Raw genomic sequence first — 288,358 nt, 5'->3', positions numbered from 1 at the left:
AGTTCAGTATCCGTAAAATCTGTGTCTAAGGTCCAAAGCGCAACTCTGCGTGACCAAGAGAGCATTTTGACATACATAATTATTGTATTATGGGTTCGTGGTTGGAAAATTAGAATGTCCGGATAATTAAAAGTTTTGTCCTGGCATTTTGAGGTTCGAATTATCAGGATTCCACCCGTATGGACTCAGTAGAGCGTCTGTTATGAACCCTCTAAGATTCTCTAAATTGTCAGGATCGTACGACCACACGGCACGAGGACAACTCTTTTCCTTTACACAGTATATTTCACTTCATCGAATAATTAACAATGAACACTAATAACACCAGCTATTTATAGCATGCAAAAACAGCGTACATGCAAAAACATACGCATATAAAACTGGACATAACAGCGTATACAGCAAAACACACACAGCGCATATAGCGTATGCCATGCAGCAACATCAGCGGTACGGCGGAGTCGAAAGACAACATTGCGACGAATACAATGCCATAAGCGCGAAGGTCTTTCCCAATTGAGAACTGGTGGTTTGCAACAGCGTCCAGCCCCTATATGATGTCCAACCCCTACATAGAGTCCATTGGTCCAAAATCCACTGTCCAGAGTCCAAACTTGGAATCAACTGTGAGCTCAAAGTTTAGATGGACATCACTCCCTGTATAGAGTCCAGCCAATTGGCTTCACCCCTATAATAGTGTCCATTGGTCCAAAATCAACTGTACACTGCGACGCATCCAGCCAGCAGTGGACAGCTATCTGAGTGCCTTGCAAAGTGGCTTCCGTCCTGGCAGATCCACGGCTGATGCAGTCTGGACGCATCGCTGGCTAGCCGCTATCGCCCAGAAGTACCATGCCACCATCGAGATACACGGAATAGATATGAGCAAGGCATTCGACACAATATCGAGAGAGAAGCTGCTCACGGTGGTCAATGGCATCGTGAAGGAGGATGAAGTCCGACTTATCCGAGTGCTTCTTTCCAATACAAGCCTATCTGTGCTCGCGTGGTAGCAGCAGTCATCGGAGTTTGAGACCACGATCGGCACCACACAGGGCGACTGCCTATCTCCAGTTCTTTTTGTCATTTACTTGGAATCAGCGCTACGTGATCTCAGAGCCACGTTACCTCCCAGGCCGCCAGCTGATGATCTCTTACCTGGGGAAGTTATCTATGCAGATTATACGGATTTTCTGAGCTGCTCACGGACATGGTTGGACAGTATCAGCCCGAGCATAACTGAGGTCCTCAGAGAATGGCATCTCAAAGTGAACGAAGAGAAAACTGAGCAAACAACACTACGCAGAGAAGGGGATCGTCTAGCGGAAATCTGGAGAAAGACACGTAAGCTTGGGTAACTTCTGGGTGATGAACAAGACGTGATCAGAAGGAAGCAGCTCGCAACAGCAGCTTTCAGGTCACTCTTTGTTGTATGGTGTCGACGAGAGCTTATTAGTGAGAAGCTGCGCCTGAGGCTCTATCAGGCGTTTGTCATACCAGTACTGACCTACAACGGCGGAACATGGGGCTTGACGGTGGCTTTGGAGCAGAGTCTCGATTCCTTCCACTGTCAGCAACTGCGATCACTCCTTGGCATTAGTTGGCCTCAGAAGATGACAAATGTCTCTTTGTACGCCAGGTGCAAAGCTGAGCCAATCACCAACATTCTCAAGCGTCTGCGGTGGCAACTCTTTGGTCACATTCTCCGCTTGCCAGAGGACACCCCAGCATCATTGGCAATGGCGGCGTATTTCACGCACAATGAGAAGACCTGGCGAGGACGCCCACGTGTCACAATTGTCACAAAGCTGTCGGGAGACCTGGCGGGAACGGATAATGGAAGGCTTGTGTCGCTTGGTGACTTGCAGCGCCTCCGGATCCTGGCAAGGGACCGTGCAGGGTGGAGAGGACTCTGCGCCGTCGTATGTTCCTCTTGACTGGATTACACAGAACGGATATAATATATGAGGCATCGGCAGCAAGAACAGGGGTCCTGGCGATTTTTCAAAATGCCAACATTTGCGAAAAACCGAACCGATGTCGTTTTTTAGTCACCTCGATCAAAGCGGAAAGACTTCTTGCGATATCGCTTTGAAAGTGCTTGCAGTTGTAGTGCATTGCAGTTGTAATTTATCCGCCAAGCACTTGGGACGTCCAGGTAGGCGTTTTCAGCCACCATGGAGGCGTTTGCGCTCTGGGTAGCATCTGCAAATCATGCGCTGAAAAGAGATCGGAACAAATAATTTCTTGGCGGAACGATCCCGTCACGAATTCTTGATGGAGCATGAGCGACTAGAATATTTGGCAGCTGGATCTCCAGAGATACTCCGCTGCCTGTGATAGTCCCCCGCAAGAAGAATCAGGTGAAAGTGAAGAGGTTTCGCTCAGAGGACAAGCCATCAGCGGAGGCAGCGCAGACGACGAGTTTGAGAGCTCCGTGACACGAAGTGGCGATGCGGACAGCAGCGCTGAGAGTGATGAACGAGATTCAGTACTCCGTGGCGACTATTCGCAGCTGGATAAGTTGATGAGATACGGAGGCAGCCCTGAATGAACTAAACCTTACTTGATACAAGATATTTTGTCAATAAAATTGTTGCAAGTAGACATGCACGCTTGCAGTGCGCATAAAATTTGTCACAGTATTATACATGTATCTACGAGCTGCTTTGCGTAGGAGGGCTGTTAGCTGCACTTGGATCGCGGCAACTTAGTTTTCTGCACGTGAACCATGAAAAATCAATGCATGCTCATGCATGTTCATGCATAACCAGTCAGCTGGCCTGCTCGCCCACGCATTTGACAGGTAACAATTCCATCAAATTTGAGATATCGCTTCGTTCTAAGTCTCAAAACAGTTCTAAAGTCACCAAACCACGGTGGTAATCGATAGCTATTCAATGTTAACATCTTCAGGAAGACTTCGGCCGTTTCCCGAGAGTTTGGGCATCGTTGCCGTTATTTTTCACGGTGTGCTTCTTCCTCCTGTCTGGAGCTGCAATTGCATCCTGGAATTATTTGAAAGGTATTTCGTGCGGGCTGTGGGGGGTTCCAACAGGCATAAACTGACATCGCTATAGGATAACTGGTAACTTTCACCCTTCAAGGAGGTAGAGAAATGAGAATTTTTTTGTGGCGGTCGTCCAATTTTTGTGTCGGTTGTGGCTGTATTTGTGCACTTCCAAGGCTTTCATTCTGCCTGATACTACTCTCTACTGTATGGGAATTGTTGTTTAGGCATATGTAGCTGTCTTATTTGGTAGATCTGCTGTTTTCAATCACTTGGGACACTTTGTCTAGCCTATTTTTCTTTCGTTCGTGCCATCTATCAGTTTTGTAGGGTGCCTTGACCTGTATTTGTGAAGTTCTCGAGTAAAGACCCTAATTCTTGACTGGAGTGACGTCTTGAATTGAATTTGCTGGGTGAGCCCTCGTTCACGCAGTTGTACTTATCGTGATAGTCAATATCTGCTTGCTGGACGGACTAGCGGCTAGAATAGGGATGACCAAATGGTCCAAGTGTGTACTAGTACACGATTATTGTTTCCATCATCGTGAAATGAGCGTTGTGGAATTGCAGTCGTCTTCCTTTGGCACTGAGGACATGAGGAGAGTTGATTGTTACTTCTGCTCAGCGATGAAGCGATCATCAGCTCTCTTTGTTCTAATTATTGAGAGGACATACCGGCATCGCAATCAAGTAAAGATTAGGCAAACCTCGCCAACCTCCAAAGATAGTCGAAGATATTTTCTCCAAATGCAAAGACGATCTTTGTGAGTTTGTGACTTGCATTTGCGTGCATACATGAGCAAGTCACGGACCACGGCACGTGCGCGGTTACCATGCCATCTCGAACCGACGCCATCTTTCTAAGTTGCTGCTTTTTGACAGCCGTGCAAGACATGCTTGGCGGATGTATCTGGCTTGGCCCAGCATGCATATCTAGTCTTGTACTAAGTTTCAGATTCTTCCCAGCCTTGTAAAACATCAGTTGCTTGGCTTCTTTCTGTCTGACAAGTCTGCATAAAACACCAGACCTGCACATGACAGGGATTGGAGTTCTCAAGTAACATTGCAGCAAGTGCAGGCAACAATGTTACTATAATATCAACTAGAGTACGCTGTGCTTCCCTGAAGACCTATAAATATGGTAAATTATTCTCAGCCACTCCATTAGAGCTAGCTGTAACTGCGTTCCATTTTGCCTCTTTTGCTGACCATTTTTGTTGACCGTCACCCATCATTTCGGGCGTTCTTTTTACCATCTTGGAAGGTGGCCAGAGCTCCAAAATTTGGCCCATAGATCACTCATTTAGTGGACAGTTCAAAGCCATCAAAAACTCATTTTCGCCAAATATCACCTAACCCTGGTTTTTGCTGCCCATGTCTCATATCTATATATATATATATGAGCCGTCAGATGCGAAAAGGGTGCTTATGGCATCACGGAGCAAATAGAGTAAAGTGCGTCAGAGTGACAGGCTGTCAAGTACCTGTCACATGCATGAGTGAATCTTGATGTGACGTCATTTTTTCGATCGTTGCGGGATATGGATGTGTGTGAGTGTGCATCCCCGGCCCGGCGCTGGTATGTACACTAGCGCACTGCTGAGATTCCCAGCTTTTCGTAGATACTTCAACCGGCCTGAAACTCCAAAGCACGGCGGATTTACATACAAAAGAAACTGCCTTTTTTGTGGCGCAGTTCTCACGAGCTCCGTTCTGATTCTGAACGAAATTCTTTTGTCTCCTGACCAAAATTGACGATATCTTCATGATGGGTTTGGATTTTTGAGTCCGGTTTTTGGAGGTGAAGCATAAAAGCCTATAGAGTTTGCTTGAGTCCTTATCTCAATTTGACCAAAATATGCCATAAGCACCCTTTTCGCATCTGACGGCTCATATATGTAACTACTGATGAAAATGGGTGAAAAGCTTTTAGTATTATGAAATTGACAACCTTGTTGTTGTGTGTATATATATATATATATATGATGTCATTTGATTTATGTTTTTGGCAGAGCATTCTATTTCCGGCATATGCGAATATGTGGGACATTGCGGCGGAAATGCATGTAATAATAATAATAATAATATTGTCTATTTCGATTACGCGATTCTAAAAAAATAAAAAATAAAAGTGTGTGAGTGTACAAGAAGATGTCATGCACATGACTGTACTACGTAGTAGTAGGATCCGATAATGTTACGTACATAAGTCACCGGAGGATGTACCCAGTGTGCTGACAGTGCTCAACACCACGAAGGCAGAGCATAATACAAAACAACAAGGACAATCAAGGCGTGTTTGCTGCTAACAGTTACTTCAAGTTTCATGCTCCCACAATCATCAGGAAACATGATTGCGAGAACATGAAACTTGAAGTAGCAGCAAACAAGCCTTGATAGTCATTGTTGTTTCGTACATTAATAATTGTATAGGCCAAATACCTTAGTTTATTGGTAGATGACCATGTCACCTTCCAGCCACAGGTTCAGACATTGTGTACCTCAGTGTTTGCTAAAGTTGCTGCTTTGCGACAAGGCAGTAGAAATATAACAAATGATGCAAAGCGAACATTCTACTTGTCTATTATTCAGTCTACCCTAGACTATGCCAGTAATGCTTACCTACATTGTTTAAACACAACTCTGTGCAATAGGATTGTGACCGTTAGTCATCGCAATGAAGAAAGTGTTTGGACTCGATCGAACCACGCCCACTGAACTAGTTCTTCGCTTATACCGCCTCTAATCTTTGGAACAGCGTACTAGTCTCAAGCTCTATGTTTTTGTGTACCGCTGCTTGGCCCAGCATCTTTCTAATCGTCTTCTTCAGTCTTTGTACCAGCTTTGAGCAATTGCACCTGGTAATCTGGCATGCACCCGGGGCAAGGCACAAAGAGCCTTAGTTCTCCCACTTGTTTATTATATGGGCCTCAACCAGCGAAAACAGCCCTTAGGGTTAACATTTTTAAAATTCCTTTTCGGTTTGAAATTTGTTGAACCACATCTACTGAAGGACCTCAGCCAAGAAAAAGTTCAATATTCATATTCTAAACGGGTGTATACACCAATATACAAGATGTACTCCAAATTGGTGCAATGTATGTTTACGATGTATATGTACAATGAATATTCAGCATTCGAAGGTGGGTGGGCAGCTTGAATACTTTTGAAATAGTGCAGTAAGCAGCTATAATGACAAAGAATAGCTGATGAGTGCGGGGAAATGATCGACATATTCGCAGCTGCATCCTGCGTGGAGTCGTTCCGCAATCTCGTCTTCCATTTCTTCCTCCGCAGCTGAAGACACGACGTCGCGGCCGTCACTAGCCCCAGACTCAGAATTTATCTCAGGTGACGACTCCTCATCTTCCGACTCTGACGAGTCATCGGCCACCTTGAGCCGCATCGCAGCAGGAGATGACGGCTGCGATTCCGCCTCTCTGTCGACATCGATGTCGGAACCAATGAACGTCTCATCCTCATTCTGAACTTCAGAGGCTACTTCAGCATCCACTCCCCACCAGGCTCGAGCTAGCTGTAGACAATGACTGCCCTCTGTGCGCTGCGAACAGCTCTGGCGTCCGCAGCCATCGCAACAAGATCAAGGAACACTGGAGTCGCCACTCGACACCACTTCAACTAATTCAAAATAAATTACTTCAAGCAAGAAGAAGTCGTCGCGCTGTTCGCAGCGCGATCAAAAAAATCTTTGAACGTCACAAATCGACCTTTTTCTCGAAAAAATCACGAAATCTCTAAGGGTCGTTTTCGCTGATTGCGGCTCATATTATGCAGTATGGCATTCACTCCATTTCTTTTCTGGCGGCAGGCAGATGGAAATCTCTTCCAGCTGACTGTCGACATGCACACTCTCTTGCTCTGTTCATTAACATGGTTAAACTTTGAAAGAGTACAACGTTATCTTTGGTAACATCATTGTATTGTAATCCTTTGAATTGTTTTAATACTGCATGTTTTGAATATATGTTGTGAAGTTGAAACATACCGTATTTCCCCGATTGTAAGTCGCACTCGATTGTAAGTCGCAGCCCCATTTCCAGGTCCTTGTCATACTACTTCAATTATAATTATTTACTTCAGTAGTAATTCATGCTCGAATGTAAGTCGCACCCCCTTTGTTGGGAATAAATTTTAGTGTAAAAAGGTGCGACTTATAATCGGGGTGTTGTGCAACGAGTGCCATCTAGTGATAAAAGGACTTGAGGACTTGAGAACTTGGGCAGCCAGGCACTCGGTGTTTCTAGTTGATTTATTTTCGGTTCGATTTATTTGAGTTTCTATTTATTTGCATTTATTTGGCACGGCTACGCGGACGCTACTAGTCGCGTACCCTTATACAGATCCGTCTACTTTTTGAGTGCATGTGGTGTCCTTATTTTGATGCATGTAGATTAGTGCAGTACGGTGGCTTTGTTTGCGCTGCTGCGGGTGCGCTGTAGGTGCACTTGTACGTGCACGTTCTGCTGAGGAGAGCGTTTGAGCTTTCGCTTGCTCTGCTTGGTTATTCGATGTTTTCCTTTTCTGGTTGTTGTTGTTCCTTCCGTGATGAACGGATAGTCTTTCTTTCTCTCTTGTTTCACCTATATTCATATTTCTTGCAATGTAAAATATCACCCCACTGGTTTGTGTAAGCTAGTAGTCGGTTGGACCAAGTTTTGGCGACCACGCCAGGATAGATACGCTGTTTGGATCCAGTGGCGCTGACAGGAAGTGGCCACGATGCTCGAGGAGAGAACCAGTGAGGACGCAGGATACTCGGCAAAGTCCGCGGGGGGACTGCTGTTGGAGGAGCGGTTGCTGCGAGTTGGTAAGGCCCTGGGTTTCGAGGGGAGCCGATTCGCGCAGTACTTGGAGATAAAGGTGAAGGAAGTCAACGTTCGAAGGGAGCAGGCTATCCAATGGAAGGAAGCGCGTGCTCAACGGGGACATGCGTTCCGAGCGGCCGAAGCGGAGTTGCGAGGGGAGCGCTCTACGACGCAGGCTGCGTCTACTTGTGGACTAGTGGACAGCAGTGCTGTGGGGGTAATGACAGTCCCAAGTACAAGTACCAGGATTACGTTTCCAAGGTACAAGGAAACAACGGTTGTGTTTGACCAAGAGGCGCATGGACGACGAGCGTCAGTGGAGAATCGGTCAGTCACTCCAAAAACCCAGCACAGTGGACAGTGCTTTGGAGTGTCAGCCATGAATCAGGCTGAGGTGGAGATGATAACGGAGGTCGTCAATGGCAACAGCGCGTTGGACACAAAAGCCGGATGCACTGTGTCGGTGGCCTGTATCGAGGCGAGAATGGAACGGCGGTGGCAGATGGAGGAGCCACCACGCGTAGCAAACAATACGCGTGAGAACCCAGCGAAGCGGGTTGAAATGCAGTTCCTAGTTGTTTCACTGAGGAAGTCTAACCATTGATCGCCAGAAAGTGATGTGCCGGAAGCCATCAAGTTGATGAAAAGATGGAATGTCAGTCGCAGGATGCAGCGCCTGGGTAACGTGCTCAGGGAAGAGTACAGCGACGATGATCAACGGTGTCTTGCACGCAGTCTTATTGATCGTGGCGTCCGGAATACCAGAGTCGATTGTGGTGTTCGTGCATTCGTTTGTTTTGGATTGTGAACCCCAGGAAGTCCTTTGGTGGGGAGTGATGTCACGCAACGAGCGGTGGACAAAGTGAAAGGACTTCTTGCATGTGATTTTGTCGTACTTTGTGACAGTCGAATTGTCTCAGTGTTACTAGTTTATCGTTAGCTTACTAGTTTGCTGTTTGAATCTGCATTTGGTTTATTTATTGTTTATTTGACACGTCTTTTCTGTGTCTTTTGTTTGGTTGACGTCATGCGGTCCCATGGCTATGCGGACTGTACTCAGTCGCGGATCCTTCTGCAGAGCTGGCTACTTTTTCGGTTGCTTTTGGAATCCTTATTTGATGCATGTAAATTAGTGTGTCTAGTCCTGCCCAAGCCGACCATTTTCGAGAGTGTAGTGTGGTAGCTCTGCAAGGTGCAGGAATGGATCTGAGAAAGTGGCGTGGCAACAACATCGTCTGTGATCCGGAGTCTGGCGGCAAGGTGCTAGGGGTCGAGTGGGACGTCAAGGACGATGTGATCGCGGTAGCAGCAGTAGGTGACACTGACACCAAGGAGTCACCGTCGACCCGGCGGCAACTTCTGCACTGTGTAGCATCCGTATTCGACCCGCTTGGTCTAGCTGCACCTGCGATACTACCAGGGAAGATCCTGTTGCAAGGGTGCTGGAAACTTGGTGGCACCTGGGATCAGCCGCTTTCGAGTGAGATTGCAGCCAAGTGTGCGCAATGGTGGGGAGATGTCTCCAATGTTTCGCTTGTGAAGGTGCCACGTTGGATCGGCGGTAAGCCCGACATGCCGGTAACACTACATGTATTTGCGGATGCGTCAGAAAAGGGTTATGGCTGCTGCATTTACATCGTAGTTGACGGTGTAACATGTCTGATATGTGGAAAGAGCAAGGTGGCACCAGTTTCGGCGCCAACATTGGCTCGCCTGGAGCTGGAAGCTGTGTGCCTCGCCTCCAGGTACCTCTCATTCGTGTGTAAGGAGTTGAGAGTGCAAGCAGAGCGGATTTTCGGTTGGACCGATAGCGTCACGACGCTGCAGTGGATTACGAATCCATCCTATACTACCGCTGGAAGACATTCGTGGCTAATCGAGTGGTAGCTGTACAGCAGACTGCGAAGGAGCTAGATGTGAAATGGAGTCACTGTCCGGGAGTGCAAAACCCGGCTGACCTTGCATCACGCGGTTCTCCCGTGGGTAGTCTTACAAGTAGTGACTGGATGAAGGGACCAGCCTGGTGGACGAGTCCAGAAGAATGGCCAGACAAGCAAGCCAACACCGACACGAGTGAATCAGTCACGGAAATGCGAGTTGGAGTCGTGAGAGCGGAGCCACAGAACCCCTGGTGGAAGCGTTTGTCAAGGTGGACCCGGGTAACCGGAGTTGTTGTGTGCATGTTGCAATGGTGATATCCAACTAAGACACGGGCAGAAATCCTGCCCATTGCTGAGGCCAGATTGTACCGACTGATCCAGCAGGAACTGTTCGGACCGGAGTTGGCTGCACTGCAGAATGGCGAGCCGCTCAGCTCAAGTTCCAAGATCGCTAAGTTCGGCCCGTATGTCGATGACAGTGGGGTCCTGAGAGCTGAAGGAAGATTGAGTGAGAGTGAGGTGCCGTACAGCGCTAAGCATCCGGTATTGCTCGGCAAGCACTGCTTGACATCGTTGATTCTGGAGCGGGCCCATGCGAAGCAAATGCATGGAGGCGTAGAGACGGTCCTGGCATCACTACGTCAGGAGGTGTTAGTGATTGGCGTTTGGCGCGCCTTACGCGGCATTGGATCTCGGTGCGGAGTCTGCAAGCGTTACAAGGCGGCCGCTGCTACCCAAGTTACACCACCACTGCCGGCGGACCGTGTGAGTCATGTCAAGCCATTCGGACTGACAGGCATTGATTATGCGGGCCCATTGATAGTTCGTAAGGGTGACCGAGTGGAGAAAACATGGATTGCTCTATTCGTTTGCGGAACAACGCGGGCAGTTCATCTAGAGACAGTCGACAGTCTGTCCACGGAGTCATATCTGCTGGCGTACCGGCGGTTCGTAGCACGCCGGGGTATACCAATCCGCATCCGTTCGGATAATGCCACTACCTTCAAGTCGGCATCGGAGAAGATCAATGTTGTATGGTTGTTCAATCCTACAGCGGCTCCATGGCATGGTGGATTCTTCGAGCGTCTGGTTAGAGCTGTGAAGGCACCATTACGCAAGGTGTTGGGCAAGGCGATGCTTGGTCCGCGTGAATTGGATACTGTATTGGCTGAAGTGGAAGCAGTGGTGAACAGCCGTCCGCTCACCCATGTGGCAGACACGGATGATGACTTACCCCTGCCGCCAGCAATGATGATCAATGGTGTTTGGCAGGCAGACGAGATCAGCGCTGAACAAGCAGCAGGGCTGACGGCAGAGCAGCTCAACGCAAGTAAACGGTATGTTGCTACAGTTGGCGAACACCTGAAGAAGCGATGACAGAGGGAGTACCTGACCAGCTTGATTGCGTATCATCAGTCTAAGTCATCCTCATTCAAAGCAGGGGAAGTTGCCCTGCTGGTGGATGAATCACGAAAGCGTCAGTTCTGGCGTTTGGCTCGGGTTACTGAGGTGTACCCTGGGAAAGACGGCATTGTGCGTGTGGTGCGAGTCAAGGTTGGGCAAACGTCTTTGCTCCGCCCAGTACAGCGTTTGGTGCCACTAGAAGTATCTCCGACGGCAGGAGAAGTGGCCAGTAGTGACAATGAGACTAGCACCGACGAAGCAGTGGAGATTCCACCGCCAACGTCACCCCCTCAACCAGATCCACAACCTGTTGCAGCAGACAATGAAGTGCGTACTACCAGAACCGGTCGCCGCGTCCGTGCACCTACCCGGTTAGATTTGTAATCCCCAGGAAGTCCTTTGGTGGGGAGTGATGTTGTGCAACGAGTGCCATTTAGTAATAAAAGGACTTGAGAACTTGGGCAGGCAGGCACTCGGTGTTTCTAGTTGATTTATTTTCGGTTCGATTTATTTGAGTTTCGATTTATTTGCATTTATTTGGCACGGCTACGCGGACGCTACTAGTCGCGTACCCTTATGCAGATCGGTCTACTTTTTGAGTGCATGTCGTGTCCTTATTTTGATGCATGTAGATTAGTGCAGTACGGTGGCTTTGTTTGCGCTGCTGCGGGTGCGCTGTAGGTGCACTTGTACGTGCACGTTCTGCTGAGGAGAGCGTTTGAGCTTTCGCTTGCGCTGCTTGGTTATTCGATGTTTTCCTTTTCTGGTTGTTGTTCCTTCCGTGATGAACGGATAGTCTTTCTTTCTCTCTTGTTTCACCTATATTCATATTTCTTGCAATGTAAAATATCACCCCACTGGTTTGTGTGAGCTAGTAGTCGGTTGGACCAAACGGGAAAATACGGTATTTTGTGTTATTGTATGCTTACCGCTGACAGACGTTGTGATCCATGGTCAGCTGCGTTGTTACTGACTCTCTCCCTTGTCCCTTACCTTGATTATTGTTCCTGATTGCTCGTTTGACATTGTCTCTCTAATCATTTGTGTCTACATGGAGTATTCGATCGTTCTCTGATTAACTATTTATTCTCCTCATTCGATTTATTTGCATTGTACGCAGGTGACGTTCCTTTCTTTTTGCTATACATTTGGACAGGAGACTGCGCTCTTGAACATTATCCTTTCGAATTGTCATGTTGCCACATGTTGCACGTTGATACTATTAGTGTATTGTAGTTACGAATTGTGTACAGAACTGTCACATGCTGCAAGGGCAGTATTGTCAAGACATGCTAGGTCGCTTGCAATACTGGTGCGTTGCGTATTACTGCTATGTATTTCGCGAGTGTAATATTTATTTGTTAGTCTGTTAGAATTACATCACGAGTGCATATCTGTTACGTCTACGTCGAGACACATTTTATGATACAGTAATTGCTATGCGTGTTCGTACCACGACATGTTCACGAGCGGAATATCTTGTGAATTGTTCTAATGTATTATATAAGTAGAATTGTTGACACTAATTGGTTGCAATGTACATGTACTTACTAGTACTTGATCCGGTGCATTATCGCCATCCGCGGCAACTTCGCTACGATCTACTTGGCGAAACTTACTCTCGCTGACAGGGTGTGCTGTCACCCTGTCGCTGGGTGCAAGCACCCCTTGACAGACACTGTTTTCACCTCCGTAATCAACAATTCTTTATTCTTTCATTTCAGCACATTGCAAGTACAGTAACTAGTTTCTGTTTGTTCTGTATTCAAATTAATTATTGCTTTTCTTTTCGTTGCATACACCTGCACTCCGCGCTGCATGCACGCGGACTTTGGCAGTCGCCATATTTAGTATCTCTATGGCTACGATGATCATGCATTTTCGCTTTTCTGTACGCTGCATTTTCTCTGTATGCCACGTCGTTGTGTGCATGCATGCTGCGCAAGCCAAATGCACGCACGCTGCACGTTTTGCTCAGGACAGCGATTTGGCGATCGTTGTTCGGAGTGTTCTTTGGTGTTCTTGTTGGAAACGAGTGGTAATGTCGATAAAAGGAGTTTCTGGGTTTTTGTGGTCTGCCTGACGATGGTTAGTTGCGGGACCAAGTCGCACCGCAACAACATTTATACCTGTGAGCGTGATGAAGTAAGTCGCCATTTTTCCTTGCCGTCTTGATGCGCGATCCTTTCTTGGCTCGAAACGATTATTTGATTTGACCCAAGTGTACATGGGTTCATGTACTCTTCGTCGGTTAGTTGACTTAGACGATGTTTTACCGATACAGGTGATACTTGTAGTTTTACTCTCTCTCTCTCTCACTCACTCTCTCTCTCTCTCTCTCTCTCTCTCTCGAAATGTATTCCTATCTGTAATTGAAGACTTGTGTTCTGCTGGTTGGTGTGCCGTGGTAGAGGATAGACAGTAGTCCCCTTACAGCTCATGGTGCCGAAACCCGGAACCAGTTGAATCCGGTTTGGACCCGCCAAGCCTGATGTTGTAGCGTCTGTTAGCACTGGGCACCAGTCGCCTCATGTCAGCGTTAAGCATGATGGGGCGTGACATAATTCTCCGATTGCAGGATGGCGAAGTGCACTGGAAAGTGGAGAAATGGGAGTGTGAGCTTTCCTGGCAGTGGAAATATGGTGTTGCCCCAGCGTCTACGCTTGGATCCGGCATCGGAGCTCGCTCGCGAGAGAAGCTCACTCCAGAACAAGACACCCTGTTCTGTGCTGAAGCCGAGAAGTGGATCGAGACTGAGTGGCTGATTCCACATGATCCGATTGTGCATGGTGAGCCAGCAGCAGTGTTACCGCACCTTACCCAGGTGCAAGACCACAAGGTAACGACACCCGTTCGACCAGTGCTCGACTACCGTTGCCTCAATGCCCAGCTGCAATCGGATCCTGATGGTGATGCACCTGCCTGTGAAGAGTCTCTGCGTAAGTGGAGAAAGGCTGGTCGCCCGGGAGATTTCAAGCTCTTGGACATCAATAAAGCGTATCTCCAAGTCCACGACGGTAAGGAGTTTCTGAAGTACCAGACTGTCTTTTGGAACGGAAAGCCATACGTGATGACACGAATGGGCTTTGGGCTCAGTATTGCACCCACGTACATGGGGATCATCGCGTTATGTAACTCGCGGTTACCCGGACGCTGACAGCTACATCGATGATATGCTGACCCCGTCGAAGTGCGCTTACGCCGGTGCCAAAACGATGCTTGAGTACAGCCTGCCCATGAAGCCCGCCGAGCCGCTGGAAGAGTCAAGAGTATTGGGCCTGCAGCTGTGCGACGCCGGAAGCGAGGTCACCTGGCGATGCCGAGATGGCAGCGACCTCTGTGTACCAGATGTCTTGATGAAGCGTGCCGTACTCAAATGGTGCGGTAAGCAAACAGGTCATCTGCCAGTTTGTAAATTGGCTTCGCCCCGCCTGCAGTTACATCAAGTGCCTCACAGTGATGGAGGCAGACTGTAACGAGCCCGTATCCGAACAAGTTGTCGAGTTTTGTCGTCAGCTGGACGCAAGAGTCACTGGTGATGGCGAGGAAGCTGGCAAGTACCGTCAGACGAAGATGTCGAGTATGTGATCTGGTGTGATGCATCGGATATCGGTCTTGGAGTGGTGGTTGAAGTGGACGGACACGTCATGGAAGACCGATCATGGCTTCGACCAGCTGGAGGCACACGGCATATCAATGTGAGCGAGCTGGAAGCAACGATCAACGGACTCAACCTCGTCGTTCGTTCCGGTGCTACAAAATTGTGGCTCATGGCAGATTCGAAGTCTGCCGCTAGCTTGCTGAACGATGTGGTGACGAACTCATACCGTGTTCGTACCAAGGGCCTTCACGAAGTGGTGGTGCAGCGACGTCTACAGATAGTGTCGGACATTGTCATTGTAGCTGGCCTCTCTGTGACAGTCGTATGGGTCTCGTCTGCCGAAAATCGAGCTGACATCGTAACGCGTGTCCCCGCTACCTGGACTGCTCACGGCAAAGCGCAGTTGAAGGAGAGCAGCATTGCAGCAAGCCTCGTGGATGGACCTGCTCAGTGGTGGTTCAGTTGAGCAACACGACATTGCGGCCGCTCAGCGCACCGATGCACTGATCACTGAAGTGATCTCGCAGATTGAAGGAGGCCGCCCACTTCATGAGGTGCTCACGAAGGTCGGTTCACAGCTTGTGGTCGAGAATGGCCTGCTGTGCCGTAGTGTGAGGTTGCCGATCGATGGAGCCGTCGAACGTCCAGTCGTGGCATCAAAGCAAGTCGCTGAGATATTGTCTGCTACACATACGATTATAGGTCATGGTTCGCGGAATACCATGTATGATGTTATTCGTAGCCGCTGCTACTTTCCGTATGTGGCTGCCCAGTGCCAGCGGCACGTTTAGCAATGTGTACAGGGCAAAGCAGCTAACAGCCGCCGTGACACGTCTATGCTGCCTACACAAGCAAGCATCGCAGGGAGCCCGTGGTCAGAGGTGATCATAGACACACTTTTACTTGGTGCATAGCAAAGTGGCCGCTACCATTGTGTGCTACAGGCAGTCGATTCTTTCACTAAGTGGGCCGAAAATATCAAGTTGGCTCGGCATGATGCTGTCCCTGCTGCCAAGGCATTCACGGCACTGTGTAATCTCTGGGGCCCACCAAAGGTTGTCCGCATGGATAATGGGTCTGAGTTTCGGAACGCGCTCGTTGAGTCTGTCTTCAAGTACTTCGGTGTCCGAGTAAAGACAGGAGCCGTCAGACACCCACAGTCCCAAGGAACTGCTGAACGCTTCAACAGGACATTGCTTGGCCTGATTCGGAAGTTGGACGACAAGTCGAGCAGTTGGAGAGACGACCTGGACATCCTGCTGTGCCTATACCGACAGCGACCCAATGCCTCTACCCGCGTGTCGCCAATGCAGGCCATGATGGGATGAAACCCGGACTCCGTCATCGAGAGTATTGCCGAATTGTGTGTCAATTGATTTATCGGAGTACTGTGTGACTCCGAAGTAGCGACAAACTCGGCCATTTGAAAATAATCTTAACCGTCCACCTCTCCACACTGCCCTCTTCGTTATCTGCCTCTACTGGGGTACTCATATTGAGGAAAACAGCTGTCTGGAGGATATGGAACATCTACCCAAGAACGAACTTCCTCGCTATGGAGTGGTGTTGTGACTGTGGGCCAAGAGTGCAGTGTGGAGAGGTGGACGGTTAAGAGCAGTGTTGCAACGAATAGCAAAATCACGAACGAATATTCTAACAAATAAGCAACCTACAACAAAAAGAATATTGTACTATTCTACCCAAATAGACGAGCCCATTTCAGCACACTATGTATGTTTCTTTGTTTATTTGAACCAGAGCGCACTAAAACATGACCACATCTTTTGTGGAAAAAGTCGAGAAAATTGCGATAGGAGTTCCGCGGCAAAAAAAATACGAGTGGCGAGTTGCTGTTCTTGTTCTCCTCGCGCTCAGTAGACTGGATCTGTTCTGGATGCAAGTTTTTTACTTGCAAGTATTTATTTATTTATTTATTTATTCATTTATTTCGGCACCTCAGTGCGTGGCAAGACAGCCAATTGAATTGAGGAGAGGGTGAGACCAACCACGGAAGAAGAGAAAAAAAGAAAATGAAGAGCACGTACACAAAGTGGGAAGGGATTAGCAACTTAAAAAGCAATGGGATGCTCAGCGAGCTATGCAGCGGAAGTGGTGACTGTGACTTTGTTTACTGGGAGATACTGAAGTGCTGTCTGACGAGGGTACGGAATTTGGGCATATCTGGAGCTTGTCTAACGCTGGGAGGCAGTTGGAGCCACGTGGAGTAGGAGGAAAAGAAAGGTGACTTTACGAATAGGGTAGACATAGCTAGGGGGAGACAAACGCAGCTTCGGGTGGTGCCACCTGAATTGAACCAATTAAGGGACTGTAAATGAGCAGGGTGCTGGTCAAGAAAAATTGAATGTGCCAGGGTGCACTTGGAAGCATCAAGGTAATGTTGCAGAGTGGTAGTGGATGCAGCAGCATACAAGTCTAGATTTGTGATATAACGATCAGTACGAAATATGATGCGCAGTATACGGCGATGGAAAACTTCTAATTTACCTATGTGGGTTTTGTTAATGGTGGACCAGGCAGGGAAGTAAGTGTATTTGTTTGAGTTTGTATCCCATGTTGCGCTGAGTCGCCTAAAACGGATCGTCGTCGATGCATCGAAGGAAGAGCCTAATGACTATGTACTGCGGAGCGGAAGAACACGACATCCTCGCGCTCCATGCGCAGAAATGTAGGTTTCAGCGTACCGCAAACCGTAGTTATCGCTGACAACCGAGCAGCAGGGAAAAGCCACGCGCGTGGCTAGGCACGCAACAATGGGGTGTCTGGCATACAATGGCGGGAAGCCGTACTGGGTAAAGCCCAGGCCGCGCCACGAGTACGAGTACGCCCTTATGCGCAGGCGAGACTACCCCATATTTGCATAAAGGTATCAGTGCTACTAATGCGATGTTTACTACAAGCAGGGCTCATGGCGCCTAATCTCTATATTAGGAATCAGTTCCTCTCATGGCAAGGAAGGACTCCAGCGCGTCCTCAGCCAAGGTACAGTACTTCAATTGCGCTCGGTGAAAACCGGCCCGAAGTGCAAAGGCGGCGCCGCGAAGCCAGCTCCCATTTCATCACTGGCGATTTGTGTGTATGAACTCAACTGTACGCACCTCGTGTAAAATTTCGGACTGCACGTGTTGCATGCTAAAAACAGTTCAAAATTTCTTTCATTAGGGACCTTTCGCACCACACGTACGGGTACGAAACGAATGCTTATTCGTCACCTGTGTTCGAGGATTCGTAAGAGTCCTTGCGGAGAGCTCATCTTCACGAATGGAAGCCTCTTCATTCGTGGCGGGCTCCGAATCCGTCACGTACACATGTTTTGCCAGGTACACATTTTCCTTTGATTCCATGATCCATGCACGTGTGCGTGTAAACACCCGTACGCCAAGCTACCGGCCGTAGTCGTAGTTGCCATGCACATTTGCATGTTGTGTATACATTATTTATAGTGGAAATTAAAACAGGCAAAATGCCTAATAACATTGGACCCACTGTGAATAACATGTTAAAGGATATTGTGGAAAAGTAGATACAAGAGAAAAAGAGAAAGGAAAGAAAAAACCCGGAAGGTTGGTTGCAACGAACAGATATCAATCCAGTGACCATTGGAAAACCTATGTCGCTGATAATATATACTGCAAGGCTTGAGATTTAAAATCCAAATACCTATTTGAACACTTTGCTGCTGGTGGCAATCTATTCCACGTAATGGCTCCACCGTGCGTTAGGCGCTTAGCAGAACGAGCAGTGCTAGCAGGTGGAACCACAAGCAAGTTGCTTTGGCCTCCCCGAGTGCGAGTTGAGGGCACGACAGCAAAAAAGGACTGAAATAGGGTGCTACATGCATCATGCAAACATCGCCAGATGAAACGAAACATACTCAAGTGCACAGAAACCTGTAGATCACATACATGCATTCGATTTAGCAGGGGAGTAGTACTGGCATGACGACTTGCGAAACCTGAATCTGCTTTCAACGAAACGATTACGAGCCGAATCAAACTTTCGTTTCACATTCGATTCGCAGCAAATGCGAAAGATCTCTATTCACTTCACGGAGTACAGCTCATGAAGAGATAGAGAAGAAAGACATGGCCATTCCCAAAATCTCGTACAGAGTCCACAGTGCAGACAGAACAGCAAACAAAGGGCACACAAACATGCTCCGCAATCCCATTCTCGACAGTTTTCTTCGCAAGCCCTATTCAAAAATGGAGAAAAATGAGTTCTTTGGAGGAAATGAATTGAGTAGACGAGAAAAAATAGCGACCCTCTACAGAGCAGGTCATACTCCGAGACAAATTATGGACATAACCGGTTACAAGAAGACTCAGGTAAGTGAAACAGATCATCAATAATGTGAAAAATAGAGAACAAATCACAAAACAATCTTCGATTCTATTGTCCATGGTCAGGTAAAGGAGACATGCAATCGAGTTGAAATTGGAAGATGCGTAGCAAGACAGGCAGGCAGCGGAACAATCCCGAGACTCTCACCTGTGGGCATGGAGTTTGTTGCTGATCACATCGCTGCCAATCGCTTTGCGAGCAATGAGACTATTTCTGACGTTCTGGACACGGAGCAACCTGGTGCACAGTACACAAAAGCCTCAGACAGAATAATGACCGGTTCGGGCGGCCGGTGCGTAAGTTTGTTTTGAAAGAAGCAGCAAAAAACAGCCGGCTAGTATGGGGAATTGAGCATCGCCAGTTTGACTTTGACCGCGTTGTCTTTGCAGACGAGACATGATTTGCGTTGGATCCTAACGGACGTGTTATGTCCTGGTACCCGCGGGACAACAAGCCAATAGTCGAGGTGCCACACTATCCAAAAAAAGGTGCACGTTATCGGGGCCATTTCACTTTTCGGAACCGTTCGGCATTTGTCCTTTGCTCCGACGTGGAGTGCAGCAACGTTCGCCCAAGGAATGGCAGCCAACATTGTACCGAGTGGCATCGGATTCTTTGCAAATAAGTGGTCCTTGCAGCTCTACAATGCTACCTCCTACACGTCAGCTCAAGTACAGCAGGATCTTCTCGATAGCGGAGAACCCAACATCCTGTTTCAACCTCCCTGCTCGCCGGACATGAATCCAATTGAGAATTTGTGTGCTCTTCCCAAGAAGAGAATAATTCCACCTCGCTGCGAGAATGCTGACCAGCTTGTGCAGGCACTGCACCTGGAGTGGGATTCGGTGGCTCCTGACACGGTTTCCCCATGAGTGGAGTCACTGCCACGTCGTGTTGAAGCCCTAATCGAAGCAAACGGTGGCCACACGAAATATTGAAGCCCTGCTACTCTGTGTATGAAATAAACTGTTTCGAAACGATCTCCGTCTTCTTTACTTGTCCTCAACTGAAATGAATGTTACCAAGAGTATATAACCCCCCAAGAGTGTGCAACTCTTGATACCCTTTCTATGAGGTACGCCGACAGCGAAACCTCACATCACTTGATGCAGTGTCTCAGTGGTACGTTTCCAGCCCGTTTTTAGCGAGCAGCGGAGTAATAAAAAAGCACTCTCTGACAGAAACTCACTACGCGCATGAAAATCCCCAGCATGGTCATGGCAGATATTCGGATTTCGCGCACGCTATCCTTCGTTTGCATGTAGTACGAAGATATCTGAGACACGTGATGTGAGTTTTCGCCGTCGGAGACCACATATGCAGAGTTGCACACTCTTGGGGGGTTATAAACTTGATGTTACTCTTCTCTTTGTTTGGCACGGTTTTTTACACTTTGGTGAAAGCATGCATGCGTATAAGTACAGCACATGCACAGTTCATATGGCGCAAGAGCACACTACCACTTGTACAACTTTGAGGGCGTCAAGGGCCGCATCATCAATTCAACACACGTGAACAGGAATGTTTTGATGTGTGCAGAGATGTCAATAAATGATTCGAAAGAGTTCTTAGTATTGTATACTTGCGCCCATCATATGCCCCTCAACCCACGAGAGGAATATTGCAACATTACTTTGGCTCAAAAAGAATGCAAACTAATCAATCTCGTACCCAGCACTAAAGCATGTATTGGGGTTTTCCAGCTTTAGCTTGTAAACAGTTTGTCAATTGACTTATCACAATGTTGTGCGTGAGACTGCCTCACTTCGTAGTGGATCGTGCATTATACCCAATATAAGTACTTTTCTGATGGATAACGCATAGGAATGTCTGGTCATGTGTGTTACCTGTACACAGGCCGGTTACCTTCCTGTTCATTGCGCTGCCCTGAATGGACATCTGAAAGTTGTCAAGTATCTACTAGATCTCCGACTCGGCACGATCTCTGTGCAGAACAGGGTAAGTTAAGCAATCCTTATCATTGACTCTCCTTGCTGTAGTCAGTTACTCCTACAGCACTCTTCTTGCCAATGAGTACTACTGTGCTTGCTATAATTATGTCAATTGCTGGGGAGTATCAGGCTGAAAAAGCAACCCCACCGATAGATTTACTCCAAAAGTACCTGTGAATATTGGTGACTCTGCTGCCCGGCACTGATAGCTGCACAAAGCACCCCCATTATGCATCCGGTGCACATAAGCCTTGGTCTCAATCATTTCTGATGTGACCTCATGGACACACTCATCATCAATTCAACACCCGTGAACAGGAATGTTTTGGTGTGTGCAGAGATGTCCATAAAATGATTCAAAAGAGTTCTTAGTATTGTCTGCTTGCGCCCATCATATGCCTTTCAACCCACAAGAGGAATATTGCAACATTACTTTGGCTCAAAAAGAATGCAAACTAACCAATCTCGTACCCAGCACTAAAGCATGTATTGGGGTTTTCCAGCACTAGCTTGTAAACAGTTTGTCAATTGACTGATCAGAATGTTGTGCATGAGACTGCCTCACTTCGTAATGTATTGTGCATTATACTCAATAAAAGTACTTTTCTGATGGATAATGTGAGCGTGATGAGGTAAGTCGCCATTTTTCCTTGCCGTCTTGATGCGCGATCCTTTCTTGGCTCGAGACGATTATTTTATTTCACCCATGAGTACATGGGTTCATGTACTCTTGGTCGGTTAGTTGACTTAGACGATGTTTTACCGATACAGGCGATACTTGTAGTTTTACTCTCTCTCTCTCTCTCTCTCTCTTTCTCGAAATGTATTCCTATCTGTAATTGAAGACTTGTGTTCTGCTGGTTGGTGTGCCATGGTAGAGGATAGACAGTAGTCCCCTTACAGCTCATGGTGCCGAAACCCGGAACCAGTTGAATCTGGTTTGGACCCGCCAAGCCTGATGTTGTAGCGTCTGTTAGCACTGCGCACCAGTCGCCTCATGTCAGCGTGAAGCATGATGGGGCGTCACATAATTCTCTGATCGCAGGATGGCGAAGTGCGCTGGAAAGTGGAGAAATGGGAGTGTGAGCTTTCCTGGCAGTGGAAATATGGTGTTGCCCCAGCGTCTACGCTTGGATCCGGCATCGGAGCTCACTCGCGAGAGAAGCTCACCCCAGAACAAGACACCCTGTTCTGTGCTGAAGCCGAAAAGTGGATCGAGACTGAGTGGCTGATTCCACACGATCCGATTGTGCATGGTGAGCCAGCAGCAGTGTCACCGCTCCTTCCCCAGGTGCAAGACCACAAGGTAACAACACCCGTTCGACCAGTGCTCGACTACCGTTGCCTCAATGCCCAGCTGCAATCGGATCCTGATGGTGATGCACCTCCCTGTGAGGAGTCTCTGCGTAAGTGGAGAAAGGCTGGTTGCACGGGAGATTTCAAGCTCTTGGACATCAAGACAGCGTATCTCCAAGTCCACGTCGCTAAGGAGTTTCTGAAGTACCAGACTGTCTTTTGGAACGGAAAGCCATACGTGATGACACGAATGGGCTTTAGGCTCAGTATTGCACCCACGTACATGGGGATCATCGCGTTATGTAACGCGCGGTTACCCGGACGCTGACAGTTACATCGATGATATGCTGACCCCGTCGAAGTGCGCTTACGCCGGTGCCAAAACGATGCTTGAGTACAGCCTGCCCATGAAGCCCGCCGAGCCGCTGGAAGAGTCAAGAGTATTGGGCCTGCAGCTGTGCGACGCCGGAAGCGCGGTCACCTGGCGATGCCGAGATGGCAGCGACCTCTGTGTACCAGATGTCTTGATGAAGCGTGCCGTACTCAAATGGTGCGGTAAGCAAACAGGTCATCTGCCAGTTTGTAAATTGGCTTCGCCCCGCCTGCAGTTACATCAAGCACCTCACAGTGATGGAGGCAGACTGTAACGAGCCCGGATCCGAACAAGTTGCCAAGTTTTGTCGTCAGCTGGACGCAAGAGTCACTGGTGATGGCGAGGAAGCTGGCAAGTACCGTCAGACAAAGATGTCGAGTATGTGATCTGGTGTGATGCATCGGATATCGGTCTTGGAGTGGTGGTTGAAGTGGACGGACACGTCATTGAAGACCGATCATGGCTTCGACCAGCTGGAGGCACACTGTTGTGGTCCCGTTGTTGTACCCGATCTGTTCCGGGATCGGTTACCCATATGCATTCCCGTACTGTGTACATATATGGATCCTGGTTGTGCATCTTTATCTTTCGTTGTTCTATGTAAATAAACTTTAGTTGTTGTCTGGGACTTGTGGAATGAAGTTGATCTATGGAGTGCGGGAACTAACTTGATGTTCACTCAGGAACATTACATGGTGTCAGAAGTAGCAGTTAGTCATGTCGTCTGCCAAATTTCCTGTACCTGCCCCGTTCGATTTCTCCACCCCAGAAGCATGGCCACTCTGGAAGACCCGTTTTGAACGCTTTAGTTCTTTGTCCAAATTGGACGAGGCGGACGGGCAACGCCAAGTAGACACATTAGTTTACTCCATGGGAGCCGAAGCCGATCCTATCTTTGAGTCTCTATCTCTGTCCTCGGATGATAAGAAGAAACTCGACAAGGTACTGGAGGCCTTTGACAAGTATTTTCGCCCGGGTGTAAACGTAATCCACCAACGGACATTGTTTGAAAGGTGTGTCCAGAACCCTGGTGAATCCGTGGAAGAGTATGTGCGTCGTCTCCGTGCCGCAGCCAAATACTGCGCGTTTGACAAGCCCGATGAGCGTATCCGCGACAGGTTGGTGGCCCATATGACGAACCGAGAAGTTTCGAAGAAGCTACAGCTCGAGGATCACGCTCCGCTGACACTCGAGACTGCCGTGAGCTTGGCACGCAAAACGGAGTCCGTAAACGCCGAGGTCGCCCAGCAAACGCCCCGAGTGAGCCAAGCTGCTGCAGCTACCTCACCGCAGCGGAAACACGGCAAGTTCCCTGCTTACGCAAGTTACGGATCGATGGGAAAGCGACCACAGGTCAAGTCCCAACGAGACTCGAGCAACAGTAAGAAGTGCTCGTGGTGTGGCTCCTCCGAAGACCACAAATCGAACCGTGACGAATGCCCTGCCAAGGACAAGTCTTGTAACAAGTGTCGTAAGTCTGGACACTTCGCCAGCGTCTGCCGGTCAGCCTCCGCCAGTGCAGCACACAACGATTATGTGCATGTAGCTGAGTTTGACTTGCAGTCGGACCCCGTCGGCGAAAATTTCCTTGGAGCTGCTTCTACCCACACCGCTGACGAGCCGTGGATAGTACGACTGAATCTGTGAGGCTCACACCTCGATTTCAAAATCAACACTGGAGCTGATCTCAACATTATGACGCAGGCCAGCTACAACGCTTTATCTGCACCGCCAGTACTCAGTCCGTGCCAGACACGAATGATTGGGCCTGATGGGAACCAGCTCACGATACAGGGTGAGTTCCACACTTCTGCTGTGTTCCGTGATGTACAGTACCCAGTCACTATCCTGGTCATTGCCACTGGTGGTGTCAACTTGCTGAGCAGGCAGACATCTGAACTGATGGGCCTAGTACAACGTCTTCATGTTGGCTCTTCAGATGCCCAGCCGAAAATCGGATGCATGCTGGGCAAGCCAGTCGATATTGAGTTGAAGCCAGACTGCAAACCATACAACTGTGTAAATGCTCGACGCATTCCAATACACATCCGCCTCAAGGTTCGTACCGAGCTGGAGCGTATGGAAAAAGCAGGTGTCATCACAAAAGTCGAGCAGCCGACCGACTGGTGTTCACCCCTCGTGTCGTTCCTCAAGCCGAACGGCAACGTGCGTGTATGCGTAGACCTCAAGCGCCTGAATGCCAGCGTCAAGAGAGAGCACTACCTGTTACCGACCGTGGACGACACACTCACACAACTCAACGGTTCTACCATATTCTCTACGCTGGACACCACGTCTGGCTTCTGGCAGATCCCACTCTCCGAGGAAGCGTCGTTGCTGACGACGTTCATCACTCCCTATGGCCGCTTCAAGTTCGAGGGCCTTCCCTTCGGCATAACGAGCGCGCCTGAGATATTCCAGCTACAAGGTTTACTCAGCGATATTCCCAACGTAGCAGTGTTCATAGACGACATCATCGTCTATGCTTCATCGATGGCTGAGCATGATGCTGCTCTGCTCGCCGTCGAGAACCGACTCTGTGATGCCGGTCTGACACTGAATCCGAACACTTCTAAGTTCAGATGCACGTCCCTAAAGTACCTGGGCCATCGGATCAGCGACAAGGGTGTACACCCTGACCCTGTTAAGCTGGATGCCATTGAGCGCCTCGCAGCACCAGCTGATGTGGAAGAGCTCCGTCGTGCACTCGGACTCTTCACGTACCTCTCCAAGTTTCTGCCGTCATTGTCGACCGTAGCCGCCCCACTGCGCGAGCTACTCCGGTGCGACGCGACGTGGCAATGGACCAAAGCACATGAGCTAGCTTTCACAGAGCTCAAACGCCTAGCTGCCTCAGCCCCGTGTCTCGCGTACTACGACCCGTCTGCACCGACCATCGTCACGGCTGATGCGAGCAGCTATGGATTGGGTGCTGCACTGCTACAGTTCCACGACAATGAGTGGAAGCCGGTCGCGTACGCCTCACGCACCATGACAGCAGCAGAGAAACGGTATGCCCAGATCGAGAAGGAGCTCCTCGCCTCGGTCTGGGGATGTGAACACTTCCCTCAATACCTCTACGGAGCGCCCCGATTTACCATTCAGACGGACCACAAGCCGCTGGTCCCACTAATGAACACGCGCGACCTCGACCGAGTACCTCTACGCTGCCAACGTCTACTGATCAGACTCATGCGCTATGATGTACAGGCGGAGTACATGCCTGGCAAGAACATGGTTCTCGCTGACACGCTGTCCAGAGCTCCTCTTCCTGACACGCCAGCAACCGAATCTGACCTACACAGTGACTCGGAAGCCACCATCGCCGCTGTCCTGTCGTCTCTATGCAGTCCTACCAAGCAACACGCTCTCGTTACAGCCACTGCTGACGATCCAGTCCTGCAACAAGTAATCCAGCATAGCCTCCGACCAAGGTCAACGCAGACATGGAAGCCTATCGCAACGAACGTGGCTCACTCTCAGTTCATGACGGTCTGCTGTACCACGGATTTCGGATTGTAGTCCCGTCATCCGAGCGCAACGCTACACTTGCCACTTTGCATGACGGTCACCAAGGCATAACCAAGTGCCTGGCCCGTGCGAAGTCCTCCGTCTGGTGGCCAGGTATCACACGTGCCATTTCAGAATGCGTGCAGAACTGTCTGACCTGCACCAAGCATACTTTTCAGCCGCCAGAGCCTCTGTCTCCAACTGCGTTTCCCTCTTTGCCATGGGAGAGAATAGGAGTCGACCTCTGCCAACATGACGGTCAGGAGTACCTCATTGCTGTTGACTACTTCTCCAGGTACATTCACGCCATCCCGCTACGGAAGACTACCTCTGGAGCCGTCATCAAGGAACTCCACGAGCTGTTCGCCATCCATGGCATCCCTCAAGCTCTTGTGTCGGACAACGGTCCACAGTTCGCAAGTGCTGAATTCGCCGCATTCACAGCCCAAATGCAGCTCACCCATCGTACCAGTAGCCCGCACTACCCACAGAGCAACGGTGAAGCTGAGTGAGCAGTTCGAACATTCAAGCGTCTCCTGAAGACCAACAACAGCCTCAACGATGCCCTACTCAGTTACAGGTCAACACCCCTCGCAAATGGCTACTCGCCAGCCGAGCTCCTGTTTGGTCGTCGTTTACGCACACACCTCCCATGTACAGCGAAATCCCTCGCTCCAAGTTGGCCTGATCTCGCCAAGCTAAGGAAGTTCGAGGTGAGGCAGACAGACAGACAGAGTGAGACGTACGACTCGTCACACCGAGCACAGTCTCTGCCACCATTGACCCAAGGCGACCGAGTCTGGGTGCAAGATCTCGCTTCCGAAGCCGTGATTGCAGACCGCGTCTCCGACAGATCCTATATTGTCACGACTGACAACCTGTCCGAGTACCGCCGCAACTGTCGCCACGTCAAGTTGCTACCTGATGTGCAACCAACACCAACACCGCAGTTGAATGTCACTACACCTGCAGAGCCTCCATCCGCTGTTGTCGAGTTCCAGCCTACCTTGCGCCGATCAGCACGTCCATCCCGGCCGCTGAACAGACTCGACCTGTAAACGCATTAGTCATTGCTCATGCTATGATCACTCCAGTCGCTGACACTGATGATCGTGAAGTGCATGTAGTATTTGTCTGTCTCTACCCTATCTCCTCTGTATGTATATGACTAAATATTCTTCGAGCTGTTACCTCTGTAACCTCTCTCTCTTCGAACATAAAAAGGGAGATGTTGTGGTCCCGTTGTTGTACCCGATCCGTTCCGGGATCGGTTACCCATATGCATTCCCGTACTGTGTACATATATGGATCCTGGTTGTGCATCTTTATCTTTCGTTGTTCTATGTAAATAAACTTTAGTTGTTGTCTGGGACTTGTGGAGTGAAGTTGATCTATGGAGTGCGGGAACTAACTTGATGTTCACTCAGGAACATTACAAGTAGATAGTAGTTGGCATGTTCTGTATCACTGACGTCATACAGGTCACGTGGCTGCGCCACGTGACCTGTATGACGTCATTGATACAGAACATGCCAACTACGAAGGATGAATAATGACGTCATCGACTTGAATGTCATGTGACATCATCGAAACATGTTAACTACAAAGGATGAATAATGACGTCATCAACTTCAATGTCATGTGATACCATGTGACGTCATTGAATAACCCTAATAATGCATGACACTCATCTTAGAACTTGTACTTTTTTTCTTCTTTTTTTCATCTTTTTTTCTGCTATGAGGGGATTCGAACCCGCGAACATATGATTAAAAACAATGATACTTACCACACAAGCTATAGGGGCTTTGTTAGAGGTATACTGAGCTAATGTGTATAAGTGGTCTGCATGGAACTAGAGGGTCATCATTGTATATTTTTTATGGATAATTCTTACAAGTCTCCCTCACTAACCCAATCACCACGACAACCCTAATAACCAATAGTCCTAATAAAACCTACATGTAGATACTGCACAAGAATATTGCCATGTCAACTAACTTGCCACTATCCTCTTTTCTACATGTTCAAGTATGTGCACAGGTACATTCTACTTCTACTGATCAAAGTCTTCAATTTCGCAGGATGACCTCATAATCACATTCAGATGGACGAAAGGATACTATTATTATTCACATTCTGATTGTCAGATAGTTCGAATAAATAGTTGAATTACGAGCAAAGGCATAATACACCACATAACTAGAACATAATAATTATAATGCACTTCACACAACAAGAGAAAAAAATACGTAGGTATTTTTTATTCAATCGCAGGAAGATCGATTGTCAAGAACCATCAACTATCACCATCAGCTTCCACATATCTACTCGCATGATCAAGAGGGAATGGGAAAGACTATAATCTTAGAGGTGCAGCGAAGGAGTGTTGGCAGTTACCTGATATGATTCCTGTCAGTTTTCGCGCACTTTACTCGTTCTCACAATACTCCCAATAAGTTTGACATTTTTGAACCAGCTCGTATGAATTAATTCGAGGTGAGCTCGTACACATAAAAGCATGAAGCGCGCGAATACCGGCGGGACTTACTGGTAGGATTCATACTATAAACTAGTACGCACAGTGTATGTAACGTAATTCAAAAGGGTTGCAGCTCATGCTTAGTGTACACATCGTTCGCACCGTAGATCTACACCACGCAACGTTAACACCAGCTTAGTGTACACATCGTTTGTAAAGTGTTGATATAGAGTAGATCATCATTGTACACAGTAACACCCGTACGCAAGTTCTCAGAATCAACTAGAAGGTTTTCGAATCATGAACAGGTTTCATCATGTTCCGACCTGTTCCGGGAAATTCCAGCAGTTCGGTTGAGCTACTAACCCGCGCTTTTTTCTCCGATAAAAGGAGGTGCAGGAATTGATGGGACCCCATCCACTTCGAATGATGCAAGCTTTCGATTGTGTATAATGGAGCCAAGAAGAGTGAGCAAAGTTTTCGATTTTGAAATCCAGCATAATGGAGGACTTCTTCGGAATTATGTGTGCTACCTTAGCCCTGGAGAGCACCAGGATCCAGCAGCACTGCTCCGGTTGATGGATAGGAGCATTAGCGAGTTGCTTCGTACTGATCTCATCGTGTTGAGTAGGTACAAACTAGCAATCATCCTCCGGCTGCGTCTGATGAAGCAGGATGGTGTTACGGGTGACAAGGTTTACATAACCTTCCACGTTCGCGCGCGAACATCCATCATCTTGAATGATGATGATGTACGTTATAAATTGGATGATGCTTCAGCGGAGATCGATTCTCAAATCGATGAGTTTGTGCGCAATGGATCAGGTTGGATCATCGATGACGTAGAGGCCGTATACTTGGAATTATCCAAATTCCAACATGTTGGTGGTGGTGGGACGTTCATCCCTCTACCCGACCACATAAAGGCTAAGAAAGCCTGTATTAACGTCATCAACAGTGATAACCAATGCTTGAGGTGGGCGCTGTTGGCCGCCAAGCACCATGAAGATGTTAGTGCAAACCACAACCGTGTGAGTAAGTACGCCCCGTATGCCAATGAGCTGGACTTTTCTGATGTGGAGTTCCCAGCAGGTATCTCTGCCATCACAACGCTAGAAAGCAACAACGCGGATCTGTCCATAAACGTCTTTGGTATATAGGAAGACGGGAAGACAGTCGTTCCACTGCGACTGACGAGAAAAGGAGATCCGCGGGAGGCTATCAATCTACTCCTGTTTTCCGGTGAAACTGCAAATGAGTGTGAGGATCAACATTGGGTCTTTATCAAAAGTATGAGTCGGCTGATAGCTAACAAAAGTTGCGTACCACGCAAGGTGTGTTACAGGTGCTTGAACGCGCTGAGCAGTCAGGCGGCTCTGGAGAACCATCAGGTGTTTTGTAAAGATCACCTTGTTGCGCGAGCGGTAATGCCGCAGAAGGGGGAGAAACTGCGCTTCACGCAATATGAGAAGCAACTCCGGACCCCGTACGTGATTTATGCTGATTTCGAGAGTCTTATCGAACCATACGCACAGCCTAAGAACATCGGAAATCGTACAACGCAGAACGCGGAGCACGTACCGTGTTCTGCAGCGTACATCGTCGTACGCAGTGATGGCGCCGTGACAGATACTTTCCAACATACGGGTGAAGACGCAGTAGAGAAGTTCCTGATCTCCCTGGAGCAGCAAGAAGTAACCATCCGTGAAGATTTGGAGAATCGTCATCCCATGAACCTGACACCTGATGAGGAAACCAGCTTCCGGAACACTGTGAACTGTTGGATATGCGACCGTCGATTGGGGTCAGATCGCGTGCGTGATCATGATCACATGACGGGTGCGTTTCGTGGAGCTGCGCACAAGTCCTGCAACCTACAGCTACGCATTGTACCTGCTAAAGTACGCATTCCCATAGTGTTCCATAACCTGAAAGGGTATGATGCTCATCACATCGTTCGTCACTTCGGTAAGACGAAGATAGACCAAGTAACATACCTGGATGCTGAAGGAAAAGAGCATACCGTGGAGCGTGGGGAGATCACCATTGTACCATCTAATACGGAGAAGTACATCGCCATGATGTGGAGACAGTTTGTGTTCATCGACTCGTTCGCGTTTCTGAGCACTTCGCTGGAGAAGCTCGCAAAGGCAACACCGAAAGAAGCATTCATTCGCATGCGTGATCTGCATGGTGAAGATCCTGAAAAGATGGATCTTCTGCTTCGGAAAGGTGTTTATCCATATGAGTATATGGATTCCTTCAACCGCTTCGAAGAGGATAGTCTTCCTCCAAGAGAGAAGTTTTATTCATCGTTGTCCGGAGCAGGTGTCACGGCTGAGGAGTACGAGCATGCTAGAACGGTGTGGGATCAGTTCAACTGCACCACTCTACGCGATTACCATGATTTGTATCTGATGTCCGACGTCTACCTGCTAGCGGATGTGTTTGAAAATTTTCGAACCACGGCGATCGCTACATATTTGCTGGATCCTGCAAACTATTACACGCTACCCGGATTCGCGTGGAGTGCGTTACTGAAGGTAACCAACATCCAGCTAGATCTAATTTCAGATTCGACGATGCACAATTTCATCGAACATGGTATTCGTGGTGGGATAAGCATGAACGTGTTGAGGTACGCCAAAGCCAACAACAACCACATCCCCGATGACTACAATCCATCTGAGCCGACATCGTACCTGCAGTACGTCGATGCAAACAACCTCTACGGTTGGGCGATGCAGCAGCACCTACCTACCAGCAACTTCAGCTTCGTGGATGACATCAGCGATGATCTCGTGGAGGCTATAACCACCACGCATCCACAGTTTGTGGGCCTTCGCTCCAAGATGTATGCCTACACCGGTGAAGAGTCTGCGAAGCGCGCCAAGGGCGTCAAGAAGTCGGTTGTGCAAGACACCCTCCAGTTCCAGACGTATAAGGATTGTCTCCTACGTGATCAGCGCAGCATCCAGAGAGAGAGATGAACGTCCTACGCAGTCGAGATCATCACATCTACAACGAATCTATCCGCAAAGTTGCGCTCTCACCGTTCGACAGCAAGAGGTACATCCTTGGAGATGGTGTGAGCACGCTCGCGTACGGACACTATAAGATCCCCTCATAAAACGCACGCATCGCAGCGTAGAGGCAGGTACTCCGATCATTCCATTATCAGTACATTTTTTTTTCGTTTTTATTTATTTATTTTTTTTATTCAAATGTTTTTCTTCTCCATTCGCTTTTCGAATGTTTGCATCCTGCTGCTTACGCAACCGATTCACTGTTGATTTTCTTATCCATTCATCAAACTTGGTTGGATAGCCCTTGAAGGATATCAGAGACGCAACACGCCTCGTTTTAATCACTTTGTTCAGTCTCAGACCGGTTTCTTGAGCTCGTTGCAATTCCTTTTCATAGAAACCACCTGTGAGTTCTTCGCCTTTGAGATCTTCCAACTGATAGGTAATAGGATCTGTGATAAGAACCGTCTTGATTCGAAACACCTCCTCACTCCAATTCGGTGTGTAACCTTTTTCAAAGTGTCCTTTCTGTTTCGAGATGCGAACCTTCATTCCAACGTGATACTTGGGGTGTTGATCTGCTCGTCGCGTTGTGATGCGAATATTTTTCCCATGTGCAGCTTCGCTCGGGGTTTGCGAGATGACTCTATGCTTGGTAGTGTTGTAGCTATGCAGTAGACTGGGTAACACATCGAAGTATTTGTACGTTCCAGTTTCCGTAAAGTGTTTCCACATCCTGCTCTTTAGGGTACGGTTGAAGCGCTCGATAACATCAGCCTTCCCCTCGTTGTTAGTGCTGTAAATGTCGATGTCATTTTCACCTCTCCACACGTTCATAGGTGAGTTGTAGAATTCCTTTCCTCGATCCACCCATAACTTTTTAGGAATGCGATCGGACGTGTTGACAATTCGACGAAAAGCATCTCTGACTTCGATGCCTGTTTTACTCTTCAAAGGAATCGTCCAAGCGTAGCGAGAGTACAAGTCGATAACGGTGAGGAGAAATTTATAGTTCTGATTCTGTCGTGCGTAAGCTTGCATGTCGACGAGATCGGCGCTCCAAATTTCATCCACACCCGTGCTTCTAACGGAGCGGCGTCTGAAATGGATTCGCCTCGGTCTGTGTAGTTCTTTGGCGAGCTGATGCCAGTCGGTGGGCTTTCGCCCGCTGACCAACCTGTCGAGTTCCCTCTCCCACTCGCTCTCAGCCATTGTAGATAAATATTGAGGGAAATTATTTTCTAATCCTATGATTCATTAGATCGGTGAGACTTTTGACGTTCCGTCTCACATCTCGACCGAACACACCTGTTCTGAGCATGCACTTGATGATGTGAAAAAGAATCTCATCGTTATGACGTAAATTCGTTCCGAACATTTCTTTAAAAAAGAGAAGGGTTTGCGTTACACCGAAGGTGAGAAGATGAAGACCAACTAGAATACAATACCATCAACAAACAGAACTTTTAGAATGCTGTATCGATTGAGTTGTTGTGATCAAATCGTACTTGTTCGGTGGAAATCTGATGGCAATGGAACGGTGAAAGTCCGCTTCATCATAATAGACCCCAATATCATGCAAGCTTCTACCAAAGCTATCGAAGATGATAATATACCGCCCATCCCGGTAGATCGTTATCCAATGATGTCCACCTTCAGGGGGGCTGGTGGTTGATGAGTGCACGTTGTCCGTGTTCACTATGCAGAACTGACCGGTATCCAAATGTGGTAGGTGGTCGTATGCACCGACGCCCCGAAAGGCGTGAACATCTTGCAGAACATGGTTGATATCATGATTGGTTAGAGCATAGTTCAAAAACACCTTCTCCATGGTACACTCCTTACGATTTGCTAGTTTTTTTTAAATTATTTGTTTATTTTTAAACAGCTACGGTATGGTCTTGCCCGCAAGGATTTCCTGGACTTTTTTTTCTGATTCTGGTATTGGCTTTGAACAGTTGATAAGTGAAACCCTCATCACTAGTCAGACTACTCTGAATTGACTTCATGAAATCGTTAACGTTTACGTACTTTGCTTCGTCCGAGGCTGCATAAGCCTGTTGGAGAGCATCGAGAGTTGGAAATTTGTCATATGCACTACTAACCACGCTGGACAGCATCTCGAGGCTAGCGACTTTAGGACTCAGATTTACGAAATTGAACTTATCCTTGAAAGTCTCTGCCATTACCCTGAGCGGGTATCGAGCGAGGTATTGTTGTGATACTCGATTGACCAACACCTTATAGTCGTGAGCAGTTTCCGATTCCAATTGCTCTATGTGACGCTCGACAATGCTTCGGTAATGTTCGCGATCCTGCTCATACAACCTCAGCAGAGATGTTCTGTTTGTGAAGTATGGGCTTTGTAGGAATTCCCCAGGTATATCCTTTTCTTTGAGCAAATTATCCATCAGCTGAAGAGTCCATAGATCGAATTCGTGAGGGCGACTCAATCCCCATGAACTGGCAGAAGATGTCGTCATCGCTGTACCAGCATCAGCTCTTTTCCTTCGCACATCCGATCGAGAATCTCGTATCTGACCGCTGCTACCATCGTAGTTGAGGATGGTCGATGCGATCGCATTTCTCACCGAGTCGTACCCTATCAGATCCGGGTTGTGCTTGAAGACATCCTCGTAAAGCCGTTTGATCTGAGCGTCTTTTTGCAGCTCCAGAAGACTGGCATTTTCCAGCGGATTTCCTGGTACGTTGGAAAGAACTTTTTTGGCATTTTTCAGAAAAGCGTTGTAGCTGTTACCTCCCTTCTGCGTCATCGGGGGAGCGGTACCCAAGACTTCCCAAGTCCTACGCCTCTTGACTACTACGTATTCGGGGTGCTCTTGAATGTGCTTTAGAACGAGAAGCCGTTTCTTCTTCGGTATTCTGAACAACCCCTTTTTATTTATAGCCCTTATAGTGCTGGGTAACCCCGATGAAAATTGTACGAGTAAGTGGTCCATGACTCGCACCGAGCGTACCCAAATGTATACGAGGTTTTTTTTTTTTTTTTTTTTGAATTGGCCAAAATTTGCGCTAGATTTTGGGGTGGTTTTCAGGCTAAAATTTAGGCTAAGTTTTAGGCCAAAAGTAAAGAAGTTTACAAAATAGACCGATTCATTCGAAATTAACTTTATTGCTTTCCCCATCACAATAAGTTGAGTAGGTGTTCTTAGAACAGTCTATGGCAAGAATTGGTCTCTGACACATAACCAATAGCTTTTCATAAAGTTTGAAAGTCAGCGCAGATTTTACCGATGAACCGCCAAAAAGGGTATTCAAATACCGCTTGATGTTACTCCTGTCGGTGAAGCGAAACAAGTACAGGAAATTAGCGTTGATCTTCATATCCTTCATGTTGTCGAAGCTCTGGGAAAGGAAAAAGACGTTCAGCTGATGATGATGACTGTACATGGTGAAAAACTTGTAGAGACATTCTCGCTGGCTGCCGTGCTTCAACCCCATAATGCGTATATCGTCTATGATCACGTAGGTTTGAGGCTCCAATTCCATGTCTTCGATGCACTCCGGCATAACGGAGTAGTGCTTGAAGGACTTTAGACCTTCTAGATTGTACTGATCAGCTGACGTGTTCGAAATGACTACGAGCCGTTCGGGTTTCACTTCACTCAAGAGTTTCCTCATGAAGTAGGATTTACCCATGTTGCTTTGACCTAAAAACATCACATTCTGGCCCCATTGCTTCAGGGTGGGTATGAGTTCTGAAAACCACGGCTTCCTTTCGAACTTTAATCCGGGCATTTTCAACCCGTCCGTGTGCACGGACGTCGGTCGTTTCGGTGTACCCTCGCTTGCATCTTGTCGTGAGTCGCGTTTCAATGCTCTTCGTCCGCCGCCGCTCACCTTGTTTACGACCCTCGACGGCTTGGAAAGTAGAGAAATGAAATCCATGCTTCCTGCACTACTAGTTAATGTTGCGCAGTATTTTTTGTGCGAAAAGGCTTTCAGGGCGAACCATACCGCCGCTACCTGCAATCGATTAAATTTTATCAAGACCCGTGTCGAGTCCGGCGTCCAAACCTTGTGTCAGGCGACTTTGAAGTCCTTCTCGCATGTCGTCGGATAGACCCATGCGACTGGCCTTGTTCATAGCCTTGTTCAACAGCGCAGTCCCGGCTCTCGTACCGAGGTTTTTCACCAGCGCTCTACCGGTGTCGCTCTTTAGTGCTTTAGCACCAAATCGCGCGGCTTTCTTCAAAAAGCTTCCGAATCCTCTTCCTCGAATTCCCGGCGTCCTCCTTCTCCTTCTCCGACCCCGAGTTCTCCCACCTCTTTGAGGTAATCTGGTTGCGGACTTTTTCATCTGCACGTTCAGGACACCTTCGTTCACCGAACTCCCCCCGGAATAGGACGAGAGACCCCCTCTCTGAGTTAACATTTGTAACATTACTGGATCCATCATGCTGCTGCGAGTGACGTCTCTCGTAGATCTAGCACCTCCGCTGTTTGATGGAGGGCGTGGAATGGTACGTAAATCGCCCCCCGCATACATTATTCCGACTATCGCTTCATTAATGTTAGTGATAAAAAAATTTTAATTTTTTATTTCCATATTTTTTAAACAACTTCATACTTGATACCCTGATCCTTGCTGAACGTATACATGTACTTGTCGAGGCAGAGCAGGTTAGCCTTCAAGCTCTTGTTTTGCGCGCTACCGGGTGCTCGAACTGGAGCATCCCGATTGTCGGTGAATTGATAGTCGATGCTCAAATTACCGCGCAACTTGGGGTTGTCCAGATGCTTGTCTAAATTCAGACTGATCGGTATCATAAGGTACGTGTTGCAGAAGTCCTTGGAATCGATGGGACCCTCTTTCCCGTAGCCTTTCCCGAAAAAGTTTTGAACTAGAGACAGTGCACGAAGATACGACGATTTATCAGGATCGTAGTAGTCGTTTCCAGCACCTAGCGTCCACTCAAATCGTAGGGGACTATCGAACACAGGTTCGTCGTTTACCATCACGCGAAGCTGCGTTAAACCTCCATGCACCATAGCTAGACGATTGGAGCAATTATACACATCATGTCCGTATGCACCGGTCGGGGTTTTCCCCAAATCAAGATCGGTAAAGAAGAGAATCATTCTTCTGGGGATGTCAGCATTTTGCAGAATCTCGATCGTTCCTTGCGCATCAGAAATGGTTTTTTGTACGAGTCTGGGACACCACGTGTGATATTATAGCTCTCGAGGTAACGAGATCTTGTCGGCCATGTCTGGATCCAATCTGTACGTAGCGTACACCAAATCCAGCTGTTCCAGATCGATTTCCACATCTTTCAAACGCGTAGCATCTGCCACGCCCAAGCTCGAAGCGATTACGTAGCGCGTAAGCTCTTGTTGTGGGAGATCAAATCGTATTTTGACCTGAGTGTTGGGAGGAAGCCAGGAGTCGTCAGCGTTGAAGAACGGAACGAATTGTCTCATTTTAAATTGATATTTTCCTTCAGCCACTCTCCTACCGTTGGACTCGACTGCATCCCCGTATCCCGTCTCCGAAGTAAGATGCATCGTAGGCGCTCTTTTCAAACCGTGATTCGCATCAAAGTCTGGAGCCGCAGCATCGGCACCAGAAGAATTTGTCGCGAACGCATAACCTCGCTTCCGATTCTTCCCATACTGATATTGCCCGAGATCGATATCTTTTATTCCTAGTGCAGGATCTAGTTTTTGAAGACCGTACACATCCTTGTCCGTATAAGCCAGCCTATCAGGATCGCTTTCCATCATGCTGAGCAAATGTTGTACAATTTGAAAATCGGATACTTTGCTCGATTGCGTGACCTCGATTCCGTTAATCTCGACGCGCATGTTCTTGAACCAAGAAAAGGCGGGAGACCTCGTACACACAAACTTTCCCCAAGCGGCATCGGCCTTGTTCTTGATCGTATACTTTAATTTGACTAGAAAATAGCTTTCGTTGAGGGCTAGCAAATTTGGTGTGGAAATGTTGATTTCGCTGTTGAGCGAAGGAGGGGTGGCATTATTAGAATCGAAAAGACGAACGCTGCGACCGCCTTCCAAGAGTGTGACTTTACGCTCGCTACGTTCTTTTATCGACCCTTGCACGATATTGGTCTTGGACAGGAGACCCGTGAAGGCCTCTGGACCCCTGGGGGTGAACACTTCCTGAGCCATTGCACGACCCTGGTCTCTTGAACAAAGGAAGAATTTTTTTTAAATTTTTTATGAAATTCACTTAATCGGACATATGCGCATGTCCAGATAAATGGGAAAACCGGTTGAGATATACTCCCCCGTGTTATACTTTAACCAAAATGATATGGAATTGAGATTCTCATACGGGAGCATGATGCGCTCGTCAGCATTGGAAAACACGTAGTTGTTTACACCGTGTTGCGTTATAATGGGAAAAGCTTTCAGCAGACGAGAATCCGTGTTGTTCTTGTACTCGATAGAATGCGGTATGCTATCCGTGTAGAGGAGGACTTGGACGCACTCCATCGCTGAGATCTACTGGATAGGGAAACTCGCCGCCCGGTGCTTGGATGGTATATTCACCCTTTCCCAAGTTCCCGATGCCGAGGACTTGATTCGGTGAATTGCCGTCAAACACCACTCGAAATCCCACATTCATAGCGAGACTAAATTTCCCGGTTGCACGCGAATAACTAAACGTTACGTTGTTCAAGCTGCGCTGATTCAGGCGTGCATTCAACATGTCGCGCAACTGTTCCGCGGTCTCGTACGTTCCAGTGGGCAGAACTATGGTGTGATCTTTTTCACGAGGTTTTTTCGATTGCCCTGGGGTGTCAACGATTTCGATCCGGATTTTCTTCGTTCTCGAGGTGATGTTATCTCGATGCAATTCGAACTGGGCACCCTCCAGACTAATCGTTTTATTACGGGAATCAAATTCTCGTATGCCCAACGTAAAATGTGGCGTGTAGAGCCCATCGGTCACACCTGCCGCATTGTTCACGGCCGTGAGAATAACGGACATGGTGGTGTTATTCTGAAGGTTTTACAAGATACAGAGCTTTATAGATCCAAGTTTCTTCGATAGTAAACGGTCCGACGGTCGACGAATTCAAGCTCCTGGTGATGTGCATCCAAGGAATCGAATCTTCAGACTCTGTCTTGAGGAAAGTAAATACTCCGGGGACTTGCTTCGCATCCAACCATACTACACGTTCAGGAGCGCGCGTTTCCCAACATTTCACCGACACTGCGTACGAAACAAACTAAGAATTCGGAGGTCTTAATCCTTCCAAGAGGATGTCGCTACCCCAGTAGTTACCTGTCAAGTCTGCAGTGCGCTCTATAAGTAGGGGAGAAAAAATTCCTTCGATATCTCTCCGAAGATGTAGCATACGTTTGGTGTTTTCGCTGACGTTATCGGTCGCTTCCATCATGACGGCTCTGAGGGAAGCGGTTTGCTCTTGTAATGTTGATGAATCTACTTTATTCTCTATGGCATTGCGAACGTGCTCCATCATTGAGCTGTGCGTTACAGCGCAAGTAACGCTCCTCACGTCATCACCCATAAAACATACGGTGTTGTAGCCCATGTTGAGTCGTGCATCCATAGAAATTGAACCATCTCTGCGGATGGCATTTTCTTTCAAGTCTGACAACTCTTTGGCTAGGTCTTCAGCTGTTGCAGGATCCCAGGGGGAGATGTATGCGCTTTGCGTTTGATTTTTCCACATGAGCGCCATTCTTGATTCCGTCGACTGTGATCGTTGGTACATCAGTTTGATAGCAGTATTTATTTTTTAAGCTATGATTCTGTCCCTCGCTCTTTGCAGCGCCTGCTCCGCTCTAAGATAGTCTTGCTGCAACTTCTTATTCCCAGGAGACCTCTCATGCGCTTTCTTTGCTCTAATATAGGCTTGATATAGCTTCTTTATCTCAGGAGACAACCACCGCCCCTCATGCTTCTTCCGGTGTCCAAAGACTTTTTTCAATTTATCAATAATCTCCGGTGCGTTCTCAATAAGTTTCATACCTATCGCAAGACCTGCTTCAGCTCCTTCGCTACCTCCAGATTGGTAACGTCTACGACGCCCTCGCCGTCTAACCATCTTTACAACAATAAGACCTCTCTTGGTAGTGGTGCGAATTTTTTTTTTTTCAAATATATTGATGAAATATTCAAATAAATTGATGAAATATTCGAATACTGCGATTAACGCTCCGCTCAACTATAATGTGTAATACTAGGAGTACTATACATCAAAGACAACAATTATTGACTCATCATCCATCTGTTGAGAGTAGGCCCACATGCTGCAGAATTTGGAAAGAAGAGCTTGAGTTGTTGCGTCATCAAACTCCTCCTTCTTGTCCAGTGTGAGATTTAATGGTCGGAGTTGAGTATCCTGCGAGTTTGCTGGACTGCAGCAGAGGTTGACTTTCAATTGACCGTGGTTCGAGCAGTTTATAACCGAGACGTAGATGTTGATTGGCACGGTGGACTGCAGGTGTTGATGGAAGTACTGCATTGCAACCTGATGACGCTTGCTCTTCACAGCTCCATGGTTGGTATTCATGAAGATTCTTGTCCCATTATCAGCTTGCTGCCCTCGCTGCATGGGGTAGAAATTCGTCTTTGCGCAGCTTATTATACCTGCGTCTAGAGAAGCTCTGAGACATGGGATGGTCGTGAGGATGCCTTTCAGGATTTGTTCTGCGCTCTCGTGAACTTGCAGATACAGGTTGGGCTCCGGCTCTCCCGTCAAACATGGTGTAGCCTCCAGGCGCGCAGTTGGAATAGTACCCATAGGAAAGTATGACTTCCAGCTCGCACCATCTTGGGCTACGTACGTCTCTCCACGCTTCACATAGTTCACTTGAATCCCTGAGAACAGGCCTTCAGCGATAAGAAGTTTCACAAACGGTCCTGTTGTGGGGTGAGGATCAGATCCATTATCGAACAGAAATTCTCGCGTGGGGATCTCCGGAGTCTGCAGCTGGAGTGGGCGCGGTTTCCGACGAGTTGCTGATTTGCTCGCACTGCGGTGATAGGGAGTAGCTGCCGCCATCTCGGTTGGGGTTGAGAGAATTATGATGGTTGATTAGACTTCATCACCTCATACATACTGCTCCGAAAAACGATCAGACTCGACCAGACGTGCTGCAACACGCTCAGACTCGTCCGGGTGTGCTGCAACACGTCTCCGACGGGTTACACCTCGTTGGCGGGGTGATTGTCGGTCGCAAGCTTGCACAACTTTCACATAGTCGTATAGAATGCACTGCAAGTCTTCATGATGAGAATCAAAGTTGTTGATTAGATCGGATAGAGGTTGCATCTCCCAACAATATGCATCGACTACAGATAATAGGATGGAAGTATCAACACCGCTCAGGCGGGGTAGATTTTTACGAGTGGTGAGCACTTGTTGCGGTGTTAGTTGACGTGAGCTCTCCAGTAAATGAAGGCAAAATAAGAGAGGAAACCTTGATGGTAAGGGTCTGAGCATTCGCGCGAAGCGCAACCAGGTAACGTTGCTACGTGGAAGGAAGGTGCGTAAACGCATCTGAACGATATAATCACACTCGAACAGGAGACATGATAGCGCAATAGCGTAGTTCAGACTTTTGTATAAGCATGATTTCTTCAAAGAATGAAAAGGCGACGAGGAGACAATAACTTTATTAATGCGATTAATAGTATAAGTGAAGCGGACATTACAAAATGATGAATGAGAATACATGTATCTAAAATGGTTGTTCCTAATCGATTTTCTTGAAAGAATCGTGAGCAGCAGCTTTAATACAAAGGCAGACTCCGTACGCTAATGTACGGGGATACGCTAACGTATGGGAATACAGTACGGGGATATGCTAACGTACGGGAACACAGTAACATACGGGATATGCTAACGTACGGGAATACGCTATACGCTACACCTCCCCTCTCAAATACAATCACGTCCTCGTGATTCGAATACTTGGTGATAGCTGGACACCAACAACTGGCTGTTATTTAAAAAAAAACTGGCGGTATGCATGGTCGCGTCGGAATAAACTCGACGATAAGAGATAGGCAGAATGGATGGATGACTTGAACAATATAATACAGGTATGGAGTCGTGAACATTATAGTAGATCGCGAATAACTAGGAGAGCGTCAACCGGAGTATGGCAAATAATATCGGAAATGATAACGTTTGGAAGAGACAGAAGAATGAACTGATAAACAAATCATAAAGTAGAAGCACACCAGGTTCACACGATCTCACGGGGTCAAAAGGGGAAAGAACTGTCCTCCAAATAGGACCTGAAAAACCACAGCACTCTTGCTGCACAACGCTGGCACAACCCGCCAGGAACATCGCAGTTCAAAAACCGAACTGAATACACTATAACTATAAGGGGCGTTGTCACACACATTGTCCCACGTTAGCTGGGTAAACCGTGGCTCACCATGATCAGACGCCTACCAAACTAAACTGGATTCACACACTCGCATAAAGGAAGACTGAAGAGAACAGGGAGACTGAAGGAAGACAGGAAAGAAAATGCCATACCTGGAATCAGCGTAAGTAACCACGGCGGCGGCTGGAGCTATGGCGGAGGGCGAGCCAGGTTTTATCTTCATCTTGGTTGAGCCGGTCACTCAGAGCGGCTAGCTCGGCGTCAGACAGATCACTCCCTCCTCGTCTTGAATCATGGTCTTCACATTGTCGATAGCATCGCTTTGCGCGACGTAAAGAGTGATGGTCTAGCCAGGAAGAGTTCTCTCAGGGTTCGGCCGTCTGTCAACTGCGTGCCGGCGAAAATCAAACGCTGCTGGGCTTGGGGAATAAACTCCTTGTCTTGGTCAGCAGCCTGCCTGTTGTCGTCTGCATCAGCTTCGCCATCACCACCGGTAGTATACATGTAGGTAGCGGGTCGCTTGGAATCGCCATCGGAGTCTCCAGTGAGTGCCGTACGGAGAGAAGGGTGATCCACGCTAGCACCCTGACTGTGCTGCAGGCTAATAAGCAGGGCCAAGCCCAGGAAGGCAAGAAACATGATTCTCATCTTGATTCGTCGCACGGAGCTGCAGCAGGTTGAGCCATGGGGTCCGAGAAACGTGTAAAGTAACACAGTTAGGTATGGAATGAAAGAAAAAGAATTTACCGCTGCCACCAATTTGTAGCACGTAAAACAGGTGGGGTCGAATCTGCCAAAGTTGACTTTAACCACCGCTGCCACCAATTTGTAGCGGGCCGCAGTCTCTCTCGGAGGCAAATGCACACTGGCACCCCCGGTGGGATACAATCCTAATCTATGCATTCAGAAAGAAACAATCCTAATCTATGCATTCAGAAAGAAAATGTCACAAAACTGAGACTCTTCACCTAGCATTCACACACGTATTCATTCGCATACACCTACACCTCACAGTTCCTCACTCTATCACATTCACCTGCTTCCACGCCTTCATTTCACTCACCTTTTGTAGTAGCTCACACCGTCAGAACACTCTCACATCTTTTCTTCTAATTTCTTTCGTCTTCTCTCCCACTTTAGTTTTTTTTTCACACCTCACCTTGTATACTTCCCACTATCCATTAACCTATAAGTAGTTTGTTTCTCCGTATAGCCTCTATTGTGAGACGATTTTCCCTGATGATAGTCTCAAGAAAATCGATTAGGAACAACCATTTTAGATACATGTATTCTCATTCATCATTTTGTAATGTCCGCTTCACTTATACTATTAATCGCATTCTTCAAAGAATGTAGTGTTTCTTGCAAGGAGTGAAGGTAGAAGTGAGATGATAGAAATTCGAGACTGATAGCATCTTTTTTCCGGCATACATCGCTTATGAAAATCGTGCTCCGGCGCATAGACATGCTGCTTGATCACGTGTGCGCATTGAGTACACACATAGCTACCATCTATCACGGTCTCATCCACGTGGTTGCAGGATTTTTCAGTATCTCGCACCGCTGACTCCTTCCCATGACGGATGTATTTGATGAGAGTATCAAATTGTTCACATGGATGCGAATCCATGATGTTGCAAAAAGAAAAATGCCAACAATCCTTCGTCGACACTCAGTTTTAATGCGAGGTTATCACCCCCCATCCCCATCAGGGTGGATGCTGATTGGTTCTAGAGAAAAATTTCGGGTAGGTTGTATATAAACCCCTACCTACGTCAACCGCGAGTCATTAAAAGTAACCACAGAACAGGGGTGCATAAGATTTTTGTGCTCCCATCATGTCTTGCTCAACAGCTTGCAAGTCATGCAAGAGCATCTCATCCGAGCTTTTAGAGCTTATACGTAAATTCGGTGGTGCTAGCTATGATAGTGCTGTGTACTTCCACCCGAATGTGATTAAAATCGGGCAGGATGCTTGGAGAATTGACTACACCAATATCAAAACTTATCTCAAACCCCTTCTTGGAGAAGATACTATTATCTGGGTTGGTATTTACAAAACGCCTATATGGTATCATCAACGGACGGATTTGATTGCTTTCCACGCTTTCGTTATCTTTCAAACGAGAAACTGGTGGTGGTCAGCGGAAAAAACTACGGATGGTGTTAGCGTATGCAGAGGAAAGACTTTAGAAAGTGTGAGGTGCTTATATCGAGGAAACCTCAGGAAAAATCCGTTAGAGGAGATTGCTGCAGACAAATCGAATCTCAATCTACTGGATATGGTGGATTTCCTCTATAATTCACACCTCGTCAAGGACAATAATATTATGACCTGATAACAAGCAACTGCCAGATGTTCCCTGCTGCTCTATTCAATGAAATTGCATTTACGCAACATATCAATCACATAAGACTCCGTCACACCAAGGATATCGTGAGCAAGCCAGAAGATTCAACCCTTGAAGCTCAGTGAGGACAGCTACTATTCTTACATTTATTCACCACCCCAAAAATCCCCCCTTCCGCACAAACACATAATCTACAGTTGTAAAGCAAAGTGACACATATTTTACAATTCTTTTATTAAATTTTCCGTTGTCATTATTGTAGTAATAACACTCGCCGCTGGAAGCTCTCCATAATACCGATTGACGGTTTCGAAATAGTGCGCGAGATGGCTCTTTGTAACGATGTGAGCTTGCAAAGCCGTTAAATCCCGCTCTAAACAGTCACTATACAGGAAAAAGAAAACAAGAAACAAAGAGGTGGTATAATGAGATGTAGAAAGAACAGACTCTATGTTTTACTGGTTATACCTAATAGTCCACCGATATAACGAGATAATATGAAGTCAGACAGTGAAACAACTAAGTACAACACTAACAAAGATATTGTGGTATTCTTTTTGTATAGTACTATTGATGTTCATTATAGGATGTATATTCTTATCATGTAGAGGGATCTCCTATTACATTTAGAGACAATTTTAACATCTTCGAATGTTCTTCAGCTCCGCACGAAGCTCCCCTTGAGACTACAATGCCACGCAGTTAGACCAGTGGAACAAATAAGTACAACACGAACAAGGATAATGTAGTATTCTTGTTGTATAGTAATATTAAATCAACAAACTAGTTTTCATTATGGGTCGTATATTCTTATCATCTAGAGGGATCTCCTAATACATTTGGAGACGATTTCAACATATTCGATTCATCTCCAACCCCGCGCGAAGCTCCCATTGCAACTACAACATCACGAAGTAATATTCACTTACCATGAGCAGATGAAGAACGATCTGTTACAACAAACATTCCTCTTGTGGCTCCCGCTGTTCAGATGGTCTTCCAGGGGCCTCACCCCAACCAAAGTCACTCCGCACGACTTGCACGAGAAGTACATTTTTTGGCTGACTTGTGCGATGAGTTGAAAGAGACTGTTGAACTTGACTCCAACCTATTTTATGATCGGTGATTCCGTTATCCAAACTGAGCTGATGGTAGTTGTTTCCGCCAATTTCGAATAACTTGTAGACAGTTTGCATATGTTGCTCGTACAGATGTCAGTTGATGTTCTGCTGCGTGCGCGCGCGCGCATTGGTAACCGATAAATACGAGGAATAAACATCATGCGCTGTTTCCGTTGATTTCCAACAACTTCCAGACAGTTCGCGTATGTTGTGTATGCATTATGCGTACTATGGAGTTCACTCATGTCTGTGCTATAATTATGATCTGAGAAGTTGTAAAAGATGTACGATGTACGCAACAGCTCCAGGTATGGGTGCGATCATCATTCCATCAAAAAGTTCGAAGTTCAAACGCTCTAAATTGGAGCGCAAATCGTTAATTCTGAAAACTCCGTTGGGGGTCTGTATGCACAAGCACATATCCTTTGAAACGTATGTAACGGTGTGTAACGAACTGCTCGCATGTTATAAAAAGGCTTGCATAGCTTCAAGGTCGTCCTCAGTTTCCAAGCCTCTGCTCCTGTTCTCTTCCAGTCAGCTCCACACTTAGAGAATATCATGGCCTCTGTACTCTCTACTGCGTCCGAGTCTATTAATTGGGAGAGCAATGAAGGCTTTGTGGTGGTGGTGGTGAGCGTGCTTTTCAGCACGAGTCCTACAGTGTCAATTCAACGTATGTCTCAACATCGAGCTCGACCATTGGCGAGAATTGCAAGCCAAGTGAAACCGCTCACCCATCTGGCAGCTATAGAAACGCTATGTAGAATATCAGCATCAAAGTTATCCTGTCAGCTTGAGGAGGTGCACCTCCCCAATATCTCCATCCAAGGTTTAGATATACAAGACTATGGTGATGAGAAGTACGACTACGTGATCATTCAGCTCATGGATGGGAGATGGCGGATGTACGGCCTGATCGAGGCAACTCATGCGGCATGTGTTAGAGACGTGAGCAAGTGCATTGACGATGATATCAACTCTCTGACGCTGACTCTTCCGGACTTTGTAACCCTGGTCGCGAAGATCAGAAGCGGGTCATATTTCCGAAAAGATCGCATCGAGCCGACTATACCGCTGGAACTTTCTCCCGCCGAGTTCATCGCCGTCAAAGTGGAGGTCACCAAGGTGATGGTTGAGGTAGATGGCTCTATCAGACGTGATCCGCAGACGACAGTAATCAAATCGGTACCTATGGGTACTCCCCACATCTACATCAACTGTGAGGGTATGTGAGTGATAGTTTTGTTGTCTAGCTGTTTTACTTGTTTAGGGGATTACTTTTCCTTCGGTAATATATGAAACTGAGACTTGCAAATAAGATAGTAATAGTTTTGAATTGTTTTAGTTCTTCGTAATGCATAAACCAAAATTCATATTTAGCAATCAATCTTCTGTTTCAGCTCTTCGTAATGCAATTGATTTATTTAGCAATCAATCTTTCTGTGAATGAGTCAAAAATTACAAACGTATTTTTTTCTCTTGTTGTGTGAAGCACATTATAATTATTATGTTCTAGTTATGTGGTGTATTATGCCTTTGCTCGTAATTCAACTATTTATCCCAACTATCCGACAATCAGAATGTGAATAATAATAGTATCCTTTCGTCCATCTGAATGTGATTACGAGGTCATTCTGCGAAATTGAAGACTTTAATGAGTAGAAGTAGAATGTACCTGTGCACATACTTGAACATGTAGAAAAGAGGATAGTGGCAAGTTAGTTGACATGGCAATATTCTTGTGCAGTATCTACATGTAGGTTTTATTAGGACTATTGGTTATTAGGGTTGTCGTGGTGATTGGGTTAGTGAGGGAAACTTGTAAGAATTATCCATAAAAAATATACAATAATGATCCTCTAGTTCCATGCAGACCAATTATACACGTTAGTTCAGTATACCTCTAACAAAGCCCCTATCGCTTGTGTGGTAAGTATCATTGTTTTTTAATCATATGTTCGTGGGTTCGAACCCCCTCATAGCAGAAAAAAAGAAGAAAAAAAGAAGAAAAAAAGTACAAGTTCGAAGCTGAATGTCATGCATTATTAGGGTTATAACATTACGATTATTAGGGTTAAAGTCGATGACGTCACATTGTATCACATGACAATCAAGTTGATGACGTCATTATTCATCCTTCATAGAAGGCATGTTCTGTATCAATGACGTCAGACAGGTCACGTGGCGCAGCCACGTGACCTGGATGACGTCATTGATACAGAACATGCCTTCAATTATCTACTGATAAACGAACCAAACGTAGCCTGCAGGACCTATCCCGAAGTGAGAATAAACGGGAGGGCGGGTGGGAAACTACAACGAAAAGAGAAAGACCACGATGAAGAGAAAAGTTTGAGAACACTGACAAAAAAACCAGCTGACGCAGTGCTGGTGCCGTAACTATGGTGAAAATGCTGGCAAAAAATAATTTTTTCGTTTTATTCGCTACGCTCAGCCAACGAAAAATAACACTTTTTGCCAGCTAGCTGGCCTCTGCGTACACCGCAGACACACCCACACACAACAGAAAGATACAGATCACAGTAGTAGTGTGGTCTTTGTTCACTCACGACGGAAAGGATAGCCGACCCGATAGTCACTTGTGTAGTGTAGCGCGAGACACCGACAGCAGGTCCTCGAGGGAATCCTCCACATACGTGTTCTTAGGCTGTACTCACACTACTTGAAAGTTTGACGCGAATGTCGCGTTCAAAATTAGACAAAAGTACTTGAAAAAGCCTTTCCAAGCACACTGCACTCCAGTGACGACTTGAAACATTTTTGTCAGCAAATTACCATGGAGAAACATGATTGTCATGTGGTAGTTTTGCAAATCCCGAGGCTGCGTTCCTTCAATTTTTTTGCGCTCGATCAACTTATTTGAAATTTTCAGTTCTTGAGAAAAATAGAAACAGTTATATCTTGCTTGGATCGCGCCGACTTGGAGAAGAAGCTCATCGAGCTATGGAGAGAAACCTCTCCATCCGTCGACGTCGACAATGTGCTACTTCTTCGCGAGGCATGGCGAATGAACTCATCGTGGAGTTCATTCGCCATGCCTCGCGAAGAAGTAGCACATTGTCGACGTCGACGGATGGAGAGGTTTCTCTCCATAGCTCGATGAGCTTCTTCTCCAAGTCGTCAGAAAACACTACGCGAGGCATGATGTCGGCACAAAACAATGGTACAAAAGAAATGCGACAGAAACGGCAATCAAAACAACGGGAAGCTACTGGAAGAAAGAAGACGGAAAATACTCGGAAAAAAACACCACAGAATTCAGAAATGAGAGGCAAAAAAAAGGAAACTACAAGTATATGTACAGGAGCAGTACGACCACGAGGAAACAAAGCATGAAAAATATTCTGGAGCCTTTCAACGTACAATAGTACTCCGGCCTCTTGACCTCACACAGCTTTCCAAACGGCTTGAAAGCAAAAAACCTCGTAGAAGAGGGTTCCGTTTCCGCTGAAACCTTTCAAGCGGCTTTCAAGGGCTTTTTTCATTTTCGCAACCGTCACCGTGGCAACATTCACACGTAAGTCACTTGTATGCGGTTTTTCAAGTAGTGTGAGTACAGCCTTACATGTGGATGACTTCCAACCCCCCTTGCCGCTGAAGAAGGCGCTCTGGCACGCCAGCATTGGCCGCTGCCGTCGCTCCCCCAGAGCGGAGACTGTGCTTGCCATACCCTGTGGGGTCTTCACCTACGCGGGCGAGAGCTGTGTGAATCAATTCGCGCGCCCGGGCGTATGTCATCTTTCCCCGCAGACATGACTGGTGGGTTGCTGCGGAGACCTTGCCAAAAAGAGGTTGAGTGGGTACATGCCATGCTCTCTCCAAGAAACCCTCTATGACCGACACAGGACATGGTTTAGTAGCTTGGACATGTGCGTGCCGCAAATGGAGATATCCTGAGGCGGGAGGCGTTGTAAATCGTCCCAGCGAAGCAGAGCAGTGAAGCCGAGGACAAACAACGCTGCGGTTTGCCAGTCCTGCAACGGGGCGGTAGGGATAGCCAGTGTGGCGACGACCTTGTTGAACACCACCGACCTCAAAGGTGAGCGGCGATTGATTGGTCGGGCACAAATACGTCTTGCAGCAGTGAGCAATTGTCTCACCACGCTATGTTGTGTGGGATACTGGCAATCCGCCTTACAATGCACCCAGAGCAATGCCGCCACAAATTGGTTTATTGGCCCCATGGTACACTGTGACTGCAATAACCTGATGATGTATAAGCACACGCTGGTGGGTGCCGCTGGTAGTGACGTAACTTGACACGGTACGGCCCACTTTTCCCATCGGTGTAACGCGCGCTGGTACGCAGACGCAGTGGAGCTAGCAACATCCTTCCAAATCACTGTCCTTAGCAGGTCCGCCAGAGGTTTCAGGGACGGTTGTGTCACAACGTCCACCTCGACCCAGAACGCGGACGGGCCTGACAAGAATGACACACGGAGAAGCAAAAATAGGCAAAAACACGCAACCCAGTCAACAAAAACACAACAACAACAACCATGGGTCCTCATTAATGGCCACCGTAAACGGGTCCCATGCATGATAGCAGCTCATTCCGTAGGCTTCCGAGCCACAAGCAAACCCGACCCCGCAGACAACAGCATCCCGTAGCACATTGTCCCCTTGGGCAAACACATGCACAACCTAACCACTAAGTAGGGATGACCAACCCGCTCCCAGGGAGCTCCAGGCCTGCCTCTCATTGCATGGGTCCTGTCGCACATTGTCCCCTTGGGAAAACACATGCACCACCTGCCCACCAGGTGGGAATGACACACACGCTCCCAGGGAGCTCCCGCTCTGCCTCCCATAGGCATGCAGATCACCAAGTGTTGCACGCCTTCGCTCCCAGGGAGCCTCACACACAAATGCATGCCCTCCATAGACTGTAGTGACAGCACTCTTTTTTTCTTCTTTTTTTAGCACTCATTTGCGCATAGGATCAAGCCCAGCCCATAGAAATCTACACCATTACTTTCCAAGACAAGAAAAATCCAATAACTATGACTCCTCCAAGGCCAGGGAACACTAACAACAAAACGAAAACAAAAAATAATGGGAACAAAATAGACCAAAGAACAAGAAACGGCAAACGAGAGACAGACCAAATAAGGTAGAAGCAAGAATGTGCAGCATGCTACTAGAAGACTAAGCTGGCACAACATACCATCCTATGGCAAAATTTATTCTATGGACGTGTCAGACAGAAAGGGTCAGTTTTTGAGATGGCCAACGTTCATGGGTTATGTGCCCGGCATGACGTCATCGAGCAGACCTGCATGAAGACAAATTGGAAAGGCGGCGGGTCTGGACCAAACAGGCATGTTGGTTTGGACACATGCTGGAAAGCACCAAACGGCAAGGACACGATTTCCGAGTCCGTCGCGAGATGACAAGGGCCATTTTCCGGCATCCACACAGGCCACCACGGGGCCGACGGCCAGAATGGGAATGCCACTACAGCGTGGCATGGTACATTGGCGAGGAACGCATAAAGGTCACCCAGCAGCGCCGGCGGTGGTAGACACCAGTTGACCTCACCTTCCCAGGCTTGGGTGAAACAGACCACAGCTTCGCACCCTGGTGACCACCACTTGGAGTTGAAGCGGGGTGGTTGCGCTGATAGGTGGCTTGCAAAGCGATCCACCGTCAAGGGGCCCCATTTGGCGTTAAAATGGCGAAATAAAGATGGCTCCAACTGCCAGTCATTATATCAATGATTCTCGACAAGTGATCCGCTGTGACATTGAGGTCCCTCGGGACCCACTGCGCAAACAGACGTGCCTTAATCGTGGTGGAAAACCGAAATATAGCAACAACTTGTCACGAACATCAGTCGTGATCATTTATGTGCCCCCTTTTTTGGCACCAAGCGATTCCCTTTTGTATGCACCCAGCCATGTCTGGCTGTCCTGCAGCTAGCAGTGTGCTCTCCTTGCTCTCTGTTGTATGCATGTACCCGTTTCTGGCTGCCGTGCATGTCGCGGTGTGCTCCCCTTTCTGCGCATGTATCCATTTCTGGCTGCCATGCATGTCGCGGTGTGCTCTCTTTCTGCGCATGTATCCGTTTCTGGCTGCCGTGCATGTCGCGGTGTGCTCCCCTTTCTGCGCATGTATCCGTTTCTGGCTGCTACAGCTCGCGTTGCGCTTCCCTTGCTCTCCTATGTGTACACATGTCCATTTCTGGCTGTACCCGCATGCCTATTTCTGCCTTCGCGCTGACCCCTGAGGAATCGCTTGAGCCTAGTATGGATCCAGTGATCCGAATGTAGCGCCGTTCCCAGCAAGAACTTGCCGACTTTATATTTTGTTGCTCTACAAGCAGCTTTTCGCTAGTCTTCTTCATGTCTCTTCTTAGAGTAGAGACCAGTTTTTCCTGCTCTAATCAGTAGCTCAGAGCTACATCAATAGCAATAATAAAACCTTATAAAAGACAAAAAAAAACTCTTGTCGATGCGATGACAACGACGACAAACTGGTGCCAAAACCCTACTAAGTAGATGCCAGCGAAGAAGGATAAGACGCCCTTCGGGACTTTGTTCCTCAGACGTAGGCAGGTGCATGTGCAGCAAGTGGCCATTCAGAGAGACATCAAGGAAGCCTCTGCCCTGCTCCAGACCATCGAACCTGCCTCTCCCGATCCGGACACCTTGCAAAAGCTAAGTTTCTTGTGCTCTGTTTTAGAATCTTCCTTATTAGCATATGACGATTTTTGTGGTAGTTTAGCTGAGATTTTGGTTCCTGAGAATCTGGGTATCTCTAAAGAAGATGTTGAAACTGAGTTAGAGGATTGTGTAAATTGCTCATCATCTGTACGCTCCACAATCACTGCAATCAAACGCACGTTACACACGTCATCGCCTAGCGCGATCGGAAACCCAGCTGGCGCTAGCGACCCAGACTCACATGATCAACATGTCTTAGCCTCAGCATCACTACACGCTACCGCAACAAAACTGCTATCTACCACACAACAACAACATAAATCCATGACTCAAACACAATCACAGCTCCTACAACAACAGACCGCTCTCCTCAACACGCTACAATCTCAATCTCAGCCTTGTACTACTACAACATCAACATCTGTCAAATTACCAAAATTTGAGATTTCCAAATTTTCCGGAGATTTTTTGAAATGGAGCGAGTTCCATGACATGTTCATGTCCTCAATTGACAGTAACACGGGGCTGTCAGAGATACAAAAACTCACCTACCTCAAGGACCACGTTACTGGGTTGGCCCATGACGCCATCTCCGGCCTCCCTTTGTCGAACGCAAACTACACCATTGCGTTGGATATCCTTCGTGCCCGATTCGGCACTAAACAAGTACTGGTGGATTCGCATTACACGTCAATGCTCGACTTACCTTCCGCGTCGAACACCACGACCTCGTTACGCAAGTTGTATGACCAGTTAGAAATTCACTTGCGTAGCCTTGATGCTCTCGGCGCGAAAACTGACTCAGGCGTAATTATCTCCATCATGACAAGCAAACTTCCACGTGCCACACTTATAACCCTTGAGCTAAAAAAGGGCCCAACGCCGTGGACCTGCCAGGATTTAAGAGACGCTCTAGGAGTGTACATTGCGGCACACGAAGCGGCAGATCGCCTTTGCCCTCCAAAGAAGCCCAACGATACGAGCAGCTTCAAGGCCTCTCATGCCACATCCCCTTCCCCATCTCCATCTTCTGGGCATTCATTACCAGCACAAGCAATGTCTCGGCGAAAGCCTACTTGTGCATTTTGCAAGGCCGCACATTCTACAGACGAATGCACCAAAGTTACCACGATCAATGACAGACAGAAGGCAGCTAAAGGTCGTTGCCTCAAATGTTTCAGTACACGGCACAGTACACGTGAATGCACTAGCACAATCACTTGCTATCATTGCAAAACGTCTGGCCATCACCGCAGTTTGTGCCCGACTAAATTCACACCCTCAACCCAAACCAGCCTAAGGGAGCATCTCATAAGTTCGCATTTATTTTGCAAACGTAACGCATTTCGAATAGACTTTACCCCCCTACCTCCCCCCTCTATTCGAAAGTCTTATCGCACATTTTCTGTGTTTATCTACATGTACTGCACACATCCATGCCCCATGCTATGGTATGCTTATGTACATGTACATGGATATGAATGTTTTGCTAGTGTGGTAGTGAATGGCATACAGTAGTACCGCATCTACTGAGTACCAGTACAATCAATGACATGTACACGCACATAAACACAGTTCCTCCACAACAACTACAAAGTCTGTACTGCTGTAAAAGCTGACCAGGATCAGGCTGGTGTGACATTTGACACCTCTGAGTAGCCTACATGCATGTAGTACAGGGTTTGCTGATCTGCAAACACAGGTAGATCTACACCTAAGGCTAAACACACTCATTTGCTGAAGTGATCTAGAAAATGTGCGAACTGTCATTTTTCTATTCGAAAAGGGCGCTACCCCCCTACCCCCGTTTCGAAATGCGTTACGTTTAGAAACAAAATGCGAACTTATGAGATGCTCCCTAAGCGCTCATGCGGAGGTTTTCACACCTCACGCCAACACACTTACAGCGAACGGTGGTAGCCATGTCGTAATGCAAACGGCTGTAGCATCATGCTCCACACACGATGGCCACATTGTCAATGCGAGAATCTTGTTCAACACTGGTGCAAATCGCACGTATGTCACTTCACACTTAGCAACACGTCTCAACCTGCCTTCAGTCGGTAAGCAGTATATTTCTTTAGCAACCTTTGGCAATAGCAAGCGACACACAACAGAATATGACCAGGTGGAAGTTAGGGTGCAGTGCAATGATGGCTCTATGCACCTCCTCAAAGCATGTGTGTTACCAGAAATAACTGCACCGATTCAGAGGGTAGAATTGGCAAAGCGGTATCCAGTCTTGCAATCCTTGCCCCTTGCCGAACCGCTAGCTTCTTCTTCAGGCTCATTGACCATCGACATACTGGTGGGCCTCGATCACTACTACCATATTGTGGGTCCAGACCGCTTGGAACTTCCAGGGGGACTTGTCCTCCTGCAGTCTTCCCTCGGCTTCATTTGTACAGGTACGGTACCTACACCGGCCACGTCGGAGGGTCAATCATGTCTTGCAGTCCACAGTCACAGCGATGGAGATCCCTCTATGGACTTGCAGCGGTTTTGGGCAGCGGAAGAGTTCCCTGTCCCAGACAACGCAGACCACGAAGACCTCGTTCTTCAGCGATTCCTCCACACACTCTCTTTCGAAGACTCTCGCTATGTTGTCGAGTGGCCATGGCGGGACCTGCACGACGAACTTCCACCCAACTACGGATTAGCACTGGGCCGACTGACCTCCCTTTTGAAACGTGTCACGTCAAAGCGTACTCTTCTTCAACAGTACAACAGTGTGTTGCAAGATAAGTTGACCAAAGGCATTATTGAGATAGTACCGCCTGGGCCCACTTCGAATTCTGTGCATTATCTTCCCCACCATTGCGTAGAGAAGCCTTCACACACGACTACAAAGCTCCGAATAGTCTACGATGCTTCCGCCAAGCTCTCACACTCCCACCCCAGCCTGAACGACTGCCTAGCTGCTGGCCCAAACCTCGTCCCTGATCTCGCTGGAGTCCTTCTGCGTTTCCGCCTTTCGCCTATTGCCATTTCTAGTGACATAGAAAAGGCTTTCCTTCAACTCAGCCTATGCAAAGCGGACAGAGACGTCACTCGTTTTCTGTGGGTCAAGGACCTTGATCAACCACCCTCACCCGAGAATCTTGTAGTCTACCGCTTCTGTCGTGTGCCATTCGGGGTGATCAGTAGCCCCTTCCTTCTAGCAGCTGCTGTTCGCCATCATCTCTCCATTGCCGACGTCCCAGACGCGCAAGAACTTCTTCGGAATATCTATGTAGACAACTTGTTTATCGGGGCAACCTCTCCTGATGAGACCCTTCATAAGTACACTGCAACGAAGAAGCTATTCTCAGCCGCATCGATGAATGCCCGAGAATGGTCCAGCAACAGTCCAGAGTTCCTTCACCACGTTCCCGAACTCGATTGCGCTTCAACCGGTACACAAAAGTGCCTTGGTATGCTTTGGGATACCTGTCAAGATGGGCTCTTCTGTACAAAGGTCGCTGCCACTCATGCCGTCATAGCAACCAAACGTCACCTACTGCTAACCGTGGCCAAGTTCTTCGATCCACTTGGATTGCTTTCTCCTGTTCTGGTGCGCGCCAAGATACTTCTTCAGGACGTGTGGAAGTTAGATGTAGGCTGGGATGACCCTCTTCCACTTGAAATCTTGGATCGATGGCAGAGTATTGCGATTGATTTAGAAGAAGCGCATACTGTAGCCTTCCCTCGGTACGTCGGCAACGCATCACCCAATGTCTCGCATGCGCTCCATGTCTTCTGCGATGCGTCTGAAGCAGCCTATGGCGTAGCTGCCTATCTTGTTACCGACAATGCCCACGAGCGGGCATCTCACCTCATCTACAGCAAGTCTCGTGTTGCGCCAGTAAAGCCGTGCTCCATCCCCCGCCTCGAGCTGATGGCAGCTCTACTTGGTGCCCGAGTCATCCTCTACTTACGCAAGGAGCTTCCTTTAGCCTTCTGCTCCACAGTGTTGTGGTCTGATTCGACCACCGTTCTCCACTGGCTACAATCAAATGACAAGTTGCCAGTCTTTGTCCTCAACCGTGTAACCGCAATACGAGCCGTCAACGATCTCCAGTGCCGTCATGTTCGCTCAGCTCACAACCCAGCGGATCTACCGTCACGAGGAGCATCAACCTCATTCCTACTGGACAACATCCTCTGGTGGCACGGACCGCCCCTCCTCACGCAGCCTCTAGCTGATCTACCATCAAATGGCCCAATCGCGCACGCTACCATCGCCCTTGGGGAGGGTCCTCCGGATTCAAAGGCGCCAGAGTCTCAGCAACCACACAATAAAAAACCCGATGCACATCACAAGCAAAAAAAAGATGTGATGAAACACCCCCATTTGATATTGATGTAACACGGTTTAGTTCGTCTACACCTTAGTACGTGTCTCTGGTTTGTGTGCCCGTTTTGTGTCCAGACTCAAATTGAAGCTACCGGGAGGGGCCGCGGCTGGGCCTCTCCCCCTCAGCAGCAGGGAAACGGAACAAGCACAACTGCTTTGGATACGCCATTGGCAGCAGCGACACTACCCAGACGTTGTCGACTGCTTGGCATCCAACAAGCCTCATCAGCTGATCGGCAAGCTAGGCCTGTTCAGTGATGAAGACGGTATCATCCGGTGTCGTGGACGACTGGAGAATGCAGACCTGTGCAATGACGCCAAGTTCCCGATCCTACTACCCAGAGCTGTAGCCAGCCTCGTCATCACTGACTGCCACAAGAAAGTGTTTCACTTCGGTGTGAACCACACGCTCGCCAGCCTAAGACTGAAGTACTGGGTACCGAAGGGACGAGCGGCAGTCAAATCCACTCTGCGACTTTGCCAGGTTTGCCGGCATCACAGTGGTCCCCCATTCGCCAAACCAGATATGGCCCCCTTGCCATCATCGCGTGTGAAGCCATCCAGAGCCTTCAGCCACACTGGAATTGATTTCTTTGGCCCAGTATATGTCCGTGGCCAGCCAGTTGCTACAAAGGTCTGGGTCTGTTTGTTTTCCTGCATGTCCACCAGAGCAGTGCATTTGGAAACAGTGAGCAACATGACCACAAGTGAATTTCTGCTAGCCTTCCGCAGATTTGTTGCACGACGTGGAACCCCAGCACTCATAGTGTCGGACAACGCGCCACAATTCAAGGCAGCGGCCACAGCTTTAGAAGTCGCATTCCGCGATATTCTACACCATGAGGACGTCAGGTCCCATTTCGCCCGTCATGATATCCAATGGCAATTCATAGTGGAATCAGCACCATGGATGGGTGGATTCTACGAGAGGCTTGTGGGCACAGTGAAGAAAGCTATGAAGAAGGCACTGGGCAGATCCCTAGTCAGTCTTCAACACCTCAGCACGCTGCTTACTGAGATAGAAGCAGTTGTGAATTCCCGTCCACTTGTTTACATCGACGAAGATGTCCGTACTGTACTGACACCTGGTCACTTCCTCTCTATCAGCCAGAGCACTGACCTCTTTGATCTCCCGGAGACAAGTGACGACCCTGACTTCCGCCCGACTCCAACCACTGCCGAAGAGTTACTCGCCGGTTGGAAGAAAGGTCAGAACCGCCTCCATGAGTTTTGGCGCATGTGGTGCAATGACTACCTTCTGAGTCTACGCTCAACACACACCACCCATCACAGCCAAGGCCGTTCTGTCCTCCATCGTACACCTGCAATTGGAGAAGTTGTGTTGATAAAGGACCAGCTTCCCCGAGCATCTTGGAGATTGGGCAAGGTGTGTGAAGTACATGTCAGTGCAGACGACAAGATCCGGTCTGCGTCTGTCACCACTGCTGATCGCCGCACACTGAAGCGTCCACTCAGCTTACTCTATCCGCTGGAACTGAGCGTGACAGCGACACCACCAGCCGGTGTTACAGCAGATGTCGCCTCAGAACCTGATGCCGTCACAGACTCTACTACATCTCGTCCACAGCGAGCTGCCGCAGCCAAGCAGAGAATTGCGCTGAAGAGTCTCATTGAAGATGATGCCGTCTAGCGCTACCAGTAAGCATATTTCTCCTTTCCTCTTTCCTGTACTGATTTTTCTCAAATTATTCTTTCGCTCATTTTCTCTCCTTTCTTCTTGGTGGGGAGTGTCACGAACATCAGTCGTGATCATTTATGTGCCCCCTTTTTTGGCACCAAGCGATTCCCTTTTGTATGCACCCAGCCATGTCTGGCTGTCCTGCAGCTAGCAGTGTGCTCTACTTGCTCTCTGTTGTATGCGTGTACCCGTTTCTGGCTGCCGTGCATGTCGCGGTGTGCTCCCCTTTCTGCGCATGTATCCATTTCTGGCTGCCATGCATGTCGCGGTGTGCTCTCTTTCTGCGCATGTATCCGTTTCTGGCTGCCGTGCATGTCGCGGTGTGCTCCCCTTTCTGCGCATGTATCCGTTTCTGGCTGCTACAGCTCGCGTTGCGCTTCCCTTGCTCTCCTATGTGTACACATGTCCATTTCTGGCTGTACCCGCATGCCTATTTCTGCCTTTGCGCTGACCCCTGAGGAATCGCTTGAGCCTAGTATGGATCCAGTGATCCGAATGTAGCGCCGTTCCCAGCAAGAACTTGCCGACTTTATATTTTGTTGCTCTACAAGCAGCTTTTCGCTAGTCTTTTTCATGTCTCTTCTTAGAGTAGAGACCAGTTTTTCCTGCTCTAATCAGTAGCTCAGAGCTACATCAATAGCAATAATAAAACCTTATAAAAGACAAAAAAAACTCTTGTCGATGCGATGACAACGACGACACTTGTTCCTGCAACTCAACCTTGCCGCTACCGTTACACAGGATCCTGACTACATTCTGGTTGTCAGTGTTGATGCAGATCTGGCGTTGTGCAATGTGAGTGCGAAGTGAGACCAATGTGTACCGGACTGCGAGGAGTTCCCGCAAAGTGGAGCTACTGGTCCTGGCACTAGAGTGAAATGGCCATTCGCCTTGGGCAACCGCAACACCATCATGTAAACAGAACCCACCCCAGCCTGTTTCCCTGGCATCTGACCACGTCAGAGATATGATGCGCGGCCTGCAGGGCCAGATGGGCTGTCCATGGAAACTGTGAAAATGTTGCCGGCAAAATGCAATCTCTGCCTTGACCAATGGCGTAATAGTAGTGTAGGCGTTCCAAGACTCCAAGACTCGGCAGAAACATCAGCGATCAGTGTGTGTAGTGAACGAGTTTGGAGACGAGAGATGCTAACGAGTGCCATCCACATCGATACAATGGATCCTGCCAGTCTCGCCAGGTAACTAACCGGAATCCGCTCAGATGAACCATGCAGCCGCTCAAGAATCGCTAGTAATCTGTCAACCCTGGTTGGGGAGGCACGGATCCAGTCCTCTGTACTGTCAACTATGTGACCGAGCATTTCGATTCTTTGCTTAGGGTGAAAGTCACTCTTAGATTCATTTACCAACCAACCCGCACATGTTAGGTCTACCCGGACAATGTCAACTATCTGACGGGCTGCCACTAGCGGAGATGCATCGCCCATACCATCATCCAAAAACATGAAGATTCTGAGACCCTTGCTGCGCCAATGGGCAACAAGTGGTCGCAGGACCTTAGTGAACACAAACAGGGCTGGTTTCAGACCAAACGGTAAAGCAGCAAACCGGAAATATCGAACAGTGCCATCAAGAGCCCAAGAAAAACCAAGGTATTTCTATGAGCTTCGGCCACCGAGATATGGGGATACCCATCTTTCAAGTCAATTGTGAACATAACGCACTCGGACTGAAATAACTGGGGAATGACACGAAGATTTTCAAACGAGAAATGCATATCAGCTAGGAATTGATTAACATACCGCAGATCTAATATTAGGCGCAGCTTCCCATTTTTCTTTGGAAGCACACCCAAAGGACTGACCACAACTAAGCTGGCCAGTGGGGCTTCCTCAACGGCAAAATATAAATCCCGTATATGGGAGGACACAAACTCAGCATGGGAGAAAACAGAAGGGGAATTACAGATGATCTTTGGAGGAGGAAGGGCAGTGAAACACAAAAAATAACCACACTCAATAATCTTCAATACAAACTCTGACGCACCAATACCACGCCAAAAACTAACACATGGCTTAAGCCGCCCGTGCACACTTATCTTATTGTGGGTGCTGGGCTGGCATGAGGGCTGCTGCCGCTGGTGAAGCACTAAACATGCTGGGGCCGCCGAATGGCCCATTGGCTGCTCCACCAAATCACGGTTGGTGACGCCATGGACCACGCTGCTGGCTGGGGCATACTCTGGTCATGTGACCCACCTGTCCACAGGCATAGCAGGTGACTCCCGCAGAGCCCAGAACTCTGCCTCCGTCTCCGAACGCCCCGAAGCCAATGTTTCTTCGGCCGAACTGTGCAGGCGGCCGCGACATATACTGCTGGCTGGGGGTGCGAAAATTCCGCTGCTGATGCTCCCGCGTGCTATCAGGACGTGCTGCTGTCCGCCGTGCTGTTGCAGCCGCCTCAGCAATCCTCTTGTCATCTGCCAACCCCTTCACCCAGCACACCGTTTTCATATACTTTGACTGTTTTCCAATCGTAAGCGTCCGCAATCCGGAGATGCTTCTGGGTCGCCTTACTTTTTGCTAGGTATGCAGCCGCGTCATGACCTGATGGCAGTTGAGTGAGCGCTCCCTCCACGCCATCGAGCACAGTTTGGTTTACGTCGAATTGTTTTTGCAGGCCAGCTTGCTTCAACGTGACCTGGTTCGACTTGGAGGCTGCCAGCTCATCCCGCGTAGCCCTCGTCTCTCTCTTGACATCCTGGATCTCCTCTGACAGCTGTCCGAAGGCCTGCGCGAACCAAGCTGGCGGGGAGCCGGCAACCTCCAGGGAATCCACCATGACAGGATCCGGAGCAGGTACTTGCTCCGCGACGTTGCCAGCACGGACACACTTTCGGGCCGTGCCCACAGCTCCAGGTGAGGCGGACCGGGTCCGCTTTTTTTCTGGGTGGAACTGGGATTTGAACCAGGGGTGCAAGCGAAACGCTTGCCAGCGAGTTTTTACTTCTCGTTTGTGGCATGGTCAAACTCTTCCACGGACGAACAAAAATGCAAACTAGAAGAGAAAAAGAGAAGAAGTTTGAGAACACTGACAAAAAACAGCTGACGCAATCCTGGTGCCGTAACTATGGTGAAAATGCTGGCAAAAAATACATTTTTCGTTTCATTTGCTACGCTCAGCCAACGAAAAATAACACTTTCACCCTAAACCTCGTTTTCGCAGAAGTTGGGCCATATGACGATAGTGTAGATTTAATAATAATACAAGAAAGACGAAGCAAACTCTAAGAGCACCAAAGAAAAACTGTACCATGAACAAGAAAGCCACCATGACAAGGCTACCTCTTGCCCAGAGGAACAGTCCCGAAAAGGTGCTAGGAAACCAGAAAAGGATACAAGAAAAGAAACAAGTGCAAATTTTCCGTACTGCACCGAACGCGTATGATGGTGCGTGAGACATAATTCAAAAATGGCGTTGCTGCGAATGCACACTTCGGCAGCTGGCACATGGCAAGAAAGAACGAAAGTAAATCGAAAACAGTTCGAACACAACGAAGAAATAAGTTTGAGAGAACAATACATTTATCAAGTAGAACAATATATGAATCTGCCAGGGGGTGCTTGCACCCAGCACTGGGTGACAGTAAGCGCTGACGGACAAAGGAGAAGAACTAAGGGAAGAAGAAAAAATACTACAGCGCTGGGGAACGAAGATCAAACGGCAATCCAGTAAGTCGTAACATTTGATTACACTCAACCTGTCACAATCAATACGCTTGCCACTCACATACTACTCTGAAACTGCTCTGAGCACGCAGCGCGGACATGGTACATGCATTTACCACAGAAGTCTGCAGTTTTACAGCAGCAGTCAGCAGATATTGATGTGCAGATTGCGTGGTGAACATTTGTCCACGAGTGGAGAGAACCCAAATGACCCACCAACCAGTACACTCGAGAAAAAGACTGCCAATCGGTTCAGTCAGGGTTGTATCATAATAATAGTTACAGTTCGCATGTCACTCATGGAAGGATCTATGGGCTTAACGCATCTGTCAACGAAATCCAGGCAGAAGAGCTGACAAAAGGCATCTCATTATTGTTAGAACGTATCGCAGTAAGAACAACTACGCAAGCGCAGCACATTTTTCCACAAGCATCAGCCATTTTTCCTTGTCTAGAGCCAGTTCAAAACAGTCAGAAATATCAATATTGGCGTGCTTTAGATCATTTTTAATATTGTCAATCCATCTGAGATGGGGTCGGCCACGTGGGCGCTTGATGTCACGGGTATTAATTGCCATCTCCAGTGCTTGATAGGACGCTGAGTCCTATCAAGTGCTGTGATGAAATCACAGCACAAGATGGCCTTCTGCTCCGTGGCGAGCGCATCGTCATTCCACTTTCCATTCGCAATGCCGTGAAAACCAAAGCACACGCCGGTCACATAGGAGTAAACTCATGCATACGGCGAGCCCGTGACCTTGTTTATTGGCCTGGAATGTCGAGTGAGATTCGTCAGTTCGTCGTAAACTGCGACACCTGTGCTCGTCATACCAGCAAGCAGCAGCTCGAGACACTCTTCCTACACCCATACGCTCAAGCCAGCTCAACATGTTGAGCTATTTCATTTGACTCTTATAATGCCGCCATACACATGTATTTGATTTGCTCGGACACTCTCTTACTTCAAAGAAAGGGAGATGTCACGTGTACTGCGTTCACGTACACATGTGTTATATGTGTGCCCCACGCATGCGCAGGTGACGACATGCGTGGATTGGGTTTTGGCTCTTTGCTGGCATTTCAGGCTTTCGCTAGTCAGTCTGTTCTCTACGCTTCTGGCAACTGTTTTTGCCAATGCTCTGTCCTGAGACTGTTCTTACTACTTCCTGCTATTGTGCCATTCACACGGCTGTAGCATTGTGGCTTTGTTGGTTATAGACTGATAAGATTGATCACGTAACACTTGGGCCGCCCAGTTACAATTGGCGCTTATCTTCACACTTGTCTCAGGAAGGAAATACATATATTTGAAGCATGCCACGATCACAAAGCACTATGCACATGATTAGTTACATGTCAGTAAGCAACTCAGCCGAAAATTCAAGCAAGTTATACGTCCTGTAACAGATTCACTGTTACTACTAACACTAGGAATAGGATACACTTATCACCTGCTATTATCACGCTGCTGCTGTTAGGTGTTATGTCCATCATTGCTTGTTCATGTATATAAGAATGCATTATGGCAAGGATCATGGCTTATTCCAAGAATGACTACTGAAGTTAGTTGGACTGTTACACTGGTAGCAGAGGATGGTTGTTCTTTTCGTCGTGTTCGGGCTATGCGCAGTGGCCGCATTAGTCGCCTACGGTATATTCGAGACTCAGAAGCGTCTGAATCACCTTATCGCACTCGGTCAGTGCGATGGATCAGATCAAACGCCAAGACGTGCTCAAGCTCCCAGCGGAGAGAGGCCACGCATGCGCCATGTTAAGTCTCCGCCTGTGTTTCGTGGAGATACAAGAGAGTTCAAGGAGTGGGCCTTCGCCATCGAACTCGCCATGAAGTCCCTGCAGCTGGACAACGCGGAGGAGCGCTTGAGGTACGCGGCGAGTTTTCTGGAGGGCAACGCTCGTCTTTGGTTTATCGCCTCTCAGGAGGCAAACACGCTGTTTTCCGACTGGCCAGACCTGAAGAGCAAGCTGGGAGAAGTGTACGGCCCGGTTAATGACAGGGAACAGGCGCGCATCGACTTATTCGCTCTTCACCAAGATGAGACTCTTGACGAATACATCAACAAATTTTCGCGGCTTAGCTTACAAGTTCCCGAGCTTGATGACCACTCCAGAGCTATCTTGTTCACGCGTGGGCTGGCTCAGGGCCTAAGCGGTGAGGTACTTAGGGAGCATCCGCAACATTTGGCCCAAGCCATACGAGCTGCGGTCTCAGCAGACCAGTCGATGCGGCTAGCCCAAGCAAGCTACGCCAAGGCAGTGCGCGCACCAGGGCATCAGAGGCGCCAGCCTGGACCCTGGTCAAGCCGACCAACACCATCTGGTGGGAGAGAAACCAGGGAGCCAGAGGGTCGTTCAAGGCTGTGTTTCACCTGCAGGAAACCCGGCCATATTGCCAGATTCTGTCCAGAAGGAGGGAGGAACGCCACAAGCAAGCCTTCTTTAAACGATGGACGCCAGTAAGGAAGGGAGTGCGACTACTGGCGAACACGAGAGCACCCAGGAATAGGCCACGAATCAAAGTTCAGAACAAATTCAGCCCCTTAGCAAATTAGGAACCACGCCTCGAGGAGACCGAAATTCAAGCCTCGCCTGTCAAGCATTCGTCACCTGATACTGATGGCCGGCCTAATGAAGTAACCGCCAGCACAGGGAGCATTTCCGCCGACAACGAACACGACCTAATGCGCGTCCAGGGCAAGATAAATGGACGTCGCGTTACCATGCTACTGGATTCTGGGTCAACCCACGACTTCATTTCAACTGACCTTGTCAAGAAGCACAACATCTCCACAACAACCGGTAGCGACGTCCTGAACGTCACACTTGCTGATGGATCGGTCCGCTCACAGCCTATTACGAAAACGGACAGCTTAAAGACCGTAGTCGGCGACTTTAGCGAGCACCAACAGTTCCTAGTATTCCCTATGACGCGGTATGACGTGATCCTCGGCAAACCATGGCTGACCCGGACGAACCCACAGATCAATTTTCGTACCAATGAAATCAAGCCGGAGGGTGGATCCATCATCTGTCAACCGAGTGAAAGTGATGGCACGGACAAATCCAACCCACCGATCGAGACGTTCCTCATCTCAGGGAAGCAGGCTAGGCATGCAATGAGAGGTGGCGCAGAAGGAATCCTAGCGTATGTGACAGCAGATCTGGACGAGCCACAGACGGTGGATAGTCCGGGTAGGGAGGATCAGAAGGATGTCAAGGACCTGCTGAAGGAGTTCGGGGACGTCTTTCCCGCTGAGCTTCCAAACAAGCTGCCACCCAGAAGAGGCGCAGATCACGAGATAAAAACGGAAGAAGGAGCTAAACCGCCATCTCGTGCAGCATATCGTTTACCAAAACCAGAGATGGATGAGCTTCAAGCTCAGCTCACCGAGCTGCTCCGTAGAGGATTCATCCAGCCCAGCAAATCCCCATACGGAGCCCCTGTGTTCTTCGTTAAGAAAGCGGATGGAACACTTCGAATGGTATGCGACTGGCGTGAGCTAAACCGCATAACCATTAAGAACAAGGCATGCCTACCGAATATTGACGACCTCTTTGATACCGTCCAAGGCAGTGCGTATTTCACCAAGCTAGATCTGAGGTCCGGTTACAATCAGATTCGAATAAAAGAAACAGATATTCCGAAGACAGCAATAAATACCCCATTCGGTCACTTTCAGTTCACAGTGATGGGTTTCGGCCTAACAAATGCCCTGGCAACATTCCAAACCTTGATGAACAGTGTCCTCCAGCCATACCTGCGTAAATTTGTTGTGGTGTTTCTAGACGATATCCTCATATTCAGCAAATCATGGGAGAAGCACCTCGATCATGTCAGAACCATCTTAAACGCCCTCAGGAGGAATGAGCTACTGTATAGCCGGAAATTTTCGGACGGAAATATTTTCGGACAAAGACGAATTTCAACCTTTCGGACGGATTATATTTTCGTACAGTGCTGCATGCTAAATACACGTGTTTGCAAGCAGAACACATGTATAGTGTTCATAATTTCACATGAACAAATTTTCGTACGGAATTAATTTTAGTACAAAAGAGGCTGCGTACGAAATCGTACGAAAATAAATTCCGTCCGAAAATTTCCTGCTATACAGTATATTGCAAACCGTCTAAATGTGAATTCGGCCGGACAGACGTTCTGTTTCTTGGGCACCGGATAGACGGCCAATGCATTTCTCCAGATCCAGAGAAGATCAAGGCCGTGCATAACTGGCCTGTCCCGACGACGGTCACGCACGTAAGACAGTTTCTGGGATTCGCTAATTACTTTCGAAGGTTCATTAACCATTTCTCGGCCATGTCCAAACCCCTGGAGGAACTGACAGGGAAACATGTGCGCTTCGAGTGGAATCAGACTCGACAGGAGGCATTTGAGCGATTGAAGTCTGCTCTGCTGGATGCACCAGTGTTGCGACTAGCAAACGTCAGTCAGGATTTCCGCGTTGAGACTGACGCAAGTGACTTTGCTGTGGCAGGAGTCTTAACGCAGCAAGCAGAGGACCAGTCCTGGCATCCTGTGGCTTACGTGAGCCGAAAGCTGTCTTCTGCCGAACGGAATTACACGGCCGCCGAGCGAGAAACTTTGGCTGTAGTGTACGCCCTGCAGTGCTGGCGAGTCTACCTATTTCGCCACTTTCAACTCTACACCGACAACATGGGAGTTGTCTACCTCAGGACCAAACCAAACTTAACCAAGAGAGAGGCTCGATGAATTGAATTCCTGGCCGACTATGACTACACGGTACATCACAAGCCAGGGAAGTGTAACATAGCAGACCCGTTGTCACGTCGACCAGACTTGGAACTGAATGGAATCGAGTTCTCTCTGGATGTGAATCAAGGAATTGCGAATCAGATCTCAGCAGGGTATGATAGTGACCCAGAGCTTTCGCCAGTAATCAAGCGCTTGATGGCTTGCAGCGAAGACGCCATGCATGAGCGATACGTCTGGAACAGTGTGGACCGGAGGCTGTACCTAGTAACATCGGGCGATGCTCGCCTCTGCATTCCTCGCGGTCAGGTACGGCTGCAACTGCTCAAACAGGATCATGATTGCCTGACGGCCGGCCATCCGGGGAGAGACAGGACCTACCTGAAGCTGAGCAGATACTTCTATTGGCCAGGCATGAGAAGTGCTGTGAAGGACTTCGTTAAATCTTGCGACCGGTGCCAACGCGTAAAGGGTAGCCAGACCAAGGCAGGACTGTTGCAGTCCCTTCCAGTCCCCGAACAGCCCTGGACAGACATCAGCATGGATTTCATCATGGCACTGCCGCTGACCTGCCGAGGACATAGCGCCATTCTAACCTTTGTGGACCGTCTGACGAAGTATGTGCACCTGATCCCGACGACTGTTCATGTTGACTCTAAGGAGGCAGCCCGATTGTACGTGGATCATGTGTTTGCTGCCCATGGCTTGAGCAAAACGATAGTTTGTGATCGAGATCCGCGATTCACGTCGGCGTTCTTCAAGGAGGTTTTCAGTATTCTTGGCGTGGGGCTAAAAATGAGCACGGCCAACCACCCGCAGACCGATGGCATGACTGAGCGTGTGAACCGTGTCATTGAGGATACGCTAAGAGCTTTCGTCAACCATAGGCAAAACAATTGGGATGAACTCCTATCGCTATGTGAGTTTGCGATCAACAATGCCGATCAAGCGTCAACAGGTAACACGCCATTTTTTCTCAACCATGGATGCCATCCAGTTACTCCCTCGAGCTTATTGACGAAGCAGAAAGCTGGAGCTGGCATGGACACGAATGGTCCGCTGTCATGGCTGGATGGCCGCGTAGAGGTACTACGTGAGGCACAGGATGCCATCGTAGTGGCGGCGCAGGCCCGGCAATCATTGTATGCGGATCGAGGACGGGTGGAGGACGCCCTGAAGGAGGGGGATGAGGTGTTGGTCTTCAGGGACTTCCTGCTGACGCCCGAGGAACGAGACAGGCCTTCACACAAATTAAGGCTCAAGTGGTATGGGCCGTTCAAGGTGCAGAAGAAAGTGGCCCCGAATGCGTACAGATTAGCTCTTCCAAGAATCATTCGGGCCCATCCAGTGTTCAATATTGCTGCCCTCAAGCTGTACCATGGCAATGAGATACCGGGCCGTACTCAGCCGGCACCTCCACCCCTAACCGATGCGGATGGCCATACGCGGTACATTGTCGAAAAGGTGTTGTCGCACAAGAAGAGAGGACGGCGCACGCAGTACCTAGTGAAATGGAAGGGCTACCGAGATGCCACCTGGGAGCCGGAGGAATACTTGATGGATGAAGCAGGAAACGCTATTATTCCGCTGAAAACCTACCTGCACCGTTTTTCATAAATTGCTATTTAATTGGCAGCCACAGTTGTATTGCTAGTTCCTACATGTTGCAATAGAAATGTAGCATTCTGCATGATTAGGATAGTGCTTCCCTGCCAGCCAGGCGTTATTTGCAGAGGACATGCACTGGATCTTGAGTTCATCAGTGTTGTTTTCGGCTACCATGCATTCCACGTATCCATGCATGATCATTAGTTACCATAACTGTTCCTTCGAATTGGTACTGTTCTGACAGTTGAGAGGGGGGAATGGTGTAACAGATTCACTGTTACTACTAACACTAGGAATAGGATACACTTATCACCTGCTATTATCACGCTGCTGCTGTTAGGTGTTATGTCCATCATTGCTTGTTCATGTATATAAGAATGCATTATGGCAAGGATCATGGCTTATTCCAAGAATGACTACTGAAGTTAGTTGGACTGTTACACGTCCTCCACGCCACTATCATCCCTGGAGGAAGAGCTCAAAACATTAGATCCGGACAGCTGCTGCACGATAGTTTGTTCCACTTCTCCTCGTCTCGAATCACGCTCACAGCCAGTGCGTGACTGTCACCTCGCCGCTCTGAAGCTGAATGAGACTGCCCGCGTGTTGGCTGTAAGTGGTATTCCCGTTCGTCGCAATAATGCGGCTTCTTTGTTTGAGACAAAAAGGCAACGCCATAACAGTGTCCTTTTTTCAAATCGTCTCTTGCGCTTGTCGTACTTCCTGATCAGCACCCACGCGAGCCGCTGGTGCTTGTACATGCAGCCCAGTGATAGCTTCCGCTTGATTTAGCACCTGTACTGCACCTAAGTCCTAACCCCTTGCACCATGCTTTTCGGCTAGTTTCCTGAAAGTCTTTTGCACGAGAGTTTCACTCAGGACTTGGTGTTAATTTTGATTAGCACCTTTGCCCGGTCCTCTGTGAGCTTGAGAGTGTCCGCTGGATTGGTCTCACTTTCTGAAGATGTCGACATGAGGTGCAATTTCTTCGTCGGCGATTTGCTGGTGATAAATCTTCACTAGGCGCTGTACTGTGCCAGCACTGAAATTCAAGCTCGCGAAGCGCTTTTTCAGTTTCTCTATGCCTCCCCGCAATAAACAATCCTTGCCACTAGACAGCTCGAAGTAGACAGAAACTGCATTCCCCATCGCTCTGAAATGCGAATATCCCGACCTATTTTACGAACTCGAGCAGAGACTGCGTCGTTTCCTTCGCTGACGGAAGTGTTCGTCGGTGGCATCTCTGTCAAAAAGACTCAAACGAACCGATCGCAACTTCTGTGGTGGTTTGTGCTGCCATGTCGTCGGATGCAATGATCAATGGTTATGTTTGGATGGTGAATCGGTGGTTCTATGCCGTATGACACAGGCAGAACACTGAAAAATCAAGTGGGAAGATAAGCGCCAATTTTAACTTGGCGGACTAAGTAGTATCATTCAGATCGTGTCCACTATCTGTTGCTATAACTTATAAGTGAAAATCTGTGGGTGCACATCCAGTACATTTCGCAGATTAGCGTGCTTCTCTTGTGACGGGCATATACATGGTACACGATGTGTATGAGTGTACACGTGTGTGTGTGTTGTAGGGGGAGGGGTGTATGTGCATGTTTGTGTGTACATGTATATTATTATATTATTAATATACGCATTCCCGCGTTGAAGTGTAGCAGCAGTATGCTGCGTCCACAGCTTCGCCTATGCAGAATGGCTTGGGTGAGAGGAGAGGGGAGAGAAAGCAACAAGGCAACCAACATCTATGAAATTGGTCACAATAACATGAAGAGAACCAACCTACATATGCATGATTGCACAAGAATGGAGAGGACCAAATATAATGGCTTTAATCATTGTGCCACAAAAACGGTACACAGGAGATCTGACGACAATGTAACGAAACATAAAACTCAGTTACTCAATACAGGTTCCACTAAATTACAAGAGAACAACGCTACAACGTTAGAATTGCTGCTAAATTATCGCAAGTGTAGAGAACGAGTCCAATACAAATGAAAACCATGAACAGACTGTCCCGAAGTAGTTATTTTGGGAACAAATTGTACTTGTAATTGTACAAGACTTCGTGAGTATTCAACTCAAATTCGTGTTCCGTCAGCGTCAGTATCAGCAAGTACATGTATATATTAGGGCTAAAACGATTATATCGGTTATCCATCTAATTGATTTTAAAGCGGGATTCACAGAAGCATTTTTGGGATGCGAAACCGGGAAATCCCCATATCGCAGCCATCTCGCAGCCCGCGCAACTGCGGCAACTGGGCCATCGCAGAAGTTGAGCTCGGCTCAACTTTTGCGATGCGACAAGCGATTTGGCGTACGATTCTGACCTTTTCTATAGCAAAGTTGTACAAAGGTTCAAGAGTTGAGGCAGGCAAACTACCTCCCCTAGAGGACCTGCTCCGGCCTCTTGGGGTGGAGGATCGTCCACGTCCAGGCATGATCAGACAGATTACACTAAAGAAACGAAGAGAAAAGCACGCAGCCATGCAGCGAAAATTTGCAACTGTACAGCAGCAGTGCAATAACAAAAAGAACACTGTCTTCAGACCAGCATGCACCTTCATGTGCATGCTGCAACTCCGCACTGTGCAGCCAGTGTGTACTGCACTCCCAGCACAGTCCGTGAACTCTGGACTGTGCACTCGCGTTTCGAAAAGAACAGCATTTTCTTGTTCACTTCGTTGCTCTCATCAACAAGAAATGAGGCATAAAACTGCCGCAAACTACAAAGAAAAACGTAGGGATTTCTCGCGCGGGTGCAAGCTAGAAACGGCGAGTAAGTGGAACTGGTCAGAATCAGCTTCAAAGGACATTACGTTGACTATGTCGTATGTTGCCCAGTTGCAGTGACTGTTGCACATTCTATGATGCAAGAACACAGCGAGCGCGCTGCGATGAGCAGATTGAGCCTTTGTACTGAAAGTTGTACATGAAGTTCAGCGTTTCGAATATTCGAATTCTGACTCACATGTTCGAGTATTCGGTGCAGCGAAAAAAATCGAAGGTATTCGATCAATATTCGTTGCAACTTTGGTTAAGAGTACTGTGTGTAGATGAGAACAACTCACTTCATAGTGAGTTGTGCATTACATGTACACTCAATATAGATATTATCTGATGGATACTGCATAGGAATGTCTGGTCATGTGTGTTACCTGCGCACAGGACGGTGCCCTTCCTGTTCATCACGCTGCATCGAAAGGACATGTGGAAGTCGTCAAGTATCTACTAGAACTCCAACCCGATACGCTCTCTGTGAAGGACAAGGTAAGACAACATACCATGCAACTTGTGTGGCGCTAAAAATTCGAAGATCAATTGAATAAGAAGCTAAGATAACTCGAATCATGCAAAACTGAACGTCTCAGAAAAACTGTACTGTACTTCAACTATGACAATTTGGATGCACAATGAGCAGCAGTTGGGGTTGGTTCATATATCGCCGGTATACGCCGGGAGCCACCGGCGGTGAGCCTCTTGCAACCTCTCCCAGTGAATTGCAATGATGTGAATCAGTGCAATTGTAACAAAATCATACTGTGGCTAGTCGCAAGGGTCCAGCGGCAAAGTTGGGCAGGCTCAACTCTTGCAATCCCAATCTGCTCCGGCAGTCAATCATGTGGTTTTGCTCCTACCTCCGAAAGGATGCCAGATTATGCTCAAAATTTTCAACCACCCAATTATGCCAATAATTATGCCGGCATAATCCGCCGGTGCCTATCCGGCACCGATCCCGTACAATTTTGACCAAAAGTGGTTTGTGAACCGTTTGTCAAATTTTCAAACCAAGATTAGTCCTAAATTTTCCTAAATGGAAGCTAAGGTTGAGATACATTAGCCATTCTTGTAGTCGCATCAATGTGGCAAATAAAGTCAGCATACCAACCCGTCCTTCCCGAATGATCGGCTTGACTGAGGTGCAACTTATGAGACAAAATACAATTGAAAGAAATAGAAATATGAAGGATGCATTCGCAAGCTCTTGTGACTTCATCAATGTTTGAATGCAGAACTTCGACACCACCGCTTACTAGACTGCAATGAATAGTATAGAAGTAGTTTCATGATCTGATTCTGCACTACTTTGTAATGAATTTGGTACTACAGCAGTACACGAACCGTATACAGGACAAACCGTGAGGTGGATCACCGCCAGTGCTTCCCGGCGCCGATTTGGCTTATGTGAACCAACCTTAACAAGCAGCAGTTTCACACGACAATCGTTTTCGCAGCATAAAAAAGGACGGCTCATCAGGTATGCAAAGATGAACTCAGATGGAGAGCCAAGGATAAATTTATAGCACTGAAAGAAAAGGACCAAAGAGCTACAAGATACGCTAATGTCCACTGACACCACCAGTTACTTGGAGCAGACACTTTCTTTACCAATCACTCTGCCACCAAAGTCACAACATCTTCGTTCGTTTTTTGGAGCATTTTATGTCGCCATGACGCCAAGACCTTAGGTCAGCTGAGGAAAAAAAGCCTCACCATCACTATGTATCTAGTAATGACTGAGTACGAGGTCTTTTATTTCCTATACTGACCAAGTACGAAGTCAATATTAGATTTATCACGACTGACCAAAGCATGATTTCAATCGCTAAAAAGGAGTCGAATATAAGCGGTCAATATAGCCTTAACTAATGAGTGAAATATGCAGGAATATTTGACTGCTTAGGTATGGCAAATATCTATGTGAGTCTAAGGGAGTGATAAGCTCCTATATTTTTTAATTTTTTAATTTTTTTACTATTGAACACTCGCTGCATGATGAACTAAAATGAGGAGAAGAACTCGACACAATGGTACATATCCAGCAGGACGGAGTGGGTGGGACCTGTGAAGCTCAGCCAACCCAGGATCTCGGCATCACAGCTGCACATGTGCACCAAAGGAAACAAAATGGGGAGTGGAAGGGCGGGGAGGGGAGCAGGAGAGCAAGAACTCTAAGGGTAGGAAAGAGAGGAGCGAGGGGAGGAAACCAGGAAACTTGTTATTCCAAGATATGAGTGCAAACAAGTACGCAAACAAGTACAAATATAGCAGTATCAAGATCATGATGCTGAGGCGAAGGTAAAGGCTGATTGCCGTGCAGATTTGACGAAAGATTAGAGTGAGAATGGAGGAGAGTCAGAGAGAGATAAAGACGAATGGATTGGGAGTTGGATGAGAAGGGAGTGCTCCGAGAACATAAACAGGGTGGTACTGGCAGTAGCCTAGGGGGCGATGTCCGTGGCCAATGACCAACCCGACCGTTTCAGGTAGCGGTAGGTCAGAACCTTGAACTGCTGCATCCTTTTGGCAGACGGTGCATCGCGGAGGAGAGTGGCTGGCAGTTCATTCCAGGCTTCGATGAGGCACTCCGGGAAAGAGCGCAGCGCAACATTGCACGATCTGGCAGGTAGGGCTGTCTGGAGTTGAAGCTCGTGCGCAAGGTTGGCTGCCGAGCGACGACGTGTGGCAGGCGCGATGGCGGGTGCGATGGCTCCGGCTGGGCGTGTCGCTGCAAGAGCTGGTAGGCTTGCGATATAATGGAGCTTGTACAGAGTTGTGAGGCTGGCCACACGGCGCCACAGGGACAGAGTGTCCATTGCAGCCCCTGTCCCAATCAGGGTGAGGGCACGATGCTGGACTTGGTCCAGCTGTGAGAGATGGGTAGCCGCAGCTCCCATCCATACAAGTGGGCAGTACTCCATTAGAGGCCGAATGAACCCCCGGTATGCTGTGGCCCGGCCGGGTGGGTCCAGGACATGGCACGCCTTCCGGAAGAAACTAATTCGCTGTGTGGCACGCACTGCAGTTCCTCGAAGATGCTCCGAGTATGGAAGATGGGCATCAAACGTCACTCCAAGGAGTTTCAGCCGCGAGCATTCCGGGACCGCTGTGCCGTTGAGCTTGATGGGTGGTGTCTCCCAGGGTCTGTGGTGGCGGGACACAGTCATGGCCTGTGATTTCGTTGGCTGAAAGTGACGCGCCACTGAGCACCCCATTCAGCAAGTGCATCCACATCAGCTTGGAGGTTGCGGCACACTTCTGTCACAGCATGTGGCATTGGGATGTGGCCATAAAGCGTGGTGTCATCTGCGTAAACAGCCGGAGTGATCCCTTCCGGTAGGACGTCGCAGGCGTCATTCACGTACAGCAAAAACAGTGTGGGCCCAAGGATGCTCCCTTGTGGGACCCCAGCATCAATCTTGTATGGTTCTGAAGATGCTCCGCCGACTACTGCCTGCAACTTACTGTCATACAGGTAGTCAGACAGCCAGTTGAGGAGGGGACCAGTGATGCCGTCTGACGCAGCCTTGTGGAGCACGCCTCGGTGTGAAACTTTGTCGAATGCTCCTGCTATGTCTATAGCCAGCACGCGGACTGCGCCACCACGGTTGGCTTCAGAGACCCAGGAGTGGTTGAGAGACGTGAGAAGGTCAGATGTGCTGAGCCCCTGCCGGAATCCATACTGGTGGATGGACAGGGCCTTTTCATGCTCAAGATGATTGATTATGGCAGTGTTGACAATCTTCTCCATGACTTTGGAGACAACAGATAACAAGGACACAGGTCGGTAGTTCTTAACAGCAGAATGAGATTGATTATTGTGTATCGGGACCACACGGGCTACTTTCCAGAGCGAGGGCTGGGCATGGCACCGAAAACAGAGTGAGAACAGCTTGGCAATTGGTGCAGCCAAAACCTTTGAGCACAGCTTCAGAAATCTGGCAGGAATGCAATCGGGTCCGGTAGCATTGGTTGGATCCAGCTGGCGGAGCTGGCGCTGGACTGTCGCTTCCCGAAATCGGACAGTTGTCAGGGCAGATGTACACCTTGGACGAAGGTCAGGAAGGTCAGAGTGCTGTAGATCTTGATCACACAGACTGCATTTGCTCGCAAAGAATTCTCCAAAGCAAGTAGCCTTTTCCTGGTTGGTGACATATTCTCTGCCCTGGGTATTGCGTAGGACAGGGATAGACGAGCTGCGGCCAGAGCCTGCAGCTTGCTTCAGGAGTGACCACCATTGCTTGTTTCGCAGTGATCCATGTTTGAGCCGATCTCGGATGCGGGCAGATTCTGCCACACGCTTTCCACATCGGAGGCGAGCGACACGCATGAACGCCCAAACTTTAGCATGACACGTTGAGTGCCCACAACGCATGCCGCCCACGTTGAGCGTCGCGCATGAATGAATGTCGCGTTGAGTGACACGTTGTATGACACATAGAATGCCACGTCGCATAGAGTACCATGTGAGCATGCACCAAGGCGTGTGACCAACATGGAAACCGTGATGTACAGCGCACGTGACTGTAGCCAGCAGCAAAGCATGAGCATGCAGTAAAGCACCAGCAATCATAGCAGCATAGTTTGAGTGGTAGCACGAAGCAGCCGCGTGCACCCATTAATCTGCATTATTACTATAATGCTACATTAACTACAACACACAGCAGCTTGCGGTTAGGAGGGTGCTGGCCAGCGAAGTGAGAGGCTACAGAGAGAGCAGGATCTTGGCGGAGCCAAGAGGATAGTCACGTCCGAGGGACGAAGAACGAGAGCCCTGAGTAGCCGGAAATGAGCATGGCCCATTGTGGCCAGCAAGCCTCGTACCGAAGCAGCCGTGAGCAGGGTTAAAGTCATAGACACTGCCGGAGCAGGATCTTGGCGGAGCCAAGAGAGAGGTCAGAGAGAGGTCACTGCCGGAGCAGGATCTTGGTGGAGCCAAGACAGGGATCACTGCCGGAGCAGGATCTTGGTGGGGTAACCATCACCTACAGTGGGCTACGGTGGGCCACCGGGTAGTTGAGATGGTGGTGGAGCTGAACGTGTCCGTCTTGGAATTGCCGGTGGCACATGCACGTTGCCCCGCTGTAGCCACTGTCACATTAGCAGCCTTGCTAGCGTTCGGCCTTCGACTGCTTAAGTGTGGCAATGATTCATGTCTCGTTGATATGGAGACGAGGCAAGGAAATAGAAAGGTAGATAGACACAGAAACAGACAGGCAGGCAGACAAACCCAAACAGACAGATGATTCAGGGTCAGCCGGGTAGACACTGCCGAAGCAGAATGTTGGCGGAGCCAAGTATCTACAAGAGTCTGCGTCCAAGGGACGGCGACCGAGGGCCCTGAGTAAAGAGAGGGGTCACTGCCGGAGCAGGATCTTGGCAGGGCCAAGAGAGAGGTCAGACAAGAGATATACGTAGACACTGCCGGAGCAGAATGTTGGCGGAGCCAAGTATCTACGAGAGAGGATTCAGGGTCGGCCGGGTAGACACTGCCGAAGCAGAATGTTGGCGGAGCCAAGTATCTACAAGAGTCTGCGTCCGAGGGACGGCGACCGAGGGCCCTGAGTAAAAAGAGGGGTCACTGCCGGAGCAAGATCTTGGCAGGGCCAAGAGAGAGAGGTCAGAGAAGGGTCACTGCCGGAGCAGGATCTTGGCGAAGCCAAGAGAGGGGTCACTGCCGGAGCAGGATCTTGACAGGGCCAAGAGAGAGATCAGAGAGGGGTAACTGCCGGAGCAGGATCTTGGCGGAGCCAAGGGAGGAGTCAGAGAGGGGGCACTGCAGAGAGAGATCTTGGCGGAGCCAAGAGAGGGACGAGGACAAAAAGCCCCCCTGGGTAAGTAGGCAATAAATGTGTGTGCATTGAGACAGCATGTGGTAAAGAGGATACTGACAAGAGTTCAAGCAACACGGATGAGAACCAGCAAGACAGTTACCTTGATGATCTCCTTGGCGGTGTCCCTCATTCCACACCAGATAAATGCTCGTGCAGCAAAGGGAGCTTGCCCAAATAGAAGGACGAACTTTGCTGCGGTGATTGGCTAGACCATGGTGTCAGGTCGCTCCGCAGCTGTGGGAGCAAAGGTTCTGGAGTCATCCAACTTGGTCCAGGCAGAGCATTGATGGCATTGAAGTTGACTGGCAGGTGTGATGCTCGAAACAGTAAATGGTACTGGACACAAATCAAGTAGAGGGTGCAGATGAGTGCCATGACCACAGAAGAACTGAACGGCTTGTGCCAACCTTCAATATGTTGATAGAGTATGGTGCCACCAGCTCAGGGTCGTCCTTGACTGAGGTTGAGAGGTGCAGCATTATGTGAGATGATCTGAGATGTGGCCTTGACAAGGTCAGACAGGCAGGGCATAATAACGTACGGGTGGGTAGCGAATGTGAGTTGGCCTAGAAGGCAGTTCGTGCTTGAGGACGCAACGCCTGTCAGTGTGGCAGAGACTAAATGACGTAGGGCCAGAGAGGTTGAGGTTTTGGAAAACTACATAAATGGTTGGACAAGTGTGGCCCAAGCAAATCTGCTGTTGGACTGAACACTTGAATACTTGTCAATTGCTGGTTGTACACACTGGTTGGGATGGCAGTGTGAACTGCAATAGTGCTAACCCCCGTACTAACTGGAGGAGACTGCAACAGCATGGGCATAGGCCAGCCTGTTAGCACGTGGGTGGTGCACCTCAAAAGTGACAGGCACTAGCAGTGATTGATTGATGCACTGTGGATGTGTGTGTGTGGGAGTTCCTTATCCTAACAATGACAAGTAGACCAAGTAATAGTAGTACTTGATGGATTGATGACAGGGCTGTGCCTGGGTGCAGATGAAGAACTGGATGCTGCTGGTCAAAGCATGCTACAAGTATGTACACAGTACTAGTAACTTGGTGTGGAGTTGCATAGCCTGGGGTTGCAGAACTTACTTTGAAGAAGAAAGATAGACTATCGCTGGCAAACAGCTTCCTTCTGGCAATGCTAGGGCCAGGGCGTTGTAATCTCTCGGCCAGCACAATGCCTAGCCCAGACGACTGCATGGGGCTAAACGGTTGTGTGTTAAATGGACCAGCTGTCATACCGTCCTCGCAGCAGCGTTGGAGACAGTCAGAAATATATCAGCTGCCACAGACTTGGCTCAATGATGTCCCACTTCAGTGATGGGTCGGCAGCAGCCTTGATGCGGAATTGATAGGACAGCAACTCCACTGTCCTGTGCGAAGCAATGTCGACCATGATCTGGACCAAGACGGTGGAGGCCTCAACCCACGTCGCAAGTTTATGAACATGCCTACTCTTGCTGCGAGTAGCGCTGTCTTCCACCATCCGCAATGGGTTCCCAACTGACATTTAAAATCTAAGCACATTCTGTGTGAGCGGGCGGCACAGAGCAAGACACAGTGGGCAGGAGCCCACTCAACTCGACGGACTGACCTGTCACGACCCGCTCACGAACTTTAGTGCCCAGGTGTACAGCTACAGCGAAAGACTTGCTGCTCCCTAAGCTGGCTGGGTGAGGGCCCTGGTGCAGATGAGGTTGTGAATCCACGGCCGCCAGACTTGTAGGTAACGTCTCTGAAACCTTCGAAGCAATCGTGGAGCGCAAGGTCTCCGGAGTTAAAGCTGACGTTGATGACGCAGACGTCGCCAATGATTCGCGTTCTCTGCTGCCTGCTCCGCTCACCCCGCTCGGGGTGAAATGGCAGGATTCAGCGTGGTGAAGTACACTGAAACAGGCGGTCGGCGAGGGCAGCTTTCCTGCCCGAATTATTCAAACCGAGGAGCGAGAGTTCGCTGCGGAGACGCATAACCGTCATGGCGCGAATTTCACAGACAGTGAAGGCAGCCATGGCTCACGACAACAAGGATGAGAACGAGGCAAAGCACAAGGATGAGAACGAGCAAAATACACACTGTGAAACACTGACACAGGCGATTGGCGAGGGCAGCTTTCCTGCCCGAATTATTCCAACCCAAGAGCGAGAGTTCCTTGTGGAGACGCAGAACTGTCATGGCGCGAATTTCACAGACAGTGAAGGCAGCCATGGCTCACGACAACAAGAATGAGAACGAGGCAAAGCACAAGGATGAGAACGAGCAAAATACAAACTGTGAAACACTGAAACAGGCGATCGGCGAGGGCAGCTTTCCTGCCCGAATTATTCAAATCCAAGAGCGAGAGTTCCTTACCGAGACGCAGAACCGGCATGGCGCAAATTTCACAGACTGTGAAGCCAGCCATGGCTCACGACAACAAGGATGAGGAAACACAATGATCTGACAAGAAAGAGATCCACACACAGAACGGATCGAAATACGAAATATAAAACTAAAACACGACAAGCAAGCAAGAATGATCGTCGCACAGAACGGATCGAAAATATATAGCACAGCAAACTCTTGCAAGACATGCAACGATGCATGTCACCCATGTTGAGCTACAAGCAAGCCTCATCATAACGCCGCCACACGCTTTCCACATCGGAGGCGAGCGACACGCATGAACGCCGAAATTTTAGCATGACACGTTGAGTGCCCACAACGCATGCCGCCCACGTTGAGCGTCGCGCATGAATGAATGTCGCGTTGAGTGACACGTTGTATGACACATAGAATGCCACGACGCATAGAGTAGAGGAGACGGCTCGATACCGGGACGTTTTGACAGCCAAATTTGTATAGACCCAAACCGATCATCAGCGTTGATTTTTCACTCGAAATATGTTTGTGGAAGGAAACTGGCATGTTGAAGTTTGCTCTGGGGCCAGAGTCAATCGAACTGAGCCACTCCTTTGTGTTGACCCATTGCCTCCAAGTTGCCCAATTTTTCGCTTCAAAAAAGTTCAAATCAGAGGTGGCTCCAAACCGGACACGTTTTAGAGTGCACGTCAAATTCACTCTGGGTCTGAAATTAGGTAATTGCTATCGCTCCACGACGGCCAGTACAGAGTAACAATAAGCCTTGTGTGTGCTTCCATTAGTTTTGATTGGTATGCGGTGCTTTATTGGGGAGAGGCGAGCCGCTGTTTACCTGCGACAGGAAGTTGATTTTTCGAAAGTCGTAAAACTCAAGTCGCAGTGCGAAGCAACACGTCAAAAACTCACCTGCTTGATATGGCGCTTCTGGTCATCGCAGAGCCATGAAATTTTGGCTCGGAGTATAACACATAGTAGTCTCACTGTGACATATGTTTTCTAATCAAAATACCAATAGAGAAAGTGAATATTGAGTCCGTTCCGGTTTGCAACCGGTGTCCTATTTGAAACCGTCCCCTCTACCATGTGAGCATGCACCAAGGCGTGTGACCAACATGGAAACCGTGATGTACAGCGCACGTGACTGTAGCCAGCAGCAAAGCATGAGCATGCAGTAAAGCACCAGCAATCATAGCAGCATAGGTTGAGTGGTAGCACGAAGCAGCCGCGTGCACCCATTAATCTGCATTATTACTATAATGCTACACACTGGGCAGGCAAGAGCAGCGAGTCGCACAAGAAAGTAATCGGCTACTCGGAATCAGTTCCATTTGCAAAACGGATCGCTCACCTCAGGGATCGCTCGCCAAGCTGACATCGCAGTTCCCTCGCCACCAGTGCAACGCTCGGAGTATCCAGCGAATCGTGGAGATTTGCAAGTACTGTACGAGTCATTGTCAGTCAAAATAAATCTTGCAAAGAACGGCGACTGATTTGAACCACACAGGCAGTCGTGCTGCCCACGCGAAGTCCTATAGAAAAGGCGATCGTCACGGTCGACTTCCCTTTAGAAAATAGCCAGGCAGCGGAGAGGAAGAGAGATGAGCTTGCGAAAAAAATATTTGTCACCAGCGCCAGGAGCAGCGACAAGGAGGACCAATAATGCATGAACCCTTCCTTGCACAATAAATTCCACTTGACCAGTTGCCATGCTGTACCTTACCTTCCTTCATATCAAGTTTTATCGTCTCAAGTGCACTTGTTGTCCAAAGTCAATGTATTCCTATCTGTAAATGTATTCCTATCTGTAAATGTATTCCTATCTGTAATTAAAGACTTGTTTTCTTCTGGTTAGTGTGCCATGGTAGAGGATAGACTTAGGCACAGCCAGTAATCCCCTTACAGCTTATGGTGCCGAAACCCGGGACCAATGGAATCCGGCTTGTACCCGCCAAGCCTGATGTTGTCGCGTCTGTTAGCGATGCGCACCCGTCGCGTCATGTCAGCGTGAAGCATGATGGGCATGACGTAATTCTCCAGTCGCAGGATGGCGAAGTGCGCTGGAAAGCGGAGAAAAGGGAGTGGGAGCTTTCCTGGCAGTGAAAATATGGTGTTGCCCCAGCGGCTATGCTTGGATCCGGCATCGCAGCTTACTCGCGAGAGAAGCTCACTCCAGAGCAAGATGCCCTGTTTTGTGCTGAAGTGGAGAAGTGGATCGAGAATGAGTGGCTGATTCCACACGATCCGATGGTGCATGGTGAGCCAGCAGCAGTGTTACCGCTCCTTCCCGAGGTGCAAGAGCACAAGGTAACGACAGTCGTTTGACCAGTGCTCGACTACCTCTCCCTCAATGCCCGGCTCCAATCGGACCCTGGTGATGATGCACCTGCCTGGGAGGAGTCTGCGTAAATGGAGAAAGGCTGGTTGCCCGGCAGATTTCAAGCTCTTGGACATCAAGAAAGTGTATCTCCAAGTCCACGTCGCTAAGTAGTTTCTGAAGTACTAGACTGTCCTTTGGAACGGAAAGCCATACGTGATGACACGAATGGGCTTTGGGCTCAGTATTGCACCGAAGTACATGGGCATCATCGCCCATTATGCAACGCGCGGTTACCCGAAAAGTTGACAGCTACATCGATGATATGCTGACCCCGTCAAATTGCGCTGACGCCGGTGCCAAGACGATGCTTGAGTAAAGCCTGCCCACGAAGCCCGCCGAGCCGCTGGAAGAGTCGAGAGGATTGGGCCTGCAGCTGTGCGACGCCGGCAGCGAGATGACCTGGCGACTCCGAGATGGCAGCGACCTCCGTGTACCGGAGGTCTTGACGAAGCCTGCAATATTCAAATGGTGCGGTAGGCTAACAGGCCATCTGCCAGTTTGTAGTTGGCTTCACCTCGCCTGCAGTTACATCGAGGATAGGCTACCATCTTAGCCGTTCTATGCTGATGTACTGATGCTGATGGACTACTGTGCTAGCGTGGTTGAAGTGGACGGACGTGGTGGTTGAAGTGGACGGACACGTCATTGAAGACCGATCATGGCTTCAACCAGCCGGAGACACACGACATATCAATGTGAGCGAGCTGGAAGCAACGGTCAAAGGACTCAACCTCGCCGTTCGTTGGGGTGCTACAAAAGTGCGGCTCGTGACAGATTCGAAGTCTGCCACTAGCTGTCCAGTTCAGCAACACGACATTGCGGCCGCTCAGCACACCGATGCACTGATCACTGAGGTGAGCTCGCAGATTGAAGGAGGCCGCCCACTACTCGAGTTGTTCACGAAGGTCGGTTCACAGCTTGTGATCGTGAATGGCCTGCTGTGCCGTAGTGTGTAGTTGCCTATCGATGGAGTCGTGGAACTTTCAGTCGTGGCACCGAAGCTAGTCGCTGATATATTGTCTGCTTTACATACGAGAACAGGTCATGGTTCGTGGAATACCATGTATGATGTTGTTCGTAGCCGCTGCTACTTTCCGTATATGACTGCCCAGTGCCAGCGGCACATTCAGCAGTGTATACAGTGCAAAGCAGCTAACAGCCGCCGCGAGACGTCTATGCCGCCTACGCAAGCAAGCATCGCAGGGAGCCCGTGGTCAGAGGTGGTCATAGACACACTTTAACTTGGTGCATAGCGAAGTGGCCGCTACCATTGTGAGCTACAGGCAGTCGATTCGTTCACTAAGTGGGCCGAAGTTATCCCGTTGGCTCGACATGATGCTTCCCCTGTTGCCAAGGCGTTCACGGCACTGTGCAATCTCTGGGGCCCGCCGAATGTTGTCCACATGGATAATGGGTCTGAGTTTCGGAACGCGCTCGTTGAGTCTGTCTTCAAGTACTTCGGTGTCCGAGTGAAGACAGGAGCCGTCAGACACCCACAGTCCCAAGGAACTGCTGAACGCTTCAACAGGACATTGCTTGGCCTGATTCGGAAGTTGGACGACAAGTCGAGCAGTTGGAGAGACGACCTGGACATCCTGCTGTGACTATACTGACAGCGACCCCATGCCTCTACCCGCGTGCCGACCAAAGGTCTCGGCTTCAATGCCACAAGCACGCACCAGGAAAAAGAAACAGAAATGTAAAGGAAAGCTAGATCTAGCTATGGGGAAGTAGAATGTGTAAAAGTACCGGTAGGTGTTTAGAAAACTAAAAACAAGATGAAAAGAGATTGTAAATTATCAGTGTTTGGACTGATGTACAATGTACATGTAAACTTCATCAACCAAAACTTTTGAACTTTTTTAATAGATCTGATACGAAACTCGCACAAGGAAGTGTAAAGAAAACAAGCTAAAAAACAGAAAAATAATAAGGCACCCATTTTGATTATCCAGGGGATGGCCCACGCCTGGTAAAAGAATAAACAGAGAAAAGAAAAGAATCATAACAAGTTTTTGCATGTATGCAAAACACAGCTGAGCACTCTGAGCAAGGCCAGGTACGCGGATTAGCGGGTCCGGCAAGCGACGAGCTCGAAAAATTACAGGGAATCTGTTGCCCAGTACCAGTTGCTGTCTCTCAGGTGTCGGTAGACCTTTGTCTTGAATGACTGAAAACGTGTTTTGTGTGGGCGCTGAGACAGCAGCCTGTCAGGAAGGGAGTTCCATGCTCCAATACAGCAGTACGGGAACGACCGCTTCACGACGGATGGAGCTGAGACAGGGAGCGTGTCTGACAGTTGATAGGCGTGGCTAGTGGCATTATTGTGCTGGTTCCTGGTTCTGGGGTTGGCTGGAGAAACGCGATGCGGTGGCAATACAGCAAGTAGCTGAGGAGGACCAGTGATGAAATGCAATTTGTACATGCACGAGAGAGCAGCAAGAGTCCGGCGGACAGCCAAACTGGGGAGAATTGCACCAGGGTCAATGATGCGCAGTGCGCGGCGTTGAACATTATCCAGACGTTGGATGTGGCTGGCTGGCGCGCCCATCCACACAAGCGGGGCATACTCCATCAGGGGCCTCACGAATGCCTTGTAGACAGTCGTTCGGCCAGCTGGCATTAAAATGTGGGCCGCTCGTCGGAGAAAGCCGAGGCGCTGCTGGACGCGGATGGTCACGGTCCTGAGGTGACTAGCGAAGGACAATTTGGAGTCAAATCGAACACCAAGCAGTGATATGCTGGTTTTCTCCAGTACAGGGGTACCACCAAACAGGATTTGGGGCAGGTCTAGGTCAGTGCGTCGGAGGGTTGCAGTCATAGCCTGTGACTTGGTGGGCTCGAAAGACACTTTCCACCGGCAACCCCACTCATGCAGGCGGTTTGTAGATACCTGCAAGGTGTGTGCAGCGTCCCGAGGGCACTGAGCTGAGGATGCTAGACTGTATAGTGTCATATCGTCCGCGTAGGCCTCAAGCTGAGCATTGCCATCAAGAACATCGGCAGCGTCATTCACGTATATTAGAAACAGCGTAGGGCCCAATATACTGCCTCTGGGCACCCCTGCAGAGATTGGGTAGAGAGAAGAAATCTGACCGCCGACTAAGCACTGGAGTGAACGGCCCTCAAGATAAGACGATAGCCAGCTATGGAGAGTGCCAGTAATGCCGAGCTGCCGGACCTTGTAGAGGAGGCCCACGTGGGAGACCCGGTCAAAGGCCCCGGCTATATCGACTGCGAGAATTCGTGCCGCGCCACCTTGACCAACGATGCCCACCCAGGCGATATATAGAGCGCCTGTAGTGCGTCTGCCGTGCCGAGACCTCTGCGGAACCCAAACTGGTGGGGAGTGAGGAGCTGCTGGCGCTCAAGATGGTTCATCAGTTGGCGATTGACAATAGTTTCCATTACTTTGGACATTATGCATAATAACGAGACCGGGCGGTAGTTCTTCAGAACAGAGCGCGAGGACCGTTTGTGGATCGGTACCACGTTAGCTGTCTTCCAAGATTCTGGTTGAACTCCGCACCTGAAACAGAGAGTGAATAGCTGGGACAAAGGCTTCGCAAGTTTTTTGGCACACTCTTTCAGGACCCGGGCTGAAATGCCGTCAGGACCAGTCGCCTTTGATATGTCGAGTCGCGCTAGCAGACGGTAGACAGTGGCGGGGCGAAAAGGAACGGCTGCGAGTGCCGGTGCTCCGGTTCCATCAAGGTCAGGTAAGTAGTCAGAAGTAAGATCCTGGCCAGTGACACTGCATTTCCTGGAGAAGAAGGTGGCAAAGGCCTCCGATTTCTCATGGCTTGTTGCCAACTCTCGTCCGCCCGCATCAACAATGAGAGGAATGTCCGTGTTACGTCCGTCCCCACTAGCATACTTTGACTTGGTCCACCATTCTTTGTCCTTGAGTGAGCCCGTGGAAAGGTTGTGACGGATACTGGCCTCTTTAGCTTCCTGGGATCGCCTTAGGATGTTGACGGCTGTGGTAACGGAGCGGAGGAAAGCTTGTTTGAGTGAAAGATCGTTCGGGTGTTTTCTCCAGGAACGCCAACGTTTGTCCTTTTCCCTCATAGCAGCTGTATATTCCGGTGTCCACCATTTTGGATCACTCGGCCTCGTGGTAAGTTCCTTAGATGGGACAAACCTGGCTATTGCGCCTCTGATAGTGGAGGTTACCCGTTCACAGGAGGTGTCCGGGTCATCAGTTATGATGTCGTGCCATGGAGAGTTGCGAAGGAAAGCTCGGAGACGATGCCAGTCTGCGCTCTTGTACCGCCAGACAGTTCGCTTTGCTGCAGGTTCGTGGCAAGGTAATATGCCTACGAAGTCGGATAGAATGATAACGTGGTCAGACCGCCCAAGAGGGGGTGTGGCGGTTGTCAATACTGGGGAGTTGAAGGTAGACATCACGAGGTCAAGGGTATTGTCGCCACAAGTAGGAGTCTGAACATGCTGCGTAAGAAGGTGCGCGGCACAAGTGTCCTCAAGTGCTTCGCCCGCCGGTGTGGTCTTAGAGCTGTTTAGCCAGGCACGGTTGTGAACGTTAAAGTCCCCAGCAAGAATGAGACTAGCGCCGTGTTGACGGGCCAAAGGAAGCGTGTCGTCGAGATGATGGATAAGTGAGAGGTCACCGGGCCCGCAAGAACCCGGCCGGTAGACACCTCCCAGGACAATCTTGTGCCCGGCGCTGAGCTGGATGGATACCCACAAGACTTCATGCTGGGGGGCGGCCAGTTCATCGATGATCAACGGGTGCTTGCACCCAGCGCTGGGTGACAGTAAGCGCTGACAGACAAAAGAGAAAGAACCAAAGGAAGAATATAAATACTACAGCGCTGGGGAACGAAGATCAAACGGCAATTCAGTAAGTCGTAACATTCGATTACACTCAACCTGTCACAATCATTACGGCTGCCACTTAAATACTACTCTGACACTGCTCTGAGCACGCAGCACGGACATGGTACGTGGATTTACCACAGAAGTCTGCAGTTTTACAGCAGCAGTCAGCAGATATTGATGTGCAGATTGCGTGGTGAACATTTGTCCACGAGTGGAGAGAACCCAAATGACCCACCAACCAGTACACTCGAGAAAAAGACTGCCAATCGGTTCAGTCAGGGTTGTATCATAATAATAGTTACAGTTCGCATGTCACTCATGGAAGGATCCATGGGCTTAACGCATCTGTCATCGAAATCCAGGCAGAAGAGCCGACAAAAGGCATCTCATTATTGTTAGAACGTATCGCAGTAAGAACAACTACGCAAGCGCAGCACATTTTTCCACAAGCATCAGCCATTTTTCCTTGTCTAGAGCCAGTTCAAAACAGTCAGAAATATCAATATTGGCGTGCTTTAGATCATTTTTAATATTGTCAATCCATCTGAGATGGGGTCGGCCACGTGGGCGCTTGATGTCCCGGGTATTAATTGCCATCTCCAGTGCTTGATAGGACGCTGAGTCCTATCAAGTGCTGTGATGAAATCACAGCACAAGACGGCCTTCTGCTCCGTGGCGAGCGCATCGTCATTCCACTTTCCATGCGCAATGCCGTGAAAATCAAAGCACACGCCGGTCACATAGGAGTAAATTCATGCATACGGCGAGCCTGTGACCTTGTTTATTGGCCTGGAATGTCGAGTGAGATTCGTCAGTTCGTCGTAAACTGCGACACCTGTGCTCGTCATACCAGCAAGCAGCAGCCCGAGACACTCTTCCTACACCCAGTGCCAGATCGCCCGTGGCAGAAAGTAGGAATCGACATCTTTACCATCAAGTCAAGAAACTACTTAGTTACAGTTGACTACCTGAGCAACTTCTACAAGGTTGATTTCCTTCCTGACACTCTGGCCAGCACTTGCCTCAGCAAGATCAAGTATCACTTCGCAATGCATGGGATCCCTGATGTAGTCGTCTCCGACAATGGTCCCCAATTCTCATGCCGGGAATTTAGCGCCTTCGCCGCGAAGTGGGAATTCTCGCATGAGCACAGCAGCCCAGGCAACAGCAGATCTAATGGTGCTACTGAGGCCGCCGTCAAGGGTGCGAAGAAGTTCATGAAGAAGTGCAACGAAGAGAAGTCCGATCCATACCTCGGGTTACTGAATGTGCGCAACAAACCTACTGAAGGTCTCAGCACCAGTCCCGTGCAACGACAATTTGGTGGCCAAACCAGAACTGTGCTGCCAACCCTGAATGATCGCTCAAGCCCGCTGCAGATATATCAGCCGACATTCAGAAGAAGGAGACCAGAAGACAAAAGGCAGCTGAGCACCTCGACCACCGAAGGAAAGACCTCCGCCACTCACGTCTGGCGCAAAGGTTTTCATTCAACCGATTGACGGCCAGTCGAGAGAATGGCAGCCTGCAGTAATCGCCGGCAAGACGTCTAGCCGCAGTTATGTAGTCTCCTGCAACGGAAGAGTCCTGCAGCGGAATCGACAGTTTATCCGACCCGCACTGCCGACTGCAGCTGACGGATCAGACCGGGCATCATCCCCACCGCCAAGCCCGAAGCTACCTGGACCGTCAACGCCTGTTCCCAACACCACGCCATCCAAGATCCCGGCGTTGGTGCAACGCACACCATCCAAGATCCCGGTGTTGGTGCAACGGTCGCCAGAGTCACAAGGCGCCCGCACTGACATCCAGACAATGCGATCTGGAAGAGTGGTCCGGATCCCTAAGCGTCTCATCATGGACTCCTGATTGATCAGTAGTGCCTGTTTAAGAGTCGTTTCATTATGTATGTGCGTGCTGCATTACATACGCTCAAGCCAGCTCATCATGTTGAGCTATTTCATTTGACTCTTATAATGCCGCCATACACATGTATTTGATTTGCTCGGACACTCTCTTATTTCAAAGAAAGGGAGATGTCACGTGTACTGCGTTCACGTACACATGTGTTATATGTGTGCCCCACGCATGCGCAGGTGACGTCATGCGTGGATTGGGTTTTGGCTCTTTGCTGGCATTTCAGGCTTTCGCTAGTCAGTCTGTTCTCTACGCTTCTGGCAACTGTTTTTGCCAATGCTCTGTCCTGAGACTATTCTTACTACTTCCTGCTATTGTGCCATTCACACGGCTGTAGCATTGTGGCTTTGTTGGTTATGAACTGATAAGACTGATCACGTAACACTTGGGCCGCCCAGTTACAATTGGCGCTTATCTTCACACTTGTCTCAGGAAGGAAATACATATATTTGAAGCATGCCACGATCACAAAGCACTATGCACATGATTAGTTACATGTCAGTAAGCAACACAGAACACTGAAAAATCAAGTGGGAAGATAAGCGCCAATTTTAACTTGGCGGACCAAGTAGTATCATTCAGATCGTGTCCACTATCTGTTGCTATAACTTATAAGTGAAAATCTGTGGGTGCACATCCAGTACATTTCGCAGATTAGCGTGCTTCTCTTGTGACGGGCATATACATGGTACACGATGTGTATGAGTGTACACGTGTGTGTGTGTGTTGTAGGGGGAGGGATGTATGTGCATGTTTGTGTGTACATGTATGTTATTATATTATTATTATACGCATTCCCGCGTTGAAGTGTAGCAGCAGTATGCTGCGTCCACAGCTTCGCTTATGCAGAATGGCTTGGGTGAGAGGAGAGGGGAGAGAAAGCAACAAGGCAACGAACATCTATGAAATTGGTCACAATAACATGAAGAGAACCAACCTACATATGCATGATTGCACAAGAATGGAGACGACCAAATATAATGGCTATAATCATTGTGCCACAAAAACGGTACACAGGAGATCTGACGACAATGTAACGAAACATAAAACTCAGTTACTCAATACAGGTTCCACTAAATTACAAGAGAACAACGCTACAACGTTATAATTGCCGCTAAATTATCGCAAGTGTAGAGAACGAGTCCAATACAAATGAAAACCATGAACAGACTGTCCCGAAGTAATTATTTTGGGAACAAATTGTACTTGTAATTGAACAAGACTTCGTGAGTATTCAACTCAAATTCGTGTTCCGTCAGCGTCAGTATCAGCAAGTACATGTATATATTAGGGCTAAAACGATTATATCGGTTATCCGTCTAAATGATCATAAAGCGGGATTCACAGAAGCATTTTTGGGATGCGATGTACGATGCTACGGCCGCGAAACCGGGAAATCCCCATATCGCAGCCATCTCGCAGCCCGCGCAACTGCGGCAACTGGGCCATCGCAGAAATTGAGCTCGGCTCAACTTTTGCGATGGGACAAGCGATTTGGCGTACGATTTTGACCTTTTCTATAGCAAAGTTGTACAAAGGTTCAAGAGTTGAGGCAGGCAAACTACCTCCCCTGGAGGACCTGCTCCGGCCTCTTGGGGTCGAGGATCGTCCACGTCCAGGCATGATCAGACAGATTACACTAAAGAAACGAAGAGAAAAGCACTCGGCCATGCAGCGAAAATTTGCAACTGTACAGCAGCAGTGCAATAACAAAAAGAACACTGTCTTCAGACCAGCATGCACCTTCATGTGCATGCTGCAACTCCGCACTGTGCAGCTAGTGTGTACCGCACTCCCAGCCCAGTCCGTGAACTCTGGACTGTGCACTCGCGTTTCGAAAAGAACAGCATTTTCTTGTTTACTTCGTTTCTCTCATCCAACAAGAAATAAGGCATAAAACTGCCGCAAACTACAAAGAAGAACGTAAGGATTTCTTGCGCGAGTGCAAGCTAGAAACGGCGAGTAAGTGGAACTGGTCAGAATCAGCTTCAAAGGACGTTACGTTGACGATGTCGTATGTTGCCCAGGTGCAGTGACTGTTGCACATTATATGATGCAAGAACACAGCGAGCGCGCTGCGGTGAGCAGATTGAGCCTTTGTACTGAAAGTTGTACATGAAGTTCAGCATTTCGAATATTCGAATTCTGACTCACATGTTCGAGTATTCGGTGCAGCGAAAAAAATCGAAGGTATTCGATCAATATTCGTTGCAACTTTGGTTAAGAGTACTGTGTGTAGATGAGAACAACTCACTTCATAGTGAGTTGTTCATTACATGTACACTCAGTATAGATATCATCTGATGGATACTGCATAGGAATGTCTGGTCATGTGTGTTACCTGTGCACAGGACGGTGCCCTTCCTGTTCATCACTTTCATTATGAACATTAAAATCCTAGGCTATCACAATGCTGTTGCCGAGGGATCGAGCTTGATCCATGACTGAGTCAAGATACTCAAGCAGAAAGACATCTTGTCCAATGCACGACCCGGGTCGGTACACTGCACATGCAAATACTTTCTGGCCATTGTCCAGGTGCAGGCGAAGCCAGATGACCTCATGGCCATGGCAGTTGATGTCACTCAGGTGGTCAAAGGAGAGGGAGTCCCGGACCCAGACTGGAACTCCGCCACCTTGAGCAGAGCGGTCAAGTCGGAGGGGTGGGTGGAAGCCCGGCATGAAGGAGTCAGATAGTGAGACTTTCTCCGGGGTGAATTTAGTCTCTGTTACGATGGCGATGTCAGATCTGCTCCGTGCAACAGCATGCTGGAAGGCTCCAAACTTTGACAGCAGCCCAAAAGAATTTGTCAGCAGGAGCTTCATTACTGGGTATGTCCTTGCGCAGCTGGTGTTCATTGGTGTTTGTGTGGCTGAATCGCTCCAGCTGAGGCAGCCTCTTCCTCACTGTCCCTATCGCCTCTGCTGCCCACGTTGCCGGCACCATATACCCCAGATGAGCTGTCACCCTGCGGCCGTTTGTGGTGTCGCTAGGCTCGAGCGTAAAACGGTCGTGGCCAGAGGTTCGCAGCAGTGACTGTTTCTAAGCCAGTGGCGTCGAGCGTCAATCGGGCGAGGACTTTTCCGTGTTCCGTGGTGTGCATGCTGCACTCATGGACCTTGACGGATTTGGCCACGGCCACAGATCGCTGCTGAGTGAACTCTGTCACTCGCTTCTCTGTGCAATATGCAAATTATGTTTTGTCTTCAAACCAGGCTTGTATTCAAAAAAGGCTTCCTAACAAGACAGGCTTTAATGGGTGTGCTGGCGTGCTGCAGTGTCTGCTTTGTGCTGACCAGCAAGTGAAATCCCGGCACTCCGTACAATCCCGTGCAGCTAGCTGCCCAGCGAGGAAAGTCTCGAATGGGGGCCTCTCGATCTGCTCCCTCATTCGCCTGGCATTCAGTAGCACGTCATCGCCAAGAACTTCAATTCAAAACAGTTGTCACACGGCGCTTCAAGCCTATTTCTTCGTGAACTTGCTGCGAACGCATGAGCTCTGCTGCACGTGTTCCCTTAGCGTGAGGCCCAGAAACAGCTAGTATCTCCGTACTTCGATTGGCTGGATCGACGTCGTCCAGGTTCTCCTCGCTATCGCCATCACGGCTCTAACTAGACACGATTTCTTCCCCATATTCCGTAGCAGCAGCAGCTAGCGCAGAAAATTTGCCGTCCCTGAGTGTAGGAGAGATGGAATCAGCTCAAAACCTCTTCGTCGTGACTAGAAGAGTAGCAGGGAATATTCTTCCAGAAGCCCTTTGACTTCCCTGACTGCTGAAGCCCTTCCTGCCATGACTGCTACTTTTTCACACATGCGGTATTCTCTTTGGTTCCACTTCACTGCACTCGAGCGGCCACGCGACACAACCTTTTTAGAAAAAAAAACATATTTTTTCAAAAATAGATTTTCACCCTAAGCCTCGTTTTTGCAGAAGTTTGGCCATATGACGATAATGTAGATTTGATAATAATACAAGAAAGACACAACAAACTCTAAGAGCACCAAAGAATAACTGTACCATGAACAAGAAAGCCACCAAGAAAAGGCCACCTCTTGCCCAGAGGAACAGTCCCGAAAAGGTGCTAGGAAACCAGAAAAGGATACAAGAAAAGAAACAAGTGCAAATTTCCGTACTGTACCGTACGTGTATACTGTGCGTGAGAACCCCGCGCGGGATGAGTGGAAACGTTTGCAGAGAGGTCCAGGACACGCATTGCCAAAAAGAGAAGTGTAAAGAGGTCAAAAGTACAAATGCGATTCCAGTGCAAAACAGCATATCACAGAAGACTATCACAGGCAAGTCACGCTACACGTATGCATGCGTACCACTACCAGATCCGCGGAGCTAGCGCTAGCAACAATCGCGCTTTATCTCATGATCAATGATGACATAATAAAAAATGGCGCTGCTGCGAATGCACACTTCGGCAGCTGGCACATGGCAAGAAAGAACGAAAGCAATTCAAAAACGGTTCGAACACAACGAAGAAATAAGTTTGAGAGAACAATAAATTTATCAAGTAGAACAATGTATGAATCTGCCAGGGGGTGCTTGCACCCAGCGCTGGGTGACAGGAAGCGCTGACAGACAAAAGAGAAAGAACTAACGGAAGAAGAGAAATACAACTGCGCTGCGGAACGAAGATCAAACGGCAATTAAGTAAATCGTAACAATCAATTACACTCAACCTGTCACAATCAATACGCTTGCCACTCAAATACTACTCTGACACTGCTCTGAGCATGCAGAGCGGACATGGTACATGGATTTATCACAGAAGTCTGCAGTTTCACAGCAGCAGTCAGCAGATATTGATATGCAGATTGCGTGGTGAACATTTGTCCACGATTAGAATGAACCCAAATGACCCACCAACCAATACACTCGAGAAAAAGACTGCCAGACGGTTCAGTCAGGATTGTATCATGTGGTTTTTAAAAGGCCCTTGGTGTGCGATTTTTAGGATATCAAGAATTCTCGATTACTCAAAACTCAAAATTCGATCAGAGAAAATCAGAGTATTCAAACTCGGGATCTCAGTGCCAACTTTCACCCCTACTAGTAACAATCAGATCATCACAACAGTTGTAAAAGCGGAGGTGTGTACATATGCTACCAACCGATGCAGGCGTAGAACCTTTAACTTGGCATCAACCTTGCATCGTGGACTGGGAAAGACAAAGTGTAGGCCATCAGTTCCAGGCAAGCATGTTCTACTGACCGGCAATTTCTTGCCCGGCAGTGAGACATGTATTAGGGTTTTCCACCTTAACCTGGCAAACAGTTTGTCAATTGACTTATCAGAGTAGTGTGTATGTACATGAGAACAACTCACTTCATAGTGAGTTGGGCACTACATTTGTGGAGTACGAAAAGGACGACGGCATATTCTCCAGAGACAGCGATGGACAACAGGAACAGTTAGATGGGACAACATTTATTTGGGAGACGAAGAGACAGAGACCAATACGAACGAAACGACTACATTGTGGCAGAGAGAGACAAGAGCTAGAAATCAAGTGTGAAGATAAATGGCGCGGGTAGCTATAGCAAATATGGGCGCGCAAGTAGCTACCCAGGCCAACAGAACAAAAAGTGACAAAAGGAGAAAAAAGGTGAGTACGACGTAGTATGGGGTGCATGCAGGCCTGCCTGGAAAAGGTTGTTCGGGAGGAGGTACCTAACATACCTCCCCTGCGCAAAGAAAAGAACCACGACCTCGCGGGAAATAATAAGACGACGAGAAAAATAGAAAAAAATGGCTGAGGAAGTAGAGAAAAAAAAACCCACACACACACACACACACACACACACACACACACAGCACACACACCGTTGACCGTTGACGCCCATCGCCGGAGGCGATGATAGCAATGCTACGGCAGAAGCCATAGCAACTTGTGCTGGGATTACACCATTCAACAGCTTGCAAGGCTGAAGAATTGACCGTCACTATAGTATTCAGCCTGGTCTACACCATACAGCTATTTGGAGTGACATTTTCTGGCCAGTGAATCCCTATTTTTGGTCTTTTCATTTTTTTTCCCGCACACACATCACACCACATACTCCGGCATGCACTGGCTGTTGGTAACCACCCAGGAGAATGAAAGAAAAGTCAGGAAGAGTCTGAGAAAGAGAAGAAAGACGTGTGTGACCATAATCGTCGGGAATCGAACCCGCAATCTATCGATTGGAAATCGCTGCACAGCACACACACACACACACACACACACACACACACACACACACACACACACACACACACACACACACACAATGCACAGGTGTCACAAAAGTGTTATACTAATTATGCACTACAGTTATGAGGTTCCTGTACTCTAAAGTATTTACACATCACTCATGGTAGCGTAGACATTGCCAACGACGGGCCAAACACCCCTTCACAAAAAAATTGGCACACATAAAAAACTAAAAGCAAGGAACATGGCCTTCATATTTGCATAGTTAGCATAGTTAGCATAGTTAAAGTATTCTTGAGCATGACGAGCATGACGATGGCGACATCTGAAAGGTCGGAGGTGGGCACAGGTCTGGACGTCGTGCGATGCTGCCAAAGTTTTGGAAAGTTCATCACTGTTGAACTGCCGATTGTTGCGGAAGTTTCCCCTCCTACGCCTGCCGCTGTGAACGCCTTCTCGGTGATGATGGGAGCAGCGAAAGTGCTGAGGGTGCCGGACCTCATGGGCACGGAGGAAACGAGATCGTCCGGAACGTTCCCGTGGAGATTGGCGGATTTTCAACGATACTGTCGCGCTCCTTGGTGACCTTGAACTTGGCTTCACGAATGGATGTGAAGGAACCAGCGGCAGAAAGTTCGTGGCAGTTGTTGCAAATGCGCTTATCGAAATCTTGCCAAAGGCTCGTGCTGAACGATTGCAACTTCGGGGCTTTCACCTTCCCACATTGTTTCAACCTCTCGCAGAGAAGGAGCAAAAAGCCAGCTACAACGATCCAGCTTCACACAAGCACGGGAAACTGCCAGCACTCTGTCGGGAGACATTGGATCAAATGGTCTCTGCACTGTATGATGCACGTGCATCTCCTTGGTTTTCCCATTCACGTTGGAAGGCCATGGCAGGGGCGATTGATGAGCTGGCATCAGGGCTACACAAGTACAGCCTATACTTGATGAGCACATGTGAGAAGGTTTCTGCAGCTCACAAGGCAATGGATGAGGTGCGGAGTACAGATGATGGGACGTCGTCCTCAGTAACAACTTATGAGTCAGCCATACGCATAGATCCCACCAAGGTAGCTCGCTATTCGAAACTTGAAGAACGGATGTGCAGCATGACCGAGTATGGGGATCCTGTTGAACTTTCGGAGTTCCTACCATCGAGAGAGAGAAGAAGAGACCGGTGAGTTTGAAACTATGCTTGTTATGTTTGCGCAGCTGCTGTGGCTATATTGTAACATGGTTGACTACCAACATGTCCTTACCACGCTTAGTCGACAGTGGCCTCAATGCACTGTCGTTGACTGATTGTCTCTCCTCCCAGTATGTTATGAGGCCACCCATAGTGTGAACATAATTGTGTATGTGCTAGCTAACCTGTTGATTCGTGTGCATGTGTGTGCTGTCTATTGTGCTCACAGCTATATCTACCTGAAAGAGTTGCAACTTCCATTCTGCACTGAGATTTACCAGTATGACCATGGCAACTTCATGGGCAAGCTGTCTTGGATGTGGAGAGTGCCTGGACTGCCCTGTGATCGTGATGTCAACAAGACAACGCAAATCGTGGCCAGGATTTCAAAGGATATACCAAGTTACCACTCCCGTGCCATGAAGAGAGCCTTCACTGACCGGTATGAACTGATTTCCAAGGCTACTCCGACTGTTCTGGCTGACATGTACCAACATCTAACTGGTCATGCATCTGCTGTGCCTACGCAAGCGAGCAAGAATGTCAGGACCCGGCTCAATGTAGCTTTGGATGCCCAAGACCCAGACCTTGTTGTCGACCTTCGTGCACTCAATGAAGGCAATCCAGAGAAGTATGAAGAGTTTTGGAGAGCCGCGGAACAATTCATCGAGAAGTCGGCACTGAATGCTGTTGACAGTCGGCGGCATGGGAATGTGTGCCATTTCGCCATGGCCTTCTCGGTGCCAGACTTCATCCAGCAAGTCGCGTCAACGCTAGCTAGTGATGTGCCCATACCAAGTGAGTCATTGGTATGCCTTCAGTTCTGGACCAAGAACCCATACATCGCATCGGCTGTGCAGCCCACCGGTCGCCTGAAGATACGAAATATGGTGCAAGCTCGCCAGCTCAACAGTGAGCATATTGATTCACACTATGCTGCTGCTATATTTAGATACCTCCGTGAGTTGGCTGTGCTTCATCGTGACCATGCATCTCTTCTCTGTGTTGACGACAAGCACAACATCAAGATCGGGGAGCCAGGTTGTCCCGTCGCTCCCGTCTTTTTGCTATACATTTGGACAGGAGACTGCGCTCTTGAACATTATCCTTTCGAATTGTCATGTTGTCACATGTTGCACGTTGATTCTATTAGTGTATTGTAGTTACGAATTGTGTACAGAACTGTCACATGCTGCAAGGGCAGTATTGTCAAGACATGCTAGGTCGCTTGCAATACTGGTGCGTTGCGTATTACTGCTATGTATTTCGCGAGCGTAATATTTATTTGTTAGTCTGTTAGAATTACATCACGAGTGCATATCTGTTACGTCTACGTCGAGACACATTTTATGATACAGTAATTGCTATGCGTTTTCGTACCACGACATGTTCACGAGCGGAATATCTTGTGAATTGTTCTAATGTATTATATATGTGGTAGATTTGGTGTCACGTGTTTGTTTCGTCTTGGTCGCTGTGGACACGCGTCATTGGTTGGTGGTGTTGTGCGCATGCGCGAAACTGTGTGAGCTAGTCTTTGGTCTGTCGTCTTGTCAAAATGTAGTCGTTTTCCGTGTTCTTGGTTTTTTGTCAATAAAAGAGTGTAAAAAGGCAGTCCAGTGGTGGCGGTTGAGCTGATGCAGTGATGGAGAAGTAATGTTAGACTTACAACTACAACATATAAGTAGAATTGTTGACACTAATTGGTTGCAATGTACATGTACTTACTAGTACTTGATCCGGTGCATTATCGCCATCCGCGGCAACTCCGCTACGATCTACTTGGCGAAACTTACTCTCGCTGACAGGGTGTGCTGTCACCCTGTCGCTGGATGCAAGCACCCCTTGACAGACACTGTTTTCACCTCCGTAATCAACAATTCTTTATTCTTTCATTTCAGCACATTGCAAGTACAGTAACTAGTTTCTGTTAGTTCTGTATTCAAATTAATTATTGCTTTTCTTTTCGTTGCATACACCTGCACTCCGCGCTGCATGCACGCGGACTTTGGCAGTCGCCATATTTAGTATCTCTATGGCTACGATGATCATGCATTTTCGCTTTTCTGTACCCTGCATTTTCTCTCTATGCCACGTCGTTGTGTGCATGCATGCAGCGCAAGCCAAATGCACGCACGCTGCACGTTTTGCTCAGGACAGCGATTTGGCGATCGTTGTTCGGAGTGTTCTTTGGTGTTCTTGTTGGAAACGAGTGGTAATGTCGATAAAAGGAGTTTCTGGGTTTTTGTGGTCTGCCTGACGATGGTTAGTTGCGGGACCAAGTCGCACCGCAACAACATTTATACCTGTGAGCGTGATGAAGTAAGTCGCCATTTTTCCTTGCCGTCTTGATGCGCGATCCTTTCTTGGCTCGAAACGATTATTTGATTTGACCCAAGTGTACATGGGTTCATGTACTCTTCGTCGGTTAGTTGACTTAGACGATGTTTTACCGATACAGGTGACACTTGTAGTTTTACTCTCTCTCTCTCTCACTCACTCTCTCTCTCTCTCTCTCTCGAAATGTATTCCTATCTGTAATTGAAGACTTGTGTTCTGCTGGTTGGTGTGCCGTGGTAGAGGATAGACAATAGTCCCCTTACAGCTCATGGTGCCGAAACCCGGAACCAGTTGAATCCGGTTTGGACCCGCCAAGCCTGATGTTGTAGCGTCTGTTAGCACTGGGCACCAGTCGCCTCATGTCAGCGTTAAGCATGATGGGGCGTGACATAATTCTCCGATCGCAGGATGGCGAAGTGCGCTGGAAAGTGGAGAAATGGGAGTGTGAGCTTTCCTGGCAGTGGAAATATGGTGTTGCCCCAGCGTCTACGCTTGGATCCGGCATCGTAGCTCGCTCGCGAGAGAAGCTCACTCCAGAACAAGACACCCTGTTCTGTGCTGAAGCCAAGAAGTGGATCGAGACTGAGTGGCTGATTCCACACGATCCGATTGTGCATGGTGAGCCAGCAGCAGTGTTACCGCACCTTACCCAGGTGCAAGACCACAAGGTAACGACACCCGTTCGACCAGTGCTCGACTACCGTTGCCTCAATGCCCAGCTGCAATCGGATCCTGATGGTGATGCACCTGCCTGTGAAGAGTCTCTGCGTAAGTGGAGAAAGGCTGGTCGCCCGGGAGATTTCAAGCTCTTGGACATCAATAAAGCGTATCTCCAAGTCCACGACGGTAAGGAGTTTCTGAAGTACCAGACTGTCTTTTGGAACGGAAAGCCATACGTGATGACACGAATGGGCTTTGGGCTCAGTATTGCACCCACGTACATGGAGATCATCGCGTTATGTAACTCGCGGTTACCCGGACGCTGACAGCTACATCGATGATATGCTGACCCCGTCGAAGTGCGCTTACGCCGGTGCCAAAACGATGCTTGAGTACAGCCTGCCCATGAAGCCCGCCGAGCCGCTGGAAGAGTCAAGAGTATTGGGCCTGCAGCTGTGCGACGCCGGAAGCGAGGTCACCTGGCGATGCCGAGATGGCAGCGACCTCTGTGTACCAGATGTCTTGATGAAGCGTGCCGTACTCAAATGGTGCAGTAAGCAAACAGGTCATCTGCCAGTTTGTAAATTGGCTTCGCCCCGCCTGCAGTTACATCAAGTGCCTCACAGTGATGGAGGCAGACTGTAACGAGCCCGTATCCGAACAAGTTGTCGAGTTTTGTCGTCAGCTGGACGCAAGAGTCACTGGTGATGGCGAGGAAGCTGGCAAGTACCGTCAGACGAAGATATCGAGTATGTGATCTGGTGTGATGCATCGGATATCGGTCTTGGAGTGGTGGTTGAAGTGGACGGACACGTCATGGAAGACCGATCATGGCTTCGACCAGCTGGAGGCACACGGCATATCAATGTGAGCGAGCCGGAAGCAACGATCAAAGGACTCAACCTCGTCGTTCGTTCGGGTGCTACAAAATTATGGCTCATGGCAGATTCGAAGTCTGCCGCTAGCTTGCTGAACGATGTGGTGACGAACTCATACCGTGTTCGTACCAAGGGCCTTCACGAAGTGGTGGTGCAGCGACGTCTACAGATAGTGTCGGACATTGTCATTGTAGCTGGCCTCTCTGTGACAGTCGTATGGGTCTCATCTGCCCAGAATCGAGCTGACATCGTAACGCGTGTCCCCGCTACCTGGACTGCTCACGGCAAAGCGCAGTTGAAGGAGAGCAGCATTGCAGCAAGCCTCGTGGATGGACCTGCTCAGTGGTGGTTCAGTTGAGCAACACGACATTGCGGCCGCTCAGCGCACCGATGCACTGATCACTGAAGTGATCTCGCAGATTGAAGGAGGCCGCCCACTTCATGAGGTGTTCACGAAGGTCGGTTCACAGCTTGTGGTCGAGAATGGCCTGCTGTGCCGTAGTGTGAGGTTGCCGATCGATGGAGCCGTCAAACGTCCAGTCGTGGCATCAAAGCTAGTCGCTGAGATATTGTCTGCTACACATACGATTATAGGTCATGGTTCGCGGAATACCATGTATGATGTTGTTCGTAGCCGCTGCTACTTTCCGTATGTGGCTGCCCAGTGCCAGCGGCACGTTTAGCAATGTGTACAGGGCAAAGCAGCTAACAGCCGCCGTGACACGTCTAGGCTGCCTACACAAGCAAGCATCGCAGGGAGCCCGTGGTCAGAGGTGATCATAGACACACTTTTACTTGGTGCATAGCAAAGTGGCCGCTACCATTGTGTGCTACAGGCAGTCGATTCTTTCACTAAGTGGGCCGAAAATATCAAGTTGGCTCGGCATGATGCTGTCCCTGCTGCCAAGGCATTCACGGCACTGTGTAATCTCTGGGGCCCACCAAAGGTTGTCCGCATGGATAATGGGTCTGAGTTTCGGAACGCGCTCGTTGAGTCTGTCTTCAAGTACTTCGGTGTCCGAGTAAAGACAGGAGCCGTCAGACACCCACAGTCCCAAGGAACTGCTGAACGCTTCAACAGGACATTGCTTGGCCTGATTCGGAAGTTGGACGACAAGTCGAGCAGTTGGAGAGACGACCTGGACATCCTGCTGTGACTATACCGACAGCGACCCAATGCCTCTACCCGCGTGTCGCCAATGCAGGCCATGATGGGATGAAACCCGGACTCCGTCATCGAGAGTATTGCCGAATTGTGTGTCAATTGATTTATCGGAGTACTGTGTGACTCCGAAGTAGCGACAAACTCGGCCATTTGAAAATAATCTTAACCGTCCACCTCTCCACACTGCCCTCTTCGTTATCTACCTCTTCTGGGGTACTCTTATTGAGGAAAACAGCTATCTGGAGGATATGGAACATCTACCCAAGAACGAACTTCCTCACTATGGAGTGGTGTTGTGACTGTGGGCCAAGAGTGCAGTGTGGAGAGGTGGACGGTTAAGAGCAGTGTTGCAACGAATAGCAAAATCACGAACGAATATTCTAACAAATAAGCAACCTACAACAAAAAGAATATTGTACTATTCTACCCAAATAGACGAGCCCATTTCAGCACACTATGTATGCTTCTTTGTTTATTTGAACCAGAGCGCACTAAAACATGACCACATCTTTTGTGGAAAAAGTCGAGAAAATTGCGATAGGAGTTCCGCTGCAAAAAAAATACGAGTGGCGAGTTGCTGTTCTTGTTCTCCTCGCGCTCAGTAGACTGGATCTGTTCTGGATGCAAGTTTTTTACTTGCAAGTATTTATTTATTTATTTATTTATTCATTTATTTCGGCACCTCGGTGCGTGGCAAGACAGCCAATTCAATTGAGGAGAGGGTGAGACCAACCACGGAAGAAGAGAAAAAAAGAAAATGAAGAGCACGTACACAAAGTGGGAAGGGATTAGCAACTTAAAAAGCAATGGGATGCTCAGCGAGCTATGCAGCGGAAGTGGTGACTGTGACTTTGTTTACTGGGAGATACTGAAGTGCTGTCTGACGAGGGTACGGAATTTGGGCATATCTGGAGCTTGTCTAACGCTGCGAGGCAGTTGGAGCCACGTGGAGTAGGAGGAAAAGAAAGGTGACTTTACGAATAGGGTAGACCTAGCTAGGGGGAGACGAACGCAGCTTCGGGTGGTGCCACCTGAATTGAACCAATTAAGGGACTGTGCATGAGCAGGGTGCTGGTCAAGAAAAATTGAATGTGCCAGGGTGCACTTGGAAGCATCAAGGTAATGTTGCAGAGTGGTAGTGGATGCAGCAGCATACAAGTCTAGATTTGTGATATAACGATCAGTACGAAATATGATGCGCAGTATACGGCGATGGAAAACTTCTAAATTACCTATGTGGGTTTTGTTAATGGTGGACCAGGCAGGGAAGTAAGTGTATTTGTTTGAGTTTGTATCCCATGTTGCGCTGAGTCGCCTAAAACGGATCGTCGTCGATGCATCGAAGGAAGAGCCTAATGACTATGTACTGCGGAGCGGAAGAACACGACATCCTCGCGCTCCATGCGCAGAAATGTAGGTTTCAGCGTACCGCAAACCGTAGTTATCGCTGACAACCGAGCAGCAGGGAAAAGCCACGCGCGTGGCTAGGCACGCAACAATGGGGTGTCTGGCATACAATGGCGGGAAGCCGTACTGGGTAAAGCCCAGGCCGCGCCACGAGTACGAGTACGCCCTTATGCGCAGGCGAGACTACCCCATATTTGCATAAAGGTATCAGTGCTACTAATGCGATGTTTACTACAAGCAGGGCTCATGGCGCCTAATCTCTATATTAGGAATCAGTTCCTCTCATGGCAAGGAAGGACTCCAGCGCGTCCTCAGCCAAGGTACAGTACTTCAATTGCGCTCGGTGAAAACCGGCCCGAAGTGCAAAGGCGGCGCCGCGAAGCCAGCTCCCATTTCATCACTGGCGATTTGTGTGTATGAACTCAACTGTACGCACCTCGTGTAAAATTTCGGAGTGCACGTGTTGCATGCTAAAAACAGTTCAAAATTTCTTTCATTAGTGACCTTTCGCACCACACGTACGGGTACGAAACGAATGCTTATTCGTCACCTGTGTTCGAGGATTCGTCAGAGTCCCTGCGGAGAGCTCATCTTCACGAATGGAAGCCTCTTCATTCGTGGCGCGCTCCGAATCCGTCACGTACACATGTTTCGCCAGGTACACATTTTCCCTTGATTCCATGATCCATGCACGTGTGCGTGTAAACACCCGTACGCCAAGCTACCGGCCCTAGTCGTAGTTGCCATGCACATTTGCATGTTGTGTATACTTTATTTATAGTGGAAATCAAAACAGGCAAAATGCCTAATAACATTGGACCCACTGTGAATAACATGTTAAAGGATATTGTGGAAAAGTAGATACAAGAGAAAAAGAAAGGAAAGAAAAAACCCGGAAGGTTGGTTGCAACGAACAGATATCAATCCAGTGACCATTGGAAAACCTATGTCGCTGATAATAAATACTGCAAGGCTTGAGATTTAAAATCCAAAATACCTATTTGAACATTTTGCTGCTGGTGGCAATCTATTCCACGTAATGGCTCCACTGTGCGTTAGGCGCTTAGCAGAATGAGCAGTGCTAGCAGGTGGAACCACAAGCAAGTTGCTTTGGCCTCCCCGAGTGCGAGTTGAGGGCACGACAGCAAAAAAGGACTGAAATAGGGTGCTACATGCATCATGCAAACATCGCCAGATGAAACGAAACATACTCAAGTGCACAGAAACCTGTAGATCACATACATGCATTCGATTTAGCAGGGGAGCAGTACTGGCATGACGACTTGCAAAACCTGAATCTGCTTTCAACGAAACGATTACGAGCCGAATCAAACTTTCGTTTCACATTCGATTCGCAGCAAATGCGAAAGATCTCTTTTTTATTCATTTCACGGAGTACAGCTCATGAAGAGATAGAGAAGAAAGACATGGCCATTCCCAAAATCTCGTACAGAGTCCACAGTGCAGACAGAACAGCAAACAAAGGGCACACAAACATGCTCCGCAATCCCATTCTCGACAGTTTTCTTCGCAAGCCCTATTCAAAAATGGAGAAAAATGAGTTCTTTGGAGGAAATGAATTGAGTAGACGAGAAAAAATAGCGACCCTCTACAGAGCAGGTCATACTCCGAGACAAATTATGGACATAACCGGTTACAAGAAGACTCAGGTAAGTGAAACAGATCATCAATAATGTGAAAAATAGAGAACAAATCACAAAACAATCTTCGATTCTATTGTCCATGTTCAGGTAAAGGACACATGCAATCGAGTTGAAATTGGAAGATGCGTAGCAAGACAGGCAGGCAGCGGAACAATCCCGAGACTCTCACCTGTGGGCATGGAGTTTGTTGCTGATCACATCGCTGCCAATCGCTTCGCGAGCAAGGAGAAGATTTCTGAGGTTCTGGACACGAAGCAACCTGGTGGGGAAATGGCAGCCCCCCAGCACGGTACACAGAAGCCTGAGACGGAATAATGACAGGTTCGGGCGGCCGGTGCGTAAGTTTGTTTTGAAAGAAGCAGCAAAAAACAGCCGGCTAGTATGGGGAATTGAGCATCGCCAGTTTGACTTTGACCGCGTTGTCTTTGCAGATGAGGCATGCTTTGCGTTGGATCCTAACAGACGTGTTATGTCCTGGTACCCGCGGGACGAGAAGCCAATAGTCGAGGTGCCACACTATCCAGCAAAGGTGCACGTTATCGGGGCCATTTCACTTTTCGGAACCGTTCGGCATTTGTCCTTTGCTCCGACATGGAGTGCAGCAACGTTCGCCCAAGGAATGGCAGCCGACATTGTACCGAGTGGCATCGGATTCTTTGCAAACGAGTGGTCCTTGCAGCTCGACAATGCTACCTCCCACACGTCAGCTCAAACACAGCAGGATCTTCTCGATAGCAGAGTACCCAACATCCTGTTTCAACCTCCCGGACATGAATCCAATTGAGAATCTGTGGGCTCTTCTCAAGAAGAGAATAATTCCACCTCGCTGCGAGAATTCTGACCAGCTTGTGCAGGCACTGCACCTGGAGTGGGACTCGTTGGCTCCTGACATGGTTTCCCCATGCGTGGAGTCACTGCCAAGTCGTGTTGAAGCCCTAATCGAAGCAAACGGTGGCCACACGAAATATTGAAGCCCTTCTACTTCTAGATCGTTTCGAAACAGTTTATTTCATACACAGGTATGAAATAAACTGTTTCGAAACGATCTCCGTCTTCTTTACTTGTCCTCAACTGAAATGAATGTTACCAAGAGTATATAACCCCCCAAGAGTGTGCAACTCTTGATACCCTTTTTTATGGGGTACGCCGACGGCGAAAACTCACATCACGTTATGCAGTGTCTCAGTGGTACGTTTCCAGCCCGTTTTTAGCGAGCAGTGGAGTAATAAAAAAGCACTCTCTGACAGAAACTCACTACGCGTATGCAAATCCCCAGCATGATCATGGCAGATATTCGGATTTCGCGCACGCTATCCTTCGTTTGCATGTAGTACGAAGATATCTGAGACACGTGATGTGAGTTTTCGCCGTCGGAGACCACATATGCAGAGGTGCACACTCTTGGGGGGTTATAATCTTGATGTTACTCTTCTCTTTGTTTGGCGCGGTTTTTTACACTTTGGTGTAAGCATGCATGCGTATGAGTACAGCACATGCACAGTTCATGTGGCACACGTGCACACTAGCACTTGTACAACTTTGAGGGCGTCAAGGGCCGCATCATCAATTCAACACCCGTGAACAGGAATGTTTTTGGTGTGTGCAGAGATGTCCATAAATGATTCGAAAGAGTTCTTAGTATTGTATACTTGCGCCCATCATATGCCCCTCAACCCACAAGAGGAATATTGCAACATTACTTTGGCTCAAAAAGAATGCATACTAATCAATCTCGCACCCAGCACTAAAGCATGTATTGGGGTTTTCCAGCTTTAGTTTGTAAACAGTTTGTCAATTGACTTATCACAATGTTGTGCGTGTGACTGCCTCACTTCGTGGTGGATTGTGCATTATACCCTATATAAATACTTTTCTGATAGATAACGTATAGGAATGTCTGGTTATGTGTGTTACCTGTACACAGAAAGGTAACCTTCCTGTTTATGGCGCTGCCTTTAAAGGGAATCTGGAACTCGTCAAGTATCTACTAGATCTCCAACCCGACACAATCTCTGCAAAGAACGATGTAAGTTGAGCAATGTCTATCGTTGATACCCCTTAAGCATTTTTTCCAGAACACGGTTTGAGCAATATATGCAACAAATAACATCTAGTCACTCGCGCCAGGCCAGAGCAACAGACCTTAACCTTACGGATTCCACCATCGGCCAGTAGAGCAGACCATGGCACACCAATCACTCTTGGGTCCATACAATGGCCCTCCCTACATACTAAAGTGATGTAAATATATTTCCTGGTGTATGTGTGTTTGTGTGTGTGTGGGGGGGGGGGGCGTGCATGCGTGCGTGAGTGAGTGCGTGTGTGCATACAGCAAGGAAAACCAACTGTCTTAGTCGTTCTATGCTGATGTGATTCGTGTTGTGCAGACCACGTGTGCATTGGCGGTCGATTCTCATAACTTCACAGGTTGTATTGATTACAGTCCATTCGGAAAAAGATGAGCGCTGGCTCTGGAGAGCTCCCGTATTTGGCGATTTTGTGGTACACTGTGCAATGCCGCGATATTCGAAACTTGAAAAAGGGTCCAAAAAAGGTACCGCAACTGGGTTTCGAACCGGAAATGTACTGTTATGCAAGTGGAGTAAACGGCCTGCATTTTCATGGTTTTTCCCCAATTCAGTGCTTTGGGGGCAAAACCTGGCCGAAATCCTTTTCTTGTTATGGCTAACTCTTTGGAAAACTAGACTTCAAAAGCACAATTGGAAGAGAATTCCATGGGGGACTGCCTAAATAAATAAGACGGAAACTTAAAATTTGACCCATTTATGGCCAGAAGCTAGGATATCATTCTTTTCTGAATGGACTGTAGGCAGATATCTGGCACTAGTCTTGATCTGTCTCATTCAGATCTTGTCCACTATCGTTGCTATCGTTTGCGTGCTTCTTTTGTGACGGGAGTACACATGGTACACGGTGTGTATGCAAGTACATGTATGTGTATGTGTTAGGGGAGGGGGAGGGGGGAGGGGGTGTATGTGCATGTTTGTGTGTACATGTATATATTAGGGCTGAACCGATTATATCGGTTATCCGTATAATTGATCATCAAGCAGGATTCACAGAAGCATTTTGCGTTGTGACACACGATGCGACGGTTGCGAAACTGGGAAATCCCCAAATCGCAGCCAACTCGCAGCCCATTTAACTGCCGCAACTGGGCCATCGCAGAAGTTGAGCTCGGCTCAACTTTTGCGATGCGACAAACGATTTGGCGTACGATTTTGACCTTTTCTACAGCAAAGTTGTACAAAGATTCAAGAGTTGCCCGAAAACTTGTACAAGTTGTACCAAACCGCGTGAATACCATGGTGGCGTACCTGCCTGCATTGAACTTCGCGCCAAATCAGCAAGGTATCATCGCTTCGGGGACTTCGCCTGTGAATGGTATTTCGTGAGTTTGCATCGCACGTCTCCGTCGCAAATCGCGTCGCATCGCCAATCGCATAGCAAAAAAAGCTTCTTTGAATCCCCCCTTACAACGAAGCGACTTCGATTATGCTGTCTATTTCGATAATGCGATTCTAAAAAAATAAAAAAATAAAAGGAATAAAAAACGTGTACAAGATGTCATGCACATGACTGTACTACGTAGTAGTAGGATCCGATAATGTTACGTACATAAGTCACCGGAGGATGTACCCAGTGTGCTGACATTGCTCAACATCACGAAAACAGAGCGTTTTTTGCCAGCTAGCTGGCCTCTGCGTACACCGTAGACACACCCACACAAAACAGGATGATACAGATCACAGTAGTAGTGTGGTCTTTGTTCACTCACGATGATAGTTGTGTGTAGTAGTGTGGTCTTTGTTCACTCACGGTGGAAGATGGAAGAGCGTAGTGTATAGATGAGCATGAGGAAGGTTAAGGGCATGCCACCTCACGCATATACATGTACACGTATGTACCAGACCAACATGATGCAAGAAGTGAACCACTGTGGCGAATGGGGCCGCCGGATAATTTACCAGCCCGAAGCTGGCGGAAAAAACCTCAGGCCCCGGCGGAGGCACATCCCTGAGGAAAACCGGTTAGAATAACCCCATAAGATAAACGAACCAAACGTAGCCTGCAGGACCTATCCCGAAGTGAGAATAAACGGGAGGGCGGGTGGTAAACTACAACGAAAAGAGAAAGACCACGATGAAGAGAAAAGTTTGAAAACACTGACAAAAAAAACAAGTGGACGCAATCCTGGTGCCGTAACTATGGTGAAAATGCTGGCAAAAAATACATTTTTCGTTTTATTCGCTACGCTCAGCCAACGAAAAATAACACTTTTTGCCAGCTAGCTGGCCTCTGCGTACACCGCAGACACACCCACACACAACAGAAAGATACAGATCACAGTAGTAGTGTGGTCTTTGTTCACTCACGACGGAAAGGATAGCCGACCCGATAGTCACTTGTGTAGTGTAGCGCGAGACACCGACAGCAGGTCCTTGAGGGAATCCTCCACATACATGTTCTTACATGTGGATGACTTCCAACCCCCCTTGCCGCTGAAGAAGGCGCTCTGGCACGCCAGCATTGGCCGCTGCCGTCGCTCCCCCAGAGCGGAGACTGTGCGTGCCATACCCTGTGGGGTCTTCACCTACGCGGGCGAGAGCTGTGTGAATCAATTCGCGCACCCGGGCGTATGTCATCTTTTCCCGCAGACATGACTGGTGGGTTGCTGCGGAGACCTTGCCAAAGAGAGGTTGAGTGGGTACATGCCGTGCTCTCTCCAAGAAACCCTCTATGACCGACACAGGACATGGTTTAGTAGCCTGCTGCTCCAGTCGGCTCACCATGACCACATCGCCCTGGCGCAACTGGTCGTTCTTGCGTTGCCACAGGTGGAGGGACATGTGCGTGCCGCAAATGGAGATATCCTGAGGCGGGAGGCGTTGTAAATCGTCCCAGCGAAGCAGAGCAGTGAAGCCGAGGACAAACAACGCTGCGGTTTGCCAGTCCTGCAACGGGGCGGTAGGGATAGCCAGTGTGGCGACGACCTTGTTGAACACCACCGACCTGAAAGGTGAGCGGCGATTGATTGGTCGGGCACAAATACGTCTTGCAGCAGTGAGCAATTGTCTCACCACGCTATGTTGTGTGGGATCCTGGCAATCGGCCTTACAATGCACCCAGTGCAATGCCGCCACAAATTGGTTTATTGACCCCATGGTACACTCTGACTACAATAACTTCATGATGTATAAGCTCATGCTGGTGAGTGCCGCTGGGAATGACGTAACTTAACACGGTATAAGCACACGCTGGTGAGTGCCGCTGGGAATGACGTAACTTAACACGGTATAAGCACACGCTGGTGAGTGCCGCTGGGAATGACGTAACTTGACACGGTATAAGCACACGCTGGTGAGTGCCGCTGGAAATGACGTAACTTGACATGGTATAAGCACACGCTGGTGAGTGCCGCTGGAAATGACGTAACTTGACACGGTATAAGCACACGCTGGTGAGTGCCGCTGGAAATGACGTAACTTGACACGGTATAAGCACACGCTGGTGAGTGCCGCTGGAAATGACGTAACTTGACACCGTACGGCCCACTTTTCCCATCGGTGTAACGCGCGCTGGTACGCAGACGCAGTGGAGCTAGCAACATCCTTCCAAATCACTGTCCTTAGCAGGTCCGCCAGAGGTTTCAGGGACGGTTGTGTCACAGCGTCCACCCGACCCAGAACTCGGATGGGCCTGACAAGAATGACACACGGAGAAGCAAAAATAGGCAAAAACACGCAACCCAGTCAGCAAAAACACAACAACAACAACAACAACAACAACAACAACAACAACAACAACAACAACCATGGGTCCTCATTAATGGCCACCGTAAACGGGTCCCATGCATGATAGCAGCTCATTCCGTAGGCTTCCGAGCCACAAGCAAACCCGACCCCGCAGACAACAGCATCCCGTAGCACATTGTCCCCTTGGGCAAACACATGCACAACCTACCCACTAAGTGGGGATGACCAACCCGCTCCCAGGGAGCTCCAGGCCTGCCTCTCATTGGCATGCAGATAACCCAGTGTCCTGTCGCACATTGTCCCCTTGGGAAAACACATGCACAACCTGCCCACCAGGTGGGAATGACACACACGCTCCCAGGGAGCTCACGCTCTGCCTCCCATAGGCATGCAGATCACCAAGTGTTGCACGCCTTTGCTCCCAGGGAGCCTCACACACAAATGCATGCCCTCCATAGACTGTAGTGACAGCACTCTGCTAGCACTCATTTGCGCATAGGATCAAGCCCAGCCCATATAAATCTACACCATTACTTTCCAAGACAAGAAAAAAGTCCAATAAATATGTCTCCTCCAAGGCCAGGGAACACTAACAACAAAACAAAAACAAAAATATAGGGAACAAAATAGACCAAAGAACAAGAAACGGGAAACGAGAGACAGACCAAATAAGGTAGAAGCAAGAATGTGCAGCATGCTACTAGAAGACTAAGCTGGCACAACATACCATCCTATGGCAAGATTGATTCTCTGGACGTGTCAGACAGACAGGGTCAGTGTTTGAGATGGCCAACGTTCATGGGTTATGCGCCCGGCATGACGTCATCGAGCAGACCTGCATGAAGACAAATTGGAAAAGGCGGCACGTCTGGACCAAACAGGCATGTTGGTTTGGACACATGCTGGAAAGCACCAAACGGCATAGACACGATTTCCGAGTCCGTAGCGAGATGACAAGGGCCATTTTCCGGCATCCACACAGGCCACCACGGGGCCGACGGCCAGAATGGGAATGCCACTACAGCGTGGCATGGTACATTGGCGAGGAACGCATAAAGGTCACCCAGCAGCGCCGGCGGTGGTAGACACCAGTTGACCTCACCTTCCCAGGCTTGGGTGAAACAGTCCACAGCTTCGCACCCTGGTGACCACCACTTGGAGTTGAAGCGGGGTGGTTGCGCTGATAGGTGGCTTGCAAAGCGACCCACCGTCAAGGGGCCCCATTTGGCGTTAAAATGGCGAAATAAAGATGGCTCCAACTGCCAGTCATTATCATCAATATTTCTCGACAAGTGATCCGCTGTGACATTGAGGTCCTTCGGGACCCACTGCGCAAACAGACGTGCCTTAATCGTGGTGGAAAACCGAAATATAGCAACAACTTGTTCCTGCAACTCAACCTTGCCGCTACCGTTACACAGGATCCTGACTACATTCTGGTTGTCAGTGTTGATGCAGATCTGGCAATGTGAGTGCGAAGTGAGACCAAAGTGTACCGGACTGCGAGGAGTTCCCGCAAAGTGGAGCTACTGGTCCTGGCACTAGAGTGAAATGGCCATTCGCCTCGGGCAACCGCAACACCATCATGTAAACAGAACCCACCCCAGCCTGTTTCCCTGGCATCTGACCATGTCAGAGATATGATGCGCGGCCTGCAGGGCCAGATGGGCTGTCCATGGAAACTGTGAAAATGTTGCCGCCAAAATGCAATCTCTGCCTTGACCAATGGCGTAATAGTAGTGTAGGCGTTCCAAGTCTCCAAGACTCGGCAGAAACATCAGCGATCAGTGTGTGTAGTGAACGAGTTTGGAGACGCGAGATGCTACCGAGTGCCATCCACATCGATACAATGGATCCTGCCAGTCTCGCCAGGTAACTAACCGGAATCCGCTCAGATGAACCATGCAGCCGCTCAAGAATCGCTAGTAATCTGTCAACCCTGGTTGGGGAGGCACGGATCCAGTTCTCTGTACTGTCAACTATGTGACCGAGCGTTTCGATTCTTTGCTTAGGGTGAAAGTCACTCTTAGATTCATTTACCTACCAACCCGCACATGTTAGGTCTACCCGGACAATGTCAACCATCTGACGGGCTGCCACTAGCGGAGATGCATCGCCCGTACCATCATCCAAAAACATGAATATTCTGAGACCCTTGCTGCGCCAATGGGCAACAAGTGGTCGCAGGACCTTAGTGAACACAAACGGGGCTGGTTTCAGACCAAACGGTAAAGCAGCAAACCGGAAATATCGAACAGTGCCATCAAGAGGCCAAGAAAAACCAAGGTATTTCCTATGAGCTTCGGCCACCGAGATATGGTGATACCCATCTTTCAAGTCAATTGTGAACATAAAGCACTTGGACTGAAATAACTGGGGAATGACACGAAGATTTTCAAACGAGAAATGCATATCAGCTAGGAATTGATTAACATACCGCAGATCTAATATTAGGCGCAGCTTCCCATTTTTCTTTGGAAGCACACCCAAAGGACTGACCACAACTAAGCTGGCCAGTGGGGCTTCCTCAACGGCACCCGAAAAATATAACCACACTCAATAATCTTCAATACAAACTCTGACGCACCAATACCACGCCAAAAACTAACACATGGCTTAAGCCGCCCGTGCACACTTATCTTATTGTGGGTGCTGGGCTGGCATGAGGGCTGCTGCCGCTGGTGAAGCACTAAACATGCTGGGGCCACGGAATGGCCCATTGGCTGCTCCACCAAATCACGGTTGGTGACGCCATGGACCACGCTGCTGGCTGGGGCATACTCTGGCCATGTGACCCACCTGCCCACAGGCATAGCAGGTGACTCCCGCAGAGCCCAGAACTATGCCTCCGTCTCCGAACGCCCCGAAGCCAATGTTTCTTCGGCCGAACTGTGCAGGCGGCCGCGACATATACTGCTGGCTGGGGGTGCGAAAATTACGCTGCTGATGCTCCCGCGTGCTATCAGGACGTGCTGCTGTCCGCCGTGCTGTTGTAGCCGCCTCAGCAATCCTCTTGTCATCTGCCAACCCCTTCACCCAGCACACCGTTTTCATATACTTCGACTGTTTTCCAATCGTAAGCGTCCGCAATCCGGAGATGCTTCTGGCGGAGGGTCAGGGTCGCCTTACTTTTTGCTAGGTATGCAGCCGCGTCATGACCTGATGGCAGTTGAGTGAGCGCTCCCTCCACGCCATCGAGCACAGTTTGTATTACGTCGAATTGTTTTTGCAGGCCAGCTTGCTTCAGCGTGACCTGGTTCGACTTGGAGGCTGCCAGCTCATCCCGCGTAGCCCTCGTCTCTCTCTCTTGACATCCTGGATCTCCTCTGACAGCTGTCCGAAGGCCTGCGCGAACCAAGCTGGCGGGGAGCCGGCAACCTCCAGGGAATCCACCATGACAGGATCCGGAGCAGGTCTTGCTCCTCGACGTTGCCAGCACGGATACACTTTCGGGCCGTGCCCACAGCTCCAGGTGAGGCGGACCGGGTCCGCTTTTTTTCTGGGTGGAACTGGGATTTGAACCAGGGGTGCAAGCGAAACGCTTGCCAGCGAGTTTTTACTTCTCGTTTGTGGCATGGTCAAACTCTTCCACGGACGAACAAAAATTCAAGCTAAAAGAGAAAAAGAGAAGGACCACGATGAAGAGAAAAGTTTGAGAACACTGAGAAAAAACAAACTTTGGCTCAAAAAGAATGCAAACTAATCAATCTCGCACCCAGCACTAAAGCATGTATTGGGGTTTTCCAGCTTTAGTTTGTAAACAGTTTGTCAATTGACTTATCACAATGTTGTGCGTGAGACTGCCTCACTTCGTAGTGGATTGTGCATCATACCCTATATAAATACTTTTCTGATGGATAACGCATTAGAATGTCTGGTCATGTGTGCTACCTGTACACAGGATGGTAGTCTTCCTGTTTATTGCGCTGCCGCAAATGGGCATCTGGAACTCGTCAAGTATCTACTAGATCTCCAACCCGAAACGATCTCTGTGAATGGCTATGTAAGTTAAGCAATCTCCATCATTGACTCTCCTTGCTGTAGTCAGTTACTCCTACAGCACTCTTCTTGCCAATCAAGACTACTGTGCTAGCTATATGTCAATTGCTGGGGAGTATCAGGCCGAAACAGCAACCCCACCGATTGATTTACTCCAAAAGTACCTGTGAATATTGGTGACTTTCCTGGCCGGCACTGATAGCTGCACAAAGCACCTCCATTGTGCATTTGGTTCACATAAACATTGGTTATGATTAAGAAAGGAAAAGTACAAAATGTTACGAGTTATGGCAAACTATCCACCAATGTAACCAGATCTTATACAGTCAGCGAGTGCGACAAAATGGCACAAAACTGACAAGGAGTACTGAGGCATTCGGCGACCTGACACCTAGCTTTTCCTTTCTTCATCATAACATTATTGGCTCACCATACGAGTTCAAATAAACATTGGTCTCAATCATTTCTGATGTGACCTCATGGACACACTCATCATCAATTCGACACCCATCAACAGGAATGTTTCTGTGTGAGCAGAGATGTCCACAAATGATTCAAAAGAGTTCTTAGTATTGTATACTTGCGCCCATCATATGCCCCTCAACCCACGAGAGGAATATTACAATATTACTTTGGCTCAAAAAGAATGCAAACTAATCAATCTCGTACCCAGCACTAAAGCATGTATTGGGGCTTTCCAGCACTAGTTTGTAAACAGTTTGTCAATTGACTTATCACAATGTTGTGCGTGTGACTGCCTCACTTCGTAGTGGATTGTGCATTATACCCAATATAAGTACTTTTCTGATAGATAACGTATAGGAATGTCTGGTTATGTGTGTTACCTGTACACAGAACGGTAACCTTCCTGTTCATGGCGCTGCCTTTGAAGGGCATCTGGAACTCGTCAAGTATCTACTAGATCTCCAACCCGACACAATCTCTGCAAAGAACGATGTAAGTTGAGCAATGTCTATCGTTGATACCCCTTAAGCATTTTTTCCAGAACACGGTTTGAGCAATATATGCAACAAATAACATCTAGTCACTCGCGCCAGGCCAGAGCAACAGACCTTAACCTTACGGATTCCACCATTGGCCAGTAGAGCAGACCATGGCACACCAAGCACTCTTGGGTCCATACAATGGCCCTCCCTACATACTAAAGTGATGTAAATATATTTCCTGGTGTATGTGTGTTTGTGTGTGTGGGGGGGGGGGGGGGGGGGCGTGCATGCGTGCGTGCGTGAGTGCGTGTGTGCATACAGCAAGGAAAACCAACTGTCTTAGTCGTTCTATGCTGATGTACTTCGTGTTGTGCAGACCACGTGTGCATTGTTGGTCGATTCTCATAACTTCACAGGTTGTATTGATTACAGTCCATTCGGAAAAAGTTGAGCGCTGGCTCTGGAGAGCTCCCGTATTGGGCGATTTTGTGGTACACTGTGCAATGCCGCGATATTCGAAACTTGAAAAAGGGTCCAAAAAAGGTACCGCAACTGGGTTTCGAACCGGAAATGTACTGTTATGCAAGTGGAGTGAACGGCCTGCATTTTCATGGTTTTTCCCCAATTCAGTGCTTTGGGGGCAAAACCTGGCCGAAATCCTTTTCTTGTTATGGCTAACTCTTTGGAAAACTAGACTTCAAAAGCACAATTGGAAGAGAATTCCATGGGGGACTGCCTAAATAAATAAGACGGAAACTTAAAATTTGACCCATTTATGGCCAGAAGCTAGGATATCATTCTTTTCTGAATGGACTGTAGGCTGATATCTGGCACTAGTCTTGATCTGTCTTATTCAGATCTTGTCCACTATCGTTGCTATCGTTTGCGTGCTTCTTTTGTGACGGGAGTACACATGGTACACGGTGTGTATGCGTGTACATGTATGTGTATGTGTTGGGGGAGGGGGAGGGGGAGGGGGGAGGGGGTGTATGTGCATGTTTGTGTGTACATGTATATATTAGGGCTGAAACGATTATATCGGTTATCCGTATAATTGATCATAAAGCAGGATTCACAGAAGCATTTTGCGTTGTGACACACGATGCGACGGTTGCGAAACTGGGAAATCCCCAAATCGCAGCCAACTCGCAGCCCATTTAACTGCCGCAACTGGGCCATCGCAGAAGTTGAGCTCGGCTCAACTTTTGCGATGCGACAAACGATTTGGCGTACGATTTTGACCTTTTCTACAGCAAAGTTGTACAAAGATTCAAGAGTTGCCCGAAAACTTGTACAAGTTGTACCAAACCGCGTGAATACCATGGTGGCGTACCTGCCTGCATTGAACTTCGCGCCAAATCAGCAAGGTATCATCGCTTCGGGGACTTCGCCTGTGAATGTTATTTCGTGAGTTTGCATCGCACGTCTCCGTCGCAAATTGCGTCGCATCGCCAATCGCATAGCAAAAAAGCTTCTTTGAATCCCCCTTACAACGAAGCGACTTCGATTATGCTGTCTATTTCGATAATGCGATTCTAAAAAAATAAAAAAATAAAAGGAATAAAAATCGTGTAAAAGATGTCATGCACATGACTGTACTACGTAGTAGTAGGATCCGATAATGTTACGTACATAAGTCACCAGAGGATGTACCCAGTGTGCTGACGGTGCTCAACACCACGAAAACAGAGCGTTTTTTTGCCAGCTAGCTGGCCTCTGCGTACACCGCAGACACACCCACACACAACAGAAAGATACAGATCACAGTAGTAGTGTGGTATTTGTTCACTCACGATGATAGTTGTGTGTAGTAGTGTGGTCTTTGTTCACTCACGGTGGAAGATGGAAGAGCGTAGTGTATAGATGAGCATGAAGAAGGTTAAGGGCATGCCACCTCACGCATATACATGTACACGTATGTACCAGACCAACATGATGCAAGAAGTGAACCACTGTGGCGAATGGGGCCGCCGGATAATTGACCAGCCCGAAGCTGGCGGAAAAAACCTCAGGACCCCGGCGGAGGCACATCCCTGAGGAAAACCGGTTAGAACAACCCCATAAGATAAACGAACCAAACGTAGCCTGCAGGACCTATCCCGAAGTGAGAATAAACGGGAGGGCGGGTGGTAAACTACAACGAAAAGAGAAAGACCACGATGAAGAGAAAAGTTTGAGAACACTGACAAAAAAACCAGCTGACGCAATCCTGGTGCCGTAACTATGGTGAAAATGCTGGCAAAAAATACATTTTTCGTTTTATTCGCTACGCTCAGCCAACGAAAAATAACACTTTTTGCCAGCTAGCTGGCCTCTGCGTACACCGCAGACACACCCACACACAACATAAAGATACAGATCACAGTAGTAGTGTGGTCTTTGTTCACTCACGACGGAAAGGATAGCCGACCCGATAATCACTTGTGTAGTGTAGCGCGAGACACCGACAGCAGGTCCTTGAGGGAATCCTCCACATACATGTTCTTACATGTGGATGACTTCCAACCCCCCTTGCCGCTGAAGAAGGCGCTCTGGCACGCCAGCATTGGCCGCTGCCGTCGCTCCCCCAGAGCGGAGACTGTGCGTGCCATACCCTGTGGGGTCTTCACCTACGCGGGCGAGAGCTGTGTGAATCAATTCGCGCGCCCGGGCGTATGTCATCTTTTCCCGCAGACATGACTGGTGGGTTGCTGCGGAGACCTTGCCAAAGAGAGGTTGAGTGGGTACATGCCGTGCTCTCTCCAAGAAACCCTCTATGACCGACACAGGACATGGTTTAGTAGCCTGCTGCTCCAGTCGGCTCACCATGACCACATCGCCCTGGCGCAACTGGTCGTTCTTGCGTTGCCGCAGGTGGAGGGACATGTGCGTGCCGCAAATGGAGATATCCTGAGGCGGGAGGCGTTGTAAATCGTCCCAGCGAAGCAGAGCAGTGAAGCCGAGGACAAACAACGCTGCGGTTTGCCAGTCCTGCAACGGGGCGGTAGGGATAGCCAGTGTGCCGACGACCTTGTTGAACACCACCGACCTCAAAGGTGAGCGGCGATTGATTGGTCGGGCACAAATACGTCTTGCAGCAGTGAGGAATTGTCTCACCACGCTATGTTGTGTTGGATCCTGGCAATCTGCCTTACAATGCACCCAGAGCAATGCCGTCACAAATTGGTTTATTGACCCCATGGTACACTCTGACTACAATAACTTCATGATGTATAAGCCCACGCTGGTGAGTGCCGCCGGGAATGACGTAACTTGACACGATATAAGCACACGCTGGTGAGTGCCGCTGGGAATGACGTAACTTGACACCGTACGGCACACTTTTCCCATTGGTGTAACGCGCGCTGGTACGCAGACGCAGTGGAGCTAGCAACATCCTTCCCAATCACTGTCCTTAGCAGGTCCGCCAGAGGTTTCAGGAACGGTTGTGTCACAGCGTCCACCTCGACCCAGAACGCGGATGGGCCTGACAAGAATGACACACGGAGAAGCAAAAATAGGCAAAAACACGCAACCCAGTCAGCAAAAACACAACAACAACAACAACAACAACAACAACAACAACAACAACCATGGGTCCTCATTAATGGCCACCGTAAACGGGTCCCATGCATGATAGCAGCTCATTCCGTAGGCTTCCGAGCCACAAGCAAACCCGACCCCGCAGACAACAGCATCCCGTAGCACATTGTCCCCTTGGGCAAACACATGCACAACCTACCCACTAAGTGGGGATGACCAACCCGCTCCCAGGGAGCTCCAGGCCTGCCTCTCATTGGCATGCAGATAACCCAGTGTCCTGTCGCACATTGTCCCCTTGGGAAAACACATGCACAACCTGCCCACCAGGTGGGAATGACACACACGCTCCCAGGGAGCTCCAGGCCTGCCTCTCATTGGCATGCAGATAACCCAGTGTCCCGTCGCACATTGTCCCCTTGGGAAAACACATGCACAACCTGCCCACCAGGTGGGAATGACACACACGCTCCCAGGGAGCTCACACTCTGCCTCCCATAGGCATGCAGATCACCAAGTGTTGCACACCTTTGCTCCCAGGGAGCCTCACACACAAATGCATGTCCTCCATAGACTGTAGTGACTGCACTCTGCTAGCACTCATTTGCGCATAGGATCAAGCCCAGCCCATATAAATCTACACCATTACTTTCCAAGACAAGAAAAGTCCAATAAATTAATATGTCTCCTCCAAGGCCAGGGAACACTAACAACAAAACAAAAACAAAAAATATAGGGAACAAAATAGACCAAAGAACAAGAAACGGCAAACGAGAGACAGACCAAATAAGGTAGAAGCAAGAATGTGCAGCATGCTACTAGAAGACTAAGCTGGCACAAGATACCATCCTATGGCAAAATTGATTCTATGGACGTGTCAGACAGAAAGGGTCAGTGTTTGAGATGGCCAACGTTCATGGGTTATGCGCCCGGCATGACATCATCGAGCAGACCTGCATGAAGACAAATTGGAAAGGCGGCGGGTCTGGACCAAACAGGCATGTTGGCTTGGATACATGCTGGAAAGCACCAAACGGCAAGGACACGATTTCCGAGTCCGTAGCGAGATGACAAGGGCCATTTTCCGGCATCCACACAGGCCACCACGGGGCCGACGGCCAGAATGGGAATGCCACTACAGCGTGGCATGGTACATTGGCGAGGAACGCATAAAGGTCACCCAGCAGCGCCGGCGGTGGTAGACACCAGTTGACCTCACCTTCACAGGCTTGGGTGAAACAGTCCACAGCTTCGCACCCTGGTGACCACCACTTGGAGTTGAAGCGGGGTGGTTGCGTTGATAGGTGGGTTGCAAAGCGATCCACCGTCAAGGGGCCCCATTTGGCGTTAAAATGGCGAAATAAAGATGGCTCCAACTGCCAGTCATTATCGTCAATGATTCTCGACAAGTGATCCGCTGTGGCATTGAGGTCCCTCGGGACCCACTGCGCAAACAGACGTGCCTTAATCGTGGTGGAAAACCGAAATATAGCAACAACTTGTTCCTGCAACTCAACCTTGCCGCTACCGTTACACAGGATCCTGACTACATTCTGGTTGTAAGTGTTGATGCAGATCTGGCGTTGTGCAATGTGAGTGCGAAGTGAGACCAAAGTGTACCGGACTGCGAGGAGTTCCCGCAAAGTGGAGCTACTGGTCCTGGCACTAGAGTGAAATGGCCATTCGCCTCAGGCAACCGCAACACCATCATGTAAACAGAACCCACCCCAGCCCGTGTCCCTGGCATCTGACCACGTCAGAGACATGATGCGCGGCCTGCAGGGGCAGATGGGCTGTCCATGGAAACTGTGAAAATGTTGCCGCCAAAATGCAATCTCTGCCTTGACCAATGGAGTAATAGTTGTGTAGGCATTCCAAGACTCCAAGACTCGGCAGAAACATCAGCGATCAGTGCGTGTAGTGAACGAGTTTGGTGACGCGAGATGCTACCGAGTGCCATCCACATCGATACAATGGATCCTGCCAGTCTCGCCAGGTAACTAACCGGAATCCGCTCAGATGAACCATGCAGCCGCTCAAGAATCGCTAGTAATCTGTCAACCCTGGTTGGGGAGGCACGGATCCAGTTCTCTGTACTGTCAACTATGTGACCGAGCGTTTCGATTCTTTGCTTAGGGTGAAAGTCACTCTTAGATTCATTTACCAACCAACCCGCACATTTTAGGTCTACCAACAATGTCAACCATCTGACCACGGCCACTAACGGAGATGCAGCGCCCGTACCATCATCCAAAAACATGAAGATTCTGAGACCCTTGCTGCGCCAATGGGCAACAAGTGGTCGCAGGACCTTAGTGAACACAAACGGGGCTGGTTTTAGACCAAACGGTAAAGCAGCAAACCGGAAATATCGAACAGTGCCATCAAGAGGCCAAGAAAAGCCAAGGTATTTCCTATGAGCTTCGGCCACCGAGATATGGTGATACCCATCTTTCAAGTCAATTGTGAACATAAAGCACTCGGACTGAAATAACTGGGGAATGACACGACGATTTTCAAACGAGAAATGCATATCAGCTAGGAATTGATTAACATACCGCAGATCTAATATTACGCGCAGCTTCCCATTTTTCTTTGGAAGCACACCCAAAGGACTGACCACAACTAAGCTGGCCAGTGGGGCTTCCTCAACGGCACCCGAATAATATATATCCCGTATATGGGAGGACACAAACTCAGCATGGGAGAAAACAGAAGGGGAATTACAGATGATCTTTGGAGGAGGAAGGGCAGTGAAACACAAAAAATAACCACACTCAATAATCTTCAATACAAACTCTGACGCACCAATACCACGCCAAAAACTAACACATGGCTTAAGCCGCCCGTGCACACTTATCTTATTGTGGGTGCTGGGCTGGCATGAGGGCTGCTGCCACTGGTGAAGCACTAAACATGCTCGGGCCGCCGAATTGCCCATTTGCTGCTCCACCAAATCACGGTTGGTATTGCCATGGACCACGCTGCTGGCTGGGGCATACTCTGGCCATGTGACCCACCTGTCCACAGGCATAGCAGGTGACTCCCGCAGAGCCCAGAACTCTGCCTCCGTCTCCGAACGCCCCGAAGCCAATGTTTCTTCGGCCGTACTGTGCAGGCGGCCGCGACATATACTGCTCGCTGGGGGTGCGAAAATTCCGCTGCTGATGCTCCCGCGTGCTATCAGGACGTGCTGCTGTCCGCCGTGCTGTTGCAGCCGCCTCAGCAATCCTCTTGTCATCTGCCAACCCCTTCACCCAGCACACCGTTTTCATATACTTCGACTGTTTTCCAATCGTAAGCGTCCGCAATCCGGAGATGCTTCTGGCGGAGGGTCAGGGTCGCCTTACTTTTTGCTAGGTATGCAGCCGCGTCATGACCTGATGGCAGTTGAGTGAGCGCTCCCTCCACGCCATCGAGCACAGTTTGGTTTACGTCAAATTGTTTTTGCAGGCCAGCTTGCTTCAACGTGACCTGGTTCGACTTGGAGGCTGCCAGCTCATCCCGCGTAGCCCTCGTCTCTCTCTTGACATCCTGGATCTCCTCTGACAGCTGTCCGAAGGCCTGCGCGAACCAAGCTGGCGGGGAGCCGGCAACCTCCAGGGAATCCACCATGACAGGATTCGGAGCAGGTACTTGCTCCTCGACGTTGCCAGCACGAATACACTTTCGGGCCGTGCCCACAGCTCCAGGTGAGGCGGACCGGGTCCGTTTTTTTCTGGGTGGAACTGGGATTTGAACCAGGGGTGCAAGCGAAACGCTTGCCAGCGAGTTTTTACTTCTCGTTTGTGGCATGGTCAAACTCTTCCACGGACGAACAAAAATGCAAACTATAAGAGAAAAAGAGAAAGACCACGATGAAGAGAAAAGTTTGAGAACACTGACAAAAAAACAGCTGACGCAATCCTGGTGCCATAAAAATGGTGAAAATGCTGGCAAAAAAATACATCTTTCGTTTCATTTGCTACGCTCAGCCAACGAAAAATAACACTTTCACCCTAAACCTCGTTTTCGCAGAAGTTGGGCCATATGACGATAGTGTAGATTTAATAATAATACAAGAAAGACGAAGCAAACTCTAAGAGCACCAAAGAAAAACTGTACCATGAACAAGAAAGCCACCATGACAAGGCTACCTCTTGCCCAGAGGAACAGTCCCGAAAAGGTGCTAGGAAACCAGAAAAGGATACAAGAAAAGAAACAAGTGCAAATTTTCCGTACTGCACCGTACGCGTATATGGTGCGTGAGACATAATTCAAAAATGGCGTTGCTGCGAATGCACACTTCGGCAGCTGGCACATGGCAAGAAAGAACGAAAGTAATTCGAAAACAGTTCGAACACAACGAAGAAATAAGTTTGAGAGAACAATAAATTTATCAAGTAGAACAATGTCTGAATCTGCCAGGGGGTGCTTGCACCCAGCACTGGGTCACAGTAAGCGCTGACAGACAAAAGAGAAAGAACTAACGGAAGAAGAGAAATACTACAGGGCTGGGGAACGAAGATCAAACGGCAATCCAGTAAGTCATAACATTTGATTACACTCAACCTGTCACAATCAATACGGTTGCCACTGAAATACTACTCTAACACTGCTCTGAGCACGCAGCGTGGACATGGTACATGCATTTACCACAGAAGTCTGCAGTTTTACAGCAGCAGTCAGCAGATATTGATGTGCAGATTGCGTGGTGAACATTTGTCCACGAGTGGAGAGAACCCAAATGACCCACCAACCAGTACACTCGAGAAAAAGACTGCCAATCGGTTCAGTCAGGGTTGTATCATAATAATAGTTACAGTTCGCATGTCACTCTTGGAAGGATCCATGGGCTTAACGCATCTTTCAACGAAATCCAGGCACAAGAGCCGACAAAAGGCATCTCATTATTGTTAGAACGTAGCGCAGTAAGAACAACTACGCAAGCGCAGCACATTTTTCCACAAGCATCAGCCATTTTTCCTTGTCTAGAGCCAGTTCAAAACAGTCAGAAATATCAATATTGGCGCGCTTTAGATCATTTTTAATATTGTCAATCCATCTGAGATGGGGTCGGCCACGTGGGCGCTTGATGTCCCGGGTATTAATTGCCATCTCCAGTGCTTGATAGGACGCTGAGTCCTATCAAGTGCTGTGATGAAATCACAGCACAAGACGGCCTTCTGCTCCTTGGCGAGCGCATCGTCATTCCACTTTCCATGCGCAATGCCGTGAAAACCAAAGCACACGCCAGTCACATAGGAGTAAAATCATGCATACGGCGAGCCCGTGACCTTGTTTATTGGCCTGGAATGTCGAGTGAGATTCGTCAGTTCGTCGTAAACTGCGACACCTGTGCTCGTCATACCAGCAAGCAGCAGCCCGAGACACTCTTCCTACACCCAGTGCCAGATCGCCCGTGGCAGAAAGTAGGAATCGACATCTTTACCATCAAGTCAAGAAACTACTTAGTTACAGTTGACTACCTGAGCAACTTCTACAAGGTTGATTTCCTTCCTGACACTCTGGCCAGCACTTGCATCAGCAAGATCAAGTATCACTTCGCCAGGCATGGGATCCCTGATGTAGTCGTCTCCGACAATGGTCCCCAGTTCTCATGCCGGGAATTTAGCGCCTTCGCCTCGAAGTGGGAATTCTCGCATGAGCACAGCAGCCCAGGCAACAGCAGATCTAATGGTGCTACTGAGGCCGCCGTCAAGGATGCGAAGAAGTTCATGAAGAAGTGCAAGGAAGAGAAGTCCGATCCATACCTCGGGTTACTGAATGTGCGCAACACACCCACTGAAGGTCTCAGCACCAGTCCCGTGCAACGACTATTTGGTGGCCAAACCAGAACTGTGCTGCCAACCCTGAATGATCGCCTCAAGCCCGCTGCAGATATGTCAACCGACATTCAGAAGAAGGAGACCAGAAGACAAAAGGCAGCTGAGCACCTCGACCACCGAAGGAAAGACCTCCGCCACTCACGTCTGGCGCAAAGGTTTTCATTCAACCGATTGACGGCAAGTCGAGAGAATGGCAGCCTGCAGTAATCGCCGGCAAGACGTCTAGCCGCAGTTATGAAGTCTCCTGCAACGGAAGAGTCCTGCAGCGGAATCGACAGTTTATCCGACCCGCACCGCCGACTGCAGCTGACGGGCCAGACCGGGCATCATCCACACCGCCGAGCCCGAAGCTACCTGGGCCGTCAACGCCTGTTCCCAAGACCACGCCATCCAAGATCCCGGCGTTGGTGCAACGCACACCATCCAAGATCCCGGTGTTGGTGCAACGGTCGCCAGAGTCACAAGGCGCCCGCACTGACATCCAGACAATGCGATCTGGAAGAGTGGTCCGGATCCCTAAGAGTCTCATCATCGACTCCTGATTGATCAGTAGTGCCTGTTTAAGAGTCGTTTCATTATGTATGTGCGTGCTGCATTACATACGCTCAAGCCAGCTCATCATGTTGAGCTATTTCATTTGACTCTTATAATGCCGCCATACACATGTATTTGATTTGCTCGGACACTCTCTTATTTCAAAGAAAGGGAGATGTCACGTGTACTGCGTTCACGTACACATGTGTTATATGGGTGCCCCACGCATGCGCAGGTGACGTCATGCGTGGATTGGGTTTTGGCTCTTTGCTGGCATTTCAGGCTTTCGCTAGTCAGTCTGTTCTCTACGCTTCTGGCAACTGTTTTTGCCAATGCTCTGTCCTGAGACTGTTCTAACTACTTCCTGCTATTGTGCCATTCACACGGCTGTAGCATTGTGGCTTTGTTGGTTATAGACTGATAAGACTGATCACGTAACACTTGGGCCGCCCAGTAACAATTGGCGCTTATCTTCACACTTGTCTCAGGAAGGAAATACATATATTTGAAGCATTCCACGATCACAAAGCACTATGCACATGATTAGTTACATGTCAGTAAGCAACTCAGCCGAAAATTCAAGCAAGTTATACGTCCTCCTCGCCACTATCATCCCTGGAGGAAGAGCTCAAAACGTTAGATCCGGACAGCTGCTGCACGATAGCTTGTTCCACTTCTCCTCGTCTCGAATCAAGCTCACAGCCAGTGCGTGACTGTCACCTCGCCGCTCTGAAGCTGAATGAGACTGCCCGCGTGTTGGCTGTAAGTGGTATCCCCGTTCGTCGCAATAATGCGGCTTCTTTGTTTGAGACAAAAAGGCAACGCCATAACAGTGTCCTTTTTTCAAATCGTCTCTTGCGCTTGTCGTACTTCCTGATCAGCACCCACGCGAGCCGCTGGTGCTTGTACATGCAGCCCAGTGATAGCTTCCGCTTGATGTAGCACCTGTACTGCACCTAAGTCCTAACGCCTTGCACCATGCTTTTCGGCTAGTTTCCTGAAAGTCTTTTGCACAAGAGTTTCACTCAGGACTTGGTGTTTATTTTGATTAGCTCCTTTGCCCGGTCCACTGTGAGGTTGAGAGTGTGTCCGCTGGATTGGTCTCACTTTCTGGAGATGTCGACATGAGGTGCAATTTCTTCGTCGGCGATTTGCTGGTGATAAATCTTCACTAGGCGCTGTACTGTGCCAGCACTGAAATTCAAGCTCGCGAAGCGCTTTTTCAGTTTCTCTATGCCTCCCCGCAATAAACAATCCTTGCCACTAGACAGCTCGAAATAGACAGAAACTGCATTCTCCATCGCTCTGAAATGCGAACATGCCGACCTATTTTACGAACTCGAGCGGAGACTGCGTCGTTTCCTTCGCTGACGGAAGTGTTCGTCGGTGGCATCTCTGTCAAAAAGACTCAAACGAACCGATCGCAACTTCTGTGGTGGTTTGTGCTGCCATGTCGTCGGATGCAATGATCAATGGTTATGTTTGGATGGTGAATCGGTGGTTCTATGTCGTATGACACAGGCAGAACACTGAAAAATCAAGTGGGAAGATAAGCGCCAATTTTAACTTGGCGGACTAAGTAGTATCATTCAAATCGTGTCCACTATCTGTTGCTATAACTTATAAGTGAAAATCTGTGGGTGCACATCCAGTACATTTCGCAGATTAGCGTGCTTCTCTTGTGACGGGCATCTACATGGTACACGATGTGTATGAGTGTACACGTGTGTGTGTGTTGTAGGGGGAGGGGTGTATCTGCATGTTTGTCTGTACATGTATATTATTATATTATTATTATACGCATTCCCGCGTTGAAGTGTAGCAGCAGTATGCTGCGTCCACAACTTCGCTTATGCAGAATGGCTTGGGTGAGAGGAGAGGGGAGAGAAAGCAACAAGGCAACCAACATCTACGAAATTGGTCACAATAACATGAAGAGAACCAACCTACATATGCATGATTGCACAAGAATGGAGACGACCAAATATAATGGCTATAATCATTGTGCCACAAAAACGGTACACAGGAGATCTGACGACAATGTAACGAAACATAAAACTCAGTTACTCAACACAGGTTCCACTAAATTAGAAGAGAACAACGCTACAACGTTAGAATTGCCGCTAAATTATCGCAAGTGTAGAGAACGAGTCCAATACAAATGAAAACCATGAACAGACTGTCCCGAAGTAGTTATTTTGGGAACAAATTGTACTTGTAATTGTACAAGACTTCGTGAGTATTCAACTCAAATTCGTGTTCCGTCAGCGTCAGTATCAGCAAGTACATGTATCTATTAGGGCTAAAACGATTATATCGGTTATCCATCTAATTGATCTTAAAGCGGGATTCACAGAAGCATTTTTGGGATGCGATATACGATGCTACGGCCGCGAAACCGGGAAATCCCCATATCGCAGCCATCTCGCAGCCCGCGCCACTGCGGCAACTGCGCCATCGCAGAAGTTGAGCTCGGCTCAACTTTTGCGATGCGACAAGCGATTTGGCGTACGATTTTGACCTTTTCTATAACAAAGTTGTACAAAGGTTCAAGAGTTGAGGCAGGTAAACTACCTCCCCTGGAGGACCTGCTCCGGCCTCTTGGGGTGGAGGATCGTCCACGTCCAGGCATGATCAGACAGATTACACTAAAGAAACGAAGAGAAAAGCACGCGGCCATGCAGCGAAAATTTGCAACTGTACAGCAGAGTGCAATAACAAAAAGAACACTGTCTTCAGACCAGCATGCACCTTCATGTGCATGCTGCAACTCCGCACTGTGCAGCCAGTGTGTACTGCACTCCCAGCACAGTCCGTGAACTCTGGACTGTGCACTCGCGTTTCGAAAAGAACAGCATTTTCTTGTTTACTTCGTTGCTCTCATCCAACAAGAAATGAGGCATAAAACTGCCGCAAACTACAAAGAAGAACGTAAGGATTTCTTGCGCGGGTGCAAGCTAGAAACGGCGAGTAAGTGGAACTGGTCAGAATCAGCTTCAAAGGACATTACGTTGACGATGTCGTATGTTGCCCAGTTGCAGTGACTGTTGCACATTCTATGATGCAAGAACACAGCGAGCGCGCTGCGATGAGCAGATTGAGCCTTTGTACTGAAAGTTGTACATGAAGTTCAGCATTTCGAATATTCGAATTCTGACTCACATGTTCAAGTATTCGGTGCAGCGAAAAAAATCGAAGGTATTCGAGCAATATTCGTTGCAACACTGGTTAAGAGTACTGTGTGTAGATGAGAACAACTCACTTCATAGTGAGTTGTGCATTACATGTACACTCAATATAGATATTATCTGATGGATACTGCATAGGAATGTCTGGTCATGTGTGTTACCTGCGCACAGGACGGTGGCCTTCCTGTTCATCACGCTGCATCGAAAGGACATGTGGAAGTCGTCAAGTATCTACTAGAACTCCAACCCGATACGCTCTCTGTGAAGGACAAGGTAAGACAACATACCATGCAACTTGTGTGGCGCTAAAGATTCGAAGATCAATTGAATAAGAAGCTAAGATACCTCGAATCATGCAAAACTGAACGTCTCAAACTGTACTGTACTTCAACTATGACAATTTGGATGCACAATGAGCAGCAGTTGGGGTTGGTTCATATATCGCCGGTATACGCCGGGAGCCACCGGCGGTGAGCATCTTGCAACCTCTCCCAGTGAATTGCAATGATGTGAATCAGTGCAATTGTAACAAAATCATACTGTAACTAGTCGCAAGGGTCCAGCGGCAAAGTTGGGCAGGCTCAACTCTTGCAATCCCAATCTGCTCCGGCAGTCAATCATGTGGTTATGCTCCTACCTCCGAAAGGATGCCAGATTATGCTCAAAATTTTCAACCACACAATTATGCCAATAATTATGCCGGCATAATCCGCCGGTGCCTATCCGGCACCGATCCCGTACAATTTTGACCAAAAGTGGTTTGTGAACCGTTTGTCAAATTTTCAAACCAAGATTAGTCCTAAATTTTCCTAAATGGAAGCTAAGGTTGAGATACATTAGCCATTCTTGTAGTCGCATCAATGTGGCAAATAAAGTCAGCATACCAACCCATCCTTCCCGGATGATCGGCTTGACTGTGGTGCAGCTTATGAGACAAAATACAATTGAAAGAAATAGAAATATGAAGGATGCATTCGCAAGCTCTTGTGACTTCATCAATGTTTGAATGCAGAACTTCGACACCACCGCTTACTAGACTGCAATGAATAGTGTAGAAGTAGTTTCATGATCTGATTCTGCACTACTTTGTAATGAATTTGGTACTACAGCAGTACTCGAACCGTATACAGGACAAACCACGAGGTGGATCACCGCCAGTGCTTCCCGGCGCCGATTTGGCTTATGTGAACCAACCTTAAAACAAGCAGCAGTTTCACACGACAATCGTTTTCGCAGCATAAAAAAGGACGGCTCATCAGGTATGCAAAGATGAACTCAGATGGAGAGCCAAGGATAAATTTATAGCACTGAAAGAAAAGGACCAAAGAGCTACAAGATACGCTAATGTCCACTGACACCACCAGTTACTTGGAGCAGACACTTTCTTTACCAATCACTCTGCCACCAAAGTCACAACATCTTCGTTCGTTTTTTGGAGCATTTTATGTCGCCATGACGCCGAGACCTTAGGTCAGCTGAGGAAAAAAAGCCTCACCATCACTATATATCTAGTAATGACTGAGTACGAGGTCTTTTATTTCCTATACTGACCAAGTACGAAGTCAATATTAGATTTATCACGACTGACCAAAGAATGTGTTCAATCGCTAAAAAGGAGTCGAGTATAAGCGGTCAATATAGCCTTAACTAATGAGTGAAATATGCAGGAATATTTGACTGCTTAGGTATGGCAAATATCTTTGTGTGTACATGTATAATTATATTAGGGCTGAAACGATTATACTTGGTCCGCGTCAGCAATATTGTCGCTTATCTTTCGGCTTTGTTATTATGACGCCAATGCTCACTTGGCAGCCCATTTCATTCCAATTTTGCTTAGTAGGTTAGTTTACTAGTATCTGAAAGGTCTAGCTAGATTTCGAGAGTGACAGGTTCGTGATTCTGATTGGTTCAGCGCCGCATCAATAATTATAGATTATCTTGTCACACTGGGCAGGCAAGAGCAGCTCGTCGCACAAGAAAGTAATCGGCTACTCGGAATCAGTTCCATTTGCAAAACGGGCGAGATCAATCACCTTAGGGATCGCTCGCCAAGCTGACATCGCAGTTCCCTCGCCTCCAGTGCAACGCTCGGAGTATCCAGCGACGCATACATTGCTGCAAGTACTGTACGAGTCATCGTTGTTCAAAATAAATCTTGCAAATAACGGCGACTGATTTGAACCACACAGGCAGTCGTGCTGCCCACGCGAAGTCCTATAGAGAAGGCGATCGTGACCGTCGACTTCCCTTTAGAAAATAGCCAGGCAGCGGAGAGGAAGAGAGATGAGCTTGCGAAAAAATATTTGTCACCAGCGCCGGGAGCAGCGACAAGGAGGACCAATAATGCATGAACCCTTCCTTGGACAATAAATTCCACTTGGCCAGTTGTCATTCTGTACCTTACCTTCCTTCATACCAAGTTTTATCGTCTCAAGTGCACGCGTTGATGTCCAAAGTCAAAGTTCAAATTGGACGATGTTTTACCGATACTTGTAGTTTTACTCTCTCTCTCACGAAATGTATTCCTATCTGTAATTGAAGACTTGTTTTCTTCTGGTTAGTGTGCCATGGTAGAGGATAGACTAATGCACAGCCAGTAATCCCCTTACAGCTTATGGTGCCGAAACCCGGGACCAGTGGAATCCGGTTTGGACCCGCCAAGCCTGATGTTGTCGCATCTGTTTTAGCGATGCACACCCGTCGCCTCATGTCAGCGTGAAGCATGATGGGCATGACGTAATTCTCCAGTCGCAGGATGGCGAAGTGCGCTGGAATGCGGAGAAAAGGGAGTGGGAGCTTTCTTGGCAGTGGAAATATGGTGTTGCCCCAGCGGCTATGCTTGGATCCGGCATCGCAGCTTAATCGCGAGAGAAGCTCACTCCAGAGCAAGACGCCCTGTTCTGTGCTGAAGTGGAGAAGTGGATCGAGAGTGAGTGGCTGATTCCACACGATCCGATGGTGCATGGTGAGCCAGCAGCAGTGTTACCGCGACAGTCGTTTGGCCAGTGCTCGACTACCGTTGCCTCAATGCCCGGCTGCAATCAGACCCTGGTTGTAACAGGTTTAATCAAACTTGAAAAGTAAGAGGCCTGGTTGAGCGTGCCTCGACCAGTTATATGCAAAATGTGATAGTATACATGTGGCAATGGCGCCAATGAAGGTGCTAATAGACAGGCGTAAGACGCATGAGGTGCGAGGGAGTGTAAAGTTATAGAGAACAGGGGAAAACTGTTACATCATCCCCCTCCTATGGAGAGGAAGGAGCTTATAACCCAAATGCTCAAGTGGAATAGAGTACAATAAGCGCAAACACGTGCGAGACGAAAAAAGGCTTCGCACTGAAGTAACACAATAAGACGACTGAAACTCCATGCAAATAAAGTGTAATAAGCTCAACAAATGTGTAAGGTGAAACTAGAAGTTCAACTGCAAAACTCAGCGGGCAGAAGCCAAGGTTTTGTACTTCTGAAGTGGAACAATGTCATTACCAGATTCATCCAACAAATAATGTTCAGGCTCCCAAGTGGCATCAGAGTAGCCTTGCCACTTGACTAGGTACTAAAGCTGATTCTGCCGGCGGCGGTGACTGAGAATGTTCTCCACCACATAGCGGGCATGACCATCAAGTTCCGTGATAGGCGGAGGCGTAGGCTGTCTCCTATTAGGAATAGCGTTCTTCTCGTAGGCACGGAGTGCCGACACATTAAATACCGGGTGACAGCGGCTGGTATGAGGCAACTTGAGCTTGTAGGCATTCGGGCCGACCACATGGGTTATAGGAAAGGGGCCAAACCACTTGGGGCGTAATTTATGGGATGGTCGGTCCCGAGCTTCAGGAGTCAGGAGGAAATCCCGGTAGACCATTACCAAATCTCCCACCTTCAGCTTTCCCTCGACCCTTGTCCGATCTGCATAGAAGGCCTGACGAGCTTGAGCGGCCACTAGCGCATCTTGTGAGATCTTGACCGCGTCTTGTCTTGCTTGCAACCAATCAGCTGAATCTCTGCCTCCCTGAATAGGGTTGAGGAAGTCGGGTGGCGCTCTGGGATTTAGACCGTAATTTAAGAAGAACGGTGTGTTTCCTGTAGATGATTGAGTAGCGCTGTTGATAGAAAACTCACAGAGAGGTAGGAGCATATCCCAGTTATCTTGTTTATGATTTACAAAAGCCCTCAGCACATCCTCTACTATTCTGTTTACTCGTTCAGTTAGGCCATCTGTCTGAGGGTGATTGGCAGTACTAAATGCTAGTTTCGTTCCTAAGCGATCAAACAATTCCTGAAAAAATGCTGCCGTAAATCTTGGATCACGATCACATACAATACTAGAACTCAAACCATGAAGTCGAAATACATGTTGAATATACAGATCAGCACTTCCTTTAGCGTCAATAGTAGAGGAAGTAGGTGCTAAATGTACACACTTTGTCAAGCGGTCTACAAATACATATATAGCATCATGACCTGTATCGGTCCTAGGCAAACCCATGATAAAATCCATCGAGATATCCGCCCACGGCTGACTGGGCACTGGTAAATTCTGCAAGAGACCAGTTTTTAGCTGGCCGCCTTTAACTCGTTGGCAGACGTCACATGACTTGACAAACGCCTTTACATCCAGTCCCATTCTGGGCCAATAGAAATATCTAGAGAGTCTGAAATAGGTGCGATCTCGACCGGGATGCCCCGCAGTCACACAGTCATGGTATTCTTGAAGCAGGGCGAGTCGGAGTTTGCTACTCTTTGGAATGCATAACCTGTTCTGTGGTGAAGATCTGAGATAAAGATAACCGGGTGTTTCATTTAGAAGGTAACGGTCGTGCAGATTGTCATGGCTTGAATTTTTCAGTCTCCTGATAATGGGAGCAAGATCCTTGTCGCACTTGTAACCGCTGACAATTAACTGCGCTAAGTCTGGATTAATCTCTAGGGTATGCTCTATGGCATTCAACTGAATGTTAGGAGGATAGGATGACCCGCCTATTTCAGAATCACTGAACAGATCTGGACGGCGTGAAAGCGGGTCGGCAATGTTTTTCTTTCCTGGTTTGTGAAAGACCGTAAAGTCATAGTCAGCTAAAAACTCTACCCATCTTGCCTCACGCTTGGTGAGAGTCGGTTTGGTTCGTAAATAGACAACACCCATATTATCAGTCATCAGGTCAAAGTGGCGGAATAGATAGATTCTCCAGCACTTTAATGCAAATACCACAGCCAACGTTTCCCTCTCGGCCGCAGTATAGTTGCGTTCTGCAGCTGACAGTTTCCGACTACAATAGGCTACGGGATGCAAATCCATATCTTCTCCCTGCTGCAGGAGCACACCCGCCACGGCAAAGTCACTTGCGTCAGTTTCTACCATGAAGCTTTTCTCAACATCGGCCAGTTGCAACACTGGCGCCTCGAGTAATGCTGATTTTAGAGACTCGAATGCCTTCTGTCTAGCAGCGCTCCATTCAAAGCGTGAATTTTTTCCGGTGATTTCTTCTAATGGACGAGAGATGGTCGAGTGTCGATCTATGAACCTTCGGAAATAGTTTGCAAAGCCAAGAAACTTCCTCACATCAGTTACTGACGACGGAGTTGGCCATGTTTCCACAGCACTTATCTTCTTGGGATCAGGGGAAATTGATGTGCCGTTGATTTTATGCCCCAAGAAGAGAACTTCTCTCACGCCGAATTCGCATTTAGACTGTTTGCAATACAGCTCACTATTTCTAAGTGTTTCTAGAACTGTTTGAAGATGATGCTGATGATCTTCCCAGGTCTTGCTGAAAACTAGAATGTCATCCAAGAATACTACAACGAATTTTCGGAGATGCGGTTCCAGAATAGAGTTCATGAGAGACTGAAAGGTGGCCGGGGCATTAGTCAGCCCGAATCCCATGACTCTAAATTGGAAGTGGCCGAACGGCGTATTAATGGCCGTCTTAGAAACATCCGAGTCTTGAATTCTGATTTGATTGTAGCCTGACCGCAAGTCCAACTTGGAGAAATATGCACTGCCCTGGATCGTGTCGAATAAGTCATCAATATTAGGAAGACAAGCTTTGTTTTTGATCGTAATTCTATTCAATTCTCGCCAATCGCACACCATTCTCAGAGTACCATCCGACTTTTTCACAAAAAAACACAGGTGCACCGTATGGCGACTTACTTGGCTCAATGAATCCCTTCTCAAGTAATTCTGATAGCTGTGACTGGAGCTCGTCCATCTCTGGTTTCGGCAGGCGGTAGGCGGGTCGAGACGGTGGTCTGGCTCCATCTTCTATCTGGATTTCATGGTCGACTGGTCTCTTCGGTGGAAGCTCATTCGGCAGCTCGTCTGGAAATAAATCCTGGTACCTCTTGAGCAGGTTCTTGATGTCTTGTTGCTCTGATTCCTGGAGTTGTGGCCCGGAACGATTCTCCTCGTTGGCAGCAGTGACCCATGCAAGAAACCCCTCGGCTCCACTCCTCAGGGCATGACGAGCTTGTCGACCACTGATAAACATGCTTTCCACAGATGGCCGGTCGGCTGTCGGCGGGTTAGCTGAAGGCAATTTGGCAACAAAGGGCTCACCGTCCAACTGAACTTCGTTCGTACGGAAGTTGATGCTGGGGTTGTTCCTTGTAAGCCACGGCTTGCCAAGAATAGCGTCGTAGCGAGTCAGGGGATACACAGTAAAGTGCTGTTCCTCACTGAAGCCCCCGACTGTCACCCTTAGCGTGCGTGTGGAAATCTGCGGGACCTCGCTGGTCGAGCCGTCCGCCAATGTTACGCTCAGCACTGCTGAGCTTGCATCCGTGTCAAGATGATGCTTTCGAACAAAACTGTCTGCAATGAAGTCATGCGTCGAACCGGAATCTATCAGCATCACTGCACGGCGACCGCCGATCTTTCCCTGTATGCGCAGTAGGTCGTGTTCAGGTTCATTGCCGACGCTGACGTTGCTGACATGACACCTTTCTGCAACGGGACAATTTCCTACAGCTATGGGTGTCTCCGGCTCCGTAGGTTCCTGGAGAGCAACGTCTTCAACCTCCAGAGCTCCGAACCGGTTAGCGACTGGTACCGGCGTGGGCGCTTGGGTCGTCGCCAGTAAGCGCACCCCCTTTCTTACTGGCGACCAGCGTTTGGGTAGCGCTGTCCACCCTCAGTACAGTCTTTAGCGAGGTGGCCTGGCTTCCTGCAAGCAAAGCAGTGTCCCATTGCTCGCAGTTGGACACGCTCTTGGTCCGTCAGCTTGCGGAGGCCCTGACCACGGAAGCTGGGCACGGAACGCGACTCTCTACTGGCTGGTGGCCCCGACGCCGGTGGCCCTGACGACTGCTCCACGGTGTTTGCTGCCATGACAGCTTGCTCCAGGGTACGTGGATGCTCACGCATGACCTGTCGCTGGATGTGCGGCACTAGACCCCTGACGAACAGCAGCGCTCTGGTGTGGTGGTCGATTTCCGGCACTTGCAGGCTGAGGCGAGTGAAAGCAGCAATGTATGCGTCCAGCGACCCGCGCTGCGCTGCGGAAATTAGTCCCATACGCGATGTTTCCTCGTTGTGCCGTGGTCCGTACACATCGCCAAGTGCCGCTTTCAGAGCAGGCCAGTCGGAAAACACTTGGTTAGCTTCTAATGCCGCTATCAACCAAAGACGAGCGTTTCCAGTCAAAAATCCTGCCGCGTAGTCGACCCTCTGTGCCGCATTTGGGAGTGCCAACGACCGTAGGGCCATGTCCATTGCAAACGTCCATTCTTTGAATGTAGCGGAATCTCCTCCAAACACAGGCGGCTCTTTCGTAAGGCGGGGTGATGGCTCCCACGGTTCCGAGTTCGGATGTATCGTTCGGTTTCCTTGGCTAACGCGCTGAGCGGTCTTGATATCGTTTATCAGCCGAACGACGAGTACGAGGAGCGTAAGCAGAGCGACCAGAACACCTGCCAAAAGCAGAGTAGTAACCATCCTCTGCTACCAGTGTAACAGGTTTAATCAAACTTGAAAAGTAAGAGGCCTGGTTGAGCGTGCCTCGACCAGTTATATGCAAAATGTGATAGTATACATGTGGCAATGGCGCCAATGAAGGTGCTAATAGACAGGCGTAAGACGCATGAGGTGCGAGGGAGTGTAAAGTTATAGAGAACAGGGGAAAACTGTTACACTGGTGGTGATTCACCCGCCTGTGAGGAGTCTCTGCGTAAGTGGAGAAAGGCTGGTTGCCCGGGAGATTTCAAGCTCTTGGACATCAAGAAAGCGTATCTCCAAGTCCACGTCGCTAAGTAGTTTCTGAAGTACCAGACTGTCCTTTGGAACGGAAAGCCATACGTGATGACACGAATGGGCTTTGGGCTCAGTATTGCACCGAAGTACATGGGCATCATCACCCGTTATGCAACGCGCGGTTACCCGAAAAGTTGACAGCTACATCGATGATATGCTGACCCCGTCAAATTGCGCTCACGCCGGTGCCAAGACGATGCTTGAGTACAGCCTGCCCACGAAGCCCGCCGAGCCGCTGGAAGAGTCGAGAGGATTGGGCCTGCAGCTGTGCGATGCCGGAAGCGAGGTCACCTGGCGACGCCGAGACGGCAGCGACCTCCGTGTACCGGAGGTCTTCACGAAGCGTGCCATATTCAAATGGTGCGGTAGGCTAACAGGTCATCTGCCAGTTTGTAGTTGGCTTCGCCCCGCCTGCAGTTACCTCAAGGATAGGCTACCGTCTTAGCCGTTCTATGCTGATGTACTGATGGTGATAGACTACTGTGTTAGCCTTTTTGAAGTGGACGGACGTGGTGGTTGAAGTGGACGGACACGTCATTGAAGACCGATCATGGCTTCCACCAGCTGGAGACACGACATATCAATGTGAGCGAGCTGGAAGCAACGATCAAAGGACTCAAGCTCGCCGTTCGTTGTGGTGCTACAAAAGTGCGGCTCATGATAGATTCAAAGTCGGCCACTAGCTGGCTGAACGATGTGGTGACGAACTCATACCGTGTTCGTACCAAGGGCCTTCACGAAGTGGTGTTGCAGTGACGTCTGCAGATAGTGTCGGACATTGTCATTGTAGCTGGCCTCTCTGTGACAGTCGTATTGGTCCCGTCTGCCCAGAATCGAGCTGACATCCTAACGCGTGTCCCCGCTACCTGGACTGCTCACGGCAAAGCGCAGTTGAAGGAGAGCAGCATTGCAGCAAGCCTCGTCCGTGGACCTGCTGGTGGTCCAGTTCAGCAACACGACATTGCGGCCGCTCAGCACACCGATGCACTGATCACTGAGGTGATCTCGCAGATTGAAGGAGGCCGCCCACTTCATGAGTTGTTCACGAAGGTCGGTTCACAGCTTGTGATCGTGAATGGCCTGCTGTGCCCTAGTGTGAAGTAGTTGCCTATCGATGGCCTCGTGGAACTTCCTGTCGTGGCATCGAAGCTAGTCGCTGATATATTGTCTGCTTCACATACGAGAACAGGTCATGGTTTGCGGAATACCATGTATGATGTTGTTGGTAGCCGCTGCTACTTTCCGTATATGGCTGCCCAGTGCCAGTGGCAGGTTCAGTAGTGTGTACAGTGCAAAGCAGCTAACAGACGCCGCGAGAAGTCTATGCCGCCTACGCAAGCAAGCATCTCAGGGAGCCCGTGGTCAGAGGTGGTCATAGACATACTTTAAAACTTGGTGCAGAGCGAAAGTGGCCGCTACCATTGTGTGCTAGCAGCAGTCGATTCGTTCACTAAGTGGGCCGAAGTTATCCCGTTGGCTCGACATGATGCTTCCGCTGTTGCCAAGGCGTCCACGGCGCTGTGTAATCTCTGGGGCCCGCCAAAGGTTGTCCGCATGGATAATGGTTCTGAGTTTCGGAACGCACTCGTTGAGTCTGTCTTCAAGTACTTCGGTGTCCGAGTGAAGACAGGAGCCGTCAGACACCCACAGTCCCAAGGAACTGCTGAACCCTTCAACAGGACATTGCTTGGCCTGATTCGGAAGTTGGATGACAAGTCGAGCACTTGGAGAGACGACCTGGATGTCCTGCTGTGACTATACCGACAGCGACCCCATGCCTCTACCCGCGTGTCGCCAATGAAGGCTGCGATGGGATGAAATCCGGACTACGTCATCGAAAGTACTGCCGAATTGTGTGTCAATTGACTTATCGGCGTGCTGTGTGACTCCGAAGTAGCGACAAACTCGGCCATTTGAAAATAATCTTAACCGTCCACCTCTCCACACTGTCCTCTTCGTTATCTACCTCTGCTGGGGTACTCTTATTGAGGAAAACAGCTGTCTGGAGGATATGCAACATCTACTCAAGAACGAACTTCCTCACTATGGAGTGGTGTTGTGACTGTGGGCCAAGAGTGCAGTGTGGAGAGGTGGACGGTTAAGAGCAGTGTTGCAACGAATAGCAAAATCACGAAGGAATATTCTAATGAATAAGCAACGTACAACAAAACGAATATTCTACTATTCTACCCAAATAGACGAGCCTATTTCAGCACACTATGTATGCTTCTTTGTTATTTGAACCAGAACGCACTAAAACATGACCACATCTTTTGTGGAAAAAGTCGAGAAAATTGCAATTTGAATTCCGCGGCAAAAAAATACGAGTGGCGAGTTGCTGTTCTTGTGCTCCTCGCGCTCAGTAGACTGGATCTGTTCTGGATGCAACATTTTCTTGCAAGTAAGTTTATTTGTTTGAGTTTGTATCCCATGTTGCGCTGAGTCGCCTAAAACGGATCGTCGTCGATGCATCGAAGGAAGAGCCTAATGACTATGTACTGCGGAGCGGAAGAAGACGACATCCTCGCGCTCCATGCGCAGAAATGTAGGTTTGCAGCGTACCGCAAACCGTAGTTATCGCTGACAACCGCAGTCCGTGCGCCAAGTTCCAAAAAGTCGTCTAAAAGTTGCACTTTTATTTGTAACCGCGGGAAATTTGAAGACGAATTTAGTGACATACCGAATTATTCTCAATTTTCGACTATTGGTTACCTCGAGAATACAATCTTATCCTCCTATATCGATTGCTTTTGCGCCGTTATGGTGTTATAAGGGTGAGCGATGAGCACATTTTTCGAAAGTGCACCTCGATATTCGACATCCCAAGTCGTTGCGGTGCCTTTTTGTTTCTCTTCTCAATTTCCCATTTCGTAAATACGTCGCAGGAGATTGTGGGCCGTCTTATTTTGCAAGGCTCTATCTCTGATAAAACTACGCGAATGGGCGGACAGATGGTGTTGCTATAGGCCAGTAAAAAACCACGAGTGTCCGCACTGTGACCAAGTCCAAATGGGCCGCCAAAGCCAGGGCTCGAAACTGCATCCTGACAGGCAATGCGGACCATGTGTAGCCTGCCAAGATGTTCTCCTTGATGGCAGATATGCCCACCCCGATACCACGCAATGCTGGGAATATGCACATCACCCTACAATACCACGAAATGCATGTATCTGCAAGAAATGCATGAAAAGGCTCATAAGTCATTCAGCGGAGCCAATGCCTGTCACTGACAACGTGCATGCCTGCACAGCATGTTGCAGCAGCAGTACCAGCAGCACCAGCACCAGCACCCGCAACAATACCAGACTGCTCAGTAGATGGTTGTGATTTGCCACGGCATGTCACAGTTTCATCACAAGCAGTAGAGCTGGCCGAGAAGCTTAATGTGAAAGTAAACGCAAACGATCAGCCAGCGGGTCTCTGCAACCGGCATAACATGCAGCTACATGACAGCAACAGGCCCACATGCACCATGTGTGGCGCACAAATAAGGGAAGTTAAGCGTAAATGTCCGAACGTCGGAGCAGTTCAGCGTCAGCTGCACACTGAGCTTGGTCTTACGGTCACCGCGGATAGTGCTTTTTACCTAGCCTGTTATAAAGGCCAACTGGATATGGTGGACAGTCAGACTACTGACTTCAAGCTGGAGAGCCTGGTGCAGAGTATAACAGACGAAATGCACCAATGCACCTCACACGAGGGGTCCGCATTGCTGGCAACAGCAAGATTCGTCTGTCTTGCATTCCTCGAGAACCGTTCTCTTCTTCTGGCAACAGCTGCTGATTTCTTCACCATCCATCGACTGCAACAACCGGTGGCTACTGTCCAGCCTTATTTCGAAGCTTGGCGCTCATCTCAGTCACGGGTCATATGGTACCAGTAAGAAACGAGGTACGCTCCTGTATCGTACAGGGTGTGACACAGTTCTGTGCTTATACAATTCCCTCGCCGTTGCACGATCCCAGACCCTGAAACACAGAGCACAAAATGAAACCCAGCACACACAGCACACAAGCCAACCCAGTGGCCCATCATCCTTCGTATCAGAGCTGTCGGCTGCAATGCACTCATAAATCAAAAGTCAAGCACAAGAATTCAAGCACAAAGAGCATAACGACCTAACTTCACTGTCGGAAATGAAGCTGGACGCAGTGGTGGATAGTGTGGACAGTGAGTTGTGGGGAAACATTTGGCTGATGATGTACGGCCAATCGGAGTCAGAAGGAAGTCAAGCATCCAACCACCGTGCAAAGAGGATCCGGTGCTTGTTTGTTCTATCATGCATGATGCATGCAAGCACACCAGCATGCACTTACCCTTTCCAGCTTGTTCTTTCGGACTTTGTGGATGCACATAGCAATTCCAGCGAGCTCATGCGAGTACTAGCACGAGTCGGCGCAACAGCAGGTGGCGACTCCTACAAGCGATATCAAAAGACCATCATTGATAAGAAATCAGAGCTCGGAATGAACAGTGAGATACCTCACGCAAAGTTCTCCATTGCAACAGTGGAACAGAGCATCACACCAAAGCCCATCAGTGGCAATATCGTCGCGTGCGACAACATAGACCGAGTGCCACATCAAGGATTCCGCTGTGCATCACAGCCTGCCAACACGAGTGAACCACAGGGGATGCGAGGCAGGCTGAGGTCCCGTGCAAGAACAATGATTGAAGGCCAGAAGCCACAAGTCGACCACCAGAGCACGCAGAGACACTTACCTACACCCCAGTCACAGCTGGATGATGCCATTCAGCCTGATTGGCCCACTGGACCTAGTGCTGTTGATGACGAGCGCGCAAGACCATCTACAGAAAGCACAGAGAATACAGAAAATACTGCAAAAACATGTGACACAACTATCACACATGATCAAGATAAGGCTGCAAGTACAGAATGTTCAGTATGCAACACCCAACTCGCAACCCACGCCAGATGACGCGCGCGTGTCTGTGTGTGTGTGTGTGCTTCTATGGCTTCTGCTGTAGCATCTTTATCATCGCCTCCGGCGATGGGCGTCCAATGGTCCAATGGTGTGTGTGTGTGTGTGTGTGTGTGTGTGTGTGTGTGTGTGTGTGTGTGTGTGTGATACGTGTTTGTACCTGTGTGTGTGTGTGTGTGTGTGTGTGCGCGCGCATGCGCGTGTGTGTGTGTGAGTGTGTATATGTGTGTGATGCTGAATTCGAAGACACATGCTCTCACAATGGATTCGCACATGCTGCGGACCCTGCGTCTCCAGCGCTTGCTTTTCTTTCAGGCCCTGCACTTCTGTGCAGTTGTGCTAAACTACATAAAAAGTTTCTTTGACTATGTACTCCGACTATGTACTCCATCTATAATTATGTAATGAACGTCCTACCATGGTACATACAAAAGAAAATGTTCCACAGACTACCTTCAGCCAGAACTTTAGCAAACTAGATCAGCAGCCAGGAATACTGCTGGATTTTGATTAAAATTTGATTTTGATGGTGCACAGAGTTGAACCAAGGCTTTCCATCTCGATTTGTTCGCTTTCTAACCTTCGGAACAAAAGATGATATGGCTGTGTCAACTAGTGTTCGCCAGGAGACCCATGCTTCATCTGTACTACCGGCTTCTTGTACAGCAGCGAGAAGAGGGAGGCTCCAAAGGTGGTTATTAAGTGCGGGCCAGTCTGTGGCTGCATAGTTGTTAACGAGCAAATCAGAGTGCACTGGTTGCTGGGAACGAGTCTGTATTGCGAAATCAAATACCACAGGACAGTGATCAGAGGCAGGGGAAGTGTGGTGAGGTTGTGGATGAGGAATGGTTGGTTACAGAGAACAAGGTCCAGGAGAGAAGAGCTCTGACCTGCGGCGGAGAAACGTGTTGGTTGGTCGCGTACAAGTTGTGTAAATCCAGTATCATCCAGCAGTTCGACAAGGCATCTTCCAGCAGCAGTGTTCGGATCCTGCCTATACCATTCATTGTGCCGGGCATTAAAGTCACCGAGGATTATAATGGAAGCAGTAGTGTCCGTAATGGAAGAGATGGACTCACGCAAGCCAGAGAGGAAGGTTGAATGATCCTGCCTTGTTGGCCGATAACAGCAGAAAATATAGACATCTTTGTGGCCATTTTTAAGTTGAATGCATAGGATTTCAAGGTTGGTGTTGGCAGGCTCAAGGTCTGCTCGTCTGACGTAGGCGAGTCCTGGTCGGAGTAAGAAAGCAACACCACCGCCACGCAGAGCGACATGAGATGGGCGGTCTCTTCGTACTATGTCAAAAGCGGCAGGTGGCAATAATACAGAGTTGATAAAATCTTGGCCCCAATCACACGACTTACAGAGAAATTCCGTATAGATGTCGAAGACAAAACAGCAAGGGGACTAGTTTGCAATGTAGAGGTGCCCAAGAAAATAAGCAGCCAAAACGTCCTTGTTCAAGCACAATTACTTTAGTGCAAAATTCCACACAATTCGACATACCTCCACGAAATTGTGGGCCGCTCCATTTTGCATAGCCTGATTGGGATGTGCTTTGGGAATCCAAACCCAAATATATCTACCTTTGGCTTAGAGCATAAGCCGAGAGTGTCCGCTATATGCTATCCACTCCGGCACGACAAGCAAGTTGATGGTACGATTACGACGAAAAAATATATAGTGCAAACACAGGTCTTCATGGTCTACAGTTGGGCGCAACGAACCTCAGCTGAAGTGACATAGGTGACAAAGGGACATACCTCAGCAGCAAACCAAGTTATGAACAAGGATTCCTCCAGCACACGCCAGTTCAGATCCAAATAAGGTTGCAAATTCCCAACAAAATGTCGTCGTCATCTTTTTGCACCTCGATTTTTCCTGCGGTTGCAAATAAAAAAAACAGGCTACTCAAGGGCTTGGCGCACGGACTGACCGAGCAGCAGGCAAAAGCCACGCGCGTGGCTAGGCACGCAACAATGGGGTGTCGGGCATACAATGGCGGGAAGCCGTACTGGGTAAAGCCCAGGCTGCACCACGAGTACGAGTACGCCCTTATGCGCAGGCGAGACTACCCCATATTTGCATAAAGGTATCAGTGCTACTAAGGCTGTGTTTACATGAAGCGTTTCAACCCGGGTTGAGTTCGACCCGGGTCAGATTTCAACCCGCCATGTGCATAAAATGAATGGCGCGTTTACATGACGCATTGCGCTTGACCCTGGTTGAAATTTCGCCCCGGGTTGATTTCAACCCTCCCCCCAAGCCCAGGGGAGGGTTGAAATCAACCCGGGTCAAGAAAATCGTACAAACGTACTTCTGTGCGTATCTCGCGCCAGGTTTGAACAGCACTGCACATGTAAATTTCGCGCGAACGGATTCACGTGACCATACAGGACTGTAGAAGTGGACTTTTGGCGGCATATCAGTATTTGACCCGGGTCAACTGTCTTCATGTAAACGCTCTCCTCTTTTGTCTGTCGTACAGACTTTCAACCCGGGCTGAACTCGACCCGGGTTGAAACTTCTCATGTAAACACAGCCTAATGCGATGTTTACTACAAGCAGGGCTCATGGCGCCAAATCTCTATAATAGGAAGCAGTTCCTTTCATGGCAAGGAAGGACTCCAGCGCGCGTACTACGCCTCAGCCAAGGTACAGTACTACAATTGCGCTCGGTGAAATCCGGCCCGAAGTGCAAAGCCGGCGCCGCGAAGCCAGCTCCCATTTCATCACTGGCGATTTGTGTGTTTGAACTCAACTGTACGCACCTCGTGTAAAATTTCGGAGTGCACGTGTTGCATGCTAAAAACAGTTCAAAATTTCTTTCATTAGGGACCTTTCGCACCACACGTACGGGTACGAAACGAATGTTTATTCGTCACCTGTGTTCGAGGATTCATCAGAGTCCCTGCGGAGAGCTCCTCTTCACGAATGGAAGCCTCTTCATTCGTGGCACGCTCCGAATCCGTCACGTACACATGTTTTGCCAGGTACACATTTTCCCTTGATTCCATGATCCATGCACGTGTGCATGTAAACACCCGTACGCCAAGCTACCGGCCGTAGTCGTAGTTGCCATGCACATTTGCATGTTGTGTATACTTTATTTATAGTGGAAATCAAAACAGGCAAAATGCCTAATAACATTGGACCCACTGTGAATAACATGTTAAAGGATATTGTGGAAAAGTAGATACAAGAGAAAAAGAGAAAGGAAAGAAAAAAAACCGGAAGGTTGGTTGCAACGAACAGATATCAATCCAGTGAGCATTGGAAAACCTATGTCGCTGATAATATATACTGCAAGGCTTGAGATTTAAAATCCAAATACCTATTTGAACATTTTGCTGCTGGTGGCAATCTATTCCACATAATGGCTCCAGCGTGCGTTAGGCGCTTAGCAGAACAAGCAGTGCTAGCAGGTGGAACCACAAGCAAGTTGCTTTGGCCTCCCTGAGTGCGAGTTGAGGGCACAACAGCAAAAAAGGACTGAAATAGGGTGCTACATGCATCATGCAAACATCGCCAGATGAAACAAAACATACTCACAGAAACCTGTAGATCACATACATGCATTCGATTTAGCAGGGGAGCAGTTCTGGCATGACGACTTGCGAAACCTGAATCTGTTTTCAACGAAACGATTACGAGCCGAATCAAACTTTCGTTTCACATTCGATTTGCAGCAAATGCGAAAGGTCTCTATTCACTTCACGGAGCACAGCTCATGAAGAGATAGAGAAGAAAGACATGGCCATTCCCAAAATCTCGTACAGAGTCCACAGTGCAGACAGAACAGCAAACAAAGGACACACAAACATGCTCCGCAATCCCATTCTCGACAGTTTTCTTCGCAAGCCCTATTCCAAAATGGAGAATAATGAGTTATTTGGAGGAAATGAATTGAGTAGACGAGAAAAAATAGCGACCCTCTACAGAGCAGGTCATACTTCGAGACAAATTATGGACATAACCGGTTCCAAGAAGACTCAGGTAAGTGAAACAGATCATCAATAATGTGATAAAATAGAGAACAAATCACAAAACAATCTTCGATTCTATTGTCCATGTTCAGGTAAAGGACACATGCAATCGAGTTGAAATTGGAAGATGCGTAGCAAGACAGGCAGGCAGCGGAACAATCCCGAGACTCTCACCTGTGGGCATGGAGTTTGTTGCTGATCACATCGCTGCCAATCGCTTCGCGAGCAAGGAGACGATTTCTGAGGTTCTGGACACGGAGCAACCTGGTGGGGAAATGGCAGCCCCCCGGCACGGTACACAGAAGCCTCAGACGGAATAATGACAGGTTCGGGCGGCCGGTGCGTAAGTTTGTTTTGAAAGAAGCAGCAAAAAACAGCCGGCTAGTATGGGGAATTGAGCATCGCCAGTTTGACTTTGACCGCGTTGTCTTTGCAGACGAGGCATGCTTTGCGTTGGATCGTAACGGACGTGTTATGTTCTGGTACCCGCGGGACGAGAAGCCAATAGTCGAGGTGCCACACTATCCAGCAAAGGTGCACGTTATCGGGGCCATTTCACTTTTCGGAACCGTTCGGCATTTGCCCTTTGCTCCGACATGGAGTGCAGCAACGTTCGCCCAAGGAATGGCAGCCGACATTGTACCGAGTGGCATCGGATTCTTTGCAAACGAGTGGTCCTTGCAGCTCGACAATGCTACCTCCCACACGTCAGCTCAAGCACAGCAGGATCTTCTCGATAGCGGAGTACCCAACATCCTGTTTCAACCTCCCGGACATGAATCCAATTGAGAATCTGTGGGCTCTTCTCAAGAAGAGAATAATTCCACCTCGCTGCGAGAATGCTGACCAGCTTGTGCAGGCACTGCACCTGAAGTGGGACTCGTTGGCTCCTGACACGGTTTCCCCATGCGTGGAGTCACTGCCACGTCGTGTTGAAACCCTAATCGAAGCAAACGGTGGCCACACGAAATATTGAAGCCCTTCTACTCTGTGTATGAAATAAACTGTTTCGAAACGATCTCCGTCTTCTTTACTTGTCCTCAACTGAAATGAATGTTACCAAGAGTATATAACCCCCCAAGAGTGTGCAACTCTTGATACCCTTTCTATGGGGTACGCCGACGGCGAAAACTCACATCACGTTATGCAGTGTCTCAGTGGTACGTTTCCAGCCCGTTTTTAGCGAGCAGTGGAGTAATAAAAAAGCACTCTCTGACAGAAACTCACTACGCGTATGCAAATCCCCAGCATGATCATGGCAGATATTCGGATTTCGCGCACGCTATCCTTCGTTTGCATGTAGTACGAAGATATCTGAGACACGTGATGTGAGTTTTCGCCGGTGGAGACCACATATGCAGAGTTGCACACTCTTGGGGGGTTATAATCTTGATGTTACTCTTCTCTTTGTTTGGCGCGGTTTTTTACACTTTGGTGTAAGCATGCATGCGTATGAGTACAGCACATGCACAGTTCATGTGGCACACGTGCACACTAGCACTTGTACAACTTTGAGGGCGTCAAGGGCCGCATCATCAATTCAACACCCGTGAACAGGAATGTTTTGGTGTGTGCAGAGATGTCCATAAATGATTCGAAAGAGTTCTTAGTATTGTATACTTGCGCCCATCATATGCCCCTCAACCCACAAGAGGAATATTGCAACATTACTTTGGCTCAAAAAGAATGCAAACTAATCAATCTCGCACCCAGCACTAAAGCATGTATTGGGTTTTTCCAGCTTTAGTTTGTAAACAGTTTGTCAATTGACTTATCACAATGTTGTGCGTGAGACTGCCTCACTTCGTAGTGGATTGTGCATTATACCCTATATATACTTTTCTGATGGATAACGCATTAGAATGTCTGGTCATGTGTGCTACCTGTACACAGGACGGTAGTCTTCCTGTTTATTGCGCTGCCGCAAATGGGCATCTGGAACTCGTCAAGTATCTACTAGATCTCCAACCCGAAACGATCTCTGTGAATGGCTATGTAAGTTAAGCAATCTCCATCATTGACTCTCCTTGCTGTAGTCAGTTACTCCTACAGCACTCTCCTTGCCAATGAAGACTACTGTGCTAGCTATATGTCAATTGCTGGGGAGTATCAGGCCGAAACAGCAACCCCACCGGGTTGATATACTCCAAAAGTACCTGTGAATATTGGTGACTTTCCTGGCCGGCACTGATAGCTGCACAAAGCACCTCCATTATGCATTTGGTTCACATAAACATTGGTTATGATTAAGAAAGGAAAAGGACGAAATGTTACGAGTTATGGCAAACTATCCACCAACGTAACCAGATATTATACAGTCAGCGAGTTCGACAAAATGGCCCAAAACTGACAAGAAGTACTGAGGCATTCGGCGACCTGACACCTAGCTTTTCCTTTCTTCATCATAACTATATTGGCTCACCACACCAGTTCAAATAAACATTGGTCTCAATCATTTCTGATGTGACCTCATGGACACACTCATCATCAATTCAACACCCATCAACAGGAATGTTTCTGGGTGAGCAGAGATGTCCACAAATGATTCAAAAGAGTTCTTAGTATTGCATACTTGCGCCCATCATATGCCCCTCAACCCACGAGAGGAATATTACAATATTATTTTGGCTCAAAAAGAATGCAAACTAATCAATCTCGTACCCAGCACTAAAGCATGTATTGGGGTTTTCCAGCACTAGTTTGTAAACAGTTTGTCAATTGACTTATCACAATGTTGTGCATGTGACTGCCTCACATCGTAGTGGATTGTGCATTATACCCAATATAAGTACTTTTCTGATAGATATTATTATTATTATTATACGCATTCCCGCGTTGAAGTGTAGCAGCAGTATGCTGCGTCCACAGCTTCGCTTATGCAGAATGGCTTGGGTGAGAGGAGAGGGGAGAGAAAGCAACAAGGCAACCAACATCTATGAAATTGGTCACAATAACATGAAGAGAACCAACCTACATACATGTACGCATGATTGCACAAGAATGGAGACGACCAAATATAATGGCTATAATCATTGTGCCACAAAACCGGTACACAGGAGATCTGACGACAATGTAACGAAACATAAAACTCAGTTACTCAATACAGGTTCCACTAAATTACAAGAGAACAACGCTACAACGTTAGAATTGCCGCTAAATTATCGCAAGTGTAGAGAACGAGTCCAATACAAATGAAAACCATGAACAGACTGTCCCGAAGTTATTTTGGGAACAAATTGTACTACATGACTGTACTTGCTGATACTGACGCTGACGGAACACGAATTTGAGTTGAATACTCACGAAGTCTTGTACATGCACATCATTATGCGCCGGTGTTGTGGAGTAAGCAGGTGCGTCAGTCACCAATCCAGCTTCAGCTCCACGCTCGCTTCAGCAGAATGTTGCCCGCGTTTGCTTTGCCTCCACACGGATAGACGACCAGCGCAGAGTCCCGCAGCTCCGTGGCCGTAAGGTCTTGATATTCGCCGTTAGCGCCGTCAAGTCTCAGTCCACCTCTCACACCAAGCCGCCCTATAAAAATCTTTCTCTCTCCATTGGAGTGCTCCCCAGTTGCGCGAGGAGACTAGAGAAATTCCTCCGGTGAGCGAGGAAGAAGAGCGGAGTTACCCAACTCAACCTAACAATATAGATAACGTATAGAAATGTCTGGTTATGTGTGTTACCTGTACACAGAACGGTAACCTTCCTGTTCATGGCGCTGCCTTTAAAGGGCATCTGGAACTCGTCAAGTATCTACTAGATCTCCAACCCGACACAATCTCTGCAAAGAACGATGTAAGTTGAGCAATGTCTATCGTTGATACCCCTTAAGCATTTTTTCCAGAACACGGTTTGAGCAATATATGCAACAAATAACATCTAGTCACTCGCGCCAGGCCAGAGCAACAAACCTTAACCTTACGGATTCCACCATCGGCCAGTAGAGCAGACCATGGCACACCAATCACTCTTGGGTCCATACAATGGCCCTCCCTACATACTAAAGTGATGTAAATATATTTCCTGGTGTATGTGTGTGTGGGGGGGGGGGGGCGTGCATGCGTGCGTGCGTGAGTGCGTGTGTGCATACAGCAAGGAAAACCAACTGTCTTAGTCGTTCTATGCTGATGTACTTCGTGTTGTGCAGACCACGTGTGCATTGTTGGTCGATTCTCATAACTTCACAGGTTGTATTGATTACAGTCCATTCGGAAAAAGTTGAGCGCTGGCTCTGGAGAGCTCCCGTATTTGGCGATTTTGTGGTACACTGTGCAATGCCGAGAGATTCGAAACTTGAAAAAGGGTCCAAAAAAGGTACCGCAACTGGGTTTCGAACCGGAAATGTACTGTTATGCAAGTGGAGTGAACGGCCTGCATTTTCATGGTTTTTCCCCAATTCAGTGCTTTGGGGGCAAAACCTGGCCGAAATCCTTTTCTTGTTATGGCTAACTCTTTGGAAAACTAGACTTCAAAAGCACAATTGGAAGAGAATTCCATGGGGGACTGCCTAAATAAATAAGACGGAAACTTAAAATTTGACCCATTTATGGCCAGAAGCTAGGATATCATTCTTTTCTGAATGGACTGTAGGCTGATATCTGGCACTAGTCTTGATCTGTCTCATTCAGATCTTGTCCACTATCATTGCTATCGTTTGCGTGCTTCTTTTGTGACGGGAGTACACATGGTACACGGTGTGTATGCGTGTACATGTATGTGTATGTGTTGGGGGAGGGGGAGGGGGAGGGGGGAGGGGGTGTATGTGCATGTTTGTGTGTACATGTATATATTAGGGCTGAAACGATTATATCGGTTATCCGTATAATTGATCATAAAGCAGGATTCACAGAAGCATTTTGCGTTGTGACACACGATGCGACGGTTGCGAAACTGGGAAATCCCCAAATCGCAGCCAACTCGCAGCCCATTTAACTGCCGCAACTGGGCCATCGCAGAAGTTGAGCTCGGCTCAACTTTTGCGATGCGACAAACGATTTGGCGTACGATTTTGACCTTTTCTACAGCAAAGTTGTACAAAGATTCAAGAGTTGCCCGAAAACTTGTACAAGTTGTACCAAACCGCGTGAATACCATGGTGGCGTACCTGCCTGCATTGAACTTCGCGCCAAATCAGCAAGGTATCATCGCTTCGGGGACTTCGCCTATGAATGGTATTTCGTGAGTTTGCATCGCACGTCTCCGTCGCAAATCGCGTCGCATCGCCAATCGCATAGCAAAAAAAGCTTCTTTGAATCCCCCCTTACAACGAAGCGACTAAGATTATGCTGTCTATTTCGATAATGCGATTCTAAAAAAATAAAAAAATAAAAGGAATTAAAACGTGTACAAGATGTCATGCACATGACTGTACTACGTAGTAGTAGGATCCGATAATGTTGCGTACATAAGTCACCGGAGGATGTACCCAGTGTGCTGACGGTGCTCAACACCACGAAAACAGAGCGTTTTTTTGCCAGCTAGCTGGCCTCTGCGTACACCGCAGACACACCCACACACAACAGAAAGATACAGATCACAGTAGTAGTGTGGTATTTGTTCACTCACGATGATAGTTGTGTGTAGTAGTGTGGTTTTTGTTCACTCACGGTGGAAGATGGAAGAGCGTAGTGTATAGATGAGCATGAAGAAGGGCATGCCACCTCACGCATATACATGTACACGTATGTACCAGACCAACATGATGCAAGAAGTGAACCACTGTGGCGAATGGGGCCGCCGGATAATTTACCAGCCCAAAGCTGGCGGAACCTCAGGACCCCGGCGGAGGCACATCCCTGAGGAAAAACCGGTTAGAATAACCCCATAAGATAAACGAACCAAACGTAGCCTGCAGGACCTATCCCGAAGTGAGAATAAACGGGAGGGCGGGTGGTAAACTACAACGAAAAGAGAGAGACCACGATGAAGAGAAAAGTTTGAGAACACTGACAAAAAAACCAGCTGACGCAATCCTGGTGCCGTAACTATGGTGAAAATGCTGGGAAAAAATACATTTTTCGTTTTATTCGCTACGCTCAGCCAACGAAAAATAACACTTTTTGCCAGCTAGCTGGCCTCTGCGTACACCGCAGACACACCCACACACAACAGAAAGATACAGATCACAGTAGTAGTGTGGTCTTTGTTCACTCACGACGGAAAGGATAGCTGACCCGATAGTCACTTGTGTAGTGTAGCGCGAGACACCGACAGCAGGTCCTTGAGGGAATCCTCCACATACATGTTCTTACATGTGGATGACTTCCAACCCCCTTGCCGCTGAAGAAGGCGCTCTTGCACGCCAGCATTGGCCGCTGCCGTCGCTCCCCCAGAGTGGAGACTGTGCGTGCCATACCCTGTGGGGTCTTCACCTACGCGGGCGAGAGCTGTGTGAATCAATTCGCGCGCCCGGGCGTATGTCATCTTTCCCCGCAGACATGACTGGTGGGTTGCTGCGGAGACCTTGCCAAAGAGAGGTTGAGTGAGTACATGCCGTGCTCTCTCCAAGAAACCCTCTTTGACCGACACAGGACATGGTTTAGTAGCCTGCTGCTCCAGTCGGCTCACCATGACCACATCGCCCTGGCGCAACTGGTCGTTCTTGCGTTGTCGCAGGTGGAGGGACATGTGCGTGCCGCAAATGGAGATATCCTGAGGCGTGAGGCGTTGTAAATCGTCCCAGCGAAGCAGAGCAGTGAAGCCGAGGACAAACAACGCTGCGGTTTGCCAGTCCTGCAACGGGGCGGTAGGGATAGCCAGTGTGGCGACGACCTTGTTGAACACCACCGACCTCAAAGGTGAGCGGCGATTGATTGGTCGGGCACAAATACGTCTTGCAGCAGTGAGCAATTGTCTCACCACGCTATGTTGGGTGGGATCCTGGCAATCCGCCTTACAATGCACTCAGTGCAATGCCGCCACAAATTGGTTTATTGGCCCCATGGTACACTGTGACTACAATAACTTCACGATGTATAAGCACACGCTGGTGGGTGCCGCCGGGAATGACGGAACTTGACACCGTACGGCCCACTTTTCCCATCAGTGTAAAGCGCGCTGGTACGCAGACGCAGTGGAGCTAGCAACATCCTTCCAAATCACTGTCCTTAGCAGGTCCGCCAGAGGTTTCAGGGACGATTGTGTCACAGCGTCCACCTCGACCCAGAACGCGGATGGGCCTGACAAGAATGACACGCGGAGAAGCAAAAATAGGCAGAAACACGCAACCCAGTCAACAACAACAACCATGGGTCCTCATTAATGGCCACCGTAAACGGGCCCATGCATGATAGCAGCTCATTCCGTAGGCTTCCGAGCCACAAGCAAACCCGACCCCGCAGACAACAGCATTCCGTAGCACATTGTCCCCTTGGGCAAACACATGCACAACCTACCCACTAAGTTGGGGTGACCAACCCGCTCCCAGGGAGCTCCAGGCCTGCCTCTCATTGGCATGCAGATAACCCAGTGTCCCGTCGCACATTGTCCCCTTGGGAAAACACATGCACAACCTGCCCACCAGGTGGGAATGACACACACGCTCCCAGGGAGCTCACGCTCTGCCTCCCATAGGCATGCAGATCACCAAGTGTTGCACACCTTTGCTCCCAGGGAGCCTCACACACAAATGCATGTCCTCCATAGACTGTAGTGACTGCACTCTGCTAGCACTCATTTGCGCATAGGATCAAGCCCAGCCCATGTAAATCTACACCATTACTTTCCAAGACAAGAAAAGTCCAATAAATATGTCTCCTCCAAGGCCAGGGAACACTAACAACAAAACAAAAACAAAAAATATAGGGAACAAAATAGACCAAAGAACAAGAAACGGGAAACGAGAGACAGACCAAATAAGGTAGAAGCAAGAATGTGCAGCATGCTACTAGAAGACTAAGCTGGCACAACATACCATCCTATGGCAAAATTGATTCTCTGGACGTGTCAGACAGACAGGGTCAGTGTTTGAGATGGCCAACGTTCATGGGTTATGCGCCCGGCATGACGTCATCGAGCAGACCTGCATGAAGACAAATTGGAAAAGGCGGCAGGTCTGGACCAAACAGGCATGTTGGTTTGGACACATGCTGGAAAGCACCAAACGGCATAGACACGATTTCCGAGTCCGTAGCGAGATGACAAGGGCCATTTTCCGGCATCCACACAGGCCACCACGGGGCCGACGGCCAGAATGGGAATGCCACTACAGCGTGGCATGGTACATTGGCGAGGAACGCATAAAGGTCACCCAGCAGCGCCGGCGGTGGTAGACACCAGTTGACCTCACCTTCCCAGGCTTGGGTGAAACAGTCCACAGCTTCGCACCCTGGTGACCACGACTTGGAGTTGAAGCGGGGTGGTTGCGCTGATAGGTGGCGTGCAAAGCGATCCACCGTCAAGGGGCCCCATTTGGCGTTAAAATGGCGAAATAAAGATGGCTCCAACTGCCAGTCATTATCATCAATATTTCTCGACAAGTGATCCGCTGTGACATTGAGGTCCCTCGGGACCCACTGCGCAAACAGACGTGCCTTAATCGTGGTGGAAAACCGAAATATAGCAACAACTTGTTCCTGCAACTCAACCTTGCCGCTACCGTTACACAGGATCCTGACTACATTCTGGTTGTCAGTGTTGATGCAGATCTGGCGTTGTGCAATGTGAGTGCGAAGTGAGACCAAAGTGTACCGGACTGCGAGGAGTTCCCGCAAAGTGGAGCTACTGGTCCTGGCACTAGAGTGAAATGGCCATTCGCCTCGGGCAACCGCAACACCATCATGTAAACAGAACCCACCCCAGCCTGTTTCCCTGGCATCTGACCATGTCAGAGATATGATGCGCGGCCTGCAGGGCCAGATGGGCTGTCCATGGAAACTGTGAAAATGTTGCCGCCAAAATGCAATCTCTGCCTTGACCAATGGCGTAATAGTAGTGTAGGCGTTCCAAGTCTCCAAGACTCGGCAGAAACATCAGCGATCAGTGTGTGTAGTGAACGAGTTTGGAGACGCGAGATGCTACCGAGTGCCATCCACATCGATACAATGGATCCTGCCAGTCTTGCCAGGTAACTAACCGGAATCCGCTCAGATGAACCATGCAGCCGCTCAAGAATCGCTAGTAATCTGTCAACCCTGGTTGGGGAGGCACGGATCCAGTTCTCTGTACTGTCAACTATGTGACCGAGCGTTTCGATTCTTTTCTTAGGCTGAAAGTCACTCTTAGATTCATTTACCAACCAACCCGCACATGTTAGGTCTACCCGGACAATGTCAACCATCTGACGGGCTGCCACTAGCGGAGATGCATCGCCCGTACCATCATCCAAAAACATGAAGATTCTGAGACCCTTGCTGCGCCAATGGGCAACAAGTGGTCGCAGGACCTTAGTGAACACAAACGGGGCTGGTTTCAGACCAAACGGTAAAGCAGCAAACCGGAAATATCGAACAGTGCCATCAAGAGGCCAAGAAAAACCAAGGTATTTCCTATGAGCTTCGGCCACCGAGATATGGTGATACCCATCTTTCAAGTCAATTGTGAACATAAAGCACTTGGACTGAAATAACTGGGGAATGACACGAAGATTTTCAAACGAGAAATGCATATCAGCTAGGAATTGATTAACATACCGCAGATCTAATATTAGGCGCAGCTGCCCATTTTTCTTTGGAAGCACACCCAAAGGACTGACCACAACTAAGCTGGCCAGTGGGGCTTCCTCAACGGCACCCGAAAAATATAAATCCCATATATGGGAGGACACAAACTCAGCATGGGAGAAAACAGAAGGGGAATTACAGATGATCTTTGGAGGAGGAAGGGTAGTGAAACACAAAAAATAACCACACTCAATAATCTTCAATACAAACTCTGACGCACCAATACCACGGCAAAAACTAACACATGGCTTAAGCCGCCCATGCACACTTATCTTATTGTGGGTGCTGGGCTGGCATGAGGGATGCTGCCGCTGGTGAAGCACTAAACATGCTGGGGCCGCCGAATGGCCCATTGGCTGCTCCACCAAATCACGGTTGGTGACGCCATGGACCACGCTGCTGGCTGGGGCATACTCTGGCCATGTGACCCACCTGTCCACAGGCAGGCGGCCGCGACATATACTGCTGGCTGGGGGTGCGAAAATTCCGCTGCTGATGCTCCCGCGTGCTATCAGGACGTGCTGCTGTCCGCCGTCCTGTTGCAGCCGCCTCAGCAATCCTCTTGTCATCTGCCAACCCCTTCACCCAGCACACCGTTTTCATATACTTCAACTGTTTTCCAATCGTAAGCGTCCGCAATCCGGAGATGCTTCTGGCGGAGGGTCAGGGTCGCCTTACTTTTTGCTAGGTATGCAGCCGCGTCATGACCTGATGGCAGTTGAGTGAGCCCTCCCTCCACGCCATCGAGCACAGTTTGGTTTACGTCGAATTGTTTTTGCAGGCCAGCTTGCTTCAACGTGACCTGGTTCGACTTGGAGGCTGCCAGCTCATCCCGCGTAGCCCTAGTCTCTCTCTTGACATCCTGGATCTCCTCTGACAGCTGTCCGAAGGCCTGCGCGAACCAAGCTGGCGGGGAGCCGGCAACCTCCAGGGAATCCACCATGACAGGATCCGGAGCAGGTACTTGCTCCTCGACGTTGCCAGCACGGATACACTTTCGGGCCGTGCCCACAGCTCCAGGTGAGGCGGACCGGGTCCGCTTTTTTTCTGGGTGGAACTGGGATTTGAACCAGGGGTGCAAGCGAAACGCTAGCCAGCAAGTTTTTACTTCTGGTTTTTGGCATGGTCAAACTCTTCCACGGACGAACAAAAATGCAAACTAAAAGAGAAAAAGAGAAAGACCACGATGAAGAGAAAAGTTTGAGAACACTGACAAAAAACAGCTGACGTAATCCTGGTGCCGTAACTATGGTGAAAATGCTGGCAAAAAATACATTTTTCGTTTCATTTGCTACGCTCAGCCAACGAAAAATAACACTTTCACCCTAAACCTCGTTTTCGCAGAAGTTGGGCCATATGACGATAGTGTAGATTTAATAATAATACAAGAAAGACGAAGCAAACTCTAAGAGTACCAACGAAAAACTGTACCATGAACAAGAAAGCCACCATGACAAGGCTACCTCTTGCCCAGAGGAACAGTCCCGAAAAGGTGCTAGGAAACCAGAAAAGGATACAAGAAAAGAAACAAGTGCAAATTTTCCGTACTGCACCGAACGCGTATGATGGTGCGTGAGACATAATTCAAAAATGGCGTTGCTGCGAATGCACACTTCGGCAGCTGGCACATGGCAAGAAAGAACGAAAGTAAATCGAAAACAGTTCGAACACAACGAAGAAATAAGTTTGAGAGAACAATAAATTTATCAAGTAGAACAATGTCTGAAGCTGCCAGGGGGGGGGGGGGGGGGCTTGCACCCAGCACTTGGTGACAGTAAGCGCTGACAGACAAAAGAGAAAGAACTAACGGAAGAAGAGAAATACTACAGCGCTGCGGAACGAAGATCAAACGGCAATCTAGTAAGTCGTAACATTCGATTACACTCAACCTGTCACAATCAATACGCTTGCCACTGAAATACTACTCTGACACTGCTCTGAGCACGCAGCACGGACATGGTACATGGATTTACCACAGAAGTCTGCAGTTTCACAGCAGCAGTCATCAGATATTGATGTGCAGATTGCGTGGTGAACATTTGTCCCCGAGTGGAGAGAACCCAAATGACCCACCAACCAGTACACTGGAGAAAAAGACTGCCAATCGGTTCAGTCAGGGTTGTATCATAATATTAGTTACAGTTCGCATGTCACTCATGGAAGGATCCATGGGCTTAACGCATCTGTCAACGAAATCCAGGCAGAAGAGCCGACAAAAGGCATCTCATTATTGTTAGAACGTATCGCAGTAAGAACAACTACGCAAGCGAAGCACATTTTTCCACAAGCATCAGCCATTTTTCCTTGTCTAGAGCCAGTTCAAAACAGTCAGAAATATCAATCTTGGCGCGCTTTAGATCATTTTTAATATTGTCAATCCATCTGAGATGGGGTCGGCCACGTGGGCGCTTGATGTCCCGGGTATTAATTGCCATCTCCAGTGCTTGATAGGACGCTGAGTCCTATCAAGTGCTGTGATGAAATCACAGCACAAGACGGCCTTCTGCTCCGTGGCGAGCGCATCGTCATTCCACTTTCCATGCGCAATGCCGTGAAAACCAAAGCACACGCCGGTCACATAGGAGTAAAATCATGCATACGGCGAGCCCGTGACCTTGTTTATTGGCCTGGAATGGTGAGTGAGATTCGTCAGTTCGTCGTAAACTGTGACACCTGTGCTCGTCATACCAGCAAGCAGCAGCCCGAGACACTCTTCCTACACCCAGTGCCAGATCGCCCGTGGCAGAAAGTAGGAATCGACATCTTTACCATCAAGTCAAGAAACTACTTAGTTACAGTTGACTACCTGAGCAACTTCTACGAGGTTGATTTCCTTCCTGACACTCTGGTCAGCACTTGCATCAGCAAGATCAAGTATCACTTCGCCAGGCATGGGATCCCTGATGTAGTCGTCTCCGACAATGGTCCCCAGTTCTCATGCCGGGAATTTAGCGCCTTCGCCGCGAAGTGGGAATTCTCGCATGAGCACAGCAGCCCAGGCAACAGCAGATCTAATGGTGCTACTGAGGCCGCCGTCAAGGATGCGAAGAAGTTCATGAAGAAGTGCAATGAAGAGAAGTCCGATCCATACCTCGGGTTACTGAATGTGCGCAACACACCCACTGAAGGTCTCAGCACCAGTCCCGTGCAACGACTATTTGGTGGCCGAACCAGAACTGTGCTGCCAACCCTGAATGATCGCCTCAAGCCCGCTGCAGATAGGTCAGCCGACATTCAGAAGAAGGAGACCAGAAGACAAAAGGCAGCTGAGCACCTCGACCACCGAAGGAAAGACCTCCGCCACTCATGTCTGGCACAAAGGTTTTCATTCAACCGATTGACGGCAAGTCGAGAGAATGGCAGCCTGCAGTAATCGCCGGCAAGACGTCTAGCCGCAGTTATGAAGTCTCCTGCAACGGAAGAGTCCTGCAGCGGAATCGACAGTTTATCCGACCCGCACCGCCGACTGCAGCTGACGGACCAGACCGGGCATCATCCACACCGCCGAGCCCGAAGCTACCTGGACCGTCAACGCCTGTTCCCAAAACCACGCCATCCAAGATCCCGGCGTTGGTGCAACGCACACCATCCAAGATCCCGGTGTTGGTGCAACGGTCGTCAGAGTCACAAGGCGCCCGCACTGACATCCAGACAATGCGATCTGGAAGAGTGGTCCGGATCCCTAAGAGTCTCATCATGGACTTCTGATTGATCAGTAGTGCCTGTTTAAGAGTCGTTTCATTATGTATGTGCGTGCTGCATTACATACGCTCAAGCCAGCTCATCATGTTGAGCTATTTCATTTGACTCTTATAATGCCGCCATACACATGTATTTGATTTGCTCGGACACTCTCTTATTTCAAAGAAAGGGAGATGTCACGTGTACTGCGTTCACGTACACATGTGTTATATGTGTGCCCCACGCATGCGCAGGTGACGTCATGCTTGGATTGGGTTTTGGCTCTTTGCTGGCATTTCAGGCTTTCGCTAGTCAGTCTGTTCTCTACGCTTCTGGCAACTGTTTTTGCCAATGCTCTGTCCTGAGACTGTTCTTACTACTTCCTGCTATTGTGCCATTCACACGGCTGTAGCATTGTGGCTTTGTTGGTTATAGACTGATAAGACTGATCACGTAACACTTGGGCCGCCCAGTTACAATTGGCGCTTATCTTCACACTTGTCTCAGGAAGGAAATACGAATATATTTGAAGCATGCCACGATCACAAAGCACTATGCACATGATTAGTTACATGTCAGTAAGCAACTCAGCCGAAAATTCAAGCAAGTTATACGTCCTCCTCGCCACTATCATCCCTGGAGGAAGAGCTCAAAACATTAGATCCGGACAGCTGCTGCACCACAGCTTGTTCCACTTCTCCTCGTCTCGAATCACGCTCACAGCCAGTGCGTGACTGTCACCTCGCCGCTCTGAAGCTGAATGAGACTGCCCGCGTGTTGGCTGTAAGTGGTATCCCCGTTCGTCGCAATAATGCGGCTTCTTTGTTTGAGACAAAAAGGCAACGCCATAACAGTGTCCTTTTTTCAAATCGTCTCTTGCGCTTGTCGTACTTCCTAATCAGCACCCACGAGAGCCGCTGGTGCTTGTACATGCAGCCCAGTAATAGCTTCCGCTTGATGTAGCACCTGTACTGCACCTAAGTCCTAACGCCTTGCACCATGCTTTTCGGCTAGTTTCCTGAAAGTCTTTTGCACGAGAGTTTCACTCAGGACTTGGTGTTTATTTTGATTAGCTCCTTTGCCCGGTCCACTGTGAGCTTGAGAGTGTGTCCGCTGGATTGGTCTCCCTTTCTGGAGATGTCGACATGAGGTGCAATTTCTTCGTCGGCGATTTGCTGGTGATAAATCTTCACTAGGCGCTGTACTGTGCCAGCACTGAAATTCAAGCTCGCGAAGCGCTTTTTCAGTTTCTCTATGCCTCCCCGCAATAAACAATCCTTGCCACTAGACAGCTCGAAATAGACAGAAACTGCATTCTCCATCGCTCTGAAATGCGAACATGCCGACCTATTTTACGAACTCGAGCGGAGACTGCGTTGTTTCCTTCGCTGACGGAAGTGTTCGTCGGTGGCATCTCTGTCAAAAAGACTCAAACGAACCGATCGCAACTTCTGTGGTGGTTTGTGCTGCCATGTCGTCGGATGCAATGATCAATGGTTATGTTTGGATGGTGAATCGGTGGTTCTATGCCGTATGACACAGGCAGAACACTGAAAAATCAAGTGGGAAGATAAGCGCCAATTTTAACTTGGCGGACCAAGTAGTATCATTCAGATCGTGTCCACTATCTGTTGCTATAACTTATAAGTGAAAATCTGTGGGTGCACATCCAGTACATTTCGCAGATTAGCGTGCTTCTCTTGTGACGGGCATATACATGGTACACGATGTGTATGAGTGTACACGTGTGTGTGTTGCAGGGGGAGGGGTGTATGTGCATGTTTGTGTGTACATGTATATTATTATAGTATTATTATACGCATTCCCGCGTTGAAGTGTAGCAGCAGTATGCTGCGTCCACAACTTCGCTTATGCAGAATGGCTTGGGTGAGAGGAGAGGGGAGAGAAAGCAACAAGGCAACCAACATCTATGAAATTGGTCACAATAACATGAAGAGAACCAACCTACATATGCATGATTGCACAAGAATGGAGACGACCAAATATAATGGCTATAATCATTGTGCCACAAAAACGGTACACAGGAGATCTGACGACAATGTAACGAAACATAAAACTCAGTTACTCAATACAGGTTCCACTAAATTACAAGAGAACAACGCTACAACGTTAGAATTGCCGCTAAATTATCGCAAGTGTAGAGAACGAGTCCAATACAAATGAAAACCATGAACAGACTGTCCCGAAGTAGTTATTTTGGGAACAAATTGTACTTGTAATTGAACAAGACTTCGTGAGTATTCAACTCAAATTCGTGTTCCGTCAGCGTCAGTATCAGCAAGTACATGTATATATTAGGGCTAAAACGATTATATCGGTTATCCATCTAATTGATCTTAAAGCGGGATTCACAGAAGCATTTTTGGGATGCGATGTACGATGCTACGGCTGCGAAACCAGGAAATCCCCATATCGCAGCCATCTCGCAGCCCGCGCCACTGCGGCAACTGGGCCATCGCAGAAGTTGAGCTCGGCTCAACTTTTGCGATGCGACAAGCGATTTGGTGTACGATTTTGACCTTTTCTATAGCAAAGTTGTACAAAGTTCAAGAGTTGAGGCAGGCAAACTACCTCCCCTGGAGGACCTGCTCCGGCCTCTTGGGGTGGAGGATCGTCCACGTCCAGGCATGATCAGACAGATTACACTAAAGAAACGAAGAGAAAAGCACGCGGCCATGCAGCGAAAATTTGCAACTGTACAGCAGAGTGCAATAACAAAAAGAACACTGTCTTCAGACCAGCATGCACCTTCATGTGCATGCTGCAACTCCGCACTGTGCAGCCAGTGTGTACTGCACTCCCAGCACAGTCCGTGAACTCTGGACTGTGCACTCGCGTTTCGAAAAGAACAGCATTTTCTTGTTTACTTCGTTGCTCTCATCCAACAAGAAATGAGGCATAAAACTGCCGCAAACTACAAAGAAAAACGTAGGGATTTCTCGCGCGGGTGCAAGCTAGAAACGGCGAGTAAGTGGAACTGGTCAGAATCAGCTTCAAAGGACATTACGTTGACTATGTCTTATGTTGCCCAGTTGCAGTGACTGTTGCACATTCTATGATGCAACAACACAGCGAGCGCGCTGCGATGAGCAGATTGAGCCTTTGTACTGAAAGTTGTACATGAAGTTCAGCATTTTGAATATTCGAATTCTGACTCACATGTTTGAGTATTCGGTGCAGCGAAAAAAATCGAAGGTATTCGATCAATATTCGTTGCAACTTTGGTTAAGTTAAGAGTACTGTGTGTAGATAAGAACAACTCACTTCATAGTGAGTTGTGCATTACATGTACACTCAATATAGATATTATCTGATGGATACTGCATAGGAATGTCTGGTCATGTGTGTTACCTGCGCACAGGACGGTGCCCTTCCTGTTCATCTCGCTGCATCGAAAGGACATGTGGAAGTCGTCAAGTATCTACTAGAACTCCAACCCGATACGCTCTCTGTGAAGGACAAGGTAAGACAACATACCATGCAACTTGTGTGGCGCTAAAGATTCGAAGATCAATTGAATAAGAAGCTAAGAGAACTCGAATCATGCAAAACTGAACCTCTCAGAAAAACTGTACTGTACTTCAACTATGACAATTTGGATGCACAATGAGCAGCAGTTGGGGTTGGTTCATATATTGCCGGTATACGCCGGGAGCAACCGGCGGTGAGCCTCTTGCAACCTCTCCCAGTGCATTGCAATGATGTGAATCAGTGCAATCGTAACAAAATCATACTGTAACTAGTCGCAAGGGTCCAGCGGCAAAGTTGGGCAGGCTCAACTCTTGCAATCCCAATCTGCTCCGGCAGTCAATCATGTGGTTATGCTCCTACCTCCGAAAGGATGCCAGATTATGCTCAAAATTTTCAACCACCCAATTATGCCAATAATTATGCCGGCATAATCCGCCGGTGCCTATCCGCCACCGATCCCGTACAATTTTGACCAAAAGTGGTTTGTGAACCGTTTGTCAAATTTTCAAACCAAGATTAGTCCTAAATTTTCCTAAATGGAAGCTAAGGTTGAGATACATTAGCCATTCTTGTAGTCGCATCAATGTGGCAAATAAAGTCAGCATACCAACCCGTCCTTCCCGGATGATCGGCTTGACTGTGGTGCAGCTTATGAGACAAAATACAATTGAAAGAAATAGAAATATGAAGGATGCATTCGCAAGCTCTTGTGACTTCATCAATGTTTGAATGCAGAACTTCGACACCACCGCTTACTAGACTGCAATGAATAGTGTAGAAGTAGTTTCATGATCTGATTCTGCACTACTTTGTAATGAATTTGGTACTACAGCAGTACTCGAACCGTATACAGGACAAACCGTGAGCTGGATCACCGCCAGTGCTTCCCGGCGCCGATTTGGCTGATGTGAACCAACCTTAACAAGCAGCAGTTTCACACGACAATCGTTTTCGCAGCATAAAAAAGGACGGCTCATCAGGTATGCAAAGATGAACTCAGATGGAGAGCCAAGGATAAATTTATAGCACTGAAAGAAAAGGACCAAAGAGCTACAAGATACGCTAATGTCCACTGACACCACCAGTTACTTGGAGCAGACACTTTTTTTACCAATCACTCTGCCACCAAAGTCACAACATCTTCGTTCGTTTTTTGAGCATTTTATGTCGCCATGACGCCGAGACCTTAGGTCAGCTGAGGAAAAAAGCCTCACCATCACTATGTATCTAGTATTGACTGAGTACGAGGTCTTTTAATTCCTATACTGACCAAGTACGAAGTCAATATTAGATTTATCACGACTGACCAAAGCATGTGTTCAATCGCTAAAAAGGAGTCGAGTATAAGCGGTCAATATAGCCTTACCCCCCCCCCCCCCCCCCCTTTGAAGCCCAAGGACGAGTATACTCGTCCCTAGTGATTTCCCAAGGACGAGTATACTCGTCCAAAACGCTCACTGTGTACGCATTGAACATAGATCACTGTACAAAGATTCGTATCTCCGTTGTCCTTTCTTTGATTCTCACAAACAATAGCTTGTTGGAAAGGTAAGGAAAATACCTTTCCAGCGGTGTGTCACTTGTGGCAGCGCGATGCGAAATACCCGAGCGGCAAAGACCGGAACACGGTTGAATACTTCTAAACTTTAGAATTTTGAAATTTTCGAGTAGAGCTCGCGTGCGCATGGAGTTTCCCCATGACTCATACCAGTGCAGCCCATGCGCGATGGGTACCAAGATGACCGCTTGAGCTTCAGCAGCACGGAGAACTTTGAATCGTTGTTTTGTGTTGAGTAAAAGTCATGAACCGAAGGAAATTGTCACTGTGGGTGGTGTATCTCGTTCAGGCGCGATAGAGCTGCACTCAAGGGACTTGGAGGCGCTTCTATTGCTTCTGCTTAGTGTCTAGTCTTTATCTTTGGATGGAGGAAATCACAAGCTTTTCAGGGAACTCCAGATCATGAAATTCCATTGCTGGTGAGTGAATTATGAAATTTTGAAGTCGACCATCCGTGGTTGGGTGCAGCGCGGTGCGAGTGCCTGGGAAATCAGAAAACCCAGCTGGGCTTCAAAGGGTTAACTAATGAGTGAAATATGCAGGAATATTTGACTGCTTAGGTATGGCAAATATCTATGTGAGTCTAAGGGAGTGATAAGCTCCTATATTTTTTTATTTTTTTATTTTTTTACTATTGAACACTCGCTGCATGATGAACTAAAATGAGGAGAAGAACTCGACACAATGGTACATATCCAGCAGGACGGATTGGGTGGGACCTGTGAAGCTCAGCCAACCCAGGGTCTCGGCATCACAGCTGCACATGTGCACCAAAGGAAACAAAATGGGGAGTGGAAGGGCGGGGAGGGAGCAGGAGAGCAAGAACTCTAAGGGTAGGAAAGAGAGGAGCGAGGGGAGGAAACCAGGAAACTTGTTATTCCAAGATATGAGTGGAAACAAGTATGCAAACAAGTACAAATATAGCAGTATCAAGATCATGATGCTGAGGCGAAGGTAGAGGCTGATTGCCGTGCAGATTTGACGAATGATTCGAGTGAGAATGGAGGAGAGTCAGAGAGAGATAAAGACGAATGGATTGGGAGTTGGATGAGAAGGGAGTGCTCCGAGAACATGAACAGGGTCGTACTGGCAGTAGCCTAGGGGGCGATGTCCGTGGCCAATGACCAACCCGACCGTTTCAGGTAGCGGTAGGTCAGAACCTTGAACTGCTGCATCCCTTTGGCAGACGGTGCATCGCGGAGGAGAGTGGCTGGCAGTTCATTCCAGGCTTCGATGAGGCACTCCGGGAAAGAGCGCAGCGCAACATTGCACGATCTGGCAGGTAGGGCCGTCTGGAGTTGAAGCTCGTGCGCAAGGTTGGCTGCCGGGCGACGACGTGTGGCAGGCGCGATGGCGGGTGCGATGGCTCTGGCTGGGCGTGTCGCTGCAAGAGCTGGTGGGCTTGCGATATAATGGAGCTTGTACAGAGTTGTGAGGCTGGCGGCACACGTCGCCGCAGGGACAGAGTGTCCATTGCAGCCCCTGTCCCAATCAGGGTGAGGGCACGATGCTGGACTCGGTCCAGCTGTGAGAGATGGGTAGCCGCAGCTCCCATCCATACAAGTGGGCAGTACTCCATTAGAGGCCGAATGAACCCCCGGTATGCTGTGGCCCTGCCGGGTGGGTCCAGGACATGGCACGCCTTCTGGAAGAAACTAATTCGCTGTGTGGCACGCACTGCAGTTCCTCGAAGATGCTCCGAGTATGGAAGATGGGCATCAAACGTCACTCCAAGGAGTTTCAGCCGCGAGCATTCCGGGAACGCTGTGCCGTTGAGCTTGATGGGTGTTCTCTCCCAGGGTCTGTGGTGGCGGGACACAGTCATGGCCTGTGATTTCGTTGGCTCAAAAGTGACGCGCCACTGAGCACCCCATTCAGCAAGTGCATCCACACCAGCTTGGAGGTTGCGGCACACTTCTGTCACAGCATGTGGCATTGGGGTGTGGGCATAAAGCGTGGTGTCATCTGCGTAAACAGCCGGAGTGATCCCTTCCGGTAGGACGTCGCAGGCGTCATTCACGTACAGCAAAAACAGTGTGGGCCCAAGGATGCTCCCTTGTGGGACCCCAGCATCAATCTTGTATGGTTCTGAAGATGCTCTGCCGACTACTGCCTGCAACTTACTGTCATACAGGTAGTCAGACAGCCAGTTGAGGAGGGGACCAGTGATGCCGTATGACGCAGCCTTGTGGAGCACGCCTCGGTGTGAAACTTTGTCGAATGCTCCTGCTATGTCTATAGCCAGCACGCGGACTGCGCGACCACGGTTGGCTTCTGAGACCCAGGAGTGGTTGAGAGACGTGAGAAGGTCAGATGTGCTGAGCCCCTGCCGGAATCCGTACTGGTGGATGGACAGGGCCTTTTCATGCTCAAGATGATTGATTATGGCAGTGTTGACAATCTTCTCCATGACTTTGGAGACAACAGATAACAAGGATACAGGTCGGTAGTTCTTAACAGCAGAATGAGATTGATTCTTGTGTATCGGGACCACACGGGCTACTTTCCAGAGCGAGGGCTGGACATGGCACCGAAAACAGAGTGAGAACAGCTTGGCAATTGGTGCGGCCAAAACCTTTGAGCACTGCTTCAGAAATCTGGCAGAAATTCAATCGGGTAGCCTTGGTTGGATCCAGCTGGCGGAGCTGGCGCTGGACTGTCACTTCCCGAAATCGGACAGTTGTCAGGGCAGATGTACACCTAGGACGAAGGTCAGGAAGGTCGGAGTGCTGTAGATCTTGATCACACCGACTGCATTTGCTCGCAAAGAATTCTCCAAAGCAAGTAGCCTTTTCCTGGTTGGTGACATATTCTCTGCCCTGGGTATTGCGTAGGACAGGGATAGACGAGCTGCGGCCAGAGCCTGCAGCTTGCTTCAGGAGTGACCACCATTGCTTGTTTCGCAGTGATCCATATTTGAGCCGATCTCGGATGCGGGCAGATTCTGCCTGCTTTGCGAGACGAAGGCAATTGGCAGAGGTTCGGACTTTGGCATTGTAGTCAATGAGTTGCTGGTGGCAGGTGGGGTGTCTCCTGAGACGGTTCCATGCATTCTTCTTTGCCTTGGTAGCGGCTGAGCATTCCGGCGTCCACCAGGATGGATCTGTTGATTTCGTCGAAAGTTCTTTGTGTGGGATGAAGCGATTCATGCCTTCCATGACAGCAGCGGTTACTGATCTGCAGGACGCCTCGGGGTCTTCTGATATATCCCAGTTTGCTGTTGAGTAGAAGTGCCGAAGCCGGTCCCAGTCTGCCTGAGCATACCTCCAAACGCGCCGTTTAGTCGGTGGTTCGCGGAGTGGGGTGGCATCAAAAGTGGCCAAAACGGTGGCATGGTCTGATGCTGCAATGGGGTCCAGTACATTTACCACCACTGAGGTCTCCGAGAAGTCGCTGAGTATGAGGTCCAGGGTGTTCTCACCACGTGTCGGTTGAGTAACGTGCTGATGGAGCCCGTGGAACGCAGAGAGTTCTTCCATGTATTCACCAGCTGGTGTAGTCTTCGTGCTGCATAGCCAGCTTTCATTATGAACATTTAAATCTCCGGCTATCACAACGCTGTTCCCGAGGGATCGAGCTTGATCCATGACTGAGTCAAGATACTCAAGCAGAGAGACATCTTGTTCAGGGCACGACCCGGGTCGGTACATTGCACATGCAACTACTTTCTGGCCATTGTCCAGGTGCAGGCGAAGCCAGATGACCTCATGGCCATGGTAGTTGATGTCACTCAGATGGTCAAAGGAGAGGGAGTCCCGGACCCAGACTGCAACTCCGCCACCTTGAGCAGATCGGTCAAGTCGGAGGGGTGGGTGGAAGCCCGGCATGGAGGAGTCAGATAGTGAGGCTTTCTTCTGGGTGAATTTAGTCTCTGTTACGATGGCGATGTCAGATCTGCCCCGTTCAACAGCATGCTGGAAGGCTCCAAACAGCAGCCCAAAAGCATTTGTCAGCAGGAGCTTCATTACCGGGTATGTCTTTGAGCAGCTGGTTTTCATTGGTGTTTGTGTGGCTGAATCGCTCCAGCTGAGGCAGCCTCTTCCTCGCTGTCCCGATCGCATCTGCTGCCGGCGCCAGATACCCAGATGAGCTGTCACACTGCGGCCGTTTGTGGTGTCGCCAGGCTCGAGCGTAAAGCGGTCGTGGCCAGAAGTTCGCAGCAGTGACGGAGACTTTCCCGTCTTCCGTGGTGTGCATGCTGCACTCATGGACCTTGACGGATTTGGCCACGGCCACAGATCGCTGCTGAGTGAACTCTGTCACTCGCTCCTCTGTGCAATATGCAAATTATGTTTTGTCTTCAAATCAGGCAAAACAGGCTTCCTAACGAGACAGGCTTTAATTAGTGTGCTGGCGTGCTGCAGTGTCTGCTTTTTGCTGACCAGCAAGTTAAATCCAGGCACTCCGTACAATCCCGTGCAGCTAGCTGCCCAGCGAGGAAAGCCTCGAGTGGGGGCCTCTCGATCTGCTCCCTCATTCGCCTGGCATTCAGTAGCATGTCAGCGCCAAGGACTTCAATTCAAAACAGTTTTAACACGGCGCTTCAAGCCTTTTTCTTCGTTAACTTGCTGCGAACGCATGAGCTCTGCTCCACATGTTCCCTTTGCGTGAGGCCCAGAAACAGCTAGTATCTCCGTACTTCGATTGGATGGATCGACGTCGTCCAGGTTCTCCTCACTATCGCCATCACGGCTCTTACTAGACACGATTTCTTCACCATATTCCGCAGCAGCAGCAGCTAGCGCAGAAACTTCGCCGTCCCTGAGTGTAGGAGAGATTGAATCGGGTTTGATCAGCTCAAAACCTCTTCGTCGTGACTAGAAGAGTAGCAGGGAATATTCTACCGGAAGCCCTTTGACTTCCCTGACTGCTGAAATCCTTCCTGCCAGGACTGCTACTTCATCACACAATCGATATTCTCTTTGATTCCACTTCACTGCACTCGCGCAGCCACACAACCTTTTTGCAAAACATAATTTGTTTCTCCTAAAAATTATTTCCACCCTAAACCTCGTTTTCGCAGAAGTTGGGCCATATGACGATAGTGTAGATTTAATAATAATACAAGAAAGACGAAGCAAACTCTAAGGGCACCAAAGAAAAACTGTACCATGAACAAGAAAGTCACCAAGACAAGGCTACCTCTTGCCCAGAGGAACAGTCCCGAAAAGGTGCTAGGAAACCAGAAAAGGATACAAGAAAATAAACAAGTGCAAAATTCCATACTGCACCGTACGGGTATATGGTGCGTGAGAACCCCGCGCGGGATCAGCGGAAATGTTTGCAGAGAAGTTCAGGACACGCATTGCCAAAAAGAGAAGTGTGAAGAGGTCAAAAGTACAAGTGCGATTCCAGTGCAAAACAGCAGATCACAGAAGACTATCACAGGCAAGTCACGCTACACGTATGCATGCGTACCACTACCAGATCCGCGGAGCTAGCCCTAGCAACAATCGCGCGTGATCACATGATCAATGATGACATAATTCAAAAATGGCGCTCCTGCGAATGCACACTTCGGCAGCTGGCACATGGCAAGAAAGAACGAAAGTAATTCAAAAACAGTTCGAACACAACGAAGAAATAAGTTTGAGAGAACAATAAATTTATCAAGTAGAACAATTTATATTATGAATCTGCCAGGGGGTGCTTGCACCCAGCACTGGGTGACAGTAAGCGCTGACAGACAAAAGAGAAAGAACTAACGGAAAAAGAGAAATACTACAGCGCTGCAGAAAGAAGATCAAACGGCAATTCAGTAAATCGTAACATTCAATTACACTCAACCTGTCACAATCAATACGCTTGCCACTCAAATACTACTCTGACACTGCTCTGAGCACCCAGCGCGGACATGGGACTTGGATTTACCACAGAAGTCTGCAGTTTCACAGCAGCAGTCAGCAGATATTGATATGCAGATTGCGTGGTGACCATTTGTCCACGATTAGAATGAACCCAAATGACCCACCAACCAATACACTCGAGAAAAAGGCTGCCAATCGGTTCAGTCAGGATTGTATCATGTGGTTTTTAAAAGGCCCTTGGTGTGCGATTTTTAATATAACAAGAATTCTCGATTACTCAAAATTCGATCGGAGAAAATCATAGTATTCAAACTCGGGATCTCAGTGCCAACTTTCACCCCTACTAGTAACAATCAGATCATCACAACAGTTATAAAAGCGGAGGTGTGTACATATGCTACCAACCGATGCAGGCGTAGAACCTAACTTGGCATCAACCTTGCATCGTGGGCTGGGAAAGACAAAGTGTGGGCCATCAGTTCCAGGCAAGCATATTCTACTGACCAATTTCTTGCCCGGCAGTGAGACATGTATTGGGGTTTTCAACCTTAACCTGGCAAACAGTTTGTAAATTGACTTATCAGAGTAGTGTGTATGTACATGAGAATAACTCACTTCATAGTGAGTTGGGCACTACATTTGTGGAGTACGAAAAGGACGACGGCATATTCATCAGAGACAACGATGGACAACAGGAACAGTTAGATGGGACAACATTTATTTGGGAGACGAAGAGGCAGAGACCAAGACGAACAAAACGACTACATTGTGGCAGAGAGAGAGACAAGAGCAAGAGATCAAGTGTGAAGATAAATGGCCTGGGTAGCTATGGCAAATAGGGGCGCGCAAGTAGCTACCCAGGCCAACAGAACAAAAAGTGACAAAAGGAGAAAAAAGGTGAGTACGACGTAGTATGGGGTGCATGCAGGCCTGCCTGGAAAAGGTTGTACGGAAGGAGGTACCTAACATACCTCCCCTGCGCGAAGAAAAGAACCGCGACCTCGCGGGAAATAATAAGACGACGAGAAAAATAGAAAAAAATGGCTGAGGAAGTAGAGAAAAAAAGCACACACACACACACACACACACACACACACACACACACACACAACGCACAGGTCTCAGAAAAGTGTTATACAAATTATGCACTACAGCTATGATGTTCCTGTACTCTAAAGTATTTACACATCACTCATGGTAGCGTAGACATTGCCAACGACGGGCCAAACACCCCTCCACAAAAAAATTGGCACACATAAAAAACTAAAAGCAAGGAACATGGCCTTCTTATTTCCATAGCTATACAGCATAGTTACTCTTCTGCCAATTAATGCGACATGAATAAAAGAGCGTGGCTCACCATCGGACGCCTAATATTGACGAAGGACACCCGCGCGCACACACACTACAAAAATTACAAAATAAAATAAACCGAGAATAAATTTGACGACGAAGGACAGATGAAAAAGAAAGAGAGAAATATAGAAAATAGCTGACCTGCATGACTTGGACGAGACGAGATTGACATTGAAGAAACGAGGTTGACATAAAAGAGACGAGGTTGACAGGGACGAGATGAGGTTGACATTGGCGAGACGAGGTTGGGGACGAGACGAGGATTACTGAGGACGAGACGTATGGCAGTTGGGGACGACTGTGCATGGGATCTCATGCTCTACCGACTGAGATAGCCGGCAGAGAGAGACAAGAGCTAAAGATCAAGTTTGAACGCGAAGATAAAGGGCCTGGTTAGCTATGGCAAATATGGGAAGTAGCTACCCAGGCCAACGGAACAAAAGGTGAGCATGACGGAGTTCGGGTGCATGCAGGCCAGCTTGGAAAAGGTTGCAGGGGAGGAGGTACCTAACTCATTTATATCCAATATACATACCTTTCTGATGGATAACGCATAGGAATGTCTCGTCATGTGTGTTAGGGTTGGTTCACATAAGCAAAATCGGTGCCACAAGACATCGCAAGACATCAGCGGTGAGCCAGCTCCCGATCCGTTGCGCATACAGTTCGAGTACCAAATCTACTACAAAGTAGTACAGAATGTGCCCAAATGCTACGACAGGTTTGCCAATTGAAGCTTGAATTCTTTGTTTCTTCAGTAGTTCACGGTCTTTCGGTGATGACCACTTGATGCTACCTTCCTTTTATTGCAGTCTAGTAAGCGTTGGTGTCTCTCTCTCTCTCTCTCTCTCTCTCTCTCTCTCTCTCTCTCTCGAAATTATGCGTGCAAACGTTGATGAAGTCACACGGACTTGTCTATGTATCCTTCGTATTCATTTATTTATTTCAACTGCAAAGGTTATTATTATTATTATTATTATTATTATCTTTATTCTCACGGTGACCGTAGCCAATAAGAGAGATACAGTACTATGTGTTATCAATCAGAATGGGTGCAATAAACCGGGAGAAACAGTGGCTAGTGGCAGCCGTGGTTTGGGTGCTTCATTTAAGTAAAGACGAGGAGGGAAGTATATCCATTGCGAAGGCAGGTAGGCGATATACCTTGATTAAAATACTATACCTAGGCTGGGCTGCAGCGGGGGTTGGAGCATGTGCAAATTGATGATACTATGATCGGGGTAACTTCTCTTTTGAATGCATTTATTTCTCGGAGGGAGTAACAGTGTGGTGGCAGGTGGTTGTACTGAGTGCATGCTGAGTACAAGGGTGAACGTTGAAGGCGGGTGGAGTGGGTGGTGGGGAGGGCAAAGACTCGATGACGCCTCAATTCTCGGCTTGGTGGCTCGGTGATGTAGCCTGAGGTCGCAAGCTGGATGTGTGGCGGGGATCGTTTGACAGCGATGGTGTGTGCAAAGAGTAGCTGCTTGAGCTTCCTGCGGGATGAGAGGGTAGGCCAAGTGACGTGGAGGAGTAACGAACTGTGGTGGCAAGGACTGAAGAGGGGGAGTCGGAGGCAGAGTTTTGCTGACCGCCGTTGGAGACGTTCGATGGCATCTTGTTGCTGAACATTCATAGCTGACATAGCCAGAGAACCATATTCGATAACGGGGAGTATATACGTGGTGTACAATGCTGACAGGGTGGTGGGTGAAAGACGTCCACGAATCCATCTCAAGAGGTGGAGAGTGCGCGCAACTTTGCTCTCGATGTGCTGGATGTGGGCATTCCACTTCAGGTCGGCCTGAACGATGATACCCAGGTGTCGCTGGCTCTGGACTCTGTTCAGTGTTTTGCCTTTCAACGTTATTGTCAGGGGAAAGCACCGCACAGTGTCATCACGACCGTCTTCGTTTCGTTGACGTCTTCGTTTTTTTCATTGGTTTTTCCATTATTATTAATATTCAGTTCCATCAGTGTATGACTCGCACCGCCATGCATTAGCCGTTTGTGACATTCTTCAATTAGCAAAGTTGCGATTACTCCGTGTTTGGGTATTAGGACTGGGAACTTAGACCGTAGCGGTATGTTTGCTTTTTCCAACCGTCCTTTGCACCGCATTATTTCGTTTTCATCTAGAAACAGGCCGAGTTTGTTGGCTAGATCATTTCGTTTTCCTTTCTGAATTAACTTGAGCGTGTCTGGAAATTCCGTACGTTGCAAATGTCATAGCCAAACCATTGTCGCATTCTTGAGCTCTTGTGATGTAAGAAACCCATTACATTTATTACCACGCGTACATTCGATGGCTCTCAAAACATATGCTGAGACACGTATCAGTTTTCCCCAAGACGAATACCGTTCCAAATTCATTATCATTGGGTACTCCATAGGACCCTCCGCCGCCGCCAGTAAGGTGTTGGCAGACTTCTCCAACTCCACGGCGTTCGCTGGAATCACCAACACCGATGGCCAACCTTTCTCATTGTTCCAACCATCTGGGCCCGTGCCACCAGTTCTTGTTATTTTTCAGCGTGTTCACCGTGGCCCCGCGAGAAGGAGTGTCTGCGGGGTTTTCAGCTGCGTCTACATACCGGTACTCAACCAACGACAGAGACCGGATTTCATTTAAGCGCCGGTCCACAAATGTACCGTGTTTTTGAGGTTTCTTGATCCAATGTAACACACATTGCGAATCAGACCACAGCACCAGTCTGGGTTGTTCCGAGAAATTCAATTGTGAGAGTACAAATCGTAACGACCGAATACCGATCGAGGCCGCCATTAATTCTAGTCTCGGTATTGTTAATTCCTTGATGGGGTCTAGGCGGGTTTTACCGAACACAAGATGACAAGAGTCACAACCTGACTGCTCGTCGACAACCGCAAGGTACACACACGCTGCATATGCTGTGTGAGAGGCATCACAAAAACAGTGAAGTGTGTATGTGACTGCCCCTGGGTGTGCGACTATCATCCGTCTCGGAATTTGAATTTCGTGGATCTGCTTTAGATCACCTGTGACTTCTTTCCATATATTTAGAATTTCTGTTGGGAGGATGTTGTCCCAGTTGCAATTCAATTTCCACAGGTTTGAATCAGGATTTTCGGTTGCAACAGTATTGGAGATAGGAGGCCCATTGGGTCAAAGAACTTTGAGACGACCTGCAACATTTGGCGTTTGGTCCGAACGATCACGTGCTCAATGTCATGACCGGCCAGCGAAATCTGATCCGTGGGTGTACACCACTGCATACCAAGTACTGTCATGACCGTTTCAGAAACTTTGTCAACTTCTGGAATGTGAGAGAGGAAGTCGGAATTGTTCGAAGCCCATTCACGGAGGTTCATAGACGCCTCAGTAAATACTTGCTTTGTTTGATCATAAGTTCGTTTTGCTTGCAGGCTCCCTACATACTAAAGTGATGTAAATATATTTCCTGGTGTATGTGTGTTTGTGTGTGTGTGTGTGTATGTGTATGTGTGGAACCTAACACATTTTATCCACTATAGATACTTTTCTGATGGATAACGCATAGGAATGTCTCGTCATGTGTGTTACCTGAATGTTGTGCATGAGATTGCCTCACTTCGTAGTGGATTGCGCATTACATCCAATAAAAGTACTTTTCTGATGGATAACGCATAGGAATGTCTGGTCATGTGTGTTACCTGTACACAGAACGGTAGCCTTCCTGTTCATAGCGCTGCCGAGAATGGACATCTGGAAGTAGTCAAGTATCTACTAAATCTCCAACCCGACACGATCTCTGCAAAGAACAATGTAAGTTGAGCAATCTCTATCCTTGATTCTTCTTTAGCATTTTTTTACTAGAACTCCAACCCGATACGCTCTCTGTGAAGGGCAAGGTAAGCAATCTTTTCTTCTTCATTGACTCTCCTTGCTGTAGTCGGTTAGGCCGTTATCACACTGTGTTTGTTTGAGTCGTGTTTGCGTCTGCGTTTGAGATTGGAAAACGCAAGACGTGATATCATACTAGACTTGTGATTTTCAGCGCGTTTGCGTCAAAATCTGTGCGCTCAGGAAAACACAAAAATGTGGGGAATCGATCTCAAGGTGGCCGTGGATGTTGAATTTATTTTCCTGAGATCGAGAAGTGTTCTGTTTCTGCTCCTATGTCCTTTGTCAGTGGTGCTGGGGAATGGGAGTCGATGGGAAGACTGCAGCCGTTGCGTTGCCTGTGTTGGGGTGGCAGCTCCGTTGTTGAGGCACATCGTCCAGTTAGGCTAGTCGCCGTCAACTAGTCAGCACAACCTCAGCCAGACAGCCACGAGCTCGCATCAGCTCCATGCCTCGCGAATCCAAAATCAATTAATCAGTACATGTAGTAGAAGTACCCTCGCCGGCCTCAGCAACTAGATGGAAATGAAGATTTGAAAAGCACACTTAAGAATCACTTGAAAACACTCAAAAACAATGCAGGAAGTGCTGCGATAAAGAAAGTCCGATCTGCGTTTGCGGGAATCGGTTTTGACCACCCCCCCCCCTCCCCCCCAGGTTTGCGTCTGCGTCTGCGGCTGTGCGTCTGCGTCTGCGGCTGTGCGTCTGGGCTCGCGATAACGTCACGTGATGGCATTTCCTAGGCGACCGTCAAAAACCGAAGAAAACGCAGACGCAAACGCGACTTTTGAGCGCAGTGTGATAAGGGCCTTACTCCTACAGCACTCTTCTTGCCAATGAGGACCACTGTGCTAGCTATATGTCATTTGCTGGGGAGCATCAGGCTGAAACAGCTACCAAACCGATTATTTGCTGCAAAGGTACCTGTGAATAATGGTGACTCTGCTGCCCGGCAGTGATAGCTGCAAAAAGCACCTCCATTATGCATCCGGTTCACATAACCATTGGTCTCAATCATCATCAACTCAACACATGTGAAAAGGAATTTGTTTGGTGTGTGCAGAGATGTCCATAAATGATTCAAAAGAGTTCTTAGTATTGTATACTTGCGCCCATCATATGCCCCTCAACCCACAAGAGGAACATTGCAACATTACTTTGGCTCAAAAAGAATACAAACTAACCAATCTCGTACCCAGACCTGAAGCAAGTATTTGGGGTTTCCAGCTTTAGCTTGTTAACAGTTTGTCAATTGACTTATCACAATGTTGTGCGTGAGACTGCCTCACTTCGTAGTGGATTGTGCATTATACCCAATATAAGTACTTTACCGATGGATAACGCATAGGAATGTCTGGTCATGTGTGTTACCTGTACACAGTACGGTAACCTTCCTGTTCATCGCGCTGCCAATACAGGACATCTGGAACTCGTCAAGTATCTACTAGATCTCCAACCCGACACGATCTCTGCAAAGAACAATGTAAGTCGGGCAATCTCTATCCCTGATTCTCCTTGAGCATTTTTTTTTCAGAACACGGTTTGAGCAATATATTCGATCGCAACAAGTAGCATCTAGTCACTCGCGCCAGGCCGGAGCAACAGAACTTAACCTCACGGATTCCACCACCGGCCAGTAGAGCAGACCATGGCACACCATTCACTCTTGGGTCCATGCAATGGCCCTCCCTACATACTAAAGTGATGTAAATATATTTCCTGTTCTACGTGTGTTGGGGGGGGGAGGGGGGGGGGGGGTGCGTGTGTGGGTGCGTGCGTGCATGTGTGCAAACAGCAAGTGTAGTCAACTCTCTTGGCCGTTCTATGCTGATGTACTCCGTGTTTTGTAGACCACGTGTGCATTGGTGTTCGATTCTCATGGCTTCACAGGTTATGATTATTCGGCAGTTATGAATTTCTAGTCTTGATCAGTATCATTCAGATCTTGTCCGCTGTCGTTGCTATAAGTGAAAATCTGTGGGTGCACCTCCAGTACATTTCGCAGATTTGCGTGCTTCTCTTCGCAAACATTTTTACGTCGCAATAGGTACCCGTTTTACAGTACATGGTACACGGTGTGTATGCGTGTACATGTGTGTGTGTTTGTGTGTGTGTGTGTGTGTGTGTGTGTGTGTGTGTGTTGGGGGTGGAGTGGTTGTATGTGCATGTTTGTATGTACATTTATATATTAGGGCTGAAACGATTATATCGGTTATCCGTCTAATTGATCATAAAGCGGGATTCACAGAAGCATTTTTGCGATGCGACACACGATGTGACGGCCGCGAAACCGGGAAATCCCCTAATCGCAGTCATCTCGCAGCCCACGCAATTGCCGCAACTGGGCCATCGCAGAAGTTGAACCCGGCTCAACTTTTGCGATGCGACAAACGATTTGGTGTACGATTTTGACGTTTTCTACAGCAAAGTTGTACAAAGGTTCAAGAGTTGCCCGTGAATTTGTACAAGTTGTACCAAACCGCGCGAATACCATGGAACGTAGCCATCTGCATTGAACTTTGCGCCAAATCAGCAAGGTATCGTCGCATCTCAGACTTCCTCTGTGAATGGTATTTCGCGAGTTCGCGTCGCACGCCTTCGTCGCAGATCGCGTCTCATCGCCATCGCATCGCAAAAAAAAGCTTCTGTGAATCCCGCTTTACAACGAAGCGATTTTGATTCTGCTGTCTATTTCGATTACGCGATTCTAAAAAAAATAAAAATAAAAAACCTGTACAAGATGTCATGCACATGACTGTACCAGTGTGCTGATAGTGCTCAACACCGCGAAGGCAGAGCGTAATACAAAACATCAGGAAACATGATTGCGAGAGCATGAAACTTAAAGTAGCAGCAAACAAGCCTTGATTGTCCTTGTTGTTTCGTACATAAGTAATTGTAGAGGCCAAATACCTTGGTTTATTGATAGATGACCATCTCACCTTCCCGCAACAGATAGTCACACAAGGACTCACCATCCCAGACACAAAGGCACAACTGGGGACAGGTACAGTTGTGGCAAGTGAAATCCGACACTTGGCATAAGGGACTGCACCATGCAGTCTGCAGCCCCCTGCAGCCCTGAATACGTACAGTACATGTGTTACATACAACTTTATCTGTCTGATGACAAAACTCGTACTCATCACAGTCAAGGTTCAAAAGGTGCTGGCAAAAATGGATGGGGATTGGATACCAATACTCCTTATGTGTACCATATTTGTGAACTGTGTGTATCTACGCTGTGACCTTTCGATCTGTTCGGGATGCATACGGCTCTATAGTACAAATTAGGTGCAGTGCATTACATCATTGGTGTCCATTTGTGGCGCTGTCCCCTATGGCAAGTGTCGGATTTCACTTGCCACAACTGTACTAGTAGTGGGAAGACATTTATCATAGACGGAGAGACGGAGAGAAAGAGGAACTAAACGACTACATTGTGAAAGAGAGAGAGAGATCCGAAGAGAGTTGAGAGAGAGATCTGAAGAGAGTTGACGCAATATATAGGGCCTGGGTAGCTATGGCAAACATGGGTGCGCAAGTAGCTACCCAGGCCAACGGAACGAAAGGTGAGAATGACGTAGGTGAGAATGACGTAGCACGGGCGGAGGTACCTAACATACCACCCCTCCATGAAAAAAAAACCTCATCCTCGCGGAGAGAAAAAAAGAGAGAAAAAGATTTTAAAAAATGACTGAAGGAGAAAAAAAAAACACACACACACATATTGCACGCGCGCACGGATCTCACAAAAGTGTGTACTAAAAATGCACTTCATTTACAACGTCCCTGTACTACTTATAGTGTGTAATAAGTATTGTAGTTTGACGAGGAACGTGAATTACTAGTATTTTGCACAGCTAATACAGCCTAGTTACACTTTTGCTATACATCCAAAAATTAGAGCGTGGCTCACCATGATCGGACCCCTAACTTGGTAATGTTTTATGAACACACGCGCGCACACACACACTACAAAAAAATTCACGAAACAAATAGACCGAAAATAAATTTGACGAAGAAGGAACGCATACAAAAAAAAGAAAGAGAGAAAGGTAGCTGACCTGCATGGCGAGACGAGGTGGACATAGGCGAGACGAGGTTGACAGAGACGAGACGAGGTTGACAGAGACGAGACGAGGTTGACAGAGACGAGACGAGGTTGGCGTAGGACATACTATAGTGATGTAAATATATTTCCTGGTGTATGTGTGTGTGTGTGGGGGGGGGGGGGGGTGCGTGCGTCAGTGCGTGTGTGTGTGTGTGTGTGTGCATACAGCAAGGATAGGCAACTGTCGTAGGCGTTCTATGCTGATGTACTTCGTGTTGTGCAGACCACATGTGCATTGGTGGTCTATTCTCAGAGCTTCACAGGCTGTGTGGATTAGGCAGTTATCTGGCACTAGTCGTGATCTGTCTCATTCAGATCTTGACCGCTATCGTTGCTAGAAGAGAAAATCTCCAGTACATATCGCAGATTTGCGTGCTTCTCTTGTGACGGGCATATACATGGTACACGGTGTGCATGCGAGCACATGTGTGTGTGTGTGTGTGTGTGTGTGTGTGTGTGTGTGTGTGTGTGTGTTGGTTGTGGGGGGGGGTGGATATGTGCATGTTTGTGTGTACATGTACAGTGCGTATCGGTTATAGCGTGGTCGTGTAAAAGAATATACTGCCTACAAGAATGAACTCTCATGTTTTCATAATCATAACATGGATTTCAAGTGCACATTTATTCTTACAAGCAATTTTATCGTACAGTAAAATATATCGGTCCTAAGAATGGACTTTGTGTAGCATAACATACCAGATCAGTACAAAGTATATCGCCTGTAGTAATAATTTCCGTCCAATTCAGTTCCGATCTGACTCGCTTTGGGTCGTAGTGCTGCACGCCTGCAGGTTCAACTGTTGTGGTCATGTAACTCATGTTGCATAGCCACATGGTAAGCCTATGTCACAGTATGTGACTACAACCAGCCGCATGCACCGTAACACTACATAGTCATTGCATGTACGATGATCTTCCTGCCTCTGCGCACATGCACATGATATGTCACACTTGATTTATCGCGTGTAAGAAATATCGGAAATAAGAACAGAAAGTCGTTTTTCAAACACCCACGCTATAACTGATACCTACTGTATAATTATATTAGGACCGAAACAATTATATCGGTTATCCGTCTAATTGATCATAAAGCGGGATTCACAGAAGCATTTTTGCGATGCGACACACGATGCGACGGTCGCGAAACCAGGAAATCCCCAAGTCGCAGCCATCTCGCAGCCCACGCAACTGCCGCAACTGGGCCATCGCAGAAGTTGAGCTCGGCTCAACTTTCGCGATACGACAAACGATTTGGCGTACGATTTTGACCTTTTCTACAGCAAAGTTGTAGAAAGATTCAAGAATTGCCCGAAAACTTGTACAAGTTGTACAAACACGTGCGAATACCATGGTGATGGGCCCGCCTGCATTGAACTTCGCGCCAAATCAGCAAGGTATCGTCGCATCGTGGACTTCTTCTGTGAATGGTATTTCGCGAGTTTGCATCGCACGCCTCCGCCGCAAATCGCGTCGCATCGCCCATCGCATCGCAAAAAAGCTTCTGTGAATCTCCCTTTACAACGAAGCCACTTCGATTACTGTAAACCGGGAAACTTTCGCGAGTTTCGCGATCACCGCCAAAACGCGAATTCGAATCGCCGTGAACTGAAGAATTTGAACGGAAGTAGTGCATCACGTTCTACGCTGGTCAGAACTACAGTCATGGTCAGTGTACATGACTGTCTGTAGCTGTGTGCATACCTTGTCTATGTGACTGTACTATCATGTACATGACTGTCTGTAGCTGTGTGCATGCCTTGTCTATGTGACTGTACTATCATGTACATGACTGTCTGTAGCTGTGTGCATGCCTTGTCTATGTGACTGTACTATCATGTACATGACTGTCTGTAGCTGTGTGCATGCCTTGTCTATGTGACTGTACTATCATGTACATGACTGTCTGTAGCTGTATGCATACCTTGTCTATGTGACTGTACTATCATGTACATGACTGTCTGTAGCTGTGTGCATACCTTGTCTATGTGACTGTACTATCATGTACATGACTGTCTGTAGCTGTATGCATACCTTGTCTATGTGACTGTACTATCATGTACAAGACTGTCTGTAGCTGTGTGCATGCCTTGTCTATGTGACTGTACTATCATGTACATGACTGTCTGTAGCTGTGTGCATGCCTTGTCTATGTGACTGTTCTATCATGTACAAGACTGTCTGTAGCTGTGTGCATGCCTTGTCTATGTGACTGTACTATCATGTACATGATTGTCTGTAGCTGTGTGCATGCCTTGTCTATAGTCTGTTTCAAAAAGATTTACAATCAGGTTTGGGTCTTAAAAAGTATGAAGATAAGGGAAATTTGGACAACAAAGTACATAGAATGGCTTGTTAGGACACAGCAAATTGTTCTGTGAAGGTTTCGGAACAATTTGACCCACCGTTAAGGAGTTAGAATTTCGGCCAGGTTTCCGGCCTTTTCCCATGGTTTACAATTTGCCCAGGAAGCCAGTATCGATTTTTTATCAAAACCCACGATTTATCCTTTCCTTTTTGGCCTTGTGGTTATGAATGCTGTCTGCTGACCATGAAGTTGTGAGTTCAAATCCCAACCTATCCTCAAGTCAAACTTTTTTTCATTGTTTTGGTGATCAAGCTGGTACAAGACAATGAAGATGGCTGCACCAAACGACTTGTTGTTGGAGCTCGCACTTCCTGCCGAACTAACTGACACTTGACTGGCTCACGCCATGTGAACACACCCACAACCGTGCAATGGTGTGAGTGAATTATAATGGAAGTCATCGCGCTGTAGCTCAAGTTTTTGAGATTTATTTTAGTATTTCAAGATCGCCAATTTATTTGAATTTAGCAGTCAACGCCGTCTTCTATCAGCGTTCACAAGCGTCTGCTTTTCTCAAAATGTCGTCGAAGTCACACGGATAGCTTTGCCAAGTCATGGCCTTGGGAATGAGTCCGTGTCGATGTCGTTTTCGTCACACGGTGAGTAAATTGCATCGCAGCTCAAAGAAACTATTTTGGTCACAAAACGGACCCATGCAGCGCAGCTCGTCAACATTTACAACACTTTCGTTTCGACATGTCCTCTCTCTGACTCCATTATCGATACGAGGAAGAACTCGTTTGTTGTAAACCAGACGTACATGACTGTGTCAACGTGTGTGAGTTGTCATTTTTCCTGCTTTCGCGCGGAATATTTCTTCGAGTTCACAGTGAGTTTTTCCAGGCAGCGCTCGAGTGCTCATACGGTAAGACGCCAAACTCCGCGGGCGATCGCCAGGATTGTAAATCTTTTTGAAATGGACTGTAGGTGACTGTACTATCATGTACTAGTTCATGACTGTGCTGAGCTGTTTCGCGGAAGTTGCGCGCGGAACTAGCTGTTCGTTCAGATCCGTCAGATGACTGTTGTTGTTTGCCGCTTGAATCTGAAATTATCGCGGACAATCTTTCGTAACTTTTTCACTTCTTTCAAGTTCTTTGCCCAAGCTGGAGTTGTTCGTTTATGCTTTTACTGTTGTTGTAAATTGTCAAAGAGTCTGGTCGCTTTTTCAGTGGATCAGCTCTCAAAAGAAAGCATCTAGGTCAACCAATGCGCCTGTGCCTGCTTACTTACCGCCGGCAGAGAAAAGCAGCGCATCAGAGGCAGCCAACATTGCTGTGAAGGAGGAGCTCGCTTCGAATCGGCCGTGAGTAAGTTCACAAAGGAACTGTAGCATTTCGTGAACGAAAGCACCATCTGGAATTGCAAGCGCCTCTACCTGGGACGCTTGAAAGACTTGAAGAGTCCCGACTTGGTGACAACTCTCCCTCATGCAGCTGGGGGTCGCTCACTGCTGCTTGGCGACCTTGACGGTGAAGTCGCTGAATACGTAAAGGCTTTGCGACAAGCAGGTGGCTGCGTCAGCACAAGTATCATCATCGCTGGCGCGAAGGGAATCGTCGCGCACCGTAAGCCCTCGCTGCTGAGAGAAAACGGCGGAACAGTTGTCCTCACAAAGGACTGGGCCGACTTCTTTCGTCAGCGTCACGGATTTGTGAAGCGGAAGGCCACCAAGGCTGCTCGAAAACTGCCTGCTGACTTTCCGGTGCGGAAACTTGCTTTCCTGGAGAAAGTAAAGGAGGCAGTGACTACGAGCTCGATTCCGCTTGAGCTGGTCGTCAATTGGGATCAGACTTGCACGAAGCTCGTACCAGTAAGCTCCTGGACCCTGACAGAGAAGGGGAGCAGACAAGTCGCGGTGGTGGGGAAGGATGACAAACGAGAGATAACAATCCTTCTGGCTGTGTCTGCGTCCGGATGTCTTCTGCCACCCCAGGTGCTGTACGAGGGGAAGACGAAGAAGTGCCACCCGAAACTAACCTTCCCGGATGACTGGAATGTATCGCAAAGTGCGTCACACTGGAGTACAGAGCAGACCATACTTGAGTACATCGATGCTGTGATCGTGCCGTACGTGAAGTCATGGCGTGAGGCTCATGACAAGCCATCACAGCCTGCTCTGATGATTTGTGATGTGTTTGCAGCTCACCGATGTGAGTCTGTAGGAAAGAAGCAGGAAGACAACAACATCCGTCGCATCTTCATCCCTGCAGGCTGTACCGGTGAGCTGCAACCATTGGATCTTGCCGTGAACGATGTGTGCAAAGCCGACATGAAGCGCCAGTTCTCGGAGTGGTATGCAGTTGAAGTTAAGGAAGCATTGGACACTGGATTGGAGCTGGAGAATGTCAGGGTTGACTTGAAAGCCTCCACAGTGAAGCCGCAGCATGCCAGTTGGCTGATTGACACCATTGCCAGTCTGAAATCGTCCTTGTGCCTGAAGCTTGGATTTGAGAAGTCTGGAATCACCGAGGTTCTGCCAGCAACTGTTGTGGACGTAGAGTGAGTTGTACATGCGTACAAGGGCATAATTAGGGCGTATTTTGCAGCGTCGTACTCGGTTCTCTTGAAGTTGTGCCATGTAAAACTGTAAGCGTGGTGCTGTTCTATTATGATCGTGCTGTTGTGTTTTGCCCGATATTCTGCATTTGCAATGCTTTGCAATGGTCCTACCGTGTTGAAACTGTGTCTATGAGCATGTCTGTGTCCTGAAAGTGTGGAAAAAAGGACCACCTGAAAAGACCAAATCGCTAAAATTTACCGTCATTAGCAGGGGCATTTTTTCAAAACGCTTAAGTTGCACGCCGCAAAAGTCTCCCAGTTTACTGTATGCTGTCTATTTCGATTATGCGATTCTGAAAAATTATATGAATAAAAAAACGTGTACAAGAAGATGTCATGCACATGACTGTACTACGTAGTAGTAGGATCCGATAATGTTACGTACATAAGTCACCGGAGGATGTACCCAGTGTGCTGACATTGCTCAACACCACGGAAACAGAGCGTTTTTTTGCCAGCTAGCTGGCCTCTGCGTACACCGCAGACACACCCACATACAACAGAAAGATACAGATCACAGTAGTAGTGTGGTCTTTCTTCACTCAGTAGGGTGGTCTTTGTTCACTCACGATGGAAGATGGAAGAGCGTAGTGTATAGATGAGCATGAAGAAGGTTAAGGGCATGCCACCTCACGCATATACATGTACACGTATGTACCAGACCAACATGATGCAAGAAGTGAACCACTGAGGTGAATGGGGCCGCCGGATAATTAACCAGCCCGAAGCTGGCGGAAAAAACCTCAGGACCTCGGCGGAGGCACATCCCTGAGGAAAAACCGGTTAGAATAACCCCATAAGATAAACGAACCAAACGTAGCCTGCAGGACCTATCCCGAAGTGAGAATAAACGGGAGGGCGGGTGGTAAACTACAACGAAAAGAGAAAGACCACGATGAAGAGAAAAGTTTGAGAACACTGACAAAAAACCAGCTGACGCAATCCTGGTGCCGTAACTATGGTGAAAATGCTGGCAAAAAATACATTTTTCGTTTCATTCGCTACGCTCAGCCAACGAAAAATAATACTTTTTGCCAGCTAGCTGGCCTCTGCGTACACCGCAGACACACCCACACACAACAGAAAGATACAGATCACAGTAGTAGTGTGGTCTTTGTTCACTCACGACGGAAAGGATAGCCGACCCGATAGTCACTTGTGTAGTGTAGCGCGAGACACCGACAGCATGTTCTTGAGGGAATCCTACACATATATATTCTTACATGTGGATGACTTCCAACCCCCTTGCCGCTGAAGAAGGCGCTCTGGCACGCCAGCACTGGCCGCTGCCGTCGCTCCCCCAGAGCGGAGACTGTGCGTGCCATACCCTGTGGGGTCTTCACCTACGCGGGCGAGAGCTGTGTGAATCAATTCGCGCGCCCGGGCGTATGTCATCTTTCCCCGCAGACATGACTGGTGGGTTGCTGCGGAGACCTTGCCAAAGAGGTTGAGTGGGTACATGCCGTGCTCTCTCCAAGAAACCCTCTATGACCGACACAGGACATTGTGTAGTAGCCTGCTGCTCCAGCTGGCTCACCATGACCACATTGCCCTGGCGCAACTGGTCGTTCTTGCGTTGTCGCAGGTGGAGGGACATGTGCATGCCGCAAATGGAGATATCCTGGGGCGTGAGGCGTTGTAAATTGTCCCAGGGAAGCAGAGCAGTGAAGCCGAGGACAAACAACGTTGCGGTTTGCCAGTCCTGCAACGGGGCGGTAGGGATAGCCAGTGTGGCGACGACCTTGTTGAACACCACCGACCTCAAAGGTGAGCGGCGATTGATTGGTCGGGCACAAATACGTCTTGCAGCAGTGAGCAATTGTCTCACCACGCTATGTTGGGTGGGATCCTGGCAATCTGCCTTACAATGCACCCAGAGCAATGCCGTCACAAATTGGTTTATTGACCCCATGGTACACTGTGACTACAATAACTTCACGATGTATAAGCACATGCTGGTGGGTGCCGCTGGGAATGACGGAACTTGACACCGTACGGCCCACTTTTCCCATAGGTGTAACGCGCGCTGGTACGCAGACGCAGTGGAGCTAGCAACATCCTTCCAAATCACTGTCCTTAGCAGGCCCGCCAGAGGTTTCAGGGACGGTTGTGTCACAGCGCCCACCTCGACCCAGAACGCGGACGGGCCTGACAAGAATGACACACGGAGAAGCAAAAATAGGCAGAAACACGCAACCCAGTCAGCAAAAACACAACAACAACAACAACCATGGGTCCTCATTAATGGCTACCGTAAACGGGTCCCATGCATGATAGCAGCTCATTCCGTAGGCTTCCGAGCCACAAGCAAACCCGACCCCGCAGACAACAGCATCCCGTAGCACATTGTCCCCTTGGGCAAACACATGCACAACCTACCCACTAAGTTTGGATGACCAACCCGCTCCCAGGGAGCTCCAGGCCTGCCTCTCATTGGCATGCAGATAACCCAGTGTCCTGTCGCACATTGTCCCCTTGGGAAAACACATGCACAACCTGCCCACCAGGTGGGAATGACACACACGCTCCCAGGGAGCTCACGCTCTGCCTCCCACAGGCATGCAGATCACCAAGTGTTGCACGCCTTTGCTCCCAGGGAGCCTCACACACAAATGCATGCCCTCCATAGACTGTAGTGACAGCACTCTTTTTTTCTTCTTTTTTTAGCACTCATTTGCGCATAGGATCAAGCCCAGCCCATAGAAATCTACACCATTACTTTCCAAGACAAGAAAAAAGTCCAATAAATATGTCTCCTCCAAGGCCAGGGAACACTAACAACAAAACAAAAACCAAAAAATATAGGGAACAAAATAGACCAAAGAACAAGAAATGGGAAACGAGAGACAGACCAAATAAGGTAGGAGCAAGAATGTGCAGCATGCTACTAGAAGACTAAGCTGGCACAACATACCATCCTATGGCAAAATTGATTCTCTGGACGTGTCAGACAGACAGGGTCAGTGTTTGAGATGGCCAACGTTCATGGGTTATGCGCCCGGCATGACGTCATCGAGCAGACCTGCATGAAGACAAATTGGAAAGGCGGCGGGTCTGGACCAAACAGGCATGTTGGTTTGGACACATGCTGGAAAGCACCAAACGGCAAGGACACGATTTCCGAGTCCGTAGCGAGATGACAAGGGCCATTTTCCGGCATCCACACAGGCCACAACGGGGCCGACGGCCAGAATGGGAATGCAACTACAGCGTGGCATGGTACATTGGCAAGGAACGCATAAAGGTCACCCCGCAGCGCCGGCGGTGGTAGACACCAGTTGACCTCACCTTCCCAGGCTTGGGTGAAACAGTCCACAGCTTCGCACCCTGGTGACCACCACTTGGAGTTGAAGCGGGGTGGTTGCGCTGATAGGTGGCTTGCAAAGCGATCCACCGTCAAGGGGCCCCATTTGGCGTTAAAATGGCGAAACAAAGATGGCTCCAACTGCCAGTCATTATCATCAATATTTCTCGACAAGTGATCCGCTGTGACATTGAGGTCCCTCGGGACCCACTGCGCAAACAGACGTGCCTTAATCGTGGTGGAAAACCGAAATATAGCAACAACTTGTTCCTGCAACTCAACCTTGCCGCTACCGTTACACAGGATCCTGACTACATTCTGGTTGTCAGTGTTGATGCAGATCTGGCGTTGTGCAATGTGAGTGCGAAGTGAGACCAAAGTGTACCGGACTGCGAGGAGTTGCCGCAAAGTGGAGCTACTGGTCCTGGCACTAGAGTGAAATGGCCATTCGCCTCGGGCAACCGCAACACCATCATGTAAACAGAACCTACCCCAGCCTGTTTCCCTGCCATCTGACCATGTCAGAGATATGATGCGCGGCCTGCAGGGCCAGATGGGCTGTCCATGGAAACTGTGAAAATGTTGCCGCCAAAATGCAATCTCTGCCTTGACCAATGGCGTAATAGTAGTGTAGGCGTTCCAAGACTCCAAGACTCGGAAGAAACATCAGCGATCAGTGTGTATAGTGAACGAGTTTGGAGACGCGAGATGCTACCGAGTGCCATCCAAAATCGATACAATGGATCCTGCCAGTCTCGCCAGGTAACTAACCGGAATCCGCTCAGATGAACCATGCAGCCGCTCAAGAATCGCTAGTAATCTGTCAACACTGGTTGGGGAGGCACGGATCCAGTTCTCTGTACTGTCAACTATGTGACTGAGCGTTTCGATTCTTTGCTTAGGGTGAAAGTCACTCTTAGATTCATTTACCAACCAACCCGCACATGTTAGGTCTACCCGGACAATGTCAACCATCTGACGGGCTGCCACTAGCGGAGATGCATCGCCCGTACCATCATCCAAAAACATGAAGATTCTGAGACCCTTGCTGCGCCAATGGGCAACAAGTGGTCGCAGGGCCTTAGTGAACACAAACGGGGCTGGTTTCAGACCAAACGGTAAAGCAGCAAACCGGAAATATCGAACAGTGCCATCAAGAGGCCAAGAAAAACCAAGGTATTTCCTATGAGCTTCGGCCACCGAGATATGGTGATACCCATCTTTCAAGTCAATTGTGAACATAAAGCACTCGGACTGAAATAACTGGGGAATGACACGAAGATTTTCAAACGAGAAATGCATATCAGCTAGGAATTGATTAACATACCGCAGATCTAATATTAGGCGCAGCTTCCCATTTTTCTTTGGAAGCACACCCAAAGGACTGACCACAACTAAGCTGGCCAGTGGGGCTTCCTCAACGGCACCCGAAAAATATAAATCCCGTATATGGGAGGACACAAACTCAGCATGGGAGAAAACAGAAGGGGAATTACAGATGATCTTTGGAGGAGGAAGGGCAGTGAAACACAAAAAATAACCACACTCAATAATCTTCAATACAAACTCTGACGCACCAATACCACGCCAAAAACTAACACATGGCTTAAGCCGCCCGTGCACACTTATCTTATTGTGGGTGCTGGGCTGGCATGAGGGCTGCTGCCGCTGGTGAAGCACTAAACATGCTGGGGCCGCCGAATGGCCCATTGGCTGCTCCACCAAATCACGGTTGGTGACGCCATGGACCACGCTGCTGGCTGGGGCATACTCTGGCCATGTGACCCACCTGCCCACAGGCATAGCAGGTGACTCCCGCAGAGCCCAGAACTCTGCCTCCGTCTCCAAACGCCCCGAAGCCAATGTTTCTTCGGCCGAACTGTGCAGGCGGCCGCGACATATACTGCTGGCTGGGGGTACGAAAATTCCGCTGCTGATGCTCCCGCGTGCTATCAGGACGTGCTGCTGTCCGCCGTGCTGTTGCAGCCGCCTCAGCAATCCTCTTGTCATCTGCCAACCCCTTCACCCAGCACACCGTTTTCATATACTTCGACTGTTTTCCAATCGTAAGCGTCCGCGATCCGGAGATGCTTCTGGCGGAGGGTCAGGGTCGCCTTACTTTTTGCTAGGTATGCAGCCGCGTCATAACTTGATGGCAGTTGAGTGAGCGCTCCCTCCACGCCATCGAGCACAGTTTGGTTTACGTCGAATTGTTTTTGCAGGCCAGCTTGCTTCAACGTGACCTGGTTCGACTTGGAGGCTGCCAGCTCATCCCGCGTAGCCCTCGTCTCTCTCTCTTGACATCCTGGATCTCCTCTGACAGCTGTCCGAAGGCCTGCGCGAACCAAGCTGGCGGGGAGCCGGCAACCTCCAGGGAATCCACCATGACAGGATCCGGAGCAGGTACTTGCTCCTCGACGTTGCCAGCACGGATACACTTTCGGGCCGTGCCCACAGCTCCAGGTGAGGCGGACCGGGTCCGCTTTTTTTCTGGGTGGAACTGGGATTTGAACCAGGGGTGCAAGCGAAACGCTTGCCAGCGAGTTTTTACTTCTCGTTTGTGGCATGGTCAAACTCTTCCACGGATGAACAAAAATGCAAACTAAAAGAGAAAAAGAGAAAGACCACGATGAAGAGAAAAGTTTGAGAACACTGACAAAAAACAAACTTTGGCTCAAAAAGAATGCAAACTAATCAATCTCGCACCCAGCACTAAAGCATGTATTGGGGTTTTCCAGCTTTAGTTTGTAAACAGTTTGTCAATTGACTTATCACAATGTTGTGCGTGAGACTGCCTCACTTCGTAGTGGATTGTGCATCATACCCTATATAAATACTTTTCTGATGGATAACGCATTAGAATGTCTGGTCATGTGTGCTACCTATACACAGCACGATAGTCTTCCTGTTTATTGCGCTGCCGCAAATGGGCATCTGGAACTCGTCAAGTATCTACTAGATCTCCAACCCGAAACGATCTCTGTGAATGGCTATGTAAGTTAAGCAATCTCCATCATTGACTCTCCTTGCTGTAGTCAGTTACTCCTACAGCACTTTTCTTGCCAATGAAGACTACTGTGCTAGCTATATGTCAATTGCTGGGGAGTATCAGGCCGAAACAGCAACCCCACCGATTGATTTACTCCAAAAGTACCTGTGAATATTGGTGACTTTCCTGGCCGGCACTGATAGCTGCACAAAGCACCTCCATTATGCATTTGGTTCACATAAACATTGGTTATGATTAAGAAAGGAAAAGGACAAAATGTTACGAGTTATGGCAAACTGTCCACCAACGTAACCAGATCTTATACAGTCTGCGAGCGCGACAAAATGGCACAAAACTGACAAGGAGTACTGAGGCATTCGGCGACCTGACACCTAGCTTTTCCTTTCTTCATCATAACTATATTGGCTCAGCACACCAGTTCAAATAAACATTGGTCTCAATCATTTCTGATGTGACCTCATGGACACACTCATCATCAATTCAACACCCATCAGCAGGAATGTTTCTGTGTGAGCAGAGATGTCCACAAATGATTCAAAAGAGTTCTTAGTATTGTATACTTGCGCCCATCATATGCCCCTCAACCCACGAGAGGAAAATTACAATATTACTTTGGCTCAAAAAGAATGCAAACTAATCAATCTCGTACCCAGCACTAAAGCATGTATTGGGGTTTTCCAGCTTTAGTTTGTAAACAGTTTGTCAATTGACTTATCACAATGTTGTGCGTGAGACTGCCTCACTTCGTAGTGGATTGTGCATTATACCCAATATAAGTACTTTTCTGATAGATAATGTATAGGAATGTCTGGTTATGTGTGTTACCTGTACACAGAACGGTAACCTTCCTGTTCATTGCGCTGCCTTTGAAGGGCATCTGGAACTCGTCAAGTATCTACTAGATCTCCAACCCGACACAATCTCTGCAAAGAACGATGTAAGTTGAGCAATGTCTATCGTTGATACCCCTTAAGCATTTTTTCCAGAACACGGTTTGAGCAATATATGCAACAAATAACATCTAGTCACTCGCGCCAGGCCAGAGCAACAGACCTTAACCTTACGGATTCCACCATCGGCCAGTAGAGCAGACCATGGCACACCAATCACTCTTGGGTCCATACAATGGCCCTCCCTACATACTAAAGTGATGTAAATATATTTCCTGGTGTATGTGTGTTTGTGTGTGTGTGGGGGGGGGGGGGGGGGGGGCGTGCATGCGTGCGTGAGTGCGTGTGTGCATACAGCAAGGAAAACCAACTGTCTTAGTCGTTCTTTGCTGATGTACTTCGTGTTGTGCAGACCACGTGTGCATTGGTGGTCGATTCTCATAACTTCACAGGTTGTATTGACTACAGTCCATTCGGAAAAAGTTGAGCGCTGGCTCTGGAGAGCTCCCGTATTTGGCGATTTTGTGGTACACTGTGCAATGCCGCGATATTCGAAACTTGAAAAAGGGTCCAAAAAAGGTACCGCAACTGAGTTTCGAACCGGAAATGTACTGTTATGCAAGTGGAGTAAACGGCCTGCATTTTCATGGTTTTTCCCCAATTCAGTGCTTTGGGGGCAAAACCTGGCCGAAATCCTTTTCTTGTTATGGCTAACTCTTTGGAAAACTAGACTTCAAAAGCACAATTGGAAGAGAATTCCATGGGGGACTGCCTAAATAAATAAGACGGAAACTTAAAATTTGACCCATTTATGGCCAGAAGCTAGGATATCATTCTTTTCTGAATGGACTGTAGGCTGATATCTGGCACTAGTCTTGATCTGTCTCATTCAGATATTGTCCACTATTATTGCTATCGTTTGCGTGCTTCTTTTGTGACGGGAGTACACATGGTACACGGTGTGTATGCGTGTACATGTATGTGTATGTGTTGGGGGAGGGGGAGGGGGAGGGGGAGGGGGGAGGGGGTGTATGTGCATGTTTGTGTGTACATGTATATATTAGGGCTGAAACGATTATATCGGTTATACGTATAATTGATCACAAAGCAGGATTCACAGAAGCATTTTGCGTTGTGACACACGATGCGACGGTTGCGAAACTGGGAAATCCCCAAATCGCAGCCAACTCGCAGCCCATTTAACTGCCGCAACTGGGCCATCGCAGAAGTTGAGCTCGGCTCAACTTTTGCGATGCGACAAACGATTTGGCGTACGATTTTGACCTTTTCTACAGCAAAGTTGTACAAAGATTCAAGAGTTGCCCGAAAACTTGTACAAGTTGTACCAAACCGCGTGAATACCATGGTGGCATACCTGCCTGCATTGAACTTCGCGCCAAATCAGCAAGGTATCATCGCTTCGGGGACTTCGCCTGTGAATGGTATTTCGTGAGTTTGCATCGCACGTCTCCGTCGCAAATCGCGTCGCATCGCCAATCGCATAGCAAAAAAAGCTTTTTTGAATCCCCCCTTACAACGAAGCGACTTCAATTATGCTGTCTATTTCGATAATGCGATTCTAAATAAATAAAAAATAAAAGGAATAAAAATTATAAACGTGTACAAGATGTCATGCACATGACTGTACTACGTAGTAGTAGGATCCGATAATGTTACGTACATAAGTCACCGGAGGATGTACCCAGTGTGCTGACGGTGCTCAACACCACGAAAACAGAGCGTTTTTTTGAAAGCTAGCTGGCCTCTGCGTACACCGCAGACACACCCACACACAACAGAAAGATACAGATCACAGTAGTAGTGTGGTATTTGTTCACTCACGATGATAGTTGTGTGTAGTAGTGTGGTTTTTGTTCACTCACGGTGGAAGATGGAAGAGCGTAGTGTATAGATGAGCATGAAGAAGGTTAAGGGCATGCCACCTCACGCATATACATGTACACGTATGTACCAGACCAACATGATGCAAGAAGTGAACCACTGTGGCGAATGGGGCCGCCGGATAATTAACCAGCCCGAAGGTGGCGGAAAAAACCTCAGGACCCCGGGCCGCGGAGGCACATCCCTGAGGAAAAACCGGTTAGAATAACCCCATAAGATAAACGAACCAAACGTAGCCTGCAGGACCTATCCCGAAGTGAGAATAAACGGGAGGGCGGGTGGTAAACTACAACGAAAAGAGAAAGACCACGATGAAGAGAAAAGTTTGAGAACACTGACAAAAAAACCAGCTGACGCAATCCTGGTGCCGTAACTATGGTGAAAATGCTGGCAAAAAATACATTTTTCGTTTTATTCGCTACGCTCAGCCAACGAAAAATAACACTTTTTGCCAGCTAGCTGGCCTCTGCGTACACCGCAGACACACCCACACACAACAGAAAGATACAGATCACAGTAGTAGTGTGGTCTTTGTTCACTCACGACGGAAAGGATAGCCGACCCGATAGTCACTTGTGTAGTGTAGCGCGAGACACCGACAGCAGGTCCTTGAGGGAATCCTCCACATACATGTTCTTACATGTGGATGACTTCCAACCCCCCTTGCCGCTGAAGAAGGCGCTCTGGCACGCCAGCATTGGCCGCTGCCGTCGCTCCCCCAGAGCGGAGACTGTGCGTGCCATACCCTGTGGGGTCTTCACCTACGCGGGCGAGAGCTGTGTGAATCAATTCGCGCGCCCGGGCGTATGTCATCTTTCCCCGCAGACATGACTGGTGGGTTGCTGCGGAGACCTTGCCAAAGAGAGGTTGAGTGGGTACATGCCGTGCTCTCTCCAAGAAACCCTCTATGACCGAAACAGGACATGGTTTAGTAGCCTGCTGCTCCAGTCGGCTCACCATGACCACATCGCCCTGGCGCAACTGGTCGTTCTTGCGTTGCCGCAGGTGGAGGGACATGTGCGTGCCGCAAATGGAGATATCCTGAGGCGGGAGGCGTTGTAAATCGTCCCAGCGAAGCAGAGCAGTGAAGCCGAGGACAAACAACGCTGCGGTTTGCCAGTCCTGCAACGGGGCGGTAGGGATAGCCAGTGTGGCGACGACCTTGTTGAACACCACCGACCTCAAAGGTGAGCGGCGATTGATTGGTCGGGCACAAATACGTCTTGCAGCAGTGAGCAATTGTCTCACCACGCTATGTTGTGTGGGATCCTGGCAATCGGCCTTACAATGCATCCAGAGCAATGCCGCCACAAATTGGTTTATTGTCCCCATGGTACACTGTGACTACAATAACTTCATGGTGTATAAGCACACGCTGGTGAGTGCCGCTGGGAATGACGTAACTTGACACGGTACGGCCCACTTTTCCCATCGGTGTAACGCGCGCTGGTACGCAGACGCAGTGGAGCTAGCAACATCCTTCCGAATCACTGTCCTTAGCAGGTCCGCCAGAGGTTTCAGGGACGGTTGTGTCACAGCGTCCACCTCGACCCATAACGCGGATGGGCCTGACAAGAATGACACACGGAGAAGCAAAAATAGGCAAAAACATGAAACCCAGTCAGCAAAAACACAACAACAACAACAACAACAACCATGGGTCCTCATTAATGGCCACCGTAAACGGGTCCCATGCATGATAGCAGCTCATTCCGTAGGCTTCCGAGCCACAAGCAAACCCGACCCCGCAGACAACAGCATCCCGTAGCACATTGTCCCCTTGGGCAAACACATGCACAACCTACCCACTAAGTGGGGATGACCAACCCGCTCCCAGGGAGCTCCAGGCCTGCCTCTCATTGGCATGCAGATAACCCAGTGTCCCGTCGCACATTGTCCCCTTGGGAAAACACATGCACAACCTGCCCACCAGGTGGGAATGACACACACGCTCCCAGGGAGCTCACGCTCTGCCTCCCATAGGCATGCAGATCACCAAGTGTTGCACGCCTTTGCTCCCAGGAAGCCTCACACACAAATGCATGCCCTCCATAGACTGTAGTGACTGCACTCTGCTAACACTCATTTGCGCATAGGATCAAGCCCAGCCCATATAAATCTACGCCATTACTTTCCAAGACAAGAAAAAAGTCCAATAAATATGTCTCCTCCAAGGCCAGGGAACACTAACAACAAAACAAAAACAAAAAATATAGGGAACAAAATAGACCAAAGAACAAGAAACGGGAAACGAGAGACAGACCAAATAAGGTAGAAGCAAGAATGTGCAGCATGCTACTAGAAGACTAAGCTGGCACAACATACCATCCTATGGCAAAATTGATTCTCTGGACGTGTCAGACAGACAGGGTCAGTGTTTGAGATGGCCAACGTTCATGGGTTATGCGCCCGGCATGACGTCATCGAGCAGACTTGCATGAAGACAAATTGGAAAGGCGGCGGGTCTGGACCAAACAGGCATGTTGGTTTGGACACATGCTGGAAAGCACCAAACGGCAAGGACACGATTTCCGAGTCCGTAGCGAGATGACAAGGGCCATTTTCCGGCATCCACACAGGCCACCACGGGGCCGACGGCCAGAATGGGAATGCCACTACAGCGTGGCATGGTACATTGGCGAGGAACGCATAAAGGTCACCCAGCAGCGCCGGCGGTGGTAGACACCAGTTTGTGGAGGAAGAAAAGGACGACGGCATATTCTCCAGAGACAACAATAGACAACGGGAACAGTTAGATGGGACAACATTTAATTGGGAGACGAAGAGGCAGAGACCAGGACAAACGAAACGACTACATTGTGGCAGAGAGAGACAAGAGCTAGAGATCAAGTATGAACGGCAAGATAAAGGGCCTGGGTAGGTATGGAGAATATGGGCGCGCAAGTAGCTACCCAGGCTAACAGAACAAAAGGTGAGAGAAGGAGACAAAAGGTGAGAAAAGGAGACAAAAGGTGAGTACGACGTAGTATGGGGTGCATGCAGGCCTGCCTGGAAAAGGTTGTACGGGAGGAGGTACCTAACATACCTCCCCTGCCCAAAGAAAAGGAACTGCCTTGCAGGAAATAATAAGACGACGAGAAAAATAGAAAAAATGGCTGAGGAAGTAGAGAAAAAAAGCACACACACACACACACACACACACACACACACAATGCACAGGTGTCACAAAAGTGTTATACTAATTATGCACTACAGCTATGATGTTCCTGTACTCTAAAGTATTTACACATCACTTATGGTAGCGTAGACATTGCCAACGACGGGCCAAACACCCCTTCACAAAAAAATTGGCACACATAAAAGACAAAAAGCAAGGAACATTGTCTTCTGATTTGCATTGCTATGCAGCATAGTTACTCTTCTGCCAATTAATGCAACATGAATAAAAGAGCGTGGCTCACCATCGGACAACTAATATTGACGAAGGACACCCGCGCACACACGCACTACAAAAATCACAAAATAAAATAAACTGAATATAAATTTGACGACGAAGGACAGATGAAAAGAAAGAGAGAAATAAAGAAAATAGCTGACCTGCATGACTTGGACGAGACGAGATTGACATTGAAGAGACGAGGTTGACATGGACGAGACCAGGTTGACATAGGCGGGACGAGGATTACTGAGGACGAGACGAATGGCGGTTGAGGACGACTGTGCATGGGATCTCATGCTCTACCGACTGAGATATCCGGAAGAGAGAGACAAGAGCTAGAGATCAAGTGTGAACGCGAAGGTAAAGGGCCTGGGTAGCTATGACAAATATAGGCGCACAAGTAGCTACCCAGGCCAACGGAACAAAAGGTGACTACGACGTAGTATGGGGGGCATGCAGACCAGCTTGGAAAAGGTTGTACGGGAGAAGATGCCTAACACATTTATATCCAATATAGATACTTTTCTGATGGATAACGCACAGGAATGTCTTGTCATGTGTGTTACCTGTACACAGACCGGTGATCTTCCTGTTCATGACTCTGCCAGGAATGGACATCTGGAAGTAGTCAAGTATCTACTAGACCTCCAACCCGACACAACCTCTGTAAAGAACAATGTAAGTTGAGCAATCTCTATTCTTGATTCTCCTTAAGAATTTTTTTCCAGAACATGGTTTGAGCAATATATTCGATCACAACAAGTAGCATCTAGTCACTCGCGCCAGGCCAGAGCAACAGAACGTAACCTTACGGATTCCACCATCTGCCAGTAGAGCAGACCATGGCACACCATTCACTCTTGGGTCCATACAATGGCCGTCCCTACATTCTAAAGTGGCGTAAATATATTTCCTGGTGTATGTGTGTTTGTGTGTGTGTTTGGGGGGGGGGGGGGGTGCGTGCGTGAGTGTGTGTGTGCATACAGCAAGGATAGGCAACCGTCTTAGCCGTTCTATGCTGATGTACTTCGCGTTGTGCAGACCACGTGTGCATTGGTGGTCGATTCTCATGGCTTCACAGGTTGTATGGATTAGGAAGATATCTGGCACTAGTCTTGATCTGTCTCATTCAGATCTTGTCCGCTATCGTTGCTATAAGAGACAATCTGTGGGTGCACCTCCAGTACATTTCGCAGATTTGCGTGCTTCTCTTGTAACGGGCGTATACATGGTACACGGTGTGTATGCGTGTACATGTGTGTGTGTGTGTGTGTGTGTGTGTGTGTGTAGCGGGGGGGGGGGGGGGGGGGGGGGTGTATGTGCATGTTTGTGTGTACATGTATAATTATATTAGGGATGAAACGATTATACTTGGTCCGCGTCAGCAATATTGTCGCTTATCTTTCAGCTCTGTTATTATGTCGCCAATGCTCACTTGGCAGCCCAGTTCATCCCAATTTTGGTTAGTAGGTTAGTTTACTAGTATCTGAAAGGTCTAGCTATATTTTGAGACTGACAGGTTCGTGATTCTGATTGGTACAGCGCCGCATCAATAATTATTATAGATTATCTTGTCACACTGGGCAGGCAAGAGCAGCTCGTCGCACAAGAAAGTAATCGGCTACTCAGAATCAGTTCCATTTGCAAAACGGCCGAGATCACTCACCTCAGGGATCGCTCGCCAAGCTGACATCGCAGTTCCCTCGCCTCCAGTGCAACGCTCGGAGTATCCAGCGAATCGTGGAGATTTGCAAGTACTGTACTAGTCATCGTCGTTCAAAATAAATCTTGCAAAGAACGGCGACTGATTTGAACCACACAGGCAGTCGTGCTGCCCACGCGAAGTCCTATAGAGAAGGCGATCGTCACGGTCTACTTCCCTTTAGAAAATACCCAGGCAGCGGAGAGGAAGAGAGATGAGCTTGCGAAAAAAATATTTGTCACCAGCACCGGGAGCAGCGACAAGGAGGACCAATAATGCATGAACCCTTCCTTGGACAATAAATTCCACTTGGCCAGTTGTCATTCTGTACCTTACCTTCCTTCATACCAAGTTTTATCGTCTCAAGTGCACGCGTTGATGTCCAAAGTCAAAGTTCAAATTTGGACGATGTTTTACCGATACTTGTAGTTTTACTCTCTCTCACGAAATGTATTCCTATCTGTAATTGAAGACTTGTTTTCTTCTGGTTAGTGTGCCATGGTAGAGGATAGACTAATGCACAGCCAGTAATCCCCTAACAGATTATGGTGCCGAAACCCGGGACCAGTGGAATCCGGTTTGGACCCGTCAAGCCTGATGTTGTCGCATCTGTTTTACCGATGCACACCCGTCGCCTCATGTCAGCGTGAAGCATGATGGGCATGACGTAATTCTCCAGTCGCAGGATGGCGAAGTGCGCTGGAATGCGGAGAAAAGGGAGTGGGAGCTTTCTTGGCAGTGGAAATATGGTGTTGCCCCAGCGGCTATGCTTGGATCCGGCATCGCAGCTTAATCGCGAGAGAAGCTCACTCCAGAGCAAGACGCTCTGTTCTGTGCTGAAGTGGAGAAGTGGATCGAGAGTGAGTGGCTGATTCCACACGATCCGATGGTGCATGGTGAGCCAGCAGCAGTGTTACCGCGACAGTCGTTTGGCCAGTGCTCGACTACCGTTGCCTCAATGCCCGGCTGCAATCAGACCCTGGTGGTGATTCACCCGCCTGTGAGGAGTCTCTGCGTAAGTGGAGAAAGGCTGGTTGCCCGGGAGATTTCAAGCTCTTGGACATCAAGAAAGCGTATCTCCAAATCCACGTCGCTAAGTAGTTTCTGAAGTACCAGACTGTCCTTTGGAACGGAAAGCCATACGTGATGACACGAATGGGCTTTGGGCTCAGTAATGCACCAAAGTACATGGGCATCATCGCCCGTTATGCAACGCGCGGTTACCCGAAAAGTTGACAGCTACATCGATGATATGCTGACCCCGTCAAATTGCGCTCACGCCGGTGCCAAGACGATGCTTGAGTACAGCCTGCCCACGAAGCCCGCCGAGCCGCTGGAAGAGTCGAGAGGATTGGGCCTGCAGCTGTGCGACGCCGGAAGCGAGGTCACCTGGCGACGCCGAGATGGCAGCGACCTCCGTGTACCGGAGGTCTTGACGAAGCGTGCCATATTCAAATGGTGCGGTAGGCTAACAGGTCATCTGCCAGTTTGTAGTTGGCTTCGCCCCGCCTGCAGTTACCTCAAGGATAGGCTACTGTCTTAGCCGTTCTATGCTGATGTACTGATGGTGATGTACTACTGTGTTAGCCTGGTTGAAGTGGACGGACGTGGTGGTTGAAGTGGACGGACACGTCATTGAAGACCGATCATGGCTTCGACCAGCCGGAGACACACGACATATCAGTGTGAGCGAGCTGGAAGCAACGATCAAAGGACTCAACCTCGCCGTTCGTTGGGGTGCTACAAAAGTGCGGCTTATGACAGATTCAAAGTCTGCCACTAGCTGGCTGAACGATGTGGTGACAAACTCATACCGTGTTCGTACCAAGGGCCTTCACGAAGTGGTGGTGCAGTGACGTCTGCAGATAGTGTCGGACATTGTCATTGTAGCTGGCCTCTCTGTGACAGTCGTAGTGGTCAATTCTGCCCAGAATCGAGCTGACATCCTAACGCGTGTCCCCGCTACCTGGACTGCTCACGGCAAAGCGCAGTTGAAGGAGAGCAGCATTGCAGCAAGCCTCGTCCGTGGACCTGCTGGTGGTCCAGTTCAGCAACACGACATTGCGACCGCTCAGCACACCGATGCACTGATCACTGAGGTGATCTCGCAGATTGAAGGAGGCCGCCCACTTCATGAGTTGTTCACGAAGGTCTGTTCACAGCTTGTGATCGTGAATGGCCTGCTGTGCCGTAGTGTGAAGTAGTTGCCTATCGATGGCCTCGTGGAACTTCCAGTCGTGGCATCGAAGCTAGTCGCTGATATATTGTCTGCTTCACATACGAGAACAGGTCATGGTTCGCGGAATACCATGTATGATGTTGTTCGTAGCCGCTGCTACTTTCCGTATATGGCTGCCCAGTGCCAGTGGCACGTTCAGTAGTGTGTACAGTGCCAAGCAGCTAACAGACGCCGCGAGACGTCTATGCCGCCTACGCAAGCAAGCATCGCAGGGAGCCAGTGGTCAGAGGTGGTCATAGACATACTTTAAAACTTGGTGCAGAGCGAAAGTGGCCGCTACCATTGTGTGCTAGCGGCAGTCGGTTCGTTCACTAAGTGGGCCGAAGTTATCCCGTTGGCTCGACATGATGCTTCCGCTGTTGACAAGGCGTCCACGGCGCTGTGTAATCTCTGGGGCCCGCCGAAGGTTGTCCGCATGGATAATGGTTCTGAGTTTCGGAACGCACTCGTTGAGTCTGTCTTCAAGTACTTCGGTGTCCGAGTGAAGACAGGAGCCGTCAGACACCCACAGTCCCAAGGAACTGCTGAACACTTCAACAGGACATTGCTTGGCCTGATTCGGAAGTTGGATGACAAGTCGAGCACTTGGAGAGACGACCTGGACGTCCTGCTGTGACTATACCGACAGCGACCCCATGCCTCTACCCGCGTGTCGCCAATGAAGGCTGCGATGGGATGAAATCCGGACTACGTCATCGAAAGTACTGCCGAATTGTGTGTCAATTGACTTATCGGCATACTGTGTGACTCCGAAGTAGCGACACACTCGGCCATTTGAAAATAATCTTAACCGTCCACCTCTCCACACTGCCCTCTTCGTTATCTACCTCTGCTGGGGTACTCTTATTGAGGAAAACAGCTGTCTGGAGAATATGGAACATCTACTCAAGAACGAACTTCCTCGCTATGGAGTGGTGTTGTGACTGTGGGCCAAGAGTGCAGTGTGGAGAGGTGGACGATTAAGAGCAGTGTTCCAACGAATAGCAAAATCACGAACGAATATTCTAACGAATAAGCAACAAACAACAAAAAGAATATTCTACTATTCTACCCAAATAGACGTGCCCATTTCAGCACACTATGTATGCTTCTTTGTTTATTTGAAACAGGGCGCACTAACACATGACCACATCTTTTGTGGAAAAAGTCGAGAAAATCGCGATTTGAATTCCGCGGCAAAAAAATACAAGTGGCGAGTTGCTGTTCTTGTTCTCCTCGCGCTCAGTAGACTGGATCTGTTCTGGATGCAACATTTTCTTGCAAGTAAGTTTATTTGTTTGAGTTTGTATCCCATGTTGCACTGAGTCGCCTAAAACGGATCGTCGTCGATGCATCGAAGGAAGAGCCTAATGACTATGTACTGCGGAGCGGAGGAAGACGACATCCTCGCGCTCCATGCGCAGAAATGTAGGTTTGCAGTGTACCGCAAACCGTAGTTATCGCTGACAACCGCAGTCCGTGCGCCAAGTTCAAAAAGTCGTCTAAAAGTTGCACTTTTATTTGTAACCGCGGGAAATTTGAAGACGAATTTAGTGACATACCGAATTATTCTCAATTTTCGACTATTGGTTACCTCGAGAATACAATCTTATCCTCCAATATCGATTGCTTTTGCGCCGTTATGGTGTTATAAGGGTGAGCGATGAGCACATTTTTCGAAAGTGCACCTCGATATTCGACATCTCAAGTCGTTGCGGTGCCTTTTTGTTTCTCTTCTCAATTTCCCATTTCGTAAATACGTCGCAGGAGATTGTGGGCCGTCTTATTTTGCAAGGCTCTATCTCTGATAAAACTACGCGAATGGGCGGACAGATGGTGTTGCTATAGGCCAGTAAGAAACCACGAGTGTCCGCACTGTGACCAATTCCAAATGGGCCGCCAAAGCCAGGGCTCTAAACTCCATCCTGACAGGCAATGCGGACCATGTGTAGCCTGCCAAGATGTTCCCCTTGATGGCAGATATGCCCACCCCGATACCACGCAATGCTGGGAATATGCACATCACCCTACAATACCACGAAATGCATGTATCTGCAAGAAAAATGCATGAAAAGGCTCATAAATCATTCAGCGGAGCCAATGCCTGTCACTGACAACGTGCATGCCTGCACAGCATGTTGCAGCAGCAGTACCAGCAGCACCGGCACCAGCACCCGCAACAATACCACACTGCTAAGTTCATGGTTGTGATTTGCCACGGCATGTCACAGTTTCATTACAAGCAGTAGAGCTGGCCGAGAAGCTTAGTGTGAAAGTAAACGCAAACGATCATCCAGCGGGTCTCTGCAACCGGCATAACATGCAGCTACATGACAGCAACAGGCCCACATGCACCATGTGTGGCGCACAAATAAGGGGTGTTAAGCGTAAATGTCCGAACGTCGGAGCAGTTCAGCGTCAGCTGCACACTGAGCGTGGTCTTATGGTCACCGCGGATAGTGCTTTTTGCCTAGCCTGTTATAAAGGCCAACTGGATATGGTGGACAGTCAGACTACTGACTTCAAGCTGGAGAGCCTGGTGCAGAGTATAACAGACGAAATGCACCAATGCACCTCACCCGAGGAGTCCGCATTGCTGGCAACAGCAAGATTCGTCTGTCTTGCATTCCTCGAGAACCGTTCTCTTCTTCTGGCAACGGCTGCTGATTTCTTCACCATCCATCGACTGCAACAACCGGTGGCTACTGTCCAGCCTTATTTCGAAGCTTGGCGCTCATCTCAGTCACGGGTCATATGGTACCAGTAAGAAACGAGGTACGCTCCTGTATCGTACAGGGTGTGACACAGTTCTGTGCTTATACAATTCCCTCGCCGTTGCACGATCCCAGACCCTGAAACACAGAGCACAAAATGAAACCCAGCACACACAGCACACAAGCCAACCCAGTGGCCCATCATCCTTCGTATCAGAGCTCTCGGCTGCAATGCACTCATAAATCAAAAGTCAAGCACAAGAATTCAAGCACAAAGAGCATAACGACCTAACTTCACTGTCGGAAATGAAGCTGGACGCAGTGGTGGATAGTGTGGACAGTGAGTTGTGGGGAAACATTTGTCTGATGATGTACGGCCAATCGGAGTCAGAAGGAAGTCAAGCATCCAACCACCGTGCAAAGAGGATCCGGTGCTTGTTTGTTCTATCATGCATGATGCATGCAAGCACACCAGCATGCACTTACCCTTTCCAGCTTGTTCTTTCGGACTTTGTGGATGCACATAGCAATTCCAGCTAGCTCATGCGAGTACTAGCACGAGTCGGCGCAACAGCAGGTGGCGACTCCTACAAGCGATATCAAAAGACCATCATTGATAAGAAATCAGAGCTCGGAATGAACAGTGAGATACCTCACGCAAAGTTCTCCATTGCAACAGTGGATAATATCGACAAAAACGAGCCAGGCAGGCGAATGTACTACGGAGACCAATCAAGAGGCTTTCATGGTACATCTATTCAGAGCATCACACCAAAGCCCATCAGTGGCAATATCGTCGCGTGCGACAACATAGACCGAGTGCCACATCAAGGATTCCGCTGTGCATCACAGCCTGCCAACACGAGTGAACCACAGGGGATGCGAGGCAGGCTGAGGTCCCGTGCAAGAACAATGATTGAAGGCCAGAAGCCACAAGTCGACCACCAGAGCACGCAGAGACACTTACCTACACCCCAGTCACAGCTGGATGATGCCGTTCAGCCTGATTGGCCCACTGGACCTAGTGCTGTTGATGACGAGTGCGCAAGACCATCTACAGAAAGCACAGAGAATACAGAAAATACTGCAAAAACCTGTGACACAACTATCACACATGATCAAGATAAGGCTGCAAGTACAGAATGTTCAGTATGCAACACCCAACTCGCAACCCGCGCCAGATGACGCGCGCGTGTCTGTGTGTGTGTGTGTGCTTCTATGGCTTCTGCTGTAGCATCTTTATCATCGCCTCCGGCGATGGGCGTCCAATGGTCCAATGGTGTGTGTGTGTGTGTGTGAGTGTGTGTGTGATACGTGTTTGTATGTGTGTGTATGTGTGTGTGTGTGTGCGCGCGCATGCGCGTGTGTGTGTGTGAGTGTGTATATGTGTGTGATGCTTAATTCGAAGACACATGCTCTCACAATGGATTCGCACATGCTGCGGACCCTGCGTCTCCAGCGCTTGCTTTTCTTTCAGGCCCTGCACTTCTGTGCAGTTGTGCTAAACTACATAAAAAGTTTCTCCAACGCGACACGATCTCTGCAAAGACCGATGTAAGTTCAGCAATCTCCATCGTTGATTCCCCTTAAGCATTTTTTTCCAGAACACGGTTTGAGCAATGTATGCAACAAGTTGCTCTAGTCACTCGCGCCAGGCCAGAGCAACAGAACTTAACCTTACGGATTCCACCATCGGCCAGTAGAGCAGACCATGGCACACCATTCACTCTTGGGTCCATACAATGGCCCTCTCTACATACTAAAGTGATGAACATATATTTCTTGGTGTATCTGTGTTTGTGTGTGTGTGTGGGGGGGGGGGGGTGCGTGCGTGTGCATAATAGCAAAGATAGCCAACTGTCTTCGCCGTTCTATGCTGATGTACTTCGTGTTGTGCAGACCACGTGTGCATTGGTGGTCGATTCTCATAGCTTCACAGGTTGTATTGACTACAGTCCATTCAGAAAAAGATGAGCGCTGGCTCTGGAGAGCTCCCATATTGGCCGATTTTGTTGTACACTTTGCAATGCCGCGAGATTCGAAACTTGGAAAAGGGTCCAAAAAAGGTACCTCAACTGGGCTTCGAACCGGAAATGTACTGTTGTGCAAGTGGAGTGAACGACCTGGATTTTCATTGTTTTTCCCCAATAGACCGATCCCCTTATTATTGTCTGGGTTCGAGCAAGGGGGCAACTCCGCAGTCGCGTGGGATCCTGCTGCACACACGAGACCAACCTCACCTCGGCTTTGCGTGGCTTCTCGCATGCGAAGTGCAGAGCACGCGAAATCTACACGCAGTGCAAGCCTGTCTACAAAAATGCCACAAGGACTTTTTATTTGAGCTGTTTTGTTTTTGTTTAGACGTCTTCCTTTTTACGACTTCAGGATGCCTTCTCAGGATCATTGCTGCGTTCCTCACTGTCAGAACAGGACGACGAAGCAAACAAGTCATTTCACTCCTTTCCTCGTGTGGAGCCACAGCGGCCTGGAGCAAGCGGCTCCAGGCTATTCCCCGTGAGGAAGGACGTAGTTTTAGGGTCACTCTGAATATTTGAGTTGCAGCGATCATTTCGATCCCGAAGTCGAAATCGTTTTGCCCAGCTCGACAAGGGCAGGATGAGTCCAGGAAACAAAACAGCTATCCTACGGTACCAGGTTTGCTTTTCGCAAGAGAGTGGAGTCTGGACGCTCTGCTCCCCATGTTCGCAAAACAGCATTTGCTGAGCCTAGTGCAGTTCGGTCATGGAAGTGCAGCGTCTGCATCACGAGCTCCCCATGCTCACAAACCAGTATTTTGCTGAGAGGCAACGGCATTTTGTGTTGGAAAGGAACCTGGCTTGGTGCAGTTTGGTCCTGTAATGGAAGTGCAGCATCTGCATCAGGAGTTGGCAGCAAGTAGAGCTCGTGTACAGTCTCGTGGAGTAGTTGGACGAAGAAAGCCGAAAAACAGTTTACGTACAATAACATAAAGAAAGACCCTGAGCCGCCCCAGTTTCTGACTGGTTTGCCTCCAGGTGTTTGGACCGCTCTGTGGGACTTCTTTGAGCCTAGCCGAGAAAATGTACTGCGCCGAGCCAGATCTGCGAAGACGGAAGCTGAGGGACGGCGGATACAGTTGGAGGTGACCGTAAATCGCAAATGAGCATGTAATGGAGGATCAGCTGCTATTGGCATTGATGTGTCTAAGCCTGGGCCGAATGGGACAGAAGCTGTAATGCGTGGCACAAGTTAATCATCCGTTTACGGTATATACTATATAGCTAGCTGAGCTGTTGGTCCTCCGTTTGGGCATGATCCCCATTTGGGCGAGCTGGCGAGATGTTCAGTCATCAATGCCATGTACCGCAAGACATTCTGCATTGTGGATGAAACAGTTCTATTTTGCCATGCACTTAGGGTTCTCGCACCAGACTCAACAGATCCTTGCGCTCCTATTTTCTCCCATGGTAACATTGCTAATCACAACACCCGGTAGCCAGTCGCAGATGCAACCAAATCAACCAGATTCTCTTACTCTTTTTTTCCAATACTGAAACCAAAGGTATACCAATATTTGCATCGAATGCAGTGATGATTTCAATACTGTCCACTAAGTTAGTACAACGCATTACCAGACTGGCATATAATCATGATAATATTATCCATTTCGCAATCACTGTCATTGCTTTCTTAGATCTTCAATCATCAATATCGGACCATAAACCGTCTATCATCTTATATTATATCATCATTAGTATCCTGATACTATCCTCCTCTAACGATGAGCTCGAAGAAAAGAAACAGCGGTCTAGAGGCGTAAACAAAATCTGTCAACGGAAGTGTCCTTGCTGTGCTGGTGTGTTTATGCTTCGTGCATTAGTTCGGCCAAGAGAGCATGGTGGTGGCGGGTTGAGGATGTTAAATATACTAGAAAATAGTTCACTCTGAACATGCAGGGGGGTATATTCATAGGTTTGAAAGAACCGCACACACACTTTGCTGCAGACAGCGGCAAGCTTTGGCCCTCGTGCTTCGAAGAGGGAGCAATCCACTGCGCTACGCTTGCGATTAACAGCAAGCTTCGACTTTTCAAAGTACGACTCATCATTGGCTCTAGGGTAATGTTCCTGGAACAAATGCCCCATAGCCAACTGAGGGCCAGGGAGCACGCAATCTGCCTTCCTGGGCAAGAAGTGTTCCAGCACAAGAAGCATGCTGACAAAGACCACCATCACCACCAGCCGGCACACAGCACACTGTTCTTCAAACACCATCCACTCCGTCCATGTGTTTGCACTGTCCTCCTCTAGCTCTTCACGCTCAACAAATACCACGCACTGCTCATCGTTTTTTTATGCTTCCTCTGGGTTGGCTAGCCCTTCGACTTGACAAAACAGCGATCACCACTGCACTGCTATCGTCACTTCATAGCATTCGCTTCCACCAGTGGCTTTTCCTGTCTTTGCAAGGTGTCCAAGGATGGCTGCTGTTGTCACTACAGGCAAATCATAAGTACTTTATTGGCTGATGTCCAACCAGATCGTTGGAAAATCGATTTTTCCACTTCAGGGCTGCTGATCGCGACTTGGTGGCTTGGCAGCACCACGGTTACCTTCATAGAAGATGGCTCTGGAGAGGAAAAGACAGACCAGAAAAAGGCTACTATTATCTTAAGCACCGATCGCAAGGAGAAAGAAATATGGTCTGCTGTAGCCTAGGCACAAAATAAATCTCACAACACGATTCGCGATTCGAATATTTCAACAGCAAAAAAACTCACCTCTGGAGTAACTTCTGTTTGTGGCCCGAGATCGTTCCCTCCCGCGCCTTGAAAAAATTCTGCAGCGGCATCACAGTCCATGTCTCTCTCTCCCCAATTCAGTGCTTTGGGGGCAAAACCTGGCCGAAATCCTTTTCTTGCAGCTCACGCAACTGGTGCAACTGGGCCATCGCAGAAGTTGAGCTCGGCTCAACTTCTGCGATGCGACAAACGATTTGGCGTACGATTTTGACCTTTTCTACAGCAAAGTTGTACAAAGATTCAAGAGTTGCCCGAAAACTTGTACAAGTTGTACCAAACCGCGCGAATACCATTGTGACGTACCCGCCTGCATTGCACTTCGCGCCAAATCAGCAAGTTATCGTCGCATCGGGGACTTCTTCTGTGAATGGTATTTCGCGAGTTCGCATCGCACGCCTGCATCGCAAATCGCGTCGCATCGCCAATGACATCGCAAAAAAAGCTTCTGTGAATCCCGCTTTACAACGAAGCGACTTCGATTATGCTGGGATTTGGCTGGTTTAAATTTTATTTCCATTCTTAACCCCAGCGGGAGATGTTGTTGACTGCTAGCTGGAGGGCTTGGGTGGTATCTTCTTGGGTGGTGGGGGTGATGTTGGCATACAGCGTAGTTTCGACTGTGAATGAGGCTAGGTCAGCACCGGCTGGTACGTGGTCCTCGCAGTCGTTCAAGTACATGAGGAAGAGAGTCGGACCCAGAATACTGCCCTGGGGGACTCCAGCCTGAATTGGGAGCCTTGAGGATGTCTGGCCACAAATGACCACTTGAAGGAAGCATTCACTGAGGTAGCTGCTAAGCCACTGGTGCAGTTGCCCACACAGGCCGTATACGTCAGACTTGTGTAGCACACCGGGGTGTGATGCGCGATCAAACTCACCGGCGATGTCAATGGCGAGTATGCGTGCTGCGCTTTTCTCCCCGGCCGAATGCAGCCACTGGTGGTGGAGGGTGGTAAGGAGGTATATATGGGAATGGGGCTGACAGGTCATCTTCGCCATGACTTCACTTGCTTGCAAAATTGCGGGCCATGCATTCTGCTTTGCCTGAGCTGGCGCTAAACACCCATACGCCAAGCTACCAGCCGTAGTCGTAGTTGCCATGCACATTTGCATGACGACTTGCGAAACCTGAATCTGTTTTCAACGAAACGATTACGAGCCGAATCAAACTTTCGTTTCACATTCGATTCGCAGCAAATGTGAAAGGTCCCTATTCACTTCACGGAGTACAGCTCATGAAGAGATAGAGAAGAAGGACATGGCCATTCCCAAAATCTCACAAAAGTCCACAGTGCAGACAGAACAGCAAACAAATGACACAAAAACATGATCCGCAATCCCATTTCCAAAATTGGGTGAAACCATTCTCTACAGTTTTCTTCGCAAGCCCTATTCAAAAATGAAAAATAATGAGTTCTTTGGAGGAAATGAATTGAGTAGACGAGAAATAATAGCGACCCTCTACAGAGCAGGTCATACTCCGAGACAAATTATGGACATAACCGGTTGCAAGAAGACTCAGGTGAGTGAAACAGATCATCAATAATGTGATAAAATCGAGAACAAGTCACAAAACAATCTTTTATTCTATTGTTCATGTTCAGGTAAAGGACGTATGCAATCGAGTTGAAATTGGGAGAAGCGTAGCAAGACAGGCAGGCAGCGGAACAATGCCGAGACTCTCACCTGTGGGCATGGAGTTTCGTGCTGATCACATCGCTGCCAATCATTTAGCGAGCAGTGAGAAGATTTCTGATGTTCTGGACACGGAGCGACCTGGTGGGGAAATGGCAGCACCCCCCCCCCCCCCCCCCCCCCCCAGCATGGTACGCAGAAGCCTCAGACGGAATAATGACAGGTCCGGGCGGCCGGTGCGTTAGTTTGTTCTGAACGAAGCAGCAAAGAACAGCCGGGTAGTATGGGGAATTGAGCATCGCCAGTTTGACTTTGACCGCGTTGTCTTTGCAGACGAGGCATGCTTTGCCTTGGGTCCTGACGGACGTGTTATGTCCTGGTACCCGTGGGACGAGAAGCCAATAGTCGAGGTGCCACACTATCCAGCAAAAGTGCACGTTATCGGGGCCATTTCACTTTTCGGAACCGTTCGACATTAATTTTGTCCTTTGCTTCGACGTGGAGTGCAGCAACGTTCGCCCAAGGAATGGCAGCCGACATTGTACTGAGTGGCATCGGATTCTTTGCAAACGAGTGGTCCTTGCCGCTCTTAAATGCTACCTTCCACACGTCAGCTCAAGTACAGCAGGATCTTCTCGATAGCGGAGTACCCAACATCCTGTTTCAACCTCCCTGCTCGCCGCACATGAATCCAATTGAGAATTTGTGTGCTCTTCTCAAGAAGAGAAGAATTCCACCTCGCTGCGAGAATGCTGACCAGCTGGTGCAGGCACTGCACCTGGAATAAGACTCGTTGGCTCCTGACACGGTTTTCCCATGCGTGGAGTCAATGCCACATCGTGTTGAAGCCCTAATCGCAGCAGACGGAGGCCACGCAAAATATTGAAGCCCTGCTGCTCTGTGTATGAAATAAACTGTTTCGAAAAGATCTCCGTCTTCTTAACTTGTCCTGAACTGAAATGAATGTTACCAAGAGTATATGACCCCCAAGAGTGTGCAACTCTTGATACCTTTTGTATGAGGTACGCCGACGGCGAAAACTCACATCACATGGTGCAGAGTCTCAGTTGTACGTTTCCAGCCCGTTTTTAGCGAGCAGCGGAGTAATAAAAAAAGCACTCTCTGACAGAAACTCACTGCGCGTATGCAAATCCCCAGCATGATCATGGCAGATATTCGGATTGCGCGCACGCTATCCTTCGTTTGTACGTAGTACGAAGATATCTGGGACACGTGATGTGAGTTTTCGCCGTCGGAGGCCCCATATGCAGAGTTGCACACTCTTGGGGGGGGGGGGGGGGGGGGTTATATACTCTTGATGTTACTCTTCTCTTTGTTTGGCGCGGTTGTTTACACTTTGGTGTAAGCATGCATGCGTACGAGTACAGCACATGCACAGTTCATACTGCACACGTGCACACTAGCACTTATACAACTTTGAGGGCGTCAAGGGCCGCATCATCAATTCAACACCTGTCAACAGGAATGTCTTGGTGTGTGCAGAGATGTCCATAAATGATTCGAAAAAGTTCTTAGTATTGTATACTTGCGCCCATCATATGCCCCTCAACCCACAAGAGGAATATTGCAACAATACTTTGGCTCAAAAAGAATGCAAACTAATCAATCTCGTACCCAGCACTAAAGCATGTATTGGGGTTTTCCAGCTTTAGCTGATGGATAACGCATAGGAATGTCTGGTCATGTGTGGTACCTGTACAGGACGGTTGTCTTCCTGTTCATTGCGCTGCCTTTGAAGGGCATCTGGAACTCGTCAAGTATCTACTAGATCTCCAACGCGACACGATCTCTGCAAAGACCGATGTAAGTTGAGCAATCTCTATCGTTGATTCCCCTTAAGCATTTTTTCCAGAACACGGTTTGAGCAATGTATACAACAAGTTGCATCTAGTCACTCGCGCCAGGCCAGAGCAACAGAACTTAACCTTACGGATTCCACCATCTGCCAGTAGAGCAGACCATGGCACACCATTCACTCTTGGGTCCATACAATGGCCCTCCCTACATACTAAAGTGATGCACATATATTTCTTGGTGTATCTGTGTTTGTGTGTGTGTGTGTGGGGGGGGGGGGGGGGGGGGGGGGAGGGGTGCGTGCGTGTGCATAATGGCAAAGATAGCCAACTGTCTTCGCCGTTCTATGCTGATGTACTTCGTGTTGTGCAGACCACGTGTGCATTGGTGGTCGATTCTCATAGCTTCACAGGTTGTATTGACTACAGTCTATTCAGAAAAAGATGAGCGCTGGCTCTGGAGAGCTCCCGTATTGGCCGATTTTGTGATACACTTTGCAATGCCGCGAGATTCGAAACTTGAAAAAGGGTCCAAAAAGGTACCTCAACAGGGGTTCGAACCGGAAATGTACTGTTGTGCAAGTCGAGTGAACGGCCTGGATTTTCATGGTTTTTACCCAATTCAGTGCTTTGGGGGCAAAACCGGGCCGAAATCCTTTTCTTGTTATGGCTAACTATTTGGTAAAAAAAGACCTCAAAAACACAATTGGAAGAGCATTCCATGGAGGATGGCCAAAAAAATAAGACGAAAACTCAAACTTTGACCCACTTATTGCCAGAAGCTAGGATATCATTCTTTTCTGAATGGACTGTAGGCTGATATCTGGCACTAGTCTTGATCTGTCTCATTCAGATATTGTCCACTATTATTGCTATCGTTTCCGTGCTTCTTTTGTGACGGGAGTATACATGGTAAGCGGTGTGTATGCATGTACATGTGTGTGTGTGTGTGTGTGTGTGTTGGGGGGGGGGGGGGGTATGTGCATGTTTATGTGGACATGTATATTAGGGCTGAAATGATTATATCGGTTATCTTCCTACTGATCATGAAGCGGGGTTCACAGAAGCACTTCGCGTTGTAACACACGATGCGACGGTCGCGAAACCGAGAAATCCCCAAATCGTAGCCATCTCGCAGCCCACGCAACTGCCGCAACTGGGCCATCGCAGAAGTTGAGCTCGACTCAACTTTTGCGATGCGACAAACGATTTGGCGTACGATTTTGACCTTTTCTACAGCAAAGCTGTACACAGATTCAAGAGTTGCCCGAAAACTTGTACAAGTTATACCAAACCGCGCGAATACCATTGTGACGTACCCGCCTGCATTGCACTTCACGCCAAATCAGCAAGTTATCGTCGCATCGGGGACTTCTTCTGTGAATGGTATTTCGCGAGTTCGCATCGCACGCCTCCATCGCAAATTGCGTCGCATCGCCAATGACATCGCAAAAAAAGCTTCTGTGAATCCCGCTTTACAACGAAGCGACTTCGATTATGCTGTCTATTTCGATTACGTGATTCAAAAAAATGATAAAAAATAAAATATAAAAAAACGTGTAAAAGATGTCATGCACATGACTGTACTACGTAGTAGTAGGACCCGATAATGTTACGTACATAAGTCACCGGAGGATGTACCCAGTGTGCTGACAGTGCTCAACACCACGAAGGCAGAGCATAATACAAAACAACAAGGACAATCAAGGCGTGTTTGCTGCTAACAGTTACTTCAAGTTTCATGCTCCCACAATCATCAGGAAACATGATTGCGAGAACATGAAACTTGAAGTAGCAGCAAACAAGCCTTGATAGTCATTGTTGTTTCGTACATTAATAATTGTATAGGCCAAATACCTTGGTTTATTGATAGATGACCATGTCACCTTCCAGCCACAGGTTCAGAAATTGTGTAACTAAGTGTGTGCTAAGTTGCTGCTTTGCGACAAGGCCGTAGAAATTTAACAAATGATGCAAAGGGAACATTAAACTTGTCTATTATTCAGTCTACCCTAGACTATGCCAGTAATGCTTACCTACATTGTTTAAGCAAAACTCTGTACAATAGGATTTTGAACATTTGTCACATACCAATGAAGAGAGTGTTTGGCCTCGATCGTACCACGCCCACTGAACTAGTTCTTCCCTTATACTGCCTCTATTCTTTGGAACAACATAACGTTATTAGCCTCACAGGCAACGACAAAAATTGCATAGTGGGAGCATAGTGATGGCGAGGCTTTTTGCCCTCAGCCGATCTGAGGTCTCAACGTCATGGGGACATAAAACGCACCAAAAAAAGAAGAAAAATGAAAGGAGTGTCAGGTGCATGATACTAAATGTTAGGAGGAGAGACAGTACCGGTACATTAGAATCTGGGGAATGATAAGACAGACAGTGCTAGGAGGAGAAGGAGAGAAAAGAAGAACAGACGTTATTGGGAATAGGATGTGGAGCGGAGTTGGAAGTCATGGGGTGAGGCAGATAATGATGCTGGTAATCAGAGATGGTCATGTGCCCACGACCAGTCGTTGGTCTTCTAATAGCGGTTGGCTGCAACTTTGAAGTGTTGCAAGTTCTTGGTGCAGAATGGACCAGAGAAGCCTCCGGCGGGCAGCTGGTTCCAGACGGGGACAACTGCGTGAGGGTAGGCTTGACACAGGTTGTTTCGGGAACGGACTGGAAATTCATTGGCCAGTAGGTGTGCGTGAGCATTACATCTCTGAAATGTACTACGGGTGGAGTAACTGTTCGGTGTTGGGGCTACTGTGGTGGCAGCATCCTCTGTAGAAGGGGATAAGCATCCGGACAATGCATCTTGTACAGGAGGCAAAGTGCTGCAACCATCCGACGAAGAGCAAGACTCAGCAGCCAGCACATTGGGGCGATGGCATGGATGGCCCGGGCTTGCACACGGTCGAGTCTTGCAAGATGAGATGTGACCGCTCCCATCCAGACAATAGGGCAGTACTCCATCACTGGGCGCACAAAAGCAATGTAGGCTTGAATGCGACCGGGCACGTCTAGGAGGTGGAAAGCCTTACTCAAAGCGTCAAGACGCTGTGTTGCCCGGAGGGCTATGGTACGAAGGTGGCGCCAGAAGGTAAGGTGACCATCGAAACTGATGCCCAAGATGTTGAGCTCCTCTTGTTCCGTCACATTTGATCCGTTGAAGTCAATCGGTGGCATGTCCCATTGGGTGCGGTGGAAGCTGACAGTCAGTGCCTGGGATTTGGCTGGTTCAAATTTTATTTTCCATTCTTGACCCCAGCGGGAGATGTTGTTGACTGCTAGCTGGAGGGCTTGGGTGGTATCTTCTTGGGTGGTGGGGGTGATGTTGGCATACAGCGTAGTTTCGTCTGTGAATGAGGCTAGGTCAGCACCGGCTGGTACGTGGTCCTCGCAGTCGTTCACATACATGAGGAAGAGAGTCGGACCCAGAATACTGCCCTGGGGGACTCCAGCCTGATTTGGGAGCCTTGAGGATGTCTTGCCACCAATGACCACTTGAAGGAAGCGTTCACTGAGGTAGCTGCCGGGCCACTGGTGCAGTTGCCCACACAGGCCATATACGTCGGACGTGTGTAGCACACCGGGGTGTGATACGCGATCAAACTCACCGGCGATGTCAATGGCGAGTATGTGTGCTGCGCTTTTCTCCCCGGCCTAATGCAGCCACTGGTGGTGCAGGCTGGTAAGGAGGTCGGCTGCACTATGACCATGGCGAAATCCAAACTGCCTGGTGGAGAAGACCTTTTTCGAGGAAATTTGTGATTGTTCTGTTGATGATTGTCTCTATCACCTTGGACAGAATACACAAGAGTGAAACTGGACGGTAATTGGAGGGTGGAGACTTTGATTTCCGTTTGAATACAGGGACTATGTTGGCACACATGGAAGTATTACACACACACACACACACACACACACACACACAAACACAAGTATTATACACACACAAACTATATACACACACAAACTATATACACACACACACACGCACACACACGCACACAAACACACACACAAGTACTATACACAAAAACCCACACACACTATACACACACATGCACACACACACACAAACAAACACACACAAACACACAAACACACACAAGTAATATACACACACACACGCACACACACACACACACACGCACGCGCACACACACACACACACACACACACACACACAGATCACAGGTGCGTAGAGGCCCAATGCTAGTCAGCAGATCGTAGATACTTCTGAACGCCTTCTTTGAACTGCTGGAGGCGAGGTAGAGTAGATTGTGCTGTGATGAGCTCTGGAGGAAGGCGATTCCACTCCTCAACGATGGCGGACGGAAATGATCGCTGTACGCTGTTGCGTGAGTGACGGTTGTGGGGCATGGCAAACTGCAATTCATGGCAAATCCGGCTCTGCTGACGAGTGCGAGGATGCCCTTGCAGCTCTTGTGCAACGGCAGGGATCATTGCTCGCAGTGGTGAGCTAGTTGAGAGGCACTGGAGCTTGTATAAGTACGTGTGAGCAGCAACAACATGGCGGAGGGCCAGACTTGGGAGCCATGACTCACGAGAGATGATCTTGAGAGCTCGTAACTGTACTGCATCGAGCTGACGAAGGGTTGTAGTGGCAGCCCCCATCCAGACCAACGGGCAGTATTCCATTACTGGTCTGAGAAAGCCTTTGTAGACCCGCTCTCTTCCACGGAACATCAAGGATGGGGGCAGCTCTGTTCAGGAAGTGTAACCGCTGGCGTGCACGTACGGCTACAGAGCGCAAATGCTGGTGGAAAGACAACTGTGTGTCGAACTGGACTCCTAGGAGCTTGAGCTCTGCTTCCTCCACAACTGGTACTCCATCGAAGGAGATGGCTGGGAGCTGCCGACGTGGCCGATGGTGATCGATGGTGAGGGCCTGGGATTTGGTGGGCTCAAATGAGATCTTCCAGGCTTTGCTCCAGGCGGAGATGTCATCCACTGCATGCTGCAAAACACGGCTTTGTTCATTCACGTCTGCGCCCACTGTGAGACACTGATACAGCGTGGTGTCGTCCGCATAGACAGCGAGATCTACGCCCTCTCCGAGAGTAGTGTCACTGTCATTCACGTATACTAAGAACAGGGTAGGCCCCAATATACTTCCTTGAGGAACACCAGCGGTAATGGGAAAGACATTAGACTCATGGCCAGATACGACTGCACAGAGATGCCGAGCTGAAAGATAGTCGGTTAAAAGGGGGCCCCTGAGCCCATAGACAGCAGCCTTGTGAATCACACATTTGTGGGACACCTTATCAAATGCTCCAGATATGTCTACTGCAAGAACATGGGCTGAGCCTCGCGAACCGGCAGCTCTAATCCATTGATGATGTAGGAGCGTCAGGACATCTGCAGTTCCAAGGAGTCGGCGGAATCCATATTGCTTTGCTGACAGAACATTATGGCGATCTAGAAAGTTCATGATTGCGAGGTTCACAATGCCTTCCATTACCTTTGAGATAATGTTGAGTAGGGACACTGGTCGGTAGTGGCTGATGGTTGAGCGGGAGTTCTTCTTGTGAACTGGGACTATTCTGGCCTCTTTCCAGTCTGCCGGTTGTCTTCCAATGGAGAAACACGTGGCAAAGAAGCGTGCTAGGGGGGCAGCAAGCTCGTTTGCACACGTCTTGAGGACACAAGCTGGGATGTTGTCAGGTCCTGTTGCTTTGGAAGTGTCAAGCTGACGGACGGCTCGGGCTACAGCTGGTTCCCTGAAATGCACTTGGTGCAAGCGGGCGGTAGACTTAGGCTGTACATGTGGGAGAGGCTCATCCTCGAAATCATCCACAAGAGAGCATTTCCCAGCAAAATACTTCCCAAACGCCTCAGCTTTGCTACTATTGGTGGAGTGTTCCTTGCCATCACGATCGATGATAGTAGGTATGCCAGAGTTGCGTCCATGTCCACTGGCTTGCTTCAGAGTTGTCCACCACTTTTTATCGTTTGCACAACCTGCTTGCAGTTGAGCTCGAAGACACTGACGGTGGATTGACTTTGCAGCAGAAATGCTCCTACAGCACTCTTCTTGCCAATGAGGAATACTGTGCTAGCTATATTTCAATTGCTGTGGAGTATCAGGCTGAAACAGCTACCAAACCGATTATTTGCTGCAAAAGTACCTGTGACTATTGGTGACTCTGCTGCCCGGCACTGATAGCTGCACAAAGCACCTCCATTATGCATCCGGTTCACATAAACCTTGGTCTCAATCATTTCTGATGTGACTTTATGGACACACTCATCATCAATTCAACACCTGTGAACAGGAATGTTTTGGTGTGTGCAGAGATGTCCATAAAATGATTCAAAAGAGTTCTTAGTATTGTATACTTGCGCCCATCATATGCCCCGCAGCCCACAAGAGGAATATTGCAACATTACTTTGGCTCAAAAAGAATGCAAACTAACCAATCTCGAACCCAGCACTTAAGCATGTATTGGGGTTTTCCAGCACTAGCTTGTAAACAGTTTGTCAATTGACTGATGAGAATGTTGTGCGTGAGACTTCCTCACTTCGTAATGTATTGTGCATTATACTCAATAAAAGTACTTTTCTGATGGATAACGCATAAGAATGTCTGGTCATGTGTGTTACCTGTACCCAGAACGGTGACCTTCCTGTTGATTTCGCTGCCTGGAAAGGACAACTGGAAGTAGTCAAGTATCTACTGGACCTCCAACCCGGCACGATCTCTGTGAAGAACAGTGTAAGTTAAGCAATCTCTGTCATAATCATGACTCTCCTTGCTGTAGTCAGTTACTCCTTTTTTTCTTTTCTTTTTACAAGATAACCACAAACCATCATGGTGCAAACGCCGGCAAAAACGCACAGAGATGCACATAGCGATGGCAGCCGAAGCAGTGGAGGCGGGGCAAGAGCAGCTAAACCGACCAGGGGCCTCGCCCTCACCACTGCTCATGCGCGCCAAACAGAAAAATACTAAAATAGAAAAAAATGAGCAGGAGCACTACAGAGCAAATGTGAAATGAGGGTGGCAGCACGGTCACGGAATGCTGTTCAATGGGAGGAAAAAAGTTAAGGTTCAGGTACACCATACATTGACTGCATACGCCCAGCAGCAGGTATCCGAAATCATACACACGCACGCGCGCTCGCACACACACATACACACACACACACACACACGCACAGCCACACACACACACATGGAAGTATTACACACACACACACACACAAACACAAGTATTATACACACACAAACTATATACACACACACACACGCACACAAACACACACACACAAGTGCTATACACAAAACACACACACACTATACACACACATGCACACACATACACACACACACAAACACACGCACACACACAAGTAATACACACACACACACACACACGCACACACACACACACACACACACACACACACACACACACACACATACTATACACACACATGCACACACACACTACACACACACGCACACACACACACACACACACACACACACACACACACAGATCACAGGTGGCTAGAGGCCCAATGCTAGTCAGCAGATCGTAGATACTTCTGAACGCCTTCTTTGAACTGCTGGAGGCGAGGTAGAGTAGATTGTGCTGTGATGAGCTCTGGAGGAAGGCGATTCCACTCCTCAACGATGGCGGACGGAAATGATCGCTGTACGCTGTTGCGTGAGTGACGGGTGTGGGGCATGGCAAACTGCAATTCATTGCAAATCCGGCTCTGCTGACGAGTGCGAGGATGCCCTTGCAGCTCTGGTGCAACGGCAGGGATCATTGTTCGCCGTGGTGAGCTAGTTGAGAGGCACCGGAGCTTGTATAAGTACGTGTGAGCAGCACGGCGGAGGGCCAGACCTGGGAGCCATGACTCACGAGAGATGATCTTGAGAGCTCGTAACTGTACTGCATCGAGCTGGCGAAGGGTTGTAGTGGCAGCCCCCATCCAGACCAACGGGCAGTATTCCATTACTGGTCTGAGGAAGCCATTGTAGACCCGCTCTCTTCCACGCAACATCAAGGATAGGGGCAGCTCTGTTCAGGAAGTGTAACCGCTGGCGTGCACGTACGGCTACAGAGCGCAAATGCTGGTGGAAAGACAACTGTGTGTCGAACTGGACTCCTAGGAGCTTGAGCTCTGCTTCCTCCACAACTGGTACTCCATCGAAGGAGATGGCTGGGAGCTGCCGACGTGGCCGATAGTAGTAGTATAGTGCGGTAGGGGTTCTGACTCAAAAGTCACCTTTGACCCCTGGCTGCCAAATAAGGAAGAATAGTCCATATATCTTCTCTGATCGGCTCGAGACATAGCTCATCGGAATCAGTGCCCAATTCTCCTTCGGATAAGCCATACTTATTTTTGGCGTTCAGTTTCCCTTTAAGCTTTGTCCTCTGGACCACCGTTTCTTACAGTTGTTCACTAAATTTATCTTTCAGTGTAAAGTAGCTCACCCGGTTGCCAGTTTAGATTCTCTATTTTGTAGGCACAGTACACCTGCTTACACCACTCGCGGCTCTTCTGCAAATAATCTTTCGTTATGCCGATATAAGACTGCATGCGGGTATCGCTCATTGTCTAGTAGGATTGCTTTACTTTGGAATGCTCTGCCCTTCGAAATGAAGTCTTGCAATACGTCTTCTGCATTTAATGCCCATCTTGCCTGCCTTCTTAATGACGGGCCACAATGTACCCGGTTAAAACAGCTCCTTTTTGAAAATGTATTCGATGAGTGATGTGTCGCTTTGTTTTGCTCTAATTGGTGCTTTTCTCCAATGTCATGCAGTCGTATTTATTCAGCTTTTATTTCTTGTGTACTTGCATACTGGTATTAGTTTAGTCCCACAATCTGCGATAAAATGATCCGCTGTAGCACCTAATCCACTTTTATGTTTATGTATCTATGTCATTCAGATCTTCCCAAGTTGTACAATGTACTGTTGAGATACCGAATTCAAATAAATCAATACCATACCATACCAATACTTAGGTGTTCGGTGAAGGATTCCGAGCTCGAGCGATTGTCGAGTAACTCAAGAGGCTCCACTTACTGTGATTGATTATGGCTACAACATTTAGTAAACGACGCAGCTCGATTCTGTGTGGAGTCGACTAGTCCCTGATGCGAAGGCGCTTGAATCGGACGACGAGAATTTTTACGGATTCAGCGCTGGCACCCGTGAGTCGTCGGCGAGCGATTCGGACACCGATGTTGACAGCGACGGCGATGATATGCCACCTAAAAAGAAGACGTATGGAGTCACAGCAAGCTCGAGTGCTGCTAGTGTTGTGTCGAAAACGCCAAGCCCCGACAGCTCGGAAATTTCAAACGCGAAGAGTGACACCGACTACTCGGAATCGGATGACGAACCAGATGCCCTCGCATCTGAGCCACCGACGACGGAGCAGGTGAAGCGTGGTCTCTTCAGACATACGCGATGGGATTGAGAGAGGCTGTGGATGCAAGTCGACGAATCATTGGAAAGTCATCCCATCGCAAAGCAGCTCGAGGACTACATGTTTGAAGTCTCTAAACTGCGAGAATCTAAAAAGCGCTTCAAGCAGTTTGTTCTGGGCGCACTGACTGGAAGCATGCGAAAGTCGATGACTGGTGGTGGTGATCGACCTTTCTATTTCGCTATCATGTACGTAGTTACGATTTGTGCAAAGATGTGTTCATGGCAGTTCATGCTGTTGGAAGTCATGTAATGAAGCGCCTTCATTAAAAAGGCAAACAAAGGAGTCGTTCAACTGGCACACCATGGCTTGACTGGGAGAACACCAGAGCACTTAGCCATTCTAGCAGACATAGAGCAGGATGTAGTGCAGTGTATTTATTCATATGGTAACACGTACGGTCTACCTCAACCTGCAGCGGAGCGAGGTCGTGCTGAGGACCCTCCAGTATACTTACCAGCATCCAAGAACAAGAAGTCTGCATACAACATCTATACCAAGACTGTCACACAGTATTCGCCTGTTCAGTACGGGTCATTTTGCCACATTTGGAGGAGACAGGCAGCACACATCAAAGTGATGAAGCCAAAGACAGACGTATGCGCACTGTGTGACAAGCTGGGGTACAAAATTCGTGTCGCCCGTACAGAAGAAGAGACGGAATGTAGTGTCCAGGCCCTGCGTTCGCACATATCACTAGCACAAGAGGAGCGGCAGTACTACCGAGATTCAGTGGACGGCGCGCAGGCGTCACTGGGTGAAGCTGAGGGCATAGTTCACTATACATTTGAACTGCCTAACTAGCAAGAATGAAGATATATAAAGAACATTACAAACTGTGTACATAAATTTGCTCTATATCGCTCAATTGACATGCCATTTTTAAATAGGTGGTTAGGCACATTTTTCCATTGCAGATCAACTTGAAATTTTGTTTGAGCACATTACCATACCATACCAACATTTTGAGAGAAAAAAATTTTTCGCCAAAAAGTGCCATAGGGTGGTTTCTGTAGTCCCTGGCTCATAATTGTGTTTTCTGAATATTTAACATTAGGTTATCTTCTTTGAATTTTTCACTTGATTTCTCCACAATCTCCTCGACTTCTCGCCTCTCCGTGTCATGGATTGTTGTGTCGTCTGCATATTGGGTGGCTTGTGCTGGTAAAGATAAGTGCGATAGTATAGGATCAAGGTGGCGCATGGCTCCCTCAGCATACACATTGTACATGATGGGAGAGAGCGGATCTCCCTGCACTACTCCAATATTTGTAGCAAACGCTTTGCCTAAATGAGAACTGAGTTTCACTCTCACCGTCGTGTCCGAGATCAGAGTGGCGACGACATCAGTGGCAGCTCCAGAGTCTGAAAATCGCGCCAACGCCTTCTCACGGACAATGGTACCAAGTGCTCCGCTGAAGTATAATAGTGCGGGAGAGTATTTCCAGTCACCGAGTAGTGCACGTTTGCACATGACACGAGTATAGAAAACTCCGTCAGCCGTGGAGCGTCCGGGTGTAAAGCCTGCCTGACTTTCACGTACATATGAGGTGGTAGATTGTTGTGAACGCATGGTGATGATGCGGGTCAGCACCTTGCGAACAACTGATAGCAGCATGACCGGTCTGTAACTTTTCGGTGCAGTAGTATAGTGCGGTAGGGGTTCTGACTCAAAAGTCACCTTTGACCCCTGGCTGCCAAATAAGGAATAACAGTCCATATATGGCAGATGACCTTTGACCTTTGAGTTAACCTTTGACCTCTCAGCTGCCATATAAGGCTGAATAGTCCATATATGGAAGATGTCATTTGACCTTTGACCTTTGTTGTGACCTTTGCCCTTTCCATATAAGGATGAATAGTCCATATATGGAAGATGTCATTTGACCTTTGACCTTTGAGCTGCCTGTGGTGCCCATTACTGTGCTGACGTGGACCCCCTTTACCACTCTCTTAAGCTATGTCCTCTGGACCACCGTTTCTTACAGTTGTTCATTAAATTTATCTTTCAGTGTAAAGTAGCTCACCCGGTTGCCAGTTTAGATTCTCTATTTTGTAGGCACAGTACACCTGCTTACACCACTCGCGGCTCTTCTGCAAATAATCTTTCGTTATGCCGATATAAGACTGCATGCGGGTATCGCTCATTGTCTAGTAGGATTGCTTTACTTTGGAATGCTCTGCCCTTCGAAATGAAGTCTTGCAATACGTCTTCTGCATTTAACGCCCATCTTGCCTGCCTTCTTAATGACAGGCCACAATGTACCCGGTTAAAACAGCTCCTTTTTGAAAATGTATTCGATGAGTGATGTGTCGCTTTGTTTTGCTCTAATTGGTGCTTTTCTCCAATGTCATGCAGTCGTATTTATTCAGTCTTTATTTCTTGTGTACTTGCATACTGGTATTAGTTTAGTCCCACAATCTGCGATAAAATGATCCGCTGTAGCACCTAATCCACTTTTATGTTTATGTATCTATGTCATTCAGATCTTCCCAAGTTGTACAATGTACTGTTGAGATACCGAATTCAAATAAATCAATACCATACCATACCAATACTTAGGTGTTCGGTGAAGGATTCCGAGCTCGAGCGATTGTCGAGTAACTCAAGAGGCTCCACTTACTGTGATTGATTATGGCTACAACATTTAGTAAACGACGCAGCTCGATTCTGTGTGGAGTCGACTAGTCCCTGATGCGAAGGCGCTTGAATCGGACGACGAGAACTTTTACGGATTCAGCGCTGGCACCCGTGAGTCGTCGGCGAGCGATTCGGACACCGATGTTGACAGCGACGGCGATGATATGCCACCTAACAAGAAGACGTATGGAGTCACAGCAAGCTCAAGTGCTGCTAGTGTTGTGTCGAAAACGCCAAGCCCGGACAGCTCGGAAATTTCAAACGCGAAGAGTGACACCGACTACTCGGAATCGGATGACGGACCAGATGCCCTCGCATCTGAGCCACCGACGACGGAGCAGGTGAAGCGTGGTCTCTTCAGACATACGCGATGGGATTGAGAGAGGCTGTGGTTGCAAGTCGACGAATCATTGGAAAGTCATCCCATCGCAAAGCAGCTCGAGGACTACATGTTTGAAGTCTCTAAACTGCGAGAATCTAAAAAGCGCTTCAAGCAGTTTGTTCTGGGCGCACTGACTGGAAGCATGCGAAAGTCGATGACTGGTGGTGGTGATCGACCTTTCTATTTCGCTATCATGTACGTAGTTACGATTTGTGCAAAGATGTGTTCATGGCAGTTCATGCTGTTGGAAGTCATGTAATGAAGCGCCTTCATTAAAAAGGCAAACAAAGGAGTCGTTCAACTGGCACACCATGGCTTGACTGGGAGAACACCAGAGCACTTAGCCATTCCAGCAGACATAGAGCAGAATGTAGTGCAGTGTATTTATTCATATGGTAACACGTACGGTCTACCTCAACCTGCAGCGGAGCGAGGTCGTGCTGAGGACCCTCCAGTATACTTACCAGCATCCAAGAACAAGAAGTCTGCATACAACATCTATACCAAGACTGCCACACAGTATTCGCCTGTTCAGTACGGGTCATTTTGCCACATTTGGAGGAGACAGGCAGCAAACATCAAAGTGATGAAGCCAAGGACAGACGTATGCGCACTGTGTAACAAGCTGGGGTACAAAATTCATGTCGCCCGTACAGAGGAAGAGACGGAATGTAGTGTCCAGGCCCTGCGTTCGCACATATCACTAGCACAAGAGGAGCGGCAGTACTACCGAGATTCAGTGGACGGCGCGCAGGCGTCACTGGGTGAAGCTGAGGGCATAGTTCACTATACATTTGAACTGCCTAACTAGCAAGAATGAAGATATATAAAGAACATTACAAACTGTGTACATAAATTTGCTCTATATCGCTCAATTGACATGCCATTTTTAAATAGGTGGTTAGGCACATTTTTCCATTGCAGATCAACTTGAAATTTTGTTTGAGCACATTACCATACCATACCAACATTTTGAGAGAAAAAAATTTTTTCGCCAAAAAGTGCCATAGGATGGTTTCTGTAGTCCCTGGCTCATATTGTGTTTTCTGAATATTTAACATTAGGTTATCTTCTTTGAATTTTTCACTTGATTTCTCCACAATCTCCTCGACTTCTCGCCTCTCCGTGTCATGGATTGTTGTGTCGTCTGCATATTGGGTGGTTTGTGCTGGTAAAGATAAGTGCGGTAGTATAGGATCAAGGTGGCGCATGGCTCCCTCAGCATACACTTTGTACATGATGGGAGAGAGCGGATCTCCCTGCACTACTCCAATATTTGTAGCAAACGATTTGCCTAAATGAGAACTGAGTTTCACTCTCACCGTCGTGTCCGAGATCAGAGTGGCGACGACATCAGTGGCAGCTCCAGAGTCTGAAAATCGCGCCAACGCCTTCTCACAGACAATGGTACCAAGTGCTCCGCTGAAGTCTAATAGTGCGGGAGAGTATTTCCAGTCACCGAGTAGTGCACGTTTGCACATGACACGAGTATAGAAAACTCCGTCAGCCGTGGAGCGTCCGGGTGTAAAGCCTGCCTGACTTTCACGTACATATGAGGTGGTAGGTTGTTGTGAACGCATGGTGATGATGCGGGTCAGCACCTTGCGAACAACTGATAGCAGCATGACCGGTCTGTAACTTTTCGGTGCACCCATAGGTTGTCCTCGTTTGTATACTGGGACCAGAAGGCCACATCTAAGGTCAGGTGGGCAATAGTGGAGTTCCTTAATGGAGTTGAATAGGGTAGTCAGCCATGGAGTAATGACAGTCTAAGCCGTACGTTGCAGTGCCGCACTGATCCCATCACATCCAACAGCGCCTCCGATTTTCTGGTGCATGATGGCCTTCCTAATCTCTTCAGAGGTAAATGGTTCGACTTCTGCCTTACTGTTAGGTTGTGCCGGGAAAAGCGTTGGCTGGTCGCTCCGGTAAAACACTGATGCGAAATACTTGCTGAATTCCTCCAAATTCCAATTTACATTTGTGACATTTTCACCACTATCATTTGCGAGTCGTACTGGAGAAGGTTTGTCAGGATTTCGAAGTGCTTTTTGCTGTTTGATGGCATTGAAGTACGATCTTGCATCCGGGCGTAATGCGTCCACTGCCTCCGCTTTGTGCTGCCAATATATGTCACCTTCGTTTCTGAGTATTGCTCGGATACGGTGAAGGATCCTGTTTCTACTTTGTGTTAGTTCTTTCCACTTGTTTGGATCTTTTTCCATATGTATCCGGCTGTGGATTTCTTTTTGTTGAGTTGATAGCTCAATAACAGCAGGGCTCGTACTTCTAGCAATCCTCTTCTCTGGTTTCTTTCTTCCAAATGCCTTTTCCCCTGCTGCATGGGTAGATGACACAAATCTCTCCCAGGTTTGGTCTAGCGTGGAAATATCTTCAGGCGGGGTGTTTATGTCTGGCAACGTGCTTGCTATGGCATTTTTGAAACTTTCAGCAGAGTCTTGTGTGGGTTCGTTGTACTTGATGAAACAGCGGTCGTTGGTTGCTTTATATGTTGTACAAAGCCAGAATGTTAGTCGAAAATCTGCAATACCCGGATAGTGATCGGATCTTGTTGTGAATCCACCGTATGATCTGGCATTCACAACGCGCACTGTGTTTGATCTTCGCATAATCACAAAATCAATCATGTTTCGAACAGGTTGGCCATCCCTGTGTACGAGCCCATCCGAGAACCATGTCGAACGATGCTGCATACGATGTTTGAACATGGTGTTGCATAAAATCAGATTTTTCTCCTCACAGTGCTTCACTTCCTGGAAATGTGACTCCAGGCTTTGTGCAAAACCACGTCACTACGACGTTCTACAGGTTTCCACGATGCCTCGGCGCTTCGAGCAAAGAGCCAAGACTAATATGACATTGTATATCAAGAGCTAAGTGCAAGGCAGGAGACATGTGCAAGAACCAAAACCGTCACCGCGCAAGAGGTCAGAGTATCACGCAAGCAAGACCAAGAGTGCAGCAGAACTATCCATAAGAAGCCGCTGAACTATGGCACGTTGGGTGAGCGGGCTCCCCAACGTGACCCTCATATACTCACATTGTACTCTGACGTGGGTGAGCGGGCTCCCCACGTCCCAATTTGTTCTTTCTTCTCTCGATGTTTTTCTTTCTCTTTCTTCTTGAATGATCACCGTACGTATACACGTATATTCTGCATTTCTGCTGACTGGCTGCGCACATTCCGGTTTGACTTGTTCTGCTATTTCCTGGAATTACCTCGCAATGATCACGCCATATATCTCTGAAGCACCCTATAAAAGAAGCGCTCATTCTCTCTTTTACTTCAGTTTTTAGTCTAGTTTTTAGTCTAGTCTAGTCTGGTCTAGTCTAGTCTAGCAGTCGAGACTCGGTCTCAGCTCTCTGTCTTCGTTTACTTTGAGCTCGGATTTGATACTACTCACAACGTAAAACTAACAGTCTTTGTCTGTTGATCGTGTGGGGTTGATCTTGGCCCAAGCCAGCTATATTGGTTGGCCCCTGGGTTGTGTTGGGCTTGTCATGAGGCCACACGTCTATATTCAGTCGCCGCTCGTAGTGATTTTGGGGTCCGGTCACTGTGAGCCGGGGATGCGACATATCCGAGTAAATATCCTTGGAGACAGTACGATAAAAGTGAGTTTGCACGTCGTGTGAATGGCCAACAACCCCACATCATAGTGAGTTGGGCACTACATTTGTGGAGGGAGAAAAGGACGACGGCATATTCTCCAGAGACAACAATAGACAACGGGAACAGTTAGATGGGACAACATTTATTTGGGAGACGAAGAGACAGAGACCAAGACAAACGAAACGACTACATTGTGGCAGAGAGAGACAAGAGCTAGAGATCAAGTATGAACGGCAAGATAAAGGGCCTGGGAAGGTATGGAGAATATGGGCACGCAAGTAGCTACCCAGGCCAACAGAACAAAAGGTGAGAAAAGGAGACAAAAGGTGAGAAAAGGAGACAAAAGGTGAGTACGACGTAGTATGGGGTGCATGCAGGCCAGCTTGGAAAAGGTTGTACGGAAGGAGGTATCTAACATACCTCCCCTGCGCAAAAAAGGAACTGCGAACTCGCAGGAAATAATAAGACGACGAGAAAAATAGAAAAAATGGCTGAGGAAGTAGGGAAAAAAAGCACACACACACACACACACACAATGCACAGGTGTCACAAAAGTGTTATATTAATTATGCACTACAGCTATGATGTTCCTGTACTCTAAAGTATTTACACATCACTCATGGTAGCGTAGACATTGCCAACGACGGGCCAAACACCCCTTCACAAAAAAATTGGCACACATAAAAAACTAAAAGCAAGGAACATTGTCTTCTGATTTGCATTGCTATGCAGCATAGTTACTCTTCTGCCAATTAATGCAACATGAATAAAAGAGCGTGGCTCACCATCGGACAACTAATATTGACGAAGGACACCCGCGCACACACGCACTACAAAAATCACAAAATAAAATAAACTGAATATAAATTTGACGACGAAGGACAGATGAAAAGAAAGAGAGAAATAAAGAAAATAGCTGACCTGCATGACTTGGACGAGACGAGATTGACATTGAAGAGACAAGGTTGACATGGACGAGACCAGGTTGACATAGGCGGGACGAGGATTACTGAGGACAAGACGAATGGCGGTTGAGGACGACTGTGCATGGGATCTCATGCTCTACCGACTGAGATATCCGGAAGAGAGAGACAAGAGCTAGAGATCAAGTGTGAACGCGAAGGTAAAGGGCCTGGGTAGCTATGACAATTATAGGCGCACAAGTAGCTACCCAGGCCAACGGAAAAAAGGTGACTACGACGTAGTATGGGGGGCATGCAGACCAGCTTGTAAAAGGTTGTACGGGAGAAGGTGCCTAACACATTTATATCCAATATAGATACTTTTCTGATGGATAACGCACAGGAATGTCTTGTCATGTGTGTTACCTGTACACAGACCGGTGATCTTCCTGTTCATCACTCTGCCAGGAATGGACATCTGGAAGTAGTCAAGTATCTACTAGACCTCCAACCCGACACAACCTCTGTAAAGAACAATGTAAGTTGAGCAATCTCTATTCTTGATTCTCCTTTTAAGGAATATATTGCTCAAACCATGTTCTGGAAAAAAAATCTTAAAAGATTTTTTTTCCAGAACATGGTTTGAGCAATATATTCGATCACAACAAGTAGCATCCAGTCACTCGCGCCAGGCCAGAGCAACAGAACTTAACCTTACGGATTCCACCATCTGCCAGTAGAGCAGACCATGGCACACCATTCACTCTTGGGTCCATACAATGGCCGTCCCTACATTCTAAAGTGGCGTAAATAAATTTCCTGGTGTATGTGTGTTTGTGTGTGTGTTTGGGGGGGGGGGGGGGGGGTGTGCGTGCGTGAGTGCGTGTGTGCATACAGCAAGGATAGGCAACCGTCTTAGCCGTTCTATGCTGATGTACTTCGCGTTGTGCAAACCACGTGTGCATTGGTGGTCGATTCTCATGGCTTCACAGGTTGTATGGATTAGGAAGATATCTGGCACTAGTCTTGATCTGTCTCATTCAGATCTTGTCCGCTATCGTTGCTATAAGAGACAATCTGTGGGTGCACCTCCAGTACATTTCGCAGATTTGCGTGCTTCTCTTGTAACGGGCGTATACATGGTACACGGTGTGTATGCGTGTACATGTGTGTGTGTGTGTGTGTGTGTGTGTAGCGGGGGGGGGGGGGGGTGTATGTGCATGTTTGTGTGTACATGTATAATTATACTAGGGATGAAACGATTATACTTGGTCCACGTCAGCAATATTGTCGCTTATCTTTCAGCTCTGTTATTTTGTCGCCAATGCTCACTTGGCAGCCCATTTCATCCCAATTTTGGTTAGTAGGTTAGTTTACTAGTATCTGAAAGGTCTAGCTAGATTTCGAGAGTGACAGGTTCGTGATTCTGATTGGTACAGCCCCGCATCAATAATTATTATAGATTATCTTGTCACACTGGGCAGGCAAGAGCAGCTCGTCGCACAAGAAAGTAATCGGCTACTCAGAATCAGTTCCATTTGCAAAACGGCCGAGATCACTAACCTCAGGGATCGCTCGCCAAGCTGACATCGCAGTTCCCTCGCCTCCAGTGCAACGCTCGGAGTATCCAGCGAATCGTGGAGATTTGCAAGTACTGTACTAGTCATCGTCGTTCAAAATAAATCTTGCAAAGAACGGCGACTGATTTGAACCACACAGGCAGTCGTGCTGCCCACGCGAAGTCCTATAGAGAAGGCGATCTTCACGGTCGACTTCCCTTTAGAAAATAGCCAGGCAGCGGAGAGGAAGAGAGATGAGCTTGCGAAAAAAATATTTGTCACCAGCGCCGTGAGCAGCGACAAGGAGGACCAATAATGCATGAACCCTTCCTTGGACAATAAATTCCACTTGGCCAGTTGTCATTCTGTACCTTACCTTCCTTCATACCAAGTTTTATCGTCTCAAGTGCACGTGTTGATGTCCAAAGTCAAAGTTCAAATTGGACAATGTTTTACCGATACTTGTAGTTTTACTCTCTCTCACGAAATGTATTCCTATCTGTAATTGAAGACTTGTTTTCTTCTGGTTAGTGTGCCATGGTAGAGGATAGACTAATGCACAGCCAGTAATCCCCTTACAGCTTATGGTGCCGAAACCCGGGACCAGTGGAATCCGGTTTGGATCCGCCAAGCCTGATGTTGTCGCGTCTGCTAGCGATGCGCACCCGTCGCCTCAGCGTGAAGCATGACGGGCATGACGTAATTCTCCAGTCGCAGGATGGCGAAGTGCGCTGGAAAGTGGAGGAGAGGGAGTGGGAGCTTTCTTGGCAGTGGAAATATGGTGTTGCCCCAGCGGCTATGCTTGGATCCGGCATCGCAGCTTAATCGCGAGAGAAGCTCACTCCAGAGCAAGACAAGACCCTGTTCTGTGCTGAAGTGGAGAAGTGGATCGAGAATGAGTGGCTGATTCCACACGATCCGATGGTGCATGGTGAGCCAGCAGCAGTGTTACCGCGACAGTCGTTCGGCCAGTGCTCGACTACCGCTGCCTCAATGCCCGGCTGCAATCAGACCCTGGTGGTGATTCACCCGCCTGTGAGGAGTCTCTGCGTAAGTGGAGAAAGGCTGGTTGCCTTGGAGTGGAGATTTCAAGCTCTTGGACATCAAGAAAGCGTATCTCCAAGTCCACGTCGCTAAGTAGTTTCTGAAGTACCAGACTGTCCTTTGGAACGGAAAGCCATACGTGATGACACGAATGGGCTTTGGGCTCAGTAATGCACCAAAGTACATGGGCATCATCGCCCGTTATGCAACGCGCGGTTACCCGAAAAGTTGACAGCTACATCGATGATATGCTGACCCCGTCAAATTGCGCTCACGCCGGTGCCAAGACGATGCTTGAGTACAGCCTGCCCACGAAGCCCGCCGAGCCGCTGGAAGAGTCGAGAGGATTGGGCCTGCAGCTGTGCGACGCCGGAAGCGAGGTCACCTGGCGACGTCGAGATGGCAGCGACCTCCGTGTACCGGAGGTCTTGACGAAGCGTGCCATATTCAAATGGTGCGGTAGGCTAACAGGTCATCTGCCAGTTTGTAGTTGGCTTCGCCCCGCCTGCAGTTACCTCAAGGAAAGGCTGACGTCTTAGCCGTTCTATGCTGATGTACTGATGGTGATAGACTACTGTGTTAGCCTGGTTGAAGTGGACGGACGTGGTGGTTGAAGTGGACGGACACGTCATTGAAGACCGATCATGGCTTCGACCAGCCGGAGACACACGACATATCAATGTGAGCGAGCAGGAAGCAACGATCAAAGGACTCAACCTCGCCGTTCGTTGGGGTGCTACAAAAGTGCGGCTCATAACAGATTCAAAGTCTGCCGCTAGCTGGCTGAACGATGTGGTGACGAACTCATACCGTGTTCGTACCTTGGGCCTTCACGAAGTGGTGGTGCAGTGACGTCTGCAGATAGTGTGGGACATTGTCATTGTAGCTGGCCTCTCTGTGATAGTCGTATTGGTCCCGTCTGCCAAGAATTGAGCTGACATCCTAACGCGTGTCCCCGCTACCTGGACTGCGGCAAAGCGCAGTTGAAGGTGAGCAGCATTGCAGCAAGCCTCGTCCGTGGATCTGCTGGTGGTCCAGTTCAGCAACACGACATTGCTGCCGCTCAGCATCATGCTCCGCAATCCCATTTCCAAAACGGGGTGAAACCATTCTCTACAGTTTTCTTCGCAAGCCCTATTTAAAAATGGAGAATAATGAGTTCTTTGGAGGAAATGAATTGAGTAGACGAGAAAAAATAGCGACCCTCTACAGAGGAGGTCATACTCCGAGACAAATTATGGACATAATTGGTTACAAGAAGACTCAGGTGAGTGAAACAGATCATCAATAATGTGATAAAATCAAGAACAAGTCACAAAACAATCTTCGATTCTATTGTCCATGTTCAGGTAAAGGACACATGCAATCGAGTTGAAATTGGGAGAAGCGTAGCAAGACAGGCAGGCAGCGGAACAATGCCGAGACTCTCACCTGTGGGCATGGAGTTTGTTGCTGATCACATCGTTGCCAATCGTTTCGCGAGCAGTGAGAAGATTTCTGAGGTTCTGGACACGGAGCAACCTGGTGGGGAAATGACAGCTTCGGGCGGCCGGTGCGTAAGGTTGTTCTGAAAGAAGCAGCAAAGAACAGCCGGCTAGTATGGTGAATTCAGCATCGCCAGTTTGACTTTGACCGCGTTGTCTTTGCAGACGACTAGGCATGCTTTGCGTTGGGTCCTGACAGACGTGTTATGTCCTGGTACCCGTGGGACGACAAGGCAATAAGCGAGGTGCCACACTATCCAGCAAAGGTGCACGTCATCGGGGCCATTTCACTTTTCGGAACCGTTCGGCATTTGTCCTCTGCTCCAACGTGGAGTGCAGCAACGTTCGTCCAAAGAAAAGCAGCCGACATTGTACCGAGTGGTATCGGATTCTTTGCAAACGAGTGGCCCTTGCCGCTCCCACACGTCAGCTCAAGCACAGCAGGATCTTCTCGATAGCGGAGTACCCAACATCCTGTTTCAACCTCCCTGCTCGCCGGACATGAATCCAATTAAGAATTTGTGGGCTCTTCTCAAGAAGAGAATATTTCCACCTCGCTGCGAGAATGCTGACCAGCTGGTGCAGGCACTGCACCTGGAGTGGGACTCGTTGGCTCCTGACACGGTTTCCCTATGCGTGGAGTCACTGCCACGTCGTGTTGAAGCCCTAATCGAAGCAAACGGTGGCCACACAAAATATTGAAGCCCTGCTGCTCTGTGTATGAAATAAACTGTTTCGAAACGATCTCCGTCTTCTTTACTTGTCCTGAACTGAAATGAATGTTACCAAGAGTATTATAACCCCCCCCCCCCCCCCCCCCCCAAGAGTGTGCAACTCCTGATACCCTTTCCATGGAGTACGCCGACGGCGAAAACTCACATCACGTGGTGCAGTGTCTCCGTTTTACGTGTCCAGCCTGTTTTTAGCGAGCAGTGGAGTAATAAAAAAGCACTCTCTGACAGAAACTCACTACGCGTATGCAAATCCCCAGCATGATTATGGCAGATATTCGGATTTTGCTACACGCTATCCTTGGTTGGTACGTATTTCGAAGATATCTGAGACACGTGATGTGAGTTTTCGCCGTTTGAGACCACATATGCAGAGTTTTACAATCTGGGGGGGGGGGGGGGGGTTATATACTCTTGATGTTACTCTTCTCTTTGTTTGGCGCGGTTTTTTACACTTTGGTGTAAGCATGCATGCGTATGAGTAAAGCACATGCACAGTTCATACGGCACACGTGCACACTAGCACTTATACAACTTTGAGGGCGTCAAGGGCCGCATCATCAATCCAACACCCGTCAACAGGAATGTTTTGGTGTGTGCAGAGATGTCCATAAATGATTCGAAAGAGTTCTTAGTATTGTATACTTGCGCCCATCATATGCCCCACAACCCACAAGAGGAACATTGCAACGTTACTTTGGCTCAAAAAGAATGCACCTCCATTATGCATTTGGTTCACATAAACATTGGTTATGATGAAGAAAGGAAAAGGACAAAATGTTACGAGTTATGACAAACTGTCCACCAACGTAACCAGATCTCATACAGTCAGCGAGTGCGACAAAACGGCACAAAACTGACAAGGAGTACTGAGGCATTCGGCGACCTGACACCTAGCTTTTCCTTTCTTCATCTTAACTATATTGGCTCACCATCCGAGTTCAAATAAAAATTGGTCTCAATCATTTCTGATTTGACCTCATGGACACACTCATCATCAATTCGACACCCATCAACGGGAATGATTTGGTGTGAGCAGAGATGTCCACAAATGATTCAAAAGAGTTATTAGTATTGTATACTTGCGCCCATCATATGCCCCTTAACCCACGAGAGGAATATTGCAACATTACTTTGGCTCAAAAAAGAATGCAAACTAATCAATCTCCTACCCAGCACTAAAGCATGTATTGGGGTTTTCCAGCATTAGCTTGTAAACAGTTGACTGATCAGCATGTTGTGCATGAGACTGCCTCACTTCGTAGTGGTTTGTGCATTATACCCAATATAAGTACTTTTCTGATGGATAACGCATAGGAATGTCTGGTCATGTATGTTACCTGTACACAGAACGGTCTCCTTCCTGTTCATTTCGCTGCCGGGAATGGACAACTGGAAGTTGTCAGGTATCTACTAGATCTCCAACCCGACACGATCTCTGCAAAGAACGATGTAAGTTGAGCAATTTCTATCCTTGATTCTCCTTAAGCATTTTTCCAGAACACGGTTTGAGCAATATATTTGATCGCAACAAGTAGCATATAGTCACTCGCGCCAGGCCAGAGCAACAGAACTTAACCTTACGGATTCCACCATCTGCCAGTAGAGCAGACCATGGCACACCATTCAATCTTGGGTCCATACAGTGGCCCTCCCTACATACTAAAGCGACGTAAATATATTTCCTGGTGTATATGTGTTTGTGTGCGGGTGGGTGTGTGGGTGTGTGCATGCGTGCGTGCGTACGTGTGTGCACACAGCAAGGATAGGCAACTCTCTTGGCCGTTCTATGCTGATGTACTCCCTGTTGTGTATACCATGTGTGCATTGGTGGTCGATTTTCATGGCTTCACAGGTTGTGTTGATTCGGGAGTTATTAATTGCTAGTCTTGATCTATATCATTCAGATATTGTCCACTATCGTTGTTATAAGAGAAAATCTGTGGGTGCACCTCCAGTACATTTCTCAGATTTTCGTGCTTCTCTTGTGACGGGCGTATACATGGTACACGGTGTGTATGATGGATGACTCCATCACTGAAAGCAGCTATTAAAGTCAAGAGCGATCTCTACAGCATCTACCGGAAATACCCATCCCCTACAAATTTCAACAAATACAAACACCAACGTAACTATGTAAAATGCCTTTCCAGATCCTGCCATCGCTGCTACATCCGCAACCTCCGTGCCACGATATCTCCCACAAACCCTCGCCTCCCATCCCTCCCTGTGCTCATTCGTCAACTGCGAAATCCTACCAGCGCCCGGGTTATACCTTCGAAGATGGTGGGCCCCAATGGTCGAACAAGCACCTCTCCGGCATCCATTGGTAACTTATTGAACCGCCACTTCGTTAGTGCTGCCTTACAGGTTGACCCCGATGCTCCTATTCCCACTATTTCCTCTCTACCTCCACCAGCAACTACATTGCACTCCCTGATCATCACCTCATCGACTGTTCACAAGTATATTGCAAGACTGCCTCTGAACAAATCCCCCGGAGCTGATAGGATCACCAATGAGATCCTCAGGAAACTGAGCTACTCAATTGCCCGCCCACTCTCCATTCTTTTTAACCTTTCCCTCTCCTCCGGCACATTCCCGTCACGATGGAAGTCAGCCACTGTCATTCCAGTGTACAAAAATAAAGGCGACAAGAACAACCCGTCTAATTACCGACCAATCTCCCTCCTGTCCTGCGTCTCCAAACTGCTAGAGAGAATAGTGTACGACCGCTTGTACGACCATATCTCCCCTCTTCTTCACCCCGCACAATCTGGCTTCCGTCGTAAGGACAACACATCCCTGCAATTATCCCGCATAATCCAAGACCTCTGCTCCCTAAAAGACCAGCGGCAGGTCTCCTGCATCTGTTTCTTCGACCTCTCCAAGGCCTTCGACACCGTGTGGCACAAGGGCCTGATCGCCAAACTTCGTGCCCATGGTGTCTCCGGCTCCCTACTCGCCTGGATAACTAGCTACCTCTTGGACCGACATCAGTGCGTCACAGTAAATGGAACCTTATCTGACCCCGAGTCTGTGACATCCGGAGTGCCCCAGGGCTCCATTTTAGGTCCCCTGCTCTTCCTCACATACGTTAATGACCTCCCCTATTCAATTCCCAATATTTCTTTGTTTGCAGATGATACCACTGTCCTTGCTTCCTCCCCATCTCACGCCACCCTGTACCCCAAAGTTCAGACCTGTATCAACGACATTGTTCACTGGATGAGCACTTGGTACCTTAAGCCAAATGTGACCAAAACCGAGCTCCTCCTGTTTCCCCCTCCCACAGATCCAGTGCCCATCTTCCACTTTCCCGATGATCCCGGTCACCCTATCTCTGTAGCGCCCCACCATAAACACCTTGGCATTGTCATAGATTCCGCCCTCTCCTGGTCTCACCATGCTGATCATGTGTCGTCCAAAGTATGCCGATCTGTCGGCATAATGTCAAGTCACTTGTCCCATTTGCCCAAAAATTGCCGGATTAATTTTTATAAATCATACATTCTTCCCCTCTTCACGTACGGCTTCCCTGCCTGGTCCACCATTAACAAAAACCACATAGGTAAATTAGAAGTTCTCCATCGCCGTATACTGCGAATCATATTCCGTACTGATCGTTATACCTCAAATCTAGACTTGTATGCTGCTGCATCCACTACCACTCTGCAACATTACCTTGATGCTTCCAAGTGCACCCTGGCGCATTCAATTTTCCTTGACCAGCACCCTGCTCATTTACAGTCCCTTAATTGGTTCAATTCAGGTGGCACCACCCGAAGCTGCGTTCGTCTCCCCCTAGCTAGGTCTACCCTATTCGTAAATTCCCCTTTCTTTTCCTCCTACTCCACGTGGCTCCAACTGCCTCCCAGTGTTAGACAAGCTCCAGATATGCCCAAATTTCGTACCCTCGTCAGACAGCACTTCAGTATCTCCCAGTAAACAAAGTCACAGTCACCACTTCCGCTGCATAGCTCGCTGAGCATCCCATTGCTTTGTAAGTTGCTAATCCCTTCCCACTTTGTGTACGTGCTCTTAATTTTCTTTTTTTCTCTTCTTCCGTGGTTGGTCTCACCCTCTCCTCAATTCAATTGGCTGTCTTGACATGCCACGAGGTGCAGAAATAAATAAAATAAAAAATAAAAATGCGTGGACATGTGTGTATGTTGGTTGGGGGGTATGTGCATGTTTGTGTGTACATGTATATCAGTCGGGGAGATGTCCTATCTAGGACATCGCACTCTGAATGAGTCTGATTGGTTACCTGTCCCAGAGTTGTCATGGAAGCGTCGGTCGCGCACACGCGATGAAAAGAAGTGCTGCGTGAGCATTTCTGAATGTATGTGGAGGATGCACGATCGTAATGGCGATGGATTTCTTTCCGAATTGGTCAAGTTTGAGGGAATAGGCGGAGAATATCAGACATCGGCGGGGATTGAGGTAGTGTATATTCGATTCGCCATCGAATACCCGACCGAATGGCCGTTTTCGTTTGGGGATTTCATGTGGGGTTTCTCGTAGCCACGCGGCGCTTCTTCGGAAACGATTGCTTCTAATTATTTGAATGTTTTGCCTTTGGAATGTTTCTTCACGCCCCGTGCGTTCATTTCGCCCCAAACCTGGCCATGCAGAGGAGGACGACGAGGCAGCAGGCGCTGGGCCCGTAAATCACTGCCTGGAAGATATTATTTGGCCAAAGCTTGCTATTGGCGTTTTTGATTTCTTGGATACGACAGCTCTTGGCTAAAACTGGACCTTGGACGGTCTTTCTTGGATATCAACCCAGGACGTGGTGGTCATGGACGTATCGCCATCGCTTTCAGCCAGATCCTTCTGCTGCCCGAAACCAGTGGCGAAAGTAAAAACTTTATCGCAGCAGCAGCTACTGCTCTGCTGAAAGTGCGAACACAAATTAATTGCTTCGCCAACCCTCTTGTGCACTTGCAATTTTCAATGCGACCGAAACGATTCGCTTGCCAGTTCCTTTGTCCAGGCGTACTCCACAACGAGGAAAATAAAATTCGTGAAGGCAAGAGGCAAGATACGAATCTCGACTCGCTTGAGGCAAGCCGCCAGGAGAACGACAACTAATAATTACTTTTGAGACGAAAGGCCTTTTGTTGCGTTTGTTTTGAGTGAGACCAAGAGTCCATAACCCCCCAGAGTGTGCAACTCCAGGTTGGGGTCTGGCGCAACGAAATCCAAACATTGCGTCATCCGGTCCCCGGGCAAGCATGGGCGGATGGGGCCATATCCCCATGTGCATATCTGGTACATCCGGCGGGGGTTTCAAGTTGAAGGTTTCTTTGAAGCAAGCCACGGAAGTGTCACGTAAAACGTTTGCTGCACGGGCTATGCAGTGTCAGCAGAACGACTTTGATTTCACAGTCACAGAATTTTTTATTTGAAGAGAGTTTCTCTGCTCGTTGTCTGAAAAGCTTGTACATGTATTGGGAGAGTTCGTGACTCCGGGATAGCAAGAATAGGCATGGATATAGATTTACAAGATTTGATGGAAATAGCTCTTGGCACACGGCATGAAGACCCGATCGATTTCGAAGTAGATGTGCTTCAACCTGCAGTGAATGTTCCTGCTGGGTTCACAACCAGACGGTTCAAATAATTGACGGGTGTTCCATTGCATGTGAGAAGCACAGACTTCGAGCAATAAATCTCTATCCAGGTGCTGGAAGAATTAACAATTTCCAACACTCGACAATCGAGAGAAGAAAATGAGGAGCCCAGATCGAACAAAAACTGACGAATATCGTCCACAGAGACACTGCACTCCGGCGACAATGGGGAGCGCTTTGCTTTAGGTTCAACAGTGGCCATTGTTCTTCTCTTATCGGAGAGACACTCAAAAGAGAAAACTGTTCGACAACTCTAAAATAATTCTTTGTGTACTTGAGCCTTTCCAGGCGTGTTACGTACAATACCTGACCGTGGATTCGTAAAGAAAGACCCCAAATTGGGCAAACGGGCGAAGTAGGTCCGGGCCAAACTTCCCATTTCGTCATAGCTACTCACTACATGACGTATGAAGTTTGGATTTCGTTGCGGCACTGATTTGTGCTGAGAAGGATCACGAGTTGCACACTCTGGGGGGTTATGGACTCTTGGTGAGACATGTTCATCTTCCTCGGCCGCGACACGAAGTTTTGAGTCACGTGTCACGATTACTATGGGAACAGCATAGTATGTATGCTGGGGCATGCTGGGTTCCGTGATGTCCTATCTAGGACATCTCCAGGACTGGTATATATTAGGGCTGAAACGATTATATCGATTATCCGTCTAATTGATCATAAAGTGGGATTCACAGAAGAATTTTGCAATGCGACACAGGATGCGACGGTCGCGAAACCGGGAAATCCCCAAATCGCAGCCCACGCAACTGCCGCAACTGGGCCATCGCAGAAGTTGAGGTCGGCTCAAATTTTGCGAGGCAACAAACGATTTGGCGTTTGATTTTGACCTTTTCTACAGCAAAGTTGTACAAAAATTCAAGAGTTGCCGGAAAACTTGTACAAGTTGTACCAAACCACGCGAATACCATTGTGACGTACCCGCCTGCATTGTACTTCGCGCCAAATCAGCAAGTTATCGTCGCATCGGGGACTTCTTCTGTGAATGGTATTTCGCGAGTTCATATCGCACGCCTCCGTCGCAAATCACGTCGCATCGCCCATCGCATCTCAAAAAAGCTTCTGTGAATTCCGCTTTACAACGAAGCCACTTCGATTACTGTAAACCGGGAAACTTTCGCGAGCGGATAATTTTCGCGAGTTTCGCGATCACCGCCAAAACGCGAATTTGAATCGCCGCGAACTGAAGAATTTGAACGGAAGTAGTGCATCGCGTACTTAACTACGCTGGTCAGTACCACAGTCATGGTCAGTGTACAAGACTGTCTGTAGCTAGCTGTGTGCATGCCTTGTCTATGTGACTGTACTATCATGTACATGACTGTCTGTAGCTGTGTGCATACCTTGTCTATGTGACTGTACTATCATGTACATGACTGTCTGTAGCTGTGTGCATACCTTGTCTATGTGACTGTACTATCATGTACATGATTGTCTGTAGCTGTGTGCATGCCTTGTCTATGTATAGGATATTGCATGGTTCCGAGGGGATTATTTTTCAAATCCCCGCGGCGCTGCGCGCCTTGGGGATTATGAAAAATAATCCTCGCGGACAATCGAGCTATGTCGTTGCTGTGTCATCATCTATGTGCCATGCGCTACTTGATGTACCAGCCTGCTATGCCGGATACCGCCAGCCATGCATCGACCAGGCGCCAGGCGCGAACTGATGGTGGTGGTGGTGAGAAGGAGAGCTCTGTGCCAGAACTTTGCAGCCTAGAGATCGTGTGTGGGCAGGCGTGTGTTTACCGCCATATTGCCAGGTGTGTCTTTACCACCATATTTATCAACAAAAAATATAGGGAACACAATAGACCAAAGAACAAGAAACGGCAAACGAGAGACAGACCATAATAGAAGCAAGAATGTGCAGCATGCTACTAGAAGACTAAGCTGGCACAACATACCATCCTATGGCAAAATAGATTCTATGGACGTGTCAGACAGAAAGAGTCAGTGTTTGAGATGGACAACGTTCATGGGTTATGCGCCCGGCATGACGTCATCGAGCAGACCTGCATGAAGACAAATTGGAAAGGCGGCGGGTCTGGACCGAACAGGCATGTTGGTTTGGACACATGCTGGAAAGCACCAAACGGCAAGGACACGATTTCCGAGTCCGTAGCGAGATGACAAGGGCCATTTTCCGGCATCCACACAGGCCACCACTTTTCGACATGGCAGTAGAAATATAGCAAATGATGCAAAGCGAACATTCTACTTGCCTATTATTCAGTCTACCCTAAACTATGCCAGTAATGCTTACCTACATTGTTTAAGCACAACTCTGTACAATAGGATTGTGACCGTTAGTCACATAGCAATGAAGAGAGTGTTTGGACTCGATCGTACTGCGCCCACTGAACTAGTTCTTCGCTTATACCGCCTCTATTCTTTGGAACAGCATATTAGCCTCAAGCTCTATTTTTTGTGTACCGCTTCTTGGCCCAGCATCTTGCTAGTCCTCTTCTTCAGTCTTTGTACATGTACCAGCTTCGGGAAATTGCACCTGGTCACCAAGCATGCACCCGGGGCAAGGCACAAAGAGCCTTAGTTCTCCCACTTGCTTATTATATTACACAGTATGGCATGCGCTCTATTTCTTTTCTGGCGGAAGGCAGATGGAAATCTCTTCCAGCTGACTGTCGACATGCCCACTCTCTAGCTCTGTTCATTAACATGGTTAAACTTTGAAATAGTACAACGTTATCTTTGGTAACATCGTCGTGTTGTAATCCTATGAATTGCTAATACTGCATGTTTTGAATAATATTATGATGTGAAGTTGAAACATAATTTTGTATTGTTGTATGCTTACCGCTGACAGACATTGTCATCCATGATCAGCTGCGTTGTTACTGACTCTCTCCCTTGTCCCTTACCTTGATTATTGTTCCTGATTGCTCGTTTGACATTGTTTCTCTAATCCTTTGTGTCTACGTCGAGTATTCGATCATTCTCTGATTTACGATTATATTACCAATCTCCCCATTAGATTTATTTGCGTTGTGCGCAGGTGATGTTGCTTTCTTTTTGCTATAAATTTCTACCTGTGCTCGTGATGACGTAACTCGCCATTTTTCCTTGCTGTCTTGATGCGCGATCCTTTCTTGGCTCGAGACGATTATTTGATTTGACCCAAGAGCACAATGGGTTCATGTACTCTTCGTCGGTTAGTTGACTTAGACGATGTTTTACCATAGTTGTTGTAGTTTACTCTCTCTTTCTCGAAATGTATTCCTATCTGTAATTGAAGACTTGTGTTCTGCTGGTTGGTGTGCCGTGGTAGAGGATAGACTGAGGCGTAGCCAGTAGTCTCCTTACAGCTTATGGTGCCGAAACCCGGAACCAGTTGAGTCCGGTTTGGACCCGCCAAGCCTGATGTTGTCATGTCTGTTAGCGATGCGCACTCGTCGCCTCATGTCAGCGTGAAGCATGATGGGTGTGACGTAATTCTCCAGTCGCAGGATGGCGAAGTGCGCAAGAAATTGGAGAAAAGGGAGTGGGACCTTTCCTGGCAGTGGAAATATGGTGTTTCCCCATCGTCAATGCTTGGATCCGGCATCGGAGCATACTCGCGAGAGAGGCTCACTCCAGAGCAACACGCCCTGTTCTGTGCTGAAGTCGAGAAGTGGATCGATAATGAGTGGCTGATTCCACACGATCCGATGGTGCATGGTGAGCCAGCAGCAGTGTTACCGCTCCTTCCCCAGGTGCAAGAGCACAAGGTAACGACAGCCGTTCGACCAGTGCTCGACTACCGCTGCCTCAATGCCCGGCTGCAATCAGACCCTGGTGATGATGAACCTGCCTGTGAGGAGTCTCTGCGTAAGTGGAGAAAGGCTGGTTGCCTGGGAGATTTTAAGCTCTTGGACATCAAAAAAGCGTATCTCCAAGTCCACGTCGCTAAGGAGTTTCTGAAGTACCAGACTGTCTTTTGGATCAGAAAGCCATACGTGATGACACGAATGGGCTTTGGGCTCAGTATTGCACCGAAGTACATGAGCACCATCGTCCGTTATGTAACGCGGTTACCCAGACGTTGGCAGCTACATCGATGATATGCTGACCCCGTCGAAGTGCGCTGACGCCGTTGCCAAGACGATGCTTCAGTTCAGCCTGCCCACGAAGCCCGCCGAGCCGCTGGAAGAGTCGAGAGTATTGGGCCCACAGTTGTGCGACGCTTTAAGCGACGTCACCTGGCGATGCCAAGATGGCAGCGACTCCGTGTACCCGAGGTCTTGACGAAGTGTGCCATATTCAAATGGTGCGGTAGGCTAACAGGTCATCTGCCAGTTTGTAGTTGGCTTCGCCCCACCTGCAGTTACATCAAGCGCCTCGCAGTGATGGAGGCCGACAGGGACGAGCCCGTATCCGACCAAATTGCCGAGTTCTGTGGTCAGCTGGACGCAAGAGTCACTGGTGATAGCGATCCCGCACGAGAACGCTGGCAAGTACCGTCAGACAAAGATGTCGAGTATGTGATCTGGTGTGATGCATCGGATATCGGTCTTGGAGTGGTGGTTGAAGTGGACGGACACGTCATTGAAGATCGATCATGGCTTCGACCAGCCGGAGATACACCACATATCAATGTGAGCGAGCTGGAAGCAACGATCAAAGGACTCAACCTCGCCGTTTGTTGGGGTGCTACAAAAGTGCGGTTCATGACAGATTCGAAGTCTGCCACTAGCTGGCTGAACAATGTGGAGACGAACTCATACCGTGTTCGTACCAAGGGCCTTCACGAAGTGGTGGTGCAGTGACGTCTACAGAGAGTGTCGGACATTGTCATTGTAGCTGGCCTTTCTGTGACAGTCGTATGGGTCCCGTCTGCCCAGAATCGAGCTGACATCCTAACGCGTGTCCCCGCTACCTGGACTGCTCACGGCAAAGCATAGTTGAAGGAGAGCAGCATTGCAGCAAGCCTCGTCGATGGACCCGCTGGTGGTCCAGTTCAGCAACACGACATTGCGGCCGCTCAGCGCACCGATGGACTGATCACTGAGGTGATCTCGCAGATTGAAGGAAGCTGCCCACTTCATGAGTTGTTCACGAAGGTCGGATCACCGCTTGTGACCGTGAATGGCCTGCTGTGCCGTAGTGTGAAGTTGCCTATTGATGGAGTCGTGGAACTTCCAGTCGTGGCATCGAAGCTAGTTTGCTGATATATTGTCTGCTTCACATGCGAGAACAGGTCATGGTTCGTGGAATACCATGTATGATGTTTTTCGTAGCCGCTGCTACTTTCCGTATATGGCTGCCCAGTGCCAGCGGCACGCTCAGCAGTGTGTACAGTGCAAAGCAGCTAACAGCCGCCGCAAGACGTCTATGCCGCCTACGCAAGCAAGCATCGCAGGGAGCCCATTGTCAGAGGTGGTCATATACACACTTTAACTTGGTCAATAGCGACGTGGTCGCTACCATTGTGTGCTAGCGGCAGTCGATTTGTTCACTAAGTGGGCCGAAGTTATCCCGTTGGCTCGACATGATGCTTCCGCTGTTGCCAAGGCGTTCACGGCACTGTGTAATCTCTGGGGCCCACCGAGGGTTGTCCGCATGGATAATGGGTCTGAGTTTTGGCACGCTCGTTGGGTCTGTTTTCAAGTACTTCTGTGTCCGAGTGAAGACAGGAGCCGTTAGACACCCACAGTCCCAAGGAACTGCTGAACGCTTCAACAGGACATTTCTTGGCCTGATGCGGAAGTTGGACGACAAGTCGAGCACTTGGAGAGACGACCTGGACGTCCTACTGTGACTATACCGACAGCGACCCCATGCCTCTACCCGCGTGTCGCCAATGGAGGCCATGATGGGATGAAACCCGGACTACGTCATCGAGAGTACTGCCGAATTGTGTTTCAATTGACTTATCGGAGTACTGTGTGACTCAGAAGTAGCGACAAACTCAGCCATTTGGAAATAATCTTAACCGTCCACCTCTCCACACTGCCCTCTTCGTTATCTATCTCTGCTGGGGTACTCTTATTGAGGAAAACAGCTGTCTGGAGGATATGGAACATCTACCCAAGAACGAACTTCCTCGCTATGGAGTGGTGTTGTGACTGTGGGCTAAGAGCGCAGTGTGGAGAGGTGGACGGTTAAGAGCAGTGTTGAAACGAATAACATAATCACGAACGAATATTCTAACGAATAAGCAACGTACAACAAAACGAATATTCTAATATTCTACCCAAATAGACGAGCCCATGTCAGCACACTATGTATTCTTCTTTGTTTATTTTGTTAGGTACCTCCTCCCGTACCTTTTCTAGCTGGCCTGCATGCACTTACGTACTCACCTTTTGCCTCCTTTTGTTCCGTTGGCCTGGGTAGCTACTTGCGCGCCCATATTTGCCATAGCTACCCAGGCCCTTTATCTTGCCGTTCAGACTTGATCTCTCTCTCTCTTTTCTCACTCGTCAATAATCACTCTACAATGTAGTCGTTTCGTTCGTCTTGGTCTCTTGTCTCGTCGTCTATAATAAATGTCGTTCCCACTAACTTGTTCCCATTGTCAGTCGTCCTGTTTCGAACTCAACATTGGCGCCCGATTATTGATCGACCCACGACCCTGAGATCATCCCATGCCCAGCCGTCCTCAACCACCATTCGTATCGTCTATGTCAACCTCGTCTCGTCCATGTCAGTCTCGTCTCTCCTACGCCAACCTCGTCTCGTCTCTATCAACCTCGTCTCTCCTACGCCAACCTTACCTCGTCTATTCTCATTCAAGCCATGCAGGTCAGCTACCTTTCTCTCTTTCTTTTTTTTTGTATGCTTCTTCGTCAAATTTATTTTCGTGAATTTTTTGTAGTGTGTGCGCGCGCGTGTGCATGTGTTCGTGAAACATAACCAAGTTAGGGGTCCGATCATGGTGAGCCACGCTCTAATTTTTGGATGTTTAGCAAAAGTGTAACTAGGCTGTATTAGCCGTGCAAAATACTAGTAATTCATGTTCCTCGTCCAACTCCAATAGTTATTACACACTATAAGTAGTACAGGAATGATCTGTAGTGCATTAGTGCGATCTGTAGTGCATTTAGTACACACTTTCGTGAGATCCGTGCGCGCGTGCAGTATGTGTGTGTGTGTGTGTGTGTGTGTGTGTGTGAATGTGTGTGTCCCATATGGTGCAGTGGTATGTGCAGTCGATTTCCAATCGAGAGGTTGCGGGTTCAATTCCCGACGATTATGGTCGCACACGTCTTTCTTCTCTTTCTCGGACTCTTCCTGACTTTTCTTTCATTCTCCTGGGTGGTTACCAACAGCCAGTGTATGCCGGAGTATGTGGTGTGGTGTGTGTGTGTAGAAAAAAAAGAAAGGAAGAAAAAAGAAGAAAAAATGGAAAAATGAAAAATAGGGATTCACTGGCCAGAAAAAGTCACTTCAATCAGCTGTGTGGTGGATACCAGGCTAAAAATAGTGGCGGTCAATTCATCAGCCTTGCAAGCTGTTGAATGGTGTAATCCCAGCACAAGTTGCTATGTCTATCATCGCTTCCGCGATGGGCAGGTCTGAGGTCTGAGAATGTGTGTGTGTTTTCTTCTCCTCGATTTTATCACATTATTGATGATCTGTTTCCCTTACCTGAGTCTTCTTGTAACCGGTTATGTCCATAATTTGTCTCGGAGTATGACCTGCTCTGTAGAGGGTCGCTATTATTTCTCGTCTACTCAATTCATTTCCTCCAAAGAACTCATTATTCTCCATTTTTGAATAGGGCTTGCGAAGAAAACTGTAGAGAATGGTTTCACCCCGTTTTGGAAATGGGATTGCGGAGCATGTTTATGTGAGAAGATTTCTGAGGTTCTGGACACGGAGCAACCTGGTGGGGAATGGCAGCCCCCCCCCCCCCCACCCCCCCCCCCCCCAGCACGGTATGCAGAAGCCTCAGACGGAATAATGACAGGTTTGGGCGGCCGGTGCGTAAGTTTGTTCTGAAAGAAGCAGAAAAGAACAGCCGGCTAGTATGGGGAATTGAGCATCGCCAGTTTGACTTTGACCGCGTTGTCTTTGCAGACGAGGCATGCTTTGCGTTGGGTCCTAACGGACGTGTTATGTCCTGGTACCCACCGGACGAGAAGCCAATAGTCGAGGTGCCACACTATCCAACAAAGGTGCACGTTATCGGGGCCATTTCACTTTTCGGAACCGTTCGGCATTTGTCCTTTGCTCCGACGTGGAGTGCAGCAACGTTCGCCCAAGGAATGGCAGCCGACATTGTACCGAGTGGCATCGGATTCTTTGCAAACGAGTGGTCCTTGCAGCTCAACAATGCTACCTCCCACACGTCAGCTCAAGCACAGCAGGATCTTCTAGATAGCGGAGTACCCATCATCCTGTTTCAACCTCCCTGCTCGCCGGACATGAATCCAATTGAGAATTTGTGGGCTCTTCTCAAGAAGAGAATATTTCCACCTCGCTGCGAGAATGCTGACCAGCTGGTGCAGGCACTGCACCTGGAGTGGGACTCGTTGGCTCCTGACACGGTTTCCCCATGCGTGGAGTCACTGCCACGTCGTGTTGAAGCCCTAATCGAAGCAAACGGTGGGCACACAAAATATTGAAGCCCTGCTACTCTGTGTATGAAATAAACTGTTTCGAAACGATCTCCGTCTTCTTTACTTGTCCTGAACTGAAATGAATGTTACCAAGAGTATATAACCCCCCAAGAGTGTGGAACTCTTGATACCCTTTCTATGGGGTACGCCGACGGCGAAAACTCACATCACGTGATGTAGTGTCTCAGTTGTACGTTTCCAGCCCGTTTTTAGCGAGCAGTAGAGTAATAAAAAAAGCACTCTCTGACAGAAACTCACTACGCGTATGCAAATCCCCAGCATGATCATGGCAGATATTCGGATTTCGCACACGCTATCCTTCGTTTGCATGTAGTACGAAGATATCTGAGACACGTGATGTGAGTTTTCGCCGGTGGAGACCACATATGCAGAGGTGCACACTCTTGGGGGGTTATAATCTTGATGTTACTCTTCTCTTTGTTTGGCGCGGTTTTTTACACTTTGATTTAAGCATGCATGCGTATGAGTACAGCACATCCACAGTTCATATGGCACACGTGCACACTAGCACTTGTACAACTTTGAGGGCGTCAAGGACCGCATCATCAATTCAACACACGTGAACAGGAATGTTTTGATGTGTGCAGAGATGTCCATAAATGATAAGAAAGAGTTCTTAGTATTGTATACTTGCGCCCATCATATGCCCATCAACCCACAAGAGGAATATTGCACCATTATCACATGGCACGTGATTGTTGCCCGTACTCCAGCAAATCAGCACCTTTTGCGCCGCGGGCAATAATATGCGATATTGCCCGCAAAAAAATAGTTTATTTGCCCGCAAAAAATAGTTTATTTCCGTGATCGCGTGACTCGACTAGTATACGACGACTCTGTAGACTGTACGACTCTAGCTCTACGACGAGTCGCAGTGTAGCATTGCAATTGAGACGAAGATGGAATTCTTTTTTGAAATCGACGTCCCGGCATTGGACATGGCCTCGGGCGTCTGCCGTGTGGTGCTTGCAGGGATCATTTGTTCAGTCATGTTGGCAGCTTGTGGATAAGATTCAGTTCTGGTCGATGTGGTACTGTGATCACAAACAATTATTTGAAATAACACAAATTCAACTCAGCATCGTGCGTTCAGTTTCAGATCCTCGCAAAGTCACTGCCTGTGTGTGGTCTTCCTGTGCCACGCAAAACTCTTACCAGGCTCATCTGTCCTGAGTCCTCTGCCTTCACCTTTCCTTGAACAACAAACACAACAATTCAGGAATATTTTGCAATGGAAAATACAGCTATCTGGAGCTGAAAAAAGAAGAAAAATTGTCCTCAGAATTACACACCAGGGAGTCGTCAAATACTTGCAGAACTGTATTTGACAACTTCCTGATACACATGTAAACATGAAGAAACTCTTCGTGGTAGCACTCTTATTTTCAACTGAAATTATGATTTTTTTGTGTTTTATTGTGGTTGCCATGTCGTTGCTATGACGATGCCGTGCCGGCACTTTTATTTCTGTCTCCGTCTTTCAGTACTGTATACTCTCTGATGGCCTATAGCAGCCATTTTGTTAGGGTGTAGGAGAAATATCTTCATTTTTCCTGTTTTGATAATGATAGCACATCAATATACATTGTGGTCATAATGTTTTGGCATTTGGGCTAATTTCAACAGCAGCCCAATGGTCTGCTCTGTGGGCCATGTGATAAATTTGTTATCGCATGGTTGCTGCGGGCCTTATGGCATATTATTGCCCCTCGAGGTTAGCCCTCGGGCCTACGGCCCTTGGGCCAACCTCTCGGGGCAATATTATGCCATAATGCCCGCAGCAACCATGCGATGACATATACTTACTTTGGTTCAAAAAGAATGCAAACTATCAATCTCGTACCCAGCACTAAAGCATGTAGTGGGGTTTTCCAGCACTAGCTTGTAAACAGTTTGTCAATTGACTTATCAAAATGTTGTTCATGAGACTGCCTCACTTCGTAGTGGATTGTGCATTATACCCAATATAAGTACTTTTCTGATGGATAACGCATAGTAATGTCTGGTCATGTGTGTTACCTGTACACAGAACGGTAAACTTCCTGTTCATTGCGCTGCCGGGAATGGGCATCTGGAACTCGTCAAGTATCTACTAGATCTCCAACCCGACACGATCTCTGTGAATGGCTATGTAAGTTTGTTTCTTTGTTTGTTTCTTTTATTTGAATTCGTTTAGAGCACAGGCAATTCTGCCTTCTCACCAGAGGAAAAACCTCCGGTTCCTGCTAAGAACGAATATAATATTATGAGAGAAGGAAATATTTAAAAGAATCATAACATGATAATTCCAAAGCACAAAGTTTGTATATAATTCAAATGGGTGTGTGTATGTGTAAGCATGCAGTGAAGAAAACACCGAGAAAACATGCAGTAATGTTTAGGGATGCCGAGCAAGGTGGTTACAAATTACAATTAATTCTGTTCAGAGCCAGTTTAAAGGCAACCGCCGCACTGTGGAGGCGAATATCGCTGGGAAGGGCATTCCAAAGAGTGCTTCCCACAAATGTCAATGACTGACGACCGGAAGGTCCAGGAAGGAAAGGCACTTGCAGTAGCCGCTGCTCCTGTCCTCGAGTAATTCGGCGATCATCCCGGGATGCTTGGCCTGTGTTAGCCATCAACTGAAAGTAGGTGCAGAAAAGAGGACTTGCAAGATCATGTAGGCAACGGAAAACAAAAAACAAAACCGTGTAGTTAAAAATGTGAGTTAGGGATCGAATAGATAAGCGCACGAGGAGGGGGGCTGTGGATGCACGGCTGGAGAGTCGGAAAATTGCACGAATTCCGGATTTGCTGGATTTGATTAAACGACTCTGCAGCTGCTGTGTCAGCGACGGGAAGAATGCATTGGATGCGTACGTTAGTCGTGCTTGCACAATGCCAATGTACCAAAGTCTGCGGGCTCTTATGGGCAGAGATCGCCCATGGCGCCATAGCTGGCTGATGGCGACTGACGCCTTCTGCACAACACTGGAGACATGTGGCTGCCAGGATAGCTGTTCATCAATGGTTACGCCAAGGTATTTGGCAGTGGAGGTAACAGTTAAGGCTTGATCCTTACATTTCACGACTGGTATGTCGCCAGTGAGTCCCCGAGGTTGAATTACCATGACTTGGGTTTTGCCGGTGTTCAGCAGAAGCCCAATTTCGGAGAGCCAGTCAGACAGACGTGTCACAGCTGTAGTCAACGTCTTGCAAACAGTGTCCAGATCTTAATCAGAATAATCTAGGATGATGTCGTCCGCGAACTCCTGATGAACAACAATGCAAGGTATGACGTCGGAAATGTCACTCGTGTAAAGGACAAAGAGAAGCGGCCCAAGAACACTGCCTTGGGGCACACCTATTGAGCATGGGACTGCATCAGAGAGAGCCTCACACACCTTGACACGCTGAGTACAACCAGACAGATAGCTAGCCAACCATAACAATACTCTGCCATTGACTCCCAGAATGAATAGTTTATCAATCAGACGTTGATGTTGGACACGATCAAACGCTTTTGACATGTCAACCATCACTATACCTGTGTATTTTCGCTCTTGTTTGGCCAACAGCCAACGGTTGGCGGCTAGAACTAATGCATCTTCGGTAGAGTGCATTTTCCTGTAGTCAAACTGACTGCTAGGTAATATGCTATGTTGCGTGAGGTTTGCTGTGAGTTGCTTCTTTACAAAGAACTCCAAAATCCGGGACAGAATAGGGAGCAATGACACTGGTCTATAGTTAGTAGGGGATGTTGCATCGCCACTCTTGAACAGTGGACTAATGTGTGATGTTTTAAAACACACTGGCACAGTACCTGATGTCAAGGATGCATTGACTAGGGTGGTAAATGGAGGTGCCCGGACATCTGAACACTGCTGCAGTACAATTCCAGGAATGTTGTCACTCCCAGATGCTTTGTGAGGACTCACAGTTTGCAAGCATTGTGCAACATCAGACACGCTTACCGGCTGAAATGTTGAGAAGCTAGATGCAGAGGCTGGACCATGTGGTATATGCAGCTCAGGTGGCCGCATAGGGTCATGCACAATGTCTCCAAACAATTTACTGAGTGACTCAAGCGGCGCTTCAGGTTCTTTCCGTGTCTTCTGTCGGCCTGTGACATCGTTCATGACAGCCCAAAGTTGCCGTTGATCTGATGTATCACATCTCTTAGTGAAGTACAAGTTGCGCAGACTCCTGTCCAACTTCCGTGCTTTGGAGCGAGCTGATCGGTGTGCTTCTTGAAGGTTCTGATCGGTTTTGTCTCGGAGCCAGAGACGATGTGCCCGGTTCCGTTCACGAACACTTGCCACTAACTCATCTGTAATCCAGGGGCAAGGACGTCGAGATTTGCGGCGCCGTTCCCGAAGTGGAGCATGTTTGTCTAGAGTGGTCTGGATTCCCGCAGTGAGTGACGACGCAAGCACATCCACACAGACAGAGTCACAGGTAGTTAGCGTCTTCTCCAGGTCACATGTAAACATATTCCAATCCACTTTGTGCAAACAGCGAGTCTTGCGTAGATGCTGTCCCTTCAAGTGGTGACTTGCTGAAATTGGCAGCCTGGCAAGTATTGCAGAGTGGTCACTGATATCCAAATGTATGGTCTCGCAAACACCCTGGATCGGGGTGGTAGACAAGAATAGATCCAGTAGTGTGGCAGTACTGCTGGTTACTCGGGTAGGAGATGTGACGTGGTTGCGAAGGTTAAACTGGTTGAGCACATGATGCAAAGGAGTCACAGCATGGGCATCATTAAAGTTTACGTTGAAGTCTCCTACTAGCACAGTTGTGGTCTGCGGTCCACTGCAGGCAGTCTCTAGGTTTGACTCCAGCCCATCCCAGTAGCCCGCAGATTCACTAGGTGGTCGATAGCAGCAGCCCAGTAAGACCGTCTCATTGCCTGGTCGACCTGGGGCTAGAATCTCCAGCCACAGCATCTCCAGCTCACACTCGAGGTCACGTCTTCGACGGACTTGCAAGGACGTATGACAGTAGAAGGCAACACCGCCTCCTTGACTTCCTTCCCGATCTTTGCGGAACACACTGAAATGAGGAATGTTTACTTCTCCGTCTGTTACATCGGCTGACAGCCAAGTTTTCGCAACGCCTAGGATGTGTACTGATGTGAGATAAAGTCTTCAATTTCTGCTACTTTTCTCCTAAGGCTACAGACATATTTTAAGAAAGCTACACTGGTCATGATCTAATACGATATGGTGAGTTCGCCAACTGTCATATGCCGGTCGTTGCTCTGGCTGTTACCCATGTCCTCCTGTTCCATGTCCGAGTCGGTCAGTAGCTCATTTCCTGAAAAGTCGACAAGTTATTTTGGCACTCTGAAGGTTTTCCGTCCCTTGGCCACCACAAAGCCTCCCTTGTCATCTGGAGGGCATTGAGCAGTTCCCAGCTCCTTGTTAAGCTGGTCTGGTTTGGCTGATTCCTGACTAGGTGAAGAAACTTGATGTGTCCCAGTTTCAGGTGCTGAAGCTGTACTGCTTGCTGACTGGCTTGTACTCACTGTTGGTTCTGAATTTGCACCCACTGTGTCATCCAGTGTCCCCTGGGCCTGGCCCTGAGTACCCTTCAGCGCGCTGGCTGCTGCATCAGCGTACGGACTGGGCCTCCTGGCCTGGTGGGTGCAGAGTTTGGCGATATGAGTACTGGAGCCACACTTGAAGAACGTGGGAACTTGACCCCTGTGCCAAACGCGCAGTTTCTGACGGGACTCAGACAACATGATGGTGGAGGGTACGATAGCTGTGGGTACTAAGTTTACGAATGTAGTACCAGTTGTGAAGGTGCAGCCTTCCACAGCCTTTGTTTCCCGCTTCGGAACACCAATGACGGATCCAAATTTCTCCATCGCGGACGTAATGGCGGACAGTGGGGTGTCATTCGCTACACCAAATATATGCACGGACACAACTGCTCCATCACCAACTACTAATACTAGTTGTTTTCCTTCAAATTCTAACCCTCTGGACAACACCTCGTCCCTAACGGCAGTGCAGGAAAACGAAACTCTACAGAATCCGCGCCTTCCACTCAGATCCACCTGCTTGATATCATCAGGTCTTACACCACCTGACAGAAGAAATCTGATGAAAAAGGCATGATCCTTCGAGGACCACCCTTCATTCAGCTGAATGGAACAGATTCTAGACATCTTTATAACAGTTCTACACGCACTCTAGCCAGTTTCTACAGAAAAAGATATCACTATCGGAGCTCAAAAGTTTGCTTCCACTCCCGACGCGTACAAAAAGTTAAGCAATCTCCATCATTGACTCTCCTTGCTGTAGTCAGTTACTCCTACAGCACTCTTCTTTCCAATGAAGACTACTGTGCTAGCTATATGTCAATTACTGGGGAGTATCAGGCCGAAACAGCAACCCCACCGATTGATTTACTCCAAAAGTACCTGTGACTATTGGTGACTTTCCTGGCCGGCACTGATAGCTGCACAAAGCACCTCCATTATGCATTTGGTTCACATAAACATTGGTTGTGATTAAGAAAGGAAAAGGACAAAATATTACGAGTTATGACAAACTGTTATGACAAACCTAGCTTTTCCTTTCTTCATCATAACTATATTGGCTCAGCACACCAGTTCAAATAAACATTGGTCTCAATCATTTCTGATGTGACTTCATGGACACACTCATCATCAATTCAACACCCATCAACAGGAATGTTTTGATGTGAGCAGAGATGTCCACAAATGATTCAAAAGAGTTCTTAGTATTGAATACTTGCGCCCATCATATGCCCCTCAACCCACGGGAGGAATATTGCAACATTACTTTGGCTCAAAAAGAATGCAAACTAACCAATCTCGTGCCCAGCACTAAAGCATGTATTGGGGTTTTCCAGCACTAGCTTGTAAACAACTTTGTCAATTGACTTATCACAATGTTGTGCGTGAGATTGCCTCACTTCGTAGTGGATTGTGCATTATACTCAATATAAGTACTTTTTTGATGGATAACGTATAGGAATGTCTGGTTATGTGTGCTACCTGTCCACAGAACGGTAACCTTCCTGTTCATGGCGCTGCCTTTGAAGGGCATCTAGAACTCGTCAAGTATCTACTAGATCTCCGACCTGACACGATGTCTGCAAAGACCGATGTAAGTTGAGCACTCTCTATCGTTGATTCTCCTTAAGGTGGCTCCTACCCCTCGGGTCCAATTTTTTGTTTGAAACGTGGCTACAAACGATTGTACTTTGTTCCGTTGGATATCTAGTGTACGGAGACAAATTTTTATCAAGTTCTACCGGCCGGTTTCACTCGGGGAAGGGGCCAAACATAGCATACCCACAATTGCCAATTTAGGTCAAAAAATACCGGAAAACCACTTTTTTGGCCGTAGCACTGGTAGTTACCCCCTTTTTCTTGATGTCCAACATCAGGACAGTAGTATACTTGCTAAATATCAGCATAAGCTGTTTGGTTTGAGAGACGGGTGACTCTTCTCTCCATCTCCTGCTTCTTGCTCGGGATGATATTGGTCTAAACGTTCAACGGACAGAGTCGGTAACGGACAATGAGTGAGAATAGAGGTTTCAAAGGCCTGAATAAATTCAACTTGGCCTGCTTCAATGTGCGTGGACTAAGTTCTCGGAGTAAACAACACCAAATTATCGAGGACGCGAAAAACTACAAGCTGGACGTTTCCTGCTTGCAGGAGACGAAAGCGCATGAGGGGGTCGACTATTGTCAGGACGGCTACCGCTTGCTGCTGCTTCCTTCAACGAGCCGTCACTACGGGCTCGGTTTCGTTGTGTCACGGCGTCTGTCGGACAAATTTGTTCGTCACTGGGTGGTTTCCGACCGAGTCGCAGTAGCGCAATTCAAAGTAGCTAAAAGCGTCATTTCCGTAGTGAACGTCTACGCGCCAACGTCGAGACTTGTTGCGACGTCGCATGACTATTTGGAGGAGTTTTTTTCTATTTTACGACAGTCATGAGAGGGCGCTCACAGATATTGAATCGTCATCCAGTCTACTGTTTGTAGCTGGGGATTTTAACGCTAAACTGGGCAGACCTAGTGCAGCATTCAACTGCATTGGCCAGCATGGACGCGGACGACGAAACTACACTGGTCTTGCTTTGGCAGAATTCTGTGGGTCCCATCAACTATTTGCTGCCAACACAGCTTTTCAGCACAGAGCATGTCATACCACAACATGGTCAATGACTCGGAGATTAGCATCAGGAATCACGGTCAAGGTGTATAATCAAATTGATTTCGTACTGTGCCAAAATTCCCAGAAGAGCCTTCTTCTGAATGCACGGTCATATGCTGGAACGTCTACCTGTAGCGATCACCGCTTGGTGATTGCTACCTTTGACCTACCAAAATTCTACGTCCTAACGTCACCGAGAAAGTATACCCCGCAAGACAGTCGGAAGAATATGGATGTGCAGCAGTTGACAGGCAGCGCAGAGAGAAGACAGCGCTATCAGGACCAAGTTGAAAAGCATGTTACAACACCACCTCCCCTGGAGAAGGAACACCTTGATGAAGGCTGGACTTCAGTTGCAGGAATGATGCATGCCTCGGGATTGGCAGCTGCGGGAGAACTGAAGCTGACACGGCGTTTTAGACACGGTTGGGATACGGTGATAGAAGAACTCTCGGAAAAGATGAAAAATCTGCGACTCCGCACGATGAACGCTCAGGACACCCGCCAGATACAGAAACTCCGTGAGGAGAGAAACCAAGTCTCGCACCAACTGCGGCGTAGAGCCAAGTAATGTGCATCTGCAGACCTAGACAGAAAAGTATCAGAGATCGAACAGCTGAAGGATGATGCCCGAATTTTCAGAGCTGTACAACAGCTACACAAGAACAGAACCAAGCAGGCCGTTGTGGCTGACCAAGATGGCAGGCTAATAGTCCAACCTGAGGAAATGGCTGAAAAGATAGCAGAGCACTTCCACGCTGCTCTCTCAAATAGCGACCAAGAGAGACTGAGCATGGCTGACTATAACATGGGTGAAATGGAAAAGCCAATCGCGACGATCGAAGTGAGGAGAGCAGCAGCACGGCTAAAGAACAACAAGTCACCTGGGCCAGACAAACTCCCAGCAGAACTATTCAAATATGCGCCTGACAGCCTTTTCACATATCTTGCCGAACTGTACACCATGTGCGTTGAGACAGGACAACACCTGACACTTGGCAGTGGCGAGTTAATCCCGCTGCAGAAGCCAGGAAAACCAAGAGGCCCGGGAAGTAGTCTGAGACCCATTGTTCTGCTCAATGCCCTGCGCAAGGTACTTTCTTTAGTGGTTCTAGCACGAATAACCCCCCGAGTTCAAGCTTATGTATCGCTAATGCAGAGTGGGTTCAGATCGAATAGAAGCACTGCAGATGTAGTATGGGCTCATCGATGGATCGCTGCACGCTGCCAGCACCTGCAGTCCAGTATAAGTATTCTGGGTATCGCCTTTGACACTTTTAGTCGCCGGAAACTCGTCAATGTGTTGCGGTCATTCCTGGAGCCAGATGAGGTGCGCCTGGTCCAGCTCCTGGTTTCAGATACAACACTATCAGCACGCATCAAAAATACCCAAAGCCGACCATTTGCAACAACATCTGGCACCCCACAAGGTGACTCGCTGTCACCCGTGTCATTCATCATCTACCTCGAGACTGCACTGCGCCATGTTTTCTCCTGTATTCCACCTCGACCTAATCTAGACATCACCCTCAACCTGCCGCCGCCCCTAGGTTATGCCGATGATGTGGACTTCGTCAGCACCAGTTCTGAGTACCTGGACTCGATCCTTCCTATTGTTGGCGACTGCCTCGCGGACTGGGACCTGAAAGTTAACCAAGCCAAAACAGAACGCACTACTATCCAGAGGAAGAAGGACCGAGTGGAGGAAGAGTGGAGGCGCACACGCAAGCTTGGATCCCTTATTGGAGACAAAGAGGATGTCGCACGCCGAATCCAGATTGCTTCGGGCACATTCAACAAGATGTGGCCATTGTGGTCACGCGGACATCTGGTCTCCGAAAAGCTACGGGTGAGGCTCTACGAAGCCTTCATCAAGCCTCTGCTGATGTACAACGCAGGCACATGGGGCCTCTCAGACTCTCAGCTGTGTACTCTTGACTTGACATATCGGAGACACCTGAGAGTTGTTGTGGGTATCCGCTACCCACAGATAATCAGCAACGATGACCTCCACCGCAGAACAGAGACACAGCCCCTAACTGTCCTGGTAAAAGCTGCTCGGATGCGACTAGTCGGTCGCATCTGCAGACTGGACAAGGAGTCCCCAGCACAAATGGCCATGACATCATACTTCCGGCAAACAAAGGACGAGAAAAAATTCCGTGGCCGGCCGCCTTCCACACTCCCAACAATACTGAGAACAGACCTCGCAACAAAGGGAATGAAGCTGCAGACAGATAAAGATCTCTCACACATCAGGGACCTGGCAGAGGACAGAGCAGTATGGCGGCAGCTTTTCCGCACCTGAGCCTGCAGAGGAATGCCCGGATTTGCCCAAACGGAACATGACATGATGTATGGTGAATTCAATGGACAATCTGATATATTTCTTCAATATCCTTTGCCTCCTGTTTCTTTTTTCCTGCCTTCGACCCCGCTGCTCTGTCACCCTTCCCTCGCTTTCTCTTGTCCTTACTGTCTTTTGACTTGTTGAGCGGCCTGAGCGAATGCTAGGGGTGGATGTGTATTATGTCGATTTGTTGATTTTTGTGGTAACACACCCTGATGCAAACGCGGAGAGGCAAATAATAATAAGCTGTAGAAGTGGGTAGAATTCTGCTAGAAGGTGACCTTTTTTCTCTTTTCGGAATCATCCCATTTCAGCGCATACGTCCCACATATTAGCCCCGCCCATATTTGACACTGGACTTGCACTGTATTCGATGGTTATGCTATCATAACCTAATAATGGTACTGTGTAGCAAGTTTGAGCAGGTTCTACCGAAGGTAACTCGTGAAATAAAACTTTGAAGTTTCAAGTGATGCCAAATTTCAAGAATCAGCACATTGCACTGGGACATTGTCCAACGCCTTAGAACCCCTAACTCCACCATATGACAGATACGTGTCTTGCAACATCTTCTGAACATAGTAGTAGAGCTTTGGATCAAGTTTTAGCAGTTTCCACCGAAGCTAACTACCAAAATAGAACTTTGAAGTCGCCCACATACTAAATGCCATAGCTGAACATGTACATTGAGTGTATGGTCTAAAGGTTTTCACAACTAGCTCCAATGCGGCAGATACGTGTCTTACATTACTTGATTGCAACATCTTCAGAACATAGTAGTAGAGCTTTGGATCAAGTTTAGACAGTTTCTACCGAAGCAAACTACCAAAATAGAACTTTGAAGTCGCCCACATACTAAATGCCATATGAGCCGCAATCAGCGAAAACGACCCTTAGGCCGATTCCACACTACACCAAATCCTGTCTAAAAAGCCATTTTTCAGGCACTTTTCAGGCAAGTTGCCATGGCGATCACTTTGAGAAACGCGCGAAAGTGAAAAGTGCTTGTTGTCTACAAAGCAACACCAGCACCCTCTTTCAAGGCAACTTTTTACCTTTTCAGGACACTTTTCTGACTTTTCTTCAGCCTTTCGATTTTTTTCCGAATGTGTTCCCTGTCGCATCTTTCAGTTGTGCATGTGGTGAGTTGTGAGCTGTCAACAATGCCTAGGGTCATTGTTGGTACGACCAAGTCATCCCGCAGATCTCCACTAGTAACTTGCTCAGTTTAGACCAAGACATGAATAACCTTGGGTAGTAGTAAACCTAGGTGCTGTTGTGCACATGTCTGTACTGTTCCCCGGCTCTCAGTTACCTCAGCCTGCTCATGACTACTGTGTGTTGTGTCTTGTTGATGTCCCTATTCATAACTGCTGCATTGCCTTTCATACTACACCCGCTGGTTTCTCATGCTATTCATCCTTGCTCACGCTAGACTAGACGTCTGCGTAGGGACAGCATGCTGGTGTGCTGCATGCATTCTTTGCTAGTTCCATGCATAGTTCTTTGCCCTACTGTGGTGGGATGGTCGTCCCGTGCAGCCGCAATGATCAGCTGCGCTACGGAAGTTCAGTTCCGGCAAACATGCGTGCGGATTTGCATTTTGCTGCTTGATTTTGATTTATTTGTAGTTAGTGCAAGGAAAGAGCTTGCTGGTGCAGTTGTTGTGTTCTTTGTCTTTGGCTGTTTCTGTTACTACCAGGTAGTAGGTAGCCTTTTTGAAGTATTGCAATCAGTTTGCAATGGATACAGTCTTCTCCTAGTGATAATATTCTATAAACCTCAGACTCTGTGTTGTGAGTGAGAATACCGGCGCAAACATTGGTCCTTCGAGCCGGATCGCGAATGGCGGAGGAACAAAGAACGAGTGCTCGTTCAACCAAGGGAGTTGCTCCCAGGCGACTGGGGTTTGAGGACGAAGAGAGTGCGACCAGTCCAAGAACCAGCTTCAACAGGCAGACACCGTCGCTCGCATCAAGCCGCACGTCAGGAAGTGCGCCATCAGTGATGGAAGCAAGGTGCGCCCTGCTAGAAGCGAGAAAGAGGGTCACAGAGGCGGAGGCTGACCTGGCCAGCTTGAATCTCGAGAGGGCGTCCAGACGCTCTGGCACACCGAAGTCTTCATCGCCCGCGATGAGAGAGGAAGTGTTCGAGGAAGAGCGACGATCTGAAATGCAAGCGCCCACAGCTGCAAATGGCAGCGATGAGGTGAGCGTGTTGTACCCTGCTAAATCCGTACAGTCAGGGCAAACTAGTGACCCGGCCTTGATAGACCTGAGTGCAGATAGTGTCTGCGACCCACGTACAGTCAAGTCCCGTTCTACAAGCGGTAGGACAGTAGAGCGACTTCAAGGAGTTGGCAAAAACTCAGTTTTAGTGTCAGACTCAGTAAGTACCGGTACACAGCGCACGGAGCAGGTAGAGCAAGGTACTAGTGCCTCTTCACACATTCCGTACAGCATGGCAGAACGCGCAGATGCCACACCGCTAGCTCTAGCGCCATCAGCGCTCCAAGCACTGCAGGGTAGTCCTGAACCTGTGAATCTCCCTGAGCAGTCAGCTGTAACCGCACACAATGCACAGTCACAGGCCAACGAAGACGACACACTCAGTCACGCACACCGGATGATTGATTGCCTGCAGCAAAGTTTACAACAGTCTGCTGACGAAATTCATGAGAAGGATCTTGTCGTACAACACCTTCAGTCTGAATTGCGGCGAACACGTCGCGAGCTAGACCTCCACAAGAGCACAGCTCAAGCTGAGAACAGCGACTTGTATGATTGCAACACCGAACTGCGGGCTGAACTCGACAAGATGAAGCGCGTATCGGAGCAGCGCAAGGTAGAGTTCGAGGCGATGGCTTGCCAGAGACAGCGGTCACGCGAAGAACTCCAGGAGATCGAGGAGCAGGCTGCGCGCGCGGAGGGTGACAAGGATCACCTACGTGAGCTCCTGAGTCAAGCCAGGCAATCTGCGGAGCAGCAGCAAAGGAAAGCTGACCAGTGGCGCCAGCTGTTCCTAGAGGAATGCGCAGCGCGAGGTAGCCCTGCAGACCGGGCAGTCGAACAGAGACGTGATACCGTGACTGACACGAGTAGTCCTGGTAACGATGCTCGATTCCACGCCGTCCACGAGTACGAGCCTCGACCTGCAGAACTCAGGGGAGCGAGGTCTGTGGACAAGTCATCGTCATACCACCGCCGGACTCCAGCTGAGTACCACCAACCCGTCCCGAAAGATACTGAGGATGTGGAGTCCCTTGGCGACAAGGCTGAGCCGACACAACACCTGCCGCCCGCAGCACGCGCTAGGGACCAGCCAATCGCAGATGAAGAGCACACCCCGGCCCAGGCCGCTCAGACTTCAGTGGTGACAGCTGTCAGCCAGCTTGCGGAAGCCTTGGCCGGACACCTGACGACAGCTACGCAGAGACATGGCTCCCAAGATACTGGCAGTGACCTTCACAAGATAGTCGCCCGACAGTCCACCGCAAAGGACCTCCCAGAGTTTAACGGCGACCCGGCGTCCTGGCCGATGTTCCGCCATATGTTCACGTCATCGACGAGTGAATGCAAATTCTCCAATGCGGAGAATATGGCCAGGCTACAGAAAGCCCTCAAAGGGAAGGCTAAGGACACCGTCAAAGCCATGCTCATCGTACCTGATAACGTCGATCGTGTCATGCAGACTCTGGAAATGCGGTTCGGGCAGCCAGAGCAGGTGATACAGACCATAATTGACGGCGTCAAGAAACTGAAGCCAGCTGGAGAAGAGGACTTCGAGGCCCTCATCGACACGGCAAATGCGGTCGGCAACCTCGTCGCAACAATGCAGCTCATGAACGATACCGGACATCTCACAAATCCCACCCTGCGGCAGGAAGTGATCATGAAACTCCCCAACAGCCTGAAGCGGCAATGGGGGGAGTTCGTCCATACCCAACAGACCGGAGTGACCCTGGCAACACTCTCCGAATGGCTATCACAACGAGCGGACGCTATCAGCCACGTCAGAAGACTCACCGCCACTGACAGAGCTGAAAAGCCGCCATCTGGCAGGCGACCAGGCGGCCTCCGTGGGAACACCTTCACCGCACGAGAAGAACAATGCGGTTTCTGCTAGAAAGCCGGACACTCCGCTGCCAACTGCAACACCTTGAAGAAGGCCCTAGTCAAGGACAGGTGGAAGTGGATCAAGAATGAGAACCGCTGCTTCGTCTGTTTTGGCTGTGGACACCAAGTCAGGGACTGCCCGAAGAAAGCACGGTGCGGACGTGACGGGTGCGAAAGGCTACACCACCGACTCCTCCATCTGCCGCAACCGAGCACGCAGGAGAGGACGGGGGACCAGCCAGCGCCGTGCAACGCAACTCAACGACCTACCAGTGGGAGGGTGATACTGCGCACAGTACCCATCAACGTCACAGGCACGAAAGGGACGGTACACACGTTCGCTCTGCTCGACGAAGCATCTACAGTCACGTTGCTTGACGCTAGCCGAGCCAAGGAGATCGGCGCCAAGGGGACGCACTGCCCGCTGACACTGACCTGGACGGACGACACCAGCCAGACTGACAACAACTCCAGGAAGGTGGAGGTTTCGGTGTTCGGAAGCGGGCAGGAGTTCTACCTGAACGATGTACGAACCGTTACACTGGATCTACCCAAGCAAGACCTCGAAGTCAACAGCACCTGCCAGCACTGGAAACAATTCCGAGACGCTGATCTGACAGTGGAGGATATGCAGAAGCCCAGAATGCTCATCGGGCAGGACAATTGTGACCTGATCATGCCCCGAGAGTGGGTCGAGGGACCGCCCGGATCGCCGGTAGCCACGCGGTGCAAGCTAGGCTGGGCAATCCACGGCAGAGTCGATGACCTCAGCACCGAAAACGCCCACAGCAGCCTGTCAGCGCAAATCAAAGATGGCTGCTTCGATGACGACCTACATCTGCTCGTCAAGTCTTTCTTCACCACAGACTCGTTTGGTGTCAAGGTCACCAGCACTAAGATCCGGTCCCGACAGGAAGCGCGAGCTGAGAGGATCATGGAATCGACCACCAGACGAGTCGAAGACCGCTGGGAAACCGGACTCCTGTGGAGAGAGAGTGGCATACTCCTACCAGAGAGCAAGCCCATGGCCCTTCGGCGGCTGTTCTCCATCGAGCGAAAGATGGACAGGGATCAAGTCTTCGCTGACGCGTACTGCAGTAAGATCGAACAGTACCTGGCTGCCGGTTATGCCTTCAAGCTGACACCAGAAGAGGAGACAGCATTCCACGAGCGCAAGTGGTACCAGCCGCACTTTGGTGTCACGAACCCGAACAAACCAGGGAAGCTGCGACTAGTCTTCGACGCGGCAGCCTCAAGCAACGGCGTGAGCCTAAACGACGCCCTGGTTCCGGGTCCGGATCTGCTGAATTCTCTCACCGGCGTTCTATTCAAGTTCAGGGAGCACCGTATTGCCTTCGCCGGCGATATACAGCAGATGTTCCACCAGGTACAGATTCGGGAAGAAGATCAACCATCCCAACGCTTCCTTTGGCGAGGCATGAAACGTGACAGAGAGCCGGACGCGTACCAAATGAAGGCGATGACGTTCTGAGCGGTATGCTCGCCTGCCTCGGCCCAGTTCGTGATGCGGAGGAATGCTGAGGAGTTCAGGGACAACCACGAAGAAGCTGTCAACGCAATCAACCGCAAGCACTACATGGACGACTACTTCGATTCAACGCCAACAGTGGAAACAGCTGTCGCTAGAGCGCTTCAAGTCGTCAAGATCCACAAAGCCGGCGGGTTCACCATTCGTAGCTGGGTAAGCAACTCGTCAGAGGTCCTAGCAAGCGTGCCACCCGAGCTCAGGTCCGACAGCGCTCTCACGATCGACAGCGGTGAAACGGCCACCCCGACCGAGAAGACCCTTGGCCTCAAATGGATGCCGCGGGAGGACATCTTCAGCTTCAAGCTAAGTGCACGACTGGTGACACAAGAAGCAGAAGTGACGCAGCCGACAAAGGGACATGTGCTACGCATGTGCATGTCAGTATTTGATCCGCTTGGCTACCTGGCATTTCACACGGTATCGGCAAAGGTACTTCTCCAGCGGATATGGCGCACCGGAGTCAGCTGGGACCAGCCGCTACCGGATGACCTCGTGACACGCTGGAAAGAGTGGTGGCAAATGCTACTCAAGCTGAGCGAGCTGTCTGTGCCACGCCCCTACAGTGAAGATATGACCAAGAGAGCCCAAGTTCAACTACACGTCTTTGGAGACGCCAGCGAGTCGGCCTTTGCGGCTGCAGCCTACCTCAGAGTCACCTTCGCCGACGGGAGTGCCCAGGTCGCTTTCGTGCTGGGAAAAACACGTGTAGCGCCATTAAAACCACTCTCCATTCCAAGACTTGAGCTACAAGCAGCTGTCATGGCCAGCCGCATGACCAAGACGATCAAGTCCGAACATGACATCAGCATCGACAGCGTCACTTTGTGGACTGACTCCGTAACAGCGCTACGGTGGATACAGGCCGATGCCCGACGTTTCAAGCCGTTCGTGGCTCATCGGGTTGGAGAGATTACGGAAGTGACCGATGTAAGCCAGTGGCGCTGGGTGCCGACCGATGAGAACCCAGCTGATGCAGCAACCCGTCCACGTAACGACAGCGGATTGGCTGAGAAATGGCTGAAGGGACCCGACTTCCTGAGACACCCAGAGTCGGAGTGGCCAGTTGAAAAGCCCGGAGCAGCTACACCACGCGAAGATGACAGCGTCGAGCTGAAGAACGAGTTCAAGGCGACCGCTCGGGAGGCACCAACACTCGCTCTACCTGAGATCGAGAGGTACTCATCTTGGAACAAGCTTGTGAGAACGACTGCATGGGTGGTCAGGTACATCAGGAATCTGCGGGCCTCAGCGACAGGAAAGCCACCAGTTGCAGGCGAACTTCGCCCATCGGAGTTCCGGCGAGCCCAAGAGCTCTGGTGGTTGCGCTGCCAGGCCGATGCCTTTCCGACAGAGCTCCTGGACCTGCGGAAGACGGGAAGCGTCGCGACGAGCAGCACCTTGTGCACACTGTCGCCGCGTATCGATGAAGCCGGGCTGATCCGCATGGCAGGCAGAATCAGAACGGCCCCGGCTGGCAGCCTGGTGGAGCTGGACCCGGTGATTCTACCTCCAAAACACCCGTTCACCCGCCTACTGCTCCAGCAGACTCACGAATGGTGCGGGCACAACGGACAAGCGCACATGACCAACGAGATACGCCGAAGCTACTGGATCCCGACCTTGCGAGCTGTAGTGCGTCGAACATGGACGGAATGCCAAAAGTGCAAGAACGACCGGGCGCAGCCGGTGGTTCCTCAGATGGGCGCCCTCCCAGACAGCCGACTTGCAGCTTTCGTCCGACCGTTCACACACTGCGGTCTCGACTATTTCGGACCCATGGAGGTAACCATTGGACGCCGGCACAAGAAGCGGTATGGTGCGCTATTCACGTGCCTCACCACCAGGGCAATACACCTCGAACTTGCCCGAGATCTCACCACGGACAGCGCTATCATGGCCATCCGCCGAATGGCTAGCAGGCGAGGACAACCAGGCATCATCTACTCGGATAACGGCACCAATTTCCGTGGTGCGGACTCGGAACTTCGCAAAGCTGTCCAGGACTTCGACCACACCAAGATTCAAGGACACTTGACACCGAAGGGTACAGAATGGAGGTTCAACCCACCCGCTGCTCCGCACATGGGCGGAGCGTGGGAACGTCTTGTGCGCTCAGTGAAGACAGCTCTGAAGGCGGTACTGACAGCACGAGCGCCCCGTGAAGATGTGCTGGTCACCCTGCTTGCTGAAGTAGAGTCGCTCCTGAACAGCCGCCCGCTGACCCACGTGTCTTGCGACGCAACAGACGAAGACAGCCTCACACCAAACCATTTTCTCCTCGGTACGCCCTCCAACCATCAAGCACCTGGCGAATTTGATGAGGCTGAGCTGTGCATGAGGAAGCAGTGGCGGATTGTGCAAGTGCTAGCCGATCACTTCTGGAGGAGGTGGCTGCGTGAATACCTGCCGACGTTGACAAGGAGGACCAAGTGGCATCAGCGACAGCAGAAAGAGGTCAAGGTCAATGACATAGTCGTGATTGCCGACAGAGACCTACCCAGAGGCAGCTGGCCGAAAGGTACCATTACGGCCGTCTATCCCGGCACCGATGGACATGTCAGAGTGGCCGACGTCAAGACAGCGTCCGGGACATACCGCAGGCCGGTGTCAAAGATCTGTGTGCTGGACGTTCTGAATGAGGGTGACGCTTGAAGACGTCACCGGGGGGAGGATGTTGGTACGACCAAGTCATCCCGCAGATCTCCACTAGTAACTTGCTCAGTTTAGACCAAGACATGAATAACCTTGGGTAGTAGTAAACCTAGGTGCTGTTGTGCACATGTCTGTACTGTTCCCCGGCTCTCAGTTACCTCAGCCTGCTCATGACTACTGTGTGTTGTGTCTTGTTGATGTCCCTATTCATAACTGCTGCATTGCCTTTCATACTACACCCGCTGGTTTCTCATGCTATTCATCCTTGCTCACGCTAGACTAGACGTCTGCGTAGGAACAGCATGCTGGTATGCTGCATGCATTCTTTGCTAGTTCCATGCATAGTTCTTTGCCCTACTGTGGTGGGATGGTCGTCCCGTGCAGCCGCAATGATCAGCTGCGCTACGGAAGTTCAGTTCCGGCAAACATCCGTGCGGATTTGCATTTTGCTGCTTGATTTTGATGTATTTGTAGTTAGTGCAAGGAAAGAGCTTGCTGGTGCAGTTGTTGTGTTCTTTGTCTTTGGCTGTTTCTGTTACTACCAGGTAGTAGCTAGCCTTTTTGAAGTATTGCAATCAGTTTGCAATGGATACAGTCTTCTCCTAGTGATAATATTCTATAAACCTCAGACTCTGTGTTGTGAGTGAGAATACCGGCGCAAACAGTCATGTTTAGCCAGGAGCTTGAGGACAAGCTGATCGAGCTTTGGAGTGGACATTTGAGGCAACCTCCGGGCGGTACAGTTCGCAGGAGCTACGCAGGAGGAGATCGCCATCAAGCTGAATTTTGTTTGCTGAACAGCTCCGGGAGGCGGCAATCTACACTGCGTCGATCGTCCATTCCAAAATCGACAACATGAACACGAAGGCGAAAGGACTGTACGAGACATACACAACCAAAACTGCCACCGGAATGCCTGTTGGCGAGGTTGACAAATATTCGACCTGTGATCTGGAATCCGCCTACACAGCGCGCTAGCGTGGTCAAATTTCAAGATTGGGCACGCGAAAATGGGTGATATTCGAGGATTTGGACCATCAAAGAGCCTCTCCACTACCGCCGTTGCTAGATCATGCACAGGAAAGCCTCACAGTCTAGCCTTCAAAGCAAAGTCCCGTGATCGACACTTGTAGGTGTGAATGCAGCTTCACTTTATAAGCCACTTTATGCCTTCAAGGCAAAGCCACTTTCGGCGTAGTGTGGAATCGGCCTTAGGAGGTTTCGTAATTTTTTCAAGAAAAAGGTCGATTTGTGACGTTCAACGATTTTTTGATCGCGCTGCGAACAGCGCGACGAGGTCTTCTTGATCTCCTTGCTTGAATTCATTTGAAGTAATTAGTTAGTTGAAGTGGTGTCGAGTGGCGACTCGAGTGTTCCTTGATCTTGTTGCGATGGCTGCGGACGCCAGAGCTGTTCGCAGAGCACACGCGGCAGTCATTGTGTACAGCTAGCTCGAGCCTGGTGGGGAGTGGATGCTGAAGTAGCCGCTGAAGTTCAGAGTGAGGATGAGACGTTCTTTGGTTCCGACATCGATGTCGACAGCGAGGCGGAATCGCAGCCGTCATCTCCTGCTGCGTTGCGGCTCAAGGTGGTCGATGACTCGTCAGAGTCGGAAGATGAGGAGTCCTCACCTGAGATAAATTCTGAGTCTGGGGCTAGTGACGGCAGCGACGTCGGGTCGTCAGCTGCGCAGGAAGAAATGGAAGGCATTGCGGAACGACTCCACGCAGGATGCAGCTGCAAATAAGTCGATCATGTCTCCGCACTCTTCCGCTATTCTTTGCCATTCTAGCTGCTTACTGCGCTATTTCAAAGGTATCCAAGCTGCCTACCCACCTAAAAAATTAATGCTTAATATTTATTGTACACATACATCGTATACATACATTGCACCAATTTGGAGTACAACTTGTATATTGGTGTATACACCCGTTTTGAATCGGAATATTGAACTTTTTCTTGGCTGAGGTCCTTCAGTAGATGTGTTTCAACAAATTTCTAACCAAAAAGGAATTTTGAAAAATTTGACCCTAAGGGCTGTTTTCGCTGGTTGAGGCCCATATATGTAGCTGAGCATGTGTATTGAGTGTACATGTATGCTCTAGTGTTTTTCCCAACTTTCTCCAACATGAAGCCGATAGTGATGTGGAATTTGTTGACTGCTTTGTCCAAAACATAGTGCTGAAGCAATGCACATTGGGCACTTTCTACTGGCAATGTAATTATTATAATACAGTGTTTGCTGCCAACATAGCAAGAAATACTTCTATACTAAATGCGTATTCCACGGGGTACGGTCCAATGGCTTTTCACTAGCACATCTAGCCACTGTTCTTCGTGCATTACTTGAATGCTTAGTCTCCGTGGTAATGAAGCTAAGAGCCACACTGGAGAAGTTTCTACTGAAGCTAACTATCAAAAATATAAAATGTCCAAGATGCTACTATTACATCAAGTAGCTGTGTGCAATGCCACTCTGTTGAACACAGTAAGCAAAATCGAGTCACTAAAACCCTATTTGCCAGATACAAGCTGTTGAGACTGATAGCAGCTGTATGATCTGATATGGATGGCGGTTTCGCACTGACCAGCACCTGTACACGCGCCCAGGCGAAGAACACACAAGTAATACACCTAACCTTACTTCGAAGTACACTGTGTACATCATGTAAATACAAGCGTATATACAAGCATCACTCCTGTTCTCCACAACCGGCAGTCCTGGGCCACTCCAGCTGGTCAGAGTGCAATAATTTATGCAGCAGGCTTGACTTGGAAAGCTACTCACAACTGCCATGGCTGCAACATAAGTATTACCAGCGCTTTTACAGTGCTACTTGTATTATTATTATTGTCAATCCATTGTGGTGCATGGCACTCAACAACCGAGTTTATGTCATTAGTTACATATCCAACGGCAGCAGAAAAAAGAGGGGGTGGGGGCAAATTATCACGGTTCAACACTAGTCATACTGAACGGCGTTATGCCATGCCAGGCGCGCACACAAAACGCCTGCGCGAGCGCGCATGCATATACACCGTGCACCCGGGTGACACACATTGATGCGACTTTACATAGCCTGCACTGTCGTTCTATGTCACAGGAGTGAGCGCACACACAATCATATATATGTACATGTAGATTGCCTAATTTTGCATACGTAATAAAATTGTATATGTATACACACATGTGCGTGCACATATAGATAAACTCAACGGCATACGCATGAGTGTGTGCCAGTAGGGCCACATGCCAATTATCGGATTAGTCTGTGCAAGTTGCACGGCACGACAAACTTTCGGACAGTCTAAAGATATGACACAATGAATGTGGAATACCCACCAATGCGTAAGACCATTTCATATCTATTTCGCAGCGTTTACGATTTTCGGAGCGTCCCTGTTGATATTTGATGTCCTCACTTGGTTGATGACACAGTCACAAATTATCAAATTCACCTCCAGTGCCATCCAATCTGCGTTCCGCGATTCATGTACAGTGAACGGTGTTGAGGAAAGCCATGCAGCAATAAAGCAGTCGAGACTCCCAAGCAGAGGATACAATTCAACAGCGTATTGAAGTCCCGTCGAATTGTTCTAAACAATTTTCAAGACACAATTACAAAATTTGAAGTGCGTCTTGAAGCGTGTTTGAGGTGCTTCGATGTATTTACCTTCGATCTCCCTGAATCGATCCATCCACAGCTACCTGACGAATTTGCCAGTCAGTGCGGGAGATGATCGAGCAAGTTATAATATTTTGAAGGTCGCGAGATGTCAGTGGCACTGGCAGGAAATCTACACAAGCGTGTTCTGAAATAATTTTCTAATACTCAGGCATGATTCAAGAGCGGACTTTGATTTCTCCCTTCTTATGGTACGAGCACCAGTCGACATTGCATTCTTGGAAAATCTTCTGCGAGTGCTGCCTTCCCCTTTCATAGAAAGAACGAGTGAAGAGTGACACTAGCAGCAGGTTCTAGCTAGGTCGCCAGAATTGCAAAAAAGCGAGAAGACGTTCAACAACGATTGATCGCACAAAAATCATCGCTACCGAAAAATTTACTGAAAATCTACACTTTTCAAACGATGCGCGCGCAGAGGGTGTGAGCCACCTTAAGCATTTTTTCCAGAACACGGTTTGAGCATGGCACACCATTCACTCTTGGGTCCATACAATGGACCTCCCTACATACTAAATTGATGCACATAATTGGTGTATCTGTTTTTGTGTGGGGGGGGGGGGGGCGTGCGCGTGCATACAGCAAGGATAGCCAACTGTCTTCAACGTTCTATGCTGATGTACTTCGTGTTGTGGAGGCCACGTGTGCATTGGTGGTCGATTCTCATAGCTTCACAGGTTGTATTGACTACAGTCCATTCAGAAAAAGATGAGCGCTGGCTCTGGAGAGCTCCCGTATTGGCCGATTTTGTTGTACACTTTGCAATGCCGCGAGATTCGAAACTTGAAAAAGGGTCCAAAAAGGTACCTCAACAGAGGTTCGAACCCGAAATGTACTGTTATGCAAGTGGAGTGAACGGCCTGGATTTTCATGGTTTTTCCCCAATTCAGTGCTTTGGGGGCAAAGCCTGGCCGAAATCCTTATCTTGTTATGGCTAACTATTTGGTAAAAAAGACTTCAAAAACACAATTGGATGAGCATTCCATGGAGGATTGTCAAAAAATTAGACGAAAACTCAAACTTTGACCCACTTATGGCCAGAAGCTAGGATATCATTTTTTTTATCTGAATGGACTGTAGGCAGATATCTGGCACTAGTCTTGATCTGTCTCATTCAGATCTTGTCCGCTATCGTTGCTATCATTTGCGTACTTCTTTTGTGATGGGAGTACTCCACCGGCGCGCTGTACGAGTTGCTTTTGGCGCATCACCCCAAGCTAATATCACGCCACTTCTTCACCACCTCAATGTTTCCTCTTTCCAATATCGATCAGTATTTTTGTTCCTTGTATTCATTTTCCACTGTTACTGTATTAAGCCGGCTGTTTGCTTGCAGTCCCTCTTTCCCATCTGTACGTCTACCCGAACTACTCGCGGCTCTACAACTCATAACATGAGTATCAATCGCTATAGATCTATGTCTGGCTTTCTGTCCTTTTCAAGTAAATCGGCTCTTGTTTGGAATTATTTACCAGACGACCTGAAGTCCTGCACTACTATCGCAGATTTCCGCGTCAAATTGGCTATTTGGCTAAAAGACAGCTTAAGTCTTAATCATTGTTGTGATTTGCTTTCAAGCAATGTGCATAATCAGTAACTTGATGTTGCTGTTTTTTTTGTTTTTTTTGTTTTTTTGGTTTCCCGTTCTCGGGGCCTTCTATTCGGTACTCTTTGTAGTTGTACTTCTGTACTGTTGAGCTATCCGAATTCAAATAAACATTAAAAAAAATAAAAAAGTATACATGGTAAACGGTGTGTATGCAAGTACATGTGTGTGTGTGTTGCAGGGGGGGGGGGGGGGGTATGTGCATGTTTGTGTGTACATGTATATTAGGGCTGAAACGATTATATCGGTTATCTTCCAATTGATCATAAAGCGGGATTCACAGAACCATTTTGCGTTGTGACACACGATGCGACGGTCGCGAAACCGGGAAATCCCCAAATCACAGCCATGTCGCAGCCCACGCAACTGCCGCAACTGGGCCATCGCAGAAGTTGAGCTCGACTCAACTTTTGCGATGCGACAAACGATTTGAGGCACGATTTTGACCTTTTCTACAGCAAAGTTGTACAAAGATTCAAGAGTTGCCCGAAAACTTGTACAAGTTGTACCAAACCACGCGAATACCATTGTGACGTACCCGCCTGCATTGCACTTCGTGCCAAATCAGCAAGTTATCGTCGCATCGGGGACTTCTTCTGTGAATGGTATTTCGCGAGTTCGCATCGCACGCCCCCATCGCAAATCACGTCGCATCGCCAATGACATTGCAAAAAAGCTTCTGTGAATCCCGCTTTACAACGAAGCGACTTCGATTATGCTGTCTATTTCGATTACGCGATTCTAAAAAAATATAAAATAAAAACCAGGGCCATAACGTTCGGGCACCGGACGGCCTGACTCGTGCAGAGCTGGTACCGCAGCTTCGGAAAGCTGGCATTGGTGTTTTGCCGTCCCTTGTGCAGTCTGGTCTTGATAGCATCGTCACGAGCAAATTTGATGAATTGGTGCATGCTGTGGGTTGCGTTTCAGCTGAGCTGGCGGCTATGAGAGCTGATAGGCGACGGGAGGCGTCTGTTGTAGCAAGTCTGGACTCACGAGTCATACACCTCGAGAGTGAAGTAGAGGCTCTCCGTCTTGCTTCACTTGGATCTCTCAAGGAAGACGTTTACGCCTCAGAGTCTGAATCTCGTATTCATGCGCAGGAGCCTGCTTCCTCACCACCCCCAGCCATTTCTAGGCCTCTGCCAGTGGAGTCCCGCTCTCGAGTTCAGCCTCCGTATAGCGCTGTTCTGCAGGGGACTGTGGGTTCTTGTGCTGCTGCTGCTGCATCTGCTCGTCCTGACTCTGTTCGCACTGGTCCTGGGGCCGGCAGTTCTACTGCTTCCGGTTGGCGGGATGTCAATCGGCGGCGACATCGCAACAAGTTTGACACAGCCCCGACTGCTACCGCTTCAACCACCCGTAATGAGGCCCTGACCAGGACTGTCACTTCTGCCTATCAAAAGCCCACACCCGTTAATACCTCTCCGAACGTGCTAACCGGAGCCGTGCGAACCCGGAGGAAGGTTTTCTTCATCGGCAATATCACTCCTGGCTGTGAGGCGACATCTATTGTCAACTGGTGTAAAGAGCGAGATGTAGAGGTGCTTGCATGCTCCGTAGCCACATCGCGGTACTTTGGCACCTCCTACGCAAGACTTACCGTACCTGAGGAGACCACCAATCGGGTGATGGGTGACTCTTTCTGGCCGGAGACAATTCAGCATGCTGTTCGGCCATGGAGGTTCAGTGACGGGGTGGGGGTGTCTGCGGACATCGCTGCTCAGTGACTGCTCTCTCCTTCCGTGGCTGCGTTGAACCCAGATGCAGCGCCATTCTTCTTCTTTCCCGAATCCTGTGTCTGTTCTAACCTTAACCCCAATGCCAGGCCGTATGCTCCTCTGCGTCATCCAGCCGAGCAAGTGAAGGAGACTAGCTTCGAGAAGCTCCTATTGTATACAACAAACTGCCGTTCAATTGTCAATAGACATGCTGAATTGTCCGTAATCGTCGAACAACACCACCCTGATGTGATTTGCTTAACTGAAACTTGGCTAGAGCCTACTATACCTTTCTGTATTCCGGGATACCTAACCTATCGGCGAGACAGACCGCCTTGTGAAAACAAGTCTGGCACTACCTCCCGGGCATACGGTGGTGTTGCAATCCTTGTTCTAGAACACCGTTTTAGATCCATACGATATCGGCCGGGTCTACTCCGTCCTATGTGTGAGGCTGTATGGGTCCAGCTCACGCCCAGGTCAAGCCGTACTGAACCAATTGTCGTTTGCTGTACGTATCGACCGCCTTCAACCAGGAGCTTGGACATAACTCGCTACTGCGACATGATTGGTGATTCTCTCAGGATGATTCCTGTATCGTCCTCTCACGTCATCATTGCTGGAGATTTGAATGGAAAAAACAGCCTCTGGTGCTCAACAGACCATACATGCCCTGCTGGTGCTGCAATACAACGAGAGTTTGGCTGCTTTGGTCTTCACCAACTGGTTGCCACAAACACGCACACCGCACCTTCAGGCAACCAGGCATGCTTGGACCTCATCTTCAGCAATCGTAGCCAACTAGTGTCGTCCATAGACACAGCCTGTGCTCTGGGTGCATCGGATCACCTCCTCGTTTCATGCCAGTTTGATATCCCCATGGACCCGCTTCCCTCTTGTGCTTCATCCAGGGATTTTGTGCAGTCATCTTCTGCCCGTAAGTACAATTTTAAGAGAGTGACACCTACCACGTGGGCGGGTATTAATGATGATCTAGCGGCAGTTGCCTGGCATACGGTTGTTACGTCAGATGTGGACGAATCACTTGCAAATATTCAGACTGTTCTAGACCGCATCTTTACGCAGCACATTAGTGTGCAGCACTATGACCGTTGCTCCATCAGGGATACAGGGAGATCACGCCTGTCGAAACAACGTCCACCCTGGATTAATGCGGAATTGAAAGGTGCTATCCGTCACAAGGCGGAACTTCACAGTCGGAGTAGGAAGTACCCAAGTCCTGCCAACAAATATCTGTTTAAAAAGCAACGAAATATTGTGAGGTCGCTGTCCCGGAAATGTCACCGTGAGTATATCCGAAAACTGCAGGTCCTGATTTGCGATACCAGTAATCACCCTTCATTGCATAAATTCATTCGCATGCAGAGATCTTCGGGAAATAGCCCTGGAATACCTGACCTCGCATCAAATGGAAAGTTGGCAGCAGACCCTGCAGCTAAAGCTGCAGCTTTGAACGAGCAATTTGCATCAGTGGCGGTTGTTGACGACCCGCGCATACCATTGCCGTCCTTAGACCAACACCCTTGCCTCCCGAATGCGTTTCGTGCTCCGATAATAACCACAGCTGGAGTGCGCAAAGCTATTGCGAAGCTTAAGCTTAACAAATCGCCTGGTATGGACGGCATCTCCAATGAAGTTGTTAAGGCTCTAGCACCATCATTATCATATCCTTTATGTCTTCTATTTAATTTGTCTTTCAGAAAAGGGAAGTTTCCATCGACATGGAAAGTGGCCAAAATAACGCCGATATTTAAGGGCAAAGGTAGTAAAGCTACTCCTGGAAATTACAGGCCAATCTCTCTCTTATCATGCATTTCAAAATTATGTGAACGAATATTTTATGATCAGTTGTATAGCCATGTTGCCCCTGCCATTCACCCTGCTCAGTCTGGCTTTCGTCGTGGAGACTCAACTTCACTGCAGCTGACTCGCCTTGTACAGGACATTATCGGAGCAAGAGCAGAAAAGTTGTACACGGGCATTTGCTTCTTCGATCTTGCCAAGGCGTTCGACACAGTGTGGCATAGAGGTCTCTTGAGGAAGCTTCAAGTCATATTTAACATCTCTGACACACCGTTGAAGTGGATAGAGAGCTATCTTTCTGGGAGAAGCCAGTTTGTGTCCGTGTCGGGAGCAGACTCTCCAAAGCTACCCGTGCTGTCGGGGGTGCCTCAGGGCTCAATTCTTGGACCATTGCTTTTTGTTTTGTATGTTAATGATCTGCCAAGTCATGTTTCTGGAATGTCATTGTTTGCTGACGATACAGCTGCTTTGCGCCACTGTAAAACTGTCAAACAGCTTGAGTCAGAGTTGCAAGACGCGATAAATATGATTGTCACCTGGATGTCCAGTTGGAGGCTTCAGGCAAACGTTTCAAAAACCAGAGTACTGTTTCTAACAGATTCTGCCTCAATGTTTAAGTTCACCTTTCCCAATTCACCCACAGAAATTCAGACGGTAAAGGAGCACAAACACCTAGGGGTAATGTTCGATTCATCCATGTCCTGGTCGGCTCATGTAGATTACATTTGTAATAAAGTCAGCCGTGCTCTTGGCTATATTAAAAGTCATTCTAAACATCTCTCTATTCCGTGCCGTTCCGCTATATATAAAATTTATCTCCTTCCATTGTTTGAATATGCTGCCACAGCCTGGTGTGGCCTAGCTAAGGTCTTATCCGATTCCATTGAAGTTCATCATAAGAAAGTTCTAAAAATTTTGTTCTCGAAGAAACCTTCCTTTCCCTCCAATGAGTTGTACTTATTAGCTCAGACTACTCCGTTAGAGCAACGCCGACTAACTTGCCTCTGTATATTGGTTCATCGAATGCTCTTGGGTTGTGTTCCTGAACATATAAAGCTTTATAACTGGTTTGTTTTGGGCCGCTCAACCAGAAACAAAGTGTCTCTTCCCAAGGCCAAGTCAACGCAATTCACAAGATCGCCATTCTTCCAGGGCTACTGTGCATGGCTACAACTTCCCGAATCAGTGAAGACTTCTGCATCATTGAAAGAATTTAAAGTGAATCTGAGGGCCTGCTGATGACTGAGTGCACCATAATAATAATACTTGCAAGTAAAAACTAATCAATATAGCTTTTCGGCTGTTTCCTTTTCATGTATATAATCTTCTCCTTCTTTTATCATGGTTGGCTATCACCCACATCTTCCCGTTTTGGCTGCCATCGGAAGCCATAAGATGTTGAATAAATAAATAAAATAAAAAATGTGTACAAGATGTCATGCACATGAGTGTACTACGAAGTAGTAGTAGTAGGATCCGATAATGTTACGTACATAAGTCACCGGAGGATGTACCCAGTGTGCTGACAGTACTCAACACCACGAAGGCAGAGCATAATACAAAACAACAAGGACAATCAAGGCGTCTTTGCTGCTAACAGTTACTTCAAGTTTCATGCTCTCGCAATCATCAGGAAACATGATTGCGAGAACATGAAACTTGAAGTAGCAGCAAACAAGCCTTGATTGTCCTTGTTGTTTCGTACATTGGTCATTGTAGAGGCCAAATACCTTGGTTTATTTATAGATGACCATCTCACCTTCCAGCCACAGGTTCAGAAATTGTGTAACTAAGTGTGTGCTAAAGTTACTGCTTTGCGACAAGGCCGTAGAAATTTAACAAATGATCCGTCACGTACACATGTTTTGCCAGATAAACATTTCCCTTGATACCATGATCCATGCACGTGTGCGTGTAAACACCCGTACGCCAAGCTACCGGCCGTAGTCGTAGTTGCCAGGCACATCTGCATGACGACTTGCGAAACCTGAATCTGTTTTCAACGAAACGATAACGAGCCGAATCAAACTTTCGTTTCACATTCGATTCACAGCAAATGCGAAAGGTCTCTATTCACTTCACGGAGTACAGCTCATGAAGAGATAGAGAAGAAGGACACGGCCATTCCCAAAATCTCGTACAGAGTCCACAGTGCAGACAGAACAGCAAACAAAGGACACACAAACATGCTCCGCAATCCCATTCTCGACAGTTTACTTCGCAAGCCCTATTCAAAAATGGAGAATAATGAGTTATTTGGAGGAAATGAATTGAGTAGACGAGAAAAAATAGCGACCCTCTACAGAGCAGGTCATACTCCGAGACAAATTATGGACATAACTGGTTACAAGAAGGCTCAGGTAAGTGAAACAGATCATCAATAATGTGATAAAATCGAAAACAAGTCACAAAACAATCTTCGATTCTATTGTCCATGTTCAGGTAAAGGACACATACAATCGAGTTGAAATTGGGAGAAGCGTAGCAAGACAGGCAGACAATGCGGAGACTCTCACCTGTGGGCATGGAGTTTCTTGCTGATGACATCGCTGCCAATCATTTCGCGAGCAATGAGAAGATTTCTGAGGTTCTGGACACGGAGCAACCTGGTGGGGAAATGGCAGCCCCCCAGCACGGTACGCAGAAGCCTCAGACGGAATAATGACAGGTTCGGGCGGCCGGTGCGTTAGTTTGTTCTGAAAGAAGCAGCAAAGAACAGCCGGCTAGTATGGGGAATTAAGCATCGCCAGTTTGACTTTGACCGCGTTGTCTTTGCAGACGAGGCATGCTTTGCGTTGGGTCCTAACGGACGTGTTATGTCCTGGTACCCGCGGGACGAGAAGCCAATAGTCGAGGTGCCACACTATCCAGCAAAGGTGCACGTTATCGGGGCCATTACACTTTTCGGAACCGTTCGGCATTTGTCCTTTGCTCCGACGTGGAGTGCAGCAACGTTCGCCCAAGGAATGGCAGCCGACATTGTACCGAGTGGCATCGGATTCTTTGCAAACGAGTGGTCCTTGCAGCTCGACAATGCTACCTCCCACACGTCAGCTCAAGCACAGCAAGATTTTCTCGATAGCGGAGTACCCAACATCCTGTTTCAACCTCCCTGCTCGCCGGACATGAATCCAATTGAGAATTTGCGGGCTCTTCTCAAGAAGAGAATAATTCCACCTCGCTGCGAGAATGCTGACCAGCTGGTGCAGGCACTGCACCTGGAGTGGGACTCGTTGGCTCCTGGCACGGTTTCCCCATGCGTGGAGTCACTGCCACGTCATGTTGAAGCCCTAATCGAAACAAACGATGGCCACACACAATATTGAAGCCATGCTACTCCGTGTATGAAATAAACTGTTTCGAAACAATCTCCGTCTTCTTTACTTGTCCTCAACTGAAATGAATGTTACCAAGAGTATATAACCCCCCAAAGAGTGTGCAACTCTTGATACCTTTGCTATGGGGTACTCCGACGGCGAAAACTCACATCACGTGATGCAGTGTCTCAGTTATACGTTTCCAGCCCGTTTTTAGCGAGCAGTGGAGTAATAAAAAAGCACTCTCTGACAGAAACTCACTATAAGTATGCAAATCCCCAGCATGATCATGGCAGATATTCGGATTTCGCACACGCTATCCTTCGTTTGCATGTAGTACGAAGATATCTGAGACACGTCATGTGAGTTTTCGCCGTCGGAGACCACATATGCAGAGTTGCACACTCTTGGGGGTTATATACTCTTGATGTTACTCTTCTCTTTGTTTGGCGCGTTTTTTTACACTTTGGTGTAAGCATGCATGCGTGTGAGTACAGCACATGTACAGTTCATACGGCACACATGCACACTAGCATTTGTACAACTTTAAGGGCGTCAAGGGCCGCATCATCAATTCAACACACGTGAACAGGGATGTTTTGATGTGTGCAGAGATGTCCATAAATGAAAGGACTGTAGGCCGTTATCTGGCACTAGTCTTGATCTGTCTCATTCAGATCTTGTCCGCTATCGTTGCTATCATTTGCGTACTTCTTTTGTGACGGGAGTATACATGGTACACGGTGTGTATGCAAGTACGTGTGTGTGTGTGTGTTGCGGGGGGGGTATGTGCATGTTTGTGTGGACATGTATATGTTAGGGCTGAAACGATTATATCGGTTATCTTCCAATTGATCATAAAGCGGGATTCACAGAAGCATTTTGCGTTGTGACACACGATGGGACGGTCGCGAAACCGGGAAATCCTCAAATCGCAGCCATCTCGCAGCCCACGCAACTGCCGCAACTGGGCCATCGCAGAAGTTGAGCTCTGCTCAACTTTTGAGATGCGACAAACGATTTTGCGTACGATTTTGACCTTTTCTACAGCAAAGTTGTACAAAGATTCAAGAGTTGCCCGAAAACTTGTAAATGTTTAACAAAACCGCGCTAATACCATTGTGAGGTACCCGCCTGCATTGCACTTCGCGCCAAATCAGCAAGTTATCGTCGCATCGGGGACTCCTTCTGTGAATGGTATTTCGCGAGTTCGCATCGCACGCTTCCATCGCAAATCACGTCGCATCGCCAATGACATCGCAAAAAAAAGCTTCTGTGAATCTGGCTTTACAACGAAGCGACTTCGATTAAGCTGTCTATTTTGATTACGCGATTCTAAAAAATAAAAAATAAAAAACGTGTAAAAGATGTCATGTACATGACTGTACTACGTAGTAGTAGGATCCGATAATGTTACGTACATAAGTCACCGGAGGATGTACCCAGTGTGTTATTTATAGATGACCATCTCACCTTCCAGCCACAGGTTCAGAAATTGTGTAACTAAGTGTGTGCTAAAGTTGCTGCTTTGCGACAAGCCCGTAGAAATTTAACAAATGATGCAAAGCGAACATTAAACTTGTCTATTATTCAGTCTACCCTAGACTATGCCAGTAATGCTTACCTAAATTGTTTAAACACAACTCTGTACAATTGGATTTTGAACATTAATCACATACCAATGAAGAGAGTGTTTGGACTTGATCGTACCACGCCCACTGACCTAGTTCTTCGCTTATGCTGCCTCCATTCTTTGGAACAACATATTAGCCTCACAGGCAACGACAAAAATTGCATAGTGGGAGCATAGTGATGGCGAGGCTTTTTGCCCTCAGCCGACCTGAAGTCTCAACGTCATGGGGACATAAAACGCGACAAAAAAAGAAGAAAAATGAAAGGAGTGACAGGTTCATGATACGAAATGTTAGGAGGAGAGACAGTACCGGTCCATTAGAAGCTGGGGAAGGATAAGACAGACAGTGCTAGGAGGAGAAGGAGAGACAAGAAGAACAGACGTTATTGGGAATAGTATGTGGAGCGGTATTTGGAAGTCATGGGGTGAGGCAGATATGTTGCTGATAATCAGAGATGGTCATGTGCCCACGACCAGTCGTTGGTCTTCTAATAGCGGTTGGCTGCAACTTTGAAGTGTTGCAAGTTCTTGGTGCAGAATGGACCAGAGAAGCCTCCGGCGGGCAGCTGGTTCCAGACGGGGACAACTGCGTGAGGGTAGGCTTGACACAGGTTGTTTCGGGAACGGACTGGAAGTTCATTGGCCAGTTGGTGTGCGTGAGTATTACATCTCTGGAATGTACTACGGGTGGAGTGGCTGTTCGGTGTTGGGGCTGCTGGGGTGGCAGCATCCTCTGTAGAAGGGGATGTGTATCCGGACAATGGATCTTGTACAGGAGGCAAAGTGCTGCAACCATCCTTGGAAGAGCAAGACTCGGCAGCCAGCACATTGGGGCGGATGGCCCAGGCTTGCACACGGTCGAGTCTTGCAAGATGGGATGGGACTGCTCCCATCCAGACAATAGGGCAGTACTCCATCACTGGGCGCACAAAAGCATTGTAGGCTTGGATGTGACCGGGCACGTCTAGGAGGTGGAAAGCCTTACTCAAAGTGTCAAGTTGCTGTGTTGCCCGGAGGGCTTTGGCACGAAGGTGGCGCCGGAAGGTAAGGTGACCATCGAAACTGATGCCCAAGAAGTTGAGCTCCTCTTGTTCCGTCACATTTGATCCGTTGAAGTCAATCGGTGGCATGTCCTATTGGGTGCGGTGGAAGCTGACAGTCAGTGCCTGGGATTTGGCTGGTTCAAATTTATTTTCCATTCTTGACCCCAACGGGAGATGTTGTTGACTGCTAGCTGGAGGGCTTGGGTGGTATCTTCTTGGGTGGGGGGGGGGGGGGGGTGTTGTTGGCATGCAGCGTAGTTTAGTCTGTGAATGAGGCTAGGTCAGCACCGGCTGGTACGTGGTTCTCGCAGTCATTCACGTACATAAGGAAGAGAGTCGGACCCAGAAAACTGCCCTGGGGGACTCCAGCCTGAATTGGGAGCCTTGAGGATGTCTGGCCACCAATGACCACTTGAAGGAAGCGTTCACTGAGGTAGCTGCCGAGCCACTGGTGCATTTGCATCCGGCAGTTCACAATACGTTCACAATACGCTCCATCACTTTGGAGATTAAGGGGAGGAGGGAGACTGGGCGGTAATTCTTAGGGTTGGATAGGCTGCCCTTCTTGTAGACTGGCACAACTCGAGCATTCTTCCAGGCCTCTGGCTGAACAACCTTACGGAAGCACAGGGCGAAGAGAGACGTGAGAGGCGATGCAAGTTCATGGGAGTACTCTTTGAGCACTCGAGCAGGGATGTTGTCCGGACCGGACGCCTTGCCAACGTCGAGCTGGTTCAGGAGGCGTTTCACTGTTTGCAGGCGGAAGTGGATTCGGCTAAGTGGGGTGACCCCGGGTTGGCGAGCATGGGGGAAATCCCCCGGGCCCAAGTTATCATCTCCAAGGCTACATTTATTGGCGAAGTAGCGACCAAGGCAGTTCGCTTTGGCAGCATTCATACGGAGTTGGTGACCAGCGTCATCCACCAAGCATGGTATAGACGAGCCATGACTGGCGCCAGCAACAGATTTGAGCACCGACCACCATGGCTTGTCTCTCAAGCCTCCGCGTGACAGTTTTCGACGAACTCTCAGTTCCCAGGATGTGCGCGCTCGCACGTTCGCGAGGATAGCATCTTCTACTGAGCGCATGAAGCAAGCCTTGTGGGCTTCGCTGAAAATATTGCGTCTCCAGGCCTTCCATTCCTTTTCTCGCTCCACATACACCAACATAACGACATGGACCCAACCCAGACAACAGAGACAGGAGCACACAGAGTGAAGGTAGTAGGCCGCAGCCAGATGTGACTGACACACTGGTGAGACACAAAAAACTGACTGAAGGAGTCAGGCAAAAAGAACATCAGATTCCATATTCGCAAGACAAATAATTTTGTTGAGCGAGAAATCATTTCTAGCCTCACTCGCTCCGCTCGGCCGGCAAGAAATAAAACGTCTTTAGTATTCAATGCTGTGGTGCACTCAGGAGTCCACCATTTTGGGGTCTGCTGGGCGGGTAACAAGCTGCTTGGCGGGGATAAATTTCTGCATGCCGCTGGAGATGACGTCAATTAGCTTCCTGCAGGACTCTTCAGGGTCGTCAGTCACAATGGTGGACCAGTCAGTAATGCGATAGAAAGCCCGCAGGCGCCCCCAGTCTGCCTGATTGTAGCGCCAGACCGTCCTGGAGGTAGCTTGCTCAGCAACAGGGGTAAGGTAGCATTCCTTGCAGCTGCGCGACCTTGGCCCGGCGCATGATCTGCGTGCCAGTTGTCACTGCTTTCTTCGGCATGTTAGCTCGTCGAACCAAATCGGGCAAGCTGCTTACAAATTATTTGAGTCGAGTCTATCTTTCTCAAGATCGAAATGGTACGCGCGGCTCGTTTCGAGCTCCGGTGTGGTTCATGTCCTGGGTTTCGGCACCACTTTGTGCACACGCCTGGTAGTTCAATACCGTAAAATTCCGGAAAATAAGCCAACCCTAAATAACGCCCATGTCCGATAATAAGCCCAGTTTTAGGCGGTGTTGTATGTGCATGTTTGTGTGTACATGTACAAGTTGTGCATGAAGTGCAGCATTTCGAATATTCGACTTCTGACTCGCATGTTCGAATATTCGGTGCTGCGCAAAAAAGATATTCGATTATTCGAATATCTGAAACAGCACTGGCTAAGAGTACTGTGTGTAGATGAGAACAACTCACTTCATAGTGAGTTGTTCATTACATGTACACTCAATGACTTATATAGATATTATCTGATGGATAACACATAGGAATGTCTGGTCATGTGTGTTACCTGTACACAGACCGGTGATCTTCCTGTTCATGGTTCTGCCAGGAGAGGACATCTGAAAGTAGTCAAGTATCTAATAGACCTCCAACCTGACACGATCTCCTTGAAGAGCAGTGTAAGTTAAGCAATCTCTATCATATATCATGACTCTCCTTGCTGTAGTCAGTTACTACTTTTTTTCTTTTCTTTTTACAAGATACCCACAAACCATCATGGTGCAAACGCCGGCAAAAACGCACAGAGATGCACATAGCGATGGCAGCCGAAGCAGTGGAGGCGGGGCAAGAGCAGCTACACCGACCAGGGGTCTCGGCCTCAGCACTGCTCATGCGTGCCAAACAGAAAATACGAAAATAGAAAAAATGAGCAGGAGCACTACAGAGCAAATGTGAAATAAGGGTGGCAGCACGGTCACGGAATGTTGTTCAATGGGAGGAAAAAAGTTAAGGTTCAGGTACACCATACATTGACTGCATACGCCCAGCAGCAGGTATCCGAAATCATACACACACGCACGCGCGCGCTCGCACACACACACACACACGCACACACACACACGCACAGCCACACACACCCACATGGAAGTATTGCACGAACACACACACACACACACACACACACAAACACAAGTATTATACACACACGTACTATATACACACACACACACACACACACACACACACAAACACACACCAGTACTATACACACACACACTATACACACACATGCACACACACACACACACTATACACACACGCGCACACGCACACATACACACACACACAAACACACGCACACACACAAGTACTATCGACACACACACGCACACACACACACTATACACACACATGCACACACACACACACACACACTACACACACATGCACACGTGCACACACACACACACACACACACACACACACAGAGATCACAGGTGCGTAGAGGCCCAATGCCAGTCAGCAGATCATAGATACTTCTGAACGCCTTCTTTGAACTGCTGGAGGCGAGGTAGAGTAGATGGTGCTGTGATGAGCTCTGGAGGAAGGCGATTCCACTCCTCAACGATGGCGGACGGAACTGATCGCTGTACGCTGTTGCGTGAGTGACGGTTGTGGGGCATGGCAAACTGCAATTCATGGCAAATCCGGCTCTGCTGACGAGTGCGATGATGCCCTTGCAGCTCTGGTGCAACGGCAGGGATCATTTCTCGCAGTGGTGAGCTAGTTGGGAGGCACTGGAGCTTGTATAAGTACGTGTGAGCAGCAACAGCATGGCGGAGGGCCAGACTTGGGAGCCATGACTCACGAGAGATGATCTTGAGAGCTCGTAACTGTACTGCATCGAGCTGGCAAAGGGTTGTAGTGGCAGCCCCCATCCAGACCAACGGGCAGTATTCCATTACTGGTCTGACGAAGCCTTTGTAGACCCGCTCTCTTCCACGAACATCAAGGATGAGGGCAGCTCTTTTCAGGAAGTGTAACCGCTGACGTGCACGTACGGCTACAGAGCGCAAATGCTGGTGGAAAGAGAACTGTGTGTCGAACTGGATTCCTAGGAGCTTGAGCTCTGCTTCCTCCACAACTGGTCCTCCATCGAAAGAGATGGCTGGGAGCTGCCGACGTGGCCGATGGTGATCGATGGTGGGGGCGTGGGATTTGGTGGGCTCAAATGAGATCTTCCAGGCTTTGCCCCAGGTTGAGAGGTCATCCACTGCATGCTGCAAAACACGGCTTTGTTCATTCACGTCTGCGCCCACTGCGAGACACTGATACAGCGTGGTGTCGTCCGCATAGACAGCGAGATCTACGCCCTCTCCGAGAGTAGTGTCACTGTCATTCACGTATAACAAGAACAGGGTAAGCCCCAATATACTTCCTTGAGGAACACCAGCGGTAATGGGAAAGACATTAGACTCATGGCCGGATACGACTGCACGGAGATGCCGAGCAGATAGATAGTCGGTTAAAAGGGGGCCCCTGGTTAAAAGGGGGCCCTGAGCCCCTAGACAGCAGCCTTGTGAATCACACCTTTGTGGGACACCTTATCAAATGCTCCAGCTATGTCTACTGCAAGAACATGGGCTGAGCCTCCCGAGCCGGCAGCTCTACTCCATTGATGTTGTAGGAGCGTCAGGACATCTGCAGTTCCAAGGCGTCGGGGAGTCCATATTGCTTTGCAGACAGAACATTATGGCGATCTAGAAAGTTCATGATTGCGAGGTTCACAAATGATGCCTTCCATTACCTTTGAGATAATGTTGAGTAGGGACACTGGTCGGTAGTGGCTGATGGGTGAGCGGGAGTTCTTCTTGTGAACTGGGACTATTCTGGCCTCTTTCCAGTCTGCCGGTTGTCTTCCAATGGAGAAACACGTGGCAAAGAAGCGTGCTAGGGGGGAAGCAACCTCGTTTGCACACATCTTGAGGACACAAGCTGGGATGTTGTCAGGTCCTGTTGCTTTGGAGGTGTCAAGCTGACGGAGGGCTCCGGCTACAGCTGGTTCCCTGAAATGCACTTGGTGCAAGCAGGCGGTAGACTTAGGCTGTACATGTGGGAGAGGCTCATCCTCGAAATCATCCACAAGAGAGCATTTCCCAGCAAAATACTTCCCAAACGCCTCAGCTTTGCTACTATTGGTGGAGTGTTATTGCCATCACGATCGATGATATTAGGTATGCCAGAGTTGCGTCCATGTCCACTGGCTTGCTTCAGAGTTGTCCACCACTCTTTGTCGTTTGCACAACCTGCTTGCAGTCGAGCTCGAAGACGCTGACGGTGGATTGACTTTGCAGCAGAAATGCTCCTACAGCACTCTTCTTGCCAATGAGGAATACTGTGCTAGCTATATGTCAATTGCTGGGGAGTATCAGGCTGAAACAGCTACCAAACCGATTATTTGCTGCAACTGCGTGAGGGTAGGCTTAACACAGGTTGTTTCGGGAACGGACTGGAAGTTCATTGGCCAGTTGGTGTGCGTGTGCATTACTTCTTTTTGACTCTCTCGTACACACCACAACAACAACAACAACAACAACAACAACAATAGAACTGCAGGGTCGCAGCAACAGCTGCTCCAAGAACAAAAAGAACTCCGCACTGTGCAGCCAGTGCGTACCGCAATCCCAGCACAGTCCGTGAACTCTGGACTGTGCACTCGCGTTTCGAAAAGAACAGCATTTCTTGTTTACTTCGTTGCTCTCATCCAACAAGAAATGAGGCATATCTCTGGAATGTACTACAGGTGGAGTGACTGTTCGGTGTTGGGGCTACTGGGGTGGCAGCATCCTCTGTAGAAGGGGATGTGCATCCGGACAATGCATCTTGTACAGGAGGCAAAGTGCTGCAACCATCCTTGGAAGAGCAAGACTCGGCAGCCAGCACATTGGGGCGATGGCACGGATGGCCCAGGCTTGCACACGGTCGAGTCTTGCAAGATGGGATGGGACCGCTCCCATCCAGACAATAGGTCAGTACTCCATCACTGGGCGCACAAAAGCATTGTAGGCTTGGATGCGACCGGGCACGTCTAGGAGGTGGAAAGCCTTACTCAAAGCGTCAAGTTGCTGTGTTGCCCGGAGGGCTATGGTACGAAGGTGGCGCCGGAAGGTAAGCTGACCATTGAAACTGGTGCCCAAGATGTTGAGCTCCTCTTGTTCCGTCACATTTGATCCGTTGAAGTCAATCGGTTGCATGTCCCATTGGGTGCGGTGGAAGCTGACAGTCAGTGCCTGGGATTTGGATGGTTCAAATTTTATTTTCCATTCTTGACCCCAGCGGGAGATGTTGTTGACTGCTAGCTGGAGGGCTTGGGTGGTATCTTCTTGGGTGGTGGGGGTGATGTTGGCATACAGCGTAGTTTCGTCTGTGAATGAGGCTAGGTCAGCACCGGCTAGTATGTGGTCCTCGCAGTCGTTCACGTACATGAGGAAGAGAGTCGGACCCAGATTACTGCCCTGGGGGACTCCAGCCTGAATTGGGAGCCTTGAGGATGTCTGGCCACCAATAACCACTTGAAGGAAGCGTTCACTGAGGTAGCTGCCGAGCCACTCGTGCAGTTGCCCAAACAGGCCATATAAGTCGGACGTGTGTAGCACACCGGGGTGTGATACGCGATCAAACTCACCGGCGATGTCAATGGCGAGTATGCGTGCTGCGCTTTTCTCCCCGGATGAATGCAGCCACTGGTGGTGGAGGCTGGTAAGGAGGTCTGCTGCACTATGACCATGGCGAAATCCAGACTGCCTGGAGGAGAAGACGTTTTTCGACTCGAGGAAATTTGTGATTGTTCTGTTGATGATTGTCTCCATCACATTGGACAGAATACACAAGAGTGAAACTGGACGGTAATTGGAGGGTAGAGACTTTGATTTCCGTTTGAATACAGGGACTATGTTGGCAATCTTCCATGTCTTGGGCTGTATCCCAGTTTGGAAGCATTGGGTAAACAGTATGGAAAGCGGTTGCGCCAGTTCAGCAGAGCAGGTTTTCAACACTCGTGCCGGTATCCTAATCGGCCCGGTTGCCTTTGATAGTTTGAGATGGCGAAGGGTGCGTTCAACAGCAGCGACGCGGAAATGGACGTCCGAAAGAGCCTGGTCAGTTCGAGGTCTGACATATGGGAATGGGGCTGACAGGTCATCTTGGCCATGACTGCATTTGCTTGCAAAATAGCGGGCCATGCATTCTGCTTTGCCTGCGCTGGCTGTGTACTCATGTCCATCGGGATCACAAAATGTCGGTACAGATTGACTACGCCCATTGCCAGAGGCACGCTTGACAGTGCGCCACCAGTCACTGGGTGGCAGTTGCTTTGAGGTCATTTTCTGTCTCCATGAAAGCACTCTTGGCAGTTTTGAGACAAGCAATCGTTGAGAGCCGTGCATCTTGCTAGGCTGACTGCTGATCATCGTCAGACTGGTCCTCTCTCAGGCACCTCCATGCACGTCGTTTCCTCAGAGTGGCAGCAGTGCACTCAGGAACTCAGGGATCCACCATGGAGGATCTGATGCTCGGGTTTTCAGAATTTTAGAGGGTATGAATCTCTTCATACCCCCCCCCCCCCCCAGGATCCTCTCTGAGATGCCAGTGCATGACAGGTCTGGATCAGTCCGAGCAATAGCTGCCCAATTGGTGGTTCTGAAGAAGTGACAGAGCCTGGCCCAATCAGCATGCTGATACCTCCATACTGTTCTTGATATGGGAGGCTCGCGTGATGGACGGATCTGGAAGTTGGCAAGTATACAGGCATGGTCAGATTTGCCAAGAGGTGGCAAGACAGTAGCCAATGACTCTACGGGTAGGTCGGACATAATCAGGTCCAGTGTGTTGCGGCCACGCGTTGGTTGGTCGACCAGCTGCTCAAGACCGTGCATGTAGCACATGTCCTCTGCATGCTCACCGGCTCTAGTTGTTCTGCTACTGTGGAGCCACTCTTGGTTATGTACATTGAAGTCCCCAGCAACTATCACAGCAGACTTGCGGCAGGCTGTGGAGGTGAGGCCCCTGCAGATCACGTCGAAGATGCTGGTGTCTGTGTCTGAGGGCGACACGCGGTCAAACGCACCAGCAATATC

The 288,358-nt window shown here is 48.6% G+C and overlaps 7 protein-coding genes and 1 long non-coding RNA gene across 8 annotated transcripts; 5 read left to right on the top strand and 3 right to left on the bottom strand.

The window, feature by feature from the left end:
• Nucleotides 1-23,421: 23,421 nt before the first annotated feature.
• Nucleotides 23,422-24,351, top strand: LOC135826689 (uncharacterized). Its single transcript, XM_065339291.1, has one exon. The coding sequence runs from the start codon at nucleotides 23,422-23,424 to the stop codon at nucleotides 24,349-24,351; it is 930 nt and encodes a 309-aa protein (XP_065195363.1).
• A 48,775-nt stretch (nucleotides 24,352-73,126) lies between these two features.
• Nucleotides 73,127-74,293, bottom strand: LOC135826688 (uncharacterized). Its single transcript, XM_065339290.1, has 2 exons — nucleotides 73,659-74,293; nucleotides 73,127-73,226 (listed from the first exon to the last, which is right to left on the bottom strand). Exons 1-2 carry the CDS (start codon nucleotides 74,291-74,293, stop codon nucleotides 73,127-73,129), a joined length of 735 nt encoding a protein of 244 aa, XP_065195362.1.
• A 13,043-nt stretch (nucleotides 74,294-87,336) lies between these two features.
• On the top strand, nucleotides 87,337-88,044 carry LOC135826687 (uncharacterized protein K02A2.6-like). Its single transcript, XM_065339289.1, has one exon. The coding sequence runs from the start codon at nucleotides 87,337-87,339 to the stop codon at nucleotides 88,042-88,044; it is 708 nt and encodes a 235-aa protein (XP_065195361.1).
• A 20,413-nt stretch (nucleotides 88,045-108,457) lies between these two features.
• On the bottom strand, nucleotides 108,458-109,153 carry LOC135826686 (uncharacterized). The gene has a single exon (XM_065339288.1). The coding sequence runs from the start codon at nucleotides 109,151-109,153 to the stop codon at nucleotides 108,458-108,460; it is 696 nt and encodes a 231-aa protein (XP_065195360.1).
• Nucleotides 109,154-113,138: 3,985 nt separating this feature from the next.
• On the top strand, nucleotides 113,139-234,408 carry LOC135826685 (ankyrin repeat, PH and SEC7 domain containing protein secG-like). The gene is made up of 12 exons (XM_065339286.1): nucleotides 113,139-113,216; nucleotides 113,646-113,747; nucleotides 114,599-114,700; nucleotides 127,931-128,032; nucleotides 148,644-148,745; nucleotides 161,673-161,774; nucleotides 196,489-196,590; nucleotides 210,684-210,785; nucleotides 217,423-217,524; nucleotides 228,258-228,359; nucleotides 233,990-234,091; nucleotides 234,400-234,408. The coding sequence occupies exons 1-12, from the start codon at nucleotides 113,139-113,141 to the stop codon at nucleotides 234,406-234,408; spliced, it is 1,107 nt and encodes a 368-aa protein (XP_065195358.1).
• LOC135826494 (uncharacterized) lies at nucleotides 139,726-142,739 on the bottom strand. Its single transcript, XR_010555308.1, has 4 exons — nucleotides 142,468-142,739; nucleotides 140,738-140,824; nucleotides 140,332-140,432; nucleotides 139,726-139,983 (listed from the first exon to the last, which is right to left on the bottom strand). It is a non-coding gene; the product is annotated as an uncharacterized LOC135826494 (long non-coding RNA).
• A 21,806-nt stretch (nucleotides 234,409-256,214) lies between the features above and the next one.
• On the top strand, nucleotides 256,215-257,369 carry LOC135826684 (uncharacterized). Its single transcript, XM_065339285.1, has one exon. The coding sequence runs from the start codon at nucleotides 256,215-256,217 to the stop codon at nucleotides 257,367-257,369; it is 1,155 nt and encodes a 384-aa protein (XP_065195357.1).
• A 5,682-nt stretch (nucleotides 257,370-263,051) lies between these two features.
• LOC135826682 (uncharacterized) lies at nucleotides 263,052-265,727 on the top strand. Its single transcript, XM_065339283.1, has one exon. It carries the CDS (start codon nucleotides 263,052-263,054, stop codon nucleotides 265,725-265,727), a length of 2,676 nt encoding a protein of 891 aa, XP_065195355.1.
• Nucleotides 265,728-288,358: the final 22,631 nt, after the last annotated feature.

The sequence above is a fragment of the Sycon ciliatum genome, chromosome 10 (assembly GCF_964019385.1).
Source record: "Sycon ciliatum chromosome 10, ocSycCili1.1, whole genome shotgun sequence".
Lineage (NCBI taxonomy): Eukaryota > Metazoa > Porifera > Calcarea > Leucosolenida > Sycettidae > Sycon > Sycon ciliatum.
The sequence above is the reverse complement of the archived record's forward strand: the minus strand, read 5'-3'. Positions and strand labels throughout refer to the sequence as shown.

What these genes read in the sequence shown, in the direction of transcription:
- LOC135826682 (XM_065339283.1), top strand. Translation starts at nt 263,052, where the DNA reads ATGCGGAGGAATGCTGAGGAGTTCAGGGACAACCACGAAGAAGCTGTC.
- LOC135826688 (XM_065339290.1), bottom strand. Translation starts at nt 74,293, where the DNA reads ATGACTGTGTCCCGCCACCACAGACCCTGGGAGACACCACCCATCAAG. An exon ending in ACTCTCCTCCGCGATGCACC is followed by an intron (nt 73,227 to 73,658) that starts GTCTGCCAAAAG and finishes GCACATGTGCAG; the next exon opens with CTGTGATGCCGAGATCCTGG.
- LOC135826684 (XM_065339285.1), top strand. Translation starts at nt 256,215, where the DNA reads ATGCAGAGTGGGTTCAGATCGAATAGAAGCACTGCAGATGTAGTATGG.
- LOC135826686 (XM_065339288.1), bottom strand. Translation starts at nt 109,153, where the DNA reads ATGGGGTCAATAAACCAATTTGTGGCGGCATTGCACTGGGTGCATTGT.
- LOC135826685 (XM_065339286.1), top strand. Translation starts at nt 113,139, where the DNA reads ATGACAGGATCCGGAGCAGGTCTTGCTCCTCGACGTTGCCAGCACGGA. An exon ending in CGCTCTCTGTGAAGGACAAG is followed by an intron (nt 128,033 to 148,643) that starts GTAAGACAACAT and finishes ACCTGTACACAG; the next exon opens with AACGGTAACCTTCCTGTTCA. An exon ending in CGCTCTCTGTGAAGGACAAG is followed by an intron (nt 161,775 to 196,488) that starts GTAAGACAACAT and finishes ACCTGTACACAG; the next exon opens with ACCGGTGATCTTCCTGTTCA.
- LOC135826687 (XM_065339289.1), top strand. Translation starts at nt 87,337, where the DNA reads ATGTCGAGTGAGATTCGTCAGTTCGTCGTAAACTGCGACACCTGTGCT.
- LOC135826689 (XM_065339291.1), top strand. Translation starts at nt 23,422, where the DNA reads ATGTCGTCTGCCAAATTTCCTGTACCTGCCCCGTTCGATTTCTCCACC.